Source organism: Scyliorhinus torazame, chromosome 5, assembly GCF_047496885.1.
Source record: "Scyliorhinus torazame isolate Kashiwa2021f chromosome 5, sScyTor2.1, whole genome shotgun sequence".
Lineage (NCBI taxonomy): Eukaryota > Metazoa > Chordata > Chondrichthyes > Carcharhiniformes > Scyliorhinidae > Scyliorhinus > Scyliorhinus torazame.
In genome coordinates this window covers 301,333,860-301,622,217 of record NC_092711.1, presented here as the reverse complement: position 1 = coordinate 301,622,217, position 288,358 = coordinate 301,333,860, and the positions used below count along the sequence as shown (strand labels likewise).

General features: G+C 48.6%; 1 protein-coding gene across 1 annotated transcript; it reads right to left on the bottom strand.

Moving 5' to 3' along the window:
- Positions 1 to 93,038: 93,038 nt before the first annotated feature.
- rxfp2l (relaxin family peptide receptor 2, like) lies at positions 93,039 to 251,984 on the bottom strand. Its single transcript, XM_072505814.1, has 18 exons — positions 251,867 to 251,984; positions 200,515 to 200,661; positions 200,050 to 200,130; positions 199,646 to 199,751; positions 190,133 to 190,204; positions 185,047 to 185,118; positions 182,289 to 182,360; positions 178,673 to 178,744; positions 162,997 to 163,065; positions 161,746 to 161,817; positions 154,965 to 155,036; positions 151,335 to 151,406; positions 140,045 to 140,116; positions 124,234 to 124,305; positions 112,314 to 112,543; positions 109,600 to 110,010; positions 106,409 to 106,624; positions 93,039 to 98,033 (listed from the first exon to the last, which is right to left on the bottom strand). The coding sequence occupies exons 1-18, from the start codon at positions 251,913 to 251,915 to the stop codon at positions 97,855 to 97,857; spliced, it is 2,136 nt and encodes a 711-aa protein (XP_072361915.1). The 5' UTR covers positions 251,916 to 251,984; the 3' UTR covers positions 93,039 to 97,854.
- Positions 251,985 to 288,358: the final 36,374 nt, after the last annotated feature.

Here is a 288,358-nt window from a genome sequence, read left to right as displayed (position 1 = left end):
AAACCTAGCTTTTAAAGGCCCCCCTACCACTGGTAACAACGCTAAAACTTTATCCCCACTGGCAAAACTACGAACTTTGGATATCTTGTCCGCTACCCGTTTCATCACATTTTGTGCAACTTTCAAATGTTGTCTAGCCAATTCACCTGCTCTATTTAATCGTTCCCTAAAACTTGACACGTAATCCAATAGTGTAATTTCCGATTTCTCACCCACCAATTTTTCTTTAATAAATTTAAGTGGTTCTCTTACCTCATGACCAAAAATTAATTCAAAAGGACTAGATTTGGTAGACTCATTAGGTGCATCCCTAATTGCAAAGAATACGAGGAGGATTCCTTTATCCCAATCCTCTGGATAATCTTGACAATATGCCCTCAACATTGTCTTTAATGTCTGATGCCAGCTTTCCAACGTTTCCAGCGATTCTGGATGGTACGCAGTTGATTTAAATTGTTTTATTCCAAAGCTATCCATAACTTCTTTGAATAACTTTGAAGTAAAATTTGTTCCTTGATCCGATTGAATTTCTGTGGGTAGTCCATATCTAGTAAAGATTGGATTGGATTTGTTTATTGTCACGTGTACCGAGGTACAGCGAAAAGTATTTTTCTGCGAGCAGCTCAACAGATCATTAAGTACATGAGAAGAAAAGGGAATAAAAGAAAATACATAATAGGGCAACACAACATATACAATGTAACTACAAAAGCACTGGCATCGGATGAAGCATACAGGGTGTAGTGTTAATGAAATCAGTCTATAAGAGGGTCATTTAGGAGTCTGGTGACAGTGGGGAAGAAGCTGTTTTTGAGTCTGTTCGTGCGTGTTCTCAGACTTCTGTATCTCCTGCCCGATGGAAGAAGTTGGAAGAGTGAGTAAGCCGGCTGGGCTCCTCCACAATCCTTTTAGCTGTAATGTTACGTACTGGAATGGCCACTGGAAACCTAGTAGACACATCCATTACAGTCAAAAGATATTGATTCCCCCTTTTTGTTTTCGGAAGCGGTCCTACAAAATCGATTAGAACCCTTGTAAAAGATTCCTTAAATGCTGAAATGGGTATTAAGGGCACTGATTTTATCACTGCTTGAGGTTTCCCTATCACCTGACATGTGTGCCATTATTGACAAACTTTAACTACATCTTTATGTATTCCAGGCCAATAAAAATGTTTCTGGAATTTAGCTTGAGTTTTCCTTATTCCCAAATGACCTCCCACTGGTACCTCGTGCAACTCGCAAAACCTTCTTTCTATACCCTACCGGCAATACTACTTGATGAATTTCTGCCCACTTTTCATCCACCTGCATATGTACAGGTCTCCATTTTCAAATCAAGACATCATTTTTACGGTAATAACACTCTGGTATACTCTGAGTCCTCTTCCGTATATGCTTTCTGATATATCAGTTTTATTTCTCCATCTTTCTGTTGTAACTCCACCAATTTTCCTGAACTAAAAATATCCGCCTCATCCTCCACCTGTTCTTGTTCTTTTTCAACCATCTGATCAAAAATCATTTCTGATAATTGCACTTCAACTTCATCATCACTCTTTGATTTCTCCTCTTGTCTTAACCTGTGACTTTGCGACCTTGTTAGTACACAATCTGGAAAAATCCCAGGACATTCGTCATTCAACCCTTCAGTTGACTGATTTTCCACTGGCTTATCAACCACAGTAGGCATCACTCCCACCTGCGATCCAGCTATATCATTACCCAAGATAAACTGTATTCCTGGACAAGATAGTTTATCTATTACTCCTACTACCACTTCACCACTCTTCACTGGACTTTCCAACCTTACCTTATATAATGGAACGCTACTTCTCTCACCCTGAATTCCACATATCACCACCTTTTCTGGCAACATTCTTCCCAAACTACATAATTCCTCATCTCTTACCATTAAAGATTGACTAGCCCCTGTATCTCTGAAAATTGTGACTTCTTTACCTGCTCCTCCTGATACACATGAGTAAACTTTACCCACACAAGTAAATTCTTTAAAGACATCTGGCACCTTCTTAACAATTATTTCTTGAACAGGCTGGACAATCGTTTGCACCTCCTTCGCTTCCCTTGGGCCTTCCTTTACCACGCTAACAAACCCCACTCTCTTACCCTGTTTTACCACATCAGCCTTCCCAGTGCTTTTCTTCAACCACCAACACTGTGACTTTACATGGCCTAGTTTATTACAGTGAAAACGTTTGAAACTTTTCATTTCTTTTCCACCCTCCTGGATTTCTTTTTTAATCTGAGGTACACTCTCTTTATTGTCTCCCATCAGATCACCTTTACCTTTACCACTTGAGTATTTCTCATGTCCCCAGTTTCTATCCCTCACCGGCTGAAACTGATGTTGGAAACCAATCTTTGATTTATGAGCTAATTCATCAACATCTGCCATTTCCGCTGCTAATCTCGCAGTTTTAACCCTCTGTTTTTCCACATGAGTTCTCACTATATCAGGAATTGAATTTTTAAACTCCTCCAAAAGTATAATTTCTCTGAGAGTTTCATACGTTTGGTCTATTTTCAAAGCCCTTATCCACCTATCAAAATTACTCTATTTGAGCCTTTCAAACTCCATGTATGTTTGACCAAATTCTTTCCTTAAATTTTTAAACCTTTGTCTGTAAGCTTCAGGCACTAGCTCATATGCACTTCAGATGGATTTCTTCACCTCCTCATACGTTCCAGATACCTCCTCCGGTAGTGATGCAAACACTTCACTAGCCCTACCTACCAGCTTTGTTTGAATCAGTAATACCCACATGTCCTGTGGCCATTTCATTTGTTTAGCTACCTTCTCAAATGAAATGAGAAAGGCTTCCTCTTCCTTCTCGCCAAACCTTGGCAATGCTTGGACATATTTAATTAGATTCCCACCAAGCCTTCGACTATGACGCTCTTTCTCACTATCCTCATCACTATCATCCAACTGTACGTGTCCCTTTACGTCTGCCAATTTTAACTGATTGTCATGTTTCATGGCCATTTTCTGAAGTTCAAATTCCCTCTCTTTATCTTTTTCCTGATCTGTATGTCCCTTTCTTTTTCTTTTTGTTCTGCTCGGGCTATTCTTTTCTCTTTTCTTCTCTCTCCTTTTCTTTTTCCTCTCTCTCTCTTTCTCTTTCTTTTTCCTCTCTCTCTCTTTTTCGTTCTTCTTCATCTCTCTCTCTTTCTCTTTCTTTTTCCTCTCTCTCTCTTCCTCCTTTTTCCTTTCTCTCTCTTTCGTATTCCAGCCGCTTTAATTCTTTCTTATGTTCCATTTGTTTAATTTTCAACGGAATTTTTGCCATTTCCAATGAGTCAAACTCTATCTCAGGCAACTTTAAATGGTTAACCACCACCATAATTACCTCATCTTTTCTCATTTTGTCAGGTAATGTTAACTGCAATGTTCTTGCCAAATCGAACAGTCTGCTTTTTGTTTCTGTCCGTAAGGTACTACGTGTAACATTCTCCACCCCCAAAAACTTCTGAGCCATTGTTCACAACAATCTCCACACTTAAACTAAAATACCACACCGGAAAAGCAGCAATCCTTCACTGTCTTTAAGTTCACAAAAGCCAATCCAATAGATAGACTTTTATCCCCCTCGAGCCCCCAATTGTTATGGGTGAGGCGTTTTCAGAACCCCAAAATGTATCATGGAGTTCAGCCAACTGCTTCCTTTAATGGATTTGTTGCTTTTCCTAGCACACGGCTTTTTCCCTAGGTGTGGGATTACAATTATGGACACGTGGGTTTTTAAACACAAAACACTGTTTATTCCATGAACTCAACTTAACATCTCAAATAAACATTGGATCTCTTAACATCCCTTGCTTCAAAGATAACTCAGAAAATATTGCAACAGGAAATAATTCCTTAAAATGTTCCTTCAAACTTCCAAGAGACTTAACACCTTTAAACAAAATCACATCAGGTTAAAGGCTTCATTATTATAAGTTTAAATCACCCAAATGATCCAGAAATAGTCTTTCATGGCAGAGATCCAGCTCACTGCAGAACACAGACACACACCCAGCTCTTTTCCTCCAAACTGCCAAACTAAACTGCAAAATGGCTGACCTGACCTCAGCTCCACCTACTCTCTGACATCACTGTTTTCTTAAAGGTACATTGCTTAAACATCCATGTCTTAAAGGTACTCTCGCATGACAATATATAGAGGGACAGGTACTATTGCGGAAGCAGGGAGGCTGCAAAAGGACTTGGACAGGCTAGGAGAGTGGGCAAAGAAGCGGCAGATGGAATACAATGTGGAAAAATATGACGTTATGCACTTTGGAAGGAAGAATGGAGGCACAGACTATTTTCTCAATGGGGAAATACTTAGGCAACAGAAGCACTAAGGGACTTGGGAGACCTTGTTCACGATTCTCTTAAGGTTAGCGTGCAGGTTCAGTCAGCAGTGAAGAAAGCAAATGCAATGTTAGCATTCATGTCGAGGGCTAGCATACAAGACCAGGGATGTACTTCTGAGACTGTACAAGGCTCTGGTCAGACCCCATTTGTGGTATTGTGAGCAGTTTTGGACCCATACCCAAGGAAGGAAGTGCTGGCCTTGGAAAGGGTCCAGAGGAGGTTCACAAGAATGATCCTTGGAATAAAGAACTTGTTGTATGGGGAACGTATGGTTGAGGACTCTGGGTCTGTACTCGTTGGAGTTGAGAAGGATGAGGGGGGATCTTATTGAAACTTACAGGATACTGCGAGGCCTGGATAGAGTAGACGTGGAGAGGATGTTTCCACTTGTGGGAAAAACTAGAACCAGAGGACACAATCTCAGACTAAAGGAACAATCCTTTAAAACACAGATGAGGAGGAATTTCTTCACCCAGAGGGTGGTGAATTGTGGATCTGCCACAGAAGGCTGTGGAGGCCAAATCACTGAGTGTTTTTAAGACAGAGATAGATAGGTTCTTGATTAATAAGGGGATCAGGGGTTATGGGGAGAAGGCAGGAGAATGAGGATGAGAAAAACATCAGCCATGATTGAATGGCAGAGCAGACTCGATGGGCCGAGCAGTCTAATTCTGCTCTGAATATGAATGTTAACAGTTCCAGAGGAAGAGGGATGTGGTGATATGCCTGTGCACAGTTCTGCATATAGATAACAATGCAACTTCCGACCAGATGGTGACGAGATCTATCAGGTGACGTGAGACACCCCCAATTGGTAGTAAGTCATACATGAAGATAGGCACACTTGCAATAGATCCAGGAGAATTCACTGAATTAATTTAGTAGCCATCGTCGATATAATAATAACAATAATCATTATTATTGTCACAAGTAGGCTTACATTAACACTGCAATGAAGTTACTGTGAAAATCCCCTAGTCGCCACACTACGGTGAATCATGCGTATATGTTCTGGGATTTGGGACGCTATCTAAAATAGTGGGGTAGAGGTCAAGCCCAATCCAATGTTACCGACTTTGGGGGTATCAGAAGTACCAGAGGGGAAGGGGACAAATGTTGTGGTCTTTGCCTCTCTAATTGCCCGATGAAGGACCCTGTTAAATTGGATGTCGGATATTCTGCTGAGGGTGGTGCTTGGCTGGGGGATTTGTACAACTTTCTCTGGTTGGAGAAGATTAAGTTCGAGTTTAGGGGGTGAACGGAGGGCTTCGAGTTGCGATGGGGTTGTTCATTACGCTATTTGAGGAATTGTTTGTCACGGGGGATGGGCTGGAGGGGGAGGGGAGAGGATAAAAGGGGAAAAATTGTACAAACTGGACTGTGATTGTATGGAGTATATTTTATATTTTGGTGTTGTTCCATGTGTTTGGAATAAAAGACCTTTAAAAAAATTTTTTAAAAAGAATTAGAGGGGACATGAGGAAAACCTTTTTCACCCAGAGGGTGGTGGGCGTCTGGAATAAACTGCCTAAGTTGGTAGTTGATGCTAAAACACTCAGCTCCTTTTAAAGGTACCTTGATGTGCATCTAAAATCCTATAAGGCTATTTTCCAGGTGCTGGATTAAAATGGACGGGTAGTTTCTTTTTTCTGTTTTTTGGCCAGTGCAGAAACGATGGGCTGAATAGCTACTTCCTGCACCGTAATCTTTCTATGGTGTCTATCATTCTAAAGCTTGATCTCAGTCATTGGAGATATAGGTGCCACCCCACTTGGGCTGCAGCACAACAAGGACATGGAGCACAAGTGGTAAAAAGGAGAAGCTATGCACAGAAAAGGAGGAGGAGGACTTTCAACAAATGGCCACACCCAAAGAACAAAGAGAACAAAGAACAAAGAAATGTACAGCACAGGAACAGGCCCTTCGGCCCTCCAAGCCCGTGCCGACCATACTGCCCGACTAAACTACAATCTTCTACACTTCCTGGGTCCGTATCCTTCTATTCCCATCCTATTCATATATTTGTCAAGATGCCCCTTAAATGTCCCTATCGTCCCTGCTTCCACTACCTCCTCCGGTAGTGAGTTCCAGGCACCCACTACCCTCTGCGTAAAAAACTTGCCTCGTACATCTACTCTAAACTTTGCCCCTCTCACCTTAAACCTATGCCCCCTAGTAATTGACCCCTCTACCCTGGGGAAAAGCCTCTGACTATCCACTCTGTCTATGCCCCTCATAATTTTGTATACCTCTATCAGGTCGCCCCTCAACCTCCTTCGTTCCAGTGAGAACAAACCGAGTTTATTCAATCGCTCCTCATAGCTTATGCCCTCCATACCAGGCAACATTCTGGTGAATCTCTTCTGCACCCTCTCTAAAGCCTCCACATCCTTCTGGTAGTGTGGCGACCAGAATTGAACACTATACTCCAAGTGTGGCCTAACTAAGGTTCTATACAGCTGCAACATGATTTGCCAATTCTTATACTCAATGCCCCGGCCAATGAAGGCAAGCATGCCGTATGCCTTCTTGACTACCTTCTCCACCTGTGTTGCCCCTTTCAATGACCTGTGGACCTGTACTCCTAGATCTCTTTGACTTTCAATACTCTTGAGGGTTCTACCATTCACTGTATATTCCCTACCTGCATTAGACCTTCCAAAATGCATTACCTCACATTTGTCCGGATTAAACTCCATCTGCCATCTCTCCGCCCAAGTCTCCAGACAATCTAAATCCTGCTGTATCCTCAGACAGTCCTCATCGCTATCCGCAATTCCACCAACCTTTGTGTCGTCTGCAAACTTACTAATCAGACCAGTTACATTTTCCTCCAAATCATTTATATATACTACAAACAGCAAAGGTCCCAGCACTGATCCCTGTGGAACACCACTGGTCACAGCCCTCCAATTAGAAAAGCATCCCTCCATTGCTATCCTCTGCCTTCTATGGCCTAGCCAGTTCAGTATCCACCTTGCCAGTTCACCCCTGATCCCGTGTGACTTCACCTTTTGTACTAGTCTACCATGAGGGACCTTGTCAAAGGCCTTACTGAAGTCCATATAGACAACATCTACTGCCCTACCTGCATCAATCATCTTAGTGACCTCCTCGAAAAACTCTATCAAGTTAGTGAGACACGACCTCCCCTTCACAAAACCGTGCTGCCTCTCACTAATACGTCCATTTGCTTCCAAATGGGAGTAGATCCTGTCTCGAAGAATTCTCTCCAGTAATTTCCCTACCACTGAAGTAAGGCTCACCGGCCTGTAGTTCCCGGGATTATCCTTGCTACCCTTCTTTAACAGAGGAACAACATTGGCTATTCTCCAGTCCTCCGGGACATCCCCTGAAGACAGCGAGGATCCAAAGATTTCTGTCAAGGCCTCAGCAATTTCCTCTCCAGCCTCCTTCAGTATTCTGGGGTAGATCCCATCCGGCCCTGGGGACTTATCTACCTTAATATTTTTTAAGACACCCAACACCTCGTCTTTTTGGATCACAATGTGACCCAGGCTATCTACACCCCCTTCTCCAGACTTAACATCTACCAATTCCTTCTCTTTGGTGAATACTGATGCAAAGTATTCATTTAGTACCTCGCCCATTTCCTCTGGCTCCACACATAGATTCCCTTGCCTATCCTTCAGTGGGCCAACCCTTTCCCTGGCTACCCTCTTGCTTTTTATGTACGTGTAAAAAGCCTTGGGATTTTCCTTAACCCTATTTGCCAATGACTTTTCATGACCCCTTCTAGCCCTCCTGACTCCTTGCTTAAGTTCCTTCCTACTTTCCTTATATGCCACACAGGCTTTGTCTGTTCCCAGCCTTTTAGCCCTGACAAATGCCTCCTTTTTCTTTTTGACGAGGCCTACAATATCACTCGTCATCCAAGGTTCCCGAAAATTGCCGTATTTATCTTTCTTCCTCACAGGAACATGCCTGTCCTGTATTCCTTTCAACTGACACTTGAAAGCCTCCCACATGTCAGATGTTGATTTGCCCTCAAACATCCGCCCCCAATCTATGTTCTTCAGTTCCCGCCTAATATTGTTATAATTAGCCTTCCCAATTTAGCACATTCATCCTCGGACCACTCTTATCCTTGTCCACCAGTACTTTAAAACTTACTGAATTGTGGTCACTGTTACCGAAATGCTCCCCTACTGAAACATCTGCCACCTGGCCGGGCTCATTCCCCAATACCAGGTCAAGTACCGCCCCTTCCCTAGTTGGACTGTTTACATATTGTTTTAAGAAGCCCTCCTGGATGCTCCTTACAAACTCCGCCCCGTCTAAGCCCCTGGCACTAAGTGAGTCCCAGTCAATATTGGGGAAGTTGAAGTCTCCCATCACCACAACCCTGTTGTTTTTACTCTTTTCCAAAATCTGTCTACCTATCTGCTCCTCTATCTCCCGCTGGCTGTTGGGAGGCCTGTAGTATACCCCCAACATTGTGACTGCACCCTTCTTATTCCTGATCTCTACCCATATAGCCTCACTGCCCTCTGAGGTGTCCTCTCGCAGTATAGCTGTGATATTCTCCCGAACAAGTAGCGCAACTCCGCCTCCCCTTTTACATCCCCCTCTATCCCGCCTGAAACATCTAAATCCTGGAACGTTTAGCTGCCAATCCTGCCCTTCCCTCAACCAGGTCTCTGTAATGGCAACAACATCATAGTTCCAAGTAGTAATCCAAGCTCTAAGTTCATCTGCCTTACCCGTAATGCTCCTTGCATTAAAACATATGCACTTCAGGCCACCAGACCCACTGTGTTCAGCAACTTCTCCCCGTCTGCTCTGCCTCAGAGCCACACTGTCCCTATTCCCTAGTTCTCCCTCAATGCTCTCACCTTCTGACCTATTGCTCCCGTGCCCACCCCCCTGCCATACTAGTTTAAACCCTCCCGTGTGACACTAGCAAACCTCGCGGCCAGGATATTTATGCCTCTCCGGTTTAGATGCAACCCGTCCATCTTATACAGGTCACACCTGCCCCGGAAGAGCTCCCAGTGGTCCAGATAACGGAAACCCTCCCTCCTACACCAGCTGTTTAGCCACGTGTTTGTCTGCTCTATCTTCCTATTTCTAGCCTCACTGGCACGTGGCACAGGGAGTAATCCCGAGATTACAACCCTCGAGGTCCTGTCTTTTAACTTTCTGCCTAGCTCCCTGAACTCCTGCTGCAGGACCTCATGCCCCTTCCTGCCTATGTCGTTAGTACCAATATGTACAACGACCTCTGCCTGTTTGCCCTCCCCCTTCAGAATTCCCTCTACCCGTTCGGAGACATCCTGGACCCTGGCACCAGGGAGGCAACATACCATCCTGGAGTCTCTTTCACGTCCACAGAAGCGCCTATCTGTGCCCCTGACTATAGAGTCCCCTATTACTATTACTCTTCTGCGCTTTGACCCTCCCTTCTGAACATCAGAGCCAGCCGTGGTGCCACTGCTCTGGCTGCTGCTGTTTTCCCCTGATAGGCTATCCCCCCCGACAGTATCCAAAGGGGTATATCTGTTCGAGAGGGGGACAACCACAGGGGATTCCTGCACTGACTGCCTGCCCTTTCTGGTGGTCACCCATTTCTCTGCCTGCACCTTGGGTGTGACCACATTTACATAACTGCGATCTATAACGCTTTCCGCCACCTGCATGCTCCTAAGTGCATCCAATTGCTGCTCCAACCGAACCATGCGGTCTGTGAGGAGCTGCAGTTGGGTGCACTTTCTGCAGATGAAGCCATCCGGGACACTGGAAGCCTCCCGGACCTGCCACATCTCACAGTCAGAGCACAGCACCCCTCTAACTGACATTGCGTCAATTAATTAAAATTAAAATTTGTCTTTTTTTTTTAATACCTTTTTTAAAATTGCAAAGTTACTGTCAACTGTCTGTTTCCTAGCACTAGATTTCTAATAGAAATGCGATAGCTAACTATAATATTCTCCGATCTCTGGCTTAGATATCCTCTAAATTATAATTAAGTTATTATGTTTAATTAGTTCCCAAATACTCAATTTTTTTTTTTTAAATTTAGGTTAGAATCCCAACCAGCCACTCAGGTCACAGCTTTTCTGTGATGTCACTTCAGTTTCCCCCCGACACACACAATTTGAAAAAAGGTATAAAAGTAAAAATCACTTACTTACCTTCTGAGTGTCTGAGATGTTCTCAGGTTCTCTCGCTGACAGAGACTGCTCCTCCACCTCCGATCCTTGACCTGCACAATGCTAATAATATAATAATATAATATGGCACTTACCTTACACCAATGGGTCTTATTATTAGGTTAGAGGAGGAGGGCGGGTGGGAGACACTACACGTGTAGTGTCTCGGGTTTCCTCTCCACCAGAATTTATTGGTTGGGGGGGGGGGGGGACTTGCCAGAGGTCGAACTTCCGGTTCCCGCCTTATATAAAAACAAATAAAACAGAAAAGAAGAACAGACACGGGACCAGGCAAGGCTTTTTAAATTCACTACTCACCTCCCAGAAGGCCCCTGCGCACCGCTGCCGCCGAAATCCAAAGGGCTGCTCCTGTAAAGGTAAGGTTTTTAAATACACTACTCACCTCCAAGAAGGCCCCTGCGCACCGCTGCCGCCGAAATCCAAAGGGCTGCCCCTGTAAAGGTAAGGTTTTTAAATACACTACTCACCTCCAAGAAGGCCCCTGCGCACCCACTTAAGATGTTTCCTGTAGCGCCGCCATCTCAGCCAAGTGCAGTGTCTGAAGTGGCTATGGTTTACCAACGAGGTGGTCATTGAACTGTGTCATAGAACATAGAGCATTACAGCGCAGTACAGGCCCTTCGGCCCTCGATGTTGTGCCGACCTGTGAAACCACTCTCAAGCCCATCTACACTATTCCCTTATCGTCCATATGTCTATCCAATGACTATTTGAATGCCCTTAGTGTTGGCGAGTCCACTACTGTTGCAGGCAGGGCATTCCACGCCCTTACTACTCTCTGAGTAAAGAACCTACCTCTGACATCTGTCCTATATCTATCTCCCCTCAATTTAAAGCTATGTCCCCTCATGCTACACCTCACCATCCGAGGAAAAAGGCTCTCACTGTCCACCCTATCCAATCCTCTGATCATCTTGTATGCCTCAATTAAGTCACCTCTTAACCTTCATCTCTCTAACGAAAACAGCCTCAGCCTTCCCGCATAAGGTCTCCCTCCATACCAGGCAACATTCTGGTAAATCTCCTCTGCACCCTTTCCAATGCTTCCACATCCTTCCTATAATGCGGTGACCAGAATTGCACGCAATACTCCAAATGCGGCTGCACCAGAGTTTTGTACAGCTTCAACGTGACCTCATGGCTCCGAAACTCAATCCCTCTACCAATAAAAGCTAACACACCGTACGCCTTCTTAACAACCCTTGGATGATGGAGGGAGAGGTGGCGGCATGGAAGAGGTTGGAGATGGCGTCCTGCAAAGGAACGAGCCTGGGGGTGCTGGTGACGGCACTGCTGCTGATCTCGCTGACAAGGTACACCACGAGTCCGGTGGTGGCGGCAACGCTAAAGATCTGGGGTCAGTGGAGACAACACAAGGGTGTGACGGGAGCCTCTGTGTGGTCCCCGATCAGAGATAACCATCGGTTTGTCCCAGGAAGGATGGACGGGGGGTTTCAGAGCTGGCATCGGGCAGGGATTAGAAGAATGGGGGACCTGTTCATCAATGGGACTTTTGCGAGCCTAGGGGCGTTGGAGGAGAAGTTTGGGCTACCCCCGGGAAACGCTTTCAGATACATGCAAGTGAGGGCGTTTGTGAGGCGACAGGTGAGGGAATTCCCGTTGCTCCCGGCACAGGGGATTCAGGACAGGGTGATTTCGGGTGTATGGGTCGGAGAGGGCAAGGTGTCGGCAATATACCAGGAGATGAAAGAAGAGGAGGAGGCTTTGGTAGAGGAGCTGAAGGGCAAATAGGAGGAGGAGATGGGGGAGGAGATTGAAGAGGGTCTGTGGGCTGATGCCCTAAGTAGGGTTAATTCCTCTTCCTCGTGTGCCAGGCTTAGCCTGATACAGTTTAAGGTGATTCACAGAGCGCATATGACAGGGGCGAGGCTGAGTAGGTTCTTTGGGGTGGAGGACAGATGTGGGAGGTGCTCAGGAAGCCCGGCGAACCACGCCCATATGTTCTGGTCATGCCCGGCACTGGATGGGTTCTGGAGGGGTGTTGCGAGGACTATATCTAAGGCGGTGAAAGTCCAGGTCAAGCCAAGTTGGGGGCTAGCACTATTTGGAGTGACGGACGAGCCGGGAGTGCAGGAGGCGAAAGAGGCCGGTATCCTGGCCTTTGCGTCCCTGGTAGCCCGGCAGAGGATCTTGCTATTATGGAAGGACGCGAAGCCCCCCAGTGTAGAAGCCTGGATAAATGACATGGCAAGGTTCATCAAGCTGGAGAGGATAAAGTTTGCCTTGAGAGGGTCTGCGCAGGGGTTCTTCAGGCGGTGGCAACCGTTCCTAGACTATCTCGCGGAGCATTAGATGGAGGTCGGTCAGCAGCAGCAACCCAGGGGGGGAGGGGAGGGGGGGACGTTTCTTTCGGGGGGGGGGGGGGTAAAAAGGTGGGCGGGGAAGGTTTTTTTTCCTAGGGGCACTTGAGTAAGGAAATCCATAAACATATGGGAAAGTCGATATGTGCGGGAGGAACCCCTTGTACAAAGTTCTGTATTATGTTGAATTGATATGTTTATGTCTTGGTATGCGACTTTCCTGTTCTTTTTTGTTACTTGAGGGGGGGGGGTTTGAATGGTTGAAAATTTTTGTTGAAAAATTCTCAATAAACATATTCTTAAAATAATGTATACAACAAGTTCATCTGGAACATTCCTTCATATTAACCTGTAGGGGTTGAACTTGAGGACACAGATTCAAGCTAGTAGAATAAATAATTACTCTAAACAAAATGGTGAACAAAAATGAATGAATGAAAATCACTTATTGTCACAAGTAGGCTTCAAATGAAGTTACTGTGAAAAGCCCCTAGTCGCCACATTCCAGTGCTTCTTCGGGGAGGCTGTTACGGGAATTGAACCGTGCTGCTGACCTGCTTTGATCTACTTTCAAAGCCAGCGATTTAGCCCTGTGCTAAAGGTTAAAAGAAGGAAAGACTTACATTGATAGGGGGCTAGATGTTGCCTGTGGGCTTCTGAACTGCAGCATTCAGGCTCAAAACTGGTTCATAGAAACAGGAATTAGGACCAGAAGTAGACATTTCAGCCCTTCGAGCCTGCCCCGCCATTCAATCATGGCTGATCTCATCCTGGTCTTAAATACACATACCTACCTGTTCCCCATATCTCTTTAACCTGTTTCTTATCAAAAAGATATCTATTTCTTTCTTGAAACTATTTAATGACTCAGATTCCACCGCACTATGGGTCAGCGAGATCCACAAATTCATCAGCCTCTGTGAGAAGTAGTTCCTCCTCATCTCAGTTCTACATATACCACTTCTCAACCTACTGCCACCGTAGCACAGTGGTTAGCACTGTTGCTTCACAGCTCCAGGGTCCCAGGTTCGATTCCGCCTTGGGTCACTGTCTGTGGAGTCTGCACATTCTCCCTGTGTCTGCATGGGTTTCCTCTGGGTGCTCCGGTTTCCTCCCACAAGTCCCGAAAGACGTGCTGTTAGGTAATTTGGACATTCTCCCTATGTGACTAGGGCTTTTCACACTACCTTCATTGCAGTGTTAATGTAAGCCTACTTGTGACAATAAAGATTATTATTATACCAGTGACCTCTCATACCTCACGTTCTAGATTTCCCCACAAGGGGGATCATTTGTCCATGTTGACTTATCAATCCCATTTAGTATTTTATACATCTCGATCAGATCCCCACTCATCCTTCTAAACTCCGGTGAGTATAAGCCAAAACTGTTTAATCTCTCCTCATACGGTTCACACTCTGATTTATTTTAAAGGTACTGTATAATTGCAGATTGTTGTTGCTGGATACTGAGAAACATTAAGGATCAGAGGAACCTTGGAATGCATGGCAAAAGATAGAAGCAGAAGGACACATCGACAAGGTGGTTAGAAGGTAGATGGGGTACTTTCCTTTATTAGCTGCAGCCAAGAATATGAGAGCATGATGACTATATTGGATATGTATGAGTTAGATCACAGCTTGAGTATTGCACACAATTCTTATTGCATTGCACAAAAGGCGAGATTGTACCAGAGGGGCATAGAGGAGATTTACGAGGATGCTCCAATGTTAGCTATGAAGGAAGATTGGATCAGTTTGGGTTGTTTTCTTTGGACAGAGGGGAGACTTAATTGAAGTGTACAAAGCTATGTGGGCCCTGCATAGAGTGAATAATAAAAGAAAGATAAATAACCATAAGGCACAGATTTAAAATAATCAAAGGATTAGAGGGTTTTTTTCACCCAGAGGGTGGTACAGGTCTGGAACTCACTGCTTGAAAAGGTGGTATTTGGATATGCACTTGAGGTGCTGTCACCTCCAAGTCTAAAGGCTTTGCAAGCTGCAAAGTGGAATTTGGCAGGATAGCTCTTTTTGGATGGTACAGACATGATGGGTGGAATGGCCTCTTTCTGCACTGTAAACTTCTGTGATTCTATGAACTCTCCCTTTTGTCTCCAAGTTCCATCTAGCTCATTAGATATGGGCATGAGCATATTTAAAGTCTTCAGTGGGAGCCCGGAAAGAGTGTCAAAAGGGAGAGTTTCCAATTAAATATGACACCGGAGGAACAGCACCTATATTAATTTATAATTTATAACTAACGAAACAGGTGCTGAAATGATACCAGGAAAGTTGGTGCCATTGTCAGTAGCATGTCTAATCAATAATTCAATTTATTTTACAAGCTGGACTGGGTTGATATTAAGTTCCACATCAATAGTTACAGAATTAAATTTCAACCAGGTAACGTTCATCAGCACTTTTCAACCAACTAAATAACCGATTTAGCAATCTTGGAACAATTACCGTACCTACTAATACCTGTTAATCAGTAACAGGTAACCTAAGCTAGTGAGTAGGACACATGAGTCTAGGCTAGTGAGTGGACCTTCATCTCAGTGGGCTGCAAGGTTCAAATTGGTCATGTGCACTAAATGTGACCCTTGAATAAGATTAAATACATTTAATACAGGTTGAATAATAGAAAATGCTTAATTAATCAGATATTAATAGAACTGCCATCGACTTCAAATGGACAAAATCAAATAAATATTTACACTTGATTGGAGACAGGGAGTGCATGGCTCTCACAGTCAATATTATGAGCAGTCAGCGCACACCCCACTTCACTTGTCATTGCTTTAGGTGTGTATCACTTCAGCCATACTGGTAGGAAAGAAAACTAAGCAGATGGAAACCAGCAGAATGTGGTAACTCTGCTCATGGGCAAGTTGCCCACCACTGATGAAAATAATACTATCTATATTGTTTCTAGCAGAGTGACACGGTGGCACTGCTGCCTCACAGCTCCAGAGACTCGGGTTCAATTCCGGCCTCGGGTGACTGTCTATGTGGAGTTTGCATGCTCTCCCCTTGTCTGTGTGGATTTCCTCCGGGTGCTCCAGTTTCCTCCAACAGTCCAAAGATGTGCAGGTTAGGTGATTTGCCATGCTAAATTGCCCGTTATTGTCCAAAGGATTAAGTAGGGTTACTGGGTTATGGGGATAGAGTGGAGGCACGGGCTTAAGTAGGGTGCTTATTCCAAGGGTCGGTGCAGACTCAATGGGCCACGTGGCCTTCTGCACTGTAGGGATTCGATGATTCTATAACAGAGCCTCGAACCTTAGAACCAACAGAGAGGGAAGAGAATCCCACAACCATGGTACAACTCAACAGAGCATCTGAAGGTAAAAGTGTCTATTTTAGCCGGGGTTTGGTCTTGTCACATAATCATCCAATCTCCTACATGTGAAGAGATTCCAGGGAAATTTCAGCATCTTTAACCTTCTCACAACCCATGATTACCAGGCACTTCTTCAACCTGATGCCCAACAAGATTCCTCTTAGCTGCAATCTCATGCAACTGAATGCTTCCAGTTCACCCCAGCCCTAACAATGAGAAATCCCACCAAAATATGTAGAATTTGCGAAGCCTCTTATCTCTTATATTTTCAAACATTTTAACCGCAATATAGCATGTAATTTGTATTATCCTATGACTTGAGAAAGCCTGCATGTTATTATCCAACTTTACAAATAACATATATATATTTTTCTACATAGATTTGATAATGAATCAAGAAGGACAATAACATTCATGTTGAATAATTTGGAATTTATTGTATAGGTTTTTTTTCTAAGAAGCATTTTTTTTTTTTAATAAATATTTTATTGAAAATTTTTGGTCAACCAACACAGTACATTGTGCATCCTTTACACAATATTATAACAACACAAATAACAATGACCTATTTTATAAACAAAAAATGAATAAATAATAAATAACAAAAATGAAAACTAACCCTAATTGGCAACTGCCTTATCACAAGTAACACTCTCCAAAAATATAATTTAACAGTCCAATATATAATTATCTGTCGCAACGACCTATACATATTATACAGTATATATTAACAACCCTGAGAGTCCTTCTGGTTCCTCCTCCACCCCCCCCCCCCGATCCTGGGCTGCTGCTGCTGCCTTCTTTTTTCCATTCCATCTATCTTTCTGCGAGGTATTCGACGAACGGTTGCCACCGCCTGGTGAACCCTTGAGCCGACCCCCTTAGAACGAACTTAATCCGCTCTAGCTTTATAAACCCTGCCATGTCATTTATCCAGGTCTCCACCCCCGGGGGCTTGGCTTCTTTCCACATTAACAATATCCTGCGCCGGGCTACTAGGGACGCAAAGGCCAAAACATCGGCCTCTCCCGCCTCCTGCACTCCCGGCTCTTGTGCAACCCCAAATATAGCCAACCCCCAGCTTGGTTCGACCCGGACCCCCACTACTTTTGAAAGCACCTTTGTCACCCCCAACCAAAACATATGGGTATGATTCGCTGGGCTTCTCGAGCACCTCGCACACCTATCCTCCACCCCAAAAAATTTACTGAGCCGTGCTCCAGTCATATGCGCCCTGTGTAATACCTTAAACTGAATCAGGCTTAGCCTGGCACATGAGGACGACGAGTTTACCCTCCTTAGGGCATCTGCCCACAGCCCCTCCTCAATCTCCTCCCCCAGCTCTTCTTCCCATTTCCCTTTTAGTTCATCTACCATAGTCTCCCCTTCGTTCCTCATTTCCCTATATATATCTGACACCTTACCATCCCCCACCCATGTCTTTGAGATCACTCTGTCCTGCCCCTCTTGTGTCGGGAGCTGCAGGAATTCCCTCACCTGTTGCCTCGCAAAAGCCCTCAGTTGCATATACCTGAATGCATTCCCTTGGGGCAACCCATATTTCTCGGTCAGCGCTCCCAGACTCGCGAACTTCCCATCCACAAACAGATCTTTCAGTTGCGTTATTCCTGCTCTTTGCCACATTCCATAACCCCATCCATTCCCCCCGGGGCAAACCTATGGTTGTTTCTTATCGGGGACCCCCCCAAGGCTCCAGTCTTTCCCCTATGCCGTCTCCACTGTCCCCAAATCTTCAGTGTAGCCACCACCACCAGGCTTGTGGTGTAGTTCCTCGGTGAGAACGGCAATGGGGCTGTCACCATAGCCTGTAGGCTAGTCCCCCTACAGGACGCCCTCTCTAATCTCTTCCACGCCGCTCCCTCCTCCTCTCCCATCCACTTACTCACCATTGAAATATTAGCGGCCCAATAATACTCACTTAAGCTCGGTAGTGCCAGCCCCCCGCTATCCCTGCTACGCTGTAAGAATCCCTTCCTCACTCTCGGGGTCTTCCCGGCCCACACAAAACCCATGATGCTCTTTTCAATCCTTTTTAAAAAAGCCTTCGTGATCACCACCGGGAGGCACTGAAACACAAAGAGGAATCTCGGGAGGACCACCATCTTAACCGCCTGCACCCTCCCTGCCAGTGACAGGGATACCATATCCCATCTCTTGAAATCCTCCTCCATTTGTTCCACCAACCGCGTTAAATTTAACCTATGCAATGTGCCCCAATTCTTGGCTATCTGGATCCCCAGGTAACGAAAGTCCCTTGTTACCTTCCTCAACGGTAGGTCCTCTATTTCTCTACTCTGCTCCCCTGGATGCACCACAAACAACTCACTTTTCCCCATGTTCAATTTATACCATGAAAAATCCCCAAACTCCCCAAGTATCCTTATTATTTCTGGCATTCCCTCCGCCGGGTCTGCCACGTATAGTAGCAAATCATCCGCATACAAAGATACCCGGTGTTCTTCTCCTCCTCTAAGTACTCCCCTCCACTTCTTGGAACCCCTCAACGCTATCGCCAGGGGCTCAATCGCCAGTGCAAACAATAATGGGGACAGAGGGCATCCCTGCCTTGTCCCTCTATGGAGCCGAAAATATGCAGATCCCCGTCCATTCGTGACCACGCTCGCCATCGGGGCCCTATACAACAGCTGCACCCATCTAACATACCCCTCTCCAAAACCAAATCTCCGCAACACCTCCCACAAATAATCCCACTCCACTCTATCAAATGCTTTCTCGGCATCCATCGCCACTACTATCTCCGTTTCCCCCTTTGGTGGGGCCATCATCATTACCCCTAACAGCCTCCGTATATTCGTGTTCAGCTGTCTCCCCTTCACAAACCCAGTTTGGTCCTCGTGGACCACCCCCGGGACACATTCCTCTATTCTCATTGCCATTACCTTGGCCAGGATCTTGGCATCTACATTTAGGAGGGAAATAGGTCTATAGGACCCGCATCGTAGCGGGTCCTTTTCCTTCTTTAAGAGAAGCGATATCGTTGCTTCAGACATAGTCGGGGGCAGTTGTCCCCTTTCCTTTGCCTCATTAAAGGTCCTCGTCAATACCGGGGCGAGCAAGTCCACATATTTTCTATAGAATTCGACTGGGAATCCATCCGGTCCCGGGGCCTTTCCCGCCTGCATGCTCCTAATTCCTTTCACCACTTCTTCTACCTCGATCTGTGCTCCCAGTCCCACCCTTTCCTGCTCTTCCACCTTGGGAAATTCCAGCCGATCCAAGAAGCCCATCATTCTCTCCCTCCCATCCGGGGGTTGAGCTTCATATAATTTTTTATAAAATGTCTTGAACACTCCATTCACTCTCTCCGCTCCCCGCTCCATGTCTCCTTCCTCATCCCTCACTCCCCCTATTTCCCTCGCTGCTCCCCTTTTCCTCAATTGGTGTGCCAGCAACCTGCTCGCCTTCTCCCCATATTCGTACTGTACACCCTGTGCCTTCCTCCATTGTGCCTCTGCAGTGCCCGTAGTCAGCAAGTCAAATTCTACATGTAGCCTTTGCCTTTCCCTGTACAGTCCCTCCTCCGGTGCTTCCGCATATTGTCTGTCCACCCTCAAAAGTTCTTGCAGCAACCGCTCCCGTTCCTTACTCTCCTGCTTCCCTTTATGTGCCCTTATTGATATCAGCTCCCCTCTAACCACCGCCTTCAACGCCTCCCAGACCACTCCCACCTGGACCTCCCCATTATCATTGAGTTCCAAGTACTTTTCAATGCACCCCCTCACCCTTAGACACACACCCTCATCTGCCATTAATCCCATTTCCATTCTCCAGGGTGGGCGCCCTCCTGTTTCCTCCCCTATCTCCAAGTCTACCCAGTGTGGAGCGTGATCCGAAATGGCTATAGCCGTATACTCCGTTCCCCTCACCTTCGGGATCAACGCCCTTCCCAGCACAAAAAAGTCTATTCGCGAGTAGACTTTATGGACATAGGAGAAAAACGAGAACTCCTTACTCCTAGGTCTGCTAAATCTCCACGGGTTTACACCTCCCATCTGCTCCATAAAATCTTTAAGTACCTTGGCTGCTGCCGGCCTCCTTCCAGTCCTGGACTTCGACCTATCCAGCCCTGGTTCCAACACCGTATTAAAATCTCCCCCCATTATCAGCTTTCCCATCTCTAGGTCCGGAATGCGTCCTAGCATCCGCCTCATAAAATTGGCATCATCCCAGTTCGGGGCATATACGTTTACCAAAACCACCGTCTCCCCCTGTAGTTTGCCACTCACCATCACGTATCTGCCCCCGTTATCCGCCACTATAGTCTTTGCCTCGAACATTACCCGCTTCCCCACTAATATAGCCACCCCCCTGTTTTTCGCATCTAGCCCCGAATGGAACACCTGCCCCACCCATCCTTTGCGTAGCCTAACCTGGTCTATCAGTTTCAGGTGCGTTTCCTGTAACATAACCACATCTGCCTTAAGTTTCTTAAGGTGTGCGAGTACCCGTGCCCTCTTTATCGGCCCGTTCAGCCCTCTCACGTTCCACGTGATCAGCCGGGTTGGGGGCTTCCTACCCCCCCCCTTGTCGATTAGCCATCCCCTTTTTCCAGCTCCTCACCCGGTTCCCACGCAGCTGTATCTCCCCCAGGCGGTGCCCCCCCGCCCATCCCCTCCCATACCAGCTCCCCCCTCTCCCCAGCAGCAGCAACCCAGTAATTCCCCCCTCCCACCCCCCCCGCTAGATCCCCCGCTAGCGTAATTACTCCCCCCATGTTGCTCCCAGAAGACAGCAAACTCTGGCCGACCTCGGCTTCCCCCCGTGACCTCGGCTCGCACCGTGCGACGCCCCCTCCTTCCTGCTTCTCTATTCCCGCCATGATTATCATAGCGCGGGAACCAAGCCCGCGCTTCTCCCTTGGCCCCGCCCCCAATGGCCAACGCCCCATCTCCTCCACCTCCCCTCCTCCCCCCATCACCACCTGTGGAAGAGAGAAAAGTTACCACATCGCAGGATTAGTACATAAAACTCCTCTTTCCCCCCTTTTTAACCCCCCTCTTCGCCCCCCACATTCGCCCCACCACTTTGTTCAAACGTTCTTTTTAATAACCCGCTCATTCCAGTTTTTCTTCCACAATAAAAGTCCACGCTTCATCCGCCGTCTCAAAGTAGTGGTGCCTCCCTCGATATGTGACCCACAGTCTTGCCGGTTGCAGCATTCCAAATTTTATCTTCTTTTTATGAAGCACCGCCTTGGCCCGATTAAAGCTCGCCCTCCTTCTCGCCACCTCCGCACTCCAGTCTTGATAAACCCGGATCACCGCGTTCTCCCATTTACTGCTCCGAGTTTTCTTTGCCCATCTAAGGACCATTTCTCTATCCTTAAAACGGAGGAATCTCACCACTATGGCTCTGGGAATTTCTCCTGCCCTCGGTCCTCGCGCCATCACTCGGTATGCTGTACTACATCAATTGTTTTTATGAATATACAAGCTGATGCTGGATTCTCTACTTCACGATGCTAGAAACGTGAATCGTGAGCGGCTGAAGAATTGCGGGTAATCCAAAAAGCAAGGTTTGTGCCCGGTGACATTTCCATAACATGTTTCGGTCCCTCGCTGGCGGCGGTATTAAATTTTGCTTCCGACGTCAGTGTGTCCATGCAAAACCATCATTTCCATGGATTTAAATCAAGTCAGTGAGCCCTAACTGTTCACCATCTCCTGAAGGCCCCCCCACCACAAGGATATATGGGTTCGTGAGATGGATTGACCAGTGCAAATGCAGGGGTCACCCGGGCGGACAGTGGAATGTGATCCTAGAGACAGGAGTCAGACTTTACCAGACAATGAGGAGCACTAGAGATCATCTCGTAGCGAGTCATCATCTTCAGCCCGTGGACAAGACCTGCTGATACTGCCAACCCAGGGCCAACATCCAATGATGATTCCGGTAGGACCCTTAGAGGGGGAAGGGGAGCTGTGGTAGTGGGAAGGAGTGTAGGGTTGTGGGACAGGGAAGGCGCAGTGAAGGACTGATGGGCAGAGAAGGTGGAGTGAAGGACTGAGGGACAGGGAAGGTGCAGTGAAGGACTGATGGACAAGCAAGGTGCGGTGAAGGGCTGAGGTACAGCGAAGGTGGAGTGAAGGACTGATGATCAGGGAAGGTGGAGTGAAGGACTGACGGGCAGGGAAGGTGGAGCGAAGGACTGGGAGAGGGAAGGTGGAGTGAAGGACTGACGAACAGGGAAGGTGGAGTGAAGGGCTGAGGAATAGATGCTTCTGTTAAGTGTAGCTGCAGTGTAGCATGTGGGAGTCAATGCCTAGCATCCCAATCACACCCTGATGCCTGGACACTACTTGTACACTGCGGGAGGCAACACCACACATGCAAAATTTGAACACTCAGGGGATGGGACACAGCTCCAGGGACATGCCCGGGGCCGGAGGGTGGGTGGTCGCCTTGGGGAGAGTGGGGGATGCCTCGAGGGATGGGCAAAGGGTCTGAGGTCAGCCGGCATTGCAGAAGACAGTAATAGATGAATCATAATGGTTTGCAAAAAGGTGTTTAACGTGTTGTACAATACACCACTCCTGATGCTGCCGTCCCCCCACCTCCTACCTATCCCTCCCCTCACCTCCTCCTCCCTCCTCCGGTGTCATCAGTGATCCTCAACGTGCTTGGCCTTCCGACCTCTACCACTTGGTTTAGGTATTTCCTCAGGATGCACATTGGACATTTTGCCGAGACTCTCAACCATAGCCGACACCGACTATGCAATGCCTTGGACACCTTCACTCACGGTGCCAACGTCGTGCTCCAAGCTTTTCACTGTGGTCACCACCCTAGCAGTGTTGGCCTCGGTGCCATGCATTGCCAGCGCTATGTACTGTGCCCGTAGCCTCTCGGAATCCTCGAATAGGCTATGGATCTGCTCGAGTGACACGAACATCTCCCCTTGAATGTCCCGGTTGCTCCCTATCATCTTGATCAGCTCCGAGTACCTCTGTACCACAGGCTCAGCATCAGTCTGGGACCCAGCTGGGTCCAGGGATCCAGCAGCCCTACGACTGCTGTCTCGCCTGGGGGTTCGCCTCCACCTGATGTGTATCATCAGCAGTGTGGTGCTCACCAGATTGTGCCCTCGACACCTTCCACTAACATGTCCCACCGAGGTGTATGTATCTGCGCTGGTGGAGGGTGGGATTGACCGCGACTATAATGGTTGCATCCTCCGAGCTGTTCTCCTTGGAGTCAGTAGAGGGTGTCACCCAGGATGGGCCGGAACTGTCGGCTGGAGGACCTGCGGGAGAATGGACATGTGGTCAGTGGGAGGAATGGGTCAGTCAGTAAGCCAATAAAAACTCACGTTTGACAGGTCCTCCGGGTGGAGCCTGGTGGTTCTTCACCTCTGTGGCATCCGCCAGCTTCTGCGTAGGTGACCGATCTGTCCTTGACCACCCCAGTCACTCCAGGGCACGCTCCTCGAAGGAGGTGAGGATTCTTAAGTCCGGCACCCCTCCACCAGTCTGGGCCATCTCCCATCGATTATAGGAGAGCTTTTCCTGAGGAGACACAGAGGGGGCATCGTTAGCCACATGCGTGGTTCACGGTTGTGGTGAGGGTGTGTAGGGAGGGTTGGGGGGGGGGGGGGTGATGCGAGAGGAGTTGAAGGGAGGGTTGGGGGTCGCATGGAGAGTTGAATGGTGGATGCTTCCTTGTGGGGGGCATGTGTCTGCCCACACGTGCTGCCCAGTGTAGGTTGGTGATCTTTTCCCAGCACTGGAGGCCAGTCCTCCTGGTTACACTCCCCAAGCTGATAGCTGCCACCACCTCAACTCAGGCAGCACTGGCTGCCTTATGGCTGACTCTTTGGGACCCTCAGGGAAACAGGACATCCCTCCTGCCCTCCACAATGTCTAGCAGCCTCCCCAGGTCAGCATCTACGAATTTTGGGGCTGGTGTCCTCGGCACCATTGTTGCGAGCTGGCTGGGGTTGGCTGAACAAGTGTAGCTTACGTGCTGCTCTACCTTGTTAGCTGGGGGGCTGGTGAGCACAGTTCCGGCGAATCAGCTGGCGAGCCTTCATTTGCGGCGAAAAGCCCGTGAAGCCTCATTAAGTGGACCAATTAACATTGAATTGCATTGCCGGCTTTGCTCGGCCGAGCGATGGGAAGCTCACGGCAATTCCTGCTCACTAACACGCTTAGAAAGTTTTCCGGAAAATTCCGCTTTCTGTCTTTCAGAGATGATGAAGTGAGTGAAGAAGTACACGTACCATTGACAAATGCATTTCAAATGTGGTAATCTACAGCAATGTTTGGCTGATGACCACCGCCTCACATCTATTTTGACAATGCTTGTAATTCCATTTCTTTCATGGGCTTTTTAAAACAGTTTTTTTAAAGAAGTATATTCACAAGCATCTATTTCGATCATATATTAACAATATTATGCTTGCTGCTGACTAACTAAAAGCCTTATTTCCTGCTGTAAAGATTTTGAAACATACTTTTTATGTCAACGTTAACACAAAATCAATACCTGAACATTTGTAATGTGAAACCCCAAGTTAAGCATCAAAGCAATTTTCCCTCTTTCCTGCTTGTCGGAATGTAGTTACAGGCTTCCTACTGCTGGTGGTGCTATAAGGTAAAGCCACCAGAGTCGCAGATGACCATAAGGCTGCTTTCCCGTTTGAGGGGTTAAGCTGACTGGTGGTGATTTAACCTGAGGATCACAACACATCAGGCGAGGGGCAAGGTTGAGAAGGCGAGCCTTCATGAATAACCTGGTCTGGTGCTATAACTTTCTATTGTATTTGTGGTGGTATGCGTATAGGCATATCTATCTATAATTCTATGTAGTTGCATCAATGTACATAGTTGTATATAACAGTGCCACTGTATATACACAATGACCAACACATGTGAGGACAGCTATAACCTCCTGCCAGCAGGGGGAAACAGACCGGATAGATATACGCATATTGCAGGACGGACGGGAGCCAGGCACTTGGTAGCAGGACAGACAAGACAACAGTCATCAGTAACGGAGACGGAATTGTCTGTATATAGTAATGCATGGTTACCACTAAGAATAAATACTTGTAGCAACTACATCTTCATGTTCTATCTGTACCTTGATCATCAAGGAAGTAACAGAACACAACATGGCACCAGGCGTTCTGAAGAACTTGAGGTAACCATAGCAAGACAAACCACGCGGCACGGTAGAAGAAACCAGAAGAATGACCGCTCCACCAACCTGCGCAGTGAAGTGCGAGATGGATGGGCTTAAGGTACCACACCGACTTGAAGTCTGGAAATTTGAACTAAAACTGGCATGCATTCAAGTAGCAGTTTGAGCTTTTACTTGTTGCCCGTGGCCTACAGGTGCTGCCTGATGATAGGTGTGTTATATTGCTGCTTACGGCAGCTGGGTTCCAAGCGCTTCAACTGTACAATTCGTTCGGCTTTGAAAAAGGTCAGCAGAGCTACAAGGAGGTGGTTCAACGTTTTGAGGTCCACTGCTTCCATAAAAGCAATGAAAGTTTGGAGAGATATGTGTTGCGGTCTCGTGTCAGGAAAGACAAGGAATCCTTCAACAGTTTTGCAATGGATCTACGTTTAAAGGCTCAGTTACACAATTTTGGACAGTTGCAATCTTCAATGATCCGAGGCCAGATCATACATGGGATCTCAGATGGTGTGCTGCAAGAACAGCTGTTAAAAGAAGACGACTTCACGCTGGATGCCACTATCAGGATATGCCAGGAAAGTGAGCTCTCTGCGCAGCGGATTGGGGCCTCTCCACAAACTTATTGCTGATACCCACCTAAGAAAGGAGTCTAGCGCTACAAATGTTGAGACGCAGTGTAAAAAAAAGTGTGGTCTTGATGTTGGAGGCCATTTTGAGCGCTATGGTATGCAGCCATACACACAACTTGGTCTCAAGGCAGACAGCCATTTTGCGAACACTGCTCTGTCATGATATCCAGATCAGCATATCATGGTGCAATCACACACACACTGATGGCTAGGCAGTTGGACCAACCAGCACACACACAACATCGCAGCCAATCACCAGTGAGAGCACACGCACTATAAAACAGGGAACACCACAGTTCCCGCTCATTCTACCAGGAGATAGCTCAGAACACAGAGCTCACAGCGCATTGATCATGTGCTGAGTGCCTCACAAAGATAGTGATAGGGCTGGGTCCACAGGATAGCTGGTGAAGCACGTACCCAAGCCAGTAGTTAGTTGTTACCGTTGATTAGACAATAAAACAGAGTTGTACCATCTACAGCCGTGTTGGATCATTTGTGCATCAGAACACCCAACACGACATGATACCAGTAGTGGATGCAAACCAGCGACTGTGAGACCTACCTGCACCCTCTCAGAAATCCGCCATCCTGCTCCATGGAAAACATCAGCCCGCCGCAGCCGCTCCGAATCGCTGGTAATCTCGGCGTAAACTGGAAGTTGTTTAAACAGCGCTTCCAGCTCTTCCTCGAAGCCACAGACAGGGAGAATGCATCGGACACCAGGAAGATTGCCCTCCTCCTCTCCACGGTGGGGCAACAGGCCATCCACATCTATAACTCCCTGGCATTCGCGGAAGGCGAGGACAAAACAAAATATAAGACGGTGCTTCTGAAGTTCGATGAACACTTCAGCGTGGAAGTCAATGAGAGCTTCGAGAGGTACATATTCCAGCAGCGCCTGCAGGGTAAGGATGAGCCTTTCCAATCTTACTTGACACACCTCCGAATCCTCGTGCAGTCCTGTGGTTATGGGGCGACCTCCGACTCCATGATACGGGATCAGATAGTTTTTGGGGTCATCTCGGACACCCTACGCCAGCAGCTCCTTAAACTAAAGCGACTCACCCTAGCGACTGCCACCGAGACCTGCGTCCTCCATGAGAATGCGACCAGCCGGTACTCCCAAATCCAGGCGGCCGAAACGGCACGGCACGGGACCCACGAGGTGGAGCGGGTCCAGTCGATTGAGTTCCTCCTGGCCCGGACAAGGGCGGCCATTTCGCGCGCTTTCCGAGGCCTCCCGCGCTTGTACGCGCCAAAAGAGGGGACGTTGACGCAGATGAACGTGATGCGCAGGCTCGCTCTACGCAGGACCGCGCATGCGCAGTGGCGCAACGAACGCCATGACGTCATGACGTGCGGCAACTGTGGCTCCGCCCACTTAAAGCAGCAATGTCCGGCCAAAGCGTGACAATGCCTACGATGTGGTAGGATGGGCCACTATGCTGCCTGCTGTCGAGCAGTTCAACCTGCCAACTCCCAACAATTCCGCCAGCCTCGCAGGGACGTGCGGGCGATTCAGCCCACCTACACTGAGTCATATCCAGATAGAATGCAGACCAGCGATACCGAAGACAGGGAGCCCTTCCGCGTTGCGGTAATCCACAAGAACTGGATGTCCCCAAGTCGGAACCACCAACCGCTACCAGTGCACAGCATTGATCCGGCGATGAGTGCTGTGCCACCCTAACGGTCAACCGATCCCAGATCACATTTCGCCTGGACACTGGTGCCTCCGCCAATCTCCTCGCATGGTCAGCCTTCCAGACCTTGAAGGTTAAATCACCGATTCTGCCATCCCACTGTCAGCTGGTTGTGACGAATGTGATATAAAATAGTTACTTTAGAGGTATTAGTTACTGTAATGTAGAGTTAGGCCAGTCTCATTCTGGTGAGTTCACAGACAAAGGATTTCAGACCGCATGGCGAAGCAGGAAGAGGTGTGTCCACCATAGGAGGAGAAAAGGATGCTGGGTAATAGGGGCCAGAGGAAGGGATTGGAAGTGAGCCAATCAGAATGTCTGACTAGGTCAGGAGGGGTATAGGCTGACCTATGGGAATCGTGTATGTGAAACATGATACCATTTGAGTTGATTTGCAGAGATCCCTTTGTCTCTTTGTTCATTCGCTTTCCGGGATGTAGGAGACTAGATGTGTCCTATGCTTCTGTGAAATGAAACAAGCTTGCAAGTTAAATAAAATAACTAATGCTGTACCTGCAAATCCATCTCGACTTTTATTGAGGCCAGACTGACGGGTAAAGAAACTTGGGATTCTACAATTGGTGCCGAAACCCGGGATTTCTCAAGACGGTTCTGACCAACTGTGAAATCAGAATTAGACTGATTATGAACAGGAGGATGGGGAAAAAGGGCCCACAATGTAGAACTGGAAAATGACCACGCATTGATTTTTCCCCTCTTCTTATCGTCTGATTAGTCTGGTCACTCGCGGTTGGTATGGAAAGATCGTCTCGACGAAATCAAAGGTCAGTCTGGGGATTAGCAATTTAATTGATGGGATTTCATATTGTTGATTCGGCTTGGGTTAGGTTTTTGGGTTGATGGGACATCTAAAATGATGATTCAATTCCAAGTATAAGTGTTTTTATGGCTGATGGGGCTTCAGTAGTGAAGGTTCAGTCCAGTATAACTGTTTTAAAATCTGAAGATGGTTCAACTCCATGTGTGAGTTCTGATTCGGCTTGGGTTAGGTTATGGGTTGATGTGACATCTGAAATTGAAGATGGTTCAACTCCATGTGTGAGTGTTTTAAATATATAGTTGATTAAGCTAAAATTGTACCCTTGGACTGTGGTGGCGAAGGGTGCAGTTCTGAGGACTAGTTGAGATTGTGGGGAATGCTGCATATTGGTTGAAGCAGAAGTCTCTCAAAGGGTTAACAGCAGCAGCCAAAGTTAAAGACGACAGACTGTGCTTCTCACTCAGGCCTTGAGATAACAGCAGCAGCCTGTAGTGTAATCGTATACCTTTCCTTTGAGTCAGTGAACTCCAGCAAAGTTACGTTTTGAATTTATTAAAGGAAACCAATGGGTTTCTCTACCTCTTTGATAAAAGTTATTATTTTCGAAAGCAATTGATTGAAATTGCCAGAATCTTAAGTTTTACTTACTTGAAATAATGTTTATCTCATTTTATTTGTGAATTAATAGAAACTTAAAGAAGATCACTGACACCATTTTAAAAAGTGTAAATCTGGAAATGATAGTTGACTTTGCCAACATTTTTGTGAATGTAAGAAAAACTTGTTAAAAGAAAAATTGTTAAGATAAAGAATTAATTAAGTTGTAAATGTTATACAAGTTTGTGTTAAGCAAATCGTAAATTTAGTTCTGAGTTGAGATCAGAGCTAAGCTTGCAAGTTGCAGTAATTCAATTTGAATTTTCAAACATTTTTAAGTTTTAAAAAAACCCACTGTTAGAACCTTTTCAATCGTTTTGCCAAGAAAAAAAACAAAAAAAAACGCGCAAGTAGAGACAGGAAAGGCACGAGTCAAACAAAAGATGAGCTACATAGTTCAATGGCTGGCCTTGAAGTGACAGAAAATGATAAATTCAATAATTTAGAAAAGTCACTAAAAGTTCCGACTGCACCTGTAGCATTGTCTGCACTAATTCCAGAACCACCACAGTATAATAATTGATATCCAGTCACTGCTCCCAGATTCCAATCATGCCAGTAACTCCAGCCCTTTTGGGTGATAGTGTGGGTCCTGATTTACCATTTTCACGATCAGTAGAGAAAGAGGAGCTCTGTTCTGCAAGCCCAGTTAGCTCTAGGACCAGATCTCGGACAGCGAGAGAAGGGCTTGATCCTAACCAAAAACAATTAAGCATACCACCTAAATCCCTCCAAACCAAGGGGAAACCGCAAATTTCAGAACAAAGGGAGCTGCAACAGATGATTTTGAAGAGAAAGAACTCCCTCTAGTGACAGGGAGGGACGTCGAAGTCTTGGAAGAACCAGAGGAAATAGCTAGAGTGCCCCCTGGTGAGACTCGGAGACAGTTGCCGATTAGGAAGATACCAATCACTTGAATTATGCTAGCCACGCCGCACTTCAGCAAGCCCATGCGTTAGACGATGATAAGCGGACACAGATCCTGAATGCGTTGAATAGCACATTTCAAAAGCCCATAAATATTTCTGCTATCTTAGACCTAAAACCTAAGAAGACTGAAGAGCCAGAGGAATTTCTGGAGCGTTTTAATGAAATCTACTGTGGGCAGTCAGGCGACTTGCCATATCAAAAGGGTCAGAATTCCCCTCAATATTGTGCTATGTTAATGCATTGCCTACCACCTTCCGTGGCTACTGCTGTGAAATGTAATAACATGAATTGGACAGAGAACGACCCTTCCCAGATGGCAAGGGCAGTCAGATTTTATTGGAAGGAGGGTGTAGGCCAGGAAGGAGGCTCAGTTACAAAGGTTAAGACTGAGTATGTAATGAAAAAGGATGATCTGCGACCCCAACAAGCGGCAGAAATGGTAGTTTACCAGCAGGAGCCCCAATATTGTGACTTTGGGTGGGTGGATCAGCGAGGGGGAGGATATCAAACCCACCCAAAGGGACCCTCAGCTCCTTTTTATGGCCCACTGTATGCACCAACAGCTTTACAACCACCGCCCCCTCTGAGGGGCCATTGGTCTACTGGGAGAAGAGGACGGGGCAGATATAGAGGGAGCAATGCATGTTTTAATTGCGGCCGTGCAGATCACTGGCAACAGGAATGCCCCTTTAAAAGACAGGCAGCAGAAGGAGGGGGTACCCACCAAGGGGAAGACAGACGAGATACACTGACTTCTCCCAGGCAAACCCTTTCCCAACACAGGATTGACTAGCTAATTTAGTCATAAGGACTCTCCAATCGGACAGGGAACCTATTATCTCTCTGCAGATAGGAGGTGAACATCACTCATTTGTAAACGACACTGGAGCAGCCATGTCTTCTGTGCAATCAGAACTTCGACTACCATTATCCGACCACACGCAGCAATTGTCGGGGTTCTAAGGACAGGTGTGTGAGTATCCTATTTCTGAACCTGTGACAGTTACTTACGAGAATAAGTCTGCAGATCATCAGTTTGTAGTGACTACTGGATTGGATTGTAACTTGTTGGCCCGAGATTTACTGTGTATCTTCCAGCTACAGCTAGAGTGCGGAGACGAGGGGGTAACGGTTAAATCATGGAGGATGAGACTGGCCTATCTCTACATTACAGTAACTAATATCTCTAAAGTAACTATTTTATATCACATTCGTCAGTTGATTACAATGGAAACTTCATCCCGGCCACGGGGTCCTGCCAGCTCGAAGTTACACACAACTCACACAAAGCCACATGATCATTTGAAACCGTAGGATTCTCGAAGGACTCTCTGTTAGATGCACAGGCATGCAAGATCCTCCACCTCGATCGGCAGGTACACACTCTGTCTCCAGAAGGCACATCCGATTTCCCAGATGCAGACTTTAGGGCGCAGCTCCACTCACTCCTCGCGCACAACCAGGAGGTTTTCGAGGGCATGTGCATACTGCCCGACACGTACAAAATACAGCTCAAACCGGACGCCACCCCGGTCATTCACGAACCTCGTAGGGTCCCAGCACCCCTCAAGGACCGCCTCAAGCAGCAGCTGCAGGACCAAGGGGTACTTTCCCGGGTCACGGAGACAACGCCATGGGTCAGCTCCATGGTGTGCGTCAAGAAGCCCTCCGGCGAGCTCCGAATCTGTATTGACCCAAAAGATTTAAATTACAACATTATGAGGGAACACTACTCCACACCCAAACGAGAAGAAATCACGAGCGAGATGGCTCGGGCAAAAATATTCACCTTTGAAATTGATGCCTCAAAGGGCTTTTGGCAGATTCAATTGGATCAGTCCAGCCGGAAGCTGTGCACTTTCAAAACTCCATTTGGCAGATACTGCTACAATAGGATGCCATTCGGCATCATTTCGGCCTCCGAAGTGTTCCATCGCATCATGGAACAGATGATGGAGGGCATTGAAGGGGTACGCATCTACGTAGACGACATTATCATCTGGTCCACCACACCACAGGAGCACATCAGTCGTCTCCAGCGTGTCTATGCACGGATACGGGATCAGGGCCTGCGCCTTAACCGAGCCAAATGCTCTTTTGGCCAGACTGAGCTAAAGTTTTGGGGGGACCACATCTCCCGGTCGGGTGTGCGACCGGATGCCGACAAAGTGGCAGCCATCGCAGCCATGCAGCAGCCGTCAGACAAGAAGGCAGTGCTGCGCTTTCTCGGGATGGTCAACTTCCTGGGGAAGTTCATTCCTAACCTTGCTTCACACACGACTGCTCTTCGCCACCTGGTCAAAAAGACAACGGAATTCCAGTGGCTGCCCGCACACCAGAGTGAATGGGAGGAGCTCAAGGTCAAGCTCACCACCGCCCCCGTACTGGCGTTTTTCAATACCACACGGGAAACAAAGATCTCAACTGACGCCAGCCAGTCTGGCATTGGGGCGGTACTCCTGCAACGGGACGACACCTCATCATGGGCTCCGGTCGCCTATGCATCGCGGGCCATGACCCCCACAGAACAGCGCTATGCGCAGATTGATAGGAGTGCCTAGGCCTGTTGACTGGCATCGAAAAGCTTCAGAACCATGTATATGATCTTCCGCAGTTCACTGTGGAGACCGACCATCGCCCCCTGGTCGGCATCATTCAGAAGGACCTCAACGACATGACCCCTCGCCTCCAGCGCATTCTGCTCAAGCTCCGGAGGTACAACTTCCAACTTGTCTACAGCCCGGGGAAGGATCTCATCATCGCAGATGCTCTGTCCAGGACGGTCAACACACCGCCCGACTCGGAGGGGTTCGTTTGTCAGGTCGACGCACAAGTAGCCTTCACATCGGCCAATCTGCCGGCCACTGATGCACGTCTGGCCCACATTGGCCGTGAGACTGCGGCTGACCCCCTTCTACAACGTGTGATGCGCCACATGATGGAAGGGTTGCTCAAGTGGCAGTGCTCACAATCTTACAACCTCCGGGACGACTTGGCGGTCATTGATGGTGTCCTCTTGAAGTTGGACCGGATCGTGATCCCACACAGCATGCACCGGCTTGACCTCGAACAACTGCACGAAGGTCATCTCGGAGTTGAAAAGTGCAGGCGGAGGGCCTGAGAGGCTGTGTACTGGCAGGGCATCAGCGACGACATCGCCAACATGGTGTTCAATTGCCCCACCAGCCAGAGGTTTCAGCCGGCGCAACCCCCTGAGACCCTTCAGCCCCATGAGTTGGTCACGTCCCCCTGGTCGAAGGTGGGCGTGGACCTCTTTCATGCGCTCGGCAGAGACTACATTATTCTTATTGACTACTTCTCAAGTTATTCGGAGGTCATACGCCTGCACGACACGACGTCATCAGCTGTCATCCGGGCATGCAAAGCAACCTTTGCTCGCCGTGGAATTCCGCTCACCTTCATGTCTGACAACGGGCCTTGCTTTGCGAGTCAAGAATGGTCTTCCTTTGCCACTTCATACAACTTCACACACGTGACATCCAGTCCCTTGCATCCTCAGTCGAATGGCAAGGCGGAAAAGGACGTCCACATTGTGAAGCGGCTCCTCTGCAATGCTGCTGATGCCGGATCTGACTTCTGTTTAGCCCTGCTGGCCCATCGCTCGGCCCCACTGTCCACGGGCCTCTCGCCAGCCCAGCTGTTGATGGGTCGCACCCTCAGGACCACTGTGCCGTCCATTCAGATTCCTGACCTCGATCATGCCCCGGTCTTGCGGAAGATGCAGCAACAGCGTGATCAACAGTAGGTGGCACATGATGCTCGGGCGACTGATCTTCCTGCCCTGGCGCCTGGAGACAACGTCCGCATACACCTACCGGAGGGTGGCTGGTCGGCAACCGCCGAGGTTCTCTGCCACGTGGCTCCCCGCTCATTCCTGGTTCGTATGCCTGATGGCTCTATTCGGCGCCATAATCGGTGGGCCCTTCGTTTGGTTCCACGCTCGCTATGAGATCATGCACTGGTGCCACGCCCTCCTGTTGTCCCTGATGTCGACTTTGTTGAGCTTCCTGCCACTCTGCCTCTTCCTCTCTCGCCCGTGGCCAGGCCCATTCCTCAGCAGGTGGATCTTGACCCACTCTTGAGGCGGTCAACCCGTATTCGTCGCCCACCTGAGAGACTTGACTTATGAGCCTGTTAGCACATTGGACTTGCTGAATTGTTTTACAGTACTGTTAACGAGTTTTTTTTCTTGTCGTTCATTGTTCCAGAGTTTTCTCTCGTCGTTTGTTGATTGCATTTGTTCTGTTATTGGTACAACGTCGTTGTTCTGTTGCACCTGACACCTTCCTCTGTATATAGTTTAGCCTCATGTACATGTTGTAAATATTGCACACACATACTCAGATGCACTCAGTACACATTTCTATTTATTATCATGTAGGCACATATCCTTTGTGAAAGGGAGGGATGTCATGATATCCAGATCAGCATATCATGATGCAATCACACACACACTAATGGATAGGCAGTTGGACCAACCAGCACACACATAACATTGCAGCCAATCACCAGTGAGAGCACACGCACTATAAAACAGGGAACACCACAGTTCCCGCTCATTCTACCAGGAGATAGCTCAGAGCACCGAGCTCACAGCGCGCCACTCAGACATAGATCATGTGCTGAGTGCCTCACTAAGATAGTGATAGGGCTGGGTCCACAGGTTAGCTGGTGAAGCACGTACCCAAGCCAGTAGTTAGTTGTTACCGTTGATTAGACAATAAATCAGAGTTGTACCATCTACAGCCGTGTTGGATCATTTGTGCATCAGAACACCCAACAGGACATGCTCCGCACGAGCAAAGAAACGTGTTCGGGATGGGGGTGGCCATTTTGAACAAATAAATAAAAGGCATCAAAGAGCATGCGGTCTCCATGGGGGTGGCCATTTTGAACATCGCAAGAAACGTGGTCTCGCTGGTGATGGCCATTTTGGACAGCAGATCCCATCGCCCGTGCTGTGGCAACAGACACTCGCTGAAGAGATGTCCAGCATTTAACAAGAACTGTTACTGGTGTGGCAGGCAGGGGCACTTGCTCGCCGCTGCATAGTTGATCGGGCAGTACAAAGGAACCCGAAGCAAGACAAATGAGTTTATCACCGGCCTGCTGTGGACATGACTCGAGCATTTTGGCCGGCCCCGACCAAGAAGTGACACGTACCGAATGCAGTCACAGTGAGGCACAGGTGGGGACCTTCGAGGATAGATGGATGATCCCGATATAGCTAAATGGAATGGTCATCAAGTGTAAGCTTGATACGGGAGCGAAGGTGTGATGAATGGTTACTGTAACCTTAACATCATGTAGGTGATGCCCCTTTATGACCGGGTTTGGAACCCTGGGGGACCCGCCTCTGGCTCCGCCCACCAGGGAGCCGTATATAAGGTGACGCCCTGCACATCCGAGACGCATTCGTGTCCGGCATCCGTTCCACCTATATCAGACAGCGACTCCTCGAAAATGGAGCTAAAGACCTTCAGGACACGGTAACGCTCGCCACTTCACTGGAAGTGGCCCGCCACAACCTAGGTACGTACCCCGCGGACCCTGTGAGCCCCCTCGGACTTCCCCAGACTCGGCTACGCTACGGGCCTGCGCCGTGCGGCGACCCGCCCAGATGGGCGGGCACACCGTGCGTTACCGTGTCCTGAAGGTCTTTAGCTCCATTTCGAGGAGTCGCTATCTGATATAGGGGCAGCATGGTAGCTTTGTGGTTAGCATAATTGCTTCACAGCGCCAGGATCCCAGGTTCAATTCCCGTCATGGGTCACTGTCTGTGCGGAGTCTGCACGTGGGTTTCCTCCGGGTGCTCCGGTTTCCTCCCACAGTCCAAAGATGTGCAGGTTAGGTGGATTGCCCATGCTAAATTGCCGTTAGTGTCCAAAATTGCCCTTAGTGTTGGGTAGGGTTGCTGGGTTATGGGGATATGGTGGGGGTGTGGGCTTGGGTAGGGTGCTCTTTCCAAGACTGGGTGCAGACTCGATGGGCCGAATGGACTCCTGCACTGTAAATTCTATGATCTATGATTTCTGCTGGCAGGGCCAGCATCCACGCCAACGCTGCCCAGCCCGCTCAGCCATCTGCAGTGACTGTGGAAAGAAGGGGCATTTCACGAGGGTCTGCCTGGCCAGGCCCAAGGCCCAGAAACAAAAAGCTCACCAGGCCCGAAAATCGAGCTCACAGGCCCGCAGGCCACGCAGCGTGGCTGCGCACCGACCGGACACGCCCCTTTCTGACCCGTCATCGGCCTCGTGTGAGTCATGGGGGCAGACATCTTGGCGGCGGTCACTTCTAGACTCGACATGTGTTACTGACGGCGGCGGCCATTTTGTGAATCCGACTCGGCTGAGGACTCGGACTACCCACAACTGGGAGCGATCATCTTCGACCAATCGCGGCCAAAGCACCTGCAGAATTCCATGATACAGGTCCAGATCAACGGGCGCGACACTCCCTGCCTCTTCGACTCCGGGAACACGGAGAGCTTTATCCACCCAGAAACGGTAAGGCGCTGCTCCTTCCGCACCTATCCCGCTTCCCAAACCATAGCCCTCACCTCCGGGTCCCAGTCGGTCCAAATCAATGGGTATTGTATTGGGGAACTCGCAATCCAGGACGGCGAATACGCTTGTTTCAAGCTCTATATCCTCCCTCACCTCTGCGCCCCCCCTGCTGCTCGGTCTGGATTTCCAATGCAGCCACCGAAGACTGACCCTGAAGTTCGGTGTACTCTTGCGCCCCCTCACGGTATGCAGCCTTGCGACACTGAAAGTTGCACCCCCCTCACTATTCGCGAAACTCACCCCCGACTGTAAGCCCGTCGCCAACAGGAGCCGGCGGTACAGTGCCCACGATATGACTTTTATCAAGTCAGAGGTCCAGCGTTTACTGAAAGGGAATCATCGAGGCTAGCAACAGCCCCTGGAGAGGACAAGTGGTGGTAGTACGGTCCGGGGAAAAGAAACGGATGGTCGTGGACTACAGCCAGACCATAAACCGCTTCACGCAGCTCGATGCGTACCCCCTTCCCCGTATAGCAGAGATGGTCAATCGGATCGCTCAATACTGTGTATTCTCCACTTTCGACCTCAAATCCGCCTACCACCAGCTCCCTATCCGACCGAAAGACCGCCTCTATACTGCTTTCGAAGCAGCCGGCCAGCTCTTCCACTTCCTCAAGGTCCCCTTCGGCGTCACAAATGGGATGTCCGTCTTCCAGAAGGCGATGGACCAAATGGTGGACCAGTACGGCCTGCGGGCTACTTACCTGTACTTAGACAATGTCATCATCTGCGGCCATGATCAGCAGGACCATGACACAAACCTTGAAAAGTTCCTCCAGACCGCCCAGGCCCTTAACCTGACCTACAACAAGGAAAAATGCATTTTCCACACACCCGACTAGCCATCCTCGGCTACGTCGTGTAAAACGGGGTCCTAGGTCCCGACCCCGACCGCATGCGCCCCCTTAAGGAACTTCCCCTCCCCCCGTAGCCTCAAGGCCCTCAAACGGTGCTTGGGGCTTTTCTCTTATTATGCCCAGTGGGTCCCCAGATATGCGGACAAAGCCTGCCCACTCATAAAGACCACGACATTTCCCTCTGACGGCTGAGGCCCGGTTGGCCTTCAGTTGCATCAAGGCCGACATCATCAAGGCCGCTATGCACGCGGTGGACGAAACCATCCCTTTCTAGGTAGAGAGCGATGCGTCAGACATCCCCCTGGCTGCTACCCTCAACCAGGCAGGCAGGCCATTAGCATTCTTCTCCCGGACCCTCACCACCTCCGGAAATCGGCACTCTGCAGTCGAAAAGGAGGCACAAGCCATTCTGGAGGCTGTGCGGCACTGGAGGCACTACCTAGCCTGTAGGAGGTTCACCCTCGTTACTGACCAACGGTCAGTAGCCTTCATGTTTGATAACGCACAACGGGGCAAAATTAAAAATAGTAAAATCTTGAGGTGGAGGATCGAACTCTCCACCTACATGTACGATATTAAGTATCGTCCTGGGGAGCTCAACGAGCCCCCAGATGCCCTGTCCAACGTGCAGGATGATCGCCTGCGGGCTATCCACAATGACCTCTGTCACCCGGGGTTACCCAGCTCGCCCACTTTATCAAGTCCCGCAACCTACCTTATTCCACCAAGGAGGTCAAGGCCATGACCAGGGCCTGCCAGATCTGCGCGGAGTGCAAACCGCAGTTCTACCGGCCAGACAAGGCTCGCCTTGTCAAGGCCTCGGGGCCCATTGAGCGACTAAGCGTGGACTTCAAAGGTCCCCTCCCGTCCACCAACCACAATATCTGCTTCCTAACCATCTTCAACGGGTTCTCCCGCTTCCCATTCGCCGTTCCATGTCCCGACATGACCTCAGCCACCGTGATAAAGGCACTGCACACATCTTCACGCTGTTTGATTACCCCGCTTATATCCACAGCGACCGGGATACATCGTTTATGAGCGATGAGGTGCGTCAGTATCTGCTCAGCAAGGGCATCGCCTCGAGCAGAATGACCACTTATAACCCGCGGGAAACGGGCAGGTGGAGAGGGAGAACGTGACAGTTTGGAAGGCTGTCCTTCTGGCCTTACAGTCGTCGAGAAGTCTCCCAACCACCCGCTGGCAGGAGGTCCTACCCGATGCCCTCCACTCCATTTGGTTGCTCCTCTGCACGGCTCCGAATGAAACCCCTCACAACCGCTTGTTTGTCTTCCCCAGGAAGCCCGCCTCCGGTGTCTCGCTTCCACCTTGGCTGACGACTCCGGGACCTGTTCTTCTCCGGAGGCACGAGAGGAGCCATAAAACGGACCCCCTGATCGAGAGGGTCCGACTACTGCATGCGAACCCCCGATACACCTACGTTGAGCACCCCGACGGCAGGCAAGACACGGTTTCCCTCCGGGATCTGGCACCCGCTAGATCCCCCACTTCAGCCGTCCCCTCCCCCTCGCGGTTTCCCTGCGGGACCTGGCACCCACTGGTTCCCCCACTGATGCCTCCCCCCCGAACCCCCACTCCATGGGTAGACACCGACCACGCCCCCCCTAGCGCCCCCCCCCCTCCACACTCCACACACAGCCGACACCGCTACCCCCAGCCCCAGCTATTCCCCCTGCCCCCCTACCCCGACCCGGACCAAAGCTCCGACCACCATGCTCCCGGATGTACCCTCACCAAAGACGGCCGTGTCCGCCGCACCACTGCCCGAGCTGAGAAGGTCGATGAGGGCGATCAAGCCGCCAAAAAGAAAAGACATGTGATTCCACTGCACCCCCGACGGACTGCGTTTTTTTAAACAGGGAGTGAATGTGATGAATGGTTACTGTACCCTTAACATCATGTAGGTGATGCCCCTTTAAGGCCGGGTTTGGAACTCTGGGGGACTCCGCCTCCAGCTCCGTCCACCAGGGAGCCGTATATAAGGTGACGCCCTGTAGGCGGCACCCAGTAAGCACACGTCTCAGCAGCAGACTAATTCTCTGCTTATTAAAGCCTTCATTTACCATTCCACACTCTCGTGTCGTTATTGCGGGTACTACAGAGGACAGGTGGATGATCCCGATATAGCTAAATGGAATGGTCATCAAGTGTAAGCTTGATACGGAAGCGAAGGCCAATCTGATTCCGCCCTCGGTGGTACAGCGGCTTAAGACAGTACGTCACATTGATCCAGCAGGCATCATTCTCTTTTTTTTAAAAAATATGTTGATTCAAAGTTTTAACAAAAAATTTTCAACCAATTAAATCCCCCCCCCGTAACAGAAAAGAAAAAGAGAAAAGAACAGAGCAAAACATAAACATAACAATCAAACATAATGCAGAACTTATACAATGGGTTTCTCCCACACATATTAACCCTCCCGTATGCTTTTTACAATTACCCCTGGGAAAAAAAACCTGCCCAAATACCCCCCCCCCAAAAGAAACACCCCCCTCCCTCCCTCCCTGGGTTGCTGCTGCTGCTGACCGACCTCCTAGCGCTCCGCGAGATAGTCTAGGAACGGTTGCCACCGCCTGAAGAACCCCTGCGCAGACCCTCTCAAGGCAAACTTTATCCTCTCCAGCTTAATGAACCCTGCCATGTCATTTATCCAGGCTTCTACACCGGGGGGCTTCGCGTCCTTCCATAATAGCACGGTCCTCCGCCGGGCTACCAGGGACGCAAAGGCCAGAATACCGGCCTCTTTCGCCTCCTGCACTCCCGGCTCGTCCGCCACCCCAAATAATGCCAGCCCCCAACTTGGTTTGACCTGGACTTTCACCACCTTGGACACAGTCCTCGCGAAACCCCTCCAGAACCCATCCAGTGCTGGGCACGACCAAAACATGTCGACGTGATTCGCCGGGCTTTCCGAGCACCTCCCACACCTGTTCTCCACCCCAAAGAACCTACTCAGCCTCGCCCCTGTCATATGCGCTCTGTGAATAACCTTAAACTGTATCAGGCTGAGCCTGGCACATGAGGAAGAGGAATTAACCCTACTCAGGGCATCCGCCCACAGACCCTCTTCAATCTCCTCCCCCAACGCCTCCTCCCACTTGCGCTTCAGCTCCTCTACCAAAGCCTCCCCCTCTTCTTTCATCTTCTGATATATCGCCGAAACCTTGCCTTCTCCGACCCATACTCCCGAAATCACCCTGTCCTGAATCCTCTGTGCCAGGAGCGACGGGAATTCCCTCACCTGCCGCCTCACATACGCCCTCACTTGCATATACCTGAATGCATTTCCCTGGGGTAGCCTGAACTTCTCCAGCGCCCCTAGGCTCGTAAACGTCCCATCAATGAACAGGTCCCCCATTCTTCTAATCCCTGCCCAGTGCCAGCTCCGAAACCCCCCATCCATCCTCCCTGGGACGAACCGATGGTTCTCCCGGATCGGGGACCACACCAAGGCTCCGATCTCACCCCTATGTCGTCTCCACTGCCCCCAGATCTTTAGCAATGCCACCACCACCGGACTCGTGGTGTACTTTGTCGGCGAGAGCGGCAGCGGTGCCGTCACCAGCGACCTCAGGTTCGTTCCTTTGCAGGACGCCATCTCCAACCTCTTCCATGCCGCCTCCTCTCCCTCTATTACCCACTTACGGATCATCGCTACTTTGGCTGCCCAATAATAGCCACCCAGATTCGGCAATGCCAGCCCTCCTCTGTCCCTACTACGCTCCAGAAACCCCCTCCTTACCCTCAGGGTCTTGTTTGCCCACACAAAACCTATGATGCTCCTACCTACCCGCTTAAAAAAGGCCTTGGTAATCATAATAGGAAGGCACTGGAACACGAAAAGAAACCTCGGGAGGACCATCATTTTAATCGACTGTACCCTGCCCGCTAGCGAGAGTGGCAACATATCCCATCTTTTGAAGTCCTCCTCCATCTGCTCCACCAGCCGCGTCAAATTAAGTTTGTACAGGGCCCCCCAGCTCCTAGCTACCTGGATCCCCAAGTACCGAAAACTCCTTTCCGCCCTCCTCAACGGTAGGTCGTCTATCCCTCTTCCCTGGTCCCCTGGATGCACCACAAAAAGCTCACTTTTCCCTACATTGAGCTTATAGCCCGAGAAGTCCCCAAACTCCCTTAGGATCCGCATGACCTCCACCATCCCCTCCACTGGATCTGCCACATACAGCAACAGGTCATCCGCATACAGCGACACTCGATGCTCCTCTCCCCCTCGGACCACCCCCCCTCCAGTTCCTGGGTCCCTTAATGCCATGGCCAAAGGCTCAATTGCCAATGCAAACAACAGGGGGGATAAGGGGCACCCCTGCCTTGTCCCTCGATTCAGCCAAAAATACTCCAACCTCTGCCGATTCGTAGCCACACTCGCCACCGGGGCTCTATATAGGAGCTTAACCCAACTAATAAACCCCTCCCCAAACCCAAACCTCCACAACACTTCCCAGAGATACTCCCACTCCACCCGGTCAAAGGCCTTCTCCGCGTCCATAGTTGCCACTATCTCCGCCTCTCCCTCCTCCGATGGCATCATAATCATGTTTAGGAGCCTCCGCACATTGGTGTTTAGCTGCCTGCCCTTTACAAATCCCGTCTGGTCCTCATGAATCACCCCCGGGACACAGTCCTCAATTCTCGTAGCCAACACTTCTGCCAGCAACTTAGCATCCACATTGAGGAGCGAAATCGGCCTATAGTACCAACATTGCAATGGGTCCTTGTCCCGCTTCAGGATCAGAGAAATCAGCGCCCCGGACATTGTTGGGGGCAGGGTCCCCCCCTCCCTCGCCTCATTGAAAGTCCTCACTAGCAACGGGGCTAACAGGTCCGCATACTTCCTGTAAAACTCAACCGGGAACCCATCTGGCCCCGGGGCCTTCCCCGCCTGCATGCTCCCCAGTCCTTTAACCAGCTCCTCCAACCCAATGGCGCCCCCAAACCAGCCACCTCCTGCTCCTCCACCCTCGGGAACCTCAGTTGATCTAGAAATCGTCGCATCCCCTCTTGCCCCGCTGGGGGCTGAGATCTGTACTGCTCCACATAAAAGTCCTTAAATGCCTCATTTACTTCCACCGCACTCCGCACCGTAGTTCCCCTGCTATCCTTGACTCCACCTATCTCCCTCACTGCCATCCTCTTACGGAGCTGATGTGCCAGCATCCGGCTCGCCTTCTCCCCATACTCGTACGTCGCCCCCTGTGCTTTCCTCCACTGTGCCTCTGCTTTCCCTGTGGTCAACAGGTCGAATTCCGTCTGGAGACTTCGCCGCTCCCTAAGTAGTCCCTCCTCGGGGGCCTATGCATATCTCCTGTCTACCCTTAGGATCTCCCCCACTAATCTCTCCCTTTCCCTGCCCTCTCTCTTCTCCCTGTGAGCCCTGATGGAGATTAACTCCCCTGACCACCGCCTTCAGCGCCTTCCATACTACCCCCACCTGCACCTCCCCATTGTCGTTGGCCTCCAAATACCTTTCAATGCACTCCCGCACACCTCTCATCCGCCAGTAATCCCACATCCAGACGCCACAGCGGGCGTTGGTCCCTCTCCTCTCCTAACTCCAGCTCCACCCAGTGCGGGGCGTGGTCTGAGATTGCTATGGCCGAGTACTCCGTTCCCTCCACTTTCGGGATCAGCGCCCTACTCAAAACAAAAAAATCTATCCGGGTGTAGGCTCTGTGTACGTGAGAAAAAAAAGAAAATTCCCTGGCCAGGGGCCTAGCAAATCTCCACGGATCTACTCCCCCCATCTGGTCCATAAACCCCCTAAGCACGTTGGCCGCAGCCGGCCTCTTCCCTGTCCTAGATCTGGAGCGATCTAATGCTGGGTCCAACACCGTGTTGAAACCCCCGCCCCCCATTATCAAGCGTCCTGCCTCCAGATCCGGAATCCGCCCCAACATGCGCTTCGTAAATCCAGCATCATCCCAGTTCGGGGCGTATACGTTTACCAATACCATCCACGCCCCCTGTAGCCTACCACTCACCATCACGTATCGACCTCCATTGTCCACTACAATATTCTTGGCCTCAAACGACACCCGCTTCCCCACCAGTATTGCCACCCCTCTGTTCTTTGCATCCAGCCTCGAATGGAATACCTGTCCTACCCATCCCTTTCGTAACCTGACCTGGTCTGCCACCTTCAAATGTGTCTCCTGAAGCATGACCACGTCTGCCTTCAGTCCCTTTAAATGCGTGAACACTCGGGCCCTCTTAACCGGCCCATTCAGGCCCCTCACATTCCAAGTTATCAGCCGGATTGGGGGGCTTCCCACCCCACCCCCCCTGCCGACTAGCCATCTCCTTTTCTAGGCCAGTCCCGTGCCCGCGCCTCCCACACCCTCCAGTCCCCCAGACGGGGGACCCCCGTCCCGACCACCTCTTCTGTTTCCAGTTCCCCATCGGCCAATGCAGCAGCAACCCTATATCGCCCCCCCCCTCCCCCGCTAGATCCATGTCTAGCTCTTTTGCTCTCCCCATAACACTCCCAAAGACCTCCCCCGCCATCCCGTTGACTCCCCCCCCCGTGTGGGAATCCCCCTTCCCCAGCAGTCAGTGTGCGCTCCTCCCCCTCCCTCCGTCCTTCCCTAACGCGGGGAAAAGCCCACGCTTTCCTAAGTCGGCCCCGCCCCCTCTGGCGCAGCTCCTTTTGCGGCCTTATCCCAATTCCCCCATCCCCGGGCCTCCCCTCCCTCCAGCACCGTCGCCCACATTCTCTCACAGTCTCCCCATCAGATCTCTTCCCCCATCCCCATCCATCACCCAACCCGTGGAACATTCCCTACGCATAGATAAAACCCTGTATACAACCGACATCCCCCCCACAACCACAGACCCTCAGTTTGAGTCCAATTTTTCAGTTTGTATGAAGGTCCAAGCCTCCTCAGGCGTTTAGAAGTAGTGGTGTCGATCCTGAAATGTGACCCACAATCGCGCTGGCTGCAGCATTCCGAACCTCACCCCCTTCCGATGGAGCACCGCCTTTGCCCGATTAAAACCAGCTCTCTTCTTTGCCACCTCCGCACTCCAGTCCTGATAGATTCGGATCTCCGTATTCTCCCACCTGCTGCTCCGCTCTTTCTTGGTCCATCTCAAAACACACTCTCTGTTCACGAGACGGTGAAACCTCACCACTACCGCCCTTGGCGGCTCGTTGGCCTTCGGTCTCCTCGCCAGGACCCGATGAGCCCCATCTAGCTCCAGGGGACTCGGAAAGGCCCCCGCTCCCATCAGCGAATTAAGCATCGTGCTCACATATGCTCCAGCATCGGCCCCCTCCACTCCTTCAGGGAGACCCAGAATCCGAAGAGTCTTCCTCCTTGACCCGTTCTCCAGGTCCTCGAATCTTTCCGCCCACCTCTTGTGCAATGCCTCGCGCGCCTCCACCTTCACCGCCAGGCCCAAGATCTCACCCTCGTTCTCCGCGATTTTTTCCCGCACCTCCTGGATCGCCGCCCCTTGGGCCTTCTGGATCTCCACTAACCCCTCGATCGCCGTCAGCATTGGCGCCAGCACCTCTTTCTTCAGCTCCTCAAAGCAGCGCCTGAGAAACTCCTGCTGCTCCTGCACCCATGCCGCTTGATCTACGCCTGCCGCCATCTTGTTTTTCCTCCCTCGCACTTTTCGCTGCTCCAAAAACGCTTTTTTGACCGCTCCACTCCTGGTCCAATCCATATACTATGGAGGGGGGACCTGCTCACCTTCCCACACTGGAAGTCGTCGAAAAGATTGCCGTTGGGGCTCCTCAAGAGAGCCCAAAAGTCCGTTTTAGCAGGAGCCGCCGCATGTGCGGCTTAGCTCCGCATAGCCGCAACCTGAAGTCCAGCAGGCATCATTCTCAAGGACTATAATGGACATAGATTGCAACTGTGGGAGAATGCAAGCTGAATGTCACCATTAAGAAGGTAACCCACAGGATATGGTTCTCCATAATAGCGGCGGAGCGCGAATCACTCACTGGCGTGCAGGCCTGTGAGCAGCTACGGCTAGTCAAAAGGGTACACTGCAGATTGCATTGGGTCTTCCCAACACGCCTCGTTGGAGGCCATTTCCAAGGCACATTTGGAGATATTTCAGTGGTTTGGCACCCTACCGTTCACCTATAGTACAGAACTGAAGGAAGATGCGAGACCAGTGGTGCATACGCCCAGACGGGTTCCTGGCCTGCTGAGGGAGAAACCCAAGGCTGAGCTGCAGTGGATGTCAAACCTGGGTCTTGTCAGGCGCATTGAAGAGCCCATGGACTGGGTGAACTTGATGGTATGTGTAAAAGTACTGAATGGGGAACCTGCGAATCTGCATGGATCCCAAAGACCTCAATGAGAGCATCAAAAGGGAGCACTATTCCATCCCAAAAAGGGAGGAAATTGCATTTGAGATGGCTGGGGCGATGTGCTTCAGCAAGCTGGATGCGTTGCAGGGCTTCTGGCAGCTCAAGCATGATGAGGCAAGTACACTTTCAATACTCCCTTTGGCCGATACTGTTTTCAGCGGATGTCTTTCGGAATTATTTCGGCTTTGGAAATATTTAATTGGACCATGGAACATATTGGAAGGGCTGCCAGATGTGCGCGTATATGTGGATGACAACATTATCTCGTGATCGACGCGAGAGGAACATGATGCGTGGCTCTTGCAAGTGTTCCAAAGGGTCAAGAAAAATGGCCTCAAAATCAATCGGGCAAAATGACAAGTTGGTGTGGATACCATTATGTTTTTGGGCAACAGAATATCATAAAAGCGGGTGCAGCCGGACAACGAGAAAATCAAGGCCATCATCAACATGCTGAGGCCTACAGATAAAAAGGACCTCTTGTGAATTCTGGGCATGATCAAAATTGTTGGAAATTTTTTTCCAAACCTCGCTTCAAAAACGTCCCAGCTCAGGGAGTCCGTTTAAAAGGATGTGATCAGGCAGCATGATGGCGCAGTGGTTAGCACTGCTGTCTCACGGCGCCGAAGTCCTAGTTTAGATCCTGATTCTGGGTCACTGTCCGTGTGGAGTTTGCACATTCTCCCCGTGTTTGCGTGGATTTCGCCCCCACAACCCAAAGATGTGCAGGCTAGGTGGATTGGCCACGCTAAATTGTCATAGATTATCATAGAATTTACAGTGCAGAAGGAGGCCATTCGGCCCATCGAGTCTGCACCGGCTCTTGGAAAGAGCACCCTACCCAAGGTCAACACCTCCACCCTATCCCCATAACCCAGTAACCTCACCCAACACTAAGGATAAATTGTCTCTTAATTGGGTCTCTAAATTTATTTTTAAAAAGGATGTGATCTTCCAGTGTTCTCCAAAAAATTAACAGGAATGGAGAACACTCTGTGTCTCCTTACTGACCCATGCTGGCCTTCTTTGACCAAGCTGGGGAGACCATAATCTCCATGGCCGCCTCACAAGATGGAGTCTGAGCTGTGCTGTTGTAACTGGGTACGAATGGAGACTGGCTGCGATAGCATATGCCTCGAGAGCCATGGCAGACACAGAGCGCCATTATGCACAAATTGAAAAAGAATGCCTGGGACTTGTTGCGGGGCTGGAAAAGTTCCACGATTACATGTATGGGCTCCCCTATTCTTGGTTGAGACGGACCACAGGCCATTGGTCTCAATAGTCCACAAGAACCTGTGCCAGATGTCCCCATGGATACAACGGTTCATGATGAAGCTTTAGCGATATGATTTTCAATTGATCTATACGCCAGGCAAATTTCTTTTAAAAAAAACAAAACATTTTATTAAGGCATTTATGATTTTATAACAATCTCGAGAGCTGCGCCGTATGTTAAGTCTCTCCAAGGAGGGACAAGATTCAAATACATGGCAATATGGTGACCGCAGTATCGGATGAGAAATCAATGCTCATCGAAACAGAAACGGCCAAGGATCCGGTGCTTCAAAGGTGATCGGGTGTCTGAAGGACTATACTTTTATATAAATTTTATGATTCTATGAGTAAGGTGGATGGCCTGCTTCTAAGACAGCACAGAATTATCATCCCCTACTCACTTTGGCCGCTCATGCTCAAGAAACTGCACAAAGGACATTCCGGCATTGAGAAATGAAAGCGTAGGGACTGGGAGACGGTATACTGGCCTGGTACCACCCAGGACATAGCTGGCATGGTGGAACAGTGTGACACCTGCCAGGAATTCCGCTGCAGGCAACACAAGGAGCCCATGCAGGTCGGAGTAGTTATTGCCAGCCCATGGTACAAGGTCGAGATGGACTGTTCCACTTTCGAGGGAGAGACTACCTGGTGGTCATTGATTAATTTTCCAACTACCCTGACGTGGCGCATTTGTCCCATGTGACAGCAAGTTGTGTGATCCAGCACGTAAAGTCAACTGTCGCAAGGCATGGCATACCAGCAATTGTCATGTCGGACAATGGTCCCTGTTTTAGCAATTACGAATGGACTGTGTTTGCTCGCCAGTACGACTTCAAGCACATAACATCGAATCCACTCTATCCACAGTCAAATGGGAAGGTGGAGAAGGGCGTTTACATCGTCAAACAGCTGTTCATCAAGGCGTTAAACAGTAGGGAGGACATGTACCTTGCTCAGCCACTGGTCAACCCCTCTGGAAAATGGCCTGTCACCAGCACCGTTGTTGATGAACAGGCAGCTGCGGACAACCCTGCCCTCCATGGCGGTCCCCACAGTAGATGAAAACCTCTAGTCGAAGCTCATCTCACAGAAGCACAAACAAAAGGACGCATATGATAAATCTGCGAGGGCACTCCAACCTCTGCAAATAGGTGACACAGTTAGAGACGAGAATCACAATGACGAAGGGTGGACAAGGCTAGCAACAGTTGTCCAGCACGAGGGTCCACACACGTACACTGAAGATGGCTCATATCTGCGCTGAAATTGAAGAGCTTTACTCAAGGTACAGCGACCCTTTGTCCTCAACCCAGCTGATGAGTCGGAGTACAATCCCAAGAGTGAATAGGTGCAGAAGATCCAGCACACCCTGAGCAACTGATGCATCTGTGTTGGTGGCAGGGGCAGGAGCAGTGTGTGATGCAGATTGGACATGCTCACCAGCCCAGATGATACTCAGGCAGTCGCCCAGAGTGCGGTGGAAGCCTCAGACTAAACCTGTGACTGAACACTTTTTTCTCAAAGCAGAAATGTGATTGCAAATAAGGGCATTTAAAACGTTTCTCCAAAGGAAGGGGGATGTGGTGATATGTGTACAGGCATACCTGTCTATAATTGCATATAGTGTATCAATGTACATAGTTGTATATAGCAGTGCCACTGTATATAGACAATGACCAACACATGTAAGGACAGCTATAACCTCCCACCAGTAGGGGGAATCAGACTGGATAGATGTATGTATATTGCAGGACGGATGGGAGCCAGGCACTTGGTAGTAGGACGGACAAGATAACACTCACCAGTTACGAAGACGGAATCGTTTGTATATAGTTTTTAAAAAAATATTTTTTACCCAATTCATTTTTTTTCCAGTTAAGGGACAATTTAGTGTGGCCAATCCACCTAGCCTGTACACCTTTGGGTTGTGGGGGCGAAACCCATGCAAACACGGGGAGAATGTGCAAACTCCACACAGACAGTGACCCAGAGCCGGGATCGAACCTGGGACCTTGGCGCCGTGAGGCAGCAGGGCTAACCCTCTGCGCCACCGTGCTGCCCTCGTTTGTATATAGTAATGCATGGTGACCACTAAGAATAAATATTTGTAGCAACTACATCATCGTGTTCTATGTGTACCTTGATCATCAAGGAAGTAACAGATCATAACAGTATTCAAAGTCTACCTACCAGAATCGTGAATGATAATTCTGCAATTCCGTTATACTCCTGTATACCCATCTTTTGTTTCTTAATATAGTAATCCAGGAGACACAAAGAGAAAAACATAAAATATTGTAAATATCAGGTCAGGCTGCATTTATGGAGAGAATAACAGTATTAATTTTTGAGTTTGATAACCATCCAGCAGAATAGCTTCTGTTTTGATTTCAGATTTCCAGCACCTGCAGTAATTCACTTTTTTTCCCCAATCACATACAGCAGGTCCAAAGCCTCTGCAACCACTCCTTCATATAATTTCACACAACTGCAAGTAAATAATAATTTCTATATTGGGACTTGCTTTCCTGTAGTAGGGCATTGTAGTAACTTGGCCCCACCAGTTACAAACAAACCAGAAACGTTAATTGACACAACAACTATTTACAGCATGATTGATGCAGATCCAGTGCTTCCAGTCACTTCTCTAGGATCTAACTGAGCAAAAGCCCATGCTTGCTCCGGTGATCCTGCGCGCGAATTATCAATCGGATACTTCAGAATATCGTCCAGAAAGGGGCAAGCTACTACATCCTTCCCCCTCACAATTCCTTACAGAATGACAGTTAATATATACAGTTCCCCATTGTCATGTGAGAGTACCTTTGAGAAATGGGTGTTTATAAATGGGTGTGTATATAAATATCTGTAGTGAGAGTACCTTTAAGAAATGGGTGTTGACTACTGCAGTGATGTCAGAGAGTGGGTGGAGCTGGGCTGTCTGTCAGCTTTTTACTTTCATTTTTGAGCAGGCTGCAGGGTGTGTTTTAGTTTTGTTTTCAGTGTTGGAGCTGAAGCCAGACCAAACAGGTATACTGATGTTCTCTCTGCCATCAAAAGACTATCTCTTGATCATTTGGTGAATTCAGAATTATAAAGGTTTTCAGTAGTGACTTTAACCTGATGTGCTTCTGATAAAGGTTTTGTTTTTATGTTGTATGGATGTTAAAAGGACAGTGTATGCATGACTTAGTGTTGTAGTCTTTGGGGGTTGTATTTGAATTAATGGTTGCTGAGCTGTTCACTAGGTTCCAAAAAGGTTAACTTGAGTTCATGGAATAAACATTGTTTTGCTTTAAAAAATACTTTTCCATTTCTGCTGTACCACACCTGTAGAGTGGGTCGTGTGCTCCCCATACCACAATCTATTAAAAGTTGTGGGTCAGGTGATCTCCAAGATACACTTTAGGGTTCTCTAAACCCTGGCCCATAACAAATTGAGGGCTCGTCCGGGATAAAAGTCTATCTATTGGATTGGCTCAGTGAACTTAAAGACAGTGAGGGGTGAGCATATTGTGGGTGCTTTTCAGGTGTGGTATTTTAGTTTAAGTGGGGAGTGTGTTGTGGACAATGGCTCTTTCAGAGGCTCAGAAGTTTTTGGGGGTGGAGACGGTCAGACGGAGTACCTTACGGACAGAGACTAAAAGCAGACTTAGATTTGGCAAAAACATTGCAGTTAACATTACCTGCCAAAATGCAAAAAGATGAGGTCATTATGGTGGTAGCTAAACATTTAAAGTTGCCTGAGATACAGTTTGACTCATTGGAAATAGCAAAAATTCAGTGGCAAATTAAACAAATGGAACATGAGAAAGAATTAAAGCAGCTTAAATATGAAAGAGAGAGAGAGGAAAGAGAAAAAGAGAGAGGGGAAAAAGAGAGAGAAGAAAGGAAAACAGGAAGAATAGCCCAGAAGAACAAAAAGAAAGAGAAAGGGAGATACAGATCAGGAAAAAGATATAGGAGAGAGTTTGAACTTCAGAAAATGGCCATGAAACATGACAATCAGTTCAAATTGGCAGACGTAAAGGGAAACGTACAGTTGGTGGATAGTGATGAGGATAGTGAGAAAGAGCGTCATAGTCATAGGCTTGGTGGGAATCTATTAAAATATGTCCAAGCATTGCCAAAGTTTGACGAGAAGGTGGTAGTAGAAGCCTTTTTCATTTCATTTGAGAATGTAGCTAAACAAATGAAATGGCCACAGGACATGTGGGTATTACTGTTTCAAACAAAGCTGGTAGGTAGAGCTAGTGAAGTGTTTGCATCACTACCGGAGGAGGTATCTAGGACGTATGAGGAGGTGAAAAAAATCAATTTTAGGTGCATATGAACTGGTGCCTGAAGCTTACAGACAAAAGTTTAGAAATTTAAGGAAAGGATTTGGTCAAACAGACATGGAGTTTGAAAGGATCAAACAGAGTAATTTTGATAGGTGGATAAGGGCTTTGAAAATAGACCAAACGTATAAAGCTCTCAGAGAAATTATACTTTTGGAGGAGTTTACAAATTAAGTTCCTGATGGAGTGAGAATTCGTGTGGAAGAGCAGAGGGTTAAAACTGCGAGATTAGCAGCAGAAATGGCTGATGATTATGAATTAGTTCATAAATCAAAGATTGGTTTCCGACATCAGTTTCAGCTTGTGAGGGATAGAAACTGGGGACATGAGAAATACTCAAGTGGTAAAGGTAAAGGTGATCTGAGGGGAGATAATAAGGAGAGTGTACCTCAGATTAAAAAATAAATCCAGGAGGGTGGAAAAGAAATTAAAAGTTTCAAATGTTTTCACTGTAATAAATGAGGCCATGTAAAGTCACAGTGTTGGTGGTTGAAGAAAAGCACTGGAAAGGCTGATGTGGTAAAACAGGATAAGACAGTGGGGTTTGTGAAAGTAGTAAAGGAAAGCCCAAGTGAAGCAAAGGAAGTGCAAAAGATTGTCCAGCCTGATCAAGAGGTGATTGATAAGAAGGTGCCAGATCTCTTTAAAGAATTTACTTGTGTGGGTAAAGTTTACTCATGTGTATCAGGAGGAGGAGGTAAAGAAGTCTCAATTTTAAGAGATACGGGAGCTAGTCAATCTTTAATGGTAAGAGATGAGGAGTTATGTAGTTTGGGAAAAATGTTGCCAGAAAAGGTGGTAATATGTGAAATTCAGGGTGAGAGGAGTAGTGTTCCATTATATAAGGTAAGGTTTGAAAGTCCAGTGAAAAGTGGCGAAGTGGTAGTAGGACTAATAGAGAAACTATCTTGTCCAGGAATACAGTTTATCTTGGGTAATGATATAGCTGGATCGCAGGTGGGAGTGATGCCTACTGTGGTTGATAAGCCAGTGGAAAATCAGACAACTGAAGTGTTGAAGGACGAATATCCTGGGATTTTTCCGGATTGTGTAGTGACAAGATCGCAAAGTCACAGGTTAAAACAAGAGGAGAAATCAAAGAGTGAAGATGACTTTGAAGTGCAATTGTCAGAAACACATTTTTGATCAGATGGTTGAAAAAGAACAAGAACAGGTGGAGGATGATGCGGATATTTTTAGTTCAGGAAAATTGGTGGAGTTACAACAGAAAGATGTAGAAATAAAATGGATGTATCAGAAAGCATACATGGAAGAGGAATCTGAGTGTATACCAGAGTGTTATTGCCGTAAAGGTGATGTCTTGATTAGAAAATGGAGACCTTTACATATGTAGGCGAATGAAAAGTGGGCAGAAGTTCATCAAGTGGTATTGCAGGTAGAGTATAGAAAGGAGGTGTTGCGAATTGCACATGAGGTACCAGTGGGAGGTCATTTGGGAATAAGGAAAACTCAAGCTAAAATCCACTAACATTTTTATTGGCCTGGACTACATAAAGATGTAGTTAAATTTTGCCAATCATGTCACACATGTCAAGTGATAGGGAAACCCCAAGCAATAATAAAACCAGCGCCCTTAATACCCATTCCATCATTTGAGGAACCTTTTACAAGGGTCCTAATTGATTGCGTAGATCACTACGTAGATCACTAGAACAATAGTGAACATATATACAACAGCCTTATGTAGCCATACGTGGCTCACCACATTCACCCCCCGTTAAGAAAAAAGTTTGGCGGGGGTGAAGCGGACTCACAAGTTCAGTCTCACAGGAGGATGAATTGTTCGCTGTGAACGCCTCAGCTCTGGCTGCGGCGTGGACACTGGCGTCGAGACCTTCGGCTCTGGCAGCACATCGTCCGCACAACAGGGTCCCGGATAGGGTGATGACGCAGACGCAGGGCTAAAGGACCCTGTGGGAGATGTTGGTGAAGGTGTGAGTGGGGAAGTGGCTGATAATGGGTGCGGGAGTACCCGCCGGAGCCAGGTCCCGGAGGGAGACTGTGTCCTGTCGTCCATCGCGGTGTGCCACATAGGCGTACTGAGGGTTCGTGTGGAGAAGCTGAACCTGCTCGACCAGGGGATCGACCTTATGGCTCCTTGCATGTTTCCGTAGGAGGACCGGCCCAGGTTTTGTTAACCAGGTCGGGAGCGAGACCCCGGAGATCGACGTCCTGGGAAAGACAAATAGATGGTTGTGAGGGGTCTCATTTGTGGCAGTACACAGAAGCGACCGGATGGAGTGGAGCGCGTCAGGGAGGACCTCCTGCCAGCGGGAGACTGGGAGACTTCTAGACCATAGGGCCACAAGGATGGCCTTCCAGACCGTAGCATTCTCCCTCTTCACCTGCCCGTTCCCCCGGGGGTTGTAGCTGGTAGTCCTGCTCGAGGTGACACCCTTACTGAGCAGGTACTGACGCAGCTCATCACTCATAAAGGAGGAGCCTCGATCGCTATGTATATAGGCGGGGAAACCAAAGAGGGAGAAAATGCTGCGCAGGGCCTTCATGACAGTGGCAGAGGACATATCAGGACAAGGGATTGCAAACGGGAAGTGGGAGTACTCATCAACAACTTTGAGAAAGTACACATTACGGTCAGTGAAGGGGATTTGAAGTCCATGCTGAGGTGTTCAGATGGGCGGGAGGCCTTCACCAGGTGAGCCTTGTCCGTCCGATAGAAGTGCGGCTTGCACTCTGCACAGATTTGGCAATCCCTGGTCACAGCCCTGAAATCCTCAGTGGAGTCGGGCAGGTTGCGGGCCTTGACGAAGTGAAGAAGCCGGGTGACCCCCGGGTGACAGAGGTCGTTGTGGATGGCCCGTAACCGGTCTGTTTGCGCGCTGGCGCATATACCGCGGGACAGGGCATCTGGGGGCTCATTGACCTTCCCAGGGCGATACAAGATGTCGTAGTTATAGGTGGAGAGCTCGATTCTCCACCGCAAAATCTTGTCATTCTTAATCTTGCCCCGCTGTGTGTTATTAAACATGAAGGCAACTGACCGTTGGTCTGTGAGGAGAGTGAATCTGCTGCCGGCCAGGCAATGCCTCCAGTGTCGCAAAGCTTCCACAATGGCTTGTACCTCCTTCTCGATGGGGGAGTGTCGAATTTCGGAGGCATGGAGGGTACGGGAAAAAAAGGCGACATGCCTTCCTGCCTGGTTGAGGGTAGCGGCCAGGGCAAAGTCAGACGCATCGCACTCCACCTGGAACGGAAGGGATTCATCCACAGCGTGCATTGTGGCCTTGGCAATGTCGGCTCTGATGCGGTTGAAAGCCAAGTGGGCCTCAGCCGTCAGGGGAAAGATGGTGGGCTTAATGGGCGAAATTCTCCGGTATCGGTGCGATGTCCGCCGACTGGCGCCCAAAACGGCGCAAATCAGTCGGGCATCGCGCCGCCCCAAAGGTGCGGAATGCTCCGCATCTTGGGGGGCCGAGCCCCAACCTTAAGGGGCTAGGCCCGCGCCGGGCTAATTTCCGCCCCGCCAGCTGGCGGAAAAGGCCTTTGGTGCCCTGCCAGCTGGCGCGGAAATGACATCTCCAGGCGGCGCATGCGCGGGAGCGTTAGCGGCCGCTGACGGCATTCCCGCGCATGCGCAGTGGAGGGAGTCTCTTCCACCCCCACCATGGTGGAGACCGTGGCGAAGGCGGAAGGAAAAGAGTGCCCCCCACGGCACAGGCCCGCCCGCGGATCGGTGGGCCCCGATCGTGGGCCAGGCCGCCGTGGGGGCACCCCCCGGGGCCAGATCGCTCCGCGCCCCCCCAGATCTCCGGAGCCCGCCTGCGCCGCCTTGTCCCGCCAGTAAGGTAGGTGGTTTAATCTACGCCGGTGGGACAGGCATTTTAGCAGCTGGACTTTGGCCCTTCATGGCCGGAGAATCGCGCGGGGGGGGGGGGGCGCCAACTGGCGCGGCGCGATTCCCGCCCCCGCCGAATATCCGGTGCCGGAGAATTCGGCAACCGGCGGGGGCGGGATTGACGCCAGCCCCCGGTGATTCTCCGACCCGGCGGGGGTCGGAGAATCTCGCCCAATGAGTGGGCGGGCCATGTCCGCGTAGTTGGGGACCCATTGGGCATAATACGAGAAAAGCCACGGGCATCGTTTCAGGGCCTTGGGGCAGTGGGGAAGGGGGAGCTGGAGAAGGGAGCGCATGGGGTCGGGGTCAGGCCCGAGGACACCGTTTTCCACGACATAGCCGAGGATGGCTAGCCGGGTTGTGCAGAAAACGCATTTCTCCTTATTGTAGGTTAAATTAAGGAGTCGGGCGGTGCGGAGGAATTCGTCTAGGTTCGCGTCATGGTCCTGCAGGTCATGGCCGCAGTTGGTGACATTACCCAAGTACGGGAACGTGGCCCGCAGTCCATACTGGTCCACCATTGGGTCCATTGTTCGTTGGAAGACCGAAACCCCGTTGGTGACGCCAAAGGGGACCCGGAGGAAATGGAAGAGGCGGCCATCTGCCTCGAAGGCAGTGTACTGGCGGTCTTCCGGCAGGATAGGGAGCTGATGGTACGCGGACTTCAAGTCTACCGTAGAGAAGACTCGATACTGCGCAATCTGATTGACCATGTCAGATATGCGCGGGAGGGGGTACGCATTGAGCTGCGCGTACCGGTTGATCGTCTGACTGTAGTCGACTACCATCCGGTTCTTCTCCCCGGTCCTGACGACCACCACTTGCGCTTTCCAGGGGCTGCACTAGCCTCGATGATCCCTTCCACCAGGAACCGCTGACCTGATGAAGGCCTTGTCCTGAGCACTGTACCATCTGCTCCGGGTGGCGACGGGCTTACAGTCTGGTGTGAGGTTCATGAACAGCGAGGGAAGGGCGACCTTCAGGGTCGCGAGGCTGCAGGCGGCAGGGTTCCCCCGAATTTTAGTGTTAGGCTTCTGAGGTCGCACTGGAAATCTAAACCGAGCAGGAGGGGAGCGCAGAGATGAGGAAGGACGTAGAGCTTAAAGTTAGTGTACCCCACGCCTTGTATTGACAGGTTTGCTACGCAATACCCCCGGATTTGCACGGAGTGCGAACCGGAGGCGAGGAATATAGTCTGCGAGACGGGGAGGACCCGGAGAGAGCAGCGCTTTACCATATCCGGGTGGATGAAACTATCTGTGCTCCCGGAGTCGAAGAGACAGGACGCCTCCTGCCCGTTGAGTTTGACGGCCATCATAGAATTTCGCAGATGGTAAGGCCGGGACTTGTCGAGCTGGACTGAGATGAGGTAATGCGGAGGGCTATCTGTGGCAGCTGCGTGATCACAACATGGCGGCGTCGACGATGTCAGCCAAGATGGCGGCCCCCACAGGTTGCAGGTGGCGGGCCGCATCGACGACTGCGGCCAGGATGGAGGCCAATATGGCGGCTCCCACAGGTTGCACGCAGTGGATGACGCGTTGGAAAGGGGCGATCCTGGCAGGCACAATGCCACGTTGCGAGGTCTGTGAGCCTCAGGCCGGCTCTGACAGGCTTTTGATTTTGGGGCTTTAGAGCGGCTCAGACATACTTTCGCAAAATGACCTTTCATGCCGCACTCATTACACGCATGCTGCCGGGGATGCTGGCCCTGCCCGCAGAAATAACAGCAAGGTCCTCCGGAGCTGGCCAGCAGCCGCACGGCGCAGGAGTGAGGTACGCCTGGGTTGGGTGATGGCTTCGCCTCTGACACCCCTGTGGATGCCGCGTGGTCGGACGGGAAGGCCTCGAGGCTCTGGAAAGCCACTTCTAATGAGGTAGCCAGCTTCACTGTCGCCTCAAGGTCAAGAGCCCCTTTTCCGAGGAGGCACTGCCGGATATAGCTGGACCGGACTCCAGCCACATAAGTGTCCCGAATCATTAGCTCCGAATGCTCCAATGCAGAGACCACCCGGTAGTTACAACTGCGGGCGAGTACCCTCAATTCCCAAAGATATTTTGCGAGCGACCCACCCTGGCGCTGACGCCGCGTGGTCAGGAGGTGTCGAGCTAGGACCTCGTTGACCAGCCTCACAAACTATCCCTTGAATACGTCTACAGCCTCCATATACAAGGCTGTGTCCCTGATTAACTGGAAGATCTTGTGGTTCACCCAGGCGTTGAGCCGCTGTTTGAGTGCCGGGGAAACCACAGCAGTCGAGGAGTCGAGGTAGGCCTCGAAGCAACTGAGCCAATGCTCAAAGATAGCCGACGCTTCAGCAGCCTACGGGTCCAGTTCGAGACGTTCAGGTTTGAGGGCAGCATCCATTATCAAAAAAACTTTTAGTCTATTAAATTGATGGACATCAATTCAGTCGAGACGCTGAGTAGTAGTGAACCAATGCTTTAATAGACTAAAAGTGTGCCAACCTGTAGCTCCTCCGCACTGCAAGACTGCCCAGATCAACGGGGGCTTTATACTTCCTCAGAGGGGCGGAGCCACAGGCGGAGCCAACAGCAGCACCAATAACAACGTTCCAACAGTACAACAGCAACAACCAATAACAGAACAGCAATAACAGTAGTATATACAACAGTGGAGATAATGATAGTACTAGAACAGTAGAACAATAGTGAACATATATACAACAGCCTTACGTAGCCATACGTGGCTCACCACAGAAATTGCACCCTAACTCTCTTCTAGTACTGATGCTTCAGCCTCTGTTTCAGTCGGAACAATACTCTCGCCTGCACAGGCTGATTGGACATTTACACACCATGTTTCACCACACAACTGTCACACATTTGATGTTGGTGTGTCTTTGTGCATAAGTAACAATGAGTGTCATTTGATGTGTTATGTACTCTGGGATACAGACTGGATGTAGCTTTAACCAAAAGATACTCCAGACCTTGAAGTTAGTTCAATCTGATTTATTGAACCAGTAGCACAATTAGCACAATTCTCTATGAGTTTGACTCTCTGCTAACCTAAGTGTGGTTACTCTTTCTGACTGAACCAGACTAGCTCTCAGCCACTTGCTGGAGGTGTGATACTGTACATACGCCCTGACTCACTCTGTAGATGTTCAGAAGGGGCAGCACGGTAGCATTGTGGATAGCACAATTGCTTCACAGCTCCAGGATCCCAGGTTCGATTCAGGCTTGGATCACTGTCTGTGCGGAGTCTGCACATCCTCCCCGTGTGTGCGTGGGTTTCCTCCGGGTGCTCCGGTTTCCTCCCACAGTCCAAAGATGTACAGGTTAGGTGGATTGGCCATACTAAATTGCCCTTAGTGTCCAAAATTGCCCATAGTGTCCAAAATTGCCCATAGTGTTGGGTGGGGTTGCTGGGTTATGGGGATAGGGTGGAGGTGTGGACCTTGGGTAGGTTGCTCTTTCCAAGAGCCAGTGCAGACTCGATGAGCCGAATGGCCTCCTTCTGCACTGTAAATTCTATGAAATATCAGTGGAAAGAGGCGGAGTGTGAGTGCCTCGTGCCTTTTATAGTGAGATACCACTCCAGAGTGTCATGCCTGCTCATTGGTCATGTCCTGTTCTCTGTGTTCATTAGCTGCCTGTCTGTATATCATTATCTGCATGTCTGCATATCATGACATCATTGGCCTCTGTTATGCTGACAGGAAATTCTGGCACAATTTATTTTAAAACTCCTGCTTTTTAACTTTGCCTCTGAAGCAGAAATTGTACACTCTTCTATTTCCTCCCACATTTGTTTCACATGCAGCTCAAACAGTTCTTGTTTTTCAATTCTATTTAACATTCCACTGTGATATGAATATATTTTTTTATCTTAAAACTTGAAGAGTCCTGTAAGACTTTTGTGTTTATCATTTACTCAAAGAGTTTGCTGAAGCGTTCTGTGGGTCTGTTGTAGAATTTGGCCCTGATATCCTTCTCCATTGCCCAGCCAGAGAACACACAGGTCTCAGGGATGATATGGAGGAAAAAGAGCTGAATAACCTCTCATGTTGGGTCTCCAATCTCTTTTAAATTGCTCTACATTTCTTTGGCTCCTCCAATATGTTCAGCATTTTGCTTCTGGCAGTTCCCATTCGGAATTATGTAAGTGACAGAAATATTTAAATACTCAGAATTTTCAGAATTCTTAAAGGGGCCGAAAAACACAGTAGCCATTATGGATGACATGCTCATGCTGGAAGAAGCAGTTACAATCCTTAATATATTCTGGAACCGATAGACTGGATTATGTGCCCCCTACCGGGAGTATTTCACCAAGTCATGCAAGGCGTCGGAGTCAGAATCCCCAAACAGCGCACATCAAAGCCGGTTTAAAACTGGCTTCGGTGAACTTACCCGGTATCCACCGGCATCGCGGTATCCACCGGCCTCCCCAGTGAGGCTGCAGCCGGGCGCCATTCAGTACTGCTCCACACAAACGTGGACCATGCAGAACGACACCTGGTGGGGTCTCCCAGCCCATCGGAGATCCCAGGGTGGCCAGGGTCAGTGCAGGGTGGCTCACTGGCCCTCACCCTGGAACATGAGCACCTTAATATTGTCCAGCTAGCACCTTGGCACTACCACCCTGGCACTACCAAGGTGCCCGATTGCCAGGGTGGCACTGCCAAGGGTCAGGAGCAGAGGGGGGCCATGTCCATGAAATTAGGGTGGAGAAGAAATTTGAGGGGTGGGGTTGTGCAGAGTGGTAAGTAGGGGCCTCCGGGTGAGTGGGTGGGGGTGGGGGGGGGGGGGTGGGGGGGGGGGGGGGGGGGGGGATGGCGGGTGGGAGACCTGGAAGCAAGGGATGCTGAAAGGGAGATTGGAGAGCCCTGAAGAGGGGGTGCCCCAAGGGGTCCATAGCGGTATCCTTACTTGGGGGTGTAGGGTAGTGCCCACGTGGGGGGTGACATTACCCATGGGTGGGTAGTGTGGGGACCCACAAGTGGCCAGATCTCTGAGTTCAGCTCCATAGTGCAGAAAGAAATTCTAAGGGGGTAATTCTCCTGAAAAATGTAGAAGTGTGGTAGCGAGCGGGAAGTGCCGCGAGCTTCCCGGCGCTCGGCCCAGCAAGGCCGGCAACACAATTCAACGTTAATTGGTCCACTTAACGAGGCCTCACGGGCTTCTCGTCACGAATGAAGGCTTTCCAGCTGATTCGCCAAACCTGTGCTAACAAGGTCGAGCAGCACTTAAGCTGCACTTGCTTAGCGAACCCCAGCCTGCTCGCAATAATGGCGCCGAGAAGACCGGCCCCAAGATTCGGGGTTGCAGACCTAGGAAGGCTCCTAAACGCGGTGAAGGCCACCCTCCACACACACCCATCCGGCCGCTACCCACTGGTGGAGCATCATGCGACCCACCCAAGAGCAATGCCGACAGTATTCCCAACAGGGAAGCACTGGACAGGTGCTGTGGAGCGGACCGCTGGCAAGGGGAACGCCAGCCGATGGTACCCCTATCAGCAGGGACAGCTGCCAGGACCAGTGGCCCCCATGGTGCAGGGCACTGACAGGGCCAGGGGTGTGGGGATGGGTGGGGGATATGTGGGGTGGCAGGGTTTGCAGTGCCAACTGGGGCCACCATGTAGCCCGTTGGACCTGGTTGGGCACGGGTGTATGCACCATGCCTTTCACCCCGTGCAGACATGGATATCGGAACTCAACCAGCAATGGTGGCCTTCTTCCTAGCTCGTAATGGCACTGCGGCTATACGAGCCGGAACTGCTCGAGGAGAAGGAGCATGCAGCAGCGGAGCTTGCCCCAGTGGAGGTAGCCGCTGGAGATAGAGAGCCAGCCGCCCAACAGGCCGAGGAGGAGGTGCAAAGGAGGTGCCACATGAGACCCCATGTGTACTAGCAGTGCCTGTCATTTGAGGACTTGCTGGACAAGATGCCGGCTGAGCAGGGTGACAGTGTGACATATCTGCTTGATCATGGCCCACCTGCCACCGTGGGGAATGGGGACACACACGCGCTCCCGGTGGCTGTCAAGTTTATGGTCGCCCTGATGATGCTAATCCGTTCTGCAATGAGTCCACCTGGGTGATCCCTGCATTCAAGCTGGCCATTCCATCACATGCTCCCATCGAATCCCTAGGGTGGTGGTCGTGGGGGATGGTGGTTGAGGGAGGGGGGTGGGGGGACACTGTAGTGATATGCCTGTGAATAGTTTAGTAATGCGACCACCGGCCAGCTGGTGGCATCAGAGATCGGTCACGTGATGTGAGACTCATGACAGTTGGTAGTAAGACATACAGCAGGTCAGTTGCACATCGGATAGCTTCAGGAGAGTTCACCAAACTTATTCAGTAACTTTGTCTGCATGGTAATCTGTTTGTTATCTTTCCACGTGTTCACCAATAAATCATTGTTCTAGTGAAACTAGATGTAGGCAGAACAACTAGGTGTTCTGCCTACATCATTGCAAAAGCAAGATAACAGAACACAACATGGTGCCAGGAGTGCAAAACATTTAAAGGTAACAACAGAAAAGATGAGGCGAAATAGGCCAAAGAACGGAAAAAAGAAAATTCTCCTGCCGATCCGGTGGAATACATCTATTTATGACAATGCAACAAACAACGGTGAAGCACGAGATGGAATGTTTAAAGACACCCCACCAGCTTCAAATCTCGGGTAACGTAAACAAAAACTGGCGCGTTTCCAAACAGCAGTTTAAACTCTATGTTTCAGCCCTTGGCCTGCAGGCATAGCCTGACGAGAGGCGTATTGCATTTCTGCTCATGATAGCAGGTCCTCAAGCAATCACAATCTACAATACCTTCGCTTTTGATAGTGAAGAACAAAGACTAATACAGGATAAAAGCAAATTACTGCGGATGCTGGAATCTGAAACCAAAGAGAAAATGCTGGAAAATCTCAGTAGGTCAAAGAACAATACAGCCCAGGAACAGGCCCTTTGGCCCTCCACGCCAGTATTGGTTATGATACCACACTTGGCCAAAATCCTCAGCACTTCCGAGTGCCGAATCCCTCAATACCTATCCTATCCATGTATTTGTTGAGATGCCTTTTGAATGCTGTTAATGTATCTGCTTCCACAACCTCCCCTGGCAACGCGTTCCAGGCACCTACCACCCTCTGGTAAAAAACCTGTCTCTCACATCTCCTCTAAACTTTGCCCCAAGGAACTTAAACCTGTGCCCCCTGGTGCCTGACTCTTCCACCCTGGGAAAGAGTGCCTGCCCATCCACTCCATTAATGCCCCTCATAATCTTGTGGACCTCTATCAGGTCACCCCTCAACCTCCGTCGTTCTAATGAAACAGTATGAGTCCATTCAGCCTCTCCGCATAGCTAACACCCTCTAGACCAGGCAAAATCCTGGTAAATTTCTTCTCCAAAGCCTTCACATCCTTCTGGTAGTGTGGTGACCAGAATTATGCACAATATTCCAAGTGCAGCCTTACCATCGTTCTGTACAACTGTAGCAGGACGTTTTAGGCTCAGAGGGTGAACCAGATGAGAATGACTATGAAACGCTAGTCAGTCTGTTTCGTGGGAGTGATGCTCAACTAGATGAGGACGCCCATGAAGCACTATTCAGGTGGTTTGGCAGCTGTGACGAGGTGATCACAAGGGACGCCCAGTCTGCGCAGGACAACGATAAGTGCGAAAGCTCTGAGATGGCGCATGCAGGCTGGAAGTGAGATTGCAGTAGCAGGCACTTCAGACGAGAACAACTCAGCTGCGGACAGACTAATAACGGAAGAAATAATACCCATTCTGGAGAAACTGGCTCCAGAGGCATACGGTCAATCATCTCAGCCCTACGAAATGGTTCCGGGAGTGGACCTCCCAATACTCAAGGCCACTTCACCGAAAGATGAGTTACAGGAGCAGATGGCTATATCCAAATGCAGCTTCACATTGACGGCTGATAGTTATATCATACTACCAGACGAGGATGATCCACTACTTGGTTCTTCAGGGAAAGATGACCCATGCATTATCATATCGGGAGACGAGGAGCCATCACATGGGGCTCAAACACAGGATGCAGGAAAAACACCCAACATTGAAATGTGGATCCAACCCAAACACCAGAGTGCGGGGCTTGAACACAAATTTGTTGTGGGCTATTTTAAATGGTAGACCCTCCAGCTCTGCCCCTCCCCCTCTCGGGTTCACCGGGAAAACTTCGCTTTTGCACAGGTTGAGTTTGTAGCCCAAGAAGGCTCTGAACTCTCCCAGGAGATTTGTGATTTCTTTCATGCCATTTTGCGAATCCAAGATGTAGAGGAGGAGGTCATCTGCATTGAGTAAGACTCTGCTCTCTGCCTCCTCTTTGTATTCCCCTCAAGCCTCTGGCATCTCACAGGTCGATCGCAAGCGGCTTAATTGCCAGGATGAATAAGAGCGCAGACAGTGGGCATCCTTGCCTTGTGCCTCTGTGCAGCTGGAAGTATTCAGAACTGGTGGTGTTGGTCCGAACGCTCACCTTGGGAGCTTTGAACAGGAGTTTCACCCATGAGGTGAACCATGTCCCTAGCTCAAACTGCTCTAGTACCTCAATGAGGTACTTCCACTTGACTCTGTCGAAGGCCTTCTCTGCGTCCCAGGGAGACAATCACCTCTGGTGTTCTCTCCCCCAATGGGGTCAGTATCACAGTCAGCAGCCGTCTAATGTTCGCAGTTAGCTGTCTACCCTTAAGAAAGCATGTCTGTTCCTCTGCGACCACCCCTGGTTCGCAATTCTCCAGTCTCTTGGCCAAGGTTTTTGTGAGTATTTTCAAGTCCGCATTGAGCAGCGAAATGGGTCTGTCTGATCTGAATTCCATTGGGTCTTTGTCTTTTTTGAGTATCAGCGATATGCTGGCATTTGCTGGCATTGGAGGCAGGGTGCCCCTCGGTGTGTGTCTGCGAACATCTCCTATGGGTGTGTGGCAAGAGCCGGAGCATATTTCTTTTAAAAGTCTGCCGGGAACCCATCAGGTCCCACCGCCTTCGACGCCTGCATGGAGTTGATGTTCTCCATGACCTCTCCCAATCCTTTTGAAGCTTCCAGCACACTCCGTCTATCGTCCCCCACATTGGGAGAATCGCGTCCACTGCCTGCATATAATTGACCCAAGAATTTTCATAAAATTACTATAACAAAATATAAAAATATAATAATGAACAATTTCCAACATTCATCACAATACACAGATCCAAGTTACACCGCCACTATTATGCCAGGGTAATTTCTCCATAGGTAGACTGGGGAAGATTGGCCTTGCTGGCTGTCAGGAGATTTCCCATGATCTGCACGGAATGTTCCACAATTATTTCCATGACAGCCCCAAAGAACACTAGTCCCTTTCATAGGAGCCAGCCCACCCTTCAAGACAGCTCCAGTTTAAAGTAATGATCCTAGAGATGCTGGAACAAAATACTGCAATGAAGTTACTGTGAAAAGCCCCTAGTCGCTACACAACGGCGCCTGTTCGGGTACACAGAGGGGGAATTCAGAATGTCCAATTCACCTAATAAGCACATCTTTCGGGACTTGTGGGAGGAAACCAGAACACCCGGAGGAAACCCAACCCAGACACGGGGAGAAAGTGCAGACTCCGCACAGACAGGTGCTGTTTAACAGTAAAGTAAGAGAACTGACAGCAAGTTGCATGATCATTCCATGAGCCAAAAACCCATGGGCTAGATTCTACGGTCGCTGGCGGCGAAATCGAATTCGGCGACGGGCCGGAGAATCCAAATTCCCGACAGAATGGGGGGGTGGGGGCACTGCTTCCACGATGCTCCGCCCCCACCAAAGCAGCATGCCGCGACGTATCCACGATGCTCCGCCCTGACTGGCCGAGTTAGCCGGCGGCATGGGACACGTGTGGTCTTACCCGTCGCGAACTCGGCGTGGTGGCTGCGGACACTGTCCAGTGCCACCACAGTCGGGGAAGGCTGATCTGCGGGCAGGGGTGGACATATTCGAGGCTGGGGCACTGTGGTGGGGCGGTCCGGGGCGCGCGAGCCGGCTGAAGGGAGGACAATTTTGCAGGCCGGGTCAGTGAGCGGCATCCGCCATGAAGCATGGCGCGACCGCTATAGGCCGCTGCCGTGTGCAAGCGTGGCCACGGACCCGGCAATTCTCAAGGCCGTATCGACAGCTAGAGCCGGGTGCTCTAAGCTTCCGTCCTGCTCGCCCCTTGCAAAACGGGGAATCGGTGGCCGTTTTGAGCCAGTTCCCCGTTCCCACGCCGGCATGGGGGACATAGTCTCCAAATCAGAGAATCCAGCCCCATATGTTGGAGATTTGGAGGAAGAGAACAGGGAAATAAAAATTAAGTCAAATTAATAAAAAGTCATAGATTAATAATACTTCAATACACCACCAGGATGATTATACAGCCTATCCTGGCATTCTGCCAGATTTTCAATTGTATCATGTAAATACAACACTAATGTAGTGTTAATGAACAGAAGTATAATTAGAGCCAATTTGCATTTGACTGCAGACAGACAGTGTTAGATTATAATCATTGTGTCACATCCAGTTTGTCTAAGGACGTAAATTAAGTAGGATGACTAACACATCTGAGATGGTGTGATCAAGTTAACCTTTTTATATTTATCTAGAAATTAAATGGTACCAGTACAGTAATGTCTGAAAAACAGTTGATACATTAAGCAATTCAGAACAGCATGTTTATTTGACTAATTGAAATAATCCAATTTTTCATTCACATATGGTTTACTTGTAAAATTGTTTAAAGTTATTGTGAATATATAGTTTATGGGACATGTGTTTTAGAATATAGCTTTGGCTTTTTTAATTAAAGGCCTAAATTAGAAAGTAGACCAGTAGAAAATTAGATAAATGCAACTAAAGCAAAATTGGGACCATGCTAACTCAGAGGTTTACAGCCAGAAAGTTAAGATCATAAAATAGCAAGTGGGCTTAGATCATAAATCATAGAATTTACAGTGCAGAAGGAGGCCATTCGGCCCATCGAGTCTGCACCGGCTCTTGGAAAGAGCACCCTAACCAAGGTCAACACCTCCACCCTATCCCCATAACCCAGTAACCCCACCCAACAGTAAGGGCAATTTTGGACACTAAGGGCAATTTATCATGGCCAATCCACCTAACCTGCACATCTTTGGACTGTGGGAGGAAACCGGAGCACCCGGAGGAAACCCACGCACACACGGGGAGGATGTGCAGACTCCGCACAGACAGTGACCCAAGCCGGAATAGAACCTGGGACCCTGGAGCTGTGAAGCAATTGTGCTATCCACAATGCTACCGTGCTGACCGTTATTTAGCTAGGGAGCCGGAGATGTGACGTCAGCAATCCTTGATGGCCAGAGGGTGTTCTTATTTTGGGAGGTAGAGCTAAATTTATCTAAAAGCATTGACTGAACCCTGAAAGGTTCTAAAATCCATTTTACTTCATCTGATCATAAACAAAATTATAAATGAGGATAAGTAATCTAAAGATCGGTTTGAGGGCAGCCCCCAGCTGGTTATGTTGTCCGGAGGTGGATGGAGCTGCGCGAGGTTCTCTGCCGTCAATTGATCAGCCTGTTTTTATTGAGAAATTTGAGTTGCAGATTGGACCTGATGTGGTTTGTGGCTCATTTAGAGATAACCAAAGTAAATGTCGGTTAGATGGCCTTGCACTGGAAGCAGAATAAAGACCTAACATTATCATTGACCGTGTGGAATAGCGATGAGGCTTAACCTTAGTTTGAATGTTGTGAGCAAACAGAAGCTGGAAGATTGCCTACTTTGAAACTAGTGAAACAATCTACAGTGGTCCTCCACAGAACCTTGTGCCAAGGAAAACAACAAGTTGATTAGCTTGGAAGTATTGAAAAGTAACCATAACAAGGGACTGAAACATTTACAGTCAAAGGAGGTTAAAATAAAGTTTTACCTCTGTGAATATCTGGAGCTACAGAAAATTCTCCATAGGACTGTGCCTTACTTATGGGTGGCTCTTACAGAAACAGATAACTTTAATATTCACATTTTTGTAAGAGAGTTCTTGGGGGAAGTATTAAATAAACTCGAGTGCAGAATATCTGTAATCATAAATCATATTAAGTTAATAGTGGTAATTTTTGTCGTGTTAGGTACACTGGCCTAACACTGGCTGCAACTGGATGCAGCTTAGATCAGAGAGATACTCCAGACGTTGAAGTTAGTTCAATCAGGATTATTGAACTAATAGCACAGTTAGCACAGTTCTCTGTGAGTTCGACTCTCTGCTAACCTAAGTGTGGTTGCTCTGTCTGACTGAACCAGACTAGCTCTTAGCCACGTGGTGGAGGTGTGACATTGTAACAACACCCTTGACTGACTCCCTAGATGTTCATCAGTGGAAAAGTAATCAATGATTAACAGTAATCACGACCAGTTGCATGAAAGAGGTCGATGCCAACCCTGGACCATGGAGAGGTTTCGATTTCATGCTGCTGAAGTGTCTCCTTACTCTGCGCTGGCTGGAAGCGTTGACAGGTCGCACAGTTAAGGACCGTGTTCGCGATGTCCTGGCTGATCCCGGGCCAGTAGACAGCCTGCCTGGCTCTGCGTCTGCACTTTTCCACACCCAGGTGGCCCTCATGGATTTGACGGAGCACCAAGCTCTGGAGACTGTGTGGAATTACAATCTGGTCCAGTTTGAGGAGGATACCATCAACCACCGTCAAGTCGTCCTTTACATTGAAAAATTGAGGGCACTGCCCTTTTTGCCAGCCATTGGCTAGGGGGACTTTGGCTGTCTCCTCACGGATACGAATCACCTTCTCATCAGATGCCGGGAGGTTGCTAGCACACAGCTGCACCTGTGACTCAATTTGCCGGATGACGTTCAGTGGTTCACTAGGCACAGTGATGGAGCGGAACAGTGTATCGGTAATGATGAGCTCCTTGCCAGGCGTGTAGACCAGGTCAAAGTCGTACCTTCTGAGTTTTAGGAGGATGTGCTGCAACTGAGGCGTCGTGTCATTAAGGTCTTTGTCGATAATGTGGACCAGGGGCCTGTGATCCGTCTCGACTGTGAATATCGGCAGGCCGTAGACATAGTCGTGAAACTTGAGAATGCCAGTGAGAAGGCCCAGGCATTCCTTCTCGATTTGTGCATACCTTTGTTCAGTGGGCGTCATTGCCCTTGATGCGTAGGTAACCGGTGCCCAGGATGAAGTGTCATTGCGTTGCAGCAGGACCGCACCGATGCCATCCTGGCTCGCATCTGTCGAGATTTTTGTTTCCCTGTCTGGGTCGAAAAATGCCACTACGGGTGCAGCCGTGAGCTTTGCTTTCAGCTCCAACCACTCTGCCTGATGGGCCGCCTTCCACTCGAAGGCAGTGGACACCTTCACAAGGTTTCGTAGGGCCGTGGTGTGTGAGGCCATGTTTGGGATGAACTTGCCCAGAAAATTGACCATGCCCAGGAAGAGCAATACCGCCTTCTTGCCTTCTGGGACCTTCATGGCTGCGATGGCCTTGACCTTGTCTGTGTCTGGGCACATGCCCTGCTGAGAGATCTCGTCTCCTAGGAACTTGAGTGTCGACATGCCAAAGCAATATTTGGCCCTGTTCAGCTTCAGGCCATTGGCATGGACACGGTAGAATACCTCCTGGAGATGGGAAACATGCTCCTCAGGGGTCGTGGACCATCTGATGACGTCATCCACGTTTACACGATGCCCTCCATCTGCTCCATGATGCAATGAAATATCTCCGATGCCGAGACGATGCCGAACAACATACGGTTATAGCAGTACCTGCCAAACAGTGTGTTGAAGGTGCAGAGCGTTCTGCTGGACTCATCCAGCTGGATTTGCCAGAATCCACGTGACGCATCTAACTTCGTGAAAAACCGTGCATGTGCCATCTCACTGGTGAGTTCTTCCCGCTTTGGGATGGGGTAGTGTTCACACATTACATTCTGGTTGAGATCCTTGGGATCAATGCAGATGCGCAGGTCTCCAGAGGGTTTTTTAACCACCACCATGGAGCTGACCCAGTCAGTCGGTTCGGTTACCCAGGAAATGATCCCCTGCTGCTGCAGCTCCTCGAGCTGTTCCTTCAGGCGCTCCTTCAGCGGAGCCGGGACCCGGCTTGGTGCATGGACCACTGGCTTGGCATCAGGTCACAGTAGGATCTTGTACCGATATGGCAAAGTGCCCATCCCGTCAAACACACCTGGATACTGAGCGAGGATGTCGTCAATGCCAGCTAGAAGATTCACGTTGGAGGATGTCGTTGAATAAACCTGCTGCACCAGGTTTAGCTTTTTGCAGACATGCGCGCCCAGTAGTGATGCCCTGTCTGGCTTGACAATTTCAAACCTTAGCCGTGCATGGGTACTGCGGTTGGAGACGAGTAGATGGCAGGACCCCAGTGCCGGGATGGCATTACCGTTATAGTCCAGGAGCTGGCAGGCTGCTGGAAGGACCTTGGGGGGGCTTCTTGATGCGTTTGAAGTCTGCCTGTGAGAGGAGGTTGGCAGAAGCACCTGTGTCCAGCTTGAACTGGATGGCGCAGAGGTTGACCTGCATCACTGCATGCCATTTGTCCTCCGAATCCACAGCGACAATGGACTGAATGCCAGATGAGTTAGGTGTGGCCTGTACACGTGTGGTAATGATGCCCACTCGGTAGGCGGACTCCAGGCACTCGTCCTCTGGATCCGTTGTACTACCAGGATTAGAATCCTGTAATCGTCGTTGCACTTTCTGGACGCACCTTCGTCGGAACTGGGAGCGCTGGCCTCCGACAGGTAGTGCAGACCTTCACAAGGCTGCATAGTGTCCAGGCTTCCCGCAGTTTAAACATCGCCTGCCTCTTGCAGTGTCCCTTTAAGTGGGCGTTGCCACAGTTCGGGCACGTCATGACGTTGGCGTCGTGACGCGGTGTACGTCGTCGCACATGTGCAGTACGGTCGGCAGACGTCTGCACCTGCACAGTGTGTGTGTCGGCCGCTTCCTTATCCTGTTCGCATCGCGCATGCGTGGGGCTCCGGGAAAAGCGCGCGAGATGGCCGCTGTCTTCAATGCTGAGGCGCTGCATCCGGGAGATGGCCTGCACACTCACTGTCTCGTGGGAGGCAAGTTTCTCATTTTCAGCCGATTTGTATTGGGAATAATGATTTTTTGCGTGCTCATGCACTGTACATGTTTCAATCATGACTGGCAGGGTCATATGCTTGATTTTTAAAAGCTGCTCTCAGAGGATCAAAGTGAACTCCAAACACGATTTGGTCTCTGATCTTGGAGTCAGCAATATCACCAAAGTTGCAGGGTATCGCTAGCAGGCGGAGGCTAGTTAAGAAGGCATTGAAAGAGTCATCCTTATCTTGAAGACGTTGTTTGAATATGTGGCGCTCAAAGATTTCATTGGTGTCCACTTCACAGTGACTATCAAACTCGTCCAGGATGATCTGAAACTTTGTCTTGTCCTGGCCTTTGGTGAAGTTAAATGAGTTGAAGAGTTTGATGGCTTGATCACCCGCTGTTGAGAGGAGAAGCGCGATCATTCTTGCATCAGACGCACCCTCGCGGTCTGAGGGTTCGATGTACAGCAGAAACTTTTGCTTGAATATCCGCCAGTTGGCACTGAGATTGCCGGAGGCCCTGAGCTGGTGAGGAGCCTGAATCATCTGCATGGTGCCGGGATACATTTGCTGGTCATCACGGAACGGACTGAGGTAAGCCACCTTAAATTAGTAGTCTCCTGGTATCATGTTGTGTTAGGTACAATGGTCTAACACTGGCTGCAACCGGATGCAGCTTAAATCAGAAAGATACTTGTCCTGCGAGAGTGCCTTTAAGAACTGGATGTTTAAGCAATGTACCTTTAAGAAAACCGTGATGTCATAGAGTGGGTGTAGCTCAGCTCAGTTCAGCCATTTTGAAGTTTCAGTTTTGAAAAGTGCCTGGCTGGTTTTGCAGAGAGCCGTTTAAAAATGCCTGGCTGTTTTTCTGTGAGCTGATTAAAGGAGGAGAAAGCCAGTTTGAGACAGCAGCTTGAGAAGTTCTGGTTTGCTGTGAGTTGCTTGAAGGGAGAAAGCCAGTTGGAAAAAGCGGTTTGTGTGTATCTGTGTGTGTCCAGTGAGCTGCAGGAAGAAAGCAAGGTGCTGGAGCTGAAGTCAACCAAGCTAATATATCTCTGCCATTCTGCAGAAAATATATATATATCCTTTAACCTGATGTGATACTGTTTAAACGTGTTAAGTCTCTTGGAAGTTTGAAGGAACATTTTAAGGAGTTATTTACTGTTGCAATATTTTCTGAGTTATCTTTGAAGTAAGGGGTGTTAAGAGATCCAATGCTTATTTAAGATGTTAAATTGAGTTAATGGAATAAACAGTGTTTTTTGTTTAAAAACCCACGTGTCCATAATTGTAATCCCACACCTAGGGAAAAAGCCGTGTGCTGGGAAAAGCAACAAATCCATTAAAGGGAGAGGTCGGTTGAACTCCACGATACAATTTGGGGTTCTGAAAACGCCTCGCCCATCATAATTGGGGGCTCGAGGGGGATAAAGGTTTATCTATTGGATTGGCTTTTGTGAACTGAAAGACAGTGAAGGATTGTTGATTTTCCAGTGTGGTATTTTAGTTTAAGTGGGGAGAGTGTTGTGAACAATGGCTCTTTCAGACGCTCAGAAGTTTTTTGGGGTGGAGAATGTTACATGTAGTACCTTACGGACAGAAACGAAAAGCAGACTGTTAGATTGGGAATGAACATTGCAGTTAACATTACCTGACAAGATGCGAAAAGATAATCATTTACAGTTGCCTGAGATAGAGATTGACTCAATGGAAATGGGAAAAATTCAGTTGCAAATTAAACAAATGGAACACGAGAAAGAATTAAAGCTGCTTGAATACGAGAGTGAGAGAGAGGAAAAAGACAGAGAAAGAGAGAGAGAGGAAAAAGAAAGAGAAAGAGAGAGAGAGGAAAATGAAAGAGAAAGAGAGAGAGAGGAAAAAGAAAAGGAGAGAGAAGAAAGGAGAAAAGATAGAATAGCCCTAGCAGAACAAAAAGAAAAAGAAAGGGAGATACAGATCAGGGAAAAAGATAAAGAGAGGGAGTTTGAACTTCAGAAAATGGCCATGAAACATGACAATCAGTTAAAATTGGCAGACGTAAAGGGAAACGTACAGTTGGATGATAGTGATGAGGATAGTGAGAAAGAGCGTCATAGTCGAAGGCTTGGTGGGAATCTATTTAAATATGTCCAAGCATTGCTAAGGTTTGACGAAAAGGAAGTGGAAGCCTTTTTCATTTCATTTGAGAAGGTAGCTAAACAAATGAAATGGCCACAGGACATGTGGGTGTTACTGATTCAACCAAAGCTGGTAGGTAGAGCTAGTGAAGTGTTTGCATCACTACCGGAGGAGGTATCTGGAACGTATGAGGAGGTGAAGAAATACATCTTAAGTGCATATGAGCTAGTGCCTGAAGCTTACAGACAAAGATTTAGAAATTTAAGGAAAGAATTTGGTCAAACATACATGGAGTTTGAAAGGCCCAAACAGAGTAATTTTGATAAGTGGATAAGGGCTTTGAAAATAGTCAAAACGTATGAAGCTCTCAGAGAAATTATACTTTTGGAGGAGTTTAAAAATTCAATTCCTGATGTAATGAGAACTCATGTGGAAGAACAGAGGGTTAAAACTGCGAGATTAGCAGCGAAAATGGCAGATGATTATGAATTAGTTCTTAAATCAAAAATTGGTTTCCGACATCAGTTTCAGCCAGTGAGGGATAGAAACTGGGGACATGAGAAATACTCAAGTGTTAAAGGTAAAGGTGATCTGATGGGAGACAATAAAGAGAGTGTACCTCAGATTAAAAACGAAATCCAGGAGGGTGGAAAAGAAATGAAAAGTTTCAAATGTTTTCACTGTAATAAACTAGGCCATGTAAAGTCACAGTGTTGGTGGTTGAAGAAAAGCACTGGAAGGCTGAGGTGGTAAAACAGGATAAGACAGCGGGGTTTGTTAGAGTGGTAAATAAAAGCCCAAGGGAAGCGAAGGAGGTGCAAACGATTGTCCAGCCTGTTCAAGAAATAATTGTTAAGAAGGTGCCAGATGTCTTTAAAGAATTTACTTGTGTGGGTAAAGTTTACTCATGTGTATCAGGAGGAGCAGGTAAAGAAGTCACAATTTTCAGAGATACAGGGGCTAGTCAATCTTTAATGGTAAGAGATGAGGAATTATGTAGTTTGGGAAGAATGTTGCCAGAAAAGGTGGTGATATGTGGAATTCAGGGTGAGAGAAGTAGCGTTCCATTACATAAGGTAAGGTTGGAAAGTCCAGTGAAGAGTGGTGAAGTGGTAGTAGGAGTAATAGATAAACTATCTTGTCCAGGAATACAGTTTATCTTGGGTAATGATATAGCTGGATCGCAGGTGGGAGTGATACCTACTGTGGTTGATAAGCCATTGGAAAATCAGTCAACTGAAGTGTTGAAGGACGAATATCCTGGGATTTTTCCGGATTGTGTAGTAACAAGGTCGCAAAGTCACAGGTTAAGACAAGAGGAGAAATCAAAGAGTGAAGATGACTTTGAAGTGCAATTGTCAGAAACGATTTTTGATCAGATGGTTGAAAAAGAACAAGAACAGGTGCAGGATGAGGCGGATATTTTTATTTCAGGAAAATTGGCGGAGTTACAACAGAAAGATGTAGAAATAAAACGGATATATCAGAAAGCATATACGGAAGAGGAATCTGACAGTATACCAGAGTGTTATTACCGTAAAAATTATGTCTTGATGAGAAAATGGAGACCTGTACATATGCAGGCAGATGAAAAGTGGGCAGAAGTTCATCAAGTAGTATTGCTGGTAGGGTATAGAAAGGAGGTGTTGCGGTTTCCCATGAGGTACCAGTGGGAGGTCTTTTGGGAATAAGGAAAATTCAAGCTAAAATCCAGAAACATTTTTGTTGGCCTGGACTACATAAAGATGTTTGTCAATCATGTCACACATGTCAAGTGATAGGGAAACCTCAAGCAGTGATAAAACCAGCGCCCTAAATACCCATTCCAGCATTTGAGGAACCTTTTACAAGGGTCCTAATCGATTGTGTAGGACCGCTTCCAAAAACAAAAAGTGGGAATCAATATCTTTTGACTGTAATGGATGTGTCTACTAGGTTTCCAGAGGCCATTCCAGTACGTAATATTACAGCTAAAAGGATTGTGGAGGAGTTACTTAAATTCTTTACTAGATATGGACTACCCACAGAAATTCAATCGGATCAAGGAACAAATTTTACTTCAAAGTTACTCAAAGAAGTTATGGATAGCTGAGGAATAAAACAATTTAAATCAACTGCGTACCATCCAGAATCGCAGGGAGCGTTAGAAAGGTAGCATCAGACATTAAAGACAATGTTGAGGGCGTATTGTCAAGATTATCCAGAGGATTGAGATAAAGGAATTCCATTTGTATTGTTTGCAATTAGGGATGCACCTAATGAGTCTACCAAATTTAGTCCTTTGTAACTAATTTTTGGTCATGAGGTAAGAGGACCACTTAAATTGATTAAGGAAAAATTGGTGGGTGAGAAATCGGAATATACACTATTGGATTACATGTCAAATGTTAGGGAATGATTAAATAGAGCAAATGAATTGGCTAGACAACAGTTGAAAGTTGCACAAAATATGATGAAACGGGTGGCGGACAAGAAATCCAAAGTTCGTAGTTTTGCCAGTGGGAATAAAGTTTTAGTGTTGTTACCAGTGGTAGGGGAGCCTTTAAAAGCTAGGTTTTGTGGACCGTATCAGATTGAAAGGAAATTAAGTGAGGTGAATTATGTGGTAAAAACACCAGATAGAAGGAAGACTCACCGAGTGTGTCATGTGAATATGCTTAAAAGGTACTTTGAAAGGGAAGGAGAGAAAAAGGAGGTTTTAATGATTCTAATTCAAAGTGACAAACCAAATCCAGATGACTGTGAATTTGACAAACCACAAATTAAATTGGAAAATGAGGATGTTCTTAAAAATTGGGATGAATTGTTAAGTTACCTTCCAGAGGAAAAGCAAACTGACCTGAAAGAGTCATATCACATGGGCACGTTCATAGAGATAAATTGGGAAGTACTAAAATGGCTATACATGATGTAGATCTGGGCAGTGCTGTTCCTATAAAACAACATCCATATCGACTTAATCCTTTAAAATTGGCACAGGTTAACAGAGAGATTGAGAGTATGCTGAAGAATGGCATAATTGAAGTGCAGTTCCCGCAGTTTAAACATCGGCTGCCTCTTGCAGTGTCCCTTTAAGTGGGCGTTGCCACAGTTCGGGCACGACATGACGTCGGCGTCGTGACGCGGTGTACGTCGTCGTACATGGGCAGTACGGTCAGCAGACGTCTGCACCTGCACAGTGTGTGTGTCGGCCGCTTTCTTATCCTGTTCGCATTGCGCATGCGTGGGGCTCTGGGAAAAGCGCGCGAGATGGCCGCTGTCTTCAATGCTGAGGCGCTGCATCCGGGAGATGGCCTGCACACTCACTGCCTCGTGGGAGGCAAGTTTCTCATTTTCAGCCGATTTGTATTGGGAATAATGATTTTTTTGCGTGCTCATGCGCTGTACATGTTTCAATCGCGACTGGCAGGGTCATATGCTTGATTTTTAAGAGCTGCTCTGTCAGAGGATCAAAGTGAACTCCAAACACGATTTGGTCTCTGATCATGGAGTCAGCAATATCACCAAAGTTGCAGGATAGTGCTAGCAGGCGGAGGCTAGTTAAGAAGGCATTGAAAGATTCATCTTTATCTTGAAGACGTTGTTTGAATATGTGGCGCTCAAAGATTTCATTGGTGTCCACTTCACAGTGACTATCGAACTCGTCCAGGATGATCTGAAACTTTGTCTTGTCCTGGTCTTTGGTGAAGTTAAATGAGTTGAAGAGTTTGATGGCTTGATCACCCGCTGTTGAGAGGAGAAGTGCGATCATTCTTGCATCAGACGCACCCTCGCGGTCTGAGGGTTCGATGTACAACAGAAACTTTTGCTTGAATATCTGCCAGTTGCATTGAGATTGCCGGAGGCCCTGAGCTGGTGAGGAGCCTGAATCATCTGCATGGTGCCGGGATACATTTTCTGGTCACCACGGAACGGACTGAGGTAAGCCACCTTAAATTAGTAGTCTCCTGGTATCATGTTGTGTCAGGTACAATGGTCTAACACTGGCTGCAACCGGATGCAGCTTAAATCAGAAAGATATTTTCCTGCGAGAGTGCCTTTAAGAACTGGATGTTTAAGCAATGTACCTTTAAGAAAACAGTGATGTCATAGAGTGGGTGGAGCTCAGCTCAGTTCAGCCATTTTGAAGTTTCAGTTTTGAAAAGTGCCTGGCTGGTTTTGCAGAGAGCCGTTTAAAAGTGCCTGGCTGTTTTGCTGTGAGTTGATTAAAAGGAGAAAGCCAGTTTGAGACAGTAGCTTGAGAAGTTCTGGTTTGCTGTAAGTTGCTTGAAGGGAGAAAGCCAGTTGGAAAAAGCGGTTTGTGTGTGTGTGTGTGTGTCCGTCCAAAGAGCTGCAGGACGAAAGCAAGGTGCTGGAGCTGAAGTCAACCAAGCTAATATATCTCTGCCATTCTGCAGAAAAAATATATATCCTTTAACCTGATGTGAAACTGTTTAAACGTGTTAAGTCTCTTGGAAGTTTGAAGGAACATTTTAAGGAGTTATTTACTGTTGCAATATTTTCTGAGTTATCTTTGAAGTAAGGGGTGTTAAGAGATCCAATGTTTATTTAAGATGTTAAGTTGAGTTCATGGAATAAACAGTGTTTTTTGTTTAAAAACCCACGTGTCCAGAATTGTAATCCCACACCTAGGGAACAAGCCGTGTGCTAGGAAAAGCAACAAATCCATTCAAGGAAGAGGTTGGTTGAACTCCATGATACATTTTGGGATTCTGAAAATGCCTCGCCCATAATATATTCCAGACCTTGAAGTTAGTTCAATCAGGTTTATTGAACTAATAGCACAGTTAGCACAGTTCTCTGTGAGTTCGACTCTCTGCTAACTTAAGTGTGGTTACTCTGTCTGACTGAACCAGACTAGCTCTTAGCCACGTGGTGGAGGTGTGAGATTGTAACAACACCCTTGACTGACTCTAGATATTCATCAGTGGAAAGAGGCGGAGTGTGAGTGCCTCGTGTCTTTTGTAGACAGATCCCACCCCTGAGTGTCCTGCCTGCTTATTGGTCATGTCCTGTTCTCTGTGTCCATTAGCTGCTTGTCTGTATATCATTATGTGTGTGTCTGCATATCATGACAATTTTATTTCATTATTTTATGTGCAATAAAGCCTGTATTTGTTTTAAAAAGTGAAATCTTGTGGCATAGTTCTATTGGTTAAAACAGCTGTCTGGATTTAACTTTAAAGGTTAATGGTCCCTGACCGGATTAGAACATAGAACATAGAACATTACAGCGCAGTACAGGCCCTTCGGCCCTCGATGTTGCGCCGACCTGTGAAACCACTCTAGAGCCCATCTACACTATTCCCTTATTGTCCATATGTCTATCCAATGACCATTTGAATGTCCTTAGTGTTGGCGAGTCCACTACTGTTGCAGGCAGGGCATTCCACGCCCTTACTACTCTCTGAGTAAAGAACCTACCTCTGACATCTGTCTTATATCCATCTCCCCTCAATTTAAAGGTATGTCCCCCTCGTGCTAGACATCACCATCCGAGGAAAAAGGCTCTCACTGTCCACCCTATCCAATCCTCTAATCATCTTGTATGCCTCAATTAAGTCACCTCTTAACCTTCTTCTCTCTAACGAAAACAGCCTCAAGTCCCTCAGCCTTTCCTCATAAGATCTTCCCTCCATACCAGGCAACATTCTGGTAAATCTCTGCACCCTTTCCAATGCTTCCACATCCTTCCTATAATGCAGTGACCAGAATTGCACGCAATACTCCAAATGCGGCCGCACCAGAGTGTTGTATAGCTGCAACATGACCTCATGGCTCCGAAACTCAATCCCTCTACCAATAAAAGCTAACACACCGTACGCCTTCTTAACAACCCTCTCAAGCTGGGTGGCAACTTTCAGGGATCTATGTACATGGACACCGAGATCTCTCTGCTCATCCACACGGCCAAGAATCTTACCATTAGCCCAGTACTCAGTCTTCCTGTTATTTCTTCCAAAATGAATCACCTCACACTTTTCTGCATTAAACTCAATTTGCCACCTCTCAGCCCAGCGCTGCAGCTTATCTATGTCCCTCTGTAACTTGTAACATCCTTCCGCACTGTCCACAACTCCACCGACTTTAGTGTCATCTGCAAATTTACTCACCCATCCTTCTACGCCCTCCTCCAGGTTATTTATAAAAATGACAAACAGCAGTGGCCCCAAAACAGATCCTTGTGGTACACCACTAGTAACTGGTCTCCAGTCTGAACATTTCCCATCAACCACCACCCTTTGTCTTCTTCCAGCTAGCCAATTTCTGACCCAAACTGCTAAATCACCCTGAATCCCATGCCTCCGTATTTTCTGCAGTAGCCTACCATGGGGAACCTTATCAAACGCTTTACTGAAATCCATATACACCACATCAACTGCTTTACCCTCATCCACCTGTTTGGTCACCTTCTCAAAGAACTCTATAAGGTTTGTGAGGCATGCCCTACCCTTCACAAAACCGTGTTGACTATCTCTAATCAAATTATAACTTTCCAGATGATTATACATCCTATCTCTTATAAACCTTTCCAAGTTTTCTCCCACAACAGAAGTAAGGCTCACTGGTCTATAGTTACCGGGGTTATCTCTACTCCCCTTCTGAAACAAGGGGACAACATTTGCTATCCTCCAGTCTTCTGGCACTATTCCTGCAGACAAAGATGACTTAAAGATCAAGGCCAAAGGCTCAGCAATCTCCTCCCTAGCTTCCCAGAGAATCCTAGGATAAATCCCATCCGGCCCAGGTGACTTATCTATTTTCACACTTTCCAGAATTGCTAACACCTCCTCCTTATGAGCCTCAAGCCTTTCTAGTCTAGTAGCCTGAATCTCAGTATTCTCCTCGACAACATTGTCTTTTTCCTGTGTGAATACTGACGAAAAATATTCATTTAGCACCTCTCCTATCTCCTCGGACTCCAAGCACAACTTCCCACTACTGTCCTTGACTGGCCCTACTCTTTTATTCCTGACATATCTATAGAAAGCTTTAGGGTTATCCTTGATCCTACCTGCCAAAGACTTCTCATGTCCCCTCCTGGCTCTTCTTAGCTCTCTCTTTAGGTCCTTCCTCGCTAACTTGTAACTCTCGAGCGCCCTAACTGAACCTTCATATCTCATCTTTACATAAGTCTCCTTTTTCCTCTTGACAAGTGTTTCGACTGCTTTAGTAAACCACGGTTCCCTCACTCGATCGCATCCTCCCTGTCTGACAGGTACATATTTATAAGGACACGCAGTAGCTGTTCCTTGAACAAGCTCCACATTTCCATTGTGCCCATCCCCTGCAGTTTTCCTCTCCATCCGATGTATCCTAAGTCTTGCCTCATCGCATCATAATTGCCTTTCCCCCAGACATAACTCTTGCCCTGCGGTATATACCTATCCCTTTCCATCACTAAAGTAAACGTAATCGAATTGTGGTCACTATCACCAAAGTGCTCACCTACCTCCAAATCTAACACCTGTCCTGGTTCATTACCCAGTACCAAATCCAGTATGGCCTCGCCTCTCGTTGGCCTATCTACATACTGTGTCAGGAAACCCTCCTGCACACATTGGACAAAAACGGACCCATCTAATGTACTCAAACTATAGCGTTTCCAGTCAATATTTGGAAAGTTAAAGTCCCCCATAACAACTACCCTGTTGCTTTCGCTCCTGTCCAGAATCATCTTTGCAATCCTCTCCTCTACATCTCTGGAACTTTTCAGAGGCCTATAGAAAACCCCGAACAGGGTGACCTCTCCTTTCCTGTTTCTAACCTCAGCCCATACTACCTCAGTAGACGAGTCCTCGTCAAACGTCCTTTCTGCCACCGTAATACTGGCCTTGAATAACCATGCCACCCCTCCCCCTCTTTTACCACCTTCCCTGAGCTTACTGAAATATCTGAATCCCGGCACCTGCAACAACCATTCCTGTCCCTGCTCTATCCATGTCTCCGAAATGGCCACAACATCGAAGTCCCAGGTACCAACCCATGCCGCAAGTTCACCCACCTTATTCCGGATGCTCTTGGCATTGAAAAAGACACACTTTAAACCTCCTTCATGCCTGCCGGTACACTCCTGCAACTTTGAAGCCTTACTCATGACCCCACTACTCTCAACCTCCTGTATACTGGAGCTACAATTCAGGTTCCCAAGCCCCTGCTGAACTAGTTTAAACCCTCCCGAAGAGCATTAGCAAATTTCCCCCCCAGGATATTGGTACCCCTCTGGTCCAGTTGCAGACCATCCCGTTTGTAGAGGTCCCACCGACCCCAGAATGAGCCCCAATTATCCAGAAATCTGAAACCCTCCCTCCTGCACCATCCCTGGATTGTAAATGAAATGCAAGGAAAATGGTCCAAGAGATAGATCTAAACATACAAACTCAGTCACAATGGTTGTTAGATTGTTATACAAAAGTAAGAACTTTATAATGAGTAACTTGAATCTCAAAAATATGCAAAATCGTTGAAAGCAATTTCAAGGTTGTGTGCAACTGACACTGTGACACATTAATGGTTTCAAAGCATCAGACATAAGCTGACACGCAAGGAGGGACACTTTTCAATCATCCTCTTCTTGTCCTGCAGGTTGGTAATCTTTTGCAAAAGTTGCTAACGTTTTGTCAAAGTCTAGGGGCACGATTCTCCAGAAAGATTTCTAAGTGTGGTAGCGAGCGGGTGGCGGCAGGAACGCCCAGGCAAAACAGCAGTCAGAGGTTTGCTGGAACCCAGGACCCAGTTGGATTCCAGTCAGATGCTGACCCTCTGTAACAGTTTTATCCAGAGATGATGCAGATGTCAGGGTGCGACCGGACCATTCAGAGGGAGATGTCAGCAATTCCCCAGCAGGTCTATAGCCTCCAGACTCCACACAGACATATGACCCAAGCCGGGAAATGAACCTGGGACACTGTTGCTTCACAGCTCCAGGGTAGCAGGTTCGATTCCTGGCTTGGGTCACTGCCTGTGTGGAGTCTGCACGTTCTCCCTGTGTCTGCGTGCGTTTCCTCCGGGTGCTCCGACTTCCTCCCACAAGTCCCGAAAGACGTGCTGTTAGGTAATTTGGACAGTCAGAATTCTTCCTCTGTGTACCTGAACAGGCGCCGGAATGTGGTGACTAGGGGCTTTTCACAATAACTTCATTGCAGTGTTAATGTAAGCCTACTTGTGGCAATAAAGATTATTACATTATATAGCCGATTGGAGGAGTCCCAGAGGCTACGGGCACAGGAGATAGCAGTGGCAAGTGGAGAGCCTGGTGCATGATGCCAGCAGCATTAGTGGAGGTGACCAAGGCGTGGCGCAGTCCTGACGGCCATGGCTGAGGCCATTGGGAGACTGTCCAACTTGCTGGAGGACATGACCCAGTACCAGCTGGACCTCGATGATGTGCTGCGGGACATGTCCCTGTCTCAGATGGGAATAGCCGAGGCGCTGCAGAGCGTGTCCCAGTCATCACCAAAGGCGTCAAAGCCATAGTGTAGACGTTGGGAAGCTGCCAGAGTTGGCAGGGCCAAATGATGCAGGGGCAGCCAGGGCTCAATCCAGCTGCCCCTCCATTCTGAGGTGAACCCCTGGGCCCTATAGGCACCAACGGGAAGGAGGGGGCACTGGGTGAAAACCCAGACCTACCCTGTGGACTGGCGATGGTGGCCACCAGCTCCCCCGAGTTCCACATCCGTATCCCGCAGTCAGCACCCGGAACATGTGCTGCCGTCAAGTGCGCCAGGGCCCTCTAGCCCTGGAGTCCCCAGAGAACACCTGCCAGGGGCATCAAAGGCCACGGGAAGTGGTAAGCAGCTAGCAGCCGCCACCTCTGATGTGCATCCTGGGAACATATCTACACGCAGCGGTCGAGCAAGGAAGGTCAAACATGTTCGTGGATCACTGAAAGGGCATGGGAGTGTGTGTGGGGGGAGGGTGTGGGGAGGGGGTGTTGGGGGTGGGGGCAGGGAGGAAGGGAGGGTGGGGAGAATGGGGCCGCACCATTGGGAGAGTGGGGCAGTGTTGTACACTTGTACGAGACAAATTTAAAAACCCTCGCCACAACCAGTGTGATGCCTTTGGCTCTTTGTTCAGCGATGCAGACCGACCACCAATTCCATGCCCCATCCCCCCAGACATGCGGACATGCCCCACCCCCGACATACCCTGCCCACACATATCTGTCCATGATGGGGGCACCCTGCAGCAAGCACAACATCCCCAAACCCCGGCCATGGACATGTGCTCAAGGCTGGGTCCCCTCCCTGTGTGTTTAAATGTTGGCCGCTGCATCTGTGGTGCTGCCTCCTGAAGTGTTCAATTACAGTGTCCATGCATCAAGGTATGATTGGGATGCTAGGCAATTATCCCCACATGCTACATGGCACGACCACCCATGGGGATCACTTGGGACGTGTGAAGTGCTCATTTAACCACGATTGCCAATTCCTTATTAGCAGTGACCACCAGCCTTTTGGTCAGAGGTCTCCGCGGTCAGTGAGAGTTATGGGTGGTAGGTACTGCAGACACCGGGGCTGCACCCCCTCACCACCTTCCGAGCACAGGGACGGCATGACCAGTGCCCCCGGGCTCATTGCCTATGAGCAAAGGTGGCTACTCACCTCCTAGGGTCCCTGCAGCAGCCCTTCCACCAGGTTCGCGTATTTCAAAAGGAGTACTAATCGACGCCAGCGTAACCACTTGCTGGAGAGATAACTAAGTGTTTGTGAGAACAGTACTGGGAAGGTAATCGGGACATGGCGAAGAGTTGCGGAGCAGCGTCGAGCAGCAGCCAGGGCCTTATGAAGAGAAGGGGGGGGAGCTGGGTGGAGTGTGGTGGGGGGTGGGGGGTGGGGACTCTCCTTCACCTGAGAAACTGAACTGCATTGTGCAGGCATTTGCAAAGGAATTTGCAAAGGAGCCCCAAATGTGAATTAGGATATTTGCATATGCAGATATGGGGTGGGATTCTCCCCTACCCGGCAGGGCAGGTGGTCCCGGCGGGACGGAGTGGCTAGACCTGCCCTGGAGTGGTTTGCGCCCCACCGGCCGGCAGGAAAGGGGCTTGGCACCACGCCAGCCTTTGGCCGAAGGGACTCCGCCGGCCTGCATGGGTCCGCGCATGCGCGGGAGAGTCAGCGCCTGCTGACATCATCCCTGTGCATGTGCACATGGAGTCACTTCCACACCGGGAATGGCGGATGACCACGGCCTCCGGTGCGGAAGGAATAGAGTGGCCCTACGGCACAGGCCCGCCCGCGGATCGGTGTGCCCCGACCGCATGCCCGCCACCCCCCAATAACCCCGGAGGCCGCCCGCGCCGCCAGGTCCCGTGGTAAGGGACCAACTCCAATTTACTGGCTACAGGTGGGCGGGATTTCGGCCCATCGCGGGCCGGAGAATTCGGGCGGCCCTGGGGCCCAGTGAGTCTCGCCGGACCCCGCCATTCTCCGAGGCGGGCGGCGCGACTCACGCCACGTCGGTGTTTGGGGGGTGGGAGAATTTGGAGGCCGGAGGGGGCGGGATTCACGGCGGGGGGGTCGGAGAATCCCGCCCATTAACATTACATTACATATTGAACTCTTGGACACCCTTTTTACACCTGTTAAGCAGATGCAGTGCAATCCAATTCCTGGCCAGTTGTGCACACCCTGTGCTTATGGAATGATGATGAAGAAACCGGTTATTGATGCATGGGTGTCAGGAGAAGGATGAGAATCTAGAGGAGATAGGAAAGGAAATAAAAGTAGAGAGGAAACTATTTTATTAAGAACTATTTTGTATGCCTAGATCCCAAAGATTTATGTTCTGAATAATGAAACGCAGGTTATGTATTGTCTGTCACTAGGTGGCATCAGCACCCTTCACATTACATATCGCAATATTGAACTCGTGCATTGTTCTGCACCAATCAGTAAAGCTTTTTGTGGTAAACACTGATGGTGAATGTTATTGTCATCACCCATTGGGTGGTGTTTGTGTTGTCTATTCCGCCCCCCCAGAAATGCTGCTGTGGTCAGGGCTCGTATCCATTGAGCAGCCAGCGCTTATCACTTTGCCTGTAGACAGCTTGCTGATTTGGAGGTTGGAAAATCCGATGAGGCCTCTATATCTTGAGCCTTGCAAAGGGGAGGTTGGCCTTTTGAAGAGGTCACTGGGGAGTGGTTAGTGACGCAGCAGCAAGCAGCCAGCATGTTGTTGACCAGGCCCCCGATTCTCCATGGAAATAAAAAGGAAGACTTATAGTGCCCTTCGCAACCTCAGGTCATCCCAAAGCTTCTTGCAGCCAAGGAAGTACGTTTGTTCTGGAGTAGCAACCAAATGGAAAGCCACCAGCCAATTTGTTCACTGTAAGCTCCTGCAAACAACGATGTAATAAACAACCAGATAATCTGTTTATAAGTATTGGTTGAGAGATATGGGGAGGTGGTGGCGCAATGTATTGTCACTAGACTAGTAATCCAGAGACCCAGGATATGCTTTGGGATCCAGGGTTCAAATACCACCATGACAGATGGTGACATTTAAATTCAATAAAAGGCTGTAATTAAAAGCCTATGAAACCATTGCTGATTGTCATAAAAACCCATCTGTTTACTAATGTCCTTCTGGGAAGGAAATCTACTGTCCTTACCCGGTCTGGTCTACATATGACTCCAGATCCACACAGCAATGCAGTTGACTCTTAACTGCCCCCCACTGAAATGGCCTAACAAGCCACACCGTTCAAGGGCAATTATGGATGGGCAACAAATGCTGGCCTTGCCAGGAATGCCAACAGCCCAAGAATGAATAAAAACATTTTAAAAAAAATAAATGTTGGCCAAGAAATCAGGAGATCTACCCCAGCTTTTATTTGAATCTTTGCACCCATTTGAGAGGGCCAAAGGAATGCCAGTTTAATATTTGATCCAATGGACAGCGGACGGGATTCTCCGGCATCCCAGCCGCATGTTTCTCGGCGGTGAGAGGTGGCGTGCCTTTGGCAACGGGATTCTTTGTTCCCGCCACTATCAATGGGAACTCCCATTGATGCAGCCAGGAAACCCACGGGCCGGAGTGCACTTGGGTGGGCGAGATTCTCCATCGGCTATGCCGAAATCAGGAATTGGTTCCGACGCCGAAATTGCAGTGGCCGCCGATTTGATGTCAAATCGCAATTCTCCGTCACCTCGACAGCGGCATCAATACAGCCCGGAACGCTCGTACTGTAGACACCATTTGCATTTCATTACTGGGCCTGACCTGGTATTCTCCGGGACGTCCGCGATTCCGGGGCCTCCGATGGTCCGAATTTCCAATGGCTCGGTTCACTCGTGCTGGGGTGGGGGGACCCTGCCAGGGCCAACGGGGAGGGGGTTGACAGGGGAACAGGTCGAGTGGCTGGGGTGACCGGCCATGGTACTGGGATGGTGCCCAGGCATGGACTGCCAATGCCACGGCCTGCAAGGCAGCCACCTTGCTGTGCACCCAACAGCCACCCACCTTGACCACCTGTGAGCACCTGCAGATGACAGGCCACTCTACACCAAATGGAAAGGGTTCCACTCAATGAACGTGCAGATATGTGACCATCAGCTCGGCCAGTGTGCACGACACCTTCATCTTGGCACATGTAATGATTCCTGACATGTTCGAGACGCCCCTGGGTGACAGGGTTATCCACTGCGATCGTGGTTGATGACGCCTATCCGGAGACCACAGGGCGACGCCAAGAACCGCTACAACAAATCCCATGCAGCGACCAGGAATATGATTAAACAGTGATTCGGCCTCAAGAAGTTGTAGTTCAGGTGGCTGGACTGCTCTGGAGGGGCCTCCAGTATGACGCTGAGAGGGTCGCCCGCATCGTGGCGGCCTGCTGCATCCTCCACAATATCGCGCAGCAGAGGGGCTGTGTGTTAGAGGAGCAGGATGAACGGTAGGCCTCGTCCGAGGAGGAGGATGCAGGGGAGGTCGTGGTTGGGCAGGGTATGGGGCCAAGACAGGCACGGGAGACTGCACGATGTATGCGCAAGGGCCAACGCGCAAGGGATTTTCTGGTTGCCTCCAAGTTCACAGGTTGGGGAGTGGAGAGAGAGGTAGAACTGGCCAGGGGCACGGACACCGCATCCCACCCCCAGATGCCCAAGCCCCTGCCTGCAACCCCGCTTGTGATACACATCTGCCACACTACAGGGTGCAGGTCTCTGAGTTGGCAGTAACACCGGGTCTGGTCCATGGGATGGTGGATAATGACAACCTGCGCTGTGATGAGCTCTGGTGCTCCACATCGTATGGCACAGTCTGACCCCTGCCCACGGTAGCACTTTCCAAGGACCACCTGGGTGATCCCTACATGCGAGTTGGCCATTCCATCACATGGTGCCATCGGATCCTTAGGTGACGGTGGTGGGGACGGTCGGGGCGGGGGTCCGCCCCCCCCAACACCCCCTTTCTGGCCAATCCAGCCCACTCCTGACACCAATCTGACAGAGCACCGAGGCAGGTTGTAACCCGTGCCAACTTAACTGGTGTCTAATGTTCTGGCCTTACGGCCCCCAACGGTAGGTCTTGGTGGATCCCCAGAAGGTACATCAGGAGTGGAGACGGTCTGCTGTGATTCCCGCCCTGCGATCTGGGTCCTCGTTGGTGGCCATATTCTGGCGCAACCGGGCCTGGATGGGCCCAGCTGCTGCTCGGGTGTCCCAGTTGGCGTGGTACTGCCCTGTTCTGCACCCTGTCCATCAGATGCGCCAGGGACAGGAGGGGGAAGTCCGAGGTGCTGCAGTGTACCGGCACCTACCCTGTTGCAGTGACTGGCACGGGCCCTAACACCTCCTCCCCCCTCGGGGTGACCGATGTCTCCCAGGCTACTCCATGGGACAGGGGTGAGAGCGGAGCTATCACCTGAGGCTCCCCTGCCACCTGGCACTTCCAGTCCTGCAGCCCCACTCTGGTCTCAACCATGCTCGCGGCCATGGAGCTAAGGGAATGGATCCTCTCCACCGGGGACTGCGCCACATCACCCGTTGACTATGCCACCACCTTCTGGGTCTGTGACACATCAGCCAGTGACTGTGCCATCTACCTCTGGGACTGGGCCACCTCCCTGTGTCTGCGCCTTGCTGGCCAGTGCCTGGGCAATGCCACCAATGTTCTCAGCCATGGCCTGCTGTGGTTGGGCCACACTCAGAAGGGCCACTGTGATGTCCAGGTGGCTCTGGCACATAGAACATAGAACGATACAGCGCAGTACAGGCCCTTCGGCCCACGATGTTGCACCGAAACAAAAGCCATCTAACCTACACTATGCCATTATCATCCATATGCTTATCCAATAAACTTTTAAATGCCCTCAATGTTGGCGAGTTCACTACTGTTGCAGGTAGGGCATTCCACGGCCTCACCACTCTCTGCGTAAAGAACCTACCTCTGACCTCTGTCCTATATCTATTACCCCTCAGTTTAAAGCTATGTCCCCCTCGTGCCAGCCACTTCCATACGCGGGAGAAGGCTCTCACTGTCCACCCTATCTAACCCCCTGATCATTTTGTATGCCTCTATTAAGTCTCCTCTTAACCTTCTTCTCTCCAACGAAAACAACCTCAAGTCCATCAGCCTTTCCTCATAAGATTTTCCCTCCATACCAGGCAACATCCTGGTAAATCTCCTCTGCACCCGCTCCAAAGCCTCTACGTCCTTCCTATAATGCAGTGACCAGAACTGTACACAATACTCCAAATGCGGCCGTACCAGAGTTTTGTACAGCTGCAACATGACCTCCTGACTCCGGAACTCAATCCCTCTACCAATAAAGGCCAACACTCCATAGGCCTTCTTCACAACCCTATCAACCTGGGTGGCAACTTTCAGGGATCTATGTACATGGACACCTAGATCCCTCTGCTCATCCACACTTCCAAGAACTTTACCATTAGCCAAATATTCCGCATTCCTGTTATTCCTTCCAAAGTGAATCACCTCACACTTCTCTACATTAAACTCCATTTGCCACCTCTCAGCCCAGCTCTGCAGCTTATCTATGTCCCTCTGTAACCTGCTACATCCTTCCACACTGTCAACAACACCACCGACTTTAGTGTCGTCTGCAAATTTACTCACCCACCCTTCTGCGCCTTCCTCTAGGTCATTGCTAAAAATGACAAACAGCAACGGCCCCAGAACAGATCCTTGTAGTACGCCACTTGTAACTGAACTCCATTCATGGCTGCCTGTGAGCCGGCAACCTTGTCTTGGTCCTCGGCCAGCGCTTGCACAGAATGCCCCAGACCTTGGACATGCTGATCTACAGACAAAACCGCCACCCCAATGCCTCCACCACGGATGCCACCCGTTCGGTGTTGGCCTGGGTGGCATTGTCAGCACCACCTCCTGCTGCTGTACGCGGTCGGACTCCTCCAACTGCATCTGCAGGTACTGGATGTTTACTGAGAACCCCTCATGTAGACCCTGGCTCAGCGACTGTATCTCCACAATTGATGGGACTGTCCGTTCCAGAAGCCCGAAACCCGCCCTCTGAACATCCGCCCCCTTGAGTATTCCTACCTTCACCTGCTGTACCGGATCAGGTGTGTGGTGCACACCAGAAAGTGTCCCAGAAGCTTCTTCACGAAAGTGCCCAACCAAGGTGAGTGTCTCTGGGATGATGGAAGGTGTGACAGGAAATCAGTGTCATCCTCAGGCTTGAGCTCCGGGGTGTCCTGCATCTTGGGTCGAGGGCTGCCTAACGAGCTGTTCCTGTCAGCCAGCAGGGTCTCCAGCTCGACGTCCGTGAAACAGAGTGCCGCTCTCCTTGCTGCCATCTTGTTGGTTAGGATGGTGTGTGTGGGAAGTGCAGTGTATATATGCGGCTTCAGCTTGTTGGCCTCCTGAGTGTCAAATTTGAAACTGGCGAATCCTGCACTGTTTCTCATTGGAATCGATTGTGTTCCACGTGGCTCCGGTGCTGTCCCCTTAACAGTATCTGAATCAGTCCTGGAGCGGCGCCAGTTTTGCTGTCATGGAACTCCCACGATTCCTGCGCTGGCATCAACACTTAGGGCTGGATTCTCCCATTTGGAGGCAATGTCTTGAGGAAGTGTCTAGTTTTAAAATGAAAAAGTCGGGGCAACCCCCGCCCGGTGGGGGGCGAGCAGCGGCGCCGGGAAAAACTCCCGGCGTTCCCGACATAAACGGCCGGAAAATTGCTGTCTGCATCGTGGCCTTGGCGATGTCCGCCTTGATGTGGTTGAAGGCCTGGTGGGCCTCAGCCGTCAGCCGTCAGGACTTGATGAGTGGGCGGGCCTTGTCCGCATAATTAGGGACCCACTGGGCGTAATACGAGAAAAGCCCCAGGCATCGTTTCAGGGCCTTGGGGCAGTGGGGGAGAGGGAGTTCCAGGAGGTGGCAGATGCGGTCGGGGTCAGGCCCTAGGACTCCATTTTCCACTACGTAGCCAAGGATGGCTAAGCGGTTGGTGCAGGACACGCATTTCTCCTAATTGTAGGCGAGCTTAAGGACTTTGGCGGTATGGAGGAATTTTTGGAGGTTTGCGTCGTGGTCCTGCTGATAGTGGCCACAGATGGTGACATTATCTAGGTACGGGATTGTGGCCGCAGCCCGTACTGGTCAACCATTCGGTCCATCTCTCGCTGGAAGACCGAGACCCCATTGGTGACGCCGAAGGGAAATCTAAGGCAATGATAGAGGCGGTCATCTGCTTCGAATGCAGTGTATTGGCTGTCCTCCGGAAGGATGGGGAGCTGGTGGTAGGCGGACTTCAAGTCTACTGTGGAGAAGACTTGATACTGCGCAATCTGATTGACCATGTCAGATATGCGTGGGAGGAGGTACGCGACGAGCTGCATGTACTGGTTGATGGTCTGACTGTAGTCAATGACCATCCTGTGCTTCTCACCAGTCTTCACTATCACCACTTGAGCTCTCCAGGGGCTGTTACTGGCCTCAATGATCCCTACCCGCAGAAGCTGTTGGACCTCCGACTTGATAAAGGTCCTGTCCTGAGCACTGTACCGTCTGCTCCTCATGCTGACGGGCTTGCAGTCCGGGGTGAGGTTTGCAAACAGTGAAGGTGGGTCGACCTTAAGGGTCGTGAGGCCGCAAACGGTGAGGGGGAGCAGTGGTCTGCCGAATTTCAAAGTAAGGCTTTGAAGGTGGCATTGAAAATCAAGACCTAGTAACAGGGCAGCGCAGAGGTGGTGGAGGATGTAGAGCCTGAAGTTGCTGCGCCCTGAACGGTGAGGGTCGCGACACAGTACCCCGGATTTCCACAGAATGGGATCCGGAGGCCAGGGAGATTTTCTGGGTGACGGGGAGTACCGGGAGGGAGCAGCACCTTACCGTAGCAGGGTGGATGGAACTCTCTGTGCTCCCGGAGTCAAAGAGGCAGGTCGTCTCGTGCCCGTTGATCATTACCGTTGTCGTAGCGGTCGCGAGGTTGCGGGGCCGAGACTGATCCAGGGTGATGGAGGCGAGCTGCGGAAGATGTTGGGAGGTCCCGGGCTGATCAGCGGTAGCGGAGGTATCAGCGGGCAGCGCTATCTGGGATGTTTGCTCTGGCCACAAAAATAACATTTGGGCCGTCCGGAGTTGGCTGGCTGCCGCGTGGCGCAGGCTTGCGGTGTACTCGAGTCGGCAGCTGGTGGGCCCACGATGCCCACGAGGGTGCCGCGCGGTCGGAGGTGTAGGCCTCCAGATTACAGGAGGCCATTTCCAGGGAATTGGTAAGCTGCACAGTCTCTGCAAGATCGAGCGTGCCCCCTTCCAATAGCCGCTGGCGAACGTACGTAGACTTAGTGCCCGTGACATAAGCATCTCTGATTAGTAGTTTGGTGTGTTGGACTGCTGAAACTGTCTGGCAGTCACAGTTCCTACCGAGAATCTGTACAGCCCGCAAGAAATCGTCCAGAGTTTCCCCCTGGGAGTTGCCGTCTCGTGGCCAGGAGGTGCCTGGCGTACACTTGGATTCACCGACTTAATCTACTGTCCCTTTAGTAGCGTCATCGCTTCTGTGTAGGTGGGCGCATCCCGGATGAGGGGAAAAACTTGATGGCTCACCCGTGAGTAGAGGACTTGGAGCTTCTGTGGGTCCGAGAGTTCTTCAGTGGCTGCTCTGGGTAGCCTTCAAAGCAGGCTAGCCAGTGCTCGAAGGCATTGGCTGCGTGAGGGCTCAGCTCCAGGGTTCAGCCTTGATTAGGAAATTCATCTTTTAAAATCTTGTGCAATAAATTGATGTACCATCAATTACCACGAGACGAGAATGGTGAAACAATCGAGGCTTTATTGCACAAGATGTTGTGCCTCCTGTAGCTGGAACCAGAATGGGGGCAGCGCAGGAGAGCATACACTTTTATACGCCGCCTGCTGGGAGGAGCCAGCAGGCTGGGATTTACTGTGGTACCTGTAATACAGTGGCAGTACCGTAATCCATGCAATGTGTTACCAGTGGTGTTTACCACACTACAGGAAGATATCAATGGACTGATCAGGTGGACAGAAACGTGACAAATGAAATACATTTGGGAGAAGTATGAGATGATGCATTTGTGGAGAAATGTAGAGAGGTAAAGGGATTATGGAGTTCTTGAGGACAGGTAGATAAAGTGGTTAAAAAGGTGAACAGAATATCTTCCTTCATTAGTCATGGAATACAATGCAAGCAGCAAGGTTATGCTACAACTGTATAAAGCACTAGTTAGGCCACAGCTTGAGTACTGAGTACAATAATTCTGACCACCACTTAACAGGAAGAATGTGGAGCGAAATTCTCCATCCCGCCCCGCCACATTTCTGCCCCGACCCGCCGGCGGGATGCTCCGTTACACCGGCCGGTCAATGGGGTTTCCCATTGTGGGGCAGCCCCACGCCGTCGGGAAACCCCCAGGTGCCGGCAAAACGGAGACTCCCGCTGGCGGAGAATGATGCCCGTGATTGCACAAGAGAGGGTATAGAGGAAATTCATGAGGATTAGAGAATTTTAGCTATGAGGAGGGATGAGATAGGTTGGGGTTGTTTTCTTTGGAACAGTGCAGGTTGAAGGGACATTTAATTAAAGGGTATATAATTATGAATAGCTTAGATGGAGAAATAGGTCAGGATCTATTTCCCCGAGAGAGGTCAATAACCAGGGAGCGTAGATTTAAAATAATTAGTGGAAGGATTAAAAGGAAGTTGAAGAATATTTTTTCACTCAGAGGGAACAGGACACCATGGACTTCTTGTAAAAGGGGCAAGGCAAAGTCTTCACTGCACTGCTCTTGTGTCTTCAGATGATTGGCAGCAGTTCGCCTTCCCCAGACCTTTGACCATAGGACACTTATGGACAGAGAGGAGCTGAGTAAGGGGAGAAAACTGGAGGTAAAAGAGTAACATACTAATCCAAATTTCAAGTAAAATATTAAATAGTTCTTTATTGCAGCATATATTACAGCGAGTACAAAATACACAATTTTTGCTGAAAAAATAACATTTTACATTAACATTTGCATACAGATTGTTTAGATCAAACTCTTAAAGCTAAGAATTAAAAACACATGTATACAGCACTTACTATAGATCCATTTAACAGTTTAATGTGTGGAAATGGGATGTGAGGCCTGATAAGCCTGAAACTTCGCAAGGACTTGCATGTCTCACATCATTAGCATTTATGGCAAGCAGGTTGTCCAATTTACACAGAACTTAGTCTGGTACAAATTCCTTGGCTTTATAAGCACAAGAACAAAAATCAAAATTCTTACTCATTGATTCAGTATTAGTTGATCCAATCCTTTCCTCCCCAATCCCTCGCTCCTGAACTGTCACCTAACCAATCTCAAACCTGGTACTTGACCAACCCGATAAATGTGGCAAAAATAATTGTTAGAGTGTTTATTTTGCCACAAAATAGTCTGTACAAAAACAATGACACTGTGCTGCAAAATTGAGTAGAAAGTGCAGCTTCTTAGAGCCCGTGTTGAGGATAGGTGAAGAAGTACACTATAAACATGTTTTTGTGAGTTCTCCATTTTATAAAGGTGTGTTCACCAGAGCAGTTTTAATGTCCTAACCATGAATGCTACCATTGGTGTTTCTCAATTGTCCTCAGTAACTATATTTAAAAGTTCAACAGACTTGAGGCAGACTTTTTACTTAGGATTTCCTCTCAAAGGATTTACGTTAGGTAAATCTAGGAGCAGGAAAAGGCTTCTTTTTGATCACTATTAACCTATTTGCTTGATTTTTCACTATATCCTTTTTCCCTCAAAAACAGCTCTATGGTCTATTTTCCTTTATTCATTAATTTTAGCTATGATATGTACTGGTCTCAACTGTTCTAGTTGTCCTCCTGCGTTGTAGCCTATTTAAATTTCCAAAACCTTTCTGCCTCTCTTTTCTCCGTTAAGATACACCTTAAAATCCACTGTTTGACAAAGCTTCCAGTCACCTCTCTTCCTAGCACCTTTTGTGGCTCAGTGTCAAATTCTGTTGGATAACGCTCCTGTGAAGCATGTTGGGACATATTACTACGTTAAAGGTGCTATATAAATGCAAGTTGTTGTTGATGTGAATTTGTGTCCTTTATTTGAAAATATAAGTTAGCTAACAGTGATTTTGCTTGCACATCATTGCAGCAATACATTCAAAAACGCCAAAATTATTTAAGCAAATCCTTTCAGAATGCACAATCTAAAAACAGACAGAAATAACAGCCTCACTGATTCCTTAATGTCTGATTTCAGTTCCCCACTATTGTTTATAAGTGCGCTTTCTTGCATTTTATTTGCTGAGTGTTGTGTTCGAAAATTTGGCATTATTGTAATTTAATAATTATTCCATATTTTTGATCTCTCCTGATCATTTCTAATTTAATTTTTCTTGATTTTAATCCTTGTCCCAATTTCTTCCCTATCAGAAACTTTACACGTTAAACCTTCTTCTTGCCATTATTCCACTCTTGACATGACATTTCCACCCTGTTATATCCTGATTGCAAAATGCTTCTCAGAAGCAACTGTTTCCAATCAAGATAAAATTCTACTAAAAAGCATCTTCCCTCAGGCCATCTTTAACCCATAAGCATAAGCACTGTGAAGAGGCAGAGCGGAGTGATGGGAGTAAATTTCTTGAATTTGATTTATGACGCATTTCTCCCTCCCAACCTCTTGCCCATCCCCCTCCCCACACCCGCCCCCCGATCCCGTAACAGTTCCCTATTGCGTCTGTACTCTGACCAGCTGTAAAAAAGTATAAGCCCACAGTCACAGAGAATGACAGACTGTTACTGACAAACCATGAAATCACAAATTTTTCGCAGCACAGATGTAGACCATTCAGCCCACCAGGTCTATGTAGCTGTTTTCTCCACCTGGTTTAACTCCACTCTCCTATCTGCTCCCCAGATCCTTATAAATTTCTATTTTTCAAGAAAATGTCAGTTTTAAAGTAATGGAATTGAATCACAACATTCCATATTCAAACTAGGCTTTGCACGGAGAAAGCTTTTGTAGTATTCCAGATTCATTTGGTACAACATACTTTCCTTTCTGCACTGTGCTTCGAGATAACTGCTATGTATGAAGGGAGCGTCTTGTGCCAGTATATCTATCTGATAACTGATAGTTTCTTCTCTCCTGACAGTTTCTTAGTGTATAAATTGACTTGGCTTTCATTGAGGATTGCATACATCTGTCATTATGTCTCCAGATCCAAGGAGTCAACCATTAAAATGTTAAACACGTCAAAAATTAATTTTTTGTGATATAAATAAAGAAAATGGGTAACAGTATAATTATCTAAATTCTTATTCTGTCAAAGAGACTTTGAGATCATTTTAATCTAGCCTGTTGAGCAGGAAACATGTGTCTTTGGACCTCCACCCATTTCACATTCCATTAGGTATTATTCTCCCAAGGATTCAATGGAGCGTAAATTCTACTGAGTGTTACATGGCCACCAGATCCAATCTGCCTATTTCCTACCTGGTGGGCTACGTTAAAATAGGTCCCCATGGCTCAGCTGATAAATGCATTGCTCAATGTGATACCAGCACACACAGCCCAGGAGTATTCAAGGTTTGATCTGTAGCCTGATCTTAGCCCGCACATAAGAGAGTACAATTGGTGTGGATTAGGATGGGATCAAATCCATCACTTCAAAATTCCCTACACTTTGCTGTGTGCAACAAATTGGACATTCCACACATCCCCATTGCATCTGTGGACTTTTGCATTTCATTTAGAGCAGTGGAGATGACCCTGATCATGGTCAGTTGGAAAAGCATAAAAGCACCACAACATTAAATATATGGCACCAACTGCTGGCTATAGTGGAGAATATAGATGTTTTGGACTTTATGTTTGAACACATTGTTGAACACAAAGGAACATTGGGTTACTTTCTTTTATCTCGGTTCTTAATATTCGCAACCTCATAGCCAATTCCACTACATTATTACGACTTTTATAACATGTCATCAAGTTTCATTCTGGTACTGTACACACCAAGCAAGCATGAATAATTCTTCCCCTCTGACTGTGTGTCAGCTTCTGTGCATGTAAATACTTGAGTCCCAGTATATTCTCGTATACCATTTCCCTGTACCTCAGTGTCAATACCCTATTCATGTATATCAAGCACTGGATAAGAAGAATATTTTCCTGATGGCACAATATAAATTCAGCAGTTGGCAAGCACAAAAATAATGGGCAAGCACAGTAGTATAATACACATTATTATTAGCATTCCCTTAAATAGCTCTCAGGGATTATACCCAACTTAAGCCACTCAATAATACTTACTCACTACCACAATTTACAATGAGTATTATAACTTGTACACTATTACACTATATGTCATAAATACAATGCCTATTAACATGTTGTAACCAAAGGGCAATAATAATGTCTTACATTGAAAAAAGGAATGATTAGCTTCCATCTGGTACTGTACAAGTGTCAATGGTATGGTACACACCAAGTAAAAGAGAGTGGTTTATTTCTAACTAGTGTCTCATTCGTGTTTGACCCAATGTTAGCTCCTACATCTTTACATTAAGTAAAATAAGAGAATTTCACTTCTGGTTTGTGATGCACAGTTCATGTCTACATCACTGTCAAATTCTGTAGATATATACCATTAAAAAAAAGGAATGTATCACTGTCATGTAGCATACAACAGGTCACTACTGCCAGTTCTTCTATGTGTATGCTGTCAACTGGATGAGTTGAAATGCTACCATAACAGAGGACCTCAGACCTAACAGCAGGACAAGTAGTGCTGTTGCTGGAGTAGTTGGTGTTAATTTCTGTAGCATCTGGAAAAATGTGAAACAGTACCATGATTTTAAAACCTCCGTACAAATCACATCCATCCAGTTTCTTAACAATACTAGACTTATACACATGATACATGTAGAATGTTTACTTTGATGCTGTATAGATTACACAACCATGTGTTGCACTGAGATTCAGATGACATAGTTTGGATTTGGCTGCCTGCAGACAAACGGTAGAATGTTTTCTCACAATTGCTAGCATCCAGAATTGTTTGACAGACAGCTGTGCTTGGACATCGATGACTGTAGCACAGTATCTGTATAAAAGTGGTATGATTATAAGGTGGAGTTAAGGATAAGGATCTCCAGTAGGGAGGTCATATAATTTCAGGGTTTGGAACATGAGGAGAGTAGAGGATAACGTAATGCATGTCAAAGAAAATTGAGTGGGAGAAGCAGGGGACTCTTTATCTTCTCCATTGGTTGCACCGATGAATGAAAGGACCATCCAGAAAATTGATCTTACTCGGTGCTGCCAGAGTTGGCGGTGTACGCAGTAATTGCTTGTTGAGCAGTGAAGTGATAAAACTCTCTCAATAGATGTTCCACTCATTCATGGGAAAAAGTGAAATGGTAGAACTCCATCATGGTATGGTGTCAGGAATAGCTGTGCTACACAGTGGTTGTTTGTCAAGATTGAGATTATAAACCTTCCTCAATTCTGTTGGAATAATTGTGTTACACAGCATTCATTTGGAGAAGTGAGGTGCTAAAGCCCCCTCAATTTATGCTGTCGGGAATAATTGTGTTGCACAGCATTGCTCCTGGTGAGGGGTGAGGTGGAAATGCTCACTCAGTCAATGTTTTAAATGATGGCTGACCTACATAGCACTCATCTAGGGAGGTAAAATGTTAACACTCTCTTGATTGATGCTGTCAGGGTTGATTGTGTTACACACTGCTCATTTGTGTAGTGCTTGTGAGGCTCTTTTTCGGTCCAAGAAGCTCTTGGTTCTGCAAACACTGCTTCAGCTTTTCCTGAAAGGATGCAGTTGTGATTGTGTAGAGGATTGGATTCAGGGCACTGTTTATTGGCAGGATGAAGATGACAACCCAGGAAGTTACAGACCCTGTCAAAACATGAAAATGAAAAATAAGTCTAATAACGTCAAGAATTGGCTCCACCAGTTAACTTACAAGAACAACCATTTATTCCACTACAAACAACTATTTACAAAGTGCTTTAAAAAGGGATTTCCATTCTCAGCTCTCGGGTCCAAACTGCTGGGACAAATCCCAACACATCTCAATGAATTCCCAACTCTTGTACCTGATTGGACTGATGGTCACATGACCCCTCCCTTAGAGAATGTCTCTTAAAGAAGCAAACATTTTCTAAGAATAATAAATAATTACAGCATGATAGTTTCCAGGGAATGGAGTGACTCAAAGGGTTCAGATAAGATGAAACCAAGGATAATTTACAGGCTGGAATCCGATCAAGATGTTCCGAAGGTGCTACTGACAGGAATGCTTCAACAGGTTCAAACCATCATGTGGACTATTGCCTTTAACTTCCTCCAAGTTATTTCATTATTAATGATTCTCATTGATTATTTGATACAATGATTTTATTCACTTTTTGGGCTCGCATTTAGTTACAGTCCAAATACTGACTAACATTTTTGTTAGTGGCCAATAACATGCAAAACATGACTGTAAAAGCTTCTATAGGTATGTGAAGAGAAAAAGATTGATGAAGACAAATGTTGATCCCTTACTGACAGAAACAGGGGAATTTTTAATGGGGAACAATGAAATGGCTGACCAACTAAATACATACCTAGTTCTGTCTTCACAAAGGAGGTCACAAATAACATATTAAAAATGTTGGGGACACAGGGTGTGGTGGCTTGAGACATACACTGGAGACTTTTAGTAATGAACAAACGGGTTTATTGATGAGAGGCAAAGGCAGTTAGATAACAGGCACAGAACATATTTGCTCATGGGATGTGGGCATCGCTGGCTGGACCAGCATTTATTAACCATCCTTGTTGGCATTTAAGAGTCACCCACATTGCTGTGGATCTGGAGTCACATGTAGGCCAGACTTGGTATGGATGACAGATTTCATACATACATACATACAATTTACAGTGCAGAAGGAGGCCATTCGGCCCATCGAGTCTGCACCGGCTCTTGGAAAGAGCACCCTACCCAAGCTCACACCTCCACCCTATCCCCATAACCCAGTAACCCCACCCAACACTAAGGGCAATTTTGGACACTAAGGGCAATTTAGTATGGCCAATCCACCTAACCTGCACATCTTTGGACTGTGGGAGGAAACCGGAGCACCCGGAGGAAACCCACGCACACACGGGGAGGACGTGCAGACTCCGCACAGACAGTGACCCAAGCAGGAATCGAACCTGGGACCCTGGAGCTGTGAAGCAATTGTGCTATCCACTATGCTACCGTGCTGCCCTCCTTCCCTAAATGACATTAGTGAACCAGATGGGTTTTTAACGACAATCGGCAATGGTTTCATGGTCATCTTTAGACTTTTAATTCGAGATTTTTATTGAATTCAAATTTCACCATCTGCCATGGTGGGATTCGAACCTGGAGCCCCAGAGCATGACTCTGGGCCTCTGGATTATTAGTCCAGTAGCAATACCACTATGCCATTGCCTCCCCGTCTTTACTCTTTAGCTCCCTGGTCCACATTGACTGGGATCCTGCTCCTGGGCACTGCGCAAACTCCCCATTGGCGAGGGTTTGCATGCTCCCACGCGATTGGCCCCGAGCCGGACATGTGGTCAGTGGAACACGTCCCCTCAAAGGGGCCATGCTACCACATATGAAGGAAATCAGTAGCAATACACCAAGGAACCTGCTCAGTACTGATGCTTGGCAGAAAGAACCTCATGATCTGGAAACTCTCATTTCTGACAATGAAGCAATTGAAGATTTGCAGGCAACTGTATACAGTAACAAAACTTTGGGAAACCTGAAACAACTGCAAGGTAATTGGGCGATAATCAATGACTATTTAAGCATGACAAGTAGCCATTCACTAAACTTCATCACTAATGCTGACCATAGTGTTTTTTTAGTCCCAAACTCTCAAAGTACGGAGGAAGCTAATGGCAGTGCAAATGATTTTGACGCTACTGTGGAAATTCGGCAAGCAGCAGTGAGTAAAATGGATTTTTAAACTCTTTTTTACTTGCCAGGGGCAAGTGGCTTGTCCAAGGTAACAGAAAATGAATTCAAACCTATAATTATAAGTACTTCAGTCAATACACTCGCAACCATTACTGTAGATCGCAGGAATACAACATCATGTTCTGAGGTAGAGTCTGCAAGTAACAAAGCAGCGACAAGCCAAAGTATCTAGAAATTTTGTGGACTAACTATTTTAGATTCTGGCGAAGGAAAGGATATGCTGAACAAAGCCCCAGCAGCACCATTGGTAAATGGGTTATCACCGTCACAATTGAATCCACAACTCAGAACCACCTTACCATATACTTCACAGCAGCCGACGAATCAGAAACTCGTGAAGAAGCTCAAATTTCAAAAAAGAAGGCAGAAGAAATATTATGATAGATCTAGAACATTTCTGCAACCATTGGCAAAGAATGGCACAGTCAGGATAGAAGATCCTGATGGATGTGGCTGGTTGAAGTGTGCAAAGGTCATACAACCATCAGGTCCGCAGTCATACATCGTCACGGATGAAGGGCAAGTTCTACGAAGAAACAGGAGAGCCTTGCTGAAGGTTCAGTAACCCGTTGTTTCAGAACCACTAGATGATGTAGAGAGCAATCTCAGGACAACTGAACAAATGCTACTTCAGCACACAGAAACATAACAAGCTGAAGATGTGCAAAGCACAGAAACACAGCAAGAACCATTTTCAGAACCACCTTAAAGCCAGTCAAACTCACAAGTTCAACCAGTGCTTAGAAGAAGACAGATTGAATTTGTGATGGACATTGAACATGTAAATAATTGAAGTATTTATGCATATCATATATATTGTATATTGAATTCAAATAATGCATGTAAATATTGTTCATTTCCAAAGGAAAGAGGATGTGATGATATGCATAAGCAGTTATGTAAATATTAACAGATACAACCTCCAACCAGCAGGTGTCAGTAGAGAACAAGCATGTGGCACTGCAACTTCAGGGAGTCTGGGGATAGTCATCGTAGTGGATAGTTGTATTTGTAATATCTCTTAGATAATTTTATAATAGTGATTTAATAATTAGTAATTTTAATAGTTTTCTTATTGTTTTCTGACCAACGTTATTGTTAATCAATAAACATTCAACTAGTCACGAATTAGACGTTCTCAATGCACTAATTCCATCCGGCCAAGCAAGAGAACATAACACTTTGTTGTTTGTAGTGTATGTTAATGATCTAGATGTGAATGTAGAATATATGATAAGTAAGTTCGCAGATGACGCAACAAATGGTGGTGTGGTAAATAGTGAGGAGCAAGACCTTAGATTATGGGAAAGTATAGATGGGCTGGTTAGATGAGCAGAACAGTAGCAAATGGAATTAAACCTGAGAAGTGTGAGGTAATGCATTTTGGGAGGACGAACAAGGCACGGAAGTATACAATGGTTGGTCGGACCCTCGGAAGTACTGAGGATCTTGCCTGGTGTGCAGGTTCACATCTCTGAAGACAGCAGGACAGGTAGAGAAGGTCACATACATCATATAAGAAGGCCGATGGGATTCTTGCCTTTATTAACCAAGGCATTGAATATGAGAGCAGGGAGGTTATGCTGGAGCTGTATAAAAAGTTGGTTAGGCCACAGCTGGAGTACAGTATGGTTCTGGTCACCACACTATAGAAAGGAAGTGATTGCAATGGAGAGAGTGCAGAGGAGATTCACCAGGATGTTGCCTGGGCTGGGTTGTTTCAGCAATCAAGAGAAACTGAATAGGCTGCGGTTGTTTTCTCTGTAGCAGAGAAGGCTGACGGGAAACCTGATTGGAGTGTGTAAAATTATGAGGAGCATAGATAGGGTGGATAGGAAGGTACTTTTCCCCAAAGTGGAGAACAAGGGGGCATAGATTTAAAGTAATGGGCAGGAGGTTTGGAGGAATCTGGAACTCACTGCTGGAAAGGGTGGTAGAAGCGGGAACCCTCTCAACTTTTAAGAAGTATTTAGATGAGCACTTGAAATGCCGTTGCATACAAGGCTACAGACCAAGTGCTGGAAAATGGAATTAGAATTGTTGGCGTGGACATGAAGGGCTGAACGGCCTCTTTCCATGCTCTATAACTCCAACTAGGACTGTTTGCTCATTTAGATTATAAAGCCAACAAAAAAAGTTGGATTTTTATAGATTCAGTTTAGAGCCTTGGCTTAGATATATCCTCAAATAAGGTTATGCCAGTTATAGCTCTTGGGGCTAAAAGGATCAAGCAATAAGGGAGGAAGGTGGGATCAGGGTTTTAAATTTGATGATCAGCCATGATCATCATGAATGGCGGAGTAGGCTAGAAGGGCTGAATGGTCTCCTGCTTCTATTTTCTATGTATGTTTCTATGTAAGAAGCTTCTGGTGGAGACCACAATTACATTGGACAAAGTGATTGAGATTGCTCAGGCGACAGAGTGCACAGAAAAAAGGTGCCACTGAGCTTCAAAGCATGGCTGAAGGGAAGATTATCGAGGTATGGGGTGGTACAGCCATGAGGACTGTGATGGGACCAACAGGCACAGCTCAGGGCCAGGCATGGTCCTCGGGATAGGACCAGAATACAAGGAATGGGAAGGAATCGGGGTGACAACCGAATCCAAAAGACCCCCTTATAGAACATAGAACATTACATCGCAGTACAGGCCCTTCGGCCCTCGATGTTGCGCCGACCTGTGAAACCACTCTAAAGCCCATCTACACTATTCCCTTATTGTCCATATGTCTATCCAATGACCATTTGAATGTCCTTAGTGTTGGCGAGTCCACTACTGTTGCAGGCAGGGCATTCCACGCCCTTACTACTCTCTGAGTAAAGAACCTACCTCTGACATCTGTCTTATATCTATCTCCCCTCAATTTAAAGGTATGTCCCCTCGTGCTAGACATCACCATCCAAGGAAAAAGGCTCTCATTATCCACCCTATCCAATCCTCTGATCATCTTGTATGCCTCAATTAAGTCACCTCTTAACCTTCTTCTCGCTAACGAAAACAGGACTGACCTCATTAACTACACCCCTGTACGCTTCACCCAATTCCGGTGTTATCTAGTTACATTGTGTACCTTGTGTTGCCCTATTAAGTACTTTCTTTTATTTCCTTTTCTTTTCATGTACTTAATGATCTGTTGAGCTACTCCCAGAAAAATACTTTTCACTGTACCTTGGTACACATGACAATAAACAAATCCACAAATCTAAGGTGCTATTGTTGCAGGGGGATCCATCCCCAGGGGACCTGCCATTTTCAGGAGTTCCCGTGCTTCCGATGCAACCGAAGGGGCACATTGCTGCGCAAGGCAAAGCGCGCCATTGCAAATAAAAAGTATCTGCAGTCCACAGCACCACTGAACAAAGTGGAGAAGAGAATATGATGCATTTGTTAAATGGACTCCAATTGAATAAGATGGCTTTGATTGAAATTGTCTTACAGGTAAATGGAAGTCAACACCATTTGGTGACCGTAGTGGGTGAGCAGACCTTCCAATATCTTTGTGCAGGAACACAGTCTTTAAGTTTAAAGAGTGATACAGCCAAGCTTTTGACATACACAGGGGAGACTTTGAAGATCCTTGGAACAGCCAATACCCCAGTGGCCTGCAGAGGGCAGGAGGCCAATCTGCCTTTGGTTGTCTTGCAAGGACTTAGAACCCAGTCTGCTGGAAAGAGACTGGATGCAGAAGGTTAGGCTCAACTGGCTGGCATTCCTCAAAATATCTATCGGCATCTTCCAAGACGTCTTCCACAAAGAATCGGGCCGAATTAAGGGTATAAAAACCAAGATATATGTCAATCCGGATTCAACACCCAGGTTTGTCAAAGCCAGGCCAATGCCATGTGCATTGCATCAGAAGGTTGAAGCAGAGCTAAAGAGATTTGAAGAGCTGGGGGTAATCAAGCCGCTTCAGTATTCGGAGTGGGCAGCAGAGATAGTTCCTGTCCTTAAATCTGATTGGTCGCGAAGGATTTGTGGGAACTGTAAGATGACCATAAATCAAACTGCCGAGTTTGATCAGTATCCTGTTCCTCAAATTGAAGACCTCTACGCCAAGCTGGCGGGAGGCCTCACCAATTCAAAACTGGATCTCAGTCACACCTACCTCCAACTAGAGTTGGATGTGGAGTCTCAGAATTTTGCGACAATCAATACCCACAAAGGCCTCATAGATTTCATAGAATTTACAGTGCTGAAGGAGGCCATTCGGCCCATCAAGTCTGCACCAGTCCTTGAAAGGGGCACCCTACCAAGCCCACACCTCCCCCTATCCCCATAACCCAGTAACCCCACTTAACCTTTTTTGTACACTAAGGGCAATTTAGCATGGCCAATCCACTTAACCTGCACATCTTTGCACTGTGGGAGGAAACCGGAGCACCTGGAGGAAACCCTCGCACACACGGGGAGAACGTGCAGACTCTGCACAGACAGTGACCTCGTCCAGTATACCAGACTGCTTCAGCCCGCGCTATCTTCCAGTGCACGATGGAAGATGGAAAATCTCCTCTAGGGAATTCTCATGGCGATGGTTTACCTTGATGATGTGCTAGTCTGAACTGCTTGGGCTGTACTTCACTCGTCAAGTTGAATTGACATGTGAAGACAGCCTGATTCTCGGGATCATGGGTGGTCATCCTGCATCAGGCTAGGGGGCCTTTCCTTCATGAGTTGCACAGTTCACAGTTATGTGTGGTGGCTAGGCATAGACAAAGCCATTGGAGAATAATGCAACAATGTCACCCTTGCAAATACAGCAATCTTTGCCATCTTCCTTCATCCTTCACCCCTGAGAATGGCCAGGTTGCCCATGGACCAGAGACCATGTGGATTATGCGGGACTGTTTTTGGGAAAGATGTTTTTGGTGCTGGTAGATGCCCATTCGAAATGGCTATCGGTCCAGGAGATGGGGAATTCTACATCAGTGGCCACAGTAGATGCTTTGCATCAGGTATTTGCCATTCATGAGTTTCCCGAGGCAACTGTTTCGGATAATGGCACCCCTTCATTGGTGACAATTTCCAGGGTTTTGTGAGAGCAAATGGCATACAACACACGAGAATAGCCCCCGATCACCCAGCGTCGAACAGTTTGGCTGAGTGGGCCGTTCAAACTTTCAGGAACACCATGAAAAATCAGTCAAATAAATAACTTCGCCAGAGGTTGGTTAATTTTTTGTTATTGTTATTGTTATATCAATCCCTCAACCACGGGGATCTCACCAGCCGAACTGCTCATGGGTCGTCGGTTGAGAACCCGATTAGATCTTGTATTCCCAAATTTGGTAGGGAGGGTGGAGACATGTCAGGCCTCCCAGAAGAGTCAGCAGTCTGAACAGAGAGAGGACAGGTTGTTTCGGGTCGATGACTCGGTTTTGGTCCTGACTCAAGAACAAAAAGTAGGCCTCTAATTTTCAAGTCTCTCTTTCTATTTCTTTCTGCACCAGTGAATGTGCATTGTATTTTCTCCAAAGCCTCAATATCCTTCCTATAATAAGGATCCCAAAATTTGTAACAAGTCCATTTGTTCCACACACGTGTTCCACCCACATCCTTATTTTCAGATTATAAGCCATGTAAACAGTTTCCACAGACTCAAAGGTAAACTAATGAAAACAATAGAATATCAATCAGATTTTACACTTATACGATTCATTCTGGATCCATTACATTTCTTGCCATAAAATGACAATGATAACAGAAATTTTGGAACTACCAATTCCTTGCAATTTGCATTAATCCCATCCGTACTTAAAAGTTGTTCCATGGCACCGGGGAAAACCTTCTACTCTTTGAAATAGTGCCGCGGGATCTTTTACAGCTGCCTGAGAGGGTAGACAGGGCATCCATTTAATGCCTTATCTGAAAGACAACACCATCAACAGTGTGGTACTCCCTCAGTACTGAACTGGAGCACCATGGCTTGTGATCTTGTGCTCAAGTTTCTGAAGTTGACTTGAACCCACAACCTTCCAACTCAAGGGGCAAGAGTGCAACCACTGAGCCATGTCTTATTGCAATCACAGGACTGCAGTCAGATTCATGGGCCGGAATTATCAGACCATTGAGATTCTCTGTTCTCGTCACCAGCATATCCCTGCCCGTGGGTTTTCTGGTGGGGTGGCTTCCATGGGAAATCCCATTGACAAGCGGCGATAGTAGAGAACCCTGCCACAAGCGAACATCTCACCGCCGAGAAACACACGGCTGGTGGACTGGAGAATCCAGCCCATGGTAATCACACAAACTTGCCAAGTCTTGATTTCTTACCTGGTATTTCTACCTCAAGCAGAGACAGTAATTTCATCAGAAATATGGGGATCCAACATAGGGCGTCGGTGAACACTATGAAGAAAAAGCGTTTCGCTATGGCTACCTCCCGAGAGAAAAGGCTCCTCTCTGCTGACTGGGCCCCTGTTTTATGGATTGAATAAAACATGCTGGTGTAGGAGAAGACGATGATGATGAAAGCAAGTAAGTTCAAACCTACAAGAAAAGAAAATGGCACCATTATTCGTCAAACAATTTGAGGATGAGAACGAGACCCTAAGTATCATGGAACAAATATTCCTTCCTCTATGAAATCCATGTGATCACATGCTGTATATAGAGGTTTGACAATGGGTAGCACGGTGGCATAGTGATTAGGACTGCTGTCTCACAGTGCCAGGGACTCGGGTTCAATTCCATCCTTGGGTGACTGTGTGGAGTTTGCGCATTCTCCCCGTGTCTGTATGGGTTTCCTCCAGGTGTTCTGGTTTCCTCTCACAGTTCAAAGATGTTAGGTGGATTGGCCATGTTAAATTGCCCCTTAGTGTCAAAAGATGTACAGGTTAGGTAAGGTTACGGGGATAGGCGGAGGGTGTGGGCCTAGGTAGGGTGCTCTTTCAGAGGGTCGATGCACTCTCAAGTTCCCGAATGGCCTTCTTCTGCATAGTAGGGATTCTATGAATGGACCTTGCACACAGGCACAAGTAACACAGCCCATCCTCCAGGAAAGAACAATGACCATTGAAAACACCAACCAATTGTAGCTCAGCTGAACTATTTGGACTGAAAAGGATCTTGAAAAGTGTTAGAATTTTCTGTTTTATGAGATGTTGAAACCGAAGGTAAGAAATTAACTTGAAGATCATGTCTGATCACATTGTCTTTAGTATTACAAAATCAAAATATGTTGGATATCTGAAATAAAAGCAGGAATGTTGGGAAAGACTCAGCAGATCAGGAAGTTGCTATGGACAGAGTAACTGTTTCAGGTCGATGTCATTGATGCTGATACATTTACTGTTTCTCTCTCCACAGATGCTCAGATACTGAATATTTCCAGGACTTTCTTTATATATCTGCTGTATTAATTTGTTGCTCCAACTGTCATTATTAAATACGGTATAGCCTTTGAGTTGTGGACAACCCACAGTGGCAGGCACCGTTTTTGTATCGCAAACACATCATTTAATTCTGATAAGCACTTTCCATACAACACAGTAACGTATTTCTGTCATTCCTAGAGTATATTTTGCTTCTTTGGATAAGTTCAAACATTTACTTGATCTGAAAATATGTTTTACACAGTCTTTTTGATTTAAAAAAATCTTTTCACTATGTGCAATTATTAGTAAATCTCCAGAGACAATTAGTGGAAGTATCATCAGATAATCTGTTTAATCCCATATAGTATAGGACCCATTGTCACACTCATTCTGATAAGTGAAATTGTATTTTAATCTGAGTATTGTTTGGATTTTATTGATTTTTATGGACTTGAATTGCATATTTGTTCAAATTAGGATGGAAACAGTAGGTCAGTAGCCCTGATTACTACGACGAACTCAGTTAACAGTCTGTACTTCCCACTGCTTATAGTGTGAATGTTGGTGTTAATGTAAATTCACAGCTGTACATATGGTCGGCAAAACTAAAAAGGTAAGTAACCAACTTTTTTAAATGGGTATCTTCACTGAGAAAGTTGGCTCGTTTTCCCAGAATCTCATCATGAAGATAACTGCATTTTAACGAGACACAAGCTCATTGAAATAGTTTGAAAATTGGACTTTTCCTGAAATCAGCAGCGCTTTTTAAATTTGGAAGTACAAGGAACTGCCTGTATTCGCCAGCACATTTGACACTTTGTAAGCGGCACCTTTGTTATTTGCAAATGATCAGTGCCATTTGTTCAAAATAAGCAGCTGCCTGTGATAAGTGTGGCTGGTGAAAATGGTGAGGACAATAGCTGATTTTATCTCACACCTTTGTAAAGCCCAAGGATGATCGCAGGAAAGATGTTCCAGGTTACAGATGGTAGAAGGTAGGTGTAGAAACTCAATGTAGGATTAATCAGGCGTCTATGGAAAAATGGGCAGTGTCGTGCGCAACAAGGGTCACATGTATTGTGAGAACTGGGGGTGGTGGGGTGGGGGGGGTGCTTTCACGCTATATGAGTACGGGCAGGAACAGTCATGGGCAGCAGGAAGGGGTACTGCAGACCAAAGGGCTGGAAGAGAGATGCCAGGGCATGGTAGTGCGCAGAGGAGACCTGGGGTCTGGAAGAAATGGGAGATGGATGCTGTGACTTGAAAAAATTGTGATGTGGAGATGCTGCCGTAGGACTGGGGTGAGCACAGTAAGAAGTCTTACAACACCAGGTTAAAATCCACCAGGTTAGTTTCAAATCACTAGCTTTCGGAGCACTGCTCCTTCCTCAGGTGAATGAACAGGTATGTTCCAGAAACATATATATAGACAGAGTCAAAGATGCAAGACGATACTTTGAATACGAGCATTTGCAGATAATTAAGTCTTTACAGATCCAGAGAGAGGGGTAATCCCAGGTTAAAGAGGTGTGAATTGTCTCAAGCCAGGACAGTTGTCTATATATATGTTTCTGGAACATATCTCTTGAGAGGGAGGGAGGTTTCTGGCTGTAGGAATACAGGGTGGGATGCAGTGGAGTACTGTGGATAAAAGCATTATAATAGGTGAAAGACATGGCTGTTCATTGTGCGAATGGAAGTAGGAAGAGAGGATGAGTACATGTACTCTAAGGAAGAAAGTTTAGTTAAAGTTGAACGAAGTTGAGGAAATTATTAAAGGTATTTCTTGAGCAATAAGTTGGGGAACAATAATTGTGTTAAATAATACATGTTTCTTCAGGTCACTGTTTGGAAATATTTTTATGACATCTCATTCCCTGACATGACCAATTGCTCACCTTTCTGCCATTAGCCAGATTGTGATTGGGTGTTGAGGATTGGGGTTCCGTTACAACAGTGAGGCAGGCTGAGAGTGCCTTGTAAGACAACTTTTTAAAGAAACTTTGACCAGCAGCAACAAAGGAAATATATTATTTAATATCAATACTGTTGGGTATTTATTTTGAATAACACATTTTCTTATCAATGGGGAAAGATTTCCTTCCTGCACTCCCATTTTAAGACGACTGGAAACAAAACTCCTATTACCCAGAAATATTCCTGTGGAATATCCTCTTGCGCCAAGACTTTCAAACTGTTCAGAATAAAGAGGGAAGCACACTCCATTCTTTCCATAATAATTGCCAAACATGGTACTATTCCACAACGGTATCACAGCGATGATGAATCCAGCGATCCAGATGGATACCAATGTTGATAAAGTTTGTCTCTTGCCTGGCCTGTAATGAGTGAATGGGAAGACGATGCACATGTATTTCTCCAATGTCATATATGTCAGTAGCATGACGGAGACCTCAGTGGAGAGCATGGCCAGTGCACCAATCAGCTGACATTTCATGCTCTCCATCCACTGTTGGGCATTCTTGTTGTACTCTCCAAGATACTTCATGTCGAAGGCACCAATGAAGAAGAGATAAACTCCCATCAGGCAATCAGCACCTATGAAAGAAGCACACTGGTAAATTAAGAAACAAAGTCTTATATTTATATTGCATTTGTACAATTTCTTAGCTATCTTTGAAATATTGTTGCAATACATGAAATGTGACAGATAATAATGCATAGCATACTCCCACAAATAAATAACCAGATCATCTGTTTTGATTCCAGAATAAATTTTGATAAGACATTGGGAGACTCTGGGTGTGATATAACCAAAAAGAAAAATCAAGTCCGTTCTTGGCGGGACTACCGGTGCTGTTTTCGGCAATTGTAGCGCTGGGAATGACCCCGCTATCTAATGGCACTCTTTTGCTATTTTGGTCCCTGATGGGGAACCCCGGACCCCCCCCCCCCCCCCCCACCCCTCCGTGAGGCCCCACGCCGTTATTTCTTGTGGATTTAGTTTTCCTTGCTTTTGATGTGTCAAGAGCTGTCAATCATAGCTTGATGTTTATAAACATTGAAATTACCTTCACAGCAGGGTACTTGAGATCAATTCAAGGGATGGGAAATGAAATTAAACAATCCAGACAACTGGCTGTCTGGAAGCTGTCAATCACAGCTTAGTACAAGTAATTTCTCATTGATGTGAATGGGAGCCTCGCAGATCAAAGATCTGAGGGGATTCAAACCCAAGAGATGTAGTTTTTGCTTTCTAGGAATTTACACCTGCTGCATTCTCTGCCTGAGGCAGCAGTTGTAGGGGACAGGTGAGTTTTCAAGTAGTGATTTTTTTCCCTGTCTCTGTTAGGATTGCTCTCTAGCTTCCGGTTAGGAGTCTGTATAGGGAGGGGGTCTCTATTATGGGGGGGGGAATATGGTGAGGGCTCTGCTCTGGGGGTCTCTAACTGGGGGAGTCTGGTGGGGTGGGCAGGATTTGTATTGTGGGAGAGGAGTGACCCTCTCATGGACTTTGGGGGAATCTACCTTAAAGACTGATCCCCGTGACCCATCGCGACGTCCACTGCTCCAGGGCCATGCTGACAAATACCTACACCAATCCATGCCCAGACCAGAGGACCGGAGAATCCGGAGGTGTGGAGAATCCGATGTTCAGCGCATTAATAGGATGAAAATAGGTCAATTTGACCTATTTGCATCATCCCGCTGGCGTGGGACATGAACCTCGATGGCGCTGCCAGGGAGGCTGGAGCATTGTAAACGGGGTGTCGATTCTGTTTGTTTTGACAATGCTGGTTCTCCACCCAATCATGGGTTTCTCTGCTGACGATGGTCAATGGAGATACCAGCCTCATATTTACCATTTGTTTATGTCTTTGGAATTCTCCCTTAGACAGTATCAGCCCCAGTTTCTTGCCTACATCATTTCAATACAGAGCTTGCCATTACTTACTGAACCATGGGATATTGAAAAATATTAAACTATAGGAAACCTGTGACTTCTGCATTAGCATCTTTAATATGCACTCCCTCAATTGGCAGCACACAATGGTAGCAGTGTGTACCACCAACAAGGTGTACTGCTGCAACTCACCAAGGCTTTGTTGACAGCACTTTTCAAATATGTATTACGGCTGAAATTTTCCAGCCGTTCCCACCAGCAGGATCCTCTGATCCTGCCAATGGCAACCCCCCGTTGCAGGTTCCCCGGTGGCAGAGGGCACAAACAATGGGAAAGCCCATTGACAGTGGCAGGACTGGAAGATCCTGCCCATAACTTTTACCACCTAGAAGGATAAGGACAGCAGGAGTATGGAAACACCACCAACTGCATGTTCCCCTGAAAGTCACACACCACTCTGACTTGCAACTGTATCATTGTCACTGGGTCCAAGTCTTGGAGACCCCTCCCTAAGAGAACTGTGGAAAATCTTCAACACACTGGTTGCAGTGATTCAAGAAAGTGGCTCACCATTACCTTATCTTTTTTTAAATAAATTTAGAATACCCAATTCATTTTTTTCCAATTAAGGGGCAATTTAGCGTGGCCAATCCACCTATCCTGCACATCTTTTGGGTTGTGGGGGCGAAACTCACGCAAACATGGGGAGAATGTGCAAACTCCACACGGTCAGTGACCCAGAGCCGGGATCGAACCTGGGACCTCGGCGCCGTGAGGCCGCAGTGCTAACCATTACTTTATCAATGGCAGTTAGGGATGGGCAATAAGTAGCCTTGCCATTAATGTCCACATCCATAAAGGAATTTTTTTTTAAATCGGTACTGTTCTACCCAATAACTACAAGGTTCCATTTGTGAAATACCTATTTGCTCCCAGTTATTTCTTATGACAACCTATTGTGCAGTTAACAAATAAAATGTCTCCAGGTACCACTTACAGCAAAGCGATTTGATAGACAGAGTATGTAGCCTGTTTTCTGTTGTGATGCATGACCTCATGCAGATAACAAAGAGATTTCCAAAGCAGATGATGAAAGCCACCACCCACACAAAGACGCGCAGAATGATGTTGGCCAACAGGTTTTCGAAAGATGAGATTCCGTCTGTATTTGGCTTGCAGCTCCGGACATGGGGAGAATACCTGCAGTATTCAAACTTCTTAAAGTATCTGCCAAAGTTCAAAAAAATTAATGAGAATTTTAACAATCAAATGCCTGAGTTTCCACTGCATGCTATTCAAAATGTTCCCTAACCTTCACCAATGCATGAGAAAATGTTTTCTAAGATCTCAGCCCAGAAATAATACATTCCTTCATTTACAATTGGTAAACCTAATGCAGCCAGGCTAGACTTCTGTTGAAAATGTTGTCTTCCTGAATGTCAGAAGGGGACAAGGTCAGAATCAGCCAACTGAGATGCCACCACAGTGAAATAGCTTGCTGAGGCTTATGTTCCTGCTTGTACAAGAATGGCCAGTTGGGTGGGAAACCATAAGACATAGGAACAAATTAGGCCACCTGGCCCATCGAGTCTGCTCTGCCATTCAATCATGGCTGATATGTTTCTCATCCCCATTCTCCTGTCTTCCCTCACAATCCCCTTATTAATCAAGAACCTATCTATCTCTGTCTTAAAGACACTCAGTGATTTGGGCCGGGATTCTCCCCTACCCGGTGGGGCGGGGGGTCCCGGCAGGATGGAGTGGCATGAACCACTCCGGCGTCGGGCCACCCCATAGGTGCGGATTTCTCCGCACCTTTAGGGGCCAAGCACTCGCCGTGAGGGGCTAGGCCCGCGCCGGAGTGGTTTCCGCTCCACCGGCTGGCGTGGAAGGCCTTTGGCGCCACGCCAGCCAGGGCCGAAAGGACTTCGCCGGCCGGCGGAGGTCCGCGCAAGCGCGGGAGCATCAGCAGCTGCTGACGTCATCCCCGCGCATGCGCAGGAGGGGGGTGTCTCTTACGCGTCGGCCATGGTGAAGGCTGTGGCCGAGGTGGAGCGAAAAGAGTGCCCCCACGGCACAGGCCCGCACGCGGATCGGTGTGCCCCGATCGCGGGCCAGGCCACCGTGGGGGCACCCCCCAGTGCCAGATCACCCCGCGCCCCCCCCAGGACCCCGGAACCCGCCCGTGCCGCCTAGTCCCGCTGGTAAGAGAGGTGGTTTGATTCTCGCCGGCTGGGCAGGCATTCCAGCAGCGGGACTTCGGCCCATTGTGGGCCAGAGAATCGCCGGGGGGAGGACCGGCGCAGCGCGATTCCCGCCCCCGCTGAATATCCGATGCCAGAGAATTCGGCAACCAGCGGGGGCGGGATTCACGCCAGCTCCCGGCGATTCTCCGACCCGGCCGGGCGGGGGGGGGGTCGGAGAATCCCGCCCCAGGCCTCCACAGCCTTCTGCGGAAATGGGTTCCACAGATTCACCACCCTCTAGCTGAAGAAATTCCTCCTCATCTGTTTTACAGGATCATCACTTCTGTCTGAGGCTGTGCCCAATTAGTGGAACATCCTCTCCACATTCACTCTATCTCGTCCTCTCAGTATTCTGTAAGTTTCCATAAGATCTCATTCTTCCAAACTCCATCAAGTACAGACCCAGAGTCCTCAACCGCTCCTCATATGATATGTCCTTCGTTCCGGGGAGCATTCTTGTGAATCTCTTCTGGACCCTCTTCAAGGCCAGCACATCCTTCCTTAGATACAGCTGAAGTCAGGCAAACCGGCCTAAAATTTCCTATCTTCCGCCTCCCTCCCTTCTTAAACAGTGGTTTTACATTAGCCATTTTCCAAACCTCTGGGACCGTCTCTGCCTCCAGTGATTCCTGAAAGATCACCATCAATGCCTCCACAATCTCCTAAGCTATCTCCTTCAGAACCCTGGGGTGTAGTCCATCCTGTCCAGGTAATTTATCCATCTACAGATCTTTCAGTTTCTCCAGAACCTTCTCCTTTGTGATGGCCAGTACACTCATCTCTGCCCCCTGCCTCTCTTGAAGTTCTGGTGTCTTCCACTGTGAAGACTGATATATAAAGAGGGAACTTGCACTGGGGTAAACTCCATGGAAAAAGGATGAGAGAAGCTGTTAGATAGCTAGAGGCCAGATAGCATTACAGGTAATGTTAATGATAACAGTGATGTTATGCTATGAATGTTGTCTTTATTTCAGGGGGGGGAGGAAGTATAAAAGTAGGGTAGATGCTGAGGATATTTCTCTTGGGGGAATCTAGAACTAGAGTGCACAGTTTAAAAATAAGGGGTCTCGCATTTAATATGGAGATAAAGAATTTGTTCTCTCAAAAGGTCATTAGACTTTGGATTTATTTTCCAGTGAGCAATGGAAGCTGGGTCATTGAATATATTCAAGACAGAGGTAGACAAGAGGCTGGAATTCTCCAGCCATTAGGAGAATTTTCTGGCTGACAGCTTGAATGGGAAATCCCATTGACAAGCGGTGGGAGTAGAGAATCCCGTCGCCAGCAAACGGCGCGCCGCTGAAAAACACGCGGCTGGAGGATTGGAGAATCCCGCCCAGAGTTTCTGATCTACAAGAGAGTTAAAGGTTATGGGGGTCAGGTAGGGGGACTTAAGGTCACAATCAGATCAGCCATGATCTTACCGAATGGTGGAGCAGGTCTGATGGGTTGAATGGCCTACATTTTCTCCTATTTCCTATGACCTTGTGATTTTATGTATCTTGCAAATAGAACCCTGGGAGTCTTTCAATTGGCACAACACAAGCCTGTACATTTTTAAAAATTTGTTCATGCGATGTGCGCATTGCAGGCTAGGCCAGCATTTATTGCCTATCCCTGATTGCCCTTGAGGGGGCAATTAAGAGTCAACCACATCGCTGTAGGTCTGCAGTCACATGTAGGCCAGACCAGCTAAGGACGACAGATTTCCTTCCTTGAAGGACATCAGTGAACCAGATGTTTTTTTACGACAATTAACAATGGTTTATTGGTCATCATTAGACTTTTTAATTCCAGATATTTTATTGAATTCAAATTCCACCAGCTGCAGTGGTGGGATTTGAACCTGGGTCCCCAGAGCACTACTCTGGGTCTCTGGATTACTAGTCCAGTGACAATACCACTATGCCACCATCTCCACAATTCATCAAACCTTTATATATATATAATTTATTGATTAATTCCAAAGTTTTGTAAGATTTTGAAAGGGATGTAGATCAGTTAAGTGAGTGGGAAAATAATTAACAGACTCTGAAGAAGAGTCATAGAGATGCGAAACGTTAACTCTGTTTTCCCTCTCCACAGATGCTGCCAGACCTGCTGGGTTTTTCAAGCATTTTCAGTTCTTGTTTTATAAGATTTGTTCCTGTAAAAATTTCTTTCATTTAGAAATTTATTCACTTCATAAATTATACTTTATCGGAGTAGGGCATTTGTCCCTTTTTGTCTGCTCTGCTATTTGAAAAGATCATGTCGAGAAAGCAGCAGCGGTTACTTCATAGAAAACCAAAATCACATCACAAGGCTTTAAACCCCTTTGGATAATTTGATCTGCAAGGCTTCCATTTACTTCAAAGTTTTTAGTAGGCTGTAATTGACAGCTTCCAGTCAGCCAGATGTTTGGATATTTTATTTTGATTTTCCTTCATGTTTGATTTGAATGCTTCTCAAGTAGCCTACTTTGAACCTATCCACAATGCTTATAAGCATCTAGGAGTTAAGTGCTTCCACTTCTACTTCTTCTCGGCAGAAAGCACTTAACTGCTTTTCATGTGGCCAGGAGTTGTCAATCATAGCTTTATGGTCCCACTGCTGTCAATGGGATTCCCATTGAAGCCACCCCACATCACCAGGAAACCCATGACAGGGTATGTGCTGCCAGCAGCACCAGAGAATCCTGCCGGTGTGAACGACCGGAGAATTACGGCCTTAAATATTTTTGGGGAAAATTCTGACTTCATCCCAGGAATCAGTTGAATTTTTTCTGCACTGCTTCCAAAGTGTCCAGGACTCCATATGTGCTCTCACCAACACCCTGTACAACTGTAGCAAAAACCTCCCTACTTTTAATCTTGATTCCCCTTTCAATAAACACAAATATTTATTTGCCTTCCTAATCACTTGTTGTACCTGGATGCTAACATTTAGTGATCCATATACCAGGACACTCAGAGCACTCTGTCCTGCATTATTCTACAATCTCTCTCCATTTAAACAATATGCTGCTTTCCTATTCTTCCTGCCAACGTCGTCAAGTTCACATTTTTCCACATGATATTCCATCTGCCAATTTTTTGCCCACTCATTTAACATATCTGCATCCCTTTGCAGATTTTGACCTCTTCATAATTTGAAGAATGTGGGTTTTTTCTGTTCTGCATGGCTTGATTCTGGAGAAGGAAGAGCTTCCGGGGAGCATATTCGCAGTTTTATAATTAACTTGGATCACATTAAAGTTATGCATAAAATATGGTAATGGCAGTACATAAAACAACACAGGATCAGTTGGAATGTTTTAATTTTAGAATCAAAGGTAGGGCTAGTTTGAACAGCAAAAACATACCGTTCAAACACTGGCTATAATAATGTGTACACTTGCACAGGCCAAGTGCCGCAAACTGATAGACTGAGTTGATTTATAGATTGGGCTAATGTTTAACAGGTTAGATTATGTTTTTGTATCAGCAGTGTGTTCATCAGAATAATCCAATATGTTCCAAAGGCAAATAACATTACTCAGCCTTCTTAGTAAGTGTACAGATGACTATGTGAGGGAGAAATTCGATGAAGCAGTTAGTACAATTATATTATATCAGACCATCTATAACTGTTCACTAGGTGGGAAGCTGTACCTAAATATCTCACTCCCACTGAGGACAACCAAAGGCTCCAATCGATTTATAGATCTCTTTGAGGAAATGATTGGTTAATTCTAATCAATGTACCTTTGTAAAAGAAATAGACTGAATACTGAGAAACATCAGTCCTTGTACTTGTATATCCTGGAAGGAGGTGTCTGAGGATTAATGGTTGGTAATGAGATAACCCCAAGATAAATGTGTGAGACATTGATGAGTGTTTAAGGATCTCACTTGATAATGTATATTTATAATGTATATAATTTGGGTGGCAGTGAGTGAGTTAGAAGACAGTGGTCTGGGTTCTCCATCCAGCAACACCGGAATCGCAAAAAAAGCGATCGTGCGGAGAATCGCACGTCAGCTGTAAATCGAGGTCAGCGCCAAGCACCCAATGGAACGCCATGCTCCAGTGCTGCGATAGCAGTGTGAATGCGTCACAAACCGTCCAACGGCGTGGGTATGCAAATTGTACAGTAATGGCCATTAGCATGTCATTAACGGGCCTGACCTGGTAGTCTCAGCCCTCCCACGATACTCCGCCTCTTCCAGGCGGAAGTGACGACGGCACAGTTCAATTGTGGTATTTAAAATCAGGAAACAGGCGCCGTGGCTGATGAGGGTGAGACAAGATGTAAACCAAGTTTCCAAGGGTGCAATTGTGGCCTGCCAGTTGTGCCGCTGTATGGGGAGGGGGGGAGTGCATCAGCCAGGGCCAGGGGGAGTAGTGTGGGGTGATCAGGAGATGGGACCGTGTGGTTGGGGTGTCTCTCCTTGAATGTGGTGGCCAGGCATGTCTGCCATTGCTCGGCCTGCAAGGCAGTCAGCTAGCTGTGCACCGCACTGACTTCCCACTATGTCCCATAGATAGACAGAGCATCACTGGACGTATGGGTATCCCACTCCGCCCTCTCCCCCCCCCACCGAGTCCACCCCCCCTAGGAGCCCACAGACCCCAGCCGACACATCAACGGGATGGGCGTGATTCAGCGCAGCGTGGCCCACCAGGTGTTGGCACACCACAGTACACCCATCCGAGGCGCTGCCCCACTGCAGGGGATACAAGGGAGCTGCGGAGCGTGCCCCAACCAGCGGAAGCATGTACCGTGGCTGTTGACAGCCACCCTGACACTCTGCTCCTCGCAAGGCAGACGTCTCACCCGTGACACCATCACTAGCTCGTCCACACCTCAGGACCATCAGCTGTCACCAAACCCTGCCTGCCCACTGTGCCCCTACCCCATTCATCCTGTCCCCGGACTAGTAGGCACAACCGGTGCACCACACAAAGGGCCCACAGCACACCACAGTTACGGCCCCAACAGGTGTCCACTCCCCTGGCCGAGCCCCACCTGTTGGTCCTGCCCACACGCATGCCACCAATTATGGTGCGGTCGGAGACCACAGCAGCAACCCACTCCCCCACGACCTGGGCACCAGCTTGCTGGTGAGGTATCACATGGCCCACCGAAGGAGGACCCCCACAGTAGTAGCACCAGCCAATGGTACCCCTACCGGCAAGGACGGGTGGTGGGGTTAGATGCCCACTGGTGCCAGGAATAAGGTGCAGAGGGCAAATTGTCAGGGGGAACGGCCGAGGGATGGGATTGGGAGGGAGTGGGGGAATGGGGACATTCGGAGGCAGGGGCTGCAGTGCAGACCAGGGCCACCGTGCAGCACGTTAGACCTGGTTGGGCACGGGAGTACTCACCATGCTAACATGCTCTTTACCCCCTGCAGACAATGGATTTTGGTGTTGAACCAGGAGTGCTTGGCATCTGCCTAGGTGCTGCAGCCCTAGCGAACACAATGAGACTGCATGAGCAGGAGCTGTTGGGGGAGGACCATGCAGAACTGGAGCCTGCCCTAGAGGAGCAGGGGCCAGCCAGTCAGGATGGAGAACTTTGCTGCCCAACAAGCCGAAGAGGAGATGGGAAGAAGGCATCACATCAGGCCTCATGTATACTGGCAGCGCCTGCCATTTGAAGACCTGCTGGACCGAGCGTGTTGCCGAAGACTCTGGCTGACCAGGCAGATCTGCCACATCACGGCACATCTGGAGCCGCAGGGATATGGGAGAGGACACCTGCTCCCGGTGGCCGTCAAGGTGATGGTCACCCTGAACCTTTTTCCCACGGAGTCTTTCCAGGTGCTGAGTGGGGACGTGTCTGGCAGACCTCCATGCACCGGTGCATCCAGGCGTTAACGGAGGCCCTGTATGCCCGGGCGGCACAATACATCCACCTGAATATGGAACCCACCATGTTGCCCAGGCAGCAGTATTCACCGCCTTTACTGAGATGCCCCAGGCCTTGGGGTGATAGACGGCCACATGTCCCCTCCGAGCACCGCCGCATTAGGGGGTGCCCTTCACAAACCGAAAGGGATTCCACTCTCTCAATGTGCAGTTGGTGTGTGACAACCATATCATGCTCTCTTCTCTTCTCTTGGGCAGTCCCTCAGCTTTGAGGATGATTTGCTTCCACTCCGGGGAGGTGGGTACTGCAGTGGCTGAATAATCCGATCCTGGATCCGTAGACTCTGCACAGGTTTGGCAGGTGGTGCTTGATGAGGCGGGTGGGTGGGACGCTCTGGATTCAGCGCTCTCCTTCCACTGTTTAAGCATGGCCACCACGTGTTCCATCCTATGACGCTCGAGGTGACTGGCACCTTCGCGGATGCTTTTCTCCAGTTTGTGCTTTCTAAGTCAACCAATTCCCATGTGTCAATGCGGATCTGCATTTATTTACGAGGGCTTTCAAAGTGTCCAAGTAGTACATAGAACATGCAGCGCAGAAGGAGGCCATTCGGCCCATCGAGTCTGCACTGACCCACTTAAGCCCTCACTTCCACCCTATCCACCCAATAACCCCTCTTAAACCTTTTGGTCATTAAGGGCAATTTTATCATGGCCAATCCATCTAACCTGCACGCCTTTGGACTGTGAGAGGAAACCAGAGCACCCGGAGGAAACCCACGCAAACACGGGGAGAACCTGCAGACTCCACACAGACAGTGACCCAAGCGGGAATCGAACCTGGGACCCTGGCGCTGTGAGGCCATAGTGCTATCCATTTGTGCTACCGTGCTGCCCTAGTATTTCCTCTGCGCCCCTAGTGATCAATTGCCATTGTGGAGCTCTGAGTAGAGCAGTAGTTTTGGGAGTCTTATGTCAGGCATGCGGGCATTGTGGTCTGTCCATTGCAGCTGGTCGAGCATGACCAGTGCCTCGATACTGGGGATATTGGCCTCGGAGAGGTCATGTTGGTAAGCCAATCCTGCCAGTGGATTTGCAGGATTTTGCGGAGGCAGCATTGATGATATCTCTCCAAGGATTTGAGGTGTTTGCTGTCGATTGTCCATGATTCTGATGCATGCAGGAGGGCGGGGACCATGGCTGCTCTGTAGACAATGAGCTTGATGCTGAGTTTGAGACCTCGGTCTTCGAATACTCCGCTCCTCAGGCATCTGAAGACTGTCCTGGCGCATTGGTATCGATGTTGTATTTTGTCGTCAATGATTGTTTACACTGAGGGGAGGGTCCCAAGGTATGGGAAGTGATCCACATTGTCCAAGAGCTCACCATGGATCTTGATGATTGGGGGGTAGTTTTGTGTGGCAGGAGCCAGTTGGTAGAGAACCTTAGTTTCCCGGATGTTTAGTCTGAGGCTCATTCTCTCATATACCTCGGTGAATTCGTCAACAATAGTTTGTAGCTGGGCCTCTGAATGTGCACACAAACTGGCGTCGTTGGCATACTGCAGCTCAAAGACAGAGGTTGAGTGGTCTTGGTAGGCCTGGAGGTGCCGGAGGTTGAACAGTTTTCCACTTGTCCGGTAGGTTAGCTCCACTCCAGCGGGGAGTTTCAGGGCGATGGAGTGGAGTGTTGCTGCAAGGGAAATGGAGAAGAGTGTTGGTGCAATGATGCAGCCCTGTTTGACTCCAGGTTGCATATGTATTTGGGCTGTGGTGGTTCCATTGGTATTGATCAAGGCTTGCATGTCATCGTGGAGCAGGCGGAGAATGGTGATGAATATCTGCGGGCAGCGAAATTTGAGGAGGATGCTCCAAAATCCTTCATGATTGACAGATTTCAAGGCCTTTGTGAGATCGAAGAAGGCCATGTACAGAATATGATGCTGCTCCCAGCACTTTTCCTGGATTTGTCCCACGCTGAAGATCATGTACATTGAGCCTCACGATGGGCGAAAGTTGCACTGAGAATCAGGGAGGAACTCTTCAGTCACTGGGAGGAGGCGGTTGAGGAGTATTCTCGCGTGACCGTTCCGTGGCGGAGAGTAGGGAAATCCCTCTGTAATTTCCACTGTTGGATCTGTCGCCTTTCTTCAAGGTGGTCACAATTAAGGCATTTCTGAGATCATTCGGCATGCTCTCTTCCTTCCAGACAAGGATGAAGAGATTGTGGATTCTTGGCAAGAGTGCATCTCCACTGTATTTTAGTACTTCTGCGGGGATTGCATCTGAACCAGAGGCCTTGTGTTCTTGAGCTGTAGGATGGCCTTTTAAAAAAAATTTTTTAGAGTACCCAATTATTTTTTTTTCCAATTCATGGCCAATTTAGTGTGGCCAATCCACCTAACCTGCACATCTTTGGGTTGTGGGGGTGAAACCTATGCAGACACAGGGAGAATGTGCAAAATCCACACGGACAGTGACCCAGGGATGGGATTCGAACCCGGGTTCTCAGCTTTGCAGTCCCAGTGCTAACCACTGTGCCACATGCCGCCTTGGATGGCCTTTTTGACCACACGGCGAGCTGTGGATGTGCTGAGATGGTGGCAGGTAGCATGTTGAGGGATGGTACCGAAGACGCTTGTGTCGAAGGGTGTGTCTTGGTTAAGGAGGTCCTCAAAGTGCTCTCTCCAAGGGGTGGTGACTGCCTCTCTGTCTTTGATGAGCACCTATCTGTTTTTGGCTCTCAGTAGGGTGGGGCCCTGGGTACTCGAACAGATGGTTTTGATTGTTCTGAAGACGCCAGCGGTGGTTGTCAGCGAATTGCTGAATCTCCTGCGCTCTTTCCACCCACCATCTGTTCTTTAGGTTGTGAGTTCTTTCTTGCACCTCGGCCTTCAGTTGCCTATTGACTTGTTTCTTCTCACTTGAGCTTCAGTGGAGATGCCAGTTCATAAGTTCATAAGGTATAGGAGCAGAATTAGCCATTTGGCCCATCAAGTCTGCTCAGCCTTTCGATCATAACTGATCTCACCCTGTCCTTAACTCCACATCTTGCCCGTTCTCCATAACTCTTCAACCCATTACCAATTAAAAATCTGTCTAACTCCTCTTTAAATTTATTCACTGTCCCAGCATCCACTGCACTCTGGGGTAGCGAATTCCACAGGTTTGATTTGATTTGATTTATTTATGTCACATGTACCAAAGTACAGTGAAAAGTATTTTTCATAAAATTGTCACTAAATAAATTCAATAAGGAATTCAGGAGAACATTCTTTATTGAAGACTGATTAGAATGCAGGACATGTTGGGCATGATCAAACCAAATGGGAACTATGTCCCATAGTGAATGCGTTTAGTCACATGCTCCCGGTGCTTGCAGCGCTGAGAGACATGCTATCTAACGTGGCTCCTCAGTGCAGGGAGAAATCTGGACACCATTTCTAAATGGCATCCCAATACCTCGAGCCCCAAGCCCCAACTCACTGTATGGGGTGCCCCGTGCCAACCACACTCATGCAGGGCACCCCCCACTCCCGATCATCACCTCGCGCAAAATTCCACTTGGCACCTTGACAGTTCCAGCCTGGAACCCTGGCAGTGCCCCTGCCAGCTGGTAGTACCACCTGGGCACATTGGCACTGCCAGCATGCCAGACTGGCAGTGACATGGTGCCCATGTGGCAGCCATGCCCCTAGGTGCCCCAATGAGTGCCATTCCACCTTGTCCCCATTTGTGAAAACCATACTGAATAACGCTCACCCGAGGTCTCCAAGGCAAAAGGTTAGATCCCAACACCTTTGTTACCTCGGGGAACTGCATATTAGAGTGAGACTAGCTGAATTGTTCTAAATGCAGATTTGCCAAAAGATGATCCCTCCCACAATAGATTGGCCCTCGCGAAGTGTGACAAGCTGGATAGATCCCGGAAGCGGGTTCTCCCGACAATTACTAGCTATGTTGCAGCACGGTGTGCTGCTTTTTGGGTACAGCGTGGTCGGTAGATCGCGGCCAGTGTCACCTGGAGTGATTAAGACAAGTAATATAGATATTTGAGGGGAGTGGGGGATCTTGTGGCACACTGGGTAGCGCCCTTGTCTCTGAACCAAAAGCTCTGAGCTCAAGTCCCACTTCAGGACTTGATGGCCATGATAAGTATGTTCACAACGTGGCCAAATAGGTTGATTTTAGCCTGTAAATTCTTCCAATATGCCTATGGCAGATGGTCAGAGAGGGGGAGTCTCTTGGTCAGCCATGTTTGCTGTGGATAGGTTCCCCTCAAGCTATTGCCTCTGGTGACAGGCTAGTGCCCAGGAAATAACAGCTATAGAAACAGATCTCAGCATACGTTTCATCTGCCTCATGTGTGTCTAGGAACAGAACAAAAAAAAATTAAGGGAAAGCTTGATAAGTAGATAAGGGAGAAAGGAATTGGATATAATGATGGGATTAGATGAAGTAGGTTGAAGTATAAACTCCAGTATAGACCAATAAGGCTGAATAACCTGTTTTTGTGCTGAAAGTTTATGTACTTCTATGTATGGAATTATTGAGTTTTACAGCAGAGAAAGACGCTCTTCAGCCCATCATGTCAAAATAATACCCTAGATTAAATTAAGAATCATATGGCAGTTCCAGAAAATTTTGGATCTCTATTTTATAAAGCAGGCTAACTGTGAAGTTGTTTAAATAGTGCCATTACTGCTTAATAAATAGGTCATCTCGTAAAACAGATATTGTTAAACTCTTAATGACTGATGGCATTCATTGCCAGAACAAGTGCGGTTTGTTTGTTTTAACGCTCCAGGAAAACCTCTACTAGAAAGATTCAACGTACATGTGTGAGAGATTGCCAAGATTCTTAAATATTCGGTTCTGCATGTTGAAAATGTTGATCCCATCCAAGTCTCTGAAAAATAAAGAAGCCAGGAACTATTAATGTAGAGTCTGACATGCATCTCAAAAAGCCAAGTGCTAAGCTAATTTTATGTATTGTGACCAGTTTTGGGCACAATTTGTTTAGGAAGGCGGTCAAGGTCATGGAAAGGAAATCGAAGCGATTCAAGAGGATACTATAAATAAAAGGTTTCACTTATGAGGAGGAACTAAAGAATTTGAACAAAGAAAATAATGAGAAGGTTCAATGGAGGCATTTAAAATTATGAGATTTATGAGGAAGATAACAAAAAACATGCACGTTGGCTGGTCAGTCAGTAACTAGAGGGCATACATTTACTACATTTCCCAAAGGAATGTCAAATATGGATTTTTTTTTAACTTAAAGGCTGTTCGGACATGAAATGCTCTACCAGAAAGTGTGGTGAAAGTAAAATTGCTTTTGAAAGAGAAATGGATAAAATCTGAAAAACAAAACAATTAAAAAGGTATGGGGAAAGGGCTTGTTCAGAGACCAAGTTCAGGTGTAATGGTTCTAATATTCTATTTGATGGTTTGTGAGGGAAAAGAAGGTTAATAGCCTCATAATGCGCTTGTGTACTTTGTAATAGTCATCTTGTGAACTTCGTGAAAAGGTAGTCAACTCATTAACCAGTTTATGTTTTATTGTGTTGAACTTCATTTAATTTTTTGAGGAGGTAATTGAAGTAGTAGATATGGGAGTTTCTCTAGATGTTACCTTCATGAGATTCAAGAAGGCATTGAATATATTTCACACCAGAGATTATTAATAGAAATGAGAAAACTTGGAGTTGGAGGTAACGTATTGACATGGGGAGGGAATAGTGTAGGAGATAGGAGACAGACATAGGGATATGGTATGTACTCAAATTGACAGAATTGTACATGTGTTAGTGGAGTCCCCCAGATGGCTGTATTGTGGTCTTAGCTTTTCACTATATTTATAAATGATTAAAACAAAGGAATGCAGAGCACAATCTGCTGATGACATTAAGGCAGGTGGCTTACTAAAAAGTGTAAATCTGAGTATAAAATTGCAAAGGGACATTGATTGATTAAGTGAGTAAACAAAACTACGACAGATGAAGTTTAATGTGGAGAAGTGTTAGATTATCCATTTTTGACTCAAGAAATATAGATCAGAGTATTTTCCCCATAGTGAAAAGAGAATTAAAGGTACTGAAAGGTAGTGGACAGGTACAAGAAAACAGTTAAAAGACTAATGCAGTGTTTGTCTTTATCTCAACGGGTCTGGAATGCAAAGGAATAGAAGTTGTGAAACTGGTGAGTTCTGGGCCCCACAACTCAAGAAGGATATGTTGTTCTTGGAAGGAATGTAAAATTACAAAAATTATACTGGGTGAAAAGGGGTAAATTATGAGAACAATTAGCTCAGACAGGGTTTCTAGTTCCTTCGATATAGAACATTGTGGGAACTTCCAGTGGCGGTAGCTCCCACTCAATGTGGAATTTTTTTGGTCCTTTCCCAATCCGAAGGGTGGAATTCTGGATGGAAAGAGATGCAGGAGTGCCAGGAGAAAGTGTAACTCCTCTGTGTGGTTGGTGGATGGATCCACAAACTAGAAATGGGTTGAGAAAAAGGGAGCTAATGGAGCAGGAGAGTCTTTGTGCGCCACAGGTCAAGATGGCGGAGAGCAAAGGGCCTGTTCTGCCCACCCAGTGGTCTATGGAGCAGCTGGTAGACTTCTTAAATGAGAAGTTCAGCCAGTAGAGGAGGAAAGCTTTGGAGGACCTGGCCAGGGTGGCGGAGCTGCTCAAAGCAGGGATTGACCGAATGGAGCAAAGGCTAGATCCCCAGGGCCAGGCGATCCAGATATTGGAGGAGACGGTGGGGGAGAACGAGGAGCAGCTCGCCTCATTGGTGGCTGAGGTGGAGGTGATGCAGGAGACCCAAAAGAGACTGAAGGAAAAGGTCGAGAATCTGGAGAACCGCTCCAGGCGGCACAATTTTTGGATCGTGGGGTTGCCCGAAGCCATCAAAGGAGCGAAGGCTGGCACGTATGTGCCTAAAATGCTGGAAAAGCTGATGGGGGAGGAGGCCTTTAACCAGCCTCTGGATGTCGACTGAGTGTACAGGTGCTGATGAGAAGGCCACAGGCAGGCAAGTCGCCGAGGGTGATGGTGATGCGGTTGCACCGCTTCTTGGACAAAGAGAAGATTCTTCGATGGGCGAGACAGACGAGGAAGTGCACCTGGGAAGGGAACGAACTGTGGGTGTACCAAGAGCTGGGTGCAGACCTGGCGAAGAGGAGGGCTGCGTTTTATCGGGTCAAGGGGTGAAGTTTGAAGTGCTATACCCGGTCCGCCTCTGGGTGACTTTCCAGAATCGAGAATACTATTTTGAACGCCAGAGGAAGCGATGGAGGTTTTGAGAGGCAATGGACTGGCACAAGAAGGAGGACATTGAACTTTTGAGGAGGTGTTTTATCTTTGGTTGTTTTTGGAGAGCTTTTTCTCCTTTGAAATGTTTTGTTGGATTTGGTGGCAGGGTGCTGGGCACATCAAGGGTCAGTGTACCTTTGTCTGTTTTCCTGTTTCTTTGTTTCTTGGGGGGTTGCGGACCGGGTTGGGGGGGGGGAGGAGGGGAATCGGGGGCATGGGGGTATGGAGGCCTTGGGCATGGGCTGCCATGCTAGGTGTGTGGGGGCAAGTAAATGGGAGTTCAGTGGGGGACAGTCAGGTGGTTGGTGCAGGGGAGGGGGATGGGTGGGTGTGTTTTGGAGGGACAGGGGAGGTGATGCTGACAAAGGTGTGGTTGGTGTGGTGCAGTTGGAAAGGGAGTGATGACATTAGACATCCAAGGGTGGGCCTGGAGGTTCACGTGACACGCGCCAGGGGCTGGCCCAAAAAGGGATATGGTTGATCAGCAGGGGAGGGGGGCAAGGAGCCATCCAACCAGGCTGGTCACGTGGAACGTAAGGGAGCTGAATGGTCCGGTCAAACGGTCATGTTGTTCACGCACCTGAGATGTCTGAAGGCGGACCTGGCTTTTCTACAAGAGACACATTTAAAGATAGGGGATCAGGAAAGGTTGAGGAAAGGATGGGTAGGGCAGGTGTTCCATTCGGGACTGGATATGAATACGAGGGCGGTGGTGTTGCTGGTGAATAAGCGGGTGGCGTTCGAGGTGGTGAATATTGTGGCAGATTTGGGGAGGGGGAAGTTTCGTGATGGTTAGTGGGAAGCTGGAGGGGATGCCGGCAGTCCTGGTTATTTTTTATGCCCCAAATTGGGATGATGTGGACTTTATGAGGTGGGTGCTGGGGAAGATTCCTGACCTGGACTCGCACCGGTTGATCATTGGGGGGGGGGGATTTTCACACGGTCATTGAGCCAAGTTTGGAGCGGTCGAGCCCAAGGTCGGGGTAGGTGTCGGCGGTGGCAAAGGAGCTGAGTGGTTTATGGAGCATATGGGGGTTTGACAGATGGCGGTTTGGGAGGCCTAGGGCGAATTAGTTTTCGTATTTTTGCCATGTGCACCGGGTGTACTCCCTGATGACTCTTTTGTGGTGGACAAGGCATTGTTGGCGGGGGTGGTCGACTCGGAGTATTCCGCATTTGTGGTCTCAGACCATACGCTGCACTGGGTGGATTTGCGAATGGACCGAGGCGGGGGGAGGGGCAGCGCTCGCAATGGAGGCCAGATGTGGGGCTGGTGGCAGATGAGGAGGTGTGCGAGTGGTTGAGGGCTGTCATTCGGGAGTACATGGAGCTGAACGACACAGGAGAGGTCATGGCGGCCACACTAGGAGGCACGCAAGGCGGTGGTTCGGGGGGGGGGGGGGGGTTATTTTGACTCGGGCACATAGGGAAAATGTGGAACGGGCAGAGATGGCAAGGCTGGTGGAAGAGATTTTGAGGGTGGACAGGACGTATTCGGAGGCCCTGGAGTGGGGTTGTTGAGGGAGAAGCAGCGGCTCCAGATGGAGTTTGGGCTGGTGTCCACGGGAAAGATGATGGGGCAGTTGTGTAGGGCCAGCGGGGCAATATACGAGTATGGGGAGAAGGCGAGTAGGATGCTGGCCCACCAGCTTAGGAGGCGGCAAGGGAGACTGGTAGAGTGAAGGACAGGGCGGAAAGGATGGTACTGGACCCGGTGGGGGTAAATGGGGCGTTTGAGGAATTTTACAGGAGGTTGTATGAGTTGGAGCCACGGCCAAGGGGGAGGGAATGCAGCAGTTCCTGGATGGATTGGAGTTTCCAGGGTGGACGAGGAGTTGGTGCAAGGTTTGGGGGCCACTATTGGGTTGAGGGAGGTGATGGAGAGTATGGGGGTGATGCAGGCAGGGAAGGCCCTGGGCCCAGATGACTTCCCGGTGGAGCTTTATAAAACGTTTGGGGGAGACCTGTGGCCGTTGCTGGTGAGTTCATGTGGAGTTTGCCCATTCTCTCGTGTCTGCATGGGTTTTCTCTGGGTGCTCTGGTTTCTTCCCACAGTTCAAAAATGTGCAGGTCTGATGGATTGGCCATGATAAATTGTCCCTTAGTGTACAACGGTTAAGAGGGTTATGGGGGATAGAACGGGGGAGTGGGCCTAGGTAGGATGCTCTTTCGGAGGGTCGTTGCAAACCCGATGGGCCAAATGGCCTTCTTCTGCACTGTAGGAATTCTATGATTCAGTGGTCAGTTCAGGACAGTATCAGAGATGTATAAAGATAAAGATGGCGTCGGAGCGAGGCGACCCTCTGCAAGCTCTCCCCAACAGATCCACTTTTTACTTAACTTATACTCGTTCTAATGTTTTAAAATTTAATTCTAAGACTAACATTATTACTAACCTCGCTCTTTTATCTTTTCTTTCAGGCTTGGACAACCTCCGAGGCCCATGGAGACCTTTTGACCCGACCCAACCTGACCTCCACGACCTGGAAGTGGATCGGGCCCAAACCGGAAGTGAAGCCCTAACCTCGATTTGGAGCCGACCCGGACCTCGGAGCTCCCAACCCGGCCTAACAACCGACGCCAGACGCCGGATCGCCTGGCAAAGTCCCCGGAGCTTCCGACCCGACCCCCGACGACGAGACCCGGCCCAACTCGACCCCGAGAGACCCGCCCAGTAATCCGACCCAGAGAGGCCCGCCCAGCAACCCGACCTACCTGGAGATGGAAGAAAGAAAAATCCACATGGAGGCCCGACCGGACCTACTTCAAGACCCGGCCCAGCTCCAGGAGCGCCCAGGGAGGGAGCAGACCACGGGACTCAGCCCAACCTGCCTCAGGAAGCCTCTGCTCAGGACCCCCGAAATGGCGGAGACACCACGCGAGGACCCAAACGCGCTGCAAGGTATTCACGTGCCCACAGAACGCCGGGACCCATCCAGATCGCAAACATGCCCCCCTAGCAACCCCGCTACCTCAACCAGTGCCCGGGACCCTGCCAGATGCGACCCCGGAAACGTAACCAGTGCCCTGATCCCCGCCAGCGCCCTGGACCCTGCCAGACACAACCACCTACCTTCCACAAGGTCAGACTTCTCCCATCGGATCCCAGGATCATCCAGCCGCAGCTGCCGACCGAGGAAGTGAGGGAACCGCGGTGGTCTGCAGGTTAGACTGAAGCAACGCGGTTACAAGACCCCTCTCCCCAGCATACTCCTGGCAAACGTCCAAGCGATCGAAAACAAACTGGATGAACTTAACGCCAGACTTACCTCTCAGAGGGAAGTAAGAGACTGCTGTGTGCTCTGTTTCACAGAGACATGACTCACCCCCTCCTCACCGGACTGTGCCATATAACCTGAAGGCTTCTCAATTCACTGGGCGGACCGCACCGCGTCATCAGGCAAAGCGAAGGGTGGAGGCGTTTGCCTCCTCATCAACTCCTCCTGGTGCTTGGATCTGGCGACCTGCTGCTACCCGGACCTGGAATACCTGACCATGAAGTGCAGCCCATACTATCTTCGACGTGAGTTCACTTCAGCCATTATCACAGTGGTCTACATCCCACCCCAGGCAGAAGTAAGAAGGCCCTGGACGAACTGTACACAGTTATAAACAACTACGAAACAGAACATCTGGAGGTCTTGTTCATCGTGGCCGGAGACTTCAACAAGGCCAACCTCAAGAGTGTACTGCCAAAATTCCACCAGTACATCTCCTGTCCTACCAGGGGCGACAACACTCTTGACCACTGCTACTCAAAAATCAAGGGCGCCTACCGTTCCATCCCCCGACCACACTTTGGGAAATCAGACCATAAGACGGTGCTCCTTCTCCCGGCATACAAGCAGAAACACAAGCGGGAGAATCCAGCTAAGAAGGTTGTGCAGTGCTGGTTCGAGGAAACAGAAGAGCTCTTACGTGACTGCTTAGAGAAAGTGGACTGGTCCATATTTAAGAACTCAGTGACCAACTTAAATGAGTATGCCACCACCGTCACATACTTCATCAGCAAATGTGTGGACGACTGCGTGCCAAAGAAAGCAGTACGTAAGTTCCCCAACCGGAAACAATGGCTCAATCACGAGATTGACTCCCTACTGAAGGGCAGATCTGAGGCGTTTAAGTCAGACGATCCTGATCTGTACAAGAAATCCAGGTACGACCTCCGCAAAGCCATCTGAGATGCCAAGAGAGAATATCAAACCAAGCTAGAGCCACAGACAGACTCTCAGCGGTTGTGGCAAGGACTAAACAACATAACGGACTACAAAGCGAAGCCGAGCAGTATCTCCGGCAGCAGCGCACCCCTCCCCGATGAACTCAATGCATTCTATGCTTGGTTCGAGCAGGTAACCAACAATCCGCTGTCGAGTGCCCCAGCAGCCCATAACTCACCCATACCCACCATCACAACTTCCGAAGTCAGATTGGCCTTCCTGAAAGTGAACCTGTCGTGTTATTCACCCTGGGGTAACACGGACTGCAACAGGATGCAGATGAACGGTAAAGCATACACCAAACGTAGGCATTAGTTCAATACGATTTATTGAACTTCTGTAACAATGCACACAGCTGGCTGTGGGTTGACACTCTACTACTCTAGAGTACTAACTCGAAGTGCACAAACCCTAACTTACTAGACCAGGCTAGCTCTGATCCACGTGTAGAAGGTCCTGACTGATATATATACACCCTGACTGTCACTACAGTTGTCACCAGTGGAAAGAGGCGGAGTGCTGATGCCTCGTGTGTTTTATAGTTGGAAGCCCCCCTCTGGTGTTCTGTCTGGTGATTGGTTGTGTTCTTTCCTGTATATTGATTGGCTAACCTGGGTGTCTGTCACTGCCTGTTTTTACCTCATGATATGCATGGGTGCATATTATGACATCCCCCCTTTTAAAAAAAAAATTGTCGGTTGCTCAGAGCATATACGACATGTTTACAGATATAACTATTTACAGCAAATGGCGAGTGAAGGCATATGTCCATGTAAGGTCTCTAGCGTACTGATACAGAACAATATGTACAAAGGAAACATTTACAAGTCCAATCTCTGGGGCTGGCGTCGGATCCTTGTCAACCGCCTGAGAGGTGACGGTGGGGACGACTGTGCCTTGACAGGCAGGATTGCAGCCAGATTGGAGTCCTCGTGGAGCGAGGTCTCCGGAAAAGGCATAACGACAGCTGAGAACGTGAGGTCCGGTGGTGGGCAGGCAGGTTTGCATAGTGCCCTTCTGTTGCGCCTGACAATGGATCCATCAGCCATGCGAACCACGAACGACCTGGGAGCAGCCTGTCGAACAACAAACAGCTGGAGCTGACCAGCCTCCACCAGGCAACTTGATGCAAACAGCATCTTCCGGATAGAGCACAGGCAAATCAGTAGCATGAGCATCGTATGTCAGCTTTTGCTGGTTTCTGAGTTGCTGCATCTTTTGCAGCACTGGGAGGTGATCCAGGTCAGGTAAACGAATGGCCGGCACAGTCGTCCACAGGTCACGATTCATAAGGAGTTGTGCCGGTGGACAGAGGGGTTTCCCTGTACGCCAAGAGCGCAAGATTAAAGTCAGAAGCTGAATCCGCAGACTTGCAGAGCAGTTGCTTCACAATATGGACCCCTTTTTCGACCTTCCTGTTAGATTGCCGGTAATGTGGGCTCGAGGTAATGTGCTTGAACTGGTATAGCTTCGCGAAGTTGGACCACTCTTGACTGTAGAAGCAGGGACCGTTATCGCTCATGACAGTGAGCGGAATACCATGCCTGGGAAATGTCTCCTTGCAGGCCTTGATGACAGTCCTTGATGTGAGGTCGGACAGTTTCACTACTTCGGGGTAACTAAAGAAGTAGTCAACTATAAGCACATAGTCATGCCCATTGGCGTGAAAAAGGTCAATTCCCATCTTAGACCACGGAGAGGTCATGATCTCGTGTTGCTGGAGTGTTTCTTTGGGCTGAGCAGGCTGGAAACGCTGGCAAGTCGCACAATTGAGGACCATGTTGGATATGTCCTCGTTGATGCCAGGCCAATAGACAGCCTGCCAGGCCCTGCGCCTGCATTTCTCAATACCGAGGTGTACCTCGTGGATCTGTTTGAGCACTAAGCTCGGAGGCTGCGAGAAATAACGATACGATCCAGCTTGAGGACGATCCCCTCGACAATTGTTAGGTCATTCTTGACATTAAAGATCTGGGGGCATTGCTCTTTCTGCCAACCATTTGCAAGGTGATGTAGGACCCGCTGCAGAAGAGGGTCCTTGGCAGTCTCTTCTCGAATGTTGACGACTCGTTCATCTGAGGGCAGGAGGTTGCTGGCACACAGTTGCACTTGTGCCTCAATTTGGCGGATAAAGTCGACCTGTTCACAGGGCGAGGTGATGGCGTGAGACAGGGCATCCGCAATGATTAGCTCCTTGCCCGGTGTGTAAACCAATTTTAAATCATACCTGCGGAGTCGAAGGAGAATGCGCTGAAGCCTGGGCGTCATGTCATTCAAGTCCTTGTGAATGATATGGACGAGGGGTCTGTGGTCAGTCTCTACTGTGAAGGTTGGTAGACCGTAGACGTAATCATGGAACTTTACAATACCGGTGAGGAGGCCCAGGCACTCTTTCTCTATATGAGCATACCACCGCTCAGTGGGAGTCATGGTCCTGGACGCATAGGCCACTGGAGCCCAGGACGAGGAGTCATCCTTCTGGAGGAGCACCGCACCAATGCCGTCCTGGCTGGCGTCCGTGGAGATTTTTGTCTCCCACTCTGGGTCAAAAAACACTAGTAGCGGAGCAGTGGTGAGCTTTGCCTTTAACCCGAGCCACTCTGCTTGATGTGTGGATAGCCACTGAATGGCAGTGGACTTCTTCACCAGATGCCTGGGAGCCGTGGTGTGTGATGCGAGGTTGGGAATGAACTTGCCCACTAAGTTAACCATACCCAGGAAGCGGAGTACCGCCTTTTTGTCTTTCAGGGTCTTCATGGTGTTGCTGGCCTTGACTTTGTCCGAGTCCGGTTGCAAGCCCTGCTGGTATATTTGATCACCCAAAAACTTGATTGATGACATGCCAAAGGAGCATTTGGCCTTGTTCAACTTGAGGCCGTTGGCATGTATGCGTCTAAAGACTTGTTGGAGATGAGATATGTTTTCCTCTGGGGTCGTGGAGCATATAATGATGCCATCAACAGGACTTCCGGTGACAGCGGGCAGGAGACAGCCGCACAGTGGAGGGCTCCCGTTCGGGAACGGCATTTTCGGGGCTTTAAGCCCAGTCCCAGGGTCCACGGAGGCGGCAAAAGCAGGGAGAAGGCACAGAGGAGGCACAGTGAAGGCACAGTAAAGAAAATGTCGAGGGTGAGCAAAAAAACGGCCGTAGAAAAAACAGCTGAAGGTCCGTCGGGAAGTAGAAAGGTCACCGCGGGGTCACCAAGGAAAATGGAGGCTGGAGCACCAGGGCTGAAGAAATAACTAAGGTGATGGCTGCAGAATTCGAAAGGCAGTTTACAAAATACATGGAGACAATGAGGAGGGAGATGAGGGAGGTTTTGAGTGTGCTGGTGGAGGAGGCGATTTCCCCGGTGACAATGGCGGTGGCGAGCGCAGTGGCGGAGGTGCGAGAGCAAGGGGAGGTGCTGAAGGAAGTGGAGGAGACATTATTGCAGCATGGTGATCAACTTACCTCGATGGGGAAGGAGATGCGGAAGGTGATGGAGATTAACAAGGATCTGCGAGGAAAAATGGAAGACCTGGAAAACAGATCCAGACAACAGAATTTGAGGATTGTGGGGCTGCCCGAAGGAGTTGAAGGGCTGAGGACGACGGAGTATTTTGCCGCAATGCTGGCGAAGCTATGGGGGGAGGGGAAGGATCCCTCCTGATATGAACTGGATCGGGCTGATCGGTCGTGGAGGCCTGTACCAAAGGCGAGTGAGCCGCCAAGGGTAGTGACTCTGTGCTTCCGTAGGTACATTGTGAAGGAGAAGGTCCTGTGCTGGGCCAAGCAGAAGCGGGTGGTGCAGTGGGCTGGAGCTGGTATACGTGTATACCAGGACTTTACGGTGGAGTTGGCAAGGAGGCGGGCTGCCTTCAACCGGGTGAAGAGGGCACTGTACATTAGCAAGGTGCAGTGCGGCATTGTATATCCAGCGAAGCTGAGGGTGACCTACAAGTTCAAGGACTTTTATTTTGGAACGGCGGAAGCAGCGGCGGGGTTTGCAAAGGCAGAAGGACTGTGGCAGAACTGAGAAATTGAGAAATGGTCATGTGCCAATGTAACCTCATGTCTGTATTTTGTTCTTTTTTGTTTCACTGCGTGCGGGTGTATGGGCTAAAGAAGCCAATGTTGTATATATTTGGACAAGGGAAGTGATGGGACTTTCACTCGAAATGAGGGTTCTTTGGGGTGTAGGTGGATATGCGGGGTTTGTGTGCTAAAAGGGGATCTCTGTGCTTTCCTATGGGCCGGGCAAGGGAGAATGGGACCCGGGCGGGGGCCTCCACGCTGTCCGGTTTAAGCTGGCCAGTGAACGGGAGTGAGGTGGGGGGAGGGGCTGCGGCCATGGGAGCCTGGCAGAACAGGGTCCGAGTGGTCTAGCCGGGGTAGAAAGTCGGGGGGAAGGAACCGAGGTTGGGGGGACGAGTTTTACAAGAGGCAGTGGACGGGAGGAGTTGGAGATGGGGGGATGGGGTTACAACTCTTGGGTATCATGTACGGTACTCTTTCAGAGGTTGGATGGCATTGAGTGTAGCGGGGTGGGGGGGGGGGGAGTGGACTCTATAGGTTAATGGTGACCATGGGCGGTCCCGGACTCCTTTTTCTTTTTCTCCTTTGTTTTTTGTTTCCACCGTGGTTGTTTTATTGGATGCATATATTGACAGGTGGGCCGTTGTTTGGGGTGGTGGGAGGATGGGATCGTTGGTATTGTTAAGGGGATTGATTTTGTATTTGTTACCGTTTACTGTTTGTGTGTGGGGTGTAAATTTTGAACGAAAATGTGAAAATGGAGAATAAAAAACATTTAAAAACTTTTTTAAAAATGACATCATCAACATAAACCTGCACACCCTCAATCCCCTCCAGCATCTGTTCCATGATCCTGTGAAAGATTTCAGAGGTTGAAACAATGCAGAGGACATGGCATGTATGCGCTGGATGAGATTGAGTAGCTTGCATGCATGGGCACCAAGCAGGGAAGCCTTGTCAGGCTTGACGATTCTGAATCGCAGTGTGGCTTTGATGGCCTTGTTGGCGACATGCAGGTGACAAGACCCTAAGGCAGTTATGGCATTGCCATTATAATCAAGCAGCTGGCAGGCAGGCGGAAGAATTTTTGGCTGCCTTTGGATGCGAGCAAGATCTGCTTGAAATATGAGATTGGCTGAAGCACCAGTGTCCAGCTTGAACCGGATGCTGCATTGGTTGACTTGTACGACAGCACGCCATTCGTCCGCAGAATCCACGTTGAGGATGGGTTGGCGTGTTGCTGAATTTGAGGAGGCCTTGTCATACGTGGTAATGATGCCCACACAATATGGGGACTCCAGGCAGTCGTCCTCTGGATCCGTGGTGTTACCAGGTTCCGAATCCAGCAGCTCTTGCTGCACACTTCGAACTCGTTTGCGTTGGAACTGGGATTGCTGGCCCACAATCGGAGGTGCAGACCTGCACAAGGCTGCATAATGGCCAGGCTTCCCACAATTTAAACATCGCCTGCCTCTTGCAGGGCATTGCCGCTTTAAGTGGGCGGTGCCACAGTTCGGGTACGTCATGAAGTTGACGTTGTTACGCACCGTGCGTCGTCACACATGCGCAGTGTGGTCAGTCGCCGCTCGCACCTGTGCAGTGTGGTCTTCGGCTGCTTCGTTCTCTCGTCGATGGTGCGCATGCGTGGGACCACGGGAAAAGCGCGCGAAATGGCCACCTTCATCGATGCTAAGGCGCCGCATTCGGGCGATGGCCTGTACACGCTCTGCCTCATGGGAGGCAAGTTGGTCCTGTTCTGCCTATTTAAGGCGGGAGTAGCGACTTTTCGCCTGTTCATGCACTTTACATGTCTCGATGGCTACTGGCAGGGTCATGTTTTTTATTTTTAGGAGCTGCTCCCGCAGGGCGTCGGAGTGGATGCCAAACACGATCTGATCCCTGATGAGGGAATCAGCGGTGTCACCGTAGTTGCAGGATTGCATTAATATGTGGAGATGAGTTAGAAAGGATTGGAAAGGTTCATCCTTACCCTGAAGGTGTTGCTGGAAGACATTGCGCTCAAAGCTCTCATTCGTTTTGACTTCACAGTGACTGTTGAATTTGGCTAATACGGTCTGGAACTTGGTCTTGTCCTCGCCGTCGGCAAAAGTGAACGAATTGAAGATTTGGATGGCCTGGTCCCCCGCAGTCGATAGGAGCAGTGCAATTTTTCTGGCATCGGACGCATCCTTGAGGCCCGAGGCCTCAATGTATAGACTGAATTTCTGCTTGAAGACCTGCCAGTTGGCACCGGGATTTCCGGAGATCCGGAGCTGTGGAGGGGCCTGGATCTTCTCCATGCCGCTGGAAGGTACGTGCTGGTCGTCACTGAATTATTCAAGGTAAATTACTTAGATGAAGTATACTCCTGGTATCATGTCGTGTTATTCACCCTGGGGTAACACGGACTGCAACAGGATGCAGATGAATGGTAAAGTATACACCACCAAACGTAGACGTTGGTTCAATACGATTTATTGAAATTCTATAACAATGCACACAGCTGGCTGTGGGTTGACACTCTACTATTCTAGGTGTACTAACTCTAACTTACTAGACCAGGCTAGTTCTGATCCATGTGTAGAAGGTGTTGACTGATATATACACCCTGTCACTACAGTTGTCACCAGTGGAAAGAGGCGTAGTGCTGATGCCTAGTGTGTTTTATAGTTGAAAGCCCCCCTCTGGTGTTCTGTCTGGTGATTGGTTGTGTTCTTTCCTGTATGTTGATTGGCTAACCTGGGTGTCTGTCACTGCCTGTTTTTACCTCATGATGTGCATGGGTGCATATTATGACAGAACCCTCGGAAGGCAACCGGCCCAGACGGGATCCCTGGTCGTGCACTCAGAGCCTGCGCGGACCAGCTGGCAGAGGTATTCACGAACATCTTTAACCTGTCCCTACCCCACTCCGAGGTCCCCACCTGCTTCAAGAAGACCACCATTATACCGGTGCCAAAGAAGAACCAGGCAACGTGCCTCAATGACTACCGTCCGGTAGCCCTGACTTCAGTCATAATGAAGTGCTTCGAGAGATTGATCATGAAGCGCATCACCTCCATACTCTCAGAACACCTTGATCCACTGCAATTCGCATACCGTCACAACGGGTCCACAGCAGACGCCATTTCCCTAGCCCTACATTCACCCCTAGAGCATCTCGACAACAATGACTCCTACATCAGACTCCTATTTATTGACTACAGCTCCGCCTTCAACACCATAATCTCAGCCAAGCTCATATCAAAGCTCCAAAACCTAGGACTTGGCTCCCCACTCTGCAACTGGATCCTCAATTTTCTGACCAACAGATCACAGTCAGTAAGAATGAACAACAACACCTCCTCCACAATAGTCCTCAATACCAGGGCCCCGCAAAGCTGCGTACTTAGCCCCCTACTCTACTCCCAGTACACACACGACTGCGGGGCAAAATCTGGTTCCAACTCCACCTACAAGTTTGCTGACGATACGACCATAGTAGGCCGGATCTCGAATAACGACGAGTCAGAATACAGGAGGGAGATAGAGAACCTAGTGGAGTGGTGCAGCGACAACAATCCCTCCCTCAATGCTAGCAAAACTAAAGAGGTGGTCATTGACTTCAGGAAGCAAAGTACTGTACACACCCCTGTCAGCATCAACGGGGCCGAGGTGGAGATGGTTAGCAGTTTCAAATTCCTAGGGGTGCACATCTCCAAAAATCTGTCCTGGTCCACCTACGTCGACGTTACCACCAGGAAAACACAACAGCGCCTATACTTCCTCAGTAAACTAAGGAAATTCGGCATGTCCACATTAACCCTTACCAACTTTTACAGATGCACAATAGAAAGCATCTTATCTGGCTGCATCACAGCCTGGTATGGCAACTGCTCGGTCCAGGACCGCAAGAAACTTCAGAGTCATGAACACCGCCCAGTCCATCACACGAACCTGCCTCCCATCCATTGACATCTCCCGCTGCCTGGGGAAAGCAGGCAGCATAATCAAAGACCCCTTCCACCATGCTTACTCACTCTTCCAACTTCTTCTTGTGGGCAGCACGGTAGCATTGTGGATAGCACAATTGCTTCACAGCTCCAGGGTCCCAGGTTCGATTCCGGCTTGGGTCCCTGTCTGTGCGGAGTCTGCACATCCTCCCCGTGTGTGCGTGGGTTTCCTCCGGGTGCTCCGGTTTCCTCCCACAGTCCAAAGATGTGCAGGTTAGGTGGATTGGCCATGATAAATTGCCCTTAGTGTCCAAAATTGCCCTTAGTGTTGGGTGGGGTTACTGGGTTATGGGGATAGGGTGGAGGTGTTGACCTTGGGTAGGGTGCTCTTTCCAAGAGCCGGTGCAGACTCGATGGGCTGAATGGCCTCCTTCTGCACTGTAAATTCTATGTTAAATTCTTTGTTAAATTCCATCGGGCAGGAGATACAGAAGTCTGAGAACACGCACGAACAGACTCAAAAACAGCTTCTTCCCCGCTGTTACCAGACTCCTAAATGACCCTCTTATGGACTGACCTCATTAACACTACACCCTGTATGCTTCATCCGATGCCGGTGCTTATGTAGTTACATTATATACCTTGTGTTGCCCTATTATGTATTTTCTTTTATTCCCTTTTCTTCCCATGTACTTAATGATCTGTTGAGCTGCTCGCAGAAAAATAAATTTCACTGTACCTCGGTGCACGTGACAATAAACAAATCCAATCCAATCCAGAGAAGGTTACAGTGTTGTTTCCCTCTGGTCTACTTGTCTTAAGAAAGCAAAAGACTGGAGTATAAATTCATTATAATAAATACTAAATTATTGACACCCACAAGTACGTACTTGAACAAAGCTGGGATATTGCCCAACTTTTTATTTCTATTGAGTTTCAGTTTGTTTCTTCTCTAATTTTTGTTTATAAACTTGGAGTTCAGCCATATGTTCACCACACCATTGAGTTTGAAGATGAATAGTCAAACGTAGCCATCTGCTGTGAGCCTGGATTTGGCCCTCGTTCGGTGGGAAAGTTGTCACTTCACCAAAAAGAAAACTGAACATCCAGTAACCAGACACATGTTCTACCAACGATCAAAGAAAGATAAACTGTACTCACAGTGACTTGAGAGTAACAAGGTGGTCAAACTGATCTTTGTGGATATAGTTCATCGGGTTATGCGATAAATTGCTGTAAAGCACCAGAAAATACATGAGAACTTGGGTACATTTTTCAAAACTTCTTTAAGGCCCGAGAAATATTTAACCTTAACATTCCAGTAAATCCCATGTTGTGAGTAGTTCAAAATTATTTTTCCACCTTCATTTTCTCTTCTGAAGTTATTTATTTCTTGTTAGGGCGATGGTCAGCCTCCTGTACCTACATTGCTCAAATAGCCTTTCTTTGTGTGGCGGTAGGTTAGTTGACAGTGGGACCATTCCAGCTGGAACTAATCTTTTGCTTGTCTAACTTTCATCAATACTCCTCCTGTCACCAATGAATGTCTACACATGGGCACTTTCCAGCAGGGGCCACTGGGCAGTGATCATGACTGGAACTTTTGCGGAATGTCCCTTCTTAGGGCACTGAGGCCATTTCTCAAACATCCAAATGTATTAATATTGAGATCAGCTAACTCAGCACAGACAGAAGAACTTTATGACCTTTATGGATCAGTTTCATACCAGACAGTGCATCTATCTACAGGGCCATGAGGAGAGCAAATCAAATCGCTTTGATAGCATTATGGCTGTCAAGTAACTGTTTTTTGTTGTGTGCATGAAATGACCGTTAAAGGAACACAAAAGGTATACATCCTTGGAATACTGTAAGATAACACACTGAGTGTCTATGCAGGATAGAGGAATTTGGTGACGATGGCCCTACATTGGATTGGTCCACGATTCTGCTTGGTAAAGTACTGCAGTGATTTGCCGTTGCCTTCTACAGTAAAAGTGACCTGGAAACTCTCCCACTCATACTGCCTGCCACCCAGCGTATTGGAAGGATTTGTAGCCTGATAATCAACCTGTTTGGCCATGTTAAGAACACATAGCCATCAATTCCTGAAGTGGGACTTGAACTCAGAGCTTCTGGCCCAGATGTGGTGATGCTACCACTGCACCAAAGACCTCTCTGCAAGATCCTTGTGCTTTAACAGCAGAACTACCAAGGCGACAAAGGAGCCACCCTATGAAGTGAAATGCATGCATGGAAATCTCAGGTGGAATTTAATGGCCATTCTAGGAATGGGCTGACAGGTTGGTGGGGAAAGGAGATAGGCAATAGAATCATATGCAATGCCAGCTTGCCTTTAGACCAATTGTGGCCTTTACATAGACAAATAATGGTCACCTCAGGGCCTCCTCCTGCTGCTGCTGTTATATTATCAGTGGCGGGAGGTGTTTGGGGGCTGAGGCGAGTCCCACCTGTTCAAGCACCCTGTGCCCAATGGAGGTCCCTCCCTCCTCTGTATGCCCTCCGTCTGCAGCCCTCAGCAGTGGATGTTGCTGCTGGTATTGCTGTTGGAAACAGGGCGCTTCTGGCCATATGATTAACCAGCATCTCTCGGCGGTTGGTCTTCATCCCAAGCAGAGACGTACTTACCTCTGACTTTTCAGCTGGGACAGTTGGGGCCACTGTCTCCTTGTAAAATTCCAGACATAGAAACAGGAATATGCCATTTAGCTCCTTGAGTCTATTCTGCCTGGCCTAATGCTCTGGAGACATGGGTTCACGGTGACCATGAAACTATCATTGATTGTTGTAAAATCCAACTGGTTCACTCATTTCCTTTTGGGATGGAGATCTGCCATCTTTACCTGGTCTGGCCTACATATGACTCCAGACACACAGTAATATGCTTGACACTTAATTGTCCTCTAAATGACCTGACACCACTCAGTTCGAGGACAATTAGGGCCAGCAAAGCCCCACACCTCATGAATGAATTTTAAAAAACACTATGGGATACAACCATGGGCTGGTTTAGCACAGTGGGCTAAACAGCTGGCTTGTAATGCAGGACAATGCCAGCAGTGCGGGTTCAATTCCTGTACCGGCCTTCCCGAACAGGCGCCAGAATGTGGCGACTAGGGGCTTTTCACAGTAATTTCATTGAAGCCTACTTGTGACAATAAGCGATTATTATTAACCATAGTTTGTGTATTCGATCCTCACAATTTAATCCTTGGGCCTGAATTTTCCTTGAGAGAGAATGAAAATAGGCAATTTGACCCCCTGACACAAATATAAGTGACAGATGAGAGGCTTTTCGGCCTGTTTTTCCCATTCTGCACAGAACCCTGGGCGTCATTCTCCGACCCCCCGCCGGGTCGGAGAATGGCCGTTGGCCGCCGTGAATCCCGCCCCCGCCGAAGTCTCCGCTCCCGGAGATTGGGCGGGGGCGGGAATCCGGCCGCGCCGGTTTGCGGGACCCCCCGCTGGATTCTCCGGGCCGGATGGGCCGAAGTCCCGCCCAGGAATTGCCTGTCCCGCCGACGTAAATCAAACCTGGTATTTACCGGCGGGACCAGGCGGCGTGGGCGGGCTCCGGGGTCCTGGGGGCGATCTGACCCCGGGGGGTGCCCCCACGGTGGCCTGGCCCGTGATCGGGGCCCACCGATCCGCGGGCGGGCCTGTGCCGTGGGGGCACTCTTTCCCTTCCGCCTCCGCTCCGGCCTCCACCATGGCGGAGGCGGAAGAGACTCTCCCCACTGCGCATGCGCGGAAACTGACAGCGGCCGCTGACGCTCCCGCGCATGCGCTGGGAAACTGACAGCGGCCGCTGATGCTCCCGCGCATGCGCCGCATTTCCGCGCCAGCTGGCGGGGAAACAAACGCCATTTCCGCCAGCTGGCGGGGCGGAAATCCCTCCGGTGTCGGCCTAGCCCCTCAATGTTGGGGCTAGGCCGCCAAAGATGCGGAGTCTTCCGCACCTTTGGGCCGGCGCGATGCCCGTCTGATTGGCGCCGGCTTTGGCGCCAGTCAGCGGACATCCCGCCGTTGGGGGAGAATTTCGCTCCCTATGTTTCCCCCAGACCTAGTAAAATGTGTCCTATTATGGACTTAATCCAGCCACTTAATTCCCCGAGGGAACATTCTGTATAAATAATTGATTCCAAGAGTAATCAAGCAAAATTGATGAATATCCATCCATCTTTTCATCTCTATTATTTAACTCTGGCTTGCTGCCATCCACAAACTACATTCATGTAAACTCCCACAATTTCTCCTCCAGCATTTGCTGCAGAAAAACTAAGTGCAGCATTTTGGCATTTTAGTTTATACTAATTCCTATAACCTTCACTCCACTATCTGAGGTCAAACATAGAAGTCACTGTACAAAATTAGCGAAGCAATGCCATTGTTAAGTTGCTGATTGCAGTTGGGTCCTACAAACACATTGTTTTAATTTTAATTTGATGGGGGGGTTGCTATCATATGCTTTCTGAAACAGTGCGCAGAATCATTCAGAGCGGGCTATACTTGGAATGGGATTGGAGGCTCCAGGTTAGAGATGGACAGGGGCCACAAAAAGTTTCTTGGAACATGATAATCCTTTTGCTGTTGGAACCAAAGATCTGCTATCAATGGAGAACAACTGATCAAGAATGAATAATGGGAATGGATATTTTTGGGGTTTGCTTAATTACCTTTGGGGGCTGGGACATATTCTACAGAAGTAGTGGGCGGAATGGAATTGATAGCAGTGCGCACGGCACAACGTGACCAGTAGATGCCGGGAGTAGGAATTAACGGGTATTTTTCAAATTGGCAGGCAGTGACTAGTGGGGTAGTAAGGACCCCAGCTATTCACAATATATATTACTGATTTAGATGAGGGAACAAAATGTAATATCTCCAAATTTACTGATGACACCAAGTTGTGTGGGAGGGTGAGCTGTGAGGAGGATGCAGAGGTCCTTCAGTGTGATTTGGCCAAGTTGAGTGAGTGGGCAAATGAATGGCAGATGCAGTATAATTTGGAGAAATGCGAGGTTATCCACTTTGGTAGCAAAAGCAAGAAAGCAGACTATTATCTCAATGGCCATAAATTAGGAGGGGATTGTGCAATGAGACCTAGGTGTCTTCTTACACCAGTCACTGAAGGTAAGCATGCAGGTACAGTAGGCGGTAAAGAAGGCAAATGGTTTGTTGGCAAGAGAATTCAAGTACAGGAACAGTGATGTCTGCTGCAATTATACAGGGCCTTGGTGAAGCCACACCTGGAATATTGTATGCAGTTTTGGTCTCCTTATCTGAGGAAGGATGTTCTTGCTCTGGAGGGATTGCAACAAAGGTTTAGCAGATTGATTCCTGAGATGGCGGGATGACGTATGAGGAGGGATGGAAATGGTTAGGATTTTATTCGCTGGAGTTCAGAAGAATGAGGGAGGATCTCATAGAAACCTATAAAATTCTAACAGGACTAAACAAGGTAGGTGCAGGAAGGATGTTCCCGATGGTGGGTGTGTCCAGAACCAGGGGTCACGGTCTGAGGATATGGGGCAGACCATTTCGGACAGAGATGAGAAGACATTTCTTCACCCAGAGAGTGGTTGACCAGTGGAATTCATTATCAGAAAGTAATTGAGGCCAAAACATTGCATGTTTTCAAGAGAGTTAGATGCAGCATTTAGGGAGACGGGATCAAAGAATATGGGGGGAAAGCGGGATTAGGCTATTGAGTTGGATGATCAGTCATGATCAAAATGAATGCCGGAGCAGGCTTGAAGGATTGAATGGCCTCCTCCTGCTCCTATCTATGTTTGTATGAGATCCCACTTCCGGGATCTACCCGGTCTGCCATGCCTCGCGAGATCCAAGGATGGCACTGCTACCTGGGTGTCTGCCTGGCACTGCTAAAGTGCCCACATGGCACTGCCAAGGAGCCAAGCTGGCAATTCTTTGCATGCCAGTGATTGGGCTGGGGTGAGCCCTTTGCAGGTGTAGGGGGCCATGGGGACCTCCTGAAAGTGAGTTGGGGCGACTTCTGGTTGCGGCGATGCACTGCTAAGCCGCACGTTTCGACAGCTCCCGTTCTAACGGACTTTTGGGCTCTTTCTGGGAGCCCCAACGGAATTTTTTTTGGACCAAACCCAGTGTGGGGTGACGAAGGAAGTGTATGGAAAGGATCGGTGATAGTGGCCAGATTGCGAAGGATCCTTTGGAGCAGCGGCAGAGAAGAGAAGGAAGAAGCAAGATGGCGACGGATGGAGCCCAGACGACATGGGGCCCGGACCAGCAGGAATTCCTCCAACGGTGTGTGGAGGAATTAAAGAAGGAAGTGCTGGGGCTGATGTTATTGGCAATCGAAGGGCTAAAAGAAACGCAAAAGGCCCAGGCGATAGAGCTCCGTGGGGTGAAGGCGAAGGCATCTGAGAACGAGGATGAGATTCTGGGCCTAGCGGTAAAAATGGAGACGCATGAGGCGCTACATAAGAGGTGTATCGAAAGGCTCGAAGTCCTGGAGAACAGCTCGAGGAGAAAGAACCTCCGGATTCTGGGTCTCCCCGAGGGAGTGGAGGGAGCTGACGTTGGGGCTTATGTGAGCATGATGCTCCATTCGCTAATGGGAGCTGAGGCCCCCTCGGGCCCCCTGGAGGTAGAAGGGGCTCACCGTGTCCTTGTGAGGAGACCAAAGGCTGGAGAACCACCTAGGGCGATAGTGGTGAGATTTCACCGCTTCACCGACAGAGAGGCGGTTTTGAGCTGGGCCAAGAAGGTACGGAGCAGCAGGTGGGGCACTGCGGTGATACGAGTGTATCAGGACTGGAGCGCGGAGGTGGCGAGAAGGAGGGCGAGCTTTAATCGGGCCAAGGCGGTGCTTCACAAGAAGAAAATAAAGTTTGGGCTGCTGCAGCCGGCGCAATTGTGGGTCACGCACCAAGGCAAACATTACTACTTTGAAACGTCGGATGAGGCATGGACCTTCATCCAAGAAGAGAGATTGGACCAGAACTGAGGGACTGATGCTGTAGGGGAGACGACGGTGCCGATGTTTAGAAATGTAAATTGGGGAATGGGAGGTTCACAGTATCGGGACGATAGACGGGGTTTTTTCTCTTCTTGACAGGGGGACACTGAGAAATGTGGGCGTCGGTGGAAGAAGGGACTGAGGGGGGGGATGGGGAATGGGGGAGCTGCGCCCTGGGGGCGGGGCCGATCCAGGAAAGCGCGGGTTTTTTCCCGCGCTAGGGAAATGATGGCAGGAAGATAGGCGCAAGAAGGATGAGAGTTCCACACACGGGGTGGGTCAAGGAGAGAGCGGGGGATGCCGGGGTCAGTTGGAGTCAGCTGACTTTCGGAAGCATCATGGGGGGAGTAACCATGCTAGATGGGGATCTAGCGGAGGGGCGGGGGGTCAACTGGGTTGCTGCTGGGAGCGAGAGGGAGCTGGCAAGGGAAGAGGTGGTCGGGACGGGAGTGCGCCGCTTGGGGGACGAGTGGGTGCGCGGGACCTGGACGGGGGACTGGCCTAGAATAGGGGATGGCTAATCGGCGGGGGGGGGGGGGGGGGGGGGGGGGACCCAATCCGGCTGATCACGTGGAATGTGAGAGGCCTAAATGGGCCGATTAAGAGGGCCCGAGTGTTCGCGCACTTAAAAGGACTGAAGGCAAACGTGGTCATGCTTCAGGAGACGCATCTGAAGGTGGCGGATCAGGTTAGGTTAAGGAAAGGATGGGTGGGACAGGTGTTCCACTCAGGGTTGGACGCGAAAAATAGAGGGGTGGCGATATTGGTGGGGAAACGGGTGTTGTTCGAGGCTAGGAATATAGTGGTGGACAACGGTGGTAGATATGTGATGGTGAGTGGTAGATTGCAGGGAAAGGAGGTTGTGCTGGTAAATGTATATGCCCCGAACTGGGACGACGCGGGATTTATGAAGCGGATGCTGGGACGTATCCCGGACCTGGAGGTGGGAAGCCTGGTAATGGGGGGGGGGATTTCAATACTGTGCTGGATCCAGGGTTAGATCGGTCTAGATCCAGGACCGGAAGAAGGCCGTCAGCGGCCAAGGTGCTCAGGGGGTTCATGGAGCAAATGGGGGCAGTGAATCCGTGGAGATTTGCCAGGCCGTTGGCCAAAGAGTTCTCCTTTTTCTCCCATGTCCATAAGGTATACTCCCGGATAGATTTCTTTGTTTTGAGCAGGGCACTGATTTCGAGGGTGGCAGGAACGGAGTATTCGGCCATAGCCGTTTCAGACCATGCCCTGCACTGGGTGGATCTGGAACTAGGAGAGGAGAGGGAACAGCGCCCACTCTGGCGACTGGATGTGGGACTGTTGGTGAATGAGGCGGTCTGTGGAAGGGTGCGGGGATGTATTGAGAGGTACCTGGAGGCCAATGATGACGGTGAGATCCAGGTGGGAGTAGTATGGGAAGCGCTGAAGGCGGTGGTTAGGGGAGAGTTGATCTCCATTAGGGCTTACAAGGAGAAAAAAGAGGGCAAAGAAAGGGAGATATTAGTGGGGCAGATTTTGAGTGTGGATAAAAGATATGCGGAGGCCCCGAATGAAGGACTATATAGAGAGAGGCGAAGACTTCAGACGGAGTTTGACCTGCTGACCACAGTGAAGGCAGAGGCACAGTGGAGGAAGGCACAGGGGATGAGATACGAATATGGGGAAAAGGCGAGCCGGCTGCTGGCCCACCAGCTTCGTAAGAGGATAGTGGCGAGGGAAATAGGGGGAGTCAGGGATGAAATTGGAACTACGGAGCGAAGAGCAGGGAAGGTAAATGAGGTGTTTAAGACCTTTTATGAGAGGCTATATAGGTCCCAACCCCCGGAGGGAAAAGAGGGGATGCAACAGTTTCTGGACCAACTAAGGTTCCCGAGGGTGGAGGAGCAGGAGGTGGCAGGTCTGGGGGCGTCAATTGGGATGGATGAGGTGACTAAAGGGCTGGGGAACATGCAGGCAGGGAAGGCCCCGGGACCAGGCGGGTTCCCGGTGGAATTTTACAGGAAATATGTGGACTTGTTGGCCCCGCTGCTGGCGAGAACCTTTAACGAGGCCAGAGAAGGGGGGACTCTACCCCCGACAATGTCGGAGGCGACGATATCGCTAATCCTGAAGCGGGATAAAGATCCGCTGCAATGCGGGTCATATAGGCTTATCTCGCTCCTGAATGTGGACGCCAAGTTGCTGGCAAAAGTGCTAGCGACGAGGATCGAAGATTGTGTCCCGGGGGTGGTACATGAAAACCAGACAGGGTTTGTAAAGGGGAGACAACTAAATGTCAACATGCGACGGCTGTTGGGGGTGATAATGATGCCCCCAGTGGAGGGGGAGGCAGAGATAGTGGTAGCGATGGATGCAGAGAAGGGTAGAGTGGGAGTATTTATGGGAGGTGTCGAGGAGGTTTGGGTTCGGGGAGAGGTTTGTCAGTTGGGTCAAACTCATCTATGGGGCCCCAGTGGCAAGTGTAGTCACAAATCTACAGGGAATATCTTTAGATATATGCAAGTGAGGGCGTTTACGAGGCAACAGATGAGGGAATTTCCGCTGCTCCCGACACAGGGGATCCAGGATAGAGTGATTTTGGGGGTATGGGCAGCACGGTAGCCTTGTGGATAGCACAATTGCTTCACAGCTCCAGGGTCCCAGGTTCGATTCTGGCTTGGGTCACTGTCTGTGCGGAGTCTGCACATCCTCCCCGTGTGTGCGTGGGTTTCTTCCGGGTGCTCCGGTTTCCTCCCACAGTCCAAAGATGTGCAGGTTAGGTGGATTGGCCATGATAAATTGCCCTTAATGTCCAAAATTGCCCTTAGTGTTGGGTGGGGTTACTGGGTTATGGGGATAGGGTGGCGGTGTTGACCTTAGGTAGGGTGCTCTTTTCAAGAGCCGGTGCAGACTCGATGGGCTGAATGGCCTCCTTCTGCACTGTAAATTCTATGATAAATCGGCAGAGATCGGAGTATTTTCGGTTACATAGGGGAACAAGGCAGGGGTGCCCCCTGTCCCCACTACTGTTCGCGTTGTCAATTGAACCACTGGCCATAGCGTTGAGAGACTCCAGGAAATGGAGGGGGGTGGTTAGAGGGGGAGAGGAACACCGAGTGTCACTCTACGCAGATGACCTACTGTTGTATGTGGCCGATCCTGTGGAGGGGATGACAGAGGTTATGCAGATATTGAGGGAGTTTGGAGATTTTTCGGGATATAGGCTTAATATGGGGAAGAGTGAGCTTTTCGTAGTACACCCCGGGGATCAGGGAAGAGGGATAGATGCCCTGCCGTTAAGGAGAGTGGAAAGGAGCTTCCGATATTTGGGGATTCAGGTAGCCAAGAGCTGGGGAACTCTACACAAACTCAATCTGACGCGGCTGGTGGAGCAGATGGAGGAGGATTTCAAGAGGTGGGTTATGCTGCCGCTCTCACTGGCGGGCAGAGTGCAGGCGGTAAAGATGATGGTCCTCCCAAGGTTTCTTTTTGTGTTTCAATGTCTCCCCATTTTGATCACTAAGGCCTTTTTTAAGAAAATAGATAGGAGTGTTATGAGTTTCGTGTGGGCAGGGAAGACCGCGAGGGTAAGAAGGGGGTTCCTGCAGCCCAGCAGGGACAGAGGGGGACTGGCGCTGCCGAATCTGGACGTCTATTACTGGGCCGCCAATGTGGCGATGGTTTGCAAGTGGATGAGGGAGGGAGAGGGGCCGGCGTGGAAGAGGCTGGAGATGGCGTCCTGTAAAGGAACGAGCCTAAAGGCGCTGGTGACGGCGCCGCTACCGCTTTCCCTGAAAAGGTATACTACGAACCCAGTGGTGGTGGCAACCTTAAGGATCTGGGGGCAATGGAGGCGACATAGGGGTGTGACGGGTGCCTCGGTGTGGTCCCCGATTAGGAACAACCATAGGTTTGTCCCAGGAAGGATGGACGGAGGGTTCCAGAGCTGGCATCGGGCAGGAATTAGGAGATTGAGAGACTTGTTTATTGATGGGGAGTTTGCGAGCCTGGGAGCGCTGGAGGAAAAGTATGAATTGCCCCCGGGGAATATCTTTAGATATATGCAAGTGAGGGCGTTTACGAGGCAACAGGTGAGGGAATTTCCGCTGCTCCCGACACAGGGGATCCAGGATAGAGTGATTTTGGGGGTATGGGTCGGAGAGGGCAAAGTGTCCGAAATATATCAGGAGATGAGAGACGAAGGGGAAGCGCTGGTAGAGGAGCTGAAAGGAAAATGGGAAGAAGAGCTGGGGGAGGAGATAGAGGAGGGGCTGTGGGCTGATGCCCGAAGTAGGGTAAATTCCTCTTCCTCGTGTGCCAGGCTTAGCCTGATACAATTCAAGGTTCTGCACAGAGCACACATGACGGGAGCAAGACTGAGCAGGTTCTTCGGAGTGGAGGACAGGTGCGGGAGGTGCTTGGGAAGCCCGGCGAACCGCACACATATGTTCTGGTCGTGTTCGGCACTGGATGAGTACCGGAGGGGAGTGGCAAGAGTGATTTCAAAGGTGGTGAAGGTCCGGGTCAAGCCAGGCTGGGGGTTAGCTATATTTGGGGTAGCGGACGAGCCGGGAGTGCAGGAGGCGAAAGAGGCCGATATTCTGGCTTTTGCGTCCCTGGTAGCCCGGCGAAGGATCTTACTTATGTGGAAGGAAGCAAAACCCCCCGGCGTGGAGGCCTGGATAAACGGCATGGCAGGGTTCATAAAACTGGAACGGATGAAGTTTGCGTTGAGAGGATCGGTTCAGGTGTTCTCCAGGCGGTGGCAACCGTTCCTTGACTATCTCGCGGAACGTTAAGGGAAAATAGATCGTCAGCAGCCCAGAGGCCAGAGGGGGGGGGGGGGGGGGGAGAGCACTATTTCTTGTTAATTTGCGAGTTCACTATTTTATTTAAATAATGTTACTTATTAGTCATTGTGTTATCTCTTATATTGATTTGTAAAGTGGAAAAATTGTGTTTGAAAACTTTAATAAAATGGTTTTTTTTAAGTGAGTTGGGGCTTGGGGGGGGGCATTTGGGGGTTGTGTCGTGGGATCGAGAGATTGGGACACTATTTTAAAATGGCATCCCGATCTCTCACTGCACTGAGGAGGTCCGGCCAATGGTGCTCCTCAGTGCACAAAACAGGGCTAAGTGCGGCCTCATCGGGGAATTCCGACTGAGGCCCCTGATCTATCTGGATGGACATTGGATAGCGGGGCAGGTATCACTGTGAGCGCTGGGAAACACCCGGCTAATCCTGCGCACTACGGGACTCTGTCCCCATTCAGGTAGATCGCGGCCAGTGAGATAGATTATTTGAGAAAGTGAATGCTGCAGGACCTGTGAAAGAACAGGTTTGATGCGGCAAATGACCAATTCTTGGCCCATGTTTTCTCATCATCTTAATAATGGAGAAGACCAAAGTATGACTGAATATTAGGAAAAGAGTAAACATTGTGAAATGCAGTAACTTACAGCTGTTGGAGATGTTCAAAGTCTCTGAATATCGAGGGAGACAATTCCTGAATCTGATTCGAAGACAAGTCCCTTAGAAAGAAAAGCAGACAAAACCTTTGAATAAATTAGTGCAGCACAAAACACATTGGGCTGAAGTTCTGGGATCTTAGTTTGTACAAGTGTGGTGAAGCAAAATTCATATCCATCTTATCCCAAAGATGGAGACCCCATTCCCAATCACAGGGATGGTTTCATTTGTATGGCTAGGATGTGTTCATCGTGTTCACCAGGGTATTACAGTGATATTCCGAGCAACCAGCCAGGCAGGAGGTGTGGTACTGAAAATAAATTTTAAATGAGTCAGCCCAAACCAGTTACATCAGTTTGTTTGAGAGAAGCATTAGGAAGAGGATGTTGGGCATGCCAACTAGCTGCCAACTAATCTAGAGACTTTTAAACTATTAACAAAGTTGGTTGTTGAGTTACAATTCAACTAACCTCATATTAAAAAGGCTGCACAATGTAAAGTGATGGCAATGTTAAAAATAAAGAATGAAATAGACAGTGTGTGAAGAACATGTCAACGAAAGAACGAGGGAAAAGAACCCGGGACAATTATCCCCAGAAGAGTGAGATATATTGTGAAGGATTAAATGTTCATAAAGGCCACATTTTCAGGTATCGTGATGCCAATTACCAGATGGTGGATATTCTGAGGTCAATCAATAGTTATAGTCAGTGGAGTACCTAGCTGGTGCCATGAGTTTCAGGACAGCATGTAAGAAGTACTAATGATGATGTCTATACACAAAATAGCAACACATCAAAGTTTCACTCAACCTGAAACATTAAGTAATTCATGGTTTGAGAAGATACATTTTAATGTAAGAGTAGGAATGAAGGTTCATACCACTGTCTGGAATCTAGTGTCAGGAACCATAAAGAAGGAGGGTGCTAACGGGAGACCAAAGTATCAGAGAAATGAAGTGGTACAGCCAATAATCTAATAACCCAAAGCTAAGATCTACAATGCAGGAGACTATCAGGGTTGAAAAGTGGACAGAACATCAGATTACTACCTGGGGCAAAGCATTCCACATCTCAAAAACTCTTTGCAAGAAGGAAGTTTAATCTCCGCTGCTCTCATTTGTACTTAATGAGTAAGTTGAGATCATGGCCTTTTATCTTTAATTTACCAAGCAAACATGACCAATGATCTTTTTGTTCACTCTCTTCACAATTTTGAATGCCAATCAAAATGTCTCCAACTATCCCTTGCCTAACTGGAAGTAGTGAGGCAAAATTGTAGTAACTCTCCTATTGGGCTCGTGATAGACTCACACAGCATAGACCAGGGATTAAACCTGGGCCATTCCTAATCATCTAACCACACTCTTAACCTTGAAAGCTGAGCTACTGGTGGAACAACCAATGGGTCAGTATTAAATACTCAAGAGCTGTACACTCAGATTTTACATTTAAAAGTCAAATTGCAAAAATTACTTTTCCTCCCAATTTACAAATGAACCGTTTAACTGAATAATGTCATGGAGACTTCAAAGAAAATGGAGATTGTGGCTGTAGTGAAGTGAAGTGGGCTTTAATCCTTGAAATATTAGAAAGTGATCTTCCTCTGCTCGCAGTGTGCAAGCTCAACAAGTACAGAGCACAGCAGAAATAAACCCAGGGCTCATCTACCAAACCAGCTCTTGGGCCTAATTAAAATAACGGTAGCATCATAGGATCACATCTGGAGATTTACTATTGGCTGCAGCCATGGCAGAAGGAAACAAAGAACAAAGAAAAGTATAGCATAGGAGCATGCTCTTCGGTCCACCAAGCTGTGCCACTCATGATGCCTTAACTAAAAAAAACACCTTCTGCCCTTACTCGGTCCATATCCCTCTATTTCCTCCCTATTCATGTATCCATCCAGATGCCTCTTAAATGTTGCTAATGTGCCTGCTTCCACCACATCTTCTGGCTGCGCGTTCCAGGCACCCACCATTCTGCGTGAAAAACCTACCCCGCACATCGCCCTTAAACTTTCCCCCTCTCACCTTGAACCTGTGCCCCCTTGTAATTGACACTTCCACCCTTGGAAAAAAGCCTCTGACTATCCACCCTGTATATGCCTCTCATAATAATAATCGTAATAATAACCTCTATTATTGTCACAAGTAGGCTTACATTAACACTGCAATGAAGTTACTGTGAAAATCCCCTAGTCACCACATTCCGGTGCCTGTTCGGGTACACAGAATTCAGAATGTTCAATTCACCGAACAAGCACACTTGTGTAGACCTCTATCATGTCTCCCCTCAGCCTCCGTCTTTCCAGTGAAAACAGTCCTAGTTTATTCAACCTCATAGCCAACACCCTCGAGACCAGGCAACATCCTGGTGAACCTTCTTTGCACTCTCTCCAAAGCATCCACATCCTTCTGATAATGTGGTGACCGGAACTGCACGCAATTGTCCAAATGCGGCCTAACCAAGGTTTTATATAGCTGCAACATGATTTCCCAACTCTTGTACTCAATGCCCTGGCTGATGAATGCAAGCATGCCATATGTCTTCTTAATCACCTTGGCGACCTGTGACTTTTAGGGAACTGTGGACCTGCATGCCCAGATCCCTCTGTATGTTAATGATCCAAAGGGTTATGCCATTTACAGTATAATTCATAACTAGATTTGATGCTCCAAAATTCATCACCTCACATTTGTCCGGATTAAACTCCATCTGCCATTTCTGTGCCAAAATCTCCAATCTATCTATATCCTGTTGTACCCTCTGACAAACCTGGATGCTTCTGAAGGTACCAGCACCACTGAAGGGCTGCTGCAACTAAATCCCAGTGAAGACCAGAAGGATTTATGTTAATGGAGCAAGATTATTATCTGGATAGTTTCCGAGTAAGAATGCTGAGCTTTAAGATTAACATTTGAGTGTCAGGAGTTGTGAATTGCATATCTGGTCCTGCTATTTTTTTCAAAATTTCTGAATGTGTTTGTGAAAGCCATCTCACAGCATAGCTGCAATGGGGGCATATTTTGTGGAGTCTTTGGGAGGAGTGGGGCCTAATCACACTGGCAAGTACGGCTTTACAGACATCGGACCTCCCCCCCCACATTGATGGCATGTTTCCCCCCGCCCTCCAACGGAACATTGATCACCGGCCTGATCCCCCCTCCCCTGCACCACAAACATTAATTGCTGGCATTGGAGCCCTTCCAGTGCCAGGGCACTGCCCTGACAGGTCCCTGACCATTCGGAAGCTACAATGACCTCCGAGCCCCCCGACATGGTCATCACATCTGGTCTCCGTTAGTGGAGGCCAGCAATGATTCCTGTGTCATGCCGAAAGGTGGGAACAAAGCACTTTCCCGGAAGATTCGGCATCAAGGTGACTGCACATTCAAATCTATTTAAATGCATTTAGGTTCATGCCTTCATTGGGCGTAGCATAGCCGGAACATCACCCCCTCAATGTCTATTTTTTTTATTGCATCCATTTTTAGGCACTATTTGGGAGTAGGTTAGAGGAAAGTCTCCCTTTATAATTTTAATTGAGTACATGTGGATTATTAAAGTGAAAAATGTTGAGGAATTATAGTCAAAAGATTTAGCCAAAGAAATACTTACAGTTCTACCATGAGTGGCATTGTTGAGAATGCATCTTCCTTAATATATCTGATTTTATTGTTGCGGAGAACCCTATAAGAAAGAAAATACTCTGATTAGAATGAAAAATTACTAATTCAAGATGTAAGTTTAAATAAAAAAGCATCTTTGAAAAATATTGGTGTATAGTCTCAAGCAAAATGTCTGATTCTCATTTTCATTAACTTCAATGGCAAGAAAATCAACAGAAGTAAAATTTGAGTTGTGTGTGAAACAGGCCCAGTTTACATGATCATAGAAAGCCAATCATTTTATCGAAATTGCACAAACACAGGCAACTAATTCAGGACTGGATTTCCCCTGTGGGCTTCTGAATCCCACTCTCAGCTTAAATGGGGTCATAAACCCGCACTGTCGGGGAAACCGTCACTGCATTCCCCTGGAGCCGCTAATTAACGGCCAGAGGATAGGCTTACTGTCCAATTAATGTGGGGGGGGGGGGGGGTATCAATGGCCTTTCATGGCAAAAAGAAGTGGCAAGGTTCCTTGAAAGGTGGGAGAGGCAGAAGACACTTCAAAATGGAAATGCCCTCTTTCCAACTTTTAAAAATTTAAACTGAAAAATAGCTTAATTTTGCAGCTAGGCAACCACTGCAGGGATGGGCGAGCACCTCCACAGGGCAGCCTGTGGCTATTGTTGCACCTAGGCAGGTAGGGATGGTCTTCAGACCTGGCTGGAGAATTGATCCCCTGAATTCCCACCGGGTGCTAGGCTACTTCCAAGCAGCTAACCTGGGCCCCATCACTGACACAGACCTTGAGATCAAATGGGACATTCCAGGCAGCCTTGTTAATTTGGCCAGAAGTGGTTCTTAATAAACTGGATCGGCTACCAGTTTGTGTGTGGCAAGTGGCTTTGTCACATCACCCCCGCTCTCACATCCTGTCCTTGGCAAAATGGCTCAAGGGTGGGATGGAGTCCACGAGGCCAGCATCACTATTTTTAGTTCCTCCAGCTTCTGATCCTGGTCCTGTCAGGGGCTTAAAATCACGTTCATTTGTATACTTCAGTTGACGTGTTTGAATAACATTTCCTTCACTGCACACAGATCACAGCCCTTTCACGTTTCCTAATGTAACAATATTATGGAACGTAAAAGTATATCTCAGTTAAATGAGTTGAGAGGGATTTGTGGACTTCCAGACTTGACCTCACTGAGCAGCCAGGAAAGAGCTGAGTAGGAGGATTTCAACTTTTCTAATGGTTGTGCTGTAGGCAGGAAGGATAAATTGGACTTGGAATGGGTGCAGTGTAGATTTACCAGTACAATACCAAGTTTAAAGTGATTAAATTATGGGGACACGTTTCCCTTGAGTATAGCAGATTTAGGGGTGATCTAATTGAAGTAATCAATAAGATTAAAGGAGGGATAGGACAGGTAGAGATAAGCTGTTTGCTTGGCCATTTAATGGTAATGTCAGAAAACCCTTCTTCACATACAGAGTACTCGAAATCTGAAACTCGCTCCCCTAAAATGTTGAGATTGCGGTCAATTGAAAATTTCAAAACTGAGTTTTCTTTTCTTGGGCAACTATTAAGGATTTGGAACCAAGGTGGTTTGATTGAGATATAGATTAACCATGATCTAAGTGAATGACAGAACAGACTCGAGGCTGAATGGCCTACACCTGTTACTAAGCAAACAAAGGGTAGTCATGAATAGGTCTTTCACTGGTTGGGTTGGTGGTATCCAACGAGTGGTGTGCCACAGGGATTCATGCTGGGGCCTCAAACTTTTACAATCGTGTTTTCGGGATCCTTAAGGGGGAGGGGGAGCAGCTCCAACGACATAGGTAGGAAAAGGGATAGGGATGTAAGGCAATAATTCAGGGAGTTAGGGTGGAAACTTAGATCTAGGACAAACAGAGTTATTATCTCTGGGTTGTTACCCATGCTTCGTGATAGCTGGACGAGGAATAGGGAAAGAGGAGTTGAACGCGTGGCTACAGGGATGGTGCAGGAGGGAGGGTTTCAGATTTCTGGATAATTGGGGCTCAGTCTGGGGTCGGTGGGACCTCTACAAACGGGATGGTCTACACCTGAACCAGAGGGGTACCAATATCCTGGGGGGAAAATTTGCTAATGCTCTTCGGGAGGGTTTAAACTAGTTCAGCAGGGGCTTGGGAACCTGAATTGTAGCTCCAGTATACAGGAGGTTGAGAGTAATGAGGTCATGAGTAAGGTTTCAAAGTTGCAGGAGTGTACCGGCAGGCAGGAAGGTGGTTTAAAGTGTGTCTTCTTCAATGCCAGGAGCATCCGGAATAAGGTGGGAGAACTTGCGGCATGGGTTGGTACCTGGGACTTCAATGTTATGGCCATTTCGGAGACATGGATAGAGCAGGGACAGGAATGGTTGTTGCAGGTGCCGGGGTTTAGATATTTCAGTAAGCTCAGGGAAGGTGGTAAAAGAGGGGGAGGGGTGGCATTGTTAGTCAAGGACAGTATTACGATGGCAGAAAGGACGTTTGATGAGGACTCGTCGATTGAGGTAGTATGGGCTGAGGTTAGAAACAGGAAAGGAGAGGTCACCCTGTTAGGGGTTTTCTATAGGCCTCCGAAAAGTTCCAGAGATGTAGAGGAAAGGATTGCAAAGATGATTCTGGATAGGAGCGAAAGCAACAGGGTAGTTGTTATGGGGGGCTTTAACATTCCAAATATTGACTGGAAACGCTATAGTTCGAGTACTTTAGATGGGTCCGTTTTTGTCCAATGTGTGCAGGAGGGTTTCCTGACACAGTATTTAGATAGGCCAACGAGATGCGAGGCCATATTGGATTTGGTACTGGGTAATGAACCAGGACAGGTGTTAGATTTGGAGATAGGTGAGCACTTTGGTGATAGTGACCACAATTCGATTATGTTTACTTTAGTGATGGAAAGGGATAGGTATATACCGCAGGGCAAGAGTTATGTCTGGGGGAAAGGCAATTATGATGCAATGAGGCAAGACTTAGGATGCATCAGATGGAGAGGAAAACTGCAGTGGATGGGCACAATGGAAATGTGGAGCTTGTTCAAGGAACAGCTACTGCGTGTCCTTGATAAGTATGTACCTGTCAGGCAGGGAGGAAGTGGTCGAGCAATGGAACCGTGGTTTACTAAGGCAGTCAAAACACTTGTCAAGAGGAAGAAGGAGACTTATGTAAAGATGAGACATGAAGGTTCAGTAAGGGCGCTCGAGAGTTACAAGTTAGCTAGGAAGGACCTAAAGAGAGCTAAGAAGAGCCAGGAGGGGACATGAGAAGTCTTTGGCAGGTAGGATCAAGGATAACCCTAAAGCTTTCTATAGATATGTCAGGAATAAAATAATGACTAGGGTAAGAGTAGGGCAAGTCAAGGACAGTAGTGGGAAGTTGTGCTTGGAGTCCGAGGAGATAGGAGAGGTGCTAAATGAATATTTTTCGTCAGTATTCACACAGGAAAATGACTTGTTGAGGAGAACACTGAGATTCAGGCTACTAGACTAGAAAGGCTTGAGGTTCATAAGGAGGAGGTGTTAACAATTCTGGAAAGGGTGAAAATAGGTAAGTCCCCTGGGCCGGATGGGATTTATCCTAGGATTCTCTGGGAAGCTAGGAGATTGCTGAGCCTTTGGCTTTGATCTTTAAGTCATCTTTGTCAACAGGAATAGTGCCAGAAGACTGGAGGATAGCAAATGTTGTCCCCTTGTTCAAGAAGGGGAGTAGAGACAACCCCGGTAACTATAGACCAGTGAGCCTTACTTCTGTTGTGGGCAAAATCTTGGAAAGGTTTATAAGAGGTAGGGTGTATAATCATCTGGAAAGGAATAATTTGATTAGACATAGTCAACACGGTTTTGTGAAGGGTAGGTCGTGCCTCACAAACCTTATTGAGTTCTTTGAGAAGGTGACCAAACAGGTGGATGAGGGTAAAGCAGTTGATGTGGTGTATATGGATTTCAGTAAAGCGTTTGATAAGGTTCCCCACGGTAGGCTACTGCAGAAAATACGGAAGCATGGGATTCAGGGAGATTTAGCAGTTTGGATCAGAAATTGGCTAGCTGGAAGAAGACAAAGGGTGGCGGTTGATGGGAAGTGTTCAGACTGGAGTCCAGTTACTAGTGGTGTACCACAAGGATCTGTTTTGGGGCCACTGCTGTTTGTCATTTTTATAAATGACCTGGAGGAGGGTGTAGAAGGATGGGTGAGTAAATTTGCAGATGACACTAAAGTCGGTGGAGTTGTGGACAGTGCGGAAGGATGTTACAAGTTACAGAGGGACATAGATAAGCTGCAGTGCTGGGCTGAGAGGTGGCAAATGGAGTTTAATGCAGAAAAGTGTGAGGTGATTCATTTTGGAAGAAATAACAGGAAGACAGAGTACTGGGCTAATGGTAAGATTCTTGGCAGTGTGGATGAGCAGAGATCTCGGTGTCCATGTACATAGATCCCTGAAAGTTGCCACTCAGGTTGAGAGGGTTGTTAAGAAGGCGTACGGTGTGTTAACTTTTATTGGTAGAGGGATTGAGTTTTGGAGCCATGAGGTCATGTTGCAGCTGTACAAAACTCTGGTGCGGCCGCATTTGGAGTATTGCGTGCAATTCTGGTCGCCGCATTATAGGAAGGATGTGGAAGCATTGGAAAGGGTGCAGAGGAGATTTACCAGAATGTTGCCTGGTATGGAGGGAAGATCTTATGAGGAAAGGCTGAGGGACTTGAGGCTGTTTTCGTTAGAGAGTAGAAGGTTAAGAGGTGACTTAATTGAGGCATACAAGATGATCAGAGGATTGGATAGGGTGGACAGTGAGAGCCTTTTTCCTCGGATGGTGATGTCTAGCACGAGGGGACATAGCTTTAAATTGAGGGGTGATAGATATAAGACAGATGTCAGAGGTAGTTTCTTTACTCAGAGAGTAGTAAGGGTGTGGAATGCCCTGCCTGCAACAGTAGTGGACTCGCCAACACTAAGGGTATTCAAATGGTTATTGGATAGACATATGGACGATAAGGGAATAGTGTAGATGGACTTTAGAGTGGTTTCACAGGTCGGCGCAACATCGAGGGCCGAAGGGCTTGTACTGCGCTGGAATGTTCTATGTTCTATGTTCTAATTCATACAAATGACTAGGACGAAGGGATCGAAAGTATGGTTGCTAAGTGTGCTGATGGTACAAAATAGGTAGAAAGTAAGTTGTGAAGAGGACATGAGGCTACAAGGGAACACAGGTAGGTTAAGTGATTGGGCAAATATCTGGCAAATGGAGTATAATATGGCAAATATTAAGTTGTCCAGGAAGAATAAAAGATAAACATATTATTTACATGGCAAACAATTGCAGAGCTCTGAGATTCAGAGGGATCTGGGTGTCCTGGTGCATAAATCACAAAAGACTAATACAGGTACAGCAAATAATTTGGAAATCCAATATAAAGGTATTGTTTATTGCGAGGATGAATTGAATATAAAAGTAGTGAGGTTATGCTTTAGTTTTACAGGACACTGATGGGACCACATCTGAGTATTGTGTACAGTATTGATTACCTTATTTAAGGATAGATATAAATGCATTGGAAGCAGTTCAGAGTAGGTGCACCAAACCAATGTCAGGAATGGGTGGGTTGTCTTATTGGAAAATATTTGATAGGCTTGGCTTGTACCTGCTGGGGTTTGGAAGAATAAGAGGCTATTTGACTGAAACATATAAGATACTGAGGGATATTGCCAGGATAGATGTGGAGAGGATGTTTTTCTTGTGGGAGAATCTAGAATTGGGCTCACTGTTTAAAAATAAGGGGTCACCCATTTAAGACAGAAATTAGAAGGGTTTTTTTCTCTTAAGGGGTAGTGAGACTTTGGAACTCCTTCCTCAAAAAGCAGTGGAAGCAGAATCTTTGAATGTATTCAAGGTAGAGGTAGATAGATTCTTGATAAACAAGGAGGTGAAAGGTTAGCGGGGGTACACTGGAGGTTACAATCAGATCAGACATGATCTTAATGAATGGCGGAGCAGGCTCGAAGGGCCAAATGGTCTACTCTTGCTCCTAACTCACATGTTTGTGTGTATTTAAGGCAACCAGGTAGTAAAGAAATAGTCCTGAAGTATTGCAGTTTTAAGATATTGGATATATCAACATGCATGTATAAATGATAGGATTAGGGAAAATATCTTCAAGGGTGACCTACACATGATGAATAAGAAGACGTTTTGTGCACATGAATGTGGGAATAGAAGCTCTTTGAAGAAGTACGGTGACTATGTTGAAACAGGTAAGACCACAAAGAAGCAATGCCACAGGGGTGGACCACAGAGAAGAATAAAATGACCAAAAATGTTGACGGTTCTGGCGGATTTGAAGAACCGCAGGTTATGGCTGTATTCACACACATGATACCATTGCTGACTTTTGCCAGGACAGCATCCTGATTTGGAAAAGGCATATACTTGTGGGGAAACAAAACTTCAACCTTTGATGAGTGACCAACCGAGGAGGTTGAATAGAGGTGAGCCAGTTCACCCCTTCCCACCCAGTCGCAACAAATTGCTTCAGATTCCTTCATACAACATTGATTTGTAAATTTAATTAGACTTCCTATTTCTTTTGTGTACAGCTCACCTGTCTCCTGGCCTACTCTGAAATTGCAGTGAATTGTTTATCAGCAGGAATGTGGTGGCTATTTGTCACGCTTTTTATGATTGTCACCCCATTCCTGCCTGAGAACAGGACGAAGATCGTACCTAATGAGTCTACTGCAGAGGTTTTGCTCCATGGACATACTCACAGGACAGTAATCTTGCTGCATGTCTGAAAAGATTTTTTATCAATGGACACAAGATGATTCCCTTCCATATCCCTGTTTCAATTGAAACAAAGTGTGAAGGTTAGCAGGTGTACAGTGCAAGGTAATTCATGTTTAAAAAAAATCAGTTCCACCCCATCACCTGCTTCTTTTCTACATCACATTAAACTTTTCATTTGATTTGCTCTCCATTAAATTATGTTTAGGTTGAAGGTCTATAAGCACTAGAAACCCTCTAATGCTTTGTCCATATAACCTTTTTTTCATATGTGATCCTAAAGTATGCATGTCAGACAGCTATACAACTATGTGGTGCACCTGCGCTTTCCATTAGGGATCAAAGCATAGAAAACTCAGCTAAGACGAGTGAATGAGAACTTGAGGTTTTACACAGGGTTCCTGCAGCCGGTGTAAAAGTCGGGAGGTGAGCCCACCTGTGTTTGACTGGATCACCCTCAGCTGCTTAATTTGCATTGGGCCTTTAACTGGCCTTTAACTCATTCTGAGAGTAGGTCTCGTCTTGGAGAGCTGCAGGCTAATGAGAAAGCTGGCAGCCCTCTTGTCCAGACAGTGCCTCTGAGACTGGTGTCCACTGTTAGGAACTCAGTTAGTCACCTGATGAAGAGGAACCAGGAGCCTGGAACAGGGCCCCGGCGAGACATTGGGGAGTGGAAGTGGACAGGACAGGGGGGTGAAGAAAAACCAAGGGGGGTGGTGGGAAGCTTTAGGAGAGGCCATGGATGGGTGTGGGAAACCTTAGGGGTGGCACAGTGGTTAGCACTGCTGTCTCATAACGCCAGGCACTCGGGCTCGATTCCGACTTTGGGTGTCTGTGTGGAGTTTGCACATTCCCCCAGTGTCTGCTTGGGTTTCCTCCGGGTGCTCCGGTTTCCTTCCACAGCCCAAAGATGTGTAGTTTAGGTGGATTGGTCATGATAAATTGCCGCTATGTGTCCAAAGGTTAGTTCGGATTGCGGGCGATTAGGCATACATAGGGTGCTCTTTCGAAGGGTTGGTACAGACTCGATGGGCCAACTAGCCTTCGGCATTGTAGGGATTCTATGAAAGAGATTCTATGAAGGGTGGTTATTAAACACTTATGGGTCTCAACTGGCCACAGGTAAATGTGGGGTTGGACGGGGACAGGTAGGCAACAGGCATGCAGCACTGTCATGTCGTTCTCAAACAGTATTTAACATTATATAAGGTGCTTCTATGTATTCTCATACTTACAGCCAATTCAGTTCTGGCAGTACTGTACAGATGCTCGGAATGTGTTCCAATGAATTGTTCATCATATATCTAAAGAAAGAAAAGGGACAACCTTTTCTTTAAGGTGTTTTGCAATTAAATTGTAAACTATGCTGAAACATTAGGTCAGATCATACTGGAGAAGGGCAACTTGCAGCATGTGCCATGTGTTAGACTTTCTCCTGCACTCTTCAACTCAGAAATGGTTTTCCTGAGTTGTTGAAAGTGTGAGTTAATAACAGTACAACAGACTTCAGGCAGCAGCGCGTTGGAGGGCTCCCGTTCGGGAAAGGCATTGTCGGGGGTTAACGCCCGGTCCTAGGGCCAGCGAAGGCAGTAAAAGTCGGGAGACATCACAGAGGAGAAGAATGTCGAAGACCAGCAAAGAAACGGCCGTGAAAAAAGCGTCTGAAAGTCCGTTGGGGAGTGGAAAGGTCACCGCGGGGTCAGTAAAGAAAATGGAGGCTGGAGCACCAGGGGAGGCCGCAGTGCTTACGGCTGAAGAAATAACTAAGGCGATGGCTGCGGAATTCCAAAAGCAGTTGGCGCAGATTGAAAAATGCATGGAGACGGTGAGGAAGGAGATGAGGGAGGTTTTGAGTGCGCTGGTGGAGGAGGCGATTTCCCCGGTGATGACGGCGGTGGCGAGCGCAGTGGCGGAGGTGCGAGAGCAAGGGGAGGCGCTGAAGGAAGTGGAGGAGACGTTATTGCAGCACGGTGATCAACTTGCCTCGATGGGGAAGGAGATGCGGAAGGTGATGGACATTAACAAGGATCTGCGAGGAAAAATGGAAGACCTGGAAAACAGATCCAGGCGACAGAATTTGAGGATTGTGGGGCTGCCCGAAGGAGTTGAAGGGCTGAAGCCGACTGAGTATTTTGCCGCGATGCTGGCGAAACTATTGGGGGAGGGGGAGGATCCCTCCCGAAATGAACTGGATCGGGCTCATCGGTCGTGGAGGCCTGTACCAAAGGTGAGTGAGCCGCCAAGGGCAGTGACTCTGTGCTTCCGTAGGTACAGTGTGAAGGAGAAGGTCCTGAGCTGGGCCAAGCAGAAGCGGGTGGAGCAGTGGGCTGGAGCTGGTATACGTGTATACCAGGACTTTACAGTGGAGCTGGCGAGGAGGCGGGCTACCTTCAACCGGGTGAAGAGGGCACTGTACATTAGCAAGGTGCAGTGCGGCATTGTATATCCAGCGAAGCTGAGGGTGACTTATAAGCTCAGGGACTTTTATTTTGGAACGGCGGAAGCAGCGGAGGAGTTTGCGAAGGCAGAAGGACTGTGGCAGAACTGAGAAATTGAGAAATGGCCATGTGCCGATGTAACCTCATGATTGTATTTTCTTCTTTTTTGTATCACTGCGCGCGGGTGTAGAGACTAAAGGAGCCAATGTGGTATATATTTGGACAAGGGAAGGGACGGGACTTGCACTCGAAATGAGGGTTCTTTGGGGTGTAGGTGGATAGGCGGGGTTTGTGTGCTAAAAGGGGATCTTTGGGCTTTCCGAGGGCCGGGCAAGTGGGAAAGGGACCCGGGCGGGGGCCTCCACGCTGGCCGGTTTAAGCCAGCCAGTGAACGGGAGTGAGGTGGGGGGAGGGGCTGTGGCCATCGGAGCCTGGCAGAACAAGGTCCGAGTGGTCTAGCCGGGGTGGAAAGTTGGGGGGAAGGAACCGAGGTTGGGAGGAGGAGTTTTACAAGAGGCAGTGGACGGGAGGAGCTGGAGACTTGGCGGGGGGTGGGGGTGGGGGGGGGGGGGTGTACAACTCTTGGGTATCATGTACGGTACTCTTTCAGAGGCTGGATGGCGTTGAGTGTAGGGGGGGGGGGGGGGGGGGGGGAGTGGTCTCTAGGTCAATGGTGACCATGGGCGGTCCCGGACTCCTTTTTCTTTTTCTCCTTTGTTTTCTGTTTCCACCGTGGGAGGGTTTGTTTTATTGGATGCATATATTGACAGGTGGGCCGTTGTTTGGGGTGGTGGGAGGATGGGATCATTGGTATTGATTTTGTATTTGTTACCGTTTACTGTCTGTGGGTGGGGTGTAAATTTTTGAAGGAAATGTGAAAATGTAGAATAAAAAAAATAATAAAATAAAATAACAGTACAACACGAGCAACAGTGAATGAAAGCAAATTACTGTGGATGTAGGAATCTGAAACCAAAAGGGAAAATGCTGGAAAATCTCAGCAGGTCTGGCAGCATCTGTAGGGAGAGAAAAGAGCGAACGGTTCAAGTTCAGATGACCCTTTGTCAATAGCAACAGTGCATCTGGGACTCACAGCAAATCTTCTTAACGAATAAGGGGCCGGATTCTCCGACCAACGGCGGGTCGGAGAATCGCCGGGGGGGGGGCATAAACCCCGTCCGGCCACTCCAAGATATTCTCCGGCCCCCCAAAATCCCGTTGTCGTGAATCGCGCCGTGCGCCTCGGAGAATGTCGAGGACTGGCAACGGGCCCCGGGACCTCCCCAATTCTCCAGGCCGGATGGGCCGAAGTCCCGCCGACGTGACCATGGGTCACACTGGCATAAATCAAACCACCTATTTAACGGCGGAAGTGGGGGTCGGTGTGGGGCGGCCACCGGAGAAGTGACGGCACACCCGCAGGTGGTTGGGGGGGTCGCAGGAGCCGTTGGAGTGTGCGTGCCGTGGGGGGGGGGGGGGGGGGGGGCTGGGGAGGAGGGAGGAGTTGGTGGGGGAGGGTGGGGCTGGGGGGAGGGAGGTGGAGAGGCTGAGGGGGGAGGAGGGAGGGAGGGACTGGGGGGAGGGATGGCCTGGGGGAGAGAAGGGCTGGAGGAGGGGAGGGGCTGGGAAGGGGAGGGGGGGTTGGAGAGGGTGCGTGATGGACAGGCTGCGTGATAGAGAGGGTGCATGCCGGGGAGGAGGGGGGTGTTTGGGGAGGGCGTGTGCCGGGGAGGAGGGGGGTTGGGGACGGTGTGTGCCGGGAAGGAGAGGGAGGGGGGTTTGGGGAGTGTGCGTGCCGGGGAGAAGAGGGGGGAGAGGTTGGGGAGGCTGCGTGCCGGGGAGGAGGGGGGGCGGGTTGGGGAGGATGCGTGCCGGGGAGGAGAGGGAGGGGGGTTTGGGGCGGGTGCGTGCTGGGGAGGAGAGGAGGGAGGGGTTGGGGAGGCTGCGTGCCGGGGAGGAGGGTGCGTGCCGGGGAGGAGAGGGGGGAGAGGTTGGGGAGGCTGCGTGCCGGGGAGGAGGGAGGGCGGGGTTGGGGAGGATGCGTGCCGTGGAGGAGAGGGGTGAGGGGTTTGGGGGTGCTGCATGGCCCGGGGGGGGGGGGGGGTGGTCCACCTGGCCATGTGCCAGCTGGCAACAGTCACGACCATGCAGACCATGGCACCTGGCTGCAGGAGGGGGGGGGGGTAGTATGGGCAATGGTGACATGTCGTCTATCACCCCCCCCCACCCCCTACCCCCTGCAGGCCGGTTATGTTTGGTCATCACCCAGCGATGTTGGCCGCCGTGGCAGGAGCCGCACTTCTACCTGTTGCCCTGGGGGAGCTGGAGCAGGAGCGTGCCAGGGAGGCGGCGGAGGCTGCCGCAGAGGAGCGTGCCGCAGGGAGGCAGCTGGCAGTCGCCCAGGCTGGAGGGGCGCCCGCACGACAGGACGACAAAGTGGAGGCGATGGTGGTGGTGGTCCCAGGGCGACCAAGGTGCCCGATGAGGCCCTGTGTGTACCGCCCAGGTCGTACCAGGACCTCACAGACCAGGCATGCAGGAGTAGACTCCGGGAAACCGTGGCACACATCTTCCACATGATGGCAAATCTGGTACCGCGTGGCACTGGGGGAGGACACCCTCTCCCCGTGGCTGTCAAGCTTACAGTGGCCCTGAACATCTATGCTACGGGGTCATTCCAGGCGCCGAGTGGGGACCTGTCTGGCATCTCACAGGCATCAGTGTACCGGTGCATCCGTGCAGTGACAGATGCCCTATATGTCATTGTGGTCGGGATGCCCATGGTCCAGTGGGCGATCGATGTGATGCACGTCGCTGTGAGGGCACCTGCGGATAACAGGGCTGTGTTCACGAATAGGAAGGGGACCTATTCCATGAACATTCAGATGGTCTGCGAACACCGCATGATGTTCCTGCACTTCTGCGCCCGGTACCCGGGCAGTGTACATGACTCATTCGTATTGGCGAAATCTTTCATCCCCACCATGTTAGAGGGAAGCCCCCCCCGCCCCCGGCTGAGGGGCTGGTTGCTGGGTGACAGGGGTTACTCGTCGCGGTTATGGCTGATGACGCCTGTACGGAGGCCACAGACTGATGCGGAGAACCGCTACAACGATGCCCATGCACCGTCCAGGGGTGCGATAGAGTGGTGCTCTGGGCTGCTAAAGATGCGCTTCAGGTGCCTGGACCTCTCTGGAGGGGCCCTCCAGTACCCGTCAGATAGGATCGGCCACATCGTTGTGGTCTGCTGTGTCATGCGCAACATAGCCCAGCAGAGGAGGGGGAAGGGGAGGAGCAGTAAGACGAGGCGCAGACCTCCCCAGATGAGGAGGATGGGGGCAATGGTCAGGAGAGACGGGCTGGACATGGACGGGAGGCTGCCCACCGTTACCGGCTGGACCAGCGGGCACGGGACAGGCTGATAGCCGCCCGATTCACGGACTAGGGGGGCGTGTGAATCGTCGAATATGGGCTCAGACTGCATACTACGGCACCAGTCTACCACCCTCACACCCCACCCACCCAACACTAACCACTCTCACCCCCGCCCACCCAACACCAACCACCCGCATGTACACCACCCCTCCATTGCACATCCACCTGCGGCACAACGGGCCGGGCTCACACGGTCGCCGGTGGAAGCGTGTCTATTGCAGGCCATGGAGGATGATGACAACTCGCCCTGCATGAGCTCTGGGCTCTACATCGTTGGACAATGTCTGACTCATGGCCACAGTCCCACCCTCCACCCGGACCATCTCTGCATGCGGCCTTGACACTGCAGCGCACGGTCCCGTCGTCTGCCCGGGGGGATGGTGAGGGCGACTCGGGGGGGAGGGGGGGCACACTCACCTGAGGCCCCTCACACACCCACTGGCGCTCACCTCACACCACCCACCCCCGCACGCATCGGACAGAGCACAAAGGCAGCTTCTGTAGGTGTGAAAGTGATTTTAATAACAAACAGTTCATACATGTGCTCTCGCCCCAGAACTAATCTATGCCCTGCACCCATACCAACTTACTCATTGTCTAATGTTTTGGCCTTACGGACACTACGACTACGTCTATGTGGTTCCCCAGATGGTACAGCGGAACTGGAGGTGGATGCCTGTGATTTCTGCCCTGTGACTAGGGACCCTTTTGGCGGCCGTTTCCTGGGGCGGCCAGGCCTAGATGGGCCAGGCTGCGGCTCGGGTGACTGGGATGGTGAGCTGCCAGCCTGTCCTGCCCGTTGCCCACCAGTTGCACCTGGGAAGGAAGGGGGGGAGTCCGAGGTGTCACGGTGTTCCGGGACCTCCCCTACAGGGGGACCCGGAACCGGCCCCAGCATCTCTTCCTCCCTCGGGGTGTCCGATGGCCCCCGGGCCTCTACATGGGTCAGGATGCCAACGGACCGAGCACCCGACGTGGCCCCCAACACCTGACGCTGCCAGTCCTGGAGGCCCGCCCTGGCATCAACAAGGGTCTGCAAGTTTGCAGCCATGGAGCTCAGGGAGTTGGTCATCCCTGTCTGTGTCTGGCCGACGCCGGCGAGCACCTGGGCAATGGCGCCGATGCCCTCAGCCATGGCCTGCAGAGACTGGGCCATTGCCTGCAGAGACTGGGCCACGGCGTTGAGTGCCTCTGCGATCTGCTGCTGGCTCTGGCTCATGGCTGCCTGTGAGAGGGCAGCCATGTCCTGGGCCATGAAATCCCCACACCTTACATACTGCGACCCATGTCTGACACCATCGTACCCATTGCCTCCACCGCGGACGCCATCCGTGCGGTGTCAGCCTGGGTGGCACGCATGACCGGCACCACTACCTGCTCCTGCACGCGGGTGGACTCCTCCATCTTCGTCTGCAGCTGCCGCAAGCTGGCCGTCACCCCCTTCGGTCGTCCCTTGGTCCGTGTCTGCATCGGTCTATGGGTGGGTGTGGTAACTCCAGGAACCCGGGACCCGTCTGGGCGGCAGATGGTTGCCTGCGCCGGGCTGCCGTCCGACCGCCCGGCCCCTCGGCTGCTGCTGCCTCCACCTGCTGTTCCGGGATGGCTGTGTTGTGCACACCAGTTAGTGTCCCAGATGCCTCATCGCTAAAGTGCCCGACCGAGGCGAGTGTCTCTGCGATGGTGGAGGGTGTAGGAGATAGCAGTGGCGTAATGGCGTGTTCCTCATCCGACCCGAAGTCCGGGGTCCCCAGGAGTGGTGATTCCTATCCATCCGTCCCCTGTGTGTGGGTGTCGTGTGCGTCAGTGTCCTGGGCGTCGGTGTCCTGTGTGTTAGGGTCCTGTATGTCGGTGTCCTGTGCGTCAGTGTCCTGGGTTGGCTGCGACAGGGGCCTGTTGCTGTGGCTGCCCTCTTCGTTGCTGGGTGTGGCCCGCCCGTGTCACCGCACTCGCACTAGATGTGGGCGGCTTCCGCCTGATGGGCCGGTCTGCACCCCCCTTCCCCCACATCCCCCCTCCCCATATCCCCCCTTCCCCCATATACTCCTTCCTCTATCCCCCTTCCCCCATATCCCCCTTCCCCCATATCCCCCTTCCCCATATCCCCCCTTTCCCCATATCCCCACATATTCCCCTTCCCCAATATACCCCTTCCCCCATATCCCCCCATGTCCCCCACATCCCCCCTTCCCCATATCCCCCTTCCCCATATCCCCCATATCCCCCCTTCCCCCATATCCCCCCTTCCCCCCTACCCCCATAACCCCCATCCTCCAGATCCACCCTTCGCCCAGATCCCCCCTTTCCCCATATCCCCACATATCATCCCTTCCCCCATATACCCCCTTCCCCCATATCCCCCTTCCGCAATATCCCCCCACATCCTCTCTTCTCCATATCCTTCTCCCATGTCTCCCCTTCCCCCATATCCCCCCTTCCCCCATATCCCCCTTCCCCATATCCCCCTTGGGATATGGGAAAGGGGATATGAGGGATATGGGGGAAGGGGGATATGGGGGAAGGGGGGATTTGGGGGAAGGGGAGATATGGGGGAAGGGGGATATGGGGGAAGGGGGATATGGGGGAAGGGGGATATGGGGAAGGGGATATGGGGAAGGGGGGCTATGGGGGAAGGGGGATTTGGGGGAAGGGGTGATATGGGGGAAGGGGATATGGGGAAGGGGGATATGGGGAAGGGGTATATGGGGGAAGGGGGATATGGGGAAGGGGTATATGGGGGAAGGGGGATATGGGGAAGGGGCATATGGGGGGTTCCATAGTGTATAGCATTATTTCTTACTTTCAATTCATCGTATATATCATTGGACGGGATTTATGTGTTTTTCGGCAGGCGAGGCGGTGGCGCGAACAGCCAGTAAATCCCGCTCTTTATCACTCCTTATCTGTTCATAATGTGCAAAACTATCACACCCTTTCCTCTACAGGCTACAGAATGAGACTCCCAAGTTACATTTTATTTAACTTTGTAACACTTTTAATTTTCAATTGAAAGGGTGTGGGATTCAAGCTCCTCTTCAGATTCAGACCCTGTGCGATTTTCCAGAATGTTTCTAAGTGTTGCAGCGAACGGGACTTGCCACGAGCTTCCTGGTGCTCGACCCAGCAAGGCCGGCAACGCTGTTCAACGTTAATTGGTCCACTTATCGAGGGCTCACGGGCTTCTCGCCGTAAATGAAGGCTGGCTAGCTGATTCACCGGGACCACGCTCGCCAGCCCACTGCTAAAAAGGTCAAGCAGTATCTAAGCTTCACTTGCTCAGCCAACCCCAGCCAGCTCGCAACAATGGCGCCCAGGAGACCAGCCCCAAGATTCAGAGATGCTGACCTGGGAGGCAACTCGACACAGCGGAGTCCAGGAGGGATGTCCCCCCCGAAGGCCCCAGAGGATGAGCCATAGGATAGCCAGTGCTGCCTGCGACAAGGTGGCTGTGAGCTCGGGGAGTGTGACCTGGAGGACTGGCCTCCAGTACCTAAAAAAGGTCAATGATCTACATCGGGCAGCATGGGTGCGTAGACACCAACGCCCTCCCCAAGGGAGCATCCACCCCCAACTCTCCATGCGGCCCCCCTGACCCTCCCTCCATCCCCCTCCTCCTTCACATCCCCCTTCCCACCACTGTGAACCACGCCTGTGGCCAATGATGTCCCCTCTGTGTCTCCTCAGGAAAAGCTCTCCGATAATCGTCAGGAGAGGGCCCAGACTGGCGGAGGAGTGCTGGACTTAAGAATCCTCACCTCCCAGAGGCCACTATCTCATTGATCCTGAAGCAGGATAAGGACCCGGAGCTATATGGGTCCTACAGACCGATCTCCCTACTAAATGTAGACGCCAAGTTGTTGGCTAAGATCTTGGCCTCAAGGATTGAGGACTGTGTCCCGGACGTGATTGGGGAGGACCAGGCGGGATTTGATAAGGGGAGGCAATTGGCTGCCAACATAAGAAGGCTGTTGAATGTTATCATGATGCCCCCAGAGGGTAGGGACATAGAGGTAGTGGTCGCAATGGACGCGGAGAAGACATTTGACCGGGTGGAATGGGATTATCTGTGCGGGGTATTGGGGTGGCTTGGATTTGGGCGGGGCTTCATTGACTGTGTCAGGCGTCCATGGCGAGTGTTCGGACGAACAGGCTGACATCGGGCTATTTTAGGCTGCACCTGGGGTCGAGGCAGGGATGCCCCTTCTCCCCGCTGTTGTTCTCACTGGCCATAGAACCGCTGGCAATTGCGTTGAGAGCCTCAAAGGGCTGGAAGGGACTGGTCCGGGGCGGGGGGGGGGGGGGGGGGGGGGGGGGGTGGAGCACAGAGTCTCGCTATACGCGGACGATCTGCTCTTATATGTGTCGGACCCACTGGAAGGGATGGAAGAAATTATGGGAATTCTGGGGGATTTGGGAATGGGAACGGCTGCACAAGCTTAATCTGGCCTGACTAGTGGACCAAATGAAGGGGGATTTTCGGAGGTGGGACGTGCTCCCGCTGTCACTAGCTGGGAGCGTACAGACAGTGAAAATGACGGTTTTCCCGAGATTCCTGTTTGTCTTTCAGTGTCTCTCCATCTTTATTCCTCGGTCCTTTTTTAAACGGGTCAACAAGGTGATCTCGGGCTTTGTATGGGCGGGTAAGACCCCGCGAGTTAAAAAGGGGATGTTGGAGCGCAGCCGGGGGAAGGCGGGCTGGCACTCACAAACTTTAGTAATTATTACTGGGCAGCGTGAGTAGAGGCGGCATCTTGTACGGGCACTAGTTTGGGGGCATTGGTAACGGCGCCTCTGCTGTTGCCGCCGGCACGCTACTCCACCAGCCCCGTGGTGGTCGCGGCCCTGAGAGTCTGGGGGCAATGGAGGAGACATGTGGGAGTAGAGGGAGCATCGATCTGGTCCCCAATTTGCAATAATCACCGGTTTGCCCCAGGGAGGTTAGATGGAGGGTTCCGGAGGTGGCAGAGAGCAGGGATCGAGAGGATGGGTGATATGTTTACAGAAGGGAGGTTTCCCAGCTTGAGGGAACTGGAGGTGAAATTTGAACTGACGGGAGGGAATGAATTTAGGTACCTGCGCAGGACTTCCTACGCAGGCAGGTCTCAACCTTCCCGCTCCTACCACCAAGGGGGATACAGGACAGGGTAGTTTCCAAAGTGTGGGTGGGAGAAGGGAGGGTTTAGGACATTTATAAGGAGCTTTTGGGGTCAGAGGAAACGCAGGCGGGGGAGCTGAAACACAAATGGGAAGAGGAGTTAGGTTGAGAGTTGGAGGATGGTCTATGGGCGGACGCGTTGAGTTGAGTCAACATGTCTACAACATGTGCCAGGCTCAGCCTGATACAGTTTAAGGTAGCCACCAGGCTCACATGACAGTGGCCCAGATGAGAATAGGAGGCTAGGAAAGGTGGGACCTGTGAGAGAGGAAGGCAACTTTTGCACTATGTTTATAATTGTATGTACATTGTTTCTTCTGTTACTGTTATAAAACCATAAATACCTCAATAAAATGTTTATATAAAAAGAAGAAGCCTCACTTTGAGGAGCGTGCCCTGGAGGTGACTGGGATGGCCGAGGACAGATCGGTCACCCATGTGGAAGCTGGCGGACGCCGCAGAGGTGAGGAATCACCGGGCTCCACCCAAAGGACCTGTCAAATGTGAGTTGTTATTACCTTACTGACTGACCCATTTCTCCCAATGACCACATGTCCATTCTCCTGCAGGTCCTCCAGCCAATGTTGCCGGCCCATTCTGGTGGCACCCTCTCCTGCCACCCAGGAGACCACTTCGGAGGAGAGCGACCGTTATAGTCGCGCAACAGCTGCCATCCCTACACACCTTGGTGGATATGTTAGTGGACAGACTCCTGGGGCACAATCTGGTGAGCACCACACTGCTGCTGATGCACATCAGGTGGAGGCAGGAACCCCCAGGAGAGACAGCAGTTGGAGGGCTGCTAGATCCTAGGACCCAGCTGGGTCCCAGCCTGATGCTGCGCCTGTGGAACAGGTTACCTGGAGCTGTTGGAGATGATAGGAAGCAGTCGGGGCATTCAGAGAGGGTTGTTAGCATCACTCCAACAGATCCATTGCCACTTGGAGGAGTCCCAGAGGCTACGGGAATAGGAGATGTCGCCGGCAATGAGTGGCACCGAGGCCAACACTGCCAGGGTGGAAACTGCAGTGGAGAGCCTGGTTCACCATTAGTGAAGGTGCCCAAAGCGTCGCTCAGTCGGTGACGGCCATGGCCGAGGGTCTTGGCAGAATGTCTGCCTCGCTGGGAATGTCACCCAGTACCAGACCGACCTTGATGAGGTTCTGCAGAACATGTCCCACTCTCCGATGGGAATGGCCGAGGCGCTGAGGAGCTTGTCCCAGTCGCAGGTGGGCATTGCCGAGGCGCTGCAGAGCACGGGCCGGTCACTGAAGAGCATCAGCCGAGGGCGTTGACACGATGGTGCAAGGGCAGCCGGGGCTCGAACCAGCTGCTTCTCCGTCCCAAGGTGAACCCCAGGGCCCGATGGACACTGAGCGTGAGTAGGGGGTGCGGAATTCCAATCCAGACCTGTCCAATGGAGTGGCCACCAGCACCCCCGAGTTCCCCCTCTCTGATAAGGCCGTGTCTCAAAGTCAGCACATGGGACAGAGTGGCACGGCTGTGCATGTGGTGCCGACAAATGAGCCGGGGCCCTCCATTGGGAGTGTGGGGACTTGTATTAAACACATTAAACACCCTTGTGCACAACCAGTATGATGCGTCTGTCAATTTCTTCCGCAATGCGGGCCGACATCCGAACTCTTGGCCCATCTTTCCAGCCCCCTCCCCGTGGCACCTACCCACCCTCCGGCCGTGGACATGTCCCCAGAGCTGTGTCCCATCCCCTGTGTGTTTGGATGTTGGCGTGTGTGGTGTTGCCTCCTGCAGTGTTCAGGCACAGCGTCCAGGCATCAGGGTGTGATTGGGATGCTAGGCAATGACTCCCACATGTTACATGGCCCGCCTACCCACGGGAATCCACATGGGATGTGTGAAGTGGTCACTTACCCACGATTGCCAATTCCCTATTAGCAATAGCCTTCAGTCGCACAGCCAGTGGCCTCGGCAGTCGTTGGGGGTTATGGGTGGTCGGTTGGGAAGACAGGCAGGGACATGGTTTGCCCCCGGAATGGGTACACGCGATCCAGGGGTTGACATGGTGGTGCTGGGAACTATTGCACTCTTAGTTGGCCCCCACCCTACTATGGTGGTCCACCCCTGCAGGGGGTCCCCCACCCCCAGCCGAGCACAGGGGTAGCAATCCCAGCACCCCTGGGCTCTTTGTCTGTGAGCAAAGATGGCATTGCCACTTTTTGTGGCATTTCCCAACCAACGGCCCACAAGTGCATCCCTGAACCCACGGATGCCCTGTTTCCCCGGGCAGCCGACTACATAAACTTTGACCTGGACCAGGCCCGCCAAGATGCCTGGACTGCAGGATTCTCTGCCATTGCCGGGTTGTTCCAGATCCAGGGGCAATAGATGGCATACATCTCGCCTTGCGCACGCCTTGCACTGAGGAGGAACCGGACCAGGAGGGGCTGGAGGACGAGCTCAGGGCGGATTAGAGGGACCCGACTGAGGTTGGAGGATAGGTGGTGAGGGTCCGGCATGCCCGGAAGACCAGGAAGGCCCTCATCCTCGCTCGCTTTTCAAAGGACGGGACTTGGTTTGTCACGGGGCTGGTTTAGCACAGGGCTAAATCACTGGCTTTTAAAGCAGACCAAGGCAGGCCAGCTGCACGGTTCAATTCCCGTACCAGCCTCTCCGAACAGGCGCCGGAATGTGGCGACTAGGGGCTTTTCACAGTAACTTCATTTGAAGCCTACTTGTAACAATAAGCAATTTTCATTCATATTCATTCATCTAGCCCCCCCACTGGGTGGCACCATCAGGGTGCTAGGCGGGGTGAGGGAGCGCTCGAGGACCCCCTAAGAGGTACGTTGGGTGGTGTCCAGAGGTCGTGGTTGAGAGTGTCGAGAGTTCGGAGCGGCATATAAAATGGCGCCCCAATCTCTTCCTTCACTGACGACTGAGCTGGGCGCAGACATATTGTGGTGAATGTATTCACCTAATGCATGAGCTGTCTGTATAATGCTGTGACCTATGACCTGGAAGTGATGATACAGTCTACTTCCAGGTACTGTACTGGAATCCCAGTTGGCTCCGCCCTCACCGGGGCCATATATAGACCGGCCACCTGTGGGTGGCACTCATTTGTACAGCCGACTCTGGCAGGAGAGATCATGGATAATAAAGCCTAATGTCCACTCGTTCTCACGGTCTCACAGTGAATTGACGGTATAACACATATTTAACTGAGCTTGTCATTACAGGAGGTGAGGTAAGTGCAGCCTCGGCAGGCAGCTGCTGTTTCTGAAATGGAGGGCGCGATTTAGCGTGAAAAAAAACAGAGTCCCGTTTTGGGCGCAAATCGCGGGGTGTTTCTCAGCGGAATGTTCCTCGCTGAAGCCAAACAAAACTAAATCACGTTTGATAGTGGGGTCATCTCGGTGAGAAACACCCCACTATTCGCGCCAAAAATGGGACTCGTTTTTTTTCTCGCTAAATCGCGCTCTCCATTTCAGAAACAGCTGCTTTCCTAGAAACACTCCTCCAATGACATCAAAATAGGTTAACTGTTCAACCATTGGTTATTTATGAGATTATGGGGCAGCACGGTAGCAAAGTGGTTAGCACAGTTGCTTCACAGCACCAGGGCCCCAGGCTTGGGTCACTGTCTGTGCGGAGTCTGCACGTTCTCCCCATGTCAGCGTGGGTTTCCTCCGGGTGCTCCGGTTTCCTCCCACAGCCCAAAGATGTGCAGGTTAGATGATTGTCCATGATAAATTGCCCTTATTGTCCATAAATGTTAGGTGGGGTTACTGGGTTACGGGGATAGGGTGGAGGCGTGGGCTTGGGTGCTCTTTCCAAGAGCCAGTGCAGACTTGATGGGCCGAATGGCCTCCTTCTGCACTGTAAATTCTATGATTCTATGCACAAATTGGGTGCTGTGTTTGTCCATGGATTAGTGACTGCGCTTCATAGCATAGAAACAGAGAAAATAGCAGGGTAGGTCATTCGGCCCTTCGAGTCTCAGTATGATCATGACCGATCCTCTGTCTCAATGCCATATGGCTGCACTCTCCCCATCCCCCTTGATGCCTTTAGAGTCTATTTGCTTCTTAAATACATTAAATTACTTTTTTCTCCACAGCCTTCTGCGGGAGAGAATTCCACAGGTTCACCACCCTTTGACTGAAGATGTTTCTTCTCATCTCGGTCCTCAATGATCTACCCTACCTCCTGAGATTGTGACTCCTTTCTGTAGATGCCTCTCTGCCAGAGGAAACAACATCCCTGTATCCAGTCTGTCCAGCCCTGTCAGAATTTTATATGTTTCTATGTGTTACATGTAAACACCTTGCTTGTAAATTGTTCTTTCCACAACATACAGAATTATTACTGGTTCGCAAGGCTGTTCTGGAGCCTTAGCAGCGCCCTAGGAGAAGTGAGTGCTGCTGAAGTAGATCCGAACAGACGAGGTTCCCTCAAAATGGAAATGTCCTCAGACGAGTATAAAAAATGTGTGGCACTCTGAGGACCTTTAATTGGCCGGAGGCAAGACTTCTGCCTCTCGCTCAGGAAACTGTCCTGCCTCATAGAACTGGTGGACAATCTGGCAACTGTGCAGTTCCAGTGGCGCCACCAGGAGTGGTGGCCACAGCTGAGATGACAAAAAGTTCCACTAGTCAGCTCTGGAGCCTGGATGGAGATAGGCACCAGGTGGTGCAGGTGGGGAGTTAGTAGTGGGGTGGGGGGGTAGTGTAATGGCAGGTTGGGAGCAAAGGCACCCTTGGGAGGATTGGGGGTGGGGTCAGTTGGCAGTGGGTGCCTTCCAATCTGGAAAGGGAGCCAGTGAGGGAGGGAGCCCCATGCTGTAAACTCAGCAGCATCTGAGGGAAATCCGTTTTCACAAAACTGCACCCCTTCTCTGTCCCTGCCTGATCATTAACATTGGTGCAATGATTCTAACAATTCAGCAGGTATAGGGCGCGTTTCTCCGAGCCCTGCGCCGGGCCGGAGAATCGGCGCAACCGCGCCATGAGGTGCGGCGAATCGGCGCCATTTGCGCCGGCGCGTTTGACGCGGCGCCGGCCGCGGGCCACTGGAATCGGCGGGGCCGCCGATTCTCCGGCCTGGATGTGCCGAGCCGCGGCGCTGAGAAAGCAAACTCCCGCCGCCGCCGTTCACCCCTGGTCGCTGCTGACGGGAACTCTGCGCGAAAGGTCGGTATGGCAGCCTGTGGGGCGGGGAAAAGCGCTCCTTCACCGAGGGGGGGCCTCCGATGAAGTCTGGCCCCCCCTGGGCCTACTTGGTTGCGCGGCCGGCCCCTGAACCCCCATGCCATGTTGCGTAGGGGCCGGTGCGCTGAAGAAATTCCCTGCGCATGTGCAGGTTGGCGCGGCCCAACTGCGCATGCACGGGTTGGTGTGGCCCAACTGCGCATGCACGGGTTGGTGTGGCCCAACTGCGCATGCGCGGGTTGGCGCGGTGCCCATTTGGCGCCGGGAAGGGAGGCTGGAGCGGCATTAACCGCTCCAGTGCCATACTGGCCCCCTGTGGGGGAGCGAATCAGTCGTCCCCGTGCCCGTTTCGTGCCGTCATGAAACGCGACGACGGCCCGAACACTTTGTCTCCATTTTGGAGAATCGCCCCCATAATATTTTTATGCTGTTGAAAACCATTAGTTCATAACTTGCTGCTGTCAGAAAAGCACTTGTTCACATTGTACAATTCCGTGTAATGCAAATCCTAATGAGCCCTAACTGCCACGCAAACTCTACAATCTACAATCCAAATTCATGAGTCCTGTTAATCCTGGACTGAGAAAGAATGACCAACCTCTATCTAGCCACTGGGATCCATGATGCCACCATCTTAATTTATTGTGAGAGAAACCTTGTCAATAAGTAAAAGATGCGTCGAGCAATAATTACTTACAGGAAGAACAGAGACTTCAGGCCGACAAAGGTCTTCTGTGTGATACTTCCTATTAAGTTGTTGTCTATAATGCTGCAACAGAAGGATAATTTAGATTACCAGATGACTGATCTCTTAAATATTCAAAGTTCTTTACAACTACAGCACTGTAATGCATCTAACACAAATCAAAGTCAGCATTAGAAGTTGGGTGGCTTCATTGAATTTGCAATCTGAAGTAATCAGAATCAGGACAATCTTAGTTACCATGGAATCAGAACTGGCTATGCCTTTTAAAAAAGTCACATGTATTCAGAATTACTGTCCTTTTACATTTGAGCAATATCATGATATGATATAGAATTTACAGTACAGAAGGCCATTCGGCCCATCGAGTCTGCACCGGCTCTTGGAAAGAGCACCCTACCTCCACCCTATGCCCATAACCCAGTAACCCCACCCAACACTAAGGGCAATTTTGGACACTAAGGGCAATTTAGCATGGCCAATCCACCTAACCTGCACATCTTTGGACTGTGGGAGGAAACCGGAGCACCCGGAGGAAACCCACGCACACACGGGGAGAACGTGCAGACTCTGCACAGACAGTGGCCCAAGGCGGGAATCAAACCTGGGACCCTGGAACTGTGAAGCATTTGTGCTAACCACTATGCTACCACGCTGCCCAGGAGCACGGTAGCTCATGTAGAGCTCCTGTTAATCAGAATAGATCAAAACACGAAAATTTAGAGCCTGAGAAATATCATGTAGACTTTGACAAAGGTATGTGTCTAACTATGTAACTGAGGGTATCTAAGACTCCTGAAGCAACTATTCTACTCTGAACTCGGTGGTGGCAAGAGATTATCAGGAGGACAGCAAAGAACTTTAAAGCTGGCCTCAAAGCATTCCTGAAGAGATTAAATATCTCCGCCAACTCACAGGCTTGTGACCGACTAAAATGGAGAAGTTTCATCTGGGAAGAAACATCAAGAGATTTCATCGGGGACATGTAGACATGAAGCTGAGGCATCAGAGAGCACTCAGAAACCTTCAAATAAACCCATTTATCAGAACCACCAAGTGCAGTGCAAAGCCAATACCTCTATCTATCCCTCCATCACTGACTTCATAGATTTACGGTAAGGGGCAGGAAGTTAAGAGGGGATGTGAGGAGAAAACGTTTTACCCAGAGGATGGTAGGAGTTTGTAATTAGCTGCGTGAAAGGATGGTGGAGACACTCATAACATTTCAGAAGTATTTGGATGTGCAAGAGCAAGAGTTCATTCAGTAGCTGTTCAGTAACCTTTGTGTGAGCCTTGAGCCTTTGCAAGTTGAAGAGGTTGCCATCTGGTCTGAATTGAATGTGTACCCCTGTGTCAATGTCTTTGAGTTAAGAACCATTGTACAGCAGGCTTTGATCTTTATTGTGAGACAACCTCCATGTACTTTCCAAAGTCTGTGAGTGAGTCTACCAAACACTGAGATTGCTTTTGCCAGGCACAGTGTTATTGGAAAGGATACTCCCAATATAACAAAATCTTTGTACCGAAGAGAGGAGTGTTTTGTTCATGGTGATTGTGGGGTCTTGGAGTGTGGCCAGGGATGGGCTGATACAAGAGCTCTATCTCCTTCAGATTTATTGTCAGGCCTGGAGCTAGGGCAAAGCTAGGGCAGCTCAATGTCGTCCAGTATACATGCATTAAGATCCCATGGCATACAAGGCTATGGGCCAAATGCTGAAGAATGGGATTAGAATGATTAGGTGATTGTTTTTGACCGGCGCATATGTGGCGGGCCAAGGGGCCTTTTCTGTGCTGTATGATTCTATGAATCCTATGCAATATTTGAAATCAGTTATGCAAATTGAGTCTTGATCTAACGTCACATATGAGCCGACATCAACCTGACAAGCAGGTGGAGCGGGCATGACGATTTGCTTGAATTGCAAGCTCCCTTGCTACAGATTGCCACTGACTGCACGCACATTGAGGCCCAGATCTAGGCAAAGAACTAGCTAAATACCAGTAATGTTAACCCCAAATCCACGTTAACCAACAATATAGCTTACAAGGGTAAAATAATCACCCCTGTGCATTCCAGTATTGTCTGTCTTTCATGTGCCTTTGCCTATCCTGGTGTTCCCACACAGTTTGTCCCATTGGCTACCACATGGCAGGCGCAAGGATGCTGACATTCAGTGAAGGAGACTGCAGATGACCTTATTGGATGACTACAAGCAGCTCCAGGCCCAGATAACGACTTCCTGACATTGCTGGCAGCAGCCTGAGCTAGCTGGCTAACAGGCACAGCAAGTGCATGGAGAGAATGACAGGGGTGGCAGCACCAATGCTGCTATCCTGAGAGAGGATAGCAGGGATGTGACCTTTGGAACCACTGCCATTCCTCTGGGGCTGCAGCTCAGTAATCCTAGTAATTTATTGGAGTACACATTGCTGAACACCCTGCAAGCCTTTTTGAACACTGGCATCTGGAGCTATGATGGCAGCAGTCCCAGCTTGTATGACTTCAATCTGCCCTTCGACTGCAACACCCAGACTTTTGGCTGGCCAAAGAGACGTAAAGCAAATTATTGCGGATGCTGGAATCTGAAACAAAAACATAAAATATTGGACAATCTCAGCAGATCTGACAGCATCTGTGGAGAGAGAAGGGAGCCAAGGTTTCAAGTCTGGATGACTCTTTGTCAAAGCTAGAGTGAACTGGAAATGGGGTCAGATTTATACTGTAGTTGGGGGGGGGGGGGAGAGGCATGGAACGGTGGGGCTGGATAGGGGCCAGTGATAAGTGGAGATGGACAAAGCTGTCGAGGACAGAAGACAAAAGGAATGTAAATGGGGGTGATTAAGGCTAAGAAGGATGCTGATAGTTGCACATAAAGAGATTTGAATGTGTTGGCCAAAGAGAATGTTTGGGAAATCACAAAGTAGACACTTGCTTCCTTCAGTGGTCATGATGTGGAGATGCTGGCATTGGACTGGGGTTGGACTGGGGTGGGCACAGTAAGAAGTCTTACGACACCAGGTTAAAGTCCAACAGGTTTATTTGGAATCACAAGATTTCGGAGCGTAGCTCCTTCATCAGGTGAGTCACTGTCCTTACTGTCCTTCAGTGGCGACAGACGCATGAGACCATGGCAACATCTAGAAACATCCAATAGAAGATGCAAGGTCCCTGTCCCACATTGGAAGTTAAGTTATCCCCCAAAACTTGAATTTAGAAACCCAGGTAAGATTTCGGATATATTATTCTCCGTTGTACTTAGTGGCGGTTACGCAACACAAATACTCTGAATTAAAAATAAAAATGATATTCTGTAAACACTCATAGCCTATGGGGTGTTGTCTCTCCAAAAAGACTGTCATTTTCTGTCTTTATTTCAGATTGACCACTTGCTCAGTATTTTGCTTTTGTCTCTCCGAATTACTGATCTTTTATCACTTTGAAATTTCCTTAAGCATTGCAAAACAGTCAGCATTTAATTTTTATTAATACACTCAAGACTTGCTTTACTGCTGATTAATAGTGGAAGGTTTTCAGTGTAAAATAAGATAATTGAGCCATATTAGGAGAAACATTCCAGAGGTCAAACGCAAAACTATGTGAAACACTTACAGCCACTCAAGCTGATGGAGGTCTCGGAAGAGTCCCGGCTTCAGTACAGAGATTTGGTTATTACTCAGAAATCTAGTGTAAGAGAGTAAAAAGATTATCGCTGTTCAAAGAAGGAGGATTTGCATTGTTAAAGCACCTTAATACCACTCTAAAAAAAATGTTTCAAATGCTTCATGAAAATTACTGAGGCTCTGACGAACAGTTATAATGGACTTGAAACACTAACTCTGCTTCTCTGTCAGATCTGCTTAATTTTTCCAGCACTGTCTCTTTGTATTTCATGCAACTTACTTTTCACTGTTACACAGTGAAATGCTGTAGCCAATTTGCACTTAGTATGATCCCACAAACAGCAATTGGCTTTGTGGCTGTTCATTAAGTTTGCGGGATGGCTGTGACACCAGGAGGACTCCCCGCTGTTCTCCAAGTAATGCTGTGGAGTCTTTAACCTCTGACTGAATAGGCAAATGGAGACTCCGTTTAGTGTCTCATCCAGAGAAGACCACATTTGACAATCCCGCATTCCCTCAGTATTGCACCAGAGTGATCCAGGACCGGCATGTACCTGTGAGGACGAAGGATAAGGGTGGCAAGTATAGGGAACCCTGGATAACGAGGGATAATATGAACCTTATCAAAAAGAAAAAGGAAGCATTCGTCAGGTCTTCGGACAGATGAAGCCCTTGAAGAATATAAAACAAGTGGGAAGGAACTTAAGGTCGGAGTTAGGAAGGCTAAAAGGGGTCATGAAATGCTGTTGGCAAACAGGATTGAGGGAAATCCTAAAGCGTGTTATACATATGTAAAGAGCAAAAGGATAGCCAAAGAAAGGGTTGGTCCATTCAAGGATATTGGAGGGAATCCAGTATTCTCCAAAGAGAAGGACTTGGTGGATGAGGAGTATAGGGTAGGGTGTGTAGATATTCTGAGTCATGTTGATATTAATAAAGAGGTGGTGTTGGGCATCTTAAAAAGCATTAAAGTAGTTAAGTCCTCAGGGCCTGATGGGATCTACCCCAGAAAACTGAGAGAGACAAGGGAGGAAATTGCTGGGGCCTTGACAATAATCTTTGTATCCTCATTGGCTACAGCTGAAGTTGCAGATGACTGGAGAGTAGCCAATGTTGTTCCATCGTTTAAGAAGGCAGCAGGAATAATCCAGGAAATTATAGGCCGGTGAGCCTTCCGTCAGCGGTAGGGAAATTATCGGAAAAGATTCTTAGAGATAGGATTTACTCACATTTGAAAACAAATGGACTTATTAGTGATGTTTAGCATAGTTTTGTGAAGGAGAGGTCGTGCCTCACTAATTTCATCGAGTTTTTCAAGGAAGTGCCAAAGATGATAGATGAGGGAAAGGCAGTAGATGTTGTTTACATGGACTTCAGTAAAGCCTTTGACAAGATATCTCATGGTAGACTTGTACAAAAGGTGAAGTCACATGGGATCAGAGGAGAGCTGGCAAGTTGGATACAGAACTGGCTTGGGCACAGAAGACAGAGGGTAGCAGTAGAAGGGTGCTTTTCTGAATGGAAGGCTGTGACTAACGGCGTTCCACAGGGATCAGTTCTGGGGCCTTTGTTGTTCGTGGTGTATATAAATGATTTGTAGCTGGTCTGATTAGTAAGTTCGCAGACGACACAAAAATTGGTGGCGTTGCGGACAGTGAAGAGGATTGTCAGAGGATACAGCAGGATATAAACTGGTTGGAGTCTTGGGCGGAGGAATGGCAGAGGACTGGAAGATGGAGTTTAATCTGGACAAGTGTGCGGTCATGCACTTTGGAAGGTCCAATGCACGTCGGAATTCCACAATAAATGGTAGAACTCTTGCGAGTATTGACAGGCAGAGAGATTTGGGCATGCATGTCCACCAGTCACTGAAAGTGGCAACGCATGTGGATAAGGTGGTCAAGAAGGCATACGGCTTCTGCCCTTCATCGGTCAGGGCATTGAATATAAAAATTGGCAAGTCAAGTTGCAGCTGTACCGGAACTTAGTTAGGTCTCATTTAGAATATTGTGTACAATTCTGGTAGCCACACTACCAGAAGGATGTGGATGCTTTGGAGAGGGCACAGAAGCGGTTTACAATGAGGTTGCCTGGAATGGAGGGTATTAGCTATGAGGAGAGGTTAGATAAAATCTGGTAGTGTGGCTACCAGAATTGTACAATGCCAAACTCGGTCTGTTCTCACTGGAATGACGGAGGTTGAGAGGCGACCAGATAGAGATCTACAAGATTATGAGTGTCATGGACAGAGTGGGTAGTCAGATGCTCTTTCCTAGGGTAGGAGAGTCAAGTACTAGGGGGACATAGGTTTAACGTGCATGGGGAAAAGTTTAGAACTGTTGTGCGAGGCAAGTTTTTTTACACAGAGTGTGGTAAATATATGGAACACACTGCCTGTGGAGGTGGTGGGAGCAGGTACGATGGTGGCATTTAAGGGGCATCTAGACAAATATATGAATAGGGTGGGAATGGAAGGATACAGTTTTAGTTTAGGCAGGCACCATGGTCGGTGCAGGCTTGGAGGGCTGAGGGGCCTGTTCCTCTGCTGTATTGTTCTTTGTTCTTTGTACTTTGTACAGTTTTTTTGGCAAACTTTACACTTAACCTTGTGGAGTTTTAGAGGAGCCATGGAAAATAAGGCACTCCTTCAAAATCACAAAGCCTAAGGATTTAACATCAGTAATATTCAGGTCTATCATTCTCCGGAGTAGAGTGACTTAACGAGACCTCAAGTTTTAAATACTTACAGTTTCTTCAGTTGAAAAAGTCCTGAAAATGCTTTGCTGGATATGGAATGAATCGAATTGTTTTGCAGCACCCTGTGAAAGAAATCACAGAAATGTACTTTCAAAATCAAGCGAGAAAGATGCAAGAGAACTGACCGGCTACAACTGACTCGCATAATACTCAACCACAGACAAAGCACAGAAATCTTCTGTTGAATTTCACAGTGTGAGGGTGTTTTAAATTTAAAAAATCCTTATTGTCAGAAGCATTAACACTGCAATGAAGTTACTGTGAAAATCCCCTAGTCACCACATTTCGCCGCCTGTTCAGGTACACAGATGGAGAATTCAGAATGTCCAAATTACCTAACAGCCCGTCTTTTGGGACTTGTGGGAGGAAACCGGAGCATCCAGAGGAAACCCACACTGACACGGGAGAACGTGAATACTATGCACAGACAGTGACCCAAGCTGGGAATTGAACCTGGGACCCTGGAGCTGTGAAGCAACTTGCTAACCACTGTGCTACCGTGCTGCCTTAGAAGTTACCGTGCTGCCTTCGAAGTTACCGTGCTTACCGTGAAGTTTTAGCATCAATGACCAGAGTTTCAATGGCGACATCCCAGTTCACTTAGTCAGTGCATAGGTGCATATTTAACATCAGATTATGTGCCTCACCAATTAATTTCTTAATTTTTCCCCCACAATTAATTTAGCGTGCCCAATCCACCTACCCTACACAACTCTGGGTTGGGGGGGCAAACACGAGGAGAATGTGCAAACTCCACATGGACAGTGACCCGGGGCCAGGATCGAACCCAGGTCCTTGGCAACGTGAGGCTCAATTAATTTTTAAGTATTTGTTTAAGGTGCAATAATTGGATGACAAAAATTTCTTACATTTTCTCACAGGATTTGGATGTCCCTGGCAAGGCCAGCATTGGTTGCCCATCCCTAATTGCCCTTGAGAAGGTGATGGTCAGTCTCATTGAAATGGGGCAGCACAGTGGTTAGCACTACTGCCTCACAGCGCAAGGGACCCGGGTTCAATTTCAGCCTTGGGTGACTGTCTGTGTGGAGTTTGCACTTTCTCCCTGTGTGGGTTTCTTCCAGGTAGGAAATGGGAGTCCCCAGAGGAAACCTACACAGACAGGGGGAGAAAGTGCAAACTCCACCCAGGCAGTCACCCAAGGCTCTTGCAACCACAGTACTTCTATAGTTGGTCCAGTTTAGTTTCTGGTCAATGGTAACCTCCAGGATGTTGATAGTGAGGGATTCAGCAGTGGTAAAGCCATTGAATGTCAAGGTTAATGCACTTTTCAATGGTTTTGTTTTTGATTCATTGAATCTGGTAACTGATCCAAACTCACTCTGTTTGATTGGTTTAGCCTGGGTGTGGACTCAACGAAGTAAACATGCTACAGAAGCGACTAGACGTTGAGTTGCAAGCATGATTGCAGAGATTTTGTGATTGCACAAATATTTTAAAACTCTTGTTAAAGTAAACCTGTTGCACATAGCAAATAGTGTCATCTTTAGATTGCTCTGTGACAGATAAAATATACAATGGTTAGCTTGTCTTTAGTTGGAGCAGTGACTGCCTGGCACTTGTGTGGCACAAAATCAGTACAGCTTTTGAAATATGCCAGCTTTCAATCTGAAAATGTTGCGATGATCTTCTTTCTTCCTGACATTGACTTCCTTTTCATTGACATCTCCCAGAGTTTCCACTGATGGACCAGTGAATGGAGGGTACATTGTATGCACTGGAAAATCTTTATTATATGATAACTGTACATGACAGGATCCACTCTACAACAATCAATTCTGTAATTTGACAGGGGGTTTTATTACAGTGGCTGCACTTGACTTACACTGTTAAATTAACAAAAACATGTGCTCCTGTTTCCTCCCACAGTCCAAAGATGTACAGGTTAGGTGGGTTGGCCATGATAAATTGCCCTTAGTGTCCAGAAAAAGGGTAGGTGGGGTTACTGGGATGGGGTGGAGGTGTGGGCTTAAGTAGGGGTGCTCTTTCAAAGGGCCAGAGCAGACTCGATGGACTAAATGGTCTCCTTCTGCCCTGTAAATTCTATGATTCTATAAAAACATGTGCTGTTTGGAAAATAGTTATCTGATCTTGAAAGCTCTGGAACTCAGAAGCAAGCATCACGATCATCATGCTCTGGAAGGTATTCTGCAGGCTGCTGTCTATACCCTGTGCTGTTACTCCCAGAGCTGTACTGTGTGTTTAGGAAGAGTTAGACAGGGCAATTAGTCCATGGCCATTCTTAGTTGAGGGTCTGCCACCGGTTCTATTGAAGCTGCAATACTCTTTACTAGCGTCTGCTTTGTGATGAGAGAAAGATGGCGAATGCTGGGATTTTATCCTCCCTCCCGCCACAGAGGTTTTTCATCCACAGATGCAGGGAGCCATTGGCTACTTGCAGGATCTTTGAGATCCGCCAAAGTCTATTGGCGTTTGCATGGCTCACCTGCCCCACCTGCAGTGGGGTGGACTCCGGCAGAACCGCTACATCCCGCTGGCAGGAGGGGCCTGAAAATCCAGCCAAAGTGTTTTAGTGATGTGGATTGCGGGATAAATGTTGACTTGGACAGTGGGAAACCCCTATTTTTTCTTTTAATAATGCTTTGAGACTGTTTAGATGGGGTCTCAGTTTAATGCCTTATTCGTAAGGCGTCACTTCCAATGGTGCAGAGCTTTTTCAGTGCTGAAATAGCTAACAGCAAAAAAGTAAAGTTAAATCCAAAAACAGAGGCATTAAGGTCTGCTGGGCAGGTCAGATTAAAAGGTTTAAACTTATTATTTTCATTTTTCATTATTTTGATTTGGCATTTATGTTCGTTGATCCACACCTCCATGGCTAATGTGGAAATCTATGGTCGCCAATGTACTCTTAACTGAACAGAGAGATTTAGGTCTGTTGATTATCCATAGAATCCTTACAGTGCAGAAGGAGGTCATTCAGCCCATCAAGTCTGCACCGACCATCCAAAGGAGCACTCTACTTAGGTCCACTCCCCCGCCCTATCTCGTAACCCTTCACAATGATCATGGCCAATCTACCTAACCTGCACATCTTTGAACTGTGGGAGGAAATCGGAACACCCGGAGGAAACCCATGCAATCATGAGGGAACGTACAAACTCCAAGGCCAGGATTGAACCTGGGTCCCTGGCGTCGCGAGGCAGCAGTGCTAACCACTGTGCCACTGTGCTGCCCTATTAAGATGAATATTATTGCAGTTATAATGTAATTCCTCCCATCAGAGTATTTTTTAATGTCCATATCAGCTACAAATGGACCAGCTTGAGGAAATTGTTATTATTCTGTTTAATGGCTAAAATGACATATTAAAAAAAACTCCAACTTGAATCAAGATATGCTCAGCTTGCTGTACACAGATTCAGATATATAAATGTTTTGCCAAGTGTCATTTTTTGAAATTTAACAATCAAAAAGTTCAACATTGTTTTCAATAAAAAAAAACTTGCTTGTAGAGAAGATTTGTTGGCAGAATCATGCATTCCACAAGACTGCTGTCTTCGCAAACATATTGCGTTAGTTAGTTATTAAGATGTGTCTTTTCACTGAATCATTACTGGCTGTTTTTCAGCTGAAATTCCATGAAAACAGTTGGCTTGAACCGTCTCCCCTTCCCAGTGGATGCAATCTTATGAGTCAAGCCTGCTTCTGGGATAAGGGGCAGGATTCTCCGCCCCGCCCAGCCGTTACGCTGGCCGGTCAACGGGGTTTCCCATTGTGGGGCAGCCCCGGGCGCCGGCGGAGAATCCCGCCCAAGGTGTCCTTGATACCAGGGGGAGGCCCATCGCTCCTATATTAGGTGCTTGATTGACACAAGGTGCAACAGGTCTTCTTGAAAAAAGGTGATACCAGCGGCTCACCAGCTCCCCAGCCGGCAATCCAGACTCTTGTTGCCTCCACAAGATTCCACTCTTTGTGAATGGGGAAACATTAGGTGTACATGGTGAATAGTCATTTAATCCCAAAATGTTGTAATGGGTTATTTTTTTGTGCATTCTTGCAGTTTTACATTGTCCTTGTATATATAAACTGATGATCAGAGGTCGATAGGGAACAGTGTAAAATTGCCATTCCCTTTTCCCACACAGTTTCAGCATATTGCAAGTACTTCGATATGACGGTGACACTCAAGTGTGAGGGGAATTCTCCACAAGACACCAGTTCATGTGCTATCTATAATTTGCAGCTATTTTTAGGTGAAGAACAAATGAGAAGTACAGTGGCACAGTGGTTAGCACTGTTGCTTCATAACGCCAGGGACCCGGCTTCGGATTCGTCCCTGCTTGGGTCACTGTCTGTGCGGAGTCTGCACATTCTCCCCGTGTCTGTGTGCGTTTCCTCCGGGTGCTCCCGATTTCCTCCCACAGTCCAAAGATGTGCGGGTTAGGTGGATTGGTCACACTAAATTGCCCCGTAAGTTAGGTGGGGTTTCTGGGTTAGAGGATAGGTGGAGGTGTGGGTTTAGGTTGGGTGCTCTTTCAGGAGCAGTGCAGACTTGATGGCCCGAATGGCCTCCTCCTGCGCTGTAAATTCTATGATGATTCTATGATGAGGCAAAGAGGGAGTGGCTCAGAGGAATCAGTTTATCTATGGATGCTTCTCCACGGGAGGGGGAGTGGAGGAGGGGGAGTGCAGGTAACTGACTATTATCACTCAGAGAGGAACATCTCCCGAAAAGACTAGCCAGTACCAATAAGCATACATCCGTCTCCCATAATATCATTTCTGCTTGACTTTGATGTAGTTTGCTCTCCACCTCTTGAGAGAAACTATAAATGCCAAATTAAAAATAAAATACTGTGGATGCGGGAAATCTGAAATTAAAACAGAAAATGATGGGAAAACTTAGCAGGACTGGCAGCATCTGAGAATCAGAGTTAATGTTTGGAGTCCAGAATGACTCTTCTTTGAGTTCAGCACCTTCTTTTTTTAATTATGCATGGCCAAAATTATATTAACCATCCAGAACTTGGTTACATTGCTTTGTGAAGGGTTCATGGGCTAAATAATTCGTTTTTTTGTTATTAGAGAAATACTCACAGTGTTTCCATTTGTTTGTACCCAATGAATTGGTCATCAACGAGTGTTGTGATGTCGTTACCCATTAGCCACCTAGGTTGAGACAGAGATGCAGAAAGATATAAAAGCAGTTTTGGTTTTATATTACAAGACATTGAGAACAGCAAAGGTTTTATTGGCTACCACTTCCATGCTGGAAAAGTTGGACTCCAAGCTCTGCACAAAACCTCACGCCATGGAGAATGCCACCCTGCTCCTTGACATTGAATTCAGGCTTTTAGGCAGGCCATGTAATTCACCAAGCATTTAATTGTGCACATTCAGTCATCATCCTTCTGATGTACAACAGCAAACCACTGCAGATGCTGGAAATCTGAAATAGAAACAGACAATTGTGGAACAGCAAATGTGGCAGAATCTGTGGAGAGTGATAGAGTTTGCATCTCAGGTCGATAATCTTTCATTAGAACAGATTTGATGAAAGGCTAACACCTTGAAACAGTAACTCTTCCTCTCTCTCCACAGGTGCTGCCAGACCTACTGAGTATTTCCATCATTTTCTGTGTTTATTTCAGCCTTCTTGTGTAGCCTGGTCCATTAAGTTCTCATCTGAGTTCTCTTTTTTTTCAATTCATTTACAGGATGTGGGATTCACTGGCTAGACCAGCATTTATTGCCCATCCCTAGTTGCCCTTCAGAAGATGGTGATGAGCTTCTTTCTGGAATTGTTGCAGTCCTAGAGATGTAGGTGCAGCTGCAGTGCTGTTAGGGAGGGAATTCCAGGATTTTGACCCAACAACAGTGAAGGAGCGGCGATATATTTCCAAGTCAGCGTGGTGAGTGACTTGGAGGGGAACCTCCAGGGTGGTGTTCCCGGGTATTTGCTGCACTTGTCCTCCGAGGTGGCAATGGATGTGGGTTTGGAAGGTGCTGCCAAAGGAACCTTGGCAAGTTACTGCAGTGCATCTTGTAGATGGTACACACTGTTGTTACTGTGCATCGGTGGTGGAGGGATTGATTATTTGTGGAAGGGATAGCAATCAAGTGGGCTGCTTTATTCTGAATAGTGTTGAGCTTCTTGAGTGTTGTGGAGCTGCACTTATCCAGGCAAGTGGAGAGTATTCCATTACACTCTGATTCGTGCGTTGGAGATGGACAGGCTTTGCAGGGGTCAGGAGGTGAGTTACTCGTCATAGGATTCCAAGCCTCTCACCTGCTCTTGTAGCCACAGAATTTATATGGCTAGTCCAATTCAGTGTGTGGTCAATGGTCACCCTCAGGATGTTGATAGTGGGGACATTCAGCATTGGCAATGCTATTGAATGTCAGGTGACAATGGTTAGATTTTCTCTTGTTGGTGATGGTTATTGCCTGGCACTTGTGTGACACAAATGTTACTTGCCCCTTATCAGCCCAAGCCTGGATATTGTCCAAATATTACTGCATTTGGATATGGACTACTTCAGTATCTGAGGAGTCACAGATGGTACTGGACATTGTGCAGTCATCTGTGAACATCCCCACTTCTGACTTAACGATGAAAGGAAATTCATTGATGAAGCAGCTGAAGCTGGTTAGTTCAAGGAGACTATCCTGCAGTGATGTCCTGGAGCTGAGATGATTGACTTCCAACCATTACAACCACCTTCTTTAGTGCCAGGTGTGACTCCAATCAGAGGAGAGTTTTCTCCCTGGTTTCCATTGACTCCAGTTTTGCGAGGGCTCCTTGATGCTATACTTGGTAAAATGCTGCCTTGATTTCAAGGGCAGTCACTCTCACCTCCCCTCTGGCTTTCAGTTTTTTGTCCATTTTTGAACCAAGGCAGTAATGAGGTCAGGAACTGAATGATGCTGGTGGAACCCAAACTGAGCCTCCATGAGCAGGTTATTGCTGAGTAAGTGCCGCTTGATAGCACTGTTAATGATTCCTTCCGTCACTTTACTGATGATTGAGAGTAGACTAATAGGGTGATAAATGGCTGGGTTGGATTTGTCCTGTTTATTGTGTACAGGACACACCTGGGCAATTTTCCACATTGCTGGGTAGATACCAATGTTGTAGCTGTACTGGAACAGCTTGGCTAGGGGTAAGGCATGTTTTGGAGCACAATTCTTCAGGACTATTGTGAAGAATACAGTCAGGGCCAATATCCTTTGCAGAATCCAGTGTGGTCAGCTGTTTCTTGCTATCACATGGTGTGAATCGAATTGGCTGAAGACCGACATCTGTGATGCTGGTGTGCTCGGGAGGAGGCTGAAATGGATAATCCACTCAGCAGTTCTGGCTGAAGATTTTTGTGAATGCTTCAGACTTGGGGGTGGCACAGTGGTTAGCACTGCTGCCTCACAGCACCAAGGATCTGGGTTTGCGTCCGACTTTGGGTGACTGTCCGTGGGAGTTTGCACATTCTCCCCATGTCTGTGTGGGTTTCCTCCGGGTGCTCTGGTTTCCTCCTACAGTCCAAAGATATGCAGGTTAGGTGGATTGGCCATGCTAAATTACCCCATAGTGTCCAAAAGTTAGGTAGGTTATGAGGATAGCCGTGGAGGGAGTGGGCCTTCCTAGGGTGCATTGATTAATAAGGGGATCAGGGGTTATGGGGAGAAGGAAGGTGAATGGGGATGAGAAAAATATCAGTCATGATTGAATGGCAGAGCAGACTTGATGGGCCGAGTGGCCTAATTCTGCTCCTAAAGAGAGAGCTAAGAAGAGCCAGGAGGGGACATGAGAAGTCTTTGGCAGGTAGGATCAAGGATAACCCTAAAGCTTTCTATAGATATGTCAGGAATAAACGAATGACGAGTGTAAGAATAGGGCCAGTCAAGGACAGTAGTGGGAAGTTGTGCTTGGAGTCCGAGGAGATAGGAGAGGTGCTAAATGAATATTTTTCATCAGTATTCACACAGGAAAAAGACAATGTTGTCGAGGAGAATACTGAGATTCAGGCTACTAGACTAGAAGGGCTTGAGGTTCATAAGGAGGAGGTGTTAGCAATTCTGGAAAGTGTGAAAATAGATAAATTCCCTGGGACGGATGGGATTTATCCTAGGATTCTCTGGGAAGCTAGGGAGGAGATTGCTGAGCCTTTGGCTTTGATCTTTAAGTCATCTTTGTCTACAGGAATAGTGCCAGAAGACTGGAGGATAGCAAATGTTGTCCCCTTGTTCAAGAAGGGGAGTAGAGACAACCCTGGTAACTATAGATCAGTGAGTCTTACTTTTGTTGTGGGCAAAATCTTGGAAAGGTTTACAAGAGATAGGATGTATAATCATCTGGAAAGGAATAATTTGATTAGAGATAGTCAACACGGTTTTGTGAAGGGTAGGTCGTGCCTCACAAACCTTATTGAGTTCTTTGAGAAGGTGACCAAACAGGTGGATGAGGGTAAAGCAGTTGATGTGGTGTATATGGATTTCAGTAAAGCGTTTGGTAAGATTCCCCACAGTAGGCTACTGCAGAAAATACGGAGGCATGGGATTCAGGATGATTTAGCAGTTTGGATCAGAAATTGGCTAGCTGGAAGAAAACAAAGGGTGGTGGTTGATGGCAAATGTTCAGACTGTAGTCCAGTTACTAGTGGTGTACCACAAGGATCTGTTTTGGGGCCACTACTGTTTGTCATTTTTATAAATGACCTGGAGGAGGGCGTAGAAGGATGGGTGAGTAAATTTGCAGATGACACTAAAGTCAGTGAAGTTGTGGACAGTGCGGAAGGATGTTACAAGTTACAGAGGGGCATAGATAAGCTGCAGTGCTGGGCTGAGAGGTGGCAAATGGAGTTTAATGCAGAAAAGTGTGAGATGATTCATTTTGGAAGGAATAACAGGAAGACAGAGTACTGGGCTAATGGTAAGATTCTTGGTAGTGTGGATGAGCAGAGAGATCTCGGTGTCCATGTACATAGATCCCTGAAAGTTGCCACCCAGGTTGAGAGGGTTGTTAAGAAGGCGTACGGTGTGTTAGCTTTTATTGGTAGAGGGATTGAGTTTCAGAGCCATGAGGTCATGTTGCAGCTGTACAAAACTCTGGTGCGGCCGCATTTGGAGTATTGCGTGCAATTCTGGTCGCCGCATTATAGGAAGGATATGGAAGCATTGGAAAGGGTGCAGAGGAGATTTACTAGAATGTTGCCTGGTATGGCGAGAAGATCTTATGAGGAAAGGCTGAGGGACTTGAGGCTGTTTTCGTTAGAGAGAAGAAGGTTAAGAGGTGACTTAATTGAGGCATACAAGATGATCAGAGGATTGGATAGGGTGGACAGTGAGAGCCTTTTTCCTCGGATGGTGATGTCTAGCACGAGGGGACATAGCTTTAAATTGAGGGGTGATAGATATAAGACAGATGTCAGAGGTAGGTTCTTTACTCAGAGAGTAGTAAGGGCGTGGAATGCCCTGCCTGCAACAGTAGTGGACTCGCCAACACTAAGGGCATTCAAATGGTCATTGGATAGACATATGGACGATAAGGGAATAGTGTAGATGGGCTTTAGAATGGTTTCACAGGTCGGTGCAACATCGAGGGCCGAAGGGCCTGTACTGCGCTGTACTGTTCTTATTTCTGGGAGTCGGTGCAGACTCAATGGGCCAAATGTCCTCCATCCGCACTGCAGGGATTCTATGATCTTTTGCACAGATGTGCTGGGCTCCTTCATCATTGAGGATGGGGATATTTGAGGAGCCACTTCCTCCAGTGAGTTGTTTAATTGTCTACCACCTGTCATGGGTGTCCGAAGACAAGCCAGGCCCCTCCACCCCCACCCCTATGGCCCCTTGTAGCCCTCAGGTCAATTCAATGCCAACTCAAGCCCCCACCTACCCACAGTAACCCTCATAACCGCCATGGCAAATTATGGCCCTTCCATGACTGAATATACATTCCATACAGAACCAATAAACCCTATAGTATTCAAACTAATATGCAACCTCACCCTCTAGTGATCTGGTACCTGCATTATAATGTTCTGTGTCCTACACATGCAGATCTCATCTCTATACCATTCTCTAAATTACAGATAAATGGCGCCAATCAAACAAAGAACAAAGAACAAAGAACAAAGAAATGTACAGCACAGGAACAGGCCCTTCGGCCCTCCAAGCCCGTGCCGACCATACTGCCCGACTAAACTACAATCTTCTACACTTCCTGGGTCCGTATCCTTCTATTCCCATCCTATTCATATATTTGTCAAGATGCCCCTTAAATGTCCCTATCGTCCCTGCCTCCACTACCTCCTCCGGTAGTGAGTTCCAGGCACCCACTACCCTCTGCGTAAAAAACTTGCCTCGTACATCTACTCTAAACTTTGCCCCTCTCACCTTAAACCTATGCCCCCTAGTAATTGACCCCTCTACCCTGGGGAAAAGCCTCTGACTATCCACTCTGTCTATGCCCCTCATAATTTTGTATACCTCTATCAGGTCGCCCCTCAACCTCCTTCGTTCCAGTGAGAACAAACCGAGTTTATTCAATCGCTCCTCATAGCTTATGCCCTCCATACCAGGCAACATTCTGGTAAATCTCTTCTGCACCCTCTCTAAAGCCTCCACATCCTTCTGGTAGTGTGGCGACCAGAATTGAACACTATACTCCAAGTGTGGCCTAACTAAGGTTCTATACAGCTGCAACATGACTTGCCAATTCTTATACTCAATGCCCCGGCCAATGAAGGCAAGCATGCCGTATGCCTTCTTGACTACCTTCTCCACCTGTGTAGCCCCTTTCAGTGATCTGTGGACCTGTACTCCTAGATCTCTTTGACTTTCAATACTCTTGAGGGTTCTACCATTCACTGTATATTCCCTACCTGCATTAGCCCTTCCAAAATGCATTACCTCACATTTGTCCAGGTTAAACTCCATCTGCCATCTCTCCGCCCAAGTCTCCAGACAATCTAAATCCTGCTGTATCCTCAGACAGTCCTCATCGCTATCCGCAATTCCACCAACCTTTGTGTCGTCTGCAAACTTACTAATCAGACCAGTTACATTTTCCTCCAAATCATTTATATATACTACAAAGAGCAAAGGTCCCAGCACTGATCCCTGTGGAACACCACTGGTCACAGCCCTCCAATTAGAAAAGCATCCCTCCATTGCTACCCTCTGCCTTCTATGGCCTAGCCAGTTCTGTATCCACCTTGCCAGTTCACCCCTGATCCCGTGTGACTTCACCTTTTGTACTAGTCTACCATGAGGGACCTTGTCAAAGGCCTTACTGAAGTCCATATAGACAACATCTACTGCCCTACCTGCAGACGGGCATCGCGCCGGCCCAAAGGTGCGGAATGCTCCGCATCTTTGGGGGCCGAGCCCCAACATTGAGGGGCTAGGCCGGCGCCGGAGGGATTTCCGCCCCGCCAGCTGGCGGAAATGGCGTTTGTTGCCCCGCCAGCTGGCTTGGAAATGCGGCGCATACGCGGGAGCGTCAGCGACCGCCGACAGTTTCCTGCGCATGCGCAGTGGGGAGAGTCTCTTCCGCCTCCGCCATGGTGGAGGCCGTGGCGGAGGCGGAAGGGAAAGAGTGCCCCCACGGCACAGGCCCGCCCGCGGATCGGTGGGCCCCGATCGCGGGCCAGGCCACCGTGGGGGCACCCCACGGGGTCAGATCGCCCCGCGCCCCCCCCCCAGGACCCCGGAGCCCGCCCACGCTGCCTGGTCCCGCCGGTAAATACCAGCTTTGATTTACGCCGGCGGGACAGGCAATTTCTGGGCGGGAATTCGGCCCATCCGGGCCGGAGAATTGAGCGGGGGGTCCCGCCAACCGGCGCGGCCCGATTCCCGCCCCCGCCCAATCTCCGGTACCGGAGACTTCGGCGGGGGCGGGGGGCGGGATTCACGGCGGCCAACGGCCATTCTCCGACCCGGCGGGGGGTCGGAGAATGACGCCCGTGGTGTGTATTCTTTTGGTGTTCCTCCTCTGCTTGGCCACGTTGCACTTCTTAGGTGTATGAAAGGAGAGTGGTGCAAGGGTGGGATTATGATGGGAGTGAAGGAACGTAAAGGATGCATGCTGATACCATCTGCAGCTTGTAACTCAGAAGAGATGGTGGGATGAGGGTGAAGTAGAATTTGGATTAAGGGATGGATTTTTGCGATCAAGTCAGAAAATTTCACAACTTGACAAACTATCCTTGGTATATAGTGCCCTTTACCCACTGTTTTCCTGGATGCAGATTGGAGTTGGACTCGCCACACCTGTTCACAGATCGGAGCTGGCCACATGGGTGGCCAAGTCCCAAGGCGAGCTGGTTACAAGGCCAGCCTCAGTTTTCTAGGACTTCATCATCAGTTATTTTGATACATTTTAGGCCCTTAACATGGTGTTATAATCCTCATGAGAATCATGAGGAAAAAAATCACTGATCTCCCAATGGGGCTCATTGACCACAAGCTCGCTCGGTAGGTGGGGGGAGAGAGACCCACCATCTGGGGCGCTCCAAACCACAGGATAAAAGCAGGCCCAAGTCAGGGCCTGTTTGGAACTATCCTCCCGGTAGGGTCTACACTGGGAGTGAGATGCTCTGTAAAATGTAACTTGTATCTATGTAAACAAAAAAATCCACCTATGTTTATGATAGTTTCCTTAGAGGTTACTATACATGCATTCTTGGATGAGAGCCCAGACTCTCATATAAGGATCAATCTGTTTACACAGCTAGAGAGAAGTGTGGTCTTTGGTTGATTGACAGCTAACTGAACTTAACATAAGCTATGATTTTCTGTGCCCTTTGTCAATGTCTCAATGTTTATTTACTCAAGCTTAAGTGGTATTGAGTGCTTTCACCAGTGCCAGGAAGCTATGATTTGAGCCCCCTATTAATGTATGCAACCAATCAATAGTGCGGATAGCACTGGTTGCATGCAGATATCATTCCAATAAGCAGGTAGCACCATATTGGTGTTGGCATTGCAATCAATGGTGGTGGGTTTATTCCACATCACAATCCCTGCTCCTGAGTCTGGGAAGGCTATTTAATTTAGCCCCTTATGTTTTCGAACCGACAGCTGCTGCCACTGATCCTAGGCGGCCTTGCTGACCCTGCTGCTGATCCTCCGACTCCCTCGGGGGAACAGGATGCCCCGTCTCACATCAACGGCATTGAAAAAACTGGCCAGGTTGGCATTGGCAAAGCAAGGAGTATGTTGGCTCACTGCCATGCTTGTGTGTTTACTGGGAGTGAGTGGTGAGGGAGCGTTTAAAAGCAGCTCTCTCTCGGCACTGGCTTGGAGGGCCGAAGGGCCTGTTCCTGAGCTGTACATTTCTTTGTTCTTTGTTTGTTAGCGGCAAGCAGCTGTGGCGCGGGTCTGGAGAATCAGACGGCGAGACAGCCAGTCATGGCGAGAAGTACGCAGTGGCTGATTTTCGGCACTAAATGCTGTTAAATATGGTCTGAGACCTCGCCAATGCGTGCGTCGGGAAACACCCCACCATTTGCGCCCAAAATGACACTTTCTGTTAAATCGCGCTCATTGCCATTCCTTCACTGTCACTGGGTTGAAATCCTGGAATTCCCTTCCTGACAGCAATGTGGATGTACCTGCACCACATGGATCATGGTTTAAGAATGCTGTTCACCAATGCCTTCTCAAAGACAATTACAGATGGGCAACAAGTGCTGGCCAAGCCAGCTATGCCACATCTCATGAAATGATCAAACAATTGGGCCCCGACTCATGGAAATATGATCGCTTCACTGTAGGGTTATTCATTGGACAAAATTAACATCCTAATACAATTCTAGTTGTGATCTTGTCCTGGAGGATCAATACCTTTTCCACTCTACGGGCGGGATTTTCTGGCCCCGCCAGCTACTGGGATCGTCCAGTCCTGCCGCAAGTCTTTTTGGTTGGGCCGCTGAATCTCCCGGGACAGGTCTTGCCGTGACATGGCCGGAAAATTCCAGCCTACATTCCAGCAAGAACATCCAACAAACATCTGGAATCATTTAATTGCTAAATATCATTTTTGTTTGAAAACATTTTCTCAGTATTGTTCACAAACAAAAAAATATGAGAAAAATCACTATAAAAATACAGGGAGGAATGGGATCGCTCGTTTAACTTCTGCATCTCCTCCCAAAACTTTGCATTTATTTGTACACAGGCTTCCTTTGAAAATAGATGGATTGTTCATGCTTTGTGGGCTTGATGAGTAAAAGCCTTCTTCTGTTGTCAGGTAGGAAGATGTGTAATGTGTAATGTCTGATCATTAGATGGGAGAACTGCTTTCTGAAATGATGTGGAGATGCCGGCGTTGGACTGGGGTGAGCACAGTAAGAAGTCTTACAACACCAGGTTAAAGTCCTACAGGTTTGTTTCAAACACTAACTTTCGGAGCACTGCTCCTTCCTCAGGTGAATGAGGAATTCACCTGAGGAAGGAGCAGTGCTCTGAAACCTGTTGGACTTTAACCTGGTGTTGTAAGACTTCTTACTGTGCTTTCTGAAAAACATTGATGGGTGTCCAATGAGGACATCCATCACTTCATTGCTGTTGATTGCATTGCTAAAATGAAAGAATAGTCAAATTACTTACAGTTTTATTACTTTAGAGGAAACTACTGGCACAGTGAGAAACCCTGAGTCTTCACAGATGATGGTCATACCATTACACATGCACTGTTCTGGGTACATGTCAAGTGCTAGAAGGAAGGATATGATTGTAAATGAGTTAAGAGTTAACACATTTTATACAATATCATAAGGTTGTGAGTTATACTTTTATTTGTTTGGAGAAAACTTTTTCTATGTAAAGTGAGAGATGCAATTCTGGAAAATGGAATACCTTTTTTCATTCAGGAACCTAAGTCCCAGTTGTACCTGTGCGCCCTGGCCTGCCCTCAAAATGGGCATGCTAGAATTTCTCAGCAATAGAGTAAGTTATTTTTTCCATATCGGAAACATCAATCTCCAAATGAAGTAAAACGTGTATCTACTCACAACACTCCTCTGGTTCGCCATCCGTACGCTTAACTTGGTCAAAGTACCAATCTACAAGGTTTGGCCAGCCATGGAGGTCAGCTGAAATGGGAATAATTAAATAAGTAAATGATGCAGTAAGTTATATCAAGGCTTTACTCTCGGGATAAACTCCAAACTAACTTTCATATCTGAGCACATACAAAATTGAGCCCACTTTGAGGTATTTGAAGAAAAGATAATTAGAATTTTTTGCAACCCCATTTGGAAAAATCTAGATTGGGAAGATCTGCAAGAAAGAATCTATAATTGCATGCGTGTTTTCATCCTGTGTGACATTGTCAGTAAAACTGCTTTGGACAGGTTACTGAGCCTAGTTTAGCCTAGTCGTACAAGAACTTAAGCAATATCATTAGTAGTGAGGCTGGAAAAATTCTGCGACAGACTCCTGCACCCAATGCCAACCTTTACCCATACTATACCTACCACATTCATCCTCATCAGCTCCATTTTCACACTCTATAATGCCATTGCAGTGTAGAGGCTGTGGCAGACACACACTGAGGTTTCCACAAGGAAAATATCCAAGGGGACAGGAAATAGTTTGAAGGCCTGGATGAATTGCATTGGAAGCTGCAACAAGAAAATGGAAAGATAACATATATCAGTCTAACAGCAGGGTTTGCAATTTGAAAATCCTTTGGAATTGCTCTGCATGACAGAATATTTTAATCTTAAATTAATTTAGAACTAGGGAAAAAATAAAGATTGCTAATCCAACGAATAGCATGAAGAATTCCTCAGGCCTACCGGTTAATACTGATAGTTGTTCTGCACCATAATGTGGTTAGCCATAATGCACCCCCAGTTTTATCAAGCGCTGATATTCAGTAGTTAATAATTAACTCTTTATGATGCTGCATCAAAGTTTTCAAGTGGACTCTGTGATGATATGCAGAAGCAATCATGTAAATAGTATTAGATATGACTTCCAACCAGCAGGTGGCAGTCGAGAACAACCACGTGGCACTGTTACCTCAGGGAGTTGGAGATAGTTGTCGTAGTGGATAGTCACATTTGTAGTAGCTCTTAGATATTTATAATAGTTAGTAGATTTTGATAATTTTCTTATGCTTATTTAACCCATGTTATTGTTTAACAATAAACATTTAACTAGTCACGAACTAGACGTTCTTTAGTGCACTTATTCGATCGGCCAAGCACCAGAACGTAATAGACTCCATAGCTGATATAGATTGTGAGCCACATGGTGTGGGGCTAATCCCATGAATTCTAGATCTGTACTTAACCAGCCCATCTCATCAAAGACAATGCTTTGCATACTACAATTGGACTTGGGAAGAGCACACTCAAAACAATGCAAGCACAAGGCCAGTGAAGATTGAGTGAGAGGATTGCTGCATGTATTTCAACCGCTGCATGCTCATTCTCCAGTGGTTGGAGGAGTTAAGCAAGATATAATTATTACTACTTTCTCACCTGGTCTTGTACTTGATGATATGTGCTATGTGTGCACTGGGAGAACAAATCAAACTACTGTGCTCCACCAAGAAAGCAAACTGTTCTTGCCACTAAAGGAAAACCCCAAGCAATGCCAATTAATGTTGCAGTTTGTGAAATAAATCTCCTTTTGCAACTTTGAAATTGGCACTAAAGTCTCAAGGGAGCATTTGACTGTTGTATCTGACCTTGGAGTTTTTTCTGGGATATTGTAAGAATATTGAATGATGAATGAAATCGATACAGTATTACATCGGAGACCACGTGATATTGATATCAGGTTGAAAAGTTGAAAAAGTGTTAAATCCTCTGGAACAAAGTTTTTGCAGCACAGAAACAGCCCATTAGGCCAACTGGTCTATGTCAGTATTTATGACCCACACGACCCTCCTCTCTCAAAGCTCCCTCTAAGCTCATCAACATAGCCTTTCAATCCTTTCTCACTCATGTACTTCCCCCTCAAATGATTAGCCTCACCTACTCCCTGTGGTAGTAAGTTCCACTTTCTTGTAATTCTCTTGGTAAAAGTTCTCCTGAATTTCCTGTTGGATTTAATAGTAATTATCTTATATTCACACACCTTGTTCTGATCTAGCCTGTAGGTGGGAACATTTTCTCCATGTCTACCCTCTATCAAACTCTTTAACATCTTGAAAACTTGTCAGGACACCCGGTTTGTTTTGAGAAAAAAGAACCTCAGCCAGCATATTCCTTCTCAATAGGTATAACCTCTCAATGTTGGTAATATTCTTGTGATTTATTTTGCACCTTGCCCTGTGCCTCAATATCTTTTTATTATAAGTTGGAGATCAGAACTGATGCATCAAAGGGATGGGGAAATTATCATGGAAATGAAACACGTGCTTGCAAGATAGAATGAATTGACACAAGGCTTATTTGAGGACAATAGACAAGAAGAAAAAGCAATCATTTAAAAAATGGATGGTCCAAAGATCATGAAAGATAAATAGAAGCTCATGGTGTAGGGGGTAACATACTGGCCTGGATTGAAGATTGGCTGGCTAACAGGAATCAGAGTTGCAATAAATGGGTCTTTTTCTGGCGGGCAGATTGTAATGAGTGGTGTGCCACAGGGATCAGGGCTGTGGTCTCAATTGTTTACAATTTACATAAATGACTTGAATGAAGGGACTGTAGGTATTGTTGCTAAATATAGGTAGGAAAGTAAATTGTGAAGAGGACATAAATAGGCTACAAACAGACATGGATAGGTTAAATGAGTGGGTACAAATCCGGCAAATGGAGTATAATGTGGGCAAATGTGACATTGTTCATTTTGGCAGGGAGAACATAGGTACATAAGAACAAGAGTAGGCCATTCAGCCCCTCGAGCCTGCTCTGCCATTCAATGAGATCATGGCTGATCTGTGGTCTAACTCCATAAACCTGCCGTTGGCCCATGTCCCTTAATTAACATCTTTGCTTAACAAAAATGAATCTATCTCAGATTTAAAAGTAACTACTGTTCCAGCATCAAATGCCATTTGTGGAAGAGAGTTCCAAAACTCTACCACCCTTTGTGTGTCAAAGTGCTTCCTAACATCTTTCCTGAATGATCTGAGCCTAATTTTTAGACTATGCCCCCTAGTTCTAGAATCTCCAACCAGCGGAAACAGTTTGGGCGTCATTCTCCACCAGCGGGAGTCTCCGTTTTGCCGGCGCCCGGGGGTTTCCCGACGGCGTGGGGCTGCCCCACAATGGGAAACCCCATTGACCGGCCGGTGTAACTAACGGAGCATCCCGCCGGCGGGTCGGGGCAGAAATGTGGCGGGGCGGGATGGAGAATTTCGCTCTTTATCTTTATCTACCCTGTCTTTTCCTATTAATTAATATAAAGAACGATACATCACAGGAACAGGCCTTTCATCCCTCCAGGTCTGTACCGGTCATGATACCAACCTTTGCCAAAACCCTCAGCACTTCCTTGTGCCGTATCCCTCTATACCCATCCTATCCATGTGTTTGTCAAGATGCCTTTTGAATGCCGTTAATGTATCTGCCTCCACAACCTCCCCTGGCAACGCATTCACCACCCTCTGCGTAAAAAACCTGCTTTGCACATCTCCTCTAAACTTTGCCGCACGGACCTTAAACCTATGCCCCCTGATTACTGACCCCCCCCCCCACTGCCTGCCCATCCACTCTATCCATGTCAGATGTTGATTTACTATCCAACTTCCTCCCACAAGTCCCGAAAGATGTGCTATTAGGTAATTTGGACATTCTGAATTCTCCCTCCGTGTACCCGAACAGGCACCAGAATGTGACGACTAGGGGATTTTCACAGTCACTTCATTGCAGTGTTAATGTAAGTCTACTTGTGACAATAAAGATTGTTAGATTATTATTAAAAGCTGCACTTGCTCAGCCAGCCCCAGCCAGCTCACAATAATGGTGCCCAGGAGACCGGCCCCAAGATTTGGGAATGCTGACCTGGGGAGGCTCCTGGATGCAGTGGAGGTCAGAAGGGATATCCTGTTCCCCCGAGGGTCCTGTAGAGTCAGTCACAAGGCAGCCAGTGCTGCCTGGGATGAAGTGGTGGCAGCTGTGAGCTCGGGGAGTGTGAGCAGGAGGACTGGCCTTCAGTGCCGGAAAATGGTCAAAAATCTACACCGGGCAGCACGAGTGTGTATGGAAGGCCTCTGGTGACGTCCTGAGGCCGTCCATATGGTGCGCGGCGTACTCTGCGAATTTGCCGTTTTGGAGGGGGCGGAGCATCACAAAAGCAGCGCCGCCCCCGATTTCAGCGCAAACGGGGATTTACTGGCCGATCGCCAAACGCGATTTCGGCGTCGGAGACTGGAGAATCCCGCCCAAAATGCCGAGTTGTTTCCAAAAAGAAAATCATGCCAGAATGTAAGATCACAGTGACGAATGAAAATATCAGACAGGTAAACAAATTTTGTTACCTTGGAAGAACGTTAACATTGGGCAGAAGGTGCAACCAAGAAATAAGACGAAGGATTGGAAAGGCCAAAGGTGCATTTCAAAAAATGAAAAATATTCTGATCAACTAAAAATTCATCATGGAAACAAAGCTGGGAATCCAGCAGGTTTGTAGGTGCGGGAGTAAATTTCCACAGCTGGGTTCCCCACTGGATTTGCCCATCCAGACTTCTCCACAATTTCACGCTGGGGTGGGTGACGCCCAAACCAAATCCCATAAATGGCTAGTTATTGACCTCTTAAGGACTGTTTCTTACCAGCCTCAATTATCAGGCTGCGGGAGGATTCCTGGAATATGGCAGAAACTCCTAAATAAATCAGGTTCAGGCCTTGAAAGGGAAGATGTGGCTCCAACAGGAGTCCTTCTTTAACATCTCCCACCCACACCACAAAGGTCCTACCTCCCGCCTGGCCTCTCCACCGACACTACAATCCCTCTCTGTCTATTCTCCCAGGTCTCACATATCGGGCGAAATTCTCCGTTATCGGCGGAAACTCCGCCGATCGGCGCAAAAAACGGCGCAAATCCCACTTGCGTCACGTCATAAAAATGGGCCGATATTCTGCGGCCCGAAATGGGCTAGCAGCGACGTAACGGGATCCGCGCTTGCGCAGTGGTTCACGCCGTGCAGCGTCATACGCGCTGCACGGCGTGACGGCTCATAAGGCCGCGCAGCACCCCCCCACCCGACCGGAACAGCCGACCGCAACACCCGACTTGATGGCTGGCCGTCGCTCAGCCCCGAGGTTCGAGTCACGCGATGTGGAGGCGCTCCTGGACGCGGTGGAGCAGAGGAGGGACGCCCTGTATCCCGGGCACGGCCGCAGAGATGCCCCACGCCACAGCCGGCGTCTGTGGAGGGAGGTGGCAGAGGCCGTCACCGCTGTGGCCCTAACACCACGGACAGGCATCCAGTGCCACAAGAAGGTGAACGACCTCGTCAGAGCAGGCAGGGTGAGCCTCCCCCATATCCCCCATATCCCCCCTCCCCCAAATCCCCCCTCCCCCATATCCCCCCCTCCCCCATATCCCCCATATCCCCCCCTCCCCCATATCCCCCATATCCCTAAGTGAATCCAGCCCTAACCTTAACCTCTGCAATGCACGCGCAACCGATGGCGTGCATTCATATACCTGCCTAACACTGTTGCCTTTTACCCCTGACACCACCCCCCCCCCCCCCAGGAGAAGCGCGCACACAACAATAGGGAGCATGTGAGGACTGGAGGAGGGCCCGCTGATGAGAGGCCACTGACCGTACACGAGGAAAGGGCCCTGGAACTGGCTGGCGGACCTGAGGACCGGGAGGTTGCTGATGCAGAGGTCGGGGCCCCACGAGCAAGTGAGCCACCAACAGCCCGTCCCCATATCCCCCCTCCCCTATATCCCCCTCCCCCGTATCACCTGATCACTGCCTGATGTCTAACCATGCATGCTTCATTGTGTATCGCAGGACCAAACGTCCAGGCACCCATCCCCGCAGATGCAGACCGCCCGCAGGATGCCCCTCGGAGACCACGGGAGACGGAGAGACCCGCACCCTCCAGCATGCGACGCCCGCAGGATGCCCCTCGGAGACCACGGGAGACGGAGAGACCCGCACCCTCCAGCATGCGACGCCCGCAGGATGCCCCTCGGAGACCACGGGAGACGGAGAGACCCGCACCCTCCAGCATGCGACGCCCGCAGGATGCCCCTCGGAGACCACGGGAGACGGAGAGACCCGGACCCTCCAGCATGCGACACCCGCAGGATGCCCCTCGCACACCACGGGAGACGGAGAGACCTGGAGCAACAGGGAGACGACACCCCCGTCACGTGCGGGAGCGACCACCCAGCGATGAGGGGGGCAGCCACAGGCCCCCGTCACATCCGAGCCAGGACACCACTACCCAGGACACCACTATCCAGGACACCCCTACCCGGGACACCACTACCCAGGACACCCCTACCCGGGACAGCACTACCCGGGACAGCACTACCCGGGACAGCACTACCCGGGACAGCACTACCCAGGACACCCCTACCCGGGAAGACGAAATACCGGACAGTGACTCAGAGTGGATGGGTGGAGACGAACCCCCACCCCAAAGTGCCATGGACTCAGAGTGGGACGAAGAGCACGACACAACGCCACTGCTGTCACCAACACCCTCCACCATCGCAGAAACACTCACCACGGTTGGGCACTTTAGTGATGAGGCGTCTGGTACACTCACTGGTGCGCACAACACAGCCGTCCCGGTACAGCAGGTGGAGGTAGGAGCAGCAGAGGGACCGGGCGGTCGGAGGGCAGCCCAGGCCAAGCGAAAATCTGCCGCCCAGATGGATCCCGGGTTCCTGCAGTTACCACACCCACACATAGATCCGATGCAACCACTGACACGGAGACGAGCGAATAGGGTGACGGGTGGCTTGCGGCGGCTGCGGTCGCAGGTGGAGGAGTCCACCCGCGTCCAGGAGCTGGGAGTGGTCCCGGTCATGCGTGCCACCCAGGCTGACACCGCACGGGTGGCGTCCGCGGTGGAGGCAATGGGTGCGACGGTGTCAGACATGGGGAACGGTTTGCGAGGCCTGGGGCCTTCCGTGCAGGCGGCGTCTGTGGCCCAGGAAATGGCTGCCCTCTCACAGGAGGCCATGAGCCAGTGCCAGCGCCAGATGGCAGAGGCGCTCAACGCCATAGCCCAGTCTCAGCACGCCATAGCCCAGTCTCAGCAGGCCATGGCCCAGTCTCAGCAGGCCATGGCCCAGTCTCAGCAGGCCATAGCCCACTCTCTGCAGGCCATGGCCCAGTCTCTGCAGGCCATGGCCCAGTCTCAGCAGGCCATCGCTGAGGGCATCGGCGCCAGTGGCCATGTGCGAGCTGGCGTCGCACTGTCGCAGACAGGGTTCGACAACCCCCTGGGCTCCATGGCTGCAAACCTGCAGACCCCTGTCGATACCAGCACGGGCCTCCAGGACTGGCAGCGCCAGATGTCGGGGGCGCGTCGGATGGCCAGTCCGTTCGCATCCCCCACCCATGTAGAGGCCTGGGGGCCATCGGGCACCCCGAGGGAGGAGGAGGTGGTGTGGTCCGTCCCGGCACACCGCGACACCTCGGACTCCCCCCCTTCCGTCCCAGGTGCATCGGGTGGGCAACGGGCAGGACAGGCTGGCAGCTCGCCATCCCAGTCGCCCGGGCCGCAGCCTGGCCCATCTAGGCCAGGACGCCCCAGGAAACGGCCGCCAAAGGGATCCAGTGTCAGAGGGCAGGAATCACAGGAGTCCACCTCCAGTTCTGCTGTACCGTCTGGGGAACCACGTAGACGTAGTCAAAGGGCCCGTAAGGCCAAACAATTAGACACTGAGTAAGTTGGCACGGGTGCAGGGCACAGATGAGTTTTAGGCGCTAGGGCACGTGCATGAACTCCTTTGGTTATTAAAGTCAATGTTACACCTACCGAAGCTGCCTTTGTGCTCTGTCCAAAGTGTGCGGGGGTGTCATGTACGTTGAGCGCAAGTGTGTGTGTGAGGGGTGGTCTTACCTCAGCCCCAGGTGAGTCTGCCCCCTTCCCCCTGGGCCGCCATCAACATCCCCCGGGCAGAGGACGGGACCGTGCGCTGCAGTGTCACAGCCGCATGCAGGGATGGTCCAGGTGGATGGTGGTACTGTGGCCATGGGTCAGACATAGTCCAACGATGTAGAGCCAGGAGCTCATCGGAGGCGGGTTGTCATCATTCTCCATGGCCTGCGATAGACACGCGTCCACCCGCAACTGGGTGAGCCCGGCCCGTTGTGCCGCCGGTGGATCGGCAATTGGGGGTGGGGGGGTGGTGTGCATGCGGGTGGGGTGTGTGGGGTTGGGGAGGGGGGTGAGGGTGCTGGGTGGGTGGATGGGTGGGGGGTGTGGGTGGTCGGCTGTTGGCATGGTGTGCGGTCTGTGGCCATACTACCCGATTCCCACGCCCATCTAGTCAGTGAAGCGGGCGTCTATCAGTCTGTCCCGTGCCCGCTGGGCCAGCCGGTAACGGTGGACAGCCACCCGTCTGTGTCTACCCCGTCTGCCCTGACCATTCCCCCATCCCCCTCATCTGGGGAGGACTGGGCCTCTTCCTGCTGCTCCTCCACTCCGCCCTCCTCTGCCTGCGGCACATCGCCCCTCTGCTGGGCTATGTTGTGCAGGACGCAGCACACCACAATGATGCGGCCGACCCTATCTGACCGATACTGGAGGGCGCCCCCAGAGAGGTCCAGGCACCTGAAACGCATCTTCAGCACGCCAAAGCACCTCTCGATCACTCCCCTTGTCGCTACATGGGCATCATTGTAGCGGTTCTCCGCCTCATGGCGTGGCCTCCGTATAGGCGTCATCAGCCACGATCGCAATGGGTAGCCCCTGTCGCCCAGCAACCAGCCCCTCAGCCGGGGATGGCGTCCCTCGTACATGCCGGGGATGGATGACCGCGACAACACGAATGAGTCGTGTACACTGCCTGGGTGACGGGCGCAGACATGCAGGATCATCATGCGGTGGTCGCAGACCACCTGTACGTTCATTGAATAGGTCCCCTTCCTATTAGTGAACACGGCCCTGTTCTCTGCAGGTGGCCGCACGGCGACGTGCATCCCATCGATCGCGCCCTGGACCATGGGGAACCCGGCAACGGCAGAGAAGCCCACGGCCCGGGCATCTTGGCTGGCCCGGTCCACGGGGAAGCGGATGTAGCGGTGCGCCATGGCATAAAGGGCATCTGTCACTGCCCGGATGCACCGATGCACCGATGTCTGCGATATGCCGGACAGGTCCCCACTCGGTGCCTGGAATGACCCCGTTGCATAAAAGTTCAGGGCCACCGTAACCTTGACGGACACGGGGAGAGGGTGTCCCCCGCCAGTGCCACGCGGTGACAGGTGTGCCAGCAGGTGGCAGATGTGTGCCACGGTTTCCCGGCTCATCCGGAGTCTCCTCCTGCATTCCCGGTCCGTGAGGTCCTGGTATGACTGCCGGGGCCGGTACACACGGGGCTGGGTGCCTCTGTTGCCGTGGGGCCGCGACGTCCTCCTCCCCCTCCTCGTCCTGTCGGTCAGGTGTCCCTCCAGCCTGGGCGGCTGCCGCCTGCCCCTCTGCGGCAGCCTGCGCCGCCTCTCTGGCACGCTCCTCCTCCGCCTCCTCCTCCTCCTCCTCATCCAGGGCAACATAGACATGAGCGGCTGCCACCACGGCGGCCAACATCGCTGGATGGTCTGAAAACATGACGGCCTGGTGGGGGGGAGGGGAACAACGACATGTCATCATTGCCCATATCCCCTCCTCCCCCCAGCCAGGTGGCATGGACCGCATGGGTCCTACTGTTGGAGGCTGGCACCTGGCCAGGTGGACCAACTCATTTGCCCTCCCATCACCCACCCCGGCACAGACCCCCCCCCCAACCTCCACCCCGGCACGGACCCCCTCCCCAACCTCCACCCCGGCACGGACCCCCTCCCCAACCCCCAACCTCCACCCCGGCACGGACCCCCCCCCCCAACCTCCACCCCGGCACGCACCCCCCCCCCCCAACCTCCACCCCGGCACGGACCCCCTCCCCAACCTCCACCCCGGCACGGACCCCCTCCCCAACCTCCACCCCAGCACGGACCCCCCCCCCAACCCCCAACCTCCACCCCGGCACGGACCCCCTCCCCAACCTCCACCCTGGCACGGACCCCCTCCCCAACCCCCAACCTCCACCCCGGCACGGACCCCCCCCCCCCCCAACCTCCACCCCGGCACGGACCCCCTCCCAGCACTCCCCCGGAGCCCAGCCTACTCTAACCACCCCCCCCCACCCCCCCCCCGCCGCGCACACACACAAGCCGAGACACAGCTCTCCTCACGCAATCAGTCTGCGGCCACGCCATTTCCTGCCCAGAGCCAACCCCCCAGGCCGTCACTCACCTCCTCGCTGGTCGGCGTGAGCCTGGAGCACCGGGTCACGCCGATGAAAAGGAGGTTTGATTCACGTCGACGTGAACGGTCATCACGTCGACGGGACTTCGGCCCATCCGGAAGGGAGAATATCGGCAGGCCGAAAATCGGCTGCCTTGCGCAGACCCGTGACATTCTCCGCGGCAGCGGCGCCATTAACGCCCCGCCGACTTTTCTCCCTTCGGAGACTTCGGCGGGGGCGGGGGCGGGATTCACGGCGGCCAACGGCCATTCTCCGACCCGGCGGGGGGTCGGAGAATGACGCCCATCCTCTCCGCCCTAAAGCTCCCAAAACCTACCTGGTCCTGAACTCCCAGGACTAAGGCTTTGGGATCTACTTGCAGTCCCAGTCCTGTCCACTGCAGCTTCTGGCACTGCAGTGGACAGCTGGCCAATCTGAGGATGAACGTCCTCCTGAGTGAGGGGCTGGAGTCTCACCTCCAGCCAATTAATGCTTGTTGGAGCATAAATGACTGCAGGGCAGCGCAGGTGGGATGTGTTTCTTCCTGACTCTTCAGATGGCAGGAAGGCAATCCCTGCCATCCTGGCCAATAATTCTGCCATTTTGCTGTCATTATCTATGGGTTTATCGTAAGTTCATTACGTGTTTTTTTACGTGTCTGTTTTTGCTTTGTTATGCGTCAGCAGAATGCTTTATTCTTTCTTTTCATATTATTTGAATTATTTAATTTCAAAGTCTGTCTTTTCCTTCTTAAATGTTTGACTTCTTTCCCAGCCTTATTGCATCCCCTTTTGTCTTCCTCTGTTGCTCACATGTGGCTTTTTCCTTGGTTTTAATTTGACTCCTATTTCTTTATTCATCCATGAAATGGCATTGCAAGCTACTTTGTTCCTGTTTTTCAGTAGATATATTAAAGCTGGACTCCATTGATCACCATTTTAAATTTGACCGATTTAAGTATTTCAAAAAAAGGCATGTGGGAATTAAGAAGTTTCACTATTTTACTTTTAAGCTCATGTTTGCTGTTCTTATTTGTAAACCTCGAGGGAAATCTTAATCTGAAGAATAACTTCAATTAAAAAAATTTAAATTCTCAGTTTGCATTTTTGGTTTCAGTCTTCTGAAACATTTTACATATTAATAATTACTTCCATGAGGTCTGTTTCCTGGGCCTTGCATGACCCCATTCTTCACTTAACCCAAGACTTATTGTTACAAAATGTTCTTTTCTTTTCTGAACCTCCTGGTTATGAATTTGTTCCTAATCTCTGCTCTTGATGAGTTATAACGTGTGTTGGAACAAGTAAGCAGGTCTGGGTTACAGTGCACTGATTTAAATGTTGGAACAATATTGGTATCTTTTTAACAGGCTATGGTCCTCCAGGAGGTCTGTCCTAGCTGCAGTTTTCTAAATATGTATTTGTAAAGCCAGCAGAAAGCTGTTTCACTTCTCACCATCTGTGAGTGTAAATGCAACTTGAATCTGAATTCAAGATAGCAGAGTGAAATACAGTGAGACTTCTTGCAAGAAGAAGTCTCACCATGCTTCACTTCGGAATCAGTTTGTACCGTATCACCTAAGTTACAATGCACAAGTTTAGTGTTAGTACAAACCATTTTTTGCAGGCGACATACCGAAGAAAAACAATAGAGTGAGTGCGACATTGATTGGGTGACGAAAAGGAGTAGACAGGCAGAATTTATAATGGCATAAGATAAATGATGGGAGACAATGAAAGGCAAATGCAGGGTTTCAGAGAATATTTGATTTGTTAAAAAGCCGGTTGGCTAATGTGGAGATTAACCCTTTAAGGGCAACACAGGTCATGTGGCCTGGGTGACCAATCGGGACTCGGTGTGGAATCACCCCCATGGTGAGAAAGGCTTCTGGGCAGAGATATTTTGGAAGAAAGCTACAGCCATGAGGTTGCTGTACAATCCTTACTGATAAATGTACCTTATGGATTTGTCATATAACTGGGAATACATTCTTTCTGTTCTGCATCACGTGATGTGCAGTGATGTCAACAGAGTGTTTGTGCGTGTTTTGAGCAGATCACCATCTTGATTATATGAGCAACACCCTAAATAAACCTCTCATCATTTTTTATAAGAATCCAGAGTGTGGGCACTTCCATACTTTTTTTCTTTGCGGCAACAAAGAAATATAAAAGTCTCTGACAGCTAAATTGGAGTTGGCAACATGAAAACCCAGAGAAGTAGAGTAAGACTTCAGTGGTTAGAAGACTGATGGTGGCCTCTCTGTTGCTTCCAACAGGTATCTGAGCTTTTGGAGTCTCACAGATGATGATTACATGACCAACCAACCAGGAAGACTTCCAACCAGAGTGTCAACCCTAATGATAGTATCCATCCCTTTAACTAGAGAGATAAAGCAAATTTATCTGTAACACAGTAGGAGAGATTTCCAATAGTTTTACATTAAAAGATTACTTGCTGGAAACCAAGACGTACTGTTTGGAAATGCATCAACAAAGAAGCATAAATTTAGGATAGGCTGAAGGGAGGATTGAGTGAAAAGATAACAGAATATTGAGTAAACAAATGTTAGAAAAAGCAGTATTTCATATTTGAAAACAAGAAATTTTATTAAAGGTCCCTGCACTGCTGAGAGAGTAATCAAAAACACTTTCTCTCAACAGGAGAATTTTCCTATGTACTCTTTGTTTCTTGTAATTCACAGGAGGTCTAAGTTCACTCTGCTATAATGTTTGAAATAGCCATTTAGTTGTATTCACTACAAATTCACGAAAAAGGAATAAAATCGGACGGACCACCCGGCATTGACCCAGGCACCGGAAACAACAAAGGCAACCTAACCCCGTCGAACCTGCAAAGTCCTCCTTAGTAACATAGGGCTTAAACTTAGGGCTTGTACCAAAGTTGGGAGAGCTGTCTCAGACTAGTTGAACAACAGCCTGGCATAGTCATACTCACAGGATCATAACTTACAGACAATCTCCCAGGCATCACTATCACCATTCCTGGGTATGTCCTGTTTCACCGGCAAGACAGACCCTGCAGAGGTGGTGACACAGTGTATACAGTTAGGAGGGAGTTGCCCTGGGAGTCCTCAACATCGATTCTGGACATCATGACATCTCATGGCTTCAGGTTAAACATGGATAGAAAACCTGCTGATTACCACATACCGTCCACCATCAGCTGATTAATCAGTACTCCATGTTGAACACCACTTGGAAGAAGCACTGAGGGTGGCAAGGGCACAGAATGTACTCTGGGTAGAGGACTTCAATGTTCATCACCTAGAGTGGCTCGGTAGTTCGACCGCAGGCCTAGCCTAAAGGACATAGCCGCTAGACTGGGGCTGCAGCTGGTGGTGAGGAAACCAACAAGAGGGAGAAACATACTTGACATTAGCATGGCCAATCCACCTAACCTGCACATCTTTGGACTGTGGGAGGAAACTGGAGCACCCGGAGGAAACCCACGCAGGCACGGGGAGAACAAGGTGCACCATTTTTAGTTGCATGAGGCAACGTGGAGGTGCAGTTGGCTCTGTTCAATGCTTCGTTCCAGAGTCCCCACTCTATTTCCATCCCTAGTTCCTCCTCCCATTTTTTGCATCTTTCCTCCAATGGGGAACATGCCCTTTCTAATAATCATTCATATAGGTCCCCACAGTTCCCCCTCCCAGGTTACCTGCATCCAGTAGTTCCTCTAACATTGTGCATCTCTGAGTCCGTGGCTATGTTGTCGTCTCCTTGCAGAGAAAGATCTTAACCTGTAAGCATCAGAGTTTGTTCCCGTTGGTAGCTGTAGTCTCTGTCAGTTCCTCTAAGGTCGTTAGCCTGTCCTCTGTATAAACGTCCCTAACGGTCAGTGCCCCACGTCCTATCTCCACCTCCTGAAGGTGCCACCTCGCATGGCAGGCGCGAACTTGTGATTGCCGCAGATGGGGCCACAGTGGACAGTTTGGTTCAGCCGAAGTGCTGTCTCATTTGGTTCCAGGTTCGGAGTGTGGCTACCACCACTGGGCTCATTGAATGTTTCGATGGCGGGGATGGGAGTGCTGCCGTGGCGATGACCCAGAGGGTCATCCCTGTACAGGAAGTCTCCTCCATCCTCACCCATTCATTTCTAGTTCTTTCACCCATCCCCTCACTCTTTCTGCCTAGTGGTAGTACTATAGGATTGCGACGGCCCCATGTTTCTTCTTCTTTGTAGGAACTTTTTGAGGTTCCTTGGGTTCTTGCCATGATCATTTTTGTCAACTGTGTTGAAGAAGGCCTTGGGGATGTAGATCGGTATCTGAACAGGAAGAAGAATCTGGCCAGCATGTTCATCTTGATCATCTGCACCCTCCCTGCTAGGGAGAGCGGGAGTGTCCCCCCTCTCTGTAGGTCCTTTTAACTTCCTCTGCTAGACTGGTCAGGTTCCACTTGTGAATCCCTGTCCAGTCATGGACAATCTGGTACCCCAGATCATGGAATTTGCTTTGGGCTCGTTTGAATGGTAGTCCCTCCACTGCTGCCCTTCTCCCTTTCGGGTTCACGGGGAAGACTTCCCTCTTGCTTAGGTTGAGCTTGTAGCCCAAGAAGGCTCCAAACTCTCTCAGGAGCTTCACGATCCCTTACATGCCGCTTTGTGGGTCTGAGATGTAGAGGAGCAAGTCATCTGCATAGATGGAGACTCTGTGCTCTCTGTATCCTCTTCGGATTTACTTCCAGCTTCTTCCCATCCTGAGGGCGATCATTATTATGTTTAGCAATTACCTGATGTTCGCTGTTAGCTGTCTACCCTTAAGAAAGGCCACCTGGTCCTCTGCGATCACCTCTGGTATACAGTTCTCCAGCCGCTTAGTAAGGCTTTTTACGGGTATTTCGCATCCACATTGAGCAGCAAAATGGGTCTGTATGATCCGCATTCCGCTGGGCCTTTGTCTTTCTTGGGTATCAGCGATATGGTGGCTTGTGTTCGCATTGGAGGCAAGGTGCCCCTCACTAGTGAATCTGCGAACGTGTCCCACAAGTGTGGGGCCAGTGCTGTTGTGAATGTTTTGTAGAGGCTCGCCAGGAACCCATCAGGTCCCGGCGCCTTCCCCGCCTGCATGGAGCTAATGCTTTCCATGACCTTTTCCAGTCCTAGCAGTGTTTCCAGCCTCCTCCTCCTATTGTTCCCAACGACTGGCATGTCCAGTCCATCAAAGAACCCATTTCATCCCCAAGTCCCCATTGGGGGGCCCTGAGGTGTACAGCCCCTGGTAGAAGGCCTCAGATGCTTTGTTAACTTTTTTTGGTTCAGCTACTAGTCCGCCTCTGTTATCCTTCACCTTCGCTGTTTCCCTCCTGGCTGCCTGCTTTCTCAGCTGGTGAGCCAGCAGGTGGCTAGTCTTCTCGCCGTGTTCGTAGAAAGTCTCCCGTGTCTGTCGGAGTTGATGCACTGCTTTCCTGGTGGATAGCAGGTTAAAGTCCATTTGTAGCTTTTTCCTTTCTACAAGAAGACCTACGGTTGAGGCCCGGAGTATCTTCTGTCGACCTCCAGAATGGAGTCGATCAGTTGCTACTTAACCACCCTCTCCCATGTCCCGGTGCACTGTATTGGTGATAATTTCTCCTCTAAACACAACTTTCAGCACCTCCCAGAACGTGGAAGGTGAGACCTCCCCGTTCCGGTTGTTAGTAATATACTCATCTAAGGCTTGCGATGTTTTCTGGCAGAAGACCTCATTAGCCAGTGGGTCTTGTGGGCATTGGGCATGACGCGTCTCCAACCTCACATCCATGTATGTAAAGTGTGGTTGGAGATTACGATTGCGGAGTATTCCATTCATACTATCCCTGGAAGAACCAATTTCCCCACTACAAAGAAGTCGATGCGGGGATAGACCTTGTGTAATTGTGAAGAAAATTAGAACTCCTTCTCACCTGGGTGGTGCATGAACCTCCATGGGTCCACAGTCCCCATCTGCTCCATAAATGTCCCTAGTTCTCTAGCCGTGCCTACCGTTCTCCCCGTTTTGGGGTTTGACCTGTCTGTCAGTGGGTCCTGTACAGAGTTAAACTCCGCCCCCCCATGATTAGTCTGCGGGTGTCTATGTCAGGGATTACCGTCATGGTCTTCTTTATGAACTCCATGTCGCCCCAGTTGGGAGCGTACACATTGACCAGGACCACTGGTGCCCCGTCCAGGATACCACTGACCACGACGTAGTGTCCTCATGGTCTGTAACCGTCTTTGTCGCAGTGAACACTATCCTCTTACTTATCAGTGTGGCTACCCCCCTGGTTCTCGTCCATAACATGAGACGTCCGTCCCACCCATCCCTTTCTTAACCGCAGACGGTCCTTCTCCCTCTTGTGCGTCTCTTGGAGGAAGACTATGTCGGCTTTCATACTTTTCAGGTCGGCAAAGACTCTGGATCTATTCACTGGGCTGTTAAGTCCCCTGACGTTCCAGATGACTATTCTGATGGGATTTTTTGACAACCAGCCCCCCCCCCCCCCCCCCCCCCCCCCCCCCATCTCGACCAATTTTCTTGGTCCTCCACCTTCCCTTTCAGGCTGCCCTGGGTCACCAGCAACCTCTAACATTCAGCCTCCAGGGTGCCGGTCCAGTTGCTGTGGTCCATTGAAGCTCCTTTATAGTGCTGCCCTGGGCCTCCAACCTCTTTCCCATCCTGTTGAGGGACATCTGCATGGTGGCCAGCGCTTCCACCACCGTCACTTTGACTGCTGCCTTTATTTCGACCTTAAAGTCGTCCCTCATCTCCTTTAGTTCCCTGGTGAGGAGCTTCTTCCACTCATCGCTTGGCGGGGGTGGAGGGGAGAGGGAGCTCGTCTTTCGGGTTGTTGGTCTCCCTCTCTCGGGAGTGGCCGGGGTCCCCTCACCTTGTGGGTCTGCTGATCTGCTTGCTATCCCTTCTGCCATTTTGGTGTATTTGCAGCCTCTCGAAGTGCTGCTTCTTTGCATCTTTGCTGTATTTTGTACTGTTGAGGTTAAGGGGATGTATTAATCTGATTTTGTGGGCTAAATTTGGCTAAAAGTGCCTATTATTCTGTCTTTCGGAGGAGAGCCACCTGATGTGCGACTGCTCAGCACAGCCCCATCACCGGAAGTCGATTCCTCAGATAATGAAGCAGTCCATGTCCAAATGCAGCAAAACCAGAACAATATCCAGGCTTGGGCTGACAAGTGGCAACTTACATTCGCGCCACACAAATGCCAAGCAATGAGCATCTGCTACAAGAGAGGATCTAACCATCGCCCCATGACATTCAATGGCATTACCATCGCTGAATCCCCTACAATCAACATCCTGGGGATTACCATTGACCAGAAACAGAACTGGACTAGCCACATTAATACTGTGGCTACCAGAGAAGGTCAAAGGTTAGGAATCCTACAGCAAGCAATTCACCTCCTGACCCTCCAAAGCCATCTAGAAGGCACAAGTCAGTAGTGTAATGGAATACTCCACACTTTCCTGGATGAGTGCAGCTCCAGCAACACTCGAGAAGCTCAACACCATCCAGGACAAAGCAACTCACTTGATTGCTCCCCCTTCCACAAACATTCAATCCCTCCACCACCGACGAACAGTGGCAGAAATTCAAAAAGTAAAAGTCACAGGGGGGAAAATCATCTGAATAACATCATGGTTAAAACAAATGTTAAAAATCTCATTCTAGATTACAGTAAGGAAGCTGTAGAAAGCAGGAACACACAATGTCCAAGCTGTTAAGGGCCAAGCAGAATTGGTTCTGGTTCAATAGAGCAAATACTTGCAACTGTTTTAAAATATATATTGTGTGAAATACAATCATGCTTTCTGATACCATACAGGAAGCTAATGGGAGTGAGGAGTACATTCAGCACACTGCCGAGCTGAAGTGAATGAACATAAGAATTTATCACATTGCAAGGGACTTCATGTACAATTAGTTCCTTTTGGACTGCAGTCAATTTTATGTGGGCCAATGTGGTAGCTATTTTGAGAACAAAATGCTCCCATAGGTAGCAGTTGAGATGAATGACCAGCTAATTTGCTTCTGCTAGCATTAGTTCAAAGGTGGAATGTTTGCCAGACTATCAGGAGAGCTCCTTAGCAATCTGTCAGTTGACATTTTAAACCAGAACCAAATGCTTGCTTGGATGGGCATAAGAGATTTCACGATCCCTTCACTTGGGAGCATGGAGTTTTCCGAATGTAACATTTCTCCATGTTCGCCAGCAATGATGACAGCAAATACGCATCAAAAATAATCCACTTTTGTGAGTTGGTTTTCAGCAAGCTGCGAATATGATAGGTAGAAACTTTCCTTTCTTCTAAAGATATTAAAACCTTGAACATTCACCCAAACCACAAACCGAAAGAGTACTCCGAGTGAATCCAATCAACTAGAGAGCTACTGCTTGTGAATTTTAAGATCATTTTGTCATCATCAATAACTGTCCACTGGCCTTCCCTCTCTTACCCTGTGCGGCAAATATCTCCAGATTGCTCCAGCAATTCAAAACAGTTATCCATCAACTTTTGCCTTGGCAATGTAAGTCAAAAACAGCTCATCTACAACTTGTTGAATTGCACTTAAAATAGCCCTCGAACTGGACCCAATCTTCCTTCGTGGCACTCGTTGTTTCAAGGATGGTTAATGAAGATGCTGCCTGCATATGTGTTGGCCAAATTTGATATCCCTATTAACAGATTCCAGAATTTTCCCAACCAGCGATTTCAGGTTGACTGATCGATAGTTCCCCTTTTCTCTTTACCTCCTTTCTTGAATGGTGGGTTATATTTATTTGTAGAATCAAAATCCCTACATTGCAAAAGGAGGCTATTTGGCCCATCGAGTCTACATCGAGTCTACACCGACCCTCTGAAAGAGCACCCTAAATGTAGGCCCAAACCCCACACGGTCCCCATAACCCCACCTAGGGCCAATGTAGCATAGCCAATCCACCTGACCTGCACATCTTTGGACTGTGGGAGGAAACTGGGCCACCCAGAGGAAACCCACGCAGACACGGGGAGAAAGTGCAAACAGTCACCCAAGGTCGAAATCGAACCCGCATCCCTGGCGCTCTTGAGGCAACAGTGCTAACGACTATGCCACCATTTACTAGGTATGAAGGCCTGGATTGTTGTCATGGTTATGGGAAACACCAGCCAACTTCATTGTAGTGTTAATGTAAGCCTACTTGTGACAATAATACAGACTATATTATTATTATAGTCAGGCCATTTCCTGATCTCACCAACCCAAAACTATCACTTCCTTCCATTCCTGCTATATTTTTGTTGCCAAAAGATATGAGTAACACAACTTTGGCACACCACCTCCTTGGGCAGGCCTGAGACTGTGTTGAAGGAGTGCAGGTGCTAGTGAGAAGGCCTCAGTTCTCGGAGTATCAGCCAGTTCTCCATATTGTTCTTACACCTCCTACCCTTCACCCTTTATGTCCCACCTTTATGCACCCTCAAGCACCCTGTATGGTATCAGATCCATTCCCCCTGTATTCTCCATAACCCTTCCATGTTCACTAACATCTCCATGCCCTTCATATCCCCTACCTGCTCCTTACCCATCCCGTCTCCCCTCCCTCCCCCCACACCGCATTTCCCCGTAGCTTCCATAGCTACTCATCTATTGTCCGCTATGAGTCGAAATCAGGAGTCATTAAAGCATTGGAGGTCTTTGAAGTGGACTTGAAAAAAGTAAATCTCTAACACTCTAATAGAGCTGACACTCACACAACCATTCATACTGGAAAAAACATCCAAACCCAATGAAAGAAACTTATGTCCCCTCAAGTACTCATTCAAGTGTGTGTAAAAACGAACATTTATTCAGTAACCATATCAAAGACAGAGAGCACTTCAATAGCATCTTACAACTGCTAATGGAACTGTATGTGCAATCTCCGGCTGAGATTAGTGATTCCTAAGTTTTTAAAACTCAGTCAAGCTCTCATAAGGGCCTCCATTGTCAAAACAAACTTATGCAACTCCACATGATGAAACCCCAGAAAGCAGATAGCTGGGCCTTTCAAAGCTACACTTGATGTCCTGTCAATCAAAGCAGCCCAGGATCAGGTAGTTGCTTTCTTCCCTCCAGGCTAAGGCCACAGACCATCTTCCTTAAAATCTAAAGCCCAGTAGATATTTAAATCACTCAGATCATGACACTAGAGGTCCCAAGCACAATTTTCTTCATTATTGAATGCATATTAGCACTTTTACAAATGGGAAAGTACTCTAATGCAACTCAACACTTTGACAGTGCTGGTCAATGTAATGGTCAACTTACTTTTACAAATCTGAACCCGATGGTCAACCACTGCAGTAAAAATCTATCTAACTTTAATACAGCATCCAATAATAGAACAAAGAACAAAGAACAAAGAAAAGTACAGCACAGGAACAGGCCCTTCGGCCCTCCAAGCCCATGTCGACCATGCTGCCCGACTAAACTACAATCTTCTACACTTCCTGGGTCCGTATCCTTCTATTCCCATCCTATTCATGTATTTGTCAAGATGCCCCTTAAATGTCACTATCGTCCCTGCTTCCACCATCTCCTCCGGTAGCGAGTTCCAGGCACCCACTACCCTCTGTGTAAAAAACTTGTCTCGTACATCTACTCTAAACCTTGCCCCTCGCACCTTAAACATATGCCCCTAGTAATTGACCCCTCTACCCTGGGGAAAAGCCTCTGACTATCCACTCTGTGTATGCCCCTCATAATTTTGTAGACCTCTATCAGGTCGCCCCTCAACCTCCGTCGTTCCAGTGAGAACAAACCGGGTTTATTCAACCGCTCCTCATACCTAATGCCCTCCATACCAGGCAACATTCTGGTAAATCTCTTCTGCACCCTCTCTAAAGCCTCCACATCTTTCTGGTAGTGTGGTGACCAGAATTGAACACTATACTCCAAGTGTGGCCTAACTAAGGTTCTATACAGCTGCAACATGACTTGCCAATTCTTATACTCAATGCCCTGGCCAATGAAGGCAAGCATGCCGTATGCCTTCTTGACTACCTTCTCCACCTGTGTTGCCCCTTTCAGTGACCTGTGGACCTGTACACCTAGATCTCTCTGACTTTCAATACTCTTGAGGGTTCTACCATTCACTGTATATTCCCTACCTGCATTAGATCTTCCAAAATGCATTACCTCACATTTGTCTGGATTAAACTCCATCTGCCATCTCTCCGCCCAAGTCACCAAACAATCTAAATCCTGCTGTATCCTCTGACAGTCCTCATCGCTATCCGCAATTCCACCAACCTTTGTGTCGTCTGCAAACTTACTAATCAGACCAGTTACATTTTCCTCCAAATCATTTATATATACTACAAACAGCAAAGGTCCCAGCACTGATCCCTGTGGAACAGGAGAATGACATCTGATGTTTTCAAAACATTTAACACTTATCTGCCAGCAGGTTTCCAACTCCTCAGCAGGTTTCCATAAAATTCATGAACCATCAAATAAGGCAGGTTTTCGGAAGCCTTCCAAAGATAAAATAGGGGGCAGCATAAATAAATTCTCCTAGGTGTCAATGGTGACCCTGGTATGACATCATGTAATCCCTACAGTGCAGAGGGAGGCCATTCCGCCCACCAACCCTCTGAGAGAGGACCCTACCGAGGCCCACTCCCCTGCCCTATCCCTGTAACTGCACCTAACCTGCACATCTTTGGGCACTAAGTGGCAATTCAGCATGGCCAATCCATCTAACCTTTTGGACTGTGGGAGGAAACCGGAGCACCCAGAGGAAAGCCACGCAGATAAGGGCAGAATGTGCAAACTCCACACGTGCTGTGAGGCAGCAGTGCTAACCACTGTGCCGCTGTGCTGCCCCCACGCATGTGGGGTCACAACCTGAATATAATTTGAACCTCTTCCTGTCTATGGAAAACTATCTATGGAAATTTGTGTGGGCAACCTTTCAATTTCAAAATTGCGGTACCGCAGACTAATTTCTCCCCAATCTACATTCACTCTTTCACAATTCTCCAGTATACAAAAAATCCAGGCCAAAGTATTTATTTACTGTCTATGCCATTTAGTTATCCTCCATTATAATTTCCCTTGGCTCTGCCTTGAATGGAAATAGATTTATTTTCACTAATGTCTTCTTCGTCACATACCTATGGAAGAATGTTGAATCCATTTTTATGTCTCTTGCAAGTTTAATCACATATTCCCTTTTCTGTTTCCCTATAAATTTCCTTTGTCATCTTAGTTGATTTCTATAATTCTCCAAATCTTCACACTTACAGCACTCTTTTGGCAACATTATAAGCTCTTCATTTCATATCATACTCTCTTTATCTTTTCTTATTCGACATGGTTGGACTATGAAGGGAATGTATGTTGTATTGCAAATCATGAATTAACTCTTTAAACTTTAATCATTGCTCACTGTAGAAAAGATAAATCAGAAGAGAACAAGTGATTACTGAATCACTCTTTCGACTCTTGGGTGATAACAGTTAAAGATCATTGCTGTTACTGTTATAGGAAAGGATATCAAAGGAATTGGGGGCCGGTTTAGCTCACTTGGCTAGACAGCTGGTTCGTGTTGCAGAACAAAGCCAGCAGCGCGGGTTCAATCCCGTACAGGCTGAGGTTATTCATGAAAGTACCGCCTTTTCAACCTTGCCCCTCGCCTGAGGTGAGATGATCCTCAGGTTAAATCACCACCAGTCAGCTCTTCCCCTCAAAGGGGTCACCTGGGACTATGGTGACATTACATATCAAAGAGCTATTGTTGGTAACAAGGACAACAATAAGTTGTATTCAAGCAGCACTTTAAATGTAGTAAAACACCCCAAAGAAAACACCCCAAAGAACTTCACTGGGCCATTATCAATAAAAGTTGACACCAAGCTACATAAGGAGATATTCATAGAAGTACATAGAATTCCTACAGTGCAGAAGGAGGCCATTTAGCCCATTGAGTCTGCACCGGCCCTCTGACCCCTACCTAGGTCCACTCCCACACCCTATACCCAGGCCCCCACCTAACCTGCACATCCCTGGACACTAATTTAACATGGTCAATCCACCTGCACATCTTTGGACTGTGGGAGGAAACCGGAGCACCTGGAGGAAACCCACGCAGTCACGGGGAGAAAGACAGTCACCCAAGGCCTGAATTGAACCCCGGTCCCTGGCGATGTGAGGCAGCAGTGCTGACCACTGTGCCACCATGCCGCCCTCATGTGACCATGTGACCAAGTTGGAAAGTTTTAAGGTGTATCATAATGAAGGAAAAAATAGGTAGGGAAGTTTAGGGAGGGAATTCCAGAGCTGAGAGCATGACTCAAAAGGCCAGAATTACACTAGTGCAGATATCTTTTTGCGGGTTGTGGAGTTAGAGGAGATTACAGAGATAGGGGAGGCCGAGCAGAGAGTTGCAAACAAGAATCAGAACCAGGAACCAGTATCAATTTCTGAGCGCAGATGATGTGAGTTAAGAAATGAGCAACATAGGTTTGAATTACCTCAGGTTTCTGGAGGATATAACAGAATTTTAGAGGTTATACATTCCAAAGGAGCTTATTTGGACAGCCATGCAACTCACCTAGTCCCACATCCCTGCCCTATGCCTGAAAATCTTTTCACTTCAGATCATTATCCAATTCTCCTTTGAAAGCCTCCACCACAGCCCCAGGCAGAGAAATTCTGATCCCAACCACACATTGCCTAAAAAAATGTTTTTCTCATAACAAGCCTTCTGTTGATAAATCACCTTAAATAGGTGCCCCCTGGTTCTCAACTCTTCCACCAATGAGAACAGTTTCTCCCTATCCACTCTGTCCAACCCTCACATGGTTTTGAAGACCTTTATCAAATATCCTCGGAATTGTCTCTTCTCCACTCTGAACAGCCCCAGATTCTTCAATCTATTCATGCAACTCAAGTTCCTCAACCCTGGGACCATTCACGTGAACCTTTTCTGCACTTTGTCCACTGCCTTGTTGCATAAATGCATTTTATTTTTACTGATATAACTCAGTTCAGTATAACTTTAAAAACATTGCAAGCAGGGCTGGAGTGAATGGCACACAGGGTTAATATACTTCTCTAGTTTGGTTCAAATTCAAGCAGACTAATGGGATAAAAGTCTCCTCTTTCTGTCTCCCTCAGAAAATGAGTCCTGTATTTTTAAGCGTGTACGATCCATAACGTGCAAGGGAGATTGGTAAGTCAGACTAGATCAATAGAAGGAGTTTCATTCCTTCATAACCAAAGTGACGCCTGGCATTGGAGTACTTCATGGGATAGTGTTAAGGGGGCTTAATTTTTTTGGCAATCTATAGCCTGTATGATTTTTATGTACTTCACGTAGGAGAGTTAAAGGAATTTTATGATACATCTAATCCTGAAGAATGAAACAGAGTGGGAGTTTACTGAGCTGTCAACCTCTGCGGGAGAGTTTCACCATTAGGTTAATCAACACAAAAAGGATCCTAACTGTGAGTCTCTCTCAAAGTTAAAACACAATGGTTCCACGGTGTGTTTGAATACCCAAACTCTGCCAAACTAATGATATCAGACCATACTCCTTATAATATGTATGGTCCAATTGGAAACAATGGAAATGCAGGCAGGACAGCGCAGAGCTCCAGTACAAAGTGAATGGTACAAAGTGACCTAATACATCCAACAGAACTGGTTTAATTGTGTTCCAAAATAAAATGTATAGGAAAGTCGTGCCATTGGGCACAGAATGTAGTCACATTAAGTCAGGAAATGAAACCAGCAGCCTGAGAGGCACTGACAGCCCAGGTGACAATAACAATCAGGGTAGTTTTCAATAATGACTTCATTGCATTCCAGCTTAGCTTTTTATGTAAACCAAGTTGAACCCGTAATAGCTGCGCCAAAATGCTCACAAACTCAAAACCTTGTGACTCTCCATTATCGCTCGCTCTCTGTTGGCGCTTCCATATATGGACAAACAGGGGTGTGAACATCAGAGAATTACTTTGCTTTTCATTAGCTGTTCACCGTAACGTAATTCAATTCTCAAGAAAACTGAGGGTCACGTTGCCATGGCATTAATCTGGTCATGAACGTCGCTGTATTTCTGTTATTGCTAAATTATACCATCATGTACAGCATTGCTGATTTATCAGCATCTGTGTTTTATTCAAACATGACTGAAATATTGAAACTGTAATGAAACTAATAGCAGGAGCTGTGACAAAATCATCGCGGTGACCCCTTTTCTTAGAGTTGCCTTGCATAGCATTTTGGAGATTAAAAATTAAGGCCTCTATGTCTTTCCCCCCTTTGCTTTAAAGAATAAATGTATTCTACGAAATTTACACAATCCTAAATGCCAGAAAGAGTCAGAAATCTAAAGAAATTGCATAATGTCTCAAAATTGCTGGAGCCCCTACATTAAGGGATTCACAAGGTCAAAACTTTTGTTTCAATCTTAACGGCCGGCATCAGTGCCTCTTTATTAACAAATATGGACACATAACGAACTCTACCTTAGAAGGAATTGGACAATGACAGCAGACCACTGCCACCTATCGGATGTAGAAACCCCTTCAACTTGAAAAAATGAGTCACCATCAGAGAAAAGGGATCAACCCTCAACACCACCTACTGGAACACCTTCTATGCATAAAGATTATGGCAAGAGCCTCCTGTGCTTTAGAAACATTGACAATGCAGTGGGAATTAGTCTGTTCACTTCTCAGTGGGGCAGGAAATAAGCATATTCCAATCTTGAATAAAAGATAACAAAGTGCCTATTTTTCTTTAGTAATAGATATTCCACAATATCCGTCTGCCTTAATGGATTAACAGATCAAACGGTGCAATGCTGACCCACACAATCCAGAACATCCCAAGTTTAATCCTCAGATGTGTTGTTAGCTGATCTCAACTAAGATGTCATTTGGGGTATTATAATGGCCATGGTGTTCCCAGCAAAAGAGATGAAACGTAAGGCAGTCCTCATTCCTGGTTATTATCCAATCATCACTGCTGTGAAGTGCACGCGGGTGGTCATTTTCTTAGGATTAGCGTACGATAGACAATGCAGCTGAATGGCTTGCTGCCTCTGTACAGGTCCTGAATGTTGCCAGGCCCTGTAGCATAGCTGCAGTGAAACCATGGTTGGTGTAAAATGGCAGCGGGTGGGAAATACAGTGGTACCTCATAACAGCAGACGCGAAGAGGCAAAGTAGCTTTAATCACCCCCTCAAATCCTGATGTCTCAAAAGAAGGCAGGTGTGGTGCCATCCACAGTCATTCCCTCTTCTCTTGCCTCCTCTATGCCAAGCAAACAGGGTGACAGTGATATGAGTTCCAGTGAAATGGGGACTATTCCAGGCCAAAGTGACGAATTAGAACACTCCTGTAAAAGGAGCTGAATTTAGGCTTCACTGATATTTTAGGCCATGGTCTTCAGTGTTTGCCCACACGCACCAGGAAAGTGGTGCGTTTTACACACAACCTCTCTCATGATTATGCAGGACACTCTGATAGGTGCTGGTGATTGCCTATTTTATTCAAATGAGCTGATTCCAAACACTGTGGTATTGGGATCCCATCTCCATGGTGTATCACAATTCCCATTCCTCAGTAGTTAGAGTAGCAGAGTGGGATGATGGACATTTATCATCTCCCTGTTCAGCCTCACACACGATTCATTGTTCTTGGGGGAAACAACAAAATAGTTCCTGCCACCTTCAGAATAAAAACGAGAACCCAACAACAACAACTTGCACCTCACAGGACCATAATCAGATAACCTGTGCCAGAGGAGGAGATATTTTGATCATAGATGACCATATGCTTGGTCAAGGAGCTGGGTTTTCAGCTGGGTCTTGAAGGAGGAGGGAGTGAGGGCGAGGCAGAGGTTTGGCCAGGGATCGAGGTGGCTGAAGGTACAGTCATCAAGGATGGAGCAAAGGAATTGGGTGGAACACAAGGGACTACTGGTGGAGGAATACTGAATTTGCGAAAGACTGTAGGTGTTGAGGAGAGGACAGAAATACAATCTGCTCCTTTACAGAAGAGCAGGAAAGAAAAGTAAGAATATTGAGGAAAAAAAGGTATTTCACATTTCAGGCTTTTAATTGAATTTATCTTTGTGTCCCTAGTGGTGTGTGGAGATTGTAACATTTAAGGTACAGGATGTTCCAATGAATGTTACACTGGTGCCTACCGACTAACAAGAGTGGTACCTTCTGGGAATGTTTTGATAATTCACCAGATCAGTTCAAGGGTGAGTGAAGAGCTCTTTTTGAAGCAGTCAGTTTTGGGAGAGTCATGAGCAGGCGAAAGAGGTTCCATGCATCCATACTGCTACAATTAGCTCTGAGGAGCTGAGAAGAGGGGTCCTGGTAATCGGAGGAAGCCCCGGTAATTGAAGAGGGCTCAGTTGAGAGACAGGAGTTCAGAGAAACTCGCGCAGTTCCAGTTCAGTGAAGCTAGCTGAGTAGCAAAGAGCTGAAATTATCCCAGTAAGTAGAGGCTGGATTGCAGACTCGAGAATCCAGGAAGAAGGAATCTCGGAAGGTAAGTTCGAAACCCTGAGGTGGGCCATTGTTAATACCGTCCAAATAGGAGCAATGTTTGGAGAAATGTCCAAGGCAGGATCTTCAGCTGTGAAGATTGGAAACCCTACTGAGAAAGGCAAGGTTCAGTGTGATTGGTTGGTTCACAATGTGACAGACATCTGACGAGGGGTATTGAGAAATCCATGAAATTAGACTTCAAACTTAACCTAAGTGTAAGAGTATAAGATAAATATTGTAAATTGGTTTATTTTTCTGAACTTATATAGTAAAGCTTGTGATTTTGTTGTTCGAAACACATGGATACGGCTTTATTCCAAAAGCAGGTATCTTGAATCACACCCTTTGGGCGGAATTCTCTTGCCATGTTGCACTCAAGCGAAAGCACAACACGGCTGGAGAATCCCAGGTTAGGCCTCCAGCGGACCTGCCCAGAGCTTCGGCACCTCGTGGGGTTCACCCAAGTTCCACGAGACGTCGAGTCGGAACTTGGGCCAAAAGGGATGGGACCAAATAATAAAAATCTTTATAATCTTTGTTACTGTCACAAGCAGGCTTACATCAACACTGCAAAAGTTACTGTGAAAATCCCCTAGTCGCCACACTCCGGCGCCTGTTCGGGTACACAAAGGGAGAATTCAGAAAGTTGAGCACCACTTAAACAGCACTTATACAGCCAATCCCACTCAGCTCGCAGCCATGGCACTGAGACAGCCGGCCCCAAAGTTTGGAGACGCAGACCTGGGGAGGCTCCTAGATATGGCGGAGGCCAGGAAGGATGTGCTGTTACCCTGAGGGTCCAGGAGGGTGAGCCAGTGCCGACTGGGATGAAGTGGCAGCGGCCATCAGTTCGGGAAGCGTGACCAGGAGGAGTGGCTTTCAATGCCACAAGAAGGTAAATGACTACACCGGGCAACACGGGTGAGTTGACACCACCAGCCAGCCCCCCACCCCCGGAGACCTTTCCACCCCCCAACGTGGCCAGCCACCCCCCCCCCCACAATCCTCCATTTGCCCACCCAACCCACCCTTCACTCCCTCTCCCTTCACCCCAATCCTCTCCTCCCCCCCCCCGCCCCCCGCCCCCCCCCCCCCCACCCCAGCAATGTGAACTGCACATGCGGCTAATGACGCCCTCTCTGTGTCTCCGCAGGAGAAGTTCTCCCACAATCGCAGAGAGAGAACCCAGACTGGTGGCAGGATGCTGGACATAGGAATCGTCACAACCTTCGAGAAATGGCCCTGGAGGTGACGGAGTGACCGAGGACAGAGCGGTCACCAATGTAGAGGTTGGCGGATGCCGCAGAGGTGAGGATCCACCGGGCTTGGATGCACTGTCAAATGTGAGTTGTTGATGCCTTACTCACTGACCCACCCCTCCCACTGACCACATGTTCATTCCCTCGCAGGTCCTCCAGTCAACTGTGCCGGCCCATCCCCAGAGACTCCACCCCCTCACCCCCCATGAGACCACTTTGGAGGAGAGCTCCGAGGATGTCACAGTTGATGCGTCACAGCTGCCATCCCCACCGCCCACCAGCGCAGAGACACACACCTGGGTGGCAAACTTCTGGTCAGACGTCTGGGGCACAATCTGGTGAGCACCACACAGGTGCTGATGCACATCAGGTGGAGGCAGGAACCCCCAGGTGAGACAGCAATTGGAGGGCTGCTGGATCCCAGGACTCAGCTCGGTCCCAGTCAGATATGGAGCCTCTGGAACAGGCTTACCCAGAACTGGTGGAGACGTTAGTGAGTGGCCGGGGAATCCAGAACCAGATGTCAGCGACACTCCAGCAGGTTCCATAGCCGATTGGAGGAGTCCCAGAGGCCACGGCCGCAGGAGATAGAGCCGGCAATGCTTGGCACTGAGGCCAACACTGCTAGCATGGCGACCGCAGTGGAGTGCCTGGTGCACGATGTTGGCAGCATTAGTGGAAGTGTCCACGGTGTGGCGTATTTGGTGACGGCCAGGACTGAGGGTCTCCGCAGTATGTCTGACTCACAGGGGGACGTCACCCAGTACGAGGCTGACCTTGATGAGGTGCTGTGGGACTTGTCCTGCTCTCAGATGGAAATGGCCAAGGCGCTGAGGAGCTTGTGCCAGTCGCAGGTGGGCATTGCCGAGTCACTGCAGAGCTTGTCCCAGTCACTGAGGAGCATCGCCGAGGGCGCTGACACCATGGCGCAGCTAATAGGGAGCCGGCAGGGCTGGCAAAGCCAGATATCACAACGGCAGCCGGGGCTCGAACCAGCTGCCCCTCCGTCCCAAGGTGGACCCCAGGGCCAGATGGGCACCGACTGGAGGAGGGGGCACTGGGTGGAAATACGGACCCACCAGCTCCCCCAAGTTCCACCCCTCTGGTGAGGCCGTGTCTCGCAGCCAGCAAACGGAACAGGGCGGCACAGCTATGCATGTGCCACTGACAAATGTGCCGGGCCCCTCCGGCCTCAGAGCCCCCAGAGGACGCCCCCCAGGGGCATCAAGGGCCATGGGACATGGTAAGCAGCTGGCTGCCTCCACTTCCGATGTGCATCCTGGGGAAACACCGAGTTGTAGAGGTAGAGCAAGGAAAGCCAAGCACATTGAGGATCACCGAGGTTGCTGGGGGGGGGGGGGGGGTGAGGGTAGGTAAGGAGTGGTGTGTCCTTGGGGGAGGGGAGGGGGCATTGTGGAGGGTTTGAGGGGGCAAGAGAGGGAGGGTGTGGATAGTGGGGTGGCACCGTCGGGATATTGGAGCAGTGGTGTACACGTTTTAATAATCTTTATTGTCACAAGTAGGCTTACATTAACACTGCAATGAAGTTACTGTGAAAAGCCCCGAGTCGCCACACCCGGCGCCTGTTCGGGTACACCGAGGGAGAATTCAGAATGTCCTGTTCACCTAACAAGCACGTCTTTCGGGACTTGTGGGAGGAAACCGGAGCACCCGGAGGAAACCCACGCAGACAAGGGGAGAACGTGACAGTGACCGCACAGACAGTGACCCAAGCTGGGAATCGAACTTGGGCCCTGGCACTGTGAAACAACAGCGTTAGCCACTGTGCTACCGTGCTGCCCATACTTGTACGAGGGACATTAAAAAACCCTCACCAGAACCTGTATGACGCCTCTGGCTCGATGTTCTGCGATGTGGGCCGATCACCAATCCCATGCCCCATCCCCCCAGACATAGCCACCCCCCCCTCCCTGGCCTCCACCCGACACGCCCTGCCCACGCGCACCAGGCCACGGACTGGGGCTGGGGCCCATCCCCTGTGTGATAAAAGGTTGGCTGCTCCGTCTGTGGTGCTGCCTTCCGCAGTGTTCAAGCACAGTGTCCATGCATCAAGGTGTGATTGGGATGCTGGGCAATGAACCCCACATGTTACATGGCCCACCCACCCACAGGGATCCACTTGGGATGTGTGAAGTGCTCACTTAACCACGAATACCAATTCCCTATTAGCAATAGCCTCCAGCCACAAGGCCAGAGGTCGCTGTGGTCTGGGTGGTCAGTGGGGTAGACAGGCAGGGACTAGGGATGCCGCTGGTACAGAAACACATGGTGACGGGGTTGGCAGATCAGAACGGCGCACAACAGCACCCCCCCCCCCCCCCCCATCCCGCCTGCAGGGCCCACTCCCAGCCCCGATACCCTCAGTCCCACATGGTGGCCCACCCCTAACAGGGGCTGCACCCTCTGGTTGACCCCCCCCCCCCCCCTCCAGCCCAAGCACTGGCCCGGCAAGCCCAGCACCCTCGGGCTCACTGCCTGTGAGTGAAGATGGTTCCTCGCCTCCTTTGCTCCCCTGCAGCAGGTTTGGAGCCCAGCGCGGTTCTGATTTTCTGCCTCTCCCCATATTCACTGGGCTTGATTCACTCGAGGGAGAGCAAAATGAGGCCAGTGAATTGTCAGTGAGAATCGCGCCTGCTGTTCCAGCACAATTCCCCCCGTGATCTTCCCACACTTAGTCATTTTTTTGGAGCCGGGCTGATTTGTGATGAAAATGTGAAGTGTTGGACCTGAAGGCCGGATCCACAGAAATCGGGCACCTTTTTAAAGGACGCCCCAATCTCAGAACAACTCTACAGCCCCTCCCCCTCTTTCTGCCGGCAAAGGCTCCCACTTCTCACCAGCAAAGACCATCTCCTTCTCAAGGGCAAAGACCCCTGAATCGCTGTCATCAGCACCTCCCAGAAGTGAGCAAAAGTCCCCTTTCAGGCCCCCTCCCTTTATGCACACCCTCCTCGGTCCTCTTTTCAGGCCCCTCCCCTTGTCAGTGCCAACCTATAAGTGCCCCCTGGCACCAAGATAGTGCCAACGTTGTATGATGGCACTGTCTAGCCATGTTCCTTGTCACCTGGGGTCTACAAAGACCTCCAAGGCCCCCAGCATGGTCATCAAATCTATCTAGAGAATTCAACAATGGCTGCGAGGATGTCCTTATTGAGGAACCCTTGGACTTTAATGTCAGACTGTCGCCACCTGCTTCTATGGTGGAAAAGTACCTCCAGTGCAGGCATGTTGTTCAGACATCCGAGGTTGAAAAGGATCCTGTTGCAAATAATTGCTGTCAGACAGAGCACCTGCACTTTTTGGGAAGCACTTCAGTGTAGAAAAAATCTAATGAAAAAATGTGGCCAGATAGGCCACCTGCTCAAAAGAGAAGCACTTCAAATTAATGGACCATAATGTATCATATAAACAAACAAAGCTAAACCCTCCTTTGAGATATCTGTCAGCTGTCAATTAAGAGGTTTATAAAAGTCAATGAGGTGTGGAATTCTAGTAGTGCAAATATAAAAAACAGGTATTCAACAGTGAAACCACAGAGGCTTGTAAATGTCACTGGGATGTGAAATTCAATGTAAACAACCAAGTACAAAAGGATAAATTATGGCGTACTGCAACATTGAAACCACAGAGCCTATTGAAACTTCAAGGGGAGCGAAACACTTCTCCAAGAAATAAGCTGCAGCATTATCGTAGAATTATCACAGAATTAACAGTGCAAAATGGTTCTGTCGTGTGAGAGGATTTTAGGACTGACAGGCTGCAGCTGTGCTTTGCCCTGGTAAGGGATGTTTAACTTGAAAGAAAGCATGCGTCAAAGCTTCATAGACCCAAAGCAACCCCCATCCTGGAGGAGATCCCCAACTTGGCCCCCCAGCCCAGCTCGAACCCCCAACACCCAGCTTCCTTGTGCAGCACGATGGCACAGTGGTTAGCACCGCTGCCTCACAGTGTTAGGGACCTGGGATCGATTCTGAACTTGAGTGACTATCTGTGCGGAGTTTGCACTCTCTCTCCGTGTCTGCTTGTGTTTCCTCCGGGTGCTCAGGTTTTCTCCCACAGCCCAAAGATGTGCATGTTAGATGGATTGGCCATGCTAAATTCCCCCTTAGTGTTCAAAGGTTAGGTGGGGTTACAGGGATAGGGCAGGGGAGTGGGCCTAGGTCTGTGCAGACTCAATGGGCCGAATGGCCCCCTTCTGCACTATAGGGATTCTATGTTTCCATGAAGGACACCTCCCTTCCCAACTCCCATGGTATCTTGCCAGCGGCTTCAATTTGAAAATGAATGCAGATTAGCTATGATCAGTTTCTCACCCTTTCTGAGTGAGATCCTCATCATGCCAGGTGGAGCGGGTTATGAGAAACGGTTTTGTGTCCAGCGCAAATCCCGTTTCTGAGCTCACCCACAATTCTCCCAACATAGAGGGATTTGCACCGGGCTCAACACGACTGGAGAATCGGCCCCAAAGAAAGAGGGCATCAAGGCTAGAAATTTAAGGCGAGAAATTGGTTAGCCCATTCCTTGGTGATAGGCAACATGGTTTTGTGCAGGGAAGGTCATGTCTTACCTAGAATTCTTTGAGGAAGTGACAAAGTTGATTGATGAGGGAAGGGCTGTAGATGTCATATACATGGACTTCAGTAAGGCATTTGATAAGGTTCCCCATGGTAGGCTGATGGAGAAAGTGAAGGCTTATGGGGTCCAGGGTGTACTAGCTAGATGGATAAAGAACTGGCTGGGCAACAGGAGACAGAGTAGTAGCGAAATGGAGAATTGTGACCAGTGGTGTTCCACAGGGATCCGTGCTGGGACCACTGTTGTTTGTGATATACATAAATGATCTGGAGGAAGGTATAGGTGGTCTGATTAGCAAGTTTGCAGATGACACTAAGATTGGTGGAGTAGCAGATAGTGAAGGTGACTGTCAGAGGATACAACAGAATATAGATAGATTGGAGAGTTGGGCTGAGAAATGGCAGATGGAGTTCAATCCGGGCAAATGCAAGGTGATGCATTTTGGAAGATCCAATTCAAAAGCGAACTGTACGGTAAATGAAAAGGCCCTGGGGAAAATTGATGTAGAGAGATCTGGGTGTTCAGGTCCATTGTACCCTGAAGGTGGTTGCACAGGTCAATAGAGTGGTCAAGAAGGCATATGGCATGCTTTCCTTCATCGGAAGGGGTATTGAGTACAAGAGTTGGCAGGTCATGTTACAGTTGTATAGGACTTTGGTTCGGCCACATTTGGAATACTGCATGCACTTCTGGTCGCCACATTACCAAAAGGATGTGGATGCTTTGGGGAAGGTGCAGAGGAGGTTCGCCGGGATGTTGCCTGGTATGGAGGGCACTAGCTATGAGGAGAGGTTGAGTAGATTAGGATTATTTTCATTAGAAAGACAGAGGTTAAGGGGGGACCTCATTGAGGTCTACAAAATCATGAGAGGTATAGACAGGGTGGATAGCAAGAAGCTTTTTCCCCCAGAGTGGGGGACTCAATTACTAGGGGTCACGAGCTCAAGGTGAGAGGGGAAAAGTTTAAGGGAGATATGCGTGGAAAGTTCTTTACGCAGAGGGTGGTGGGTGCCTGGAACACATTGCCGGAGGTGGTAGAGGCGGGCACGATAGCGTCATTTAAGATGTATCTAGACAGATACATGAATGGGCAGGGAGCAGAGGGATACAGATCCTTAGAAAATAGGCGACAGTTTTAGATGGAGGATCTGGATCGGTGCAGGCTTGGAGGGCCGAAGGGCCTGTTCCTGTGCTGTAATTTTTCTTTGTTCTTTGTTCTGGTCGCCTCATTTTAGAAAGGATGTGGAAGCTTTGGAAAAGGTGCAAAGGAGATTTACCACGATGTTGCCTGGAATGGAGAGTAGGTCTTACGAGAAAAGGTTGAGGGTGCTAGGCCTTTTCTCATTAGAACGGAGAAGGATGAGGGGCGACTTGATAGAGGTTTATTAGATGATCTGGGGAATAGATAGCGTAGACAGTCACAGACGTTTTCCCCGGATGGAACAAACCATTACAAGGGGACATAAATTTAAGGTGAATGGTGGAAGATATATGGGGGAATGTCTGAGGTAGGTTCTTTACCCAGAGATTAGTGGGGGCATGGAATGCACTGCCTGTGGAAGTAGTTGAGTCGGAAACATTAGGGTTCTTCAAGCGGCTATTGGATAGGTACATGGATTACGGTAAAACGATATAGTGTAGATTTATTTGTTCTTAATCTCGGACAAAGTTCGGCACAACATCGTGGGCCGAAGGGCCTGTTCTGTGCTGTATTTTCTATGTTTGGGTGCAGTGTTTGTCACCCATTCAGATCGTGCTAAACAATACAGAAACTTTGTTTGCCACCTTATCTTTCACCGCTTCTTTCATTTTTTCAAATGGCTCTCGTGCTGCTTTGTATTCCTGAATGTTGCCTGCAGCCCTGGTGTATAGCAGGAGAGTCCAGCAGCACCTTTTGTAGACTACATGGTACAACCAGCCTGCCATGGTATACAGACACAGACATAATGATATACAGACAAGTAGCTAATGGACACAGAGAACAGGACATGACCAATAAGCAGGCAGGACACTCAGGGGTGGGATCTGACTATGAAAGACACGAGCACTCACACTCCGCCTCTTTCCACTGATGAACATCTAGAGAGTCAGTCAAGGGTGTTGTTACAATCTCACACCTCCACCACGTGGCTAAGAGCTAGTCTGGTTCAGTCAAACAGAGTAACCACACTTAAGTTAGCAGAGAGTCAAACTCACAAAGAACTGTGCTAACTGTGCTATTAGTTCAATAAACCTGAATGAACTAACTTCAAGGTCTGGAGTATTTTTCTGATCTAAGCTGCATCCAGTTGCAGCCAGTGTTAGACCAGTGTACCTAACACAACATGATACCAGGAGACTATTAATTTAAGGTGGTTTACCTCAGTCCATTCCGTGACGACCAGCAAATGTATCCCGGCACTACGGAGAAGATTCAGGCTCCTCACCAGCACAGGACCTCTGGCAATCTCAGTGCCAACTGGCGGATATTCAAGAAAAAGTTTCTGCTGTACATCGAAGCCTCAGACGTCGAGTGTACGTCTGATGCAAGAAAGATCATGCTTCTCCTCTCAACAGCGGGTGATCAAGCCATCAAACTCTTCAATTTGTTTAACTTCACTGAAGGCCAGGACAAGACAAAGTTTCAGACCATCCTGGACAAGTTCGATAGTCACTGTGAAGTGGACACCAATGAAATCTTTGAGCGCTACATATTCAAACAACGTCTTCAAGGCAAAGATGAATCTTTCAATGCCTTCTTAACTAGCCTCCGCCTGATAGCGTGTACTGCAACTTTGGTGATATTGCTGACTCCAGATCAGAGACCAAATCATGTTTGGAGTTCACTCTGATCCTCTGAGAGAGCAGCTCTTAAAAATCAAGCATATGACCCTGTCAGTCGCGATTGAAACATGTACAGCGCATGAGCACGCAAAAAATCGGTATTCCCAATACAAATTGGCTGAAAATGAGAAACGTGCCTCCCACGAGGCAGTGAGTGTGCAGGCCATCTCCCGGAAGCAGCGCCTCAGCATTGAAGACAGCGGCCATCTCGTGCACCTTTTCCGGAGCATCGTCTCGGCATCGGAGATATTTCATCGCATCATGGAGCAGATGTTGAGGGCATCGAAGGGGTTTGTGTGTACGTGGACGACGTCATCTTATGGTCCACGGCCCCTGTTTCCCGTCTCCAGCAGGTATTCCGCTGTGTCCACACCAATGGCCTGAAGCTGAACAGGGCCAACTGTTGCTTTGGCATGATGACACTCAAGTTCCTAGGAGACCAGATCTCTCAGCAGGGCATGTGCCCCGACACAGACACGGTCAAGGCCACCGCAGCCATAAAGGTCCCGGAAGACAAGAAGGCGGTATTGCGCTTCCTGGGCATGGTCAATTTTCTGGGCAAGTTCATCCCAAACATGGCCTCACACACCACGGCCCTATGAAACCTAGTGAAGATGTCCTCTGCCTTCGAGTGGAAGGCAGCCCATCAGGCAGAGTGGTTTCAGCTGAAAGCCAAGCTCACCACTGCACCCGTATTGGCATTTTTCGACCCAGACAAGGAAACGGAAATCTCGAAAGATGCGAGCCACGATCGCATTGGTGTGGTCCTGTTGCAATGCGATGACACCTTATCCTGGGCACCGGTTGCCTCCGCATCAAGGGCAATGATGCCCACCGAACAAAGGTATGCACAAATCGAGAAGGAATGCCTGGGCCTTCTCACTGGTATTCTCAAGTTTCACGACTATGCCTACGGCCTGCCGACATTCACTGTCACGACGGATCACAGGCCCCTGGTCCACATTATCCACAAGGACCTTAATGACATGGTGCCTCGGTTGCAGCGCATCCTCCTCAACCTCAGAAGGTATGACTTTGACCTGGTCTACATGCCTGACAAGGAGCTCATCATTGCCGATACACTGTCCCGCTCCATCACTGTGCCTAGTGAACCACTGAACGTCATCCGGCAAATTGAGCCACAGGTTGAGTCACAGGTGCAGCTGTGTGCTAGCACCCTCCCGGCATCTGATGAGAAGGTGATTCGTATCCGTGAGGAGACAGCCAAAGACTCCCTCTTGCAGCGTGTTATGTAACACCTTGCCAATGGCTGGCAAAAAGGGCAGTGCCCTCAATTTTTCAATGTAAAGGACGGCCTGACAGTGGTTGATGGTATCCTCCTCAAACTGGACAGGATTGTAATTCCACACAGTCTCCAGAGCTTGGTGCTCCGTCAAATCCATGAGGGCCACCTGGGTGTGGAAAAGTGCAGACGCAGAGCCAGGCAGGCTGTCTACTGGCCCAGGGTCAGCCAGGACATTGCGAACATGGTCCTTAACTGTGCGACCTGTCAATGCTTCCAGCCAGCGCAGAGTAAGGAGACACTTCAGCAGCATGAAATCGAAACCTCTCCGTGGTCCAAGGTTGGCATCGACCTCTTTCATGCAAATGGTCATGATTGCGTGTTAATCATTGATTACTTTTCCAATTACCATGAAGTCGTGAAGCTCTCACGACCTCACATCTCGGACCTCACATCTCGGACCGTCATCAAGACCTGTAAGGAGACGTTCTCCAGGCATGGTATCCCACTCACTGTCATGAGTGACAATGGCCCGTGCTTCAACAGCCATGAATGGTCTCTGTTTGCCCAGTGGTATCAGTTCAAACACGTCACTTCCAGCCCACACTATCCGCAGTCAAACGGAAAAGTTGAGAAAGGAGTGCACATAGTGAAGCAGCTCATCTGCAAGGCCGCGGATTCTGCGTCTGACATTCACCTTGCGCTGCTTGCGTATAGGGCGACCCCACTGTCCACTGGCATGTCGCCGGCTCAGCTCCTGATGAACAGGGGCCTGCGAACGACTCTTCCAGCCATACACGTGTCCAACCTGGATCACCTCCCGGTGCTGCAGAAGGTGCAGCAGCTCCGAGACCGGCAGAAACAGGGCTATGATGCTCATGCCACCAATTTGCCCGTGTTATCCCCATCAGACACTGTTCGGGTCAAGATCCCTGATGGAGGCTGGTCAGCTCCAGCTGTCGTTGTTCGACAGGCTGCTCCCCGCTCGTATGTTGTGCGTCTGGCTGATGGTTCTGTTGTGCGATGAAACAGATGGGCACTGTGCAAAGTTGCCTGCCCGCAACCACATTCTTCTCCGTTTCCTTCTGTTGTTTTGCCACCTCCTGATATCTCGACTCACGAGGCCACCAGTCAGGCTTCAATCCCGCCCATCAAGGCGCTGTCGTCCCCACCACACCTCTCCAGCGGTCGACCAGGATCAGCCGCAAGCCACAGAGACTGGACTTATGAACATTTATTCTGTTTGCTATGTTCTGTGTTAGACAGCTGTTTTCACATGTACATATGTTCACATTCACTGCATGTATATATGTTAATATTGGCCTATTCTTGTCCAAACATAAAAAAAGGAGAGATGTCATGATATGCAGGCACATACATAATGATATACAGACAAGTAGCTAATGGACACAGAGAACAGGACATAACCAATAAGCAGGCAGGACACTCAGGGGTGGGATCTGACTATAAAAGACACGAGGCACTCACACTCCGCCTCTTTCCACTGATGAACATCCAGAGAGTCAGTCAAGGGTGTTGTTACAATCTCACACCTCCACCACGTGGCTAAGAGCTAGTCTGGTTCAGTCAAACAGAGTAACCACACTTAAGTTAGCAGAGAGTCGAACTCACAAAGAACTGTGCTAACTGTGCCTTTAGTTCAATAAACCTGATTGAACTAACTTCAAGGTCTGGAGTATCTTTCTGATCTAAGCTGCATCCAGTTGCAGCCAGTGTTAGACCAGGGTACCTAACACGACACAGCCTACTGTTCTTAAACGTAACAAGCATTAGTGGTGCAGGTGGACATGTGGAGAGAGAGGCCCGGAGACCATCAGGGACCAACCTCAGAAGGCAATGGGAGCAGGTAGTCAGAGAGGTCAATACACAAAATGTGGACTAACAGGCCTGGCAGTAGTAACACAAGCCGTCTAATGACCTCACATGGCTGGACAAGCTCACTGAATGCATCTTCACACACACACCCACACCACCAGCCTCAGACATTTTTCAATGCACCATCACTCATCCAGCAGCACACCTTGTCACTCAGGAGTCAAGCCTAATATCCAGATACTCCACTTCACCCTCACACTTATCAATCATGCCAGCCTCATACCACACACCTCCAGCCATTCAGCTACGCACAACATCCATAATGAGCAGATAATTAATTAGTTGATTGATAAATGTTGCTCAGGACAGCAGGGATAACACTCCTGCTCTTCTTCTAATTAGATGAATGTAAATATCCTAAGACACTCAGATGACAGACGGAGCCTTGGTTTAATGCCTCAACTGAAGGACAGCACCTCCAACAATGCAACAATCTCTCTGTTTTTTCTAATTATTTCATGAGATGCGGGCATCACTGGTTAGGCCAGCATTTATTGCCCATCCCATTCTTGACCACTACAGTCCATGTGGTGTAGGTACGCGTGCAGTGCTGTTAGGGAGGGAGATCCAGGATTTTTAGCTGGTAACAATGAAGGAACAACAATATAGTTCCAAGTCAAGATGGTGTGTGGATTTGAGCGAAGCTTGCTGGTGGTGGTGGTGTTAAGGTTAGGGTTATCTTGTCCTAGCTGATCCAGTCATTCAGCCCAAATGGTCCATACCAATGTTTTTGTTCCGCACAGGCCCCCATTTCATCTAAAACCACCAGAATGACCTCCTATCTCTCTCCCGTGCACTTATCTAGCTTGGCCCTAAAAGGCATTGCTGTTTGTCTCTATTAATCCTTGCGTTAATAGGTGCCACGTTCTAACCACTTCCTGGGTAAAAAATGTTCCTCCTTAATTCTTTATTAGTGACTCTTTTATACATGTCTGGTCCATACTTTTGGACAGTCATATAAGTGGAAGCATATGCTCTGCATCTACCCTGTGAAACCCCTTTATAACTGCCAGGAGCTCTGCTAGATCATCCCTCATCTTTTCTTCTTCAGGAGATAAAAAACCCCGCGTGTGCAATCTTTCCTAATCGTCAGAACTTCTAATTTCTGGCATTGTCCTTGTAAATCACTTTGCACCATGTCCAGTGACTCTCTGTCCTATGATGAATAACTAAGGTTGTATACAAGCTTGAAATAATTTCCTTCATTTTTAATGTTACTCTACCCCAAAATTTATTTCAGTGCTTTGTTTGCTTTTTTTATGACCTTTTAATATTTATCACTAATGTTAGTGATTTGTGTATCAGTACCCCTCGATTCGTTTGCTGCTTGACCTCATTTAGACTCTTATTTATATAGGAATACAAATTAATCTATAGAAGGGAATTAAATATTGGAAGAGTATGCTAAACAGCATACATTCATTGCAAAAAGTATTGATGCATTGTCAAATTCCACCAACAATTCATTTTCATTATTTCATTGACACAAGAACAACATGTTTGAAAGTGAAAATCTTTCACTCTGCTGGTTACTGATGTGGAGAGAATGGCAATAGCCTTTTGTTCCAAATGTATGATATCATCCTGCATCTTGTTGGCTTAAACGTGTTGAAAGTATGAAGTCTGATGTGTTTTCTGTTCATTTTGTTCTTCCATCAAAGTACAGGATAACCATCAAACAAAATAAAAACAGTTTGTTGCATTTGGTGACTTGGCTCAAAGGGAAGACAAGGGGCAGGGTGGTCCAATAAGCTAACACACCGTGCTTCTGTCAATAGACCTGTCTAAAATGCAGCTGACGAATAGCATTCACTGCATAAGTTTGGCAGTTTTAACCAAGTGCCTGAGAAGCCTTGACCCAACATGCAAAACTGTCATACATTGCTAATCTCATTTGCAGATGCCACAAGGGTGGTACAGATGCAAAAGGCACTGTTACTGTTTAAAGTACACTTTTACTTTGCACTGGCTATGCTGTATCTGATCAAGTGCTGGTTAGTGCCAGTCCTGGAAATAGAAATATATTCCATTCCAAGCACCAATAAAGTGGGACAAATGTGCATTATATTTAAGCATCTTTTACATATTTGGTCCACTGTTGTCTATGTAGTGTAGGTCCACCCACAGTTCTGTTAGGGAGGAAATTTCAAGATTTTGACCCAATTACACTTAAGGACTGGTGATTTAGTTCAACATCATGATGGTGTGTGGCTTAGAGGTGAACTTTCATGTTTTAGTGCTCCCGAGCATCTTCTATCGCTGTCCTTCTAGGTGGTGGAGACCATGAGATCGTTGATATCCAACAATCACAACCGTAAGGTTCTGGATTCAAGTCCCACTTAAATACAAAACTGAAGGCTGATGTACCAATGAGGAAGCATTGCACTTTTGGAGGTCCTGTATGAGACGCTGATGCTTAAATCTGTGTCCGTTGGTGATAGTCCTTTAGCCATTGGACACTGTTGCCTTTATTTGCTCTATCTAAACCTTTCATGAATTTAAACTTCTGTGTCAAATCTCAGTTTAGCTTTCTCTGCTTTAAGGAGAACAATCCTAGTTCCTCCAGTTTATCCATTAACCCAATCCCTCATCCCTGGAACCATTCTGGCAAACCTCTTCGTACCCTCTCTAAGTCATTCACATTGCTCATACCATGTGATTTCCAGAATTGGACACAATACTCCAGTTGTAGCTGTTTAGGTTTAGCATGACTTCTCGGCATTTGTACTCAAGCCTTTATTTATAAAGTCCAGGATCCCATATGCTTTATCAACTGCTTCATTTACATGTACTGTAACCGTCAAAGATTTGTACACAGCATTCCCAAGAATCTGTGTTTTTGCACCCCCTTTAAAATGATACCAATGGTGGGATCTGGAGTAGGTCAAACTATGGAATCCACGAGGGTTGATGAACAAAATGAATGTTGAATTTATCTGAATTACTAGATTATGTCAGAGATTCCAAGGACCCATCTTTGGACCCTGTTAATTTTCAGATGCACACAGGTATATGCCATTCAAAATAATGGAAGTCAGCCTTTACATTTATGTTGACAACACCTATCTTTATCTCTGTATTACTATCTTCAACTTCTCAAACACCTATCTAATTGTATGGTATCAATTAATTAATAATCTATAACTTTGTTCAATTTGAAGTTCGCAGGACCAGGTTATCTTGTTACGATCCCAGCTGATGTTACTACTGGACAGTCAGGTCCGAGAATGGAACCCTGGCTCAACAGATCCTAACTTTTATTTTTTGTTCAGAGACATAGATGAGCAGAGTCGCAGGCAATAAATTAAATCTTGATTAACCGAGAAAAGATTAACTATAATACATCACTACATCACCCCAGCTACACCTTCACAGATATATACACATTTGTAAGGATAACATAAGTTAGAGAATATATATTATACTCTAATGTTCTCAGTAAGTGCACAGTACATGTAAGCCAATAGGTGAAGTGTGGTCAGACACACAACAGTCTGAAACCAAATGACGGAACCCAATATAGCTTCTGTGGATTTCTCAGCAAATTCCCGCAGATGCTTTTATACTGTGAGCTAACTAGTCTCAATGGAACTCTGACTTCCACGCAAATGTGTTTAAGAAACCTCATTCCTGAAGAGCACGGTTGGGATTTTCTCCCAAGCAATGCTTCCTCTCGGATGCCTTCACCAAGGATCCACATCCAGGATTTAAATTGCTCCTTACCGTATGGCTCTGCCCTGGAATGTGTATTCAAACTTTCACACAATCTCTCATGTACCCAGAAATACCAACAGAACACCACTGCTTCACAAGGCTGTATTAGGTGTCACCAACCTTAGAATTACTTCAGATATCTGGTTTATCACTAGCCAACTTCACCAGGCCTGCTCCTTGCAGCTCTGCCTTCAACTAGGAGCCTCTCTCTGCCCCCTCTTTAACTTAAGTGAACAGTATCTTATTCAGATTCCGGTTCTTTCTCCCTTTGAATTCAGTCTTCCTGGGACTTTCCCCTTTTCATTCGTTGGTTTCTGGAACTATCTGTTCTTTACCTTCTCAGACTTGTTTTCTGCTACTTTCTCTATTGTCCTGCCTAAGCAGACAGTTTCTATGAGAGCTGATTTCTTCTCAGGTACCTGGTTCCAATTGAATTCTGATTGCTTCTTTATTTTCAGTATAGGCATCTGGTTGCTAAGCAACAACTTAGTTTCTTTTACTCCTGAAATTGCTTTCATGTCATAAAACCTCAATTACGATGCATGCAAGCTTAAAGTGAAACTAAAACCCACAGACATGCAGACACCTTTGTTTAACATGAAGCTAACTGAAGTTCTAATCCTTTCTCAGCACACAAATACAAAAACATAAATTAAAACAGCTTAGTTTGTTTTACTCCTGAAATTGCTTTCATGTCGTAAAACCTCAATTATGATGCATTACATAGAACATTACAGCGCAGTACAGGCCCTTCGGCCCTCGATGTTGCGCCAACCTGTGAAACCACTCTAAAGCCCATCTACACTATTCCCTTATCGTCCATATGTCTATCCAATGACCATTTCAATGCCCTTAGTGTTGGCGAGTCCACTACTGTTGCAGGCAGGGCATTCCACGCCCTTACTACTCTCTGAGTAAAGAACCTACCTCTGACATCTGTCTTCTATCTATCTCCCCTCAATTTAAAGCTGTGTCCCCTCGTGCTAGACATCACCATCCGAGGTAAAAGGCTCTCACCGTCCACCCTATCCAATCCTTTGATCATCTTGTATGCCTCAATTAAGTCACCTCTTAACCTTCTTCTCTCTAACGAAAACAGCCTCAAGTCCCTCAGCCTTTCCTCATAAGATCTTCCCTCCATACCAGGCAACATTCTGGTAAATTTCCTCTGCACCCTTTCCAATGCTTCCACGTCCTTCCTATAATGCAGTGACCAGAATTGCATGCAATACTCCAAATGCGGCCGCACCAGAGTTTTGTACAGTTGCAACATGACCTCATGGCTCTGAAACTCAATCCCTCTACCAATAAAAGCTAACACACAGTACGCCTTCTTAACAACCCTCTCAACCTGGGTGGCAACTTTCAAGGATCTATGTACATGGACACCGAGATATCTCTGCTCATCCACACTGCCAAGAATCTTACCATTAGCCTAGTACTCTGTCTTCCTGTTGTTCCTTCCAAAATGAATCACCTCACACTTTTCTGCATTAAACTCCATTTGCCACCTCTCAGCCCAGCGCTGCAGCTTATCTATGCCCCTCTGTAACTTGTAACATCCTTCCGCACTGTCCACAACTCCACTGACTTTAGTGTCACCTGCAAATTTACTCACCCATCCTTCTACGCCCTCCTCCAGGTCATTTATAAAAATGACAAACAGCAGCGGCCCCAAAACAGATCCTTGTGGTACACCACTAGTAACTGGACTCCAGTCTGAACATTTCCCATCAACCACCACCCTTTGTCTTCTTCCAGCTAGCCAATTTCTGATCCAAACTGCTAAATCACCCTGAATCCCATGCTTCCGTATTTTCTGTAGTAGCCTACCATTGGGAACCTTATCAAACGCTTTACTGAAATCCATATACACCACATCAACTGCTTTACCCTCATCCACCTGTTTGGTCACCTTCTCAAAAAACTCAATAAGGTTTGTGAGGCACGACCTACCCTTCACAAAACCATGTTGACTATCTCTAATCAAATTATTCCTTTCCAGATGATTATACATCCTATCTCTTATAAACCTTTCCAATATTTTGCCCACAACAGAAGTAAAGCTCACTGGTCTATAGTTACCGGGGTTGTCTCTACTCCTCTTCTTGAACAAGGGGACAACATTTGCTATCCTCCAGTCTTCTGGCACTATTCCTGTCGACAAAGATGACTTAAAGATCAAAGCCAAAGTCTCAGCAATCTCCTCCCTAGCTTCCCAGAGAATCCTAGGATAAATCCCATCTGGCCCAGGGGACTTATCTATTTTCACACTTTCAGGCAAGTTTAAAATGAGACTAAAACCCACAGACATGCAGACACCTTTGTTTAACATGAAGCTATCTGAAGTTCTAACCCTTTCTTAGCACACAAATACAAAAACACAAATTAAAACAGCTTAGTTTGTTTTACTCCTGAAATTGCTTTCATGTCGTAAAACCTGAATTATGATGCAGGCAAGCTTAAAGTGAAACTGAAACCCATAGATATGCAGGCACCTTTGTTTAACATAAAGCTCTATCCCTTTCTTCGCACACAAATATAAAAACACAAATATCTATTGACAAAACTACCTACTTCTACCTTTGCAAAATTGCTTTCCTCCGTCTTAACTCACCCCTGCTGTTGGCTTATGATTTAAACTTTCAGAAATGCTAATTTAATCTTTCATAGCACTCTTATTCCTGGCTCCCGAGCTTATCGACTCCAACACATCCAAAGCTAAACTATCTGTATCCTAGCCTCTTTGCTTATCATTCCGTTGTAGACATTTATTTGCTCCCTTTTCCACAATCCCAATTTACAAATCCCTCCTTGACCTCACTACGGCGACCCAGCAGCCCTCCCCAAACTCCTCCAGCCCGATGTTCATGTTCATGTCTTTTGCATTTTCTGTTCCAGACTGTGATAGATTTTCCTCTAATATCGGATGACATCTGAAGCCATTCCCTTCACCTTTCTCAACCTTGAGCTCTGATACTCTCTCCCACACCATCTCTCATTTTCGCCAATTCTCTCCCCACCTTCAAGAAATTCCTAAAAACCAGATACATTTAGTTAACTTCTTTAACTGTCTCCCACTTCTGCTCTTTCCATTGCATTTATTTTCACTGGACCATATTGAGACGTTTACTATGCTTTAGTTGCTATATAAATGTATGGGATGGTGTTGTAGCATAATCGTAAAATTGCATTTATGAATTTAAATGATTGTTTCTATCAACAAGTTAATTCATTCCCTAAGACCTCATCAGTTATACCTTATAGATGCCACTTTGTGAGATATCACTGATATTATTTCAGAACAACAGATCTGTTCAATTTTTCATTGCAAAAGCTGTGGAATTTAAGATGTGTATTTTATATACTATACACATATAGAATACAACATCAGTACAATGAACAAGGGACCAGCAATGAAAGCAACAGCCCTATTATGTATTTTCTTTATATTTTCTTTTCATGTACATCATGATGTGTTTGAGCTGCTCGCAGAAAATACTTTTGACTGTACCTCGGTACGCGTGACAATAAACAAATCAATCCAATCCTTATACACCCCAAACGTATAGTATTCCTATCCATCTTCTTTGCCTAGATTTCCAACAGATCGTATTTCTCCACAGAGCTGATAACATTGTGCCACACAAGTGCCAGGCAATGACCATCTCCAACAAGAGAGAACCTAACCTTTTCCCTTTAACATTCAAGAGAATTACCATTGTTGAAATCCCCAATATCAACATCTTTGGGTTACCATTGAACAGAGACTGAACTGGACCAGCCATATAAATACTATGGCTACAAGAGTACGTCAGAGGCTGGGAATTCTGTAGCGAGTAACCCACCTTCTGGCTCCACAAAGACTGGCCACTAATTTACTAGATAGAAGTAAGAAGTGTGATGGAATATTCTCCACTTGCCTCAATGACTGCAGCTCCATAAACACTCAAGAAGCTCAACACCATCCAAGACAAAGCAGCCTCCTTGAATGGCACCCTGTGCATACCTTCAACATTCACTCTCTCCACCACTGAGCACAGTGGCAGCACCATGTATCCTCCACAAGGTACACTGCAGCAACTCACCAAGACTCCTTCGACAGCACCTCCCAAACCTGCGACCTTTACCACCTAGAAGGACAAGGGCAGCGGGTGCATCGTCCTGACTTTGAACTCCTTCTCATTCCTTCACTGTTACTGGCTCAAAATCCTGGAACTCCCTTTTCAACAGCACCATGGGTAAATCTACACCACATGGATTGAAGCGGTTCAAGAAGGCAGCGCACCACCGCCCTCTCAAGGGCAAATAGGGATGCCCACATCCCATGAATGAATGTATATGTTTAAAAATCATTCACCTGGTATAAGCTCTATTAGATCAAACAATTTCTCATTCACTTCCACTGTAAAAAATCCCAGAAACATAAAACCCCTCTCATACTGTCCTATAATATAGAATCTGAATAAAAACATATAGAGCTAGCAGATGGAATTGGCCATTCCCCCTCTTGAACCTGCTCTGCCATTCAGTAAAATCATGATTGAACTTCTGCATCAACTCTGCTTTACTATCCCCATATTTCCCGATTCCCTTAGTGCCCAATTGATGTGTCATTAATACACTCAACAACGGAGTATTCATAGCCTTGTGAGGTACAGACGGCCAAGGATTCATAATCATTTGGGTGAAGAGATTTCTCCACATTTCAGTCCTAAATGGCTGACTCATTACTTTGAGAGATGAACCTTCAGCCAGGAGAGAAATAGCCTCACAGTATCTGCCCTGTCAAACCCTCTATGAAATGTATTCATTTGATCACTTGTCAGTCTTCTAAGCGCCAGATAATATAAGCCATTCCACTCAATCTCTCTTCATAGGACAGCCCTCTTAATCCAGGAACCTATCCTCTTCGAAGGCAAATTCTTGCCTTGGGTCAGGAAACTAAAGCTGTAAATAGAACTCCAGGTCCACTTCCACCAAAGCCTGACATACTTCATCCCATTTGTAATAAAGGCCAAGATAACATTTGCCTTTCTAACTGCCTGCTGTATTCTGAATGTTACCTTTCTGTGTTTTGTATACAAGGACAACCAATTCCCTCCAAATGAATTAAGTTCTTTTTCATTCCAGCTCAAGTATCGAATTTGATTGGATTAAGTAAATTTATTTTGTCTCACAGCGCCGGGTTCGATTCCTGGCTTGGGTCACTGTCTGTGCAGAGTCTACACTTCTCCCCCATGTCTGCGTGGGTTTTCTGCGGATGCTCCGGTCTCCTCCCACAAGTCCCAAAAGATATGCATGTTAGGTGAATTGGACATTCTGAATTCTCCCTTAGTGTATCCGAACAAGCACTAGAGGATTTTCACAGAAACTTCATTGCAGTGTTAATGTAAGTCTACTTGTGACTTTGATAAAGATTATTGTTATATAAAATCGAAACTCTTCTCATTATTCATTACACCGAATTTCAATGGCTGAGCCTTTTCCCGTTTATTCCCAATGGGTGAATTCCTAATCTCACCAGCCAATGTCTTTATTGTTCAATTAATTGGCAAGTCATGCTTTGAAGGAATGGTACATTTTAAGACCCATTGATCCCACCAACTGGAACTCAGTGTTTGCTTCTGCTGGTTTGTATTGTGTCCATGAGCGAAACGGGGATTCAGAAATTTGGAAACTATCTATTAAAATCTCTAACATGCAGCTTGCTGAGACCATCCATACATAAAATAGCATTATTGGTATGGTATCAGGAATAGCATACACTGGAAGATTAAAGAAAGATAATGAATCATTTATTTCATATTATACATTTTAACTTATCAAAGGTTCGAGTGAGCAGGGTGGTAGATTGACAATTCTAAACCATCAGTGATATACAATTCTTATAATAGGTATAATAAATGAAGTGCTCCATTTCGTCGGGTTGGGGGCTTTTGCAGCTTTGAGCAGGGCACTGCTGATAAAAAAAACTTTAATATATCCCAAAATTAAAAGCAACAGTAATGAACAGGCACTGGAGTGTGGCGACTAGGGAATTTTCATAGTAATTTCATTGCAGTGTTAATGTCAGTCTGCTTGTGACACTAAGAAAGATTATTATTATTATTAGAGCACGGACAAGACCTCTTCACCTGCCTCATCATTGGGGTTCGTATTAACATGGCAAAGCTATCCTGCAATCCAGCAGCTCCCATTTTGTCCAGTGTTGCTCCAATTGCAGAGATTCGGAGCTTGAATATGATACCATTATATCACGCGCCATGCTCATGAAAATATCTCAAACAACAAGAGTGCATTTAACCTGACAAGGACTTTAACAATTATTATTGGTAGCAGAGTGAAACCCTGAAAACAATTTCACCTGTTGTGGTGCGATGCCAGGAGAATATAAATCAATTGGAGATGTATCCATTGGAACTCACCTCTTTTACGTGTAAATTGGATACGGTATTGTGTAAAGAAGTATTTTCACACATGCATGTGTCAAAGTGGGATTGGGAGAGGAGAGTGGGGTTGTGCTTGGCCAGCAGACGGGCCTCAGAGAGCCGTGTTTAGATGATGCACAAATGATACGATGGCATTTCTTGACAAAGGCCATTAAGATCCTAGAAACATTCAAACATTGAACCAAAAACCTACATTAAAATCCCTATTTTATTTCTACATCGAGAGCCTGAATTGAAAGGACATTTTCACCATCAAGAATTTTGTCAGCTCATATGGTGACATGCAAATTTAACGTTTGTATTTTTGTAATCCAATTACATGCCACTTTTCAACACTTGCTTTCAGAACACATTGTGATTGATAACTCTCTCTCCAGTTCTGGTCAGGGGAAATTTACTCAAAAGACTGAAGGTTGTGACGGACACTACTGTTTTCTTTTTTTTATCGAATCCGACAGTGCAGAAGGAGGCCATTCGGCCCATTGGGTCTGCACCGGCACTTGGAAAGGGCACCCTAATTAAGCCCACGCCTCCACCCTATCCCCATAATCCCGTAACCCTACCTAACTTTGTTTTGGACAGGAAGGGGCAGTTTTAACGTGTCCAATCCACCTAACATGCACATCTTTGGACTGTGGGAGGAAACCGGAGCACCCAGAGCAAACCCATGCTGACACAGGGAGAACATACAAACTCCACACAGTCACCCAAGGTCAGAATTGAACCTAGGTCCCTGGAGCTGTGATGCAGCAGTGCTAACCCTGTGCCACCGTGCCACCCCTTAATAAATTTAGAGTACCCAATTCTTTTCTTTCCAATTAGTGTGGCCAATTTAGCGTGGCCAATTCACCTAACCTGCACATCTTTTTGGGTTGTGAGGGTGAGACTCACACAGACATGGGGAGAATGTGAAAACTCCACACGGACAGTGACCTGGGGCCGGGATCGAACCCGGCTCCTTGGCGACCTGAGGCAGCAGTGCTAACCACTGCGCCACCGTGCCGCCAATCTTAGAAACATTGGAGAGTTAGGAGGGTGCACAGCCTGTACCCACACGCGGGCCACAATCAGGATCCCGTGTTACTGAATTCAAAGCATTTCACCCAGTCACTGGTGTTGACAAGTCTGACCTGAGCTTTCTCTCGGTCGCTCCGTCTGAGGGATCAGCCACTCAAACTCTGAGCTCTTTTGGGATGCACTTTATTCAGTTCCAGTAATATAGTCATTAGGCAGCGGTTCTTGGACCGAGTGATCACAGATCTAATTGTTAATCTGAACAAGAGCAACAGTGATCGACAGCAACCGAATCCACTTTACACACTGCACACGGTGGGGAGGGGGAGGGGGGGGGGCGTGGACAAGTCACTCTTTACAGCCTGAATATTTCAGAAATTAATTATTACAATATGGTAAACTGCGGGATGGCCAGTTTATCTCCCGCCCCTTTATTGTAGCAGTGGAAGAGAAGCGCTTGCATTGTTAGGCAACAATCATAAACTGTACCCTTGTCAATGGGTACAACTCCATGCCCACAGTAAAACCTGAGAACAGTTTTAAACCTTCCTATGCAGCATGACCGAAACCGGGAACGATACATCCCACCCCCGCATTCACAGCCATATCCAGATTAATTCTCTTTCCCTCCGACTCACCGAATCTCCTTTCACGTCAGACTTGGACTAAAGCATCTCGGCTGCAGATTCATACGGAGGAAGCTTGATTTTAAAAAATAACACACACACTTACTTCCAATATATAGGTTCGGCTTGGCGGCGGTACAATGCGCTCGTATAAAGCAGCCAGATTGAATTACCCTTTCAAATAAAGTATCATTTGGGAGAAAACCCGGGTAATGTTATTAGCCAGAGATTTTGAGAAATATACAAAGTGCAATTGACCAGGAAGGTGACTCACCCACAATGAAAGTGACAAGAGCGAGTGGCATTAAGAGAGGTGCCATCATTCTGCTGCCTGATGCTCAGCTCTCGCAGGTCCACCACTTTGTGTGTGTGCGCGCGAGTCCGCAGGATCGGTGCTCAGGGAGACTCCGCCTCTCCCGACCCACTCCCAGCATAAACCGCACCTTCACACCCAGCAACACTTCTTAAACACTCCGGCACCGAGACAGCCAGAGTAGGAGCGAGGAATAAAACATAAAATCCCAGTGACATTTATTTCTGCGACATTTTTCTAGGTCTGCTACCGATGTGTCATTTCGTCTTTTGTTTTAAAATAAAACCCACTTTTATAAATCAGAAATGCTACTTTCCTGAGGGAGCATCAAGGATCAAAGAGTAAATAGTGTAAGGCAGCATTTGACCCAGTGTGACATCCAGGAGCCCAACCAAAACTGGAGTCAATGCGCACCTCTTCACTGACTGGAGTCATACCTGGCACAAAGGTTGTGGTTGTCGGAGGTCAATCATCTCAGCTCCAGGACCTCACTGCAGGAGTTCCTCAGGGCAGTGTCTTAGTCCCAACCATCTTCAGCTGCTTCATTAATGACCTACCTTCCATCATAAGGTCACAAGTGGGGATGTTTGCTGATGACTACACAATGTTTGGCACCATTTTCATCTCCTCAGATACTGAAGCAGTGCCTGCCCAAATGCAGCAAGACCTGGACAATATCCAGGCTTGGGCTGACAAAGGGCAAGTGAGTGGCATGGTGACACAGTGGTTAGCACTGTTGCCTCACAGCGCCAGGTACCCGGGTTTAATTCTAACCCTGGGTGACTGTGTGAAGTTCGCACTTTCTCCCCCCGTGCCTGCGTGGGTTTCTTCCGGGTGCTCCAGTTTCCTCCCACAATCCAAAGATGTGCAGGGTAGGTGTATTGGCCATGTTACATTGCCCCTTTGTGTCCAAAAAAGATTAGGTGGGGTTACAGGGATGGGGACGGGGTCTGGGCTTAGGCAGGGGACTCTGTCCAAGGGTCAGTGCAGATTTGATGGGCTGAGTGGCCTCCTGCACTGTAGAGATTCTATGATTCTACGAAGCAACATTCGTGCCACACAAGTGCCAGGCAATGACGTCTCCAACAATAGAGAATCTAACCATCACCCCTTGACATTCTATACATTACCATTGCTGAATCCCCCACCATCAATATCCCGGGGGTTACCATTGATCGATACTGATTGGACTACCCTCATTAACACTGTGGCTGGAACAGCAGGTCAGAGGCTAGAAATCTTGTAGTGAGTAACTCACCTCCTAACTCCCCAAAGCTGTCCACTAAATACAAGGCACAAGTCAGGAGTATGATGCAATATTCTCTACTTGCCTGGTGAGTGCAACTCCAACAAAACTCAAGAAGCTTGACACTATCCAGGACAAAGCAGCCCACTTGATTGGCACCCCACCTTCATACATTCACCACTAATGCACAATGACAGCTGTAAGTACCATTTACAATATACACTGCAGGAATTCACCAAGGCTCCTCAGATAGCACCTTCGGAACCCACAACCAGAAGATGCATGGGAACACCATCACCTGGAAGTTCCCCTCCAAAACACCCAACATCCTGAACTGGAAATCTATTGCCATTCCTTCACTGTTGCTGGGTCAGGATCCTGGAATCCTCTCCCTAACAGTACTGTGTGAGTGTACCTACAATACATGGACTGCAGTGGTTAAAGAAGGTAGCTCCACCTTCTGAAGGGCAATGTAGGATGGGCAATAAATGCTGGCCTAGTCAGCAACACCCACATCCCATGAACAAATATTTCTAAGAAAGTTTTTGTAGGCTTCCTTCAACAGGCTGATATTGAGCAGCATGTAGCAACTCAGTGTAGTGAATACAGCTGGAAACTCTTTCAATCAGGTTTTCACTGATGATGCACATGGCATTGAGATCTACATCTCATAGTATCATAACGACCATCTTCTAGAGAATATAAATGTAATCTGAGAGGGATTCAAGGATCTGGTCTTTGTGCAAAAACTCTAGTTTCATTATTGCACATTCACTTGGCTTGCATCCTGTATATTAACAAACAAGCCCTCAGACTTCGCAGGAATCATGCAAAATTACTCCTTCCAGCTGAAGAGTTCAGTGTCAAGTGAACAGAAAGGGAAGATTGGAAAATGATCTGCATGGCATGTTGTCCAACCATCTGTCATCCTTGGTACTCTCCCCCTGTCCAAGGCATCTATGGTGGAGCCTCCTTCATCGCGTAGAGGGTGGCCCTGCTCCGATTCCATCATCTTTCAACATACGGCCTGTTAGACGTTTAAGGACATGTGTGTGAAAGTTTAGTAAAGTTTGATAGGTTAAAAAAGCAGCAGGATTTGGGTAGAAAGAGCATTATCTGCGAGTGTTGTGTCAGGCACTGGGTATATCAGTGGAAGCAGAAAGAACCTCAATGATGTGTGCAGCAGTATCTATGGAAAGGAAAGGAGAGCAGAGGTTGGTTATTAGTATTGGTACTTCAGCAGAGTGATGCAGAGTTGGCAAGTGAATAACAGGGCTTGAATGGGACTCTTACCTGCAAAATGAGCTGCCAGTGAGCTTTATCTGATCTACCTCCAATGCAAATGTACCTCTCTTGTGTTTCAATACTTCTATACTCCATTCCTCTTGTAATTAAGACCAGCATTCCATTTGTCTTCCTAATTACTTGCTGTACTTGCATGCTAACTTCTTGTGATTCATGTACAAGGATAACCAGATCCCTCTGTACCGCATCAATCTGCAGTCTCTCTTCATTTAAATAATATTCTGGTTTTCTATTCTACCTGTCAAAGTGGACAGCCTCACATATTCCCACATTATACTCCATCCTCTATCTATATCCCTTTGCAAACTTTTTGTATGTTCCTCACAACTTGCTTTCCTACCTATCTTTATATCCTGAACACATGTGGCTACAATATAATTGATTCCTTCATCCAAGTTGGTGATGAGAGACAGTGGTGTAGTGGCAATGACACAGGACTAGAAATCAGGGGACATGGGTTCAAATCTTACCTTGGCAGTTTGTGGAATTTAAATTCAGCTAACCTGGAATTGAAAGCTGATCTTAGTAATGGTGACCATGAAACTATCGTTAATTGTTGTAAAAACCTATCTGGCTCACTAATGTCCTTTTGGGTTAGTGAGTTCAGTTTTGTTCAGGTGCCTGTATGGTAATGAGGGATTACAATTTGAAAGCAAGCAGGGTTTGCTTTCAAATTAGGCTGTTTCTTAGTAAGCAGGGGCCACTCTAGGTTAGAAAGAACTGCTAAGTTTAGTTTTAAGCTGGATCTAGTCCAGGGATCTGGAAAATGCAGCCATTAAAGGAACAAAGAGCAAGAAGTTGAACAAGGTCCTGCAGGGTGAAGTTAAAGGAAAATTCAGAGTAAGTACTCTGAGTTAAAGAAACAGCTACAAGAACCGGGTGTAAAGTAAGACGGTAAATCAACAGTTTGGTTGAGAGCTTAATATAGCTGTGAAGCAGTAGTGCCTGTTGACATGGTTGGATACCTGCGAGATTGTGTGGAAGTTTGAATGCAGGTGGTAACCCAAGGCAGAGGAATACTGAAAGGAGAGATTGAAATCCTGGAAGTTGATCCTTGGCGAAAGCAACCAAGAGGAAGTGTTACATGGGAGAAAATTCCAAGTCTGTTTTTCCAGAGTAAAGTTTGGAAGCACTCATGTGGAAGTCAGAACTTCAGTTCGCTCACTGTGTGATAAGCATCTGAGGGTATTTAATGAGAAATCCACAGAAGTTATATTGGGTGGCACCTTCCACTTGATTTCATAGTGTGGTGTGTCTGACCACACTTCGCCTGTTGAATTACATCAGCCACTGAGTGCCTGTAGCCCATGCAGAGGAATCGCGCTGCTACAGTTTACGCTGGAATAGTGCTGCCAGTGGCGGGTTTACCGTGAAACTGACTGCTGTGGCAATGACCCTCAAACAACCATAGCCGAGTGACCAGCTTGGGAAGATGACACACTGCCTGCAGGCACTAACAAAAAAATCCATTGCCTCACAAACACCATTAGCCCCGCCATACAAAACATGATAAAAGATGTATCAAGTGTCAAGACAAGAGTGACTCATTCCTGAATTCTCAACTAGTGTAAAACTTTGTCTCTTACTTTGAAACCAAAGCACGGTCATTGCTCTCCTTGAAGGTAAATGCTATTCTATCATATTCTAAAAGTGGTACCAGCTGAATTATTTGGGTGAAATGGGTTGACATTTAATTCAATCTTTTTTCTTTGATTTTCCTTCTGCAAAAAAAACATTAACTTTCAGCGAGGGAAATCGACATGTTTTAAATACAAATGGTGCCAGTTCAGGTAGATTCTGTCTCCTCACTGTACCTGATTGCCCAGCCACACTTGAACCTAAAAATCATTTTCTCAATAGATCAACAGGTACTTAATTACTTCTGTCGGTGCCTTAATAACGATCGATAAACCACGTCTTATATTTCAAAAATTCCCCAAACTAGTAAAGGAAAAAATAACGTTCTCGTTGTTCAAGAAGAATAGCGCTGACGTGTAGATAGATGGTCATTGTGTTCATGGAGATTTCCAGCGTTGATTATTCCAGCGAAACTATGAATTTGTTCAGAGGTTGTTACATATGGTGAGCACCTCCCGCCATCCCACCCCCTCCCAGGTAGTTAAAAGGCTGAAACATTGTGGGATGTTGGTATAATTCTGACTAATAACCCGAGTGTCCCTGTTTCAAATCCTGCATGCTGACTCAGGTTCACATATTTAACAGAAAGTAAAGGTCTTCCTGAGAAATTGACCTTGCTGTTAATATCCACTTGCCTTTGAAAACGATGCTGTGACTGAATTGAGTGGTGGTATAAAACGGAGATAATCCCAGAGTGACTGATTGGCTGGATTGAAGCTTTCTAATCTATTTTGTTTCAAAGAGGAAGAGCACAGCGAGCGAACTCAAATCAAATAGATCGGCGGGAGTTGGAAAAATGTTTCAAATTGAACTGTCTTAGAAGAGTGTTACTTTTTAATACGGTTTAACCCTGGGAGTAGTCGAACATTGTCATGGGCGCCGGGTACCTGTGCCTACATTAATTTATTTTAATGTAACTACAATTTGTTTTCTAAAAACAAACGTGTTTGCATTGAGTTCATTTAGTAAAGACATTTGACCCAAGAATCTTTTGTTTTGCTTCGTTTAATTGAAACATTTGCAGAGTTTCATCTTGCTCCAGTCAATGCAGCACCAAAAGCGCGCCCAGCTCACTCTGCTGCACAGAAGGGCGGGAAAAAGAGTGGCAGAGCTATAGTGATAGGGGATTCAATTGTAAGGGGAATAGACAGGCGTTTCTGCGGACGCAAACGAGAATCCAGGTTGGTATGTTGCCTCCCTGGTGCAAGGGTCAAGGATGTCTCGGAGCGGCTGCAGGGCATTCTGGAGGGGGAGGGTGAACAGCCAGCTGTCGTGGTGCATATAGGCACCAACGATATAGGTAAAAAACGGGATGAGGTCCTACAAGCTGAATTTAGGGAGTTAGGAGTTAAACTAAAAAGTAGGACCTCAAAGGTAGTAATCTCAGGATTGCTACCAGTGCCACGTGATAGTCAGAGTAGGAATGACAGGATAGCTAGGATGAATACGTGGCTTGAGAGATGGTGCAAGAGGGAGGGTTTCAAATTCCTGGGACATTGGGACCGATTCTGGGGGAGGTGGGACCTGTACAAATCGGACGGTCTGCATCTGGGTGGGACCGGAACCAATGTTCTCGGGGGGGTGTTTGCTAGTGCAGTTGGGGAGGGTTTAAACTAATGTGCCAGGGGGATGGGAACCGATGTAGGAAGTCAGTGGGGACAGAAACAAAAGGCAGGAAGGGAGAGTGTGTAAAGCATGACCAGAGAAAGCAGGGCAGAGAGCAAGGAAGGTCTACATTAAACTGCATTTATTTCAATGCAAGGGGCCTGACGGGCAAAGCGGATGAACTCAGGGCATGGACGGGCACATAGGACTGGGATATTATAGCTATGACTGAAACATGGCTAAGGGAGGGGCAGGACTGGCAGCTCAATGTTCCGGGGTACAGATGCTATAGAAAGGATAGAACAGGAGGTAAGAGAGGAGGGGGAGTGGCGTTTTTGATTAGGGAGAACATCACGGCAGTACTTAGAGGGGATATATCCGAGGGTTCGCCCACTGAGTCTATATGGGTGGAACTGAAAAATAAGAAGGGAGAGATCACCTTGGTAGGACTGTACTACAGGCCCCCAAATAGTCAGCGGGAAATTGAGGAGCAAATATGTAAGGAGATTACAGATAGCTGCAAGAATAATAGGGTGGTAGTAGTAGGGGACTTTAACTTTCCCAACATTGACTGGGACAGCCATAGCATTAGGGGCTTGGATGGAGGGAAATTTGTTGAGTGTATTCAGGAGGAATTTCTCATTCAGTATGTGGATGGACCGACTAGAGAGGGGGCAAAACTTGACCTCGTCTTGGGAAATAAGGAAGGGCAAGTGATAGAAGTGCTAGTGAGGGATCACTTTGGGACAAGTGACCATAATTCCATTAGTTTTAAGATAGCTATGGAGAATGATAGGTCTGGCCCAAGAGTTAAAATTCTTAATTGGGGCAAGGCCAATTTTGATGGTATCAGACAGGAACTTGCAGAGGTAGATTGGGGGAGACTATTGGCAGACAAAGGGACGGCTGGTAAATGGGAGGCTTTTAAAAATGTGTTAACCAGGGTGCAGGGTAAGCACATTCCCTTTAGAGTGAAGGGCAAGGCTGGTAGAAGTAGGGAACCCTGGATGACTCGAGATATTGAGACTCTGGTCAAAAAGAAGAAGGAGGCATATGACGTACATAAGCAACTGGGATCAAGTAGATCCCTTGAAGAGTATAGAGATTGTCGAAATAGAGTTAAGAGGGAAATCAGGAGGGCAAAAAGGGGACATGAAATTGCTTTGGCAAATAATGCAAGGGAGAATCCAAAGAGATTCTACAGATACATAAAGGGGAAAAGAGTAACTAGGGACAGAGTAGGGCCTCTTAAGGATCAACAAGGGCATCTATGTGCAGAGCCACAAGAGTTGGGTGAGATCCTGAATGAATATTTCTCATCGGTATTCACGGTGGAGAAAGGCATGGATGTTAGGAAACTAAGGGAAATAAATAGTGATGTCTTGAGAAGTGTGCATATTACAGAGGAGGAGGTGCTGGAAGTCTTAAAGCGCATCAAGGTAGATAAATCCCCGGGACCTGATGAAATGTATCCCAGGATGTTGTGGGAGGCTAGGGAGGAAATTGCGGGTCCCCTAACCGAGATATTTGAATCATCGGCAGCCACAGGTGAGGTGCCTGAAGATTGGAGAGTGGCGAATGTTGTGCCCTTGTTTAAGAAGGGCAGCAGGGAAAAGCCTGGGAACTACAGACCGGTGAGCCTAACGTCTGTAGTAGGTAAGTTGCTAGAAGGTATTCTGAGAGACAGGATCTACAAGCATTTAGTGAGGCAAGGACTGATTCGGGGCAGTCAGCATGGCTTTGTGCGTGGAAAATCATGTCTCACAAATTTGATTGAGTTTTTTGAGGGAGTGACCAAGAAGGTAGATGAGGGTAGTGCAGTAGACGTTGTCTACATGGACTTTAGCAAAGCCTTTGACAAGGTACCGCATGGTAGGTTGTTGCAGAAGGTTAAAGCTCACGGGATCCAGGGTGAGGTTGCCAATTGGATTCAAAATTGGCTGGACGACAGAAGGCATTGGGTGGTTGTAGATGGTTGTTTTTCAAACTGGAGGCCTGTGACCAGTGGTGTGCCTCAGGGATCGGTGCTGGGTCCACTGTTATTTGTGATTTATATTAATGATTTGGATGAGAATTTAGGAGGCATGGTTAGTAAGTTTGCAGATGACACCAAGATTGGTGGCACAGTGGATAGTGAAGAAGGTTATCTAGGATTGCAACGGGATCTTGATCAATTAGGCCAGTGGGCCGACGAATGGCAGATGGAGTTTAATTTAGATAAATGTGAGGTGATGCATTTTGGCAGATCGAATCAGGCCAGGACCTACTCAGTTAATGGTATGGCGTTGGGGAGAGTTATAGAACAAAGAGATCTAGGAGTACAGGTTCATAGCTCCTTGAAGGTGGAGTCGCAGGTGGACAGGGTGGTGAAGAAGGCATTCGGCATGCTTGGTTTCATTGGTCAGAACATTGAATATAGGAGTTGGGACGTCTTGTTGAAGTTGTACAAGACATTGGTACGGCCACACTTGGAATACTGTGTGCAGTTCTGGTCACCCTATTATAGAAAGGATATTATTAAACTAGAAAGAGTGCAGAAAAGATTTACTAGGATGTTGCCGGGACTTGATGGTTTGAGTTATAAGGAGAGGCTGGATAGACTGGGACTTTTTTCCCTGGAGCGTAGGAGGCTTAGGGGTGATCTTATAGAGGTCTATAAAATAATGAGGGGCATAGATAAGGTAGATAGTCAACATCTTTTCCCAAAGGTAGGGGAGTCTAAAACTAGAGGGCATAGGTTTAAGGTGAGAGGGGAGAGATTCAGAAGGGCCCAGAGGGGCAATTTCTTCACTCAGAGGGTAGTGAGTGTCTGGAATGTGCTGCCAGAGGTAGTAGTAGAGGCGGGTACAATTGTGTCTTTCAAAAAGCATTTAGATGGTTACATGGGTAAGATGGGTATAGAGGGTTATGGGCCAAGTGCGGGCAACTGGGACTAGCTTAATGGTAAAAAACTGGGCGGCATGGACTGGTTGGGCCGAAGGGCCTGTTTCCATGCTGTAAACTTCTATGATTCTATGATTCTATGATCACAAGCGCAGGGTCGTCTTGCTCTTGGTCACGACAGCACATGTGGGAGGTTGCACTTTTTGATATTACGTTATCTTTGCTCCTACCTAATGGACGCTTTGTGTTGAATAATAATAATCTTTATTATTGTCATAGGTAGGCTTACATTAACACTGCTATGAAGTTACTGTGAAAATCCCCTAGTCGCCACACTCTGGCGCCTGTTCGGGTACACAGAGGGAGAATTCAGAATGTCCAATTCACCAAACAGCACGTCTTTCGGGACTTGTGGGAGGAAACCGGAGCATCCGGAGGAAACCCACGCAGACACGGGGAGAACGTGCAGACTCCGCACAGACAGTGACCCAGGCCGGGAATCGAACCTGGGACCCACAGTGGTTAGCACTGTGAAGCAACCGTGCTAACTACTGTGCTACCGTGCCGCCCTAAAGTGGCATGTGAGGGAGGAAAATCCAGTGCAAAATTAAAACATGCAGAGAAAGAAGAAGTGGCCAAAAGGAATAAAATGGGTGATGAGGGCAAAATGGGCCAAGAGATTTGGGAGTCGGATTATTTTGTTACTGAACAGCCAGAAAGACCGCTGCGATTAATGAGGCGATAGCAGGTCCAAAAAAGTACAATGTTAACAAACATTATGAAACAGGCTATTCCTCTCAAAGAGGCAACATTTCCGGTAGGTTCCGTCCAATGTGTTCAACAACTTACAAATCTGAAGGAAGTCATGAAACACAGAGGCAACTACTTAGACAAGCATCAAATGAGTGACTTTGGCCAGCTTGGTTACTTGAAAAGCCATTCGCAGATGGCAAATTGGTGAAAAGAATGCATCAGCCAGATGTTTTATTTGCTGAGTTTAAAAACCAAGAGAAAATGATCAAATATGTTAAAAATCTGCAAATCCTCACGCGCACTGTGCAAAAAATCGCCACCGATCTGGCGGAGCACCTTTTCAAATCTGTACATTAAAGTGATGCTATCAGTGTAGTACTGGGTGAATGCAAAGATACCAACAACATTGCATATGGGTTTGTTGTGTTGACAATAATCTGAATGTGCCTCATGAAGTAGTTAGATCTCTTTGCAATACATCGTCAGTTTGTGGAACTTATGGACCAAATTGAAACAGGATACGGAGACCTTGATATGCACATTGAAGTGCGCTGGTTAAGCTGTGGTAAAGTGCTGGGCTGCTTCTTGGCACTTCTACCAGAAATCCAGCAGAGTTAGATGAAAACTAAATTTTGGATGTTACTTTTCTCGCCAACATCACTGATCACCTGAACTTGTTGAACGAGTCAATGCAGGGGAAAAATTACCCCTTGCCCACATTAGTTGTTAGCATAAGAAAATTCACACTGCACCTGCAGTTAATGCCCACTCAGTTACCTTCACATGGCTACATTCACTTGGAATAAAAAAGGTTGGATAAACACACTGATCAAGGAATTAAATCCGATCCATCAGTACACGTACAAGCGCAGTCTGCACTGGCAGAATGTTTTGAGAACCGCTTTTCTTGAAGCCTTTTCTCTCATTGCTCTCAAATCTATTTGAATTTGATCTGAGCAAAGGTGGCATATTATGTCAAAAGCTTGGGGTTGTTAAAATAGGAGGAATTATTTCATATTTGTGTCCTGGATGAAGACAAAAATTTGAATTCAATAATAAAATCTGGAATTAAAACCTGTCTGGTTCAATAATGTCCTTTAGGGAAGGAAATCTGTCGTCCTGGTCTGGCCTACATGTGACTCCACAGCAATGTGGTTGACTCTTAAATGCCCTCAGCGATGGACAATAAATGTTGACCCAGACAGTAATGCCCACATCCAATGAGCGAACAAAAAATATACACATGCGTGCAGACCTTTCTGCTGTGGAACACATCAAATGCAAAAAGTGCAACAGACTACCAGATGGAAACATCAGTGCTGAATTACGAAGCCTCTGTACATCCTTGAATCCAAATCTCAGGAAGTTTGTGGAGAACAGATGCAGCCGGAAGTCACATCAATGTAGGTAAGTGTAAATATTACATTTGATTTTTGCCATTTGAACTTGATGGCAGTTCTATTAATATATGAGTGATTAGGCATCTTCTGTAACTGTTTATGAAACATTTGGCGTGTATTAAATGTATTTAATCTTATTCATGGGGTCATGGATGGTGCAAATGCCCAATTCACTGTGATAAAGGAGGGCCACTCATGTGGCCCACTCACTAGCCTAGGTTGCTAATCACAGGTTTACATGGGCTGTGTACTTACAGGGAACATTAGAGTATAAGATGCTTTTTTGTAACTTATGTTATTCTTACATATGTGTGTAATGATATAGGTGGAGTGGAGTAGTATATTATAGTTAATCTTTTGAGGTTTAATAAATGTTTTATTCTTTTATTAAAAGTTCATCAGCAGCCCTGTAACTTGGTTCATCCACATCACTAAACAAAAATTAAAAGTTACGATCTATTAAGCGAGGGTTCCGTTCTGGGACCATACTGTCCAGTAGCAGCACCAGCTGGGATCGCAACACCATGCTAACATTGTGGAATGAGGTGTAACTGGAATTTAAATGACGATTTAAGGCATAATTAGTTATGAACACCATCTCTGGGTCTGAAAAGCTAATATATATTTGTGAAATGTCAAACGCCGGAGATTCCTTACAGTTGATGCTGGACTGCAATTCACATTGGAAGCACTGAAATTGGCATTGCAAAGATTGCAAAGTCTGCATTGGCATCTTGTTTTGAGATCAATGGCTGGCGCCATCACATTGCTACAACAAAATTGGTGCCAATGATTTATTTAATAACTTTGAGTGTGAATATCAAAACAGAAACTCCCTGATTTTCTCCTTAAAGACCATATTAAAATATTTGTCAAAATATAAATATAAATTCAGTGAATACTATTCCTTTAATCACCAATCAATACTCAGAAGGTATGAAGTAGATGATAAGAATATCTGAAAACAAATTTCAAAACCAAAATTGCTACAGTAAAACTATCTGAGCTAGAGAAAACGTATGAGAAAAATGCTTCAAAACCTATTATCCTTCAATTGTCAGAAACAAAATGACCCAAATTTGAGCTTAGCATCTGTTTCCTTACTCCAACTTTTAGCCTTGTGCTTGAAATGATCAATCTTCACTCCAGGGTATGCAATCGTTCAAAGATCCAATTAGAATCCTAAAGACTTGTTTGGGAACTTTTGCCAGAATTATTCATCTCTTGTGGTTTCTAGAGATATATTAATGGCCTATTTATACAGTAGAACCGCTCCAAGAACTGTTCCTGCACTTTTGCCCTAGGTATGTAATTAAAGAAAAATAATTCAGAAGGGAATAGAGACAACTATTGTACTCAGTTAAGAATAAACAAGAATGACTACCAGAGCAGATGGGAGTACTGGAAAAAATGGTAGATACAAGAAGTGAAGAAATAGGAGTATTCGGCCCAAAAGTCCTGCTCCACTATTCAACAAGATCATGGCTAAACATTGACATACTCAGCTTTTTTGATCTATCATCACATTACTTGATTAATCTGATGCCCCAGAATCTATCAGTCGCATTCTTGACTATACTCAGTATTCATGGAACATCCATAGCCCCCTGGGATAGAGAATTCCAAAGATTTGCAGCCTGCTAAGGGAAGCAGTTTCTCCTATACTATGTACCCGAGTTCTAGAAACCCCAGACAGGGAAGTGGCTTTTCTGAATTTACCCGACATGGCCTCTAAAAATCGTATATATTTCAAAGAGATTGTCTGCCAAGTTGTTTTAAACCCCAGAGAATAATTGATCACCCCTCACAGAACAAGCCTCTCGCCCCAGGAATCAATCCTCCTCTAAGGCAATTTATTTCCTTAGGTAAGGAAACTAAAACTGTAAACAGTATTCTAGGTGTGATGTCACCATAATATAATTGCAACAAGAATGCCTTACTCTTATACAGCAACCTCCGGACAATAAAGGCGAACATATCATTGGTCTCCCTAATTGCTTGTTGTACCTATTTGCTGACACTCTGTGCATTGTGTACAAGGACACCCAAATCCTCCATTTCCTGCCATCATCCCACCGTTTCAAAGATATTCTGCTTGCAAAATTTTATGACCAAAGTGGAAAATTTTACACTTCCCATGTTATCTTCCATCAACCACCTTTATGTGCAATAACGTAACCAGTCTGTACTCCTTTACAGTCTCTTTACCTCTTCCTCATGGCTTACTTGCCCACATATGATTCATACGATCAGCAAAGTATGTTGCACTTTATCCTGTCATCTAATTGTAGATTTCAAATAGCTGAAGCCCAAGCATTGGTCCTTGCGGCATTCCACTGCAATGCTGCCAGCTTGAAAATTGCCTGTTTATCCCTCGTCTGTTTTCTGTCAATTATCCAATTCTCGTTTCATACTCTATATTAACCCTTATTTTTATGTAACAACCTATTGTGGGGCATCTTATTGATTTGTTTAAGTTTAGGGCCCTAGTTTAAGATACCACTATCATACTATGATCACACTTCTCCAGAGGATCCTTTAGAATAAGACACTAATTAACCTGTCCCATTGCACAATGCTAGATTTAAAATAGTCTGTTTTCATAGCTGGTTCTTCAACACATTATTCAGAAAATTGTCTTGAATGCATTCCATGACAATTGTAGTAGAAAAGATTTAAAAGAAATTTTAAACAGCCCTGTAACTCTAACCCAACCCTAGCCATATAAGGAGCCAAAGGATTATTAAGGGATGTGTAAAATAATTACAAAATGTAGAGTCACATGGGCTCCCAAGATATGACAAGGCTGTTAAATGATGACTTCCCATCAGTCTTCAGTTCTTTGGATCTTGTTTAATTACCAGCTCCGGGTTTTACTGTAGATAAAAGATTAAGCTAGCTGAGGCTACTATTCTAGAAATAAAAAGGAAACTTAAAGTAGATTTAGCTGCTGGTTAAGTTGACATTCACTCAAGGGTGATTGAGCAGACAGGAAGAATGTTTAGCAAGACCCTTGCTGATGGTATCTTCAGCAGTGTGCTGGAATCCAGAATTGCTCCCTCAGATTGCAAAGATGCTCTTGCAGTTCTGAATGCTGCACAGTGCAGCAAGCCAGTATGACATTTGACAGTCAGCCAAACCTTGATCTACGAAAAGGAATTATGAGAGTTTGAAGTCATTTTACTTTTTAATTCCCGACCAATTGTGTTCCTTTCTCCTCTCCCTGTCTGACAAGCTTATCTTGCCTTCCACCTGTCTGAACCTCTGTCTTTGCAGCTCTTCATCTTTGTGTGCCTCTGAAACTGTTAGTTTCAGTAATATCATCATGAGGGAGATTGTTCTCGAACGTTTGTGTGCCAAATTCAAAACCCCATTTAGAAGATTTTATTTAATCTTTAATCGAAACAGGAAATGAGAATAAATAATTTAATAATGTTGACATGAAACAGTACAAATCTACAGTTTAAGAAAATAAACAAAATTAAACCAAAGGATATAAATTGATTTCTTTTAGTTATTAAAGTCGGTGGCTTTTGAACAATGCTACTTATCTTCTTAAGATGTCCAAGGGGGTGCCTGCACTCAAATGGAGGCTGGAGCTGCACTGACATCACTTAAGGCAACTATGGATATGAGGTGGGGAGATGAATTTTGTATCTTGATGCATCTGTACCCAATGGGCGCAGGCACCCCACAAATCATGGCCCCCTCATCTAAAACACATCCCCTACAATTTTGAAATGTTCATCTGAGGAAATAAGACTCCAAACTGATACAATTACATTTTCAGGGCCAGAGAAGTTGACAATGAGTCATTCTGACCTTGGATTCCAGTAAAAATTCAGTTTCTCCTGATTGATCCAGGCTTTGTTGCTTTTTATGGTGAGAAAAATACCTAAATAGTTGAAGTTCACATCAAACCTCTGAGATGTAGTACCTGTGACAACCTCATCCTAATGTGCCTTACAGCCAATGAAGTACTTTTGAAGTGCAGTCACTGTTGGGGATGAAGCAGCTAATTGGCAGGTAAAATAATATATTGATGATCAGATAATCTGTTTTAATCGTGTTGGTTGAAGGTTAAATATTGTCCTGGACTGGAGAGAGCGCCCCTATTCTTATTCAAATTAGTGCCATTGGAATTTTTTGTCTACCCAGACGGCAGCCTCAATTTAATATCTCAGCTAAGGGACAGTACACTTATTAGTGGAATTCTCCTTCAGTGCTAATTATTGTGTCCCTTTTTTAAAAATATCTTTTTATTGACATTTCCCATATTTATAAACAGTTGTATATATACACATCACATTTTTCACACCCATGCTAATTTCCTTTATTATACAGAACGGTTTAGTTTGTCCGTCGTTTAACTGAGCCTATGTGCACTTATTGCCCTCTGGATCAGTATATGGGTCCTCTCCCTTCCCCGTTGTCACCCGAAGATTGCCACTATTGGGCATGGCTTCACCCTCACCCCCAAATCTTGGACATTGCCTCGGAGAAGGCTGTCCAGATCCCAGCAAGCTTGGGGCAAGCCCAAAACATGTGGGTGTGGTTGGCTGGGCCCCTCTGGCACCGCTCACATTTGTCCTCCACCTCCGGGAAGAACCTGCTCATTCGGGTTCTGCTCAGGTGCACTCTGTGCACCACTTTGAGCTGCATTAGGCTTAGCCTTGCGCAGGAGGAGGTGGAGTTCACCCTGCTCAGTGCTTCGCTCCAGTGTTCCCATCCTATCTCTGTCCCCAGTTCGTCCTCCCATTTTTCTCTGGTCACGTCCAGTGGAGTCCGGGCTCTGTCCAGTAGCTGTCCATATATTTTCCTACATAGCCCCCCCTTCTCATTGCTTGTGCCTATCAGGTCCTCCAGTAGTGTGCTTTCTGGGGCCCCGAGGTACCCTACTGTCTCCGCGGAGGAAGTGTTTTATTTGGAGGTGTCTCATTTCCTGTCCTTTTGCTAGCCTCCACTTCCTCATCGGTTCATCTAGTGCTGCCAGTCTGTGCCCTACGTAGAAGTTCCCGACCGTCAATGTGCCCCCGTCCCGCCTCCATCTTTTGAAGGTGGTATCTAGCATGGCTTGGGGGAATCTGTGATTGGCCCATATGGGAGCAATGGGGACATTTTGGCTATCCCGAAATGCTGTCTCAGCTGGGTCCACGTTCACAGCGTGGCCGCTACCACCGGGCTCGTTGTGTATCTTGTTGAGGAGGATGGGAGTGCTGCTGTGGCCAGGGCCCGGAGGGTCGTTCCTTTACAGGATGCCTCCTCCATTTGTACCCAATCTGTGTCGGGTTCTTGTACCCATCCCCTCACTCTTTCTGCCGTTGCTGCCCAGTGGTAGTATTGCAGGTTTGGCAAGTCCAAGCCCCCTTTGATTTTCCTTCTTTGCAGTGTCTGTTTGGGAATTCTCGGGTTCTCCCCCCCCCCCCACACACACACACAAACAAACGCCATGGTTAGACGGTCTATGTTTTGGAAAAAGGCCTTGGGAATGCAGATCGGGATGGATCTAAACAGGAAGAGGAACCGTGGCAGTACGTTCATCTTGATCGTCTGCACTCTCCCCGCCAGGGAGAGTGGGAGTTAACCCCCCCACCAGGCTGGTCACATTGTTGTGTCCCTGCTGCATAGTGTGTCTTTAACCCTTATATGGTGGACAAATAACTGCAAGTCGAATTTATGTTAATTCAATAACGTTTATTCATACACAGTATTAATGTTCAGCAATCACACCATCAATATCAGTTATCCTACAGAGTGCTAAAGTTCAATACTAGACCTTGACTTAACTCGAGTGACTGACAAGTAACCAAACAGATATTGGCCTTTATCTGTGTGTCGGCTTCTGCAGTCTCCGATGCTTGGTCCTCAATCTGGTCTGATGCTCTGGCTCTGGTCTTCCTTCTGCTGATGGCATGATTGTCCTCCTTGTGGTGGCCGGTGAAGACCAGTGGTTCTGTTCCTGGTGCTGGCTGCTGCAGAGAGAGTTTCTGAGGTTGTACAGCACCTTTAACTTTGTTGATTTCACACCCATTTGAGCGGTCCCTGGATAATCACGAATCAATTGATCAGGGTTAGATCACCCTGATTGATTATGTCCGATTTCAGGGTGGGCACTCAACGGCCATGCCTGCAAGTGTCGGGGGCACGTAGGCTCTTCCAAATAAGGAGTTTAGGTACCGCTGTCAAACAAGCGTGACTGACTGGACAGTTCCATTGTCCCCGGCACGGCCTGCAGATGGCCCATTTCCTGTATATTGCAATGTCCAGGCTGTAGCCTGCTCATCAATATTCATTTCGACTGCAGCCTGCTTGTTCTTGCACTTGGCTAATTTTCCCAGTATACTTTGCAGAACACCATCTTAGACGGCCGTTCGGCCACATGTCCCTCCTCTTGATCCTGAACGCAAAGCGTGTTGGATCACAGACTCAGGACCAATATCTGTCAGGCATTCCCCAGTCACTCAGCTGTCAAGCAAGGCCCAGGCACTTATATGATAATGAATTCCTATAACGTATTTACAAAATGGCAAACATTCTAATACTAATTTTAACATTACAAACAATTAAACATTCTACTGCTCCTCACAGAAACAGTACAATAAACATTCGTGAGTCTGAGGCATTAATTGTCCATTAGTGCAAATAGCCATCCTAGTGGGTTTTCTGTCTTTATTGGATTAGAGGGGACAGGAATTCGATACGTCGGTCCTACGTTTTGCCACTGCGTAATCTTTGTTTTCCATCGGTGGAATTGGACTGTGAGGATGATAAGATATATCAAGGTAAACAGGATCAGTAATGCAGCCAGGTGTGACATCAGGTGAATGAATGGATGTATTTGGATGTTTGAGACCCAGTTCCACAAATCATCCCACCAGGTGATGGACTTGATTTCTTTAATTTGCCTTTCTACCTCTTGGGTCTGCTGTATTACTTTAGTGAATGTTCTATGGACGGTAGCCAACTTTATCCAAATCTGGTGTAATTCCTCTGGTATGGGGTTTAGGTCTGTGTCATATTCTTCACAGTACTCCCCTAGGGTCTGTCAGAGCTCATCAGTGGCATTTACATCCGCCCTCTTGTGAATGTCTATCAGCTGGATGGGGCCCACCCTGGCCGGTATGTCTGGTTTAATACAGAATGTACTGTTGGTAATGTCGCAATATGTTGTGCCATATTGATACTGTTTCAGGGAGGTGGTAACAAAGTATTCCCCTGCTTCCCTGTAAGCTACCTGAGTGATGTCTGTGTCCAGGCTGTGAGCTTCTCTCGATCAATTGCGACTGGTGTTTGTTCTGAAGCCACAAAGTGCACGCTCATTCCAATAAACTGGGCAATTATTCTGTCAGTTTGCTGACATGTGCCCAGAGTAGTGACTATCAGTCTCCCTTTCTTCTTCACTGCGTACAGTAGACTGCCGTTCTGCCCTATTCAGATGTCCTCATGGATAGTCCCTATATTCTCTACTTCAAAAACCCTTCGTCCAGCCCGGTCGTCAGTGGTTATGGGAAGCCCTAATATCATTCCTAGAGCTTCCCCTGGACTCCCTCTACAGTCGGCGTTGACTTTGGTCAATTGCTGCACCTGCAGCCAGATAATTATGGGTGTTTCTTACCCGTGGCTAAGTGTTCCAACTGCTTGTCACTAATCCGAGGTGGAACCTCTCCCCTGCGTATCTGCTCTAGGTTTTCCCTTAGCTGTTCTACCATCCACTGCCCAAACGCGCTACACAAAGTCCGGTCCTGTTGCTGTTCACTGTCTTCCAATTTTCCCTGATAATTTGGTTGATTGTCTTAGCGTGTCCTTCTAATACAGTTACCATGTGGTTGCTGGCTGCATTCCCAGTCAGTTGTCCTTCAGCATCTTTCTGATTGTCCTCATTGATAGAATTTAGTGCCTGTTTAACCTGTCAGGTTAGAATTCTAAGTTTATTGTCCTGGTTGGCTAGATCAAGGGTGTTGATGGTTGCTACCCTGCCCAATATGCTGTGGCTACGTCATTCACCAACTCCCTCTTAGATCTCTCCTGCCTTTCGTCCATTCTTATCTTTCGTCCTAACAGCCTGCGAGTCAAGTTTAGGTATTGTCTCTTGAGTTGGGGAGAGCACCACTCTGGCAGTTCGGTCCCAGCTACATCCACCGCCACGGGTACCAATTTGTGGTGGATGTTGTCATACAGGATTTTCCCTGTGTGTTTTAGTACCAATCGTTCTGTGGTCCGGGGGTGGTTTCAGGACAAATGGAGTGGGGCCATTTAGAGGTTGGCTTCAGCCCAAACTCCATCATCTTCTTTTCACCTGACTTGTGTCTGTTCATTGGGCCACACAGTGGGGTTTGTAACGGTATCTGGGAGCACCCTGTCCTCATCCCCTATCCAAATTAGTCTACGGGTTCCAAATCCTTATCCAGGAAGGTGATGCGCCATCGGGTGTAATCATGAAAGTGGTCCGGTGTCGTTTAGTCAGGTCTGGGCTGTTACGTCTGGGTCTGGTGGGGCTTATGCTTACAGGTGACTCGATAATGTCGTGAAGCCTGGCGTGTAGTGGGTCGCGCCAGTCTTCCAGGGTGCACAAGTCTCTTGCTGTATCCTGGTCAAGTCATACTCCTCTTTGTTACATACTCCTCTTTGGTGTTGGTCTGTATTGGTAAGTCATTGACATACTGAACAAGGCACTCAGATCGGGAACCTTTTTCTAATCCGGTACTAGATGTCTATGAAAAATGGAAGGGGTGTCTGGTAAAAAAGTGTGATTGACTGGACAGTCCTATTGCCCCTGGCATGGCCTGGAGATGGCCTATTTCCTGTATTTTGCAATGTCCAGACTACAGCCTGCTTGTTCTTGCACTTGGCTAATTTTCTCAGCGTACTTTGCAGAACACCATCTTAGGCGGTCGTTTGGCCACAACATGCTAAGAATAAATTAGTTTCTAAAACATTTTTTTCAAGAACATAGGGTGTTCACTGATTTACATTCCCCTTTCTTCGGTAATATATTGCAGGCAATGTGCTCTGTCTGAAAATCATAAATTATAAGAACATAAGTGTTCTGTATCTGAAAATATATTCCTGCTGGTTTAGCGTCACGTGATAGGTAGTGACATCAGCAGATTGTTTGTGCAGACTTTGATTGGATCAGCAACACCTCTTAATAAATCTCTCATTGTGTTTTACAAGAATTCACACCTTTTCTCTTTGCAGCAACAAAGAAAACATAACAGAAGAGAAAACTGGTGATGAGAATTGAGGCAGGAATAATCGCTGGAAAATAAGAATTTATCGACTTAACAGTGGGACAGCAATGGAAAATTCTCAGGACCGGACACACACACACACAAACTACAGTCAGGCAAAATGGAAAATAATTCCTAGTTGCTTGAAAAGGGGATTGTTTGTGCCATACATTACATTAAAAATCGGAAGGGAGGAAGTATAGACCTAGGTGCCGGGATCTGAAAATGGAGGGAAAAATGGGAGCCAAGGATACATTTGATGAGGATTATGAGACATGGAATTCATGTGAAGAGAGATTGTAATTATTTCTCATATCAAATCAGACACCGGAGGACCTAAAGATCGCAACATCTTTCAGCTGAGTAGGACGCAAAACGTTCCTGCTGCTACAGAATTTAGTTAACCTAAGGGTTGAGACATGGCAGGAGATCCCAAACCTGTGTCATGCTCTTTGTGTGTGATGTGGGAGTTCAGGGACATGTCCACTGTCCCTGGCTCCTTCACGTGCAAGAAGTGTACCCAGTTGCAGCTCCTGTTAGACCGCTTGACGGCTCTGGAGCTGTGGATAGACTCACTTTGGAAAGATGCTGAGGAAGTCGTGGATAGCTCCGCAGATAAAGAGTACTGAGGGAGATAGGAAATGGGTGACCAACAGGCAGAGGAAGAATAGGAAGGCAGTGCAGGGGTCCCCTGCGGTCATCTCCCTCCAAAATAGGTATACTGTTTTGGATACTGTTGGGGGCGATGGCTCACCAGGGTAAGGCGGCAGTAGCCAGGTTCGTGGCACCGTGGCTGGCTCTGCTGCGCAGGAGGGCAAGAAAAAGAGTGGTAGAGCTATAGTGCTAGGGGATTCAATTGTAAGGGGAAAAAACAGGCGTTTCTGCGGACACAAACGAGACTCCAGGAAGGTATATTGCCTCCCGGGTGCAAGGGTCCTGGATGGCTCAGAGCGGCTGCAGGATATTCTAAAGCGGGAGGGTGAACAGCCAGCTATCATGGCGCATGTAGGCACCAACAAGATAGGTAAAAAACGGGATGAGGTCCTACATGATGAATTTAGGGGGTTTGGAGCTAAATTAAAAGGCAGGATCTCAAAGTAGTAATCTCAGGATTACTACCAGTGCCATGTGCTAATCAGTGTAGGAATAACAGGATAGACAAGGTGAATGCGTGGCTTGAGAGATGGTGCAGGAGGGAGGGTTTCAGATTTTTGGGACATTGGAACTGGTTCTGGGAGAGATGGGACCATTACAAATCGGACGGTCTACACCTGGGCAGGACTGGAACCAATGTCCTCGGGGGGTTGTTTGCTAGCGCAGTTGGGGAGGGTTTAAACTTATGTGGCAGGGGGATGAGAACCAATGCAGGAAGTCAGAGGGTAGTAACAAAGGGATAGAAACAAAAGCCAGAAAGGAGAAAACTGGAAGGCAGAGAAACAGATTGAACTGCATTGATTTCAATGCAAGAGGCCTAACGGGCAAGGCAGATGAACTCAGGGCATGGATAGGTACATGGGACCGGGATATTATAGCTATTACTGAAACATGGCTAAAGGAGGGGCAGGACTGGCAGCTCAATATTCCAGGGTACAGATGATATAGGAAAGATAGACCAAGAGATAGGAGAGGAGGGGAAGTTGCGTTTTTGATTAGGGCCAACATCTTGGCAGTACAGAGAGAGGATATATCCAAGGGTTCTCCCACTGAGTCCATATGGGTAGAACTAAAAAAATAAGAAGAGTGAGATCACTTTGATAGGACTGCACTATAGACCACCAAATATTCAGTGGTAAATCGAGAAGCAAATATGTAAGGAGATTACAGATAGCTGCCGGAAAAATAGGGTGGTAATAGACTTTAACTTTCCCAAAATTAACTGGGACAGAAATAGCACTAGGGGGTTGGATGGAGAGAAATTTGTCCAGTGTATTCAGGAAGAATTCCTCATTCAATATGTGGATGCCCCGACTTGAGAGGGGGGAAAACGTGACCTCCTCTTGGGGAATAAGGAAGGGCAGGTGACAGAAGTGTTAGTGAGGGATCACTTTAGGACCAGTGACCATAATTCCATTAGGTTTAAGATAGCTATGGAGAATGATAGTTCTGGCTCAAAAGTTAAAATTCTTAATTGGGGCTAGGCCAATTTCGATGGGATTCGGCGGGAACTTTCAAAAGTTGATTGGGGAGCCTGTTTACAGGCAAGGGGACAGCTTGTAAGTGGGAGTCTTTCAAAAGTGTGTTAACTAGGGTTCAGGGTGAGCTCATTCCTCTTAGAGTGAAGGGTAAGGCTGGTAGAAGTAGGGAACCCTGGATGACTCGGGATATTGAGGCCATGGTCAAAAGGAAGAAGGAGGTTTATGACATGCATAGGCAGCTGGGATCAAGTGGATCTCTTGAAGAATATAGGGCTTGTCGGAGTAGAGTTAAGAGAGAAATCAGGAGGGCAAAAAGGGGACATGAGATTGTCTTGGCAGATAAGGCAAAGGAAAATCCAAAGAGCTTTGACAGGTACATAAAGGGTAAAAGGGTGACGAGGGAGAGGGTAGGGCCTCTTAAGGATAAACAGGCTCCTCTATGTGCAGATCCACAAGGGATGGGAGAGGTCCGAAATGAATATTTCTCGTCAGTATTTACTGTTGAGAAAGGCACAAATGTTAGGGAAATTGGGGAAATAAAAAGTGATGTCTTGAGGATTGTACTTATTACAAAGATGGAGGTACTGGAGGTATTAAAGCGTATCAAGGTGGACAAATCCCCGGGACCTGTTGAAACGTATCCCAGGACGCTGCTGGAGGCTAGGGAGGAAATTGTCAGCCCCCTAGCTGAGATATTTAAATCATCGACAGCCACAGGAAAGGTGCCTGAAGATTGGAGGGTAGCAAATGTTGTGCCCTTGTTTAAGAAGGGCTGTAGGGATAAGCCCGAGAACTACTGACCAGTGAATCTTACTTCTGTAATGGGTAAATTGTTACAAGGTATTCTGAGGGACAGGATCTACAGGCATTTAGACAGGCAAGGGCTAATTAGGGAAAGTCAGCATTTTGTAAGGGGAAAGTCATGTCTCACGAATTTGATTGAGTTTTTGAAGGGGTTACTTTTGTGAGGGCCACGAAGAATCCAGCACGAGTTTTAAGGATACAAAGAAATAACATTTATTTACAATAACATATATATACAACAGCAGCAGCAACTTCGCTTGCTGCTCATTCCTTCCTGCTGGTTCCAAACTGTGCAGCTTTATTTATACAGGGAGTCTGCTAATGATTTCTCCGCCCCCTCATTAGGGAAGCTCATACTCCACAGGATTGTGGGATTGTCATTAGTCCCCAGCCAATGGTAAGCATGCATGTTATAACATCCCTCCCCCCCCAAAGTCCAAGGAATCCAGCGAAGACCCTGGCGAAGGACACATCAGAGGGGGAATCCTCGGGCCCACGGGCAGCACGGTAGCCTTGTGGATAGCACAATTGCTTCACAGCTCCAGGGTGCCAGGTTCGATTCCGGCTTGGGTCACTGTCTGTGCAGAGTCTGCACATCCTCCCCGTGTGTGCGTGGGTTTCCTCCGGGTGCTCCGGTTTCCTCCCACAGTCCAAAGATGTGCAAGTTAGGTGGATTGGCCATGATAAATTGCCCTTAGTGTCCAAAATTGCCCTTAGTGTTGGGTGGGGTTACTGGGTTATGGAGATAGGGTGGCGGTGTTGACCTTGGGTAGGGTGCTCTTTCCAAGAGCCGGTGCAGACTCGATGGGCCGAATGGCCTCCTTCTGCACTGTAAATTCTATGAAGGAGGGCGTCGGACACGTTTTGCCGCAGGCTGGACACCATTTGCACGAGGCGCTGGATCGGGCGGCGTGTAACGAGACGGAGACCGGCGCTTCCGTGATGAACGGCATAACAGTTGTACATCCATGGCCCGTGGGCCCGAGGATTCCCCCTCTGATGTGTCCTGTGTCTCCATCTTGGAGTCTGCTGCCTCTGTCATCTCGGCGTCTCTATCTCCAAGCGGTTCTGTAACGACCTGCGCAGGCTTTGAGTGAGGCACCAGAGGAAGATTGTGAGAACTACTTTCTATTGTCTCTGGTCTCTGTGGCTGTAGAAATGAGCTCCGGTGGCGGGGAAGCTTTGGAAGGGATAGTCTTCTGGACCGAACGTGGTCTACATGTTTGCGCTGGAGACGACCCTGGGCTTGCTCCTGGTAAGATATAGGGCCCGTTTGGTGAAATATTACGCCAGGGACCCACTGGGCACCACCAGCAAAATTCCGAACGAATACTGGGTCATCAGGCACAAACTGCCGAATCGGCCAATGCCGAGAAAAACCATGTCCCTGCCGTTATTGTGTGCGGCGTACTTTTGCGCCAATGTCCGGGAAAACCATGCTAAGGCGGGTGCGAAGTCTCCGGCCCATTAGGAGTTCTGCGGGAGCTACCCCAGTCACCGCATGGGGGGTGGTCCTATACAAAAACAAAAAGCGAGCCAGTCTTGTGTCCATTGAACCGGAAGACTGCTTCGTTAGGCCTCGTTTGAATGTCTGCACTGAGCGCTCCGCCAACCCATTTGAAGCCGGGTGGTAAGGGGCAGTGCGGATATGGCAACTTCGCTTGCTGCTCACTCCTTCCTGCTGGTTCCAAACTGGCCAGTGTTATTTATACAGGGAGTCTGCTAATGATTTCTCCGCCCCCCTCATTGGGGAAGCTCATACTCCCACAGGATTGTGGGATTGTCATTAGTCCCCAGCCAATGGTAAGCAGGCAGGTTATAACAGTAACCAAGAAGGTAGATGAGGGCAGTGTGGTCGACGTTATCTACATGGACTTTAGTCAGGCCTTTGACAAAGTACCGCATGGTTGTTGAAAAGGTTAAATCTCACGGAATCCAGGGTGAGGTAGCTAGTTGGATACACAATTGGCTTGGCAACCAAAACCAAAGGTTTGTAGAGGTTTGTTTTTTCATCTGGAGGCCTGTGACCAGTGGTGTGCCTCAGGGATCGGTGCTGAGTCCACTGTTATTTGTGATATATAGTAATGATTTGGATGAGAATGTAGGAGGCATGATTAGTAAGTTTGCAGATGACACCAAGATTGGTGGCATTGTGGATAGTGAAGAAGATTATATAAGATTGCAACAGGATTTTGACCAATTGGGCCAGTGGGCCGATGAATGGCAGATGGAGTTTAATTTGGATAAATGTGAGGTGATGCATTTTGGTAGATCAAATCAGGGCAGGACCTATTCAGTTAATGGTAGGCAGTTGGGGACAATTGCGGAACAAAGAGATCTAGGAATACAGGTTCATAGCTCCTTGAAAGTGGAGTCACAGGTGGACAGGGTGGTGAAGAAGGCATTCAGAATGCTAGGTTCTATTGGTCAGAATATTGAATACAGGAGTTGGGACGTCTTGTTGAAGTTGTACAAGACATTGGTAAGACCACACATGGAATACTGTGTTCAGTTCTGGTCACCCTATTATAGGAAGGATATTGTTAAACTAGAAAGAGTGCAGAAGAGATTTACGAGGATGCTACCGGGACTTGATGGTCTGAGTTATAGGGAGAGGCTGGATAGGCTGGGACTTTTTTTGCTGGAGCATAAGAGGCTTAGGGGTGATCGTATAGAGGTCTATAAAATAATGAGGAGCATCGATAAGGTAGATAGTTGACATATTTTCCCAAAGGTAGAGGAGTCTAGAACTAGAGGGCATGGATTTAAGGTGAGAGGAGAGAAATACACGAGAGACCAGAAGGGAAATTTCTTCGCACAGAGGGTGGTGAGCATCTGGAACGGGCTGCCAGAGGCAGTGGTAGAGGAGGGTACAATTTTGTCCTTTAAAAAGCAGTTAGACAGTTACATGGGCAGGGTGGCCAATTGGTGGCCATGGGGCAGCACGGTAGCCTTGTGGATAGCACAATTGCTTCACAGCTCCAGAGTCCCAGGTTCAATTCTGGCTTGGGTCACTGTCTGTGCGGAGTCTGCACATCCTCCCCGTGTGTGCGTGGGTTTCCTCCGGGTGCTCCGGTTTCCTCCCACAGTCCAAAGATGTGCGGGTTAGGTTGATTGGCCATGATAAATTGCCCTTAGTGTCCAAAATTGCCCGTGGGGTTACTGGGTTATGGGGATAGGGTGGCGGTGTTGACCTTGGGTAGGGTGCTCTTTCCAAGAGCCGGTGCAGACTCGATGGGCCGAATGGCCTCCTTCTGCACTGTAAATTCTATGAAATCTAATTGCGGGCAGGTGGGACTAGCTTAGTGACAGAAACTGGGCGGCATGGGCAAGCTGGGCCGAAGGGCCTGGTTGCATGCTGTAAACATCTATGACTCTATGACTCACCCAGCAAAACAGGAGATAAGTCTTATATTGAAAATCTAATGAAAATCTTAGAGGAATTTTTCTGTCCTGGGCTGTTATTGATTGTAGAAAGGCCCTGATTCCATTACCGTAGTCAGGAGAAAGGTGAAAGCATATTACACTTCATAGTGATTTTAAGAAGGTTAATATAATATTGCAAATTTGGTGCAACACTTAATGATACCCTTCGTGACAGGCTGGTTTGTGGACTCCGCAGTGAAGCTATTCAGAGGAAGCTGCTTACTGTAAGTGATTGAAGTCTTAAAAGCTGCTGTGGAAACTGCCATATCTATGGAGCTAGCAACAAGAGAAGCTTCACAGACGGGGAATGGAGCAAAGATCCACAAAATAGAGACCTCACAGAACAAGGCTGCAAGGGTGCAACCATGTCACCATTGGACACAGATTGGACACTCAGCGGGAGAATGCTGAAGTAAAACAAAAACATGCAGCAACTGTGGAAAGAAGGGCCACATTGCCAAGGCACGTTGAGCTCAGATGGAAGATGCAAGGAAAAATACACAGCTAAACAATCTAGTTGTACCACTATTAGCATCACTCAAAAGACAGCTCAACCAAGCTACTGCAAGAGCTACAACTAAATGTCTTGTCAATGCAGGGCAACCAACAACATTTTTGCGCAGCAGTATCGTTAATACCTGAGAAAATTTATCATCAGAAGCTGAAGCATTTTCCTTTAAAACTGCCAATTGTGATCCTAAGGATTTACACTGAAGAGATTGTACCATTTAAAGGATGCATTATGGTGAAAGTAGAACAAATGACAGATGGCGAAGCTGCCTCTTCACGTTGTCCGTGGAAACATTCCTGCTTTATTTGGCTGAGCATGGTTGGCTAAGATTAGGTTCAACTGGGAAACAGTCAATCAATTAGTGGATTCAAAGAGCAACTTAGAACAATCCTCTGATGAAGTACGGGAAGATGTTTGAAGATTTGCTCGGCTCTACGACTGGAGTTGAGGGACATCAAAAAAAAAATCAAGCCAGACAGCACACCAAATGTCTCAAAGCTAGAACCATCCCATTGAAGAAGAGCGAGAAAGATTAGTATGAACAGGGGGTACTTGAACCTGTGCTATAAGTGATTGGGCAACACCAATAGATCCTGTATTATAACAGGATAGTTCAATGAGAATTTGTGGAGGTTTTAAAACTACCATTAACTCAGTATTGTGTGCAGCTCATTGTACACTGCCACTGATTAAAGACTTGTTTGCTGGACCTCCTGGAGGGCAGAAATGCAGTAAAATTGATCTATGACAGGCATATCTGCAGATGAATGTGGTTGCCGAATCACAGCCACTACATACCATCGTGATGCTGTTTCATTACAAAAGACTTCCTTTTGGGATAACATCTGCACCTGCTCCTTTTCAAAGATCCATGGATCAAATTCTAAATGGTTTGAATGGAATACAATGTTATTTAGATGTCAGACTCATCACTGGTTCAAGTGAATGAGAAAGCCTGGAGAATTTGGAAGCTACCCTGAAGTATTTGCAGAGCTACAGCCTGAGAGTTAAAAAGGAAAAGTGAGACCTTATCAAGTCATCCATAAATTACCCAGGTCATATCATTTACAAAAGGAGCCAAAGAAAATGTCAGCTATCTGAGACGCACCATGTCCACAGAATGGGCCACAGTTAAGCACTGGTCAATTATTTTGATAAATTTGTGCCGAATTTAGCAACACTTGGATTTGTCCCAAACAATGATTTGTCCCAAACTGATCAGAGGAATGTGAAAATACATACGCCGAATTGAAAGAAGCTTTCGGGACACATGTGGAACCCCCCACCCCTCCCAGTGGGCAAGGTGCCATGGCGTGGGTCGTAGTGTCCCCACCTTGTGATAATGTTGCGTTCACGTGTGCGTCCTGTCAATGTCCGCCTAGCCCTGTGCTTCATCCCCTTACCCCCCCACCCCAACTCCCCACCCCCCCACCCCCACCCCCACCCCCACCCTCCCCCCCACCCCCCCCTCCCGCCAAGGGCAAGACAGCTCACAATTACAGGGAGCGTGCAGGAACCGGAGGGGGATTTCCCCAGCTGCACCCACTGACTGTCTATGAGCAAAGGGCACTGGCCTTGTTGGGGGAGCTGCCGGCGAGGAGGTAGCACCGTGCCAGGTCAGAGGCGTAGCTCCAAGTGAGAATCCACTGTATGCATGCAGTCCTTCATCCCATCAGTACTCCCCCTCACACGCCACCGCCTGACACTGCGCCACCTCCACGGTGCACACCCTCACACACCACCGCCTGACACTGCACCACCTCCATGGTCCACACCCTCACACACCACCGCCTGACACTGCACCACCTCCACGGTCCACACCCTCACACACCACCGCCTGACACTGCACCACCTCCACGGTCCACACCCTCACACTCCACCGCCTGACAATGCACCACCTCCATGGTCCACACCCTCACACACCACCGCCTGACACTGCACCACCTCCACGGTCCACACCCTCACACTCCACCACCTGACACTGCACCACCTCCATGGTCCACACCCTCACACGACAGCGCCTGACACTGCACCACCCCCACAGTCCACACCCTCACACGCCACCGCCTGACACTGCACCACCTCCACGGTCCACACCCTCACACGCCACCGCCTGACACTGCACCATCTCCACGGTGCACACCCTCACACGCCACCGCCTGACACTGCACCACCTCCATGGTCCACACCCTCACACACCACCACCTGACACTGCACCACCTCCACGGTCCACACCCTCACACGCCACCGCCTGACACTGCACCACCTCCACGGTCCACACCCTCACACGCCACCGCCTGACACTGCACCACCCCCACAGTCCACACCCTCACACGCCACCGCCTGACACTGCACCACCTCCACGGTCCACACCCTCACACGCCACCGCCTGACACTGCACCACCTCCATGGTGCACACCCTCACACGCCACCGCCTGACACTGCACCACCTCCATGGTCCACACCCTCACACGCCACCGCCTGACACTGCACCACCTCCATGGTCCACACCCTCACACGCCACCGCCTGACACTGCACCACCTCCATGGTCCACACCCTCACACGCCACCGCCTGACACTGCACCACCTCCACGGTCCACACCCTCACACGCCACCGCCTAACACTGCACCACCTCCACGGTGCACACCCTCACACGCCACCACCTGACACTGCACCACCTCCACGGTGCACACCCTCACACGCCACCACCTGACACTGCACCACCTCCACGGTCCACACCCTCACACGACAGGGCCTGACACTGCACCACCCCCACAGTCCACACCCTCACACGCCACCGCCTGACACTGCACCACCTCCACGGTGCACACCCTCACACGCCACCACCTGACACTGCACCACCTCCACGGTCCACACCCTCACACGCCACCGCCTGACACTGCACCACCTCCATGGTCCACACCCTCACACGACAGCGCCTGACACTGCACAACCCCCACAGTCCACACCCTCACACGACAGCGCCTGACACTGCACCACCCCCACAGTCCACACCCTCACACACCACCACCTGACACTGCACCACCCCCACAGTCCACACCCTCACACGCCACCGCCTGACACTGCACCACCTCCACGGTGCACACCCTCACACGCCACCACCTGACACTGCACCACCTCCACGGTCCACACCCTCACACGCCACCGCCTGACACTGCACCACCTCCATGGTCCACACCCTCACACGACAGCGCCTGACACTGCACCACCCCCACAGTCCACACCCTCACACGACAGCGCCTGACACTGCACCACCTCCACGGTCCACACCCTCACACGCCACCGCCTGACACTGCATCACCTCCACGGTCCACACCCTCACACGACACCGCCTGACACTGCACCACCTCCACAGTCCACGCCCTCACACGACACCGCCTGACACTGCACCACCTCCACAGTCCACACCCTCACACACCACCGCTTAAACACTGCACCACCCCCACAGTCCACACACTCACACGCCACCGCCTGACACTGCACCACCCCCACAGTCCCCACCTTCACACGACGCCGCCTGACACTGCACCACCTCCACGGTCCACACCATCACACGCCACCGCCTGACACTGCACCACCCCCACGGTCCACACCCTCACACGCCACCGCCTGACACTGCACCACCCCCACTGTCCAGACCCTCACACGCCACCGCCTGACACTGCACCACCTCCATGGTCCACACCCTCACACGCCACCGCCTGACACTGCACCACCCCCACGGTCCACACCCTCACACGTCACCGCCTGACACTGCACCACCTCCACGGTCCACACCCTCACACGACACCACCTGACACTGCACCACCTCCACGGTCCACACCCTCACACGACACCGCCTGACACTGCACCACCCGCACAGTCCACACCTTCACACGACGCCGCCTGACACTGCACCACCCCCATGGTCCACACACTCACACGACACCGCCTGACACTGCACCACCCCCACAGTCCATACCTTCACACGCCGCCGCCTGACACTGCACCACCTCCGCGGTCCACACCCTCACACGACACCGCCTGACACTGCACCACCCCCACAGTCCACACCCTTACACGCCACCGCCTGACACTGCACCACCCCCACGGTCCACACCCTCACACGCCACCGCCTGACACTGCACCACCTCCACGGTCCACACCCTCACACGCCACCGCCTGACACTGCACCACCTCCACGGTGCACACCCTCACACGCCACCGACTGACACTGCACCACCTCCATGGTCCACACCCTCACACACCACCACCTGACACTGCACCACCTCCACGGTCCACACCCTCACACGCCACCGCCTGACACTGCACCACCTCCATGGTCTACACCCTCACACGACAGCGCCTGACACTGCACCACCCCCACAGTCCACACCCTCACACGCCACCGCCTGACACTGCACCACCTCCACGGTGCACACCCTCACACGCCACCGCCTGACACTGCACCACCTCCATGGTCCACACCCTCACACTCCACCACCTGACACTGCACCACCTCCACGGTCCACACCCACAGACGCCACCGCCTGACACTGCACCACCTCCATGGTCCACACCCTCACACGACAGCGCCTGACACTGCACCACCCCCACAGTCCACACCCTCACACGACAGCGCCTGACACTGCACCACCCCCACAGTCCACACCCTCACACACCACCACCTGACACTGCACCACCCCCACAGTCCACACCCTCACACGCAACCGCCTGACACTGCATCACCTCCACGGTCCACACCCTCACACGCCACCGCCTGACACTGCACCACCTCCACGGTGCACACCCACACACGCCACCGCCTGACACTGCACCACCTCCATGGTCCACACCCTCACACACCACCACCTGACACTGCACCACCTCCACGGTCCACACCCTCACACGCCACCGCCTGACACTGCACCACCTCCATGGTCCACACCCTCACACGACAGCGCCTGACACTGCACCACCCCCACAGTCCACACTCTCACACGACAGCGCCTGACACTGCACCTCCCTCACACTCAACACCCTCACACACCACCACCTGACACTGCACCACCCCCACAGTCCACACCCTCACACGCCACCGCCTGACACTGCATCACCTCCACGGTCCACACCCTCACACGACACCGCCTGACACTGCACCACCTCCACAGTCCACGCCCTCACACGACACCGCCTGACACTGCACCACCTCAACGGTCCACACCCTCACACGATACCGCCTGACACTGCACCACCTCCACAGTCCATGCCCTCACACGACACCGCCTGACACTGCACCACCTCCACAGTCCACACCCTCACACACCACCGCTTAAACACTGCACCACCCCCACAGTCCACACACTCACACGCCACCGCCTGACACTGCACCACCCGCACAGTCCACACCTTCACACGACGCCGCCTGACACTGCACCACCTCCACGGTCCACACCCTCACACGCCACCGCCTGACACTGCACCACCCCCACGGTCCACACCCTCACACGCCACCGCCTGACACTGCACCACCCCCACGGTCCACACCCTCACACGCCACCGCCTGACACTGCACCACCTCCATGGTCCACACCCTCACACGCCACCGCCTGACACTGCACCACCCCCACGGTCCACACCCTCACACGTCACCGCCTGACACTGCACCACCTCCACGGTCCACACCCTCACACGACACCGCCTGACACTGCACCACCTCCACGGTCCACACCCTCACACGACACCGCCTGACACTGCACCACCCCCACAGTCCACACCTTCACACGACGCCGCCTGACACTGCACCACTCCCATGGTCCGTACCCTCACACAACGCCGCCTGACACTGCACCACCCCCACAGTCCACACACTCACACGACACCGCCTGACACTGCACCACCCCCACAGTCCACACACTCACACGACACCGCCTGACACTGCACCACCCCCACAGTCCACACCCTCACACGCCACCGCCTGACACTGCACCACCCCCACGGTCCACACCCTCACACGCCACCACCTGACACTGCACCACCTCCACGGTCCACACCCTCACACGACACCGCCTGACACTGCACCACCCCCACAGTCCACACCTTCACACGACGCCGCCTGACACTGCACCACCCCCATGGTCCACACTCTCACACGCCACCGCCTGACACTGCACCACCCCCACGGTCCACACCCTCACACGCCACCGCCTGACACTGCACCACCCCCCACAGTCCACACCCTCACACGCCACCGCCTGACACTGCACCACCCCCACAGTCCACGCCCTCACACGACATCGCCTGTCACTGCACCACCCCCACAGTCCACACCCTCACATGCAACCGCCTGACACTGCACCACCCCCACAGTCCACACCCTCACACGCCACCGCCTGACACTGCACCACTCCCACAGTCCAAGCCCTCACACGACACCGCCTGACACTGCACCACCTCCACAGTCCACACCCTCACACGCCACCGCCTGACACTGCACCATTCTCACAGTCCACACCCTCACACGACACCGCCTGACACTGCACCACCTCCACGGTCCACACCCTCACACGCCACCGCCTGACACTGCACCACCTCCACGGTGCACACCCTCACACGCCACCGCCTGACACTGCACCACCTCCATGGTCCACACCCTCACACACCACCACCTGACACTGCACCACCTCCACGGTCCACACCCTCACACGCCACCGCCTGACACTGCACCACCTCCATGGTCCACACCCTCACACGACAGCGCCTGACACTGCACCACCCCCACAGTCCACACCCTCACACGCCACCGCTTGACACTGCTCCACCTCCACGGTGCACACCCTCACACGCCACCGCCTGACACTGCACCACCTCCATGGTCCACACCCTCACACACCACCACCTGACACTGCACCACCTCCACGGTCCACACCCACAGACGCCACCGCCTGACACTGCACCACCTCCATGGTCCACACCCTCACACGACAGCGCCTGACACTGCACCACCCCCACAGTCCACACCCTCATACGACAGCGCCTGACACTGCACCACCCCCACAGTCCACACCCTCACACACCACCACCTGACACTGCACCACCCCCACAGTCCACACCCTCACACGCCACCGCCTGACACTGCATCACCTCCACGGTCCACACCCTCACACGCCACCGCCTGACACTGCACCACCTCCACGGTGCACACCCTCACACGCCACCGCCTAACACTGCACCACCTCCATGGTCCACACCCTCACACACCACCACCTGACACTGCACCACCTCCACGGTCCACACCCTCACACGCCACCGCCTGACACTGCACCACCTCCATGGTCCACACCCTCACACGACAGCGCCTGACACTGCACCACCCCCACAGTCCACACCCTCACACGACAGCGCCTGACACTGCACCACCCCCACACTCCACACCCTCACACACCACCACCTGACACTGCACCACCCCCACAGTCCACACCCTCACACACCACCGCCTGACACTGCACCACCCCCACACTCCACACCCTCACACACCACCACCTGACACTGCACCACCCCCACACTCCACACCCTCACACACCACCACCTGACACTGCACCACCCCCACACTCCACACCCTCACACACCACCACCTGACACTGCACCACCCCCACAGTCCACACCCTCACACGCCACCGCCTGACACTGCACCACCCCCACGGTCCACACCCTCACACGACACCGCCTGACACTGCACCACCTCCACAGTCCACGCCCTCACACGACACCGCCTGACACTGCACCACCTCAACGGTCCACACCCTCACACGATACCGCCTGACACTGCACCACCTCCACAGTCCACGCCCTCACACGACACCGCCTGACACTGCACCACCTCCACAATCCACACCCTCACACACCACCGCTTAAACACTGCACCACCCCCACGGTCCACACCCTCACACGCCACCGCCTGACACTGCACCACCTCCACGGTGCACACCCTCACACGCCACCGCCTGACACTGCACCACCTCCATGGTCCACACCCTCACACACCACCACCTGACACTGCACCACCTCCACGGTCCACACCCTCACACGCCACCGCCTGACACTGCACCACCTCCATGGTCCACACCCTCACACGACAGCGCCTGACACTGCACCACCCCCACAGTCCACACCCTCACACGCCACCGCTTGACACTGCACCACCTCCACGGTGCACACCCTCACACGCCACCGCCTGACACTGCACCACCTCCATGGTCCACACCCTCACACACCACCACCTGACACTGCACCACCTCCACGGTCCACACCCACAGACGCCACCGCCTGACACTGCACCACCTCCATGGTCCACACCCTCACACGACAGCGCCTGACACTGCACCACCCCCACAGTCCACACCCTCACACGACAGCGCCTGACACTGCACCACCCCCACAGTCCACACCCTCACACACCACCACCTGACACTGCACCACCCCCACAGTCCACACCCTCACACGCCACCGCCTGACACTGCATCACCTCCACGGTCCACACCCTCACACGCCACCGCCTGACACTGCACCACCTCCACGGTGCACACCCTCACACGCCACCGCCTGACACTGCACCACCTCCACGGTCCACACCCTCACACGCCACCGCCTGACACTGCACCACCTCCACGGTCCACACCCTCACACGCCACCGCCTGACACTGCACCACCTCCATGGTCCACACCCTCACACGACAGCGCCTGACACTGCACCACCCCCACAGTCCATACCCTCACACGACAGCGCCTGACACTGCACCACCCCCACACTCCACACCCTCACACACCACCACCTGACACTGCACCACCCCCACAGTCCACACCCTCACACGCCACCGCCTGACACTGCATCACCTCCACGGTCCACACCCTCACACGACACCGCCTGACACTGCACCACCTCCACAGTCCACGCCCTCACACGACACCGCCTGACACTGCACCACCTCAACGGTCCACACCCTCACACGATACCGCCTGACACTGCACCACCTCCACAGTCCACGCCCTCACACGACACCGCCTGACACTGCACCACCTCCACAGTCCACACCCTCACACACCACCGCTTAAACACTGCATCGCCCCCACAGTCCACACACTCACACGCCACCGCCTGACACTGCACCACCCGCACAGTCCACACCTTCACACGACGCCGCCTGACACTGCACCACCTCCACGGTCCACACCCTCACAACCCACCGCCTGACACTGCACCACCCCCACGGTCCACACCCTCACACGCCACCGCCTGACACTGCACCACCCCCACGGTCCACACCCTCACACGCCACCGCCTGACACTGCACCACCTCCATGGTCCACACCCACAGACGCCACCGCCTGACACTGCACCACCTCCATGGTCCACACCCTCACACGACAGCGCCTGACACTGCACCACCCCCACAGTCCACACCCTCACACGACAGCGCCTGACACTGCACCACCCCCACAGTCCACACCCTCACACA

Bases quoted from the DNA above. Each gene is read 5' to 3' on its own strand.
- rxfp2l (XM_072505814.1), bottom strand. From the start codon at position 251,915: ATGATGGCACCTCTCTTAATGCCACTCGCTCTTGTCACTTTCATTGTG. The intron at 140,117-151,334 runs GTAAGTTACTGC...GGTGCTTTACAG, and splicing joins TTTGAACATCTCCAACAGCT to CAATTTATCGCATAACCCGA. The intron at 110,011-112,313 runs GTAAGTGGTACC...CTTCTTTCATAG, and splicing joins GTCTATCAAATCGCTTTGCT to GTGCTGATTGCCTGATGGGA.